A 288,358-nucleotide genomic window follows, 5' to 3' on the forward strand; every position below is an offset into this window, starting at 1 on the left:
GAAACTGGCTAGTCCACTGTCATGGAGGGTTCTTACCCCACCCAGGCCCTTACAATATACAGGTTGGAGTGGGTTAACGAGAGGCTCCAGGTAGAAGTTCAAGTGAATTTTGCAATAGTCAGCCTTATGCTGCTTTGGGTCCACTGTATCCTTCAGACCAGTAGTCAACCCAATAGCAGGGGACAAAGAAATAAAGGTGGGGTGGGCGACATTGACAGTATCTTCGTCTAGTCTGGCATCAGGGTAGCTCTTATGGCTGAGTAAGGAAAGGGCTTAGGTTTTCCTTAACTCTTTCTCTTAGGCAGGACACCTCTCCTTGTCCCAAGGACTCCAGGCCTTCTAGCAGCAAGTTTGATTCCAGGTCTGGATGGGGTCTTTGGACTTTCTGCCCCAGGAAGGATGAACCTTGGTGGGTGGTTCTGCTCTTTTGGTGTCTAAGAAGTCTACTGATCTCAACAGATGGCTGCGAGGAGGTGGAGGAGAGAGGAATATGACTGCTGGTCACACCTGGGGTTTCCACATAAGGTGTGTTTTAGTCAACATTTCATCATTGTGACAAAAATATCCAACAAGGACAACTTAGAAGAGGGAAAGTTCATTTTGGGCTTCCAGTTTTAGAGGTTCAGTTCATCATTGACTGACTCCATTGCTCTGTGACCAAGTGAGGCAGAACATCAAGGTGGAAGGGTGTGGCAAAGGAAAGCTGCTCAGCTCATGGAAGCTGGGAAGCAGAAAGAAAGAGCAAGTATCCAGGGACAGCTATAATACAGGCCATATCCCCAGGGACCTACTTTCTTCAGTCATACCCTATCTGCCGATAGTTACCACCTAATATACCATTCGAGTTATTAATCCATCAAATAGATGAATCCATTGATTAAGTTGCAACTCTTATAATCTAACAATTTCACCTCTGAGCATTCCTGCATCATCTTGCACATGAGGTTTTGGGGGATGCCTCATATCCAAACCATAACGAGTGCTTCTGTGGGGTCCCCTGAGCCAGGCTGTCAATGTGGACATGCAGCCCAGGCCATGCATGGCAGCTCAAAACTTCTGCTCAGATTCCACCTCTGGAATTTCTCCCTCTGAGATTCTCCTCCTCATTTTGCCCTTCTTTTGGAAAGCCTGTAGCAACTTTCAGCAAACAGGGCTTCAACTATGTCCTTCCCAAGATGTGAATGAGAATGGAGCTGGGGGTAGGACTTAGGACACCTGAGACACTCCTATCCCAGCTATGGTGAGTGGTGACTGCTGCCAGCCTATCTGGGAGGGTGGTTCAAGAGGATATGGCTCCAACCAGGCGTCTGATCTCTGAAAGGAATTGCTCCTCACTCTTGCCCCAAGAAGTGGGATCAGGAGTTTGGGGGCAACACATAGGAACCAGTGGCCAGTCTGGAACCTATCTAAACAGTCAGCAGTCAGCATCACTGGGCTCCAGGGTGGTGCCTTTGTATCATCTGTACTCTTGAGATGGTGCTAGAAGGTTGTTATGGTTCACCTATGAAGTGTCCCCAAAAGCTCACGTGTGAGACAATGCAAAAATGTTCTGAGGTAAATTGACTAGATTATGAGAACTCTAGACTAATCTATGTTTTTTGAAGGGGACATGGGTACCATGAGTTGAATCCTGGGGCACTTAATATTGAACCACATCCCCAGCCCTTTCTATTTTGTATTTTGAGACAGGCTCTCACTAGGTTGCTGAAGTTGATTTTGAGCTTGCAATTCTTCTGCTTTGACCTTCCAAATCTCTGGAATTAAGGCATGTAATACCACATCTGGCCTGGGTTAATCCACTGACTGGTGTTGACAATGGGCAGGTAGGGTGTGATTGGAGTAAGTAAGTCACTGGGGGTGTGCCCTTGGGGTTTATATTTTGTCCCTGGTGAGTGGAGCTCTCTCTGGTTCCTGGGTACCATATCTGGAACTGCTTTCCTCCACCATGCCCTTTGGCCATGATGTTCTGTATCACTTTAGGCCCAGAGCTATGGAGTTGACCAACTATGGACTGAACCTTTGAAACTGTGAGCCAAAGTAAACTTTCTCCTCTAAATTGTTCTGGTCAGGTCTTTTGGTCATAGTGATAAGAAAACTGCCTAAAACAAAAATCAAGCAGTATCTTGAGGAAACAGAAGACTAAGTGGCTACAATAGGTCATAGAAGATGGCATACAGAGTTTAGGTGGGTATTAAAGGGGAGTTTTATATGGCTTAGACCCACAGCAAGATGAACCTCTGTGGGGAGAAGCTCCACTGTGGGGTCCTGGAGGAGGGTTGCAACACATCCATTCCTACTGGGAGCCCCCTTGGGCTGAAGGCTTCTCACTAGGGATTGTAACTCATGTACCCAGGACTGACCTGCTGGGGTCATGCCCTCCCCAGTGAATAAGATCTGCTAGAACCCAGAGGTAGCTTCCCAGGTGGAACCCCACTACAGAGTCTGAACAATTCACAGGAGAGTTCAGCTCAGCTGGAAGGTTTCCATCCTCTTTTTGATGCCACTTTCTGACCCCCAGATCCTAGGGTCCCCTGGGTCCCTGCATGCCAAGCTCACTGTTGTTGTCTGGGAGATGCCTCTAGGATTTGGCTTTTGATCTCATTTCAGGGATGTCACATGTTCATGTGCAACTCAAAAGGACTCTATCTTTGTACAACACCAGAAAAATTGGGTTCAAGCAAAATGGTGACTATTGATGATGATCTTGAAAGGGTTGGTGACAAGGGAATTAGCACCCCTGTAAGTCTTGCAGGTAAAGCAGATGTACAGTGTGGTGTATGGACATTGACCACTCACCTAGGAGGTTGCACGAGAGAGAGGATAAAGGATGTTCATGCAAGGGGATGTGAAGAGATTGGGAAACAGAGTCAGAATTCTTTGCCTGCAGGATTAGTCTTCCAGAGCCCAGCAACTTTGCCCAAAGCTGAGCTAATGGTATTGAGAGATTGGAGAGAGGCCTGCATAGGCCATGTCCCTGCCTAAAGGAAGATGTTTGGACTCTTAACTAATGTAAATGTTCCTTAATCATCCTTACATAGAGCTCCTGATGAGGGTTGCCATGGCCACAGGGCTCAGTCTTTTCTTATTAACCCTCCAAATCCACATCTAATTCTGAGGCAGTATGTGCTGTGAGTACTAGGCATCTACAGGATTTGCCCCAAGTTCTCTGGGCACTTTTCCTTCTGCAATATCCAGAGAGTCCCTGGGGATTTCCATGGTTAGGTGATAATAGTGAATGGTATGGTGGGTTTTGTACCTGGCCTCAGTGTTTCCTACATGCCTTGAACCAATACCATCAGGGATAAGCAAGTTAGAGGCTATTTCACCATTGGGCAGAGGAGAAAACAGGTGCACACAGACCTATGACTCACATAAGTTCATTTATGACTTGTCTAAACTTCATGCTTGATGAGGATGCTGAAGATAATGGGCAGTTCTACAGCATCAGACACTATGCTGGGATATGAATCATTTTACCTAGTATCCCAATAACCAGTGAAGGAGATATCATCCCACTTTTCAGGTGAGGAGAGAGGCTCAGAGATGGTGAAAAACTTGCCTCAGGTCACAAAGCAATGGAGAGGCTGAGTGGGGACACCAGTGATATCAGGTCCCATGTTTGGAAGCCCCAGACTTGCCCATATTTCCTGTTTCTGGCTCCATATTAACAAGTTGCCACTTTCTGACCTGTAGTGATGCTGAGGGGCATAGAAATGGGACAGGAAGGTGAGAAAAGCTGGGAGATCACACCATGCTGCATGCACTGGTGGAAGCATGTGTTTACAGCTGGAGTGAGTTTCAGCAAAATTCCCCAGTCCAACATGTCCCACCACAGGGGGCAGGTTCATGCAGAAGTGAATCTTCCTTGCTTACATCCTGAAAGTTCTTAGTGACTGCTCAGGAGCCAGCCCAGATGTGCAATGCACCTATACCAGCTGCAGATTTGGTGAGGGCTCACTGGGTCCCCACAAATGCCTGATACACTCAGGAGGTAGGCACTGACCAGCAAGGACCAGGTCTCCATAGTTAATGCCACTTGCCCTACTGTTCCTGTCCTACTAATTAAAGCAAGATGTAATCATCTGGGTTTCTCTGCAGCTTTTTTCAGATTTTTTCCCCCACCAGACTAAGTTGGACTGTGAGCCCTAATATTATTAGATGATTATGGCTTACAAATGGTCAGACATTTATCTTGGGAGGGTGGGTCTTTGAAGTGCAGAAAAATTGCTTCACAATAATGCATGCATCTGGGCTGAAGGCAGAACCGTGAGCCCAGGGGTAGTAGCTGGCTGAATACTGAGGGTTTCTTTCCTTGTTTGAGGTATGTGCTTTTAGGTGGACTTGACCACTTCCCAGGAACAAAGTCCTTTCTTCACTCCTGAATCTGCTTGTCTTGTTCAGACAGGTCTCCCTGATGATGCTTGCTGTGTAAGAGCTTCTACAGATGCCAAGGGTCTGTCTCCATTGGAATGATGTTGGTTATATAGCCAGAGGATCCCCAAAGGCCCAAGGTCTCAAATATAGAAGGTTACTGATTATTCATTGAAGACTACAAAGTATGAGTTCCCAGTTGACAGGTGGTTTTCCTCCGTCTTGAGGCTGGCTTCCAGTAATCCTTCCTTCATGGCTCCTCCATTCCTGGAGGCTTCATTTCCCACACCTGAATCCAGTCTGCAGAAGGGGAAAGAGCATGCAGGATGGTGCTGGAATAAGAAATGACTTGCCCTCTTTGCTCACATCCTATAGGCTAACACTTGCCTGGCTGCTTTGGGCACATGACAGTACTTTCTATGGTTGATGGACATGTCTTTGCCTTGGGGGCTGCTCAGAACCCTTCTGAAATGCTTTCTCAGGAAGGTCCACTGTGCATGTCTTAGTGAAACTATCTCTTTGTGCCTAGACAGTCATTTGCATTTGTTTCATCATATATGTATATACATATACATATATATTACTATATAATTCATATATAAACATGCTGCACACACTCTCTATTCCTCCTCTTCTCCTGTCTGGTGTAATTTATCTACCATAGTGCCTGGGTCATGACACTGCTTAGTTATGTTTCTTGAATGAATCACTATAGGAGTAGATCAATCAATGAATGAATGCATTTACCAAGAATCCTCAGTTCTATTTTATTATTCAGTTGAGGCTTAGCAATCAAAGATGTATTTAACCCACTATTTCTTATCTGTGTGTAAATTTTCTTGGCTTGGCTCCAGTATAATCTAGGGGGAAAATATTACCCCCCTAGACCACTGAGTTAGTTTGTTAGTCATTTTTATTGGCATTACTGTGACCAAAATATCCCACAAAACAACTTAGAGGAGGGAAAATTTATTGTCACTCACTTATCAGAGGCTTATTCCATGTCAACATAGTCCATTACTCTGGGCCCAAGGGAAGGAGGACATCATGGTGGAAGGACATGGTAGAGCTGCTCTACTCTTGGAAGCCAGGAAGTGGAAGTGGGGGGCACAGGGAAGATGACCCTTCTCTAGCATGCCCTCAGTGACCCATCTCTTCTGCCCAGGCCCCACCTGCCTACAGTTACCACCCTGTTAGTCCATTCAGCATTCAAACCAGGATGTACTAATTAGTCTACATCTCTCATAATCTAATCATTTACCTCTGAATATTCCTGCATCAACACAGGAACTTTTTGGGGACACCTTAAACTATAACAGCTGGCATCTGTACTAAGTTATACTAGAGCTAGCAAAGCATCACTTCTGATTGCATCTGCAATCAAATCTATACCACTAAGTGATCCTGATGCTGGTTGTGGAACTGGACCAAGTTGGTAGTGCAAGGAAATTTTATGAAAACCAAAAAGAGTAGAAAGAGGAGAAAGGTGAGCAGTGAGGAGAGAGAGAGAAAGTCCTTCAACTAGGGCTTGAATTAATGAAACCCTACAAGTCTTGGTGTTGCCCAGGAAGGGGAAAGAATGGCCCACAGAGCTGCCAGGGACTCAGGAAGCAACAGCCTGTCTGGACAGTCAGCTCAGTCACAGCCAGTGGTGGCAGGCAGAGGGGGAAGGAGGGACGCTGTGGATTTATAGCCATCTCCCCAAAGGAAGCCTGGCTGGGAATCAAAAAGAAAATTATCTTCTGTAATGCTTCATTTCTTTAAATTTATGGCAGCAATAGCTCTTTGGGCCTTCGCTGCTCCAGCCGATGGACTCAGCAGGTGGAGGCCAAGCATGATTTCCGAAGTGTTCCTGGGATGGGGGCAGGACAATTGCTTCTCTCAGGATAACCAGAGCCCAAACATCTGGCTTCTGTCCAGAGCCAGGGACCTTGATATTCTCATTTTGACTGTTTCCAAACCTGGATGCTCCTCAGAATCACCCTGGGGTTTTAAAATTACAAGTTCTGTGACCCCATCCCTAGGGATGCTAATTCATAAGTCCAATGTGAAATCCGAGATCTGATTTTGTAGCAGGTTCTGCAGGTATAACCATCCTAGGTCTAAGGCTCGAACGACTTCTGCCCCAGGGGGGAAAGAAGCAACATCACCCACGGGGAGGTACAGTGAAGTCATACAGGAAATGACAGGAATGATCTGTACACAGTGGCACAGTCGTTCTTCTTGACCGTACTCATGTCCATTCATTGAACGCTGAGATACCCTTGAGTGTTAAACTGAAGTTTCACTAGGGGATTCCCTCCCACCCTAGGGAAATATCTGCTCCTCTTGTGAGTCATTTTTCGATATTGTCCTTCTGCTTACTCATCCGGTGGGGCCCTACCAACCTGCTTGTGCAGCTGGGTCTCGTCCTCTTGAGCTCTCAAGACCTGCTCATTTGTCTCATCATTGATTTCCTGTGGATGTTTGGCCCTCTTCACATCAGCCTGTCCAAATTCCCAGCTGACCTCATGGCAACCCCAATTCCCCTTGGAAGTCAAAAGTGTCTTTGTTCTTGGAGAAGTCCCGTGTACTGGCAGGGGTGGGGAATTATCTCAGAGATAGGCAAGCTGTGTGACTTTGTAGTCAGATGTGCTACCATTACACCACAAGGTCACAAGCTGTGCAATTTCGAAATAATGAAAGAATGGTAAGTGACTTTAGTAGCTTCCTTGTCACTGAGATCAGGAAGTGCCAGACACTTGAATCCTGAAGCTGCCCCGACTCCTCCCATAGTGGAGGCCCCCATGGCTCTAGGACTGCAATCATTAACAAATATTTACTGAAGTAGGTGAAAGACCCTTTTCTGGGGTTAGGGTGGAGGGTGATAGGTGGGATCTAGGAGTCTGGTATCTGAAGGATTGCAGTACCTGCTGGCCTCCATGTGCTAGCTCTTGGAAGATCCCACAGCTGTGTTTACTCAGAGATTTGCTCAGACAATAGGAAGCTTCAGTTTTTGTGCCCAGCAAAGTGAAGAGCAACAGACACACACCTTGTGGGACAAACTGCAATTCTGCAAATCTGCACAGAAGCTCTTCTCACCCCTCTTGGGACCTGGAGCTATGTTGTTGGACAGAAGGTGCAGCTGTCACCTCCTCATCTGCCTTTTGAAAGTCCCATGTTAAAAAAAGCTTACTAGGCTTTAAATCTCAGAGGAAATTTTAATCTGACCCTGATGTAATAATAGTTAATATTTTTGAGCACTTTTGATAGAAATTATGCCAATGCTGGACATTTGGGAATGTGTTTAGTCTATCTTGCCCCATTATCCTATGGGGCAGGTGCAGTTATCACCTCCATTTTATAGTTCAGTGTTGGTGGAGTTGCTCACCCTTGATCACAAGATGAGATTGGACCCAGAATGTCTGCCTCATGGGCTGCAGCTTTGATTCTGTGCATCGACTCCTTTTGATTGGCTTCTGCATCCGGTCTCTTGACCAGTATCTCAAGAACACTCCCTCTTCTTGGTTTTTAACCCAGGCATTTGCTGCCTCCTCTGCAATGGTCTGCTAAGCTAGGGTATCCCCCAGACTCTTGGGGTTCCTACCCACCTAAGGGCTACCACAGCAACCTTTCGGGACCATGACTCTTTTTATCCTGCTTCCCTGAGTTCCCACAGATCCTAAAACCCTCTTCTTACCATGTTTTATGCCACACTTTCTGCTCAGGATCTAGGTTTTCTTGCCTTTCTCCTTCTGGCAGGCTTGTACCCTGATCATACCAGCTCCCCACAGGTACCCTACAACACCTGCTTTTGTGTGGTCATGTGTGTTGTTTCTTGACTGTGCTTGGAACATCTTCCTCCAACTTCCCAGGTTTAAATAGTCTCTTCTGTACCATGAGTCTGGGATGTTCCCACAGTACCTCTCTCTTAATGGCCAAGCTGGTAGACTCCCTTATCCAGTCAAGGTTTTTTTCCACATGGGGTATGGACACAGCAGGTTGAGGCCTTTGCACTTTGATTTCTGACATTTTAAATTTTCACCCAGGGACTGATTCTTCCATTTATTCCAAAGACTTGGCTATGAGTTCCTTGCGTGTTTTGTCAGAAGCAAAATCTATAGGTTCCTGGGGCTGATTCTCTGGGCGACCTCCACACAAACAGGTGCACAATGCAGGTGAGTATTGCAGGTGCCTGGGGTCCCCAGCTCTTCCTCAGACTCATGCCCTTCCTTGATGGTATTTGCACTTTTCTCTTTGGTCCTTAGCTATCTCTGGCCCTTGTAGATCCCAGGGCCTTTTCTGACTCTTACTCTCAGCCTCCACTGGGTCTCTGTGGCCTTTTTCTTGCTCTATCCCTGTTGCCTTTGTTGGAAATCTGTCTCAGAGAGCATGGGAAATCTGTCTTCTGGAGCCATCTCAGTTGGGAGCATCATAATTAGACTCCCCCTCAGACCTGGGGAACTGGTTAAAACTCTACCAATTGCTGGACTATCCCAAACCTACTAAATTTAAGATTTCTGAGCTTATAAACTATTTATTTTTTAAATACACATTTCATTTTGGAATAATTTTAGATTTACAGAAAAGCTGCACAGACAGAACAGAATGTTCCTTATGTCCCTTCCTGTTTGCTTCCTTTAATGTTATCATCTAACATGATCAAGAAGCATTTGTCAAAACTGAGAAAGCAATATTGGCATATTACCATTAGTTAAATCCATGTTTTATTCAGATTTTTTCAGTTTTCCCATTAATATTCTTTTTCTGTCCCAGGATCCAGTCCAGGATGCCAGAACCTGGATTTTAAACAAGCATGCTGGGTCATTCTTAGGCTTACTGGAATTTGAGAAGTCTGATGGGTTTTCAGATCACAATTTACAGGCAAGTTATAGGCCCAGAGAGAGCCAAGGACATGCCTGAGTTTCCCCAGGTAGAAATGGTGCTTGAGGACTTGAGATTTTCTCCTTCTTATCACCCTGGATGCCCTTCATACGACATGGAGCCCCCTGTCCCTGGCTTCATGTTATATGCCTCTTAATTTCTTCTGATGCTGGATTCACAATGGGGAGCACAGCCATCAGTTTAATTTGACTTGGTAACTCGTCTAGGCCTTGGGCATGCTCCAAGGCTATGGAGCATGCCTGAAGCCTTAGGAGAAGAGATGGTCTGCTTGGGCTCCTGTTCTGTGTCTCTAATGACCAACACAGCATGGAAAGTTGCTACCATTTGGGAGAAACCCTCCTTTCTTGCTTTTCTGAGCTTGAACTTGGTGTCTGAATCTGTACCTAGGCCCCTGAAATGACTCATGTAAGTTACATGAGAGCGATGATGGGCCCATTTTTTCTCATGTACTCTTCATACCTCTGCTGCTTCCTTGGAAAGCAATCCTACTTGTCAGTTCAGACATGGTGGCTGACTTGGTTCTAACTGAGTTGAGTCAGCAGAGATGCTACCCAGAACAGCTACCACCACTTGCCAAGGCCTGGCCCCTTTGATTCCACCTTCTATCCATTCACCTAACCTGCATCCCTCCAACCTATGGTTTAAAATGACCCAGAGTGCTGTGGGAAGACAGAGGAGGCCTTTCTCCTGACCTTGGACTTGTCTATGCTGATGAGCAGGGTCATGGCCTTGCATAAGATGCTCTCCCTTCCCTGGTTGCCAGGCTTCTCTTTCACTTTACCCATAGCAGCTTCTGACTGAATAAAACGTCCAGTTCCTCAAGCATGTGAGTGACAATTCAAGTGGCTGCTGTATTGGACAGCACAAGCATGTAACATTCTGTCCTGATATAAGCGTCTCTTGGAGCTCTCATTCTAATCTCTGGTCATATGATGGCATGTGGTCATAGGAGTACAGGGAGGGAGAGGTGGGACTGGGGAATGGATCCATGGGATATAACAACTGAGCTCGGTGCTCCTTTGCTATGTCAACCACTGTGGGTCAGATGTTGAAGAGATAGCTCTATGAGCTGCTTTGCCTCCGAGGGTCTCCTGGGAAGATGTGGAATAGGGCTGTTCTCTCTGTATATGGGCAATGTAGGTACTCAACAACATTTCCTAGCAGGATGGTCGTGGGAAGGGAATGGCACAGGAGACCCTGACCCAGGCCAAGCATAAGACATTCATGATGTGACACTGGTCCAGGAGTGAGGCTTGGTTACCAGGAAACCTCAGGGAGGTGGACAGCAGAGATGATCTCCAGACAGGAAAACCCTGTACCTGCTGGAAGAGGTTAGTCTTTGAAAATGGGTTTTTCACTAACAGGAAAATTGACAATTTCCCTTTAAAATTATATTTGAGGAAACTAATCTATTTGAATAATGTGGGGAAATAAAAGACCCTTTGTCCTTTTTTGTACACCCCCTTTTTTGATGGAATAAGGCAATCTTGGAAAGCATAGAGGAATAAGACGCAGGTATCAAAAGTTCCTTTTCTTCCTTTGCTAAGATAGGAAGGTCCCTAAAGATTGGATGAGGAGAAAATGTCCATGATTCATTTACTATTTTAAAATGCAAAATCTCTTCATATTTATACACAGAAAATATCTGGGAATGTCTGAGCACAGCTTTTAAGGAGCAAGATTATCTTTGAGAGTGGAATTGTAAGGAATTTTCACATTCTTTAAATTATGGATTTTTTTGATAATGAGCATGCACTGTCCAAATAAATAAAATGGACAAGAGTCAATGCTAGTTAGGAGGAATGGGACACTTATTCTCCATTCAGAGGTCCAGGATTTGGTGAGAATTTCTCTATGAAAATGGTTAGGTTGCTGCAGATAGCCAGTGGCTGCTGGAATTCAGGACTTCTTGTTCCTAGGAAATCATGAACTTAGACTTTATACAGGATTTATCTGCTCCAGGGCCCCAGGCACAGCACAGCCTCATGGTGTCTCATCCCACCTTATTTAGAAGGTCACATCCTATCTTAGGGCAAGTTCCTCAAAAACAGGCCTAATACAAGGTCTTGGGGACTGTGGTCCCAGGAAGTACAAGTTAGGAAATGGAGACGTGGGACAGGAAAATGGTGTGAGCCTGGTAGAAAGGTGTTAACAATTGACTTCTACACATTTATGTCACTAAAACGGGAACTGATGTTCCCATAAAACCCGCACCAAGTTGTTCATAGTCACAATTATTCATTATTGTCCCAAACTGGAAACAACCTACATGTCCTTCAAATGGTGAATGGATAAACAAACTGCTCATCCATGCTATGAAACACTACTCAGATACAAGAAGGAATAAATTATATTGATGCCTGTCCCAACCTGGATGAATCTTAAAGGCATTATACTGAGGGAGAGAAGCCAGGCTCAAAAACCTACATGCTCTATGACTCCATTCAGGTTCAGGTGACACTCTGGAAAAGGCGAAGTTATATGAAAGGTGAATGGATAAAGCAGTTGCTGTGGGTCACAGGTGTGGCAGGGTTTGATTCTAAGGGGAATGTGAGGTTTAGAAGAAGATGAGACTTTGACTTCTGACTGTGAGAGTGGTTACATGTCAGTGTATATTTATCAAAACTCTTGGAACTGCCAAAAAAGGACTATTTTTCTGCTTATGATAAATTTGTGGAGACAGGTATAATGCCTGTTGTGAACATAAGAACACTGGGCAGGGAGCTTGTAAGAGTTAGAAGCTAGGTCACCTGAGCCAGGCATGTTCCCAGCATTCCCTGGGGCAAGGGATATAGCCTGGGATGCCCTGTCTACAGTGGCTGGAGTAGGAGCACAGACAAAGGTGCTCCCACTATGCATTGTGGGGAAGTGGTCAATCTTGAAGAGATGAGTTAGCAGATTGTAAAGGTCAGGTCTCACCTTCAGAGGGGCACAAGTAGAAACAAAGATGGCCCTGGGGCATGCACAGAAGAGCTTCCTATTTGAAAGGGGAGGGGAGAGAGGGAATGCTTGAATCTCAGGTTGCCCAGCTCTGCAGATCACAGATGAGGACTTGGTGCCAGTGACTTATTTGGCAGGACACCCCAGGAAGTACCAGTAGGAGACAGGGACTTGCAATGGGAAAAGGGGAGGAGCCACTAAAGGCAGGTGGTTAAAAAGTAGGCAATGGTTGTGCTGAAGCTTAACCACCTCTCCCACAGGTATCTGGAAGACCAGAGATCACACCTCAGAGTTGTCCCAGACAACCTAAAGGAAGCTGGGATATTTGTCCACCAATTCCTGTCACCTTTGACTGAGTTTGCTCCTGAGACAGCCCCTCCCTGGTACTGAGGCTGACCTGCCCTTTTTCCCTTTGGCAGAGGCAAAGGGAACCCCTCAGGCAGAAGTGAGATTAAGACTCACTTCCTAGGAAACCTGAGCCTGGGAAATACAGGCAGAGCACCCACTACCTTGGAGGTCAAAGAAATTGACCTGCCCTGGAGAAGTCTCATTATCCCCAAAAATCAAAGGTCGAATGTTTTCCCTGTTAAGTGGATAATGATATATAATGGGGGTTGGGGTGTGGGGGTGAGAGAAGAATGGAGGAACTTTAGAATATGTAGGGGGAAATGAGAGGGAGGGGGGTATGAAAATGGTGGAATGAGACAGACATCATTACCCTATGTACATGTATGATTACATGAATAGTATGAATCTACATTGTGCACAACCATAGAATTGAAATGATGTACCCCATTTGTGTACAATGAATCAAAATGCAGTTATGTAAAAAATAAAAACAAAAAATAATAAAATGAGAAAAAAAGAAACAAAAGTTTTTCAACATGTTGTACAGTTTTCTAATTTTATCTCATCAACATCTACATGAGTGAGCAGAAGTCATTTCTCTTCACCATCATCCTCATGGTTAAAATTATGCTTAAAGCTGAGATGTCTCAGACACAGAAGCATCAGGCTGTTTGAGGAAGCCCACGATGTCAGATGGACTGAGGCAACATCCAACTGCCAGCATCTTCTGTCTGAAACCCTTTCCATTTTTCCCCATTGCACAATAAAATCACATTGGACGACCCGTCCCCTCCCCTGACACCCTGCTCCACAGAACTAACTGATGTTGAATTTGCTCATCTTGGATTTTGTAGCAATGAGAATAGTTTTCAATTTCTCCAATATGAAAGAAAGAAGTTTGTTTTAACATGTGAAATCAAAGTACCTCTAAGGAATTTTCATTCAATATTTAAGCACACTACTTTCTAAGTGAAGCAGGGGTCTCCAGTTCCTTTTTTTGGAGACTCTGAGATCTCAAAAGGCGTTGATGGGTGGAAATAACTGAGTTTTCTTGGTCAAACCTTTGAACCCATTTCTTTTAAAACTTGTGGTTGAACTCTCAGAAGCAGAAATCAGCCTTTGAGGTTCTCCATTGTTCTTTTGTGAGAAGAGGAACCGTCTTGGCTTCTGAGCGGAGTCTCCATTTGACCCCTGTGAGCATCAGTCTCCCTTATTTGTCAGTTAAAGAAAAAGCATGCCACCTGCTTTCCTCACAAGGGCATTTCTTGAAAGGATCAAATTTAATCAGATTCTAATATGCATGCATAACACTTACTCTGTTTCCCAAACAACAAATACTGAGGGAAATAAACAAATGCATAAAATGAGATGTCTGTTCTCCAAAGTAAATCTTAAAATACAGAGGGAGTTACAGTCATATTGGCCAGCATAAAGCAGGGTTGAACTGGGAATCTTTACAACAATGATATTAACTATCCCTGCTGCTCATTGTGCTGAGTCTTTCCCCTGTCTCCTCACTCAATCCTTACAGCCACACCCTCTGCCACTGCCTTGAAGATGAGAAAAGTGAAGCACAGAGATACTCAATACCATGTTAGTGGCAGGATTTCCAGCCTATATCCATTGGCCGTAAAGCCTGCTATTGCAACTTCATTGCACTGGAATTAAAAGGCATAGAGAAAGAGAGTTTTTGGCATGGGGCTATGTCTCCTTAATCCTTTCATTCTTCACACTCAGCAGAATTCTCTGCACTATAGCTGGGTGCAGTGGTGCACACTTGTAATCCCAGCGGCTTGGGAGGCTGAGACAGGAGCATCTAGAGTTCAAAGTCAGTCTCAACAACACAGTGAGGTGCTAGGCAACTCAGTGAGACTCTGTCTCTAAATAAAATACAAAAAGGGACTGGGGATGTGGCTCAGTGGTACAGTACCCCTGAGTTCAATCTCTAGTACCCTGCACCCTCAAAAAAAAAAAAAAAAAAAAAAAAAAAAAAAATTCCCAAAAGGAATTTTTGGCTTTTAATAAAGACCATGAACTATATTATACATAAAAGCAATATATATTGTATGTGTGTGTGTGTGTGTGTGTGTGTGTGTGTGTGTATGCACAGTTTAAGAACAATAGAAAGCATCCACATACCTGACTCAGATTAAACAAGAGTATATCACCAGTGTCTCACGCATCCCTTTGCTACCTGCCACCCCTGCTCTTGCCTCTCTGTGGGGAAGAATCACTTGTAACCTGTGTGGCACCCTCCAGCTTTGTATTATTACTGTCTCACCTGCATATGCTTTATAGTTTATAGTTTCTTGCTTTGAGCTATATCTAAATGGGTCCTGGTATGGATTGTCTGTGACTTGTGTTTCTCACTTGCTGTTGTTTTCAAGCATCATTTAGTTGATGTTCACTTGTTTTCAGCACTTGAGTCCCTGCAGGTAGGATTAATGGTAGTGGGTTTGCAATAAATGCTGTGGTTGAGATGAATGAATTGAAGACCTGCACTGGCCTGGGTGCAGGGGAAGAGGAAAGACGCTCTGAGACTGGAGGCAGCGGAGGCTAGGCTTTCTGAGACTGGAGGCAGCGGAGGCTAGGCTTTCTGAGATGTCTACAATGACCTGGGTCTTTGGGGATCAATTGCTTTTGATGTACCTGTGCAGGGTACCTGTGCAGTTAGGGAACAGAGTAGAACAGGGCATGTCCACACTGTGGGGTCATTGAGAACAAGATGGGAAGGGAAGAAAAGCCCCAGTTAGGATTCTAGTTCCATGTGCTGATCTTGGTCCCACCTCCATCTTCAAGGAGCCTACTAGACTCACACTCCCAGGGAAGCTTGTGCAGACCCTGGACGCCCTGTAAAGTCACATGTATACATGCCTCCTCTGAGTGGGAGGCTGAGGGAGGTCACGTAGCTTCTCCTAGGGCTTTCTTGCTTCACGCTTTGATATGCACGTTGTTAAGGCCTATGGGTGAGTTTTGAGGCTCTAAATTACCAGTATATCTGAGAAGAACTCCTAAATCTGGTAATTCACTTCACAGTTTGCCTCTTGCTGTCTACTAATCTCCTCAGTCTCTTCCTGTCCCCTGAACACACATCCACCAGACATAGATTGACAAAAGCTTGAGATGGGCCTGATCATGCCAGGAAATCTTGTCAACCCCAGTAAGGGAGGTCCTTTGGAATGTAGCTGCCTAGGCTATGTGTCCCCAGCTACTGGGAATGTCTACTTCCTTGATGGGATAGGTACTGCTTCTGGCTCTGTGAAAAGTTAGAAAACACAAGAGTCAAAACAAAAATGCTGAAGTTAGGGTATATACCAAAGAGAACAGGCCACAAGGGTGACTTAGGGTTAGCTGATATGGGCTTGTTTCCCAAGACTGAGAATATGGGTCTCTACTCTTAGGGCCTGTGGAAGGTTTTTAAGCAGAATTGTAATAGTCTTTTGTGTAATATTTTTATTATGTTCATTCCTGTGTGAGAGAGACTTTAGAAAGAGAGATGAAGACTTCTGGTTTGCCGCTCGGCCCCAGGAAGATATTCACTTTTTTAGAAAATTATTTTTCTTCAAAACATTTATTGAAAAAAAGGTTGAAAACTCCAAACCAAAGTTAAGGAGCAAATTGGTGCTTCAGCAAGCTGTTTGCAAGGAGGAACTGCTGGAAAGCAGGAAGAAGAGGTTGGATCTGCTTCCTCTTCATCCTCAATGTTCAAACGTGACACTCAGATTTGTGTAATATCAGTCCCTGGAGAGTTTGAGAGCCAAGAAGATTCTGTTGTACAATGAGGGGCCTGTAAGTGCTAAGTTTCATAATCAGTTCTGTTTTCACATGCACATGAATGAGATAGAAGTCTGAGGTCACCAGCAGAGTCCACATGCCACAGTAGGAAATTAATCTATCTCATTGTGTTATGGCTATATCACATCCACTCTCTTCCATAATTATATTAAATATTCTGCCCTAATGTGTACAAATCAGAGTGTGTGTGTGTGTGTGTGTGTGTGTGTGTGTGTGTGTGCAGGAGATTTGCAAAGTATTCATCTTAAAAGGTCCTTCATTCTCTGAGTTTCACAGCTTTACAAGGTCACTTTCAGACTAGGCCAGCATTTGCCAAGGAACCACACTGAAGGGACTGCCTTATGGAACCTAAAATGGACTTCCTAGCAGTCTTAGAATTTAGAATAAATTCACTGTATTTGAAATCAAGAGTCTTAGAAGCATCCAAGTCTAAGCTCTGAGAAACCAGGGCTGCAAGCATGACCTTAAGGTGACTCCAAAATGTGGGGACACCCAACATCACCCCCAATATCCTGAATGCAGGATGTGACTCTGACAGACAACTGTTGTTGCAGGGGCAATGCAGAGGGTCACTGAGACATCAGTGCCCATGATTGATAACCTAATGACATTTCACTCAGTCCTTCATTACCGGGACCTACTATCTTTATTCCCCAACTCCCTGCTCTTATTCATTTTAATATGGGCCGCTCGTTTCAGTCTGGACAGATAGCACATTGCTCACCTAGAGAGGACAGCCTGTGCATAAAATCCCAAATTTGATGTCATTAAATTCAACAAGCACTGAAGGCCTTTCCTGCACATCATTCTAGACATTACAGCAGAATTCTATCATAAAGGCATTTCACTGACCTGCACTCCACAAATGCAGAGAAACAGAGAGCTCTGGAGGTAGGAATAACAGAAGTGACACTGTTTAAATAGGCTCCACAATCAAAGAGCATTTATCTAGAGGCAACAAAGGTAATCAAGCCTGAAAAAAAAAAATCAATGCATTTTTAAACAAACTTATAAAATGAGAATGTATGAGTGATTTAAAAGTTTTCCTGCTATTTACTTGCAGGGGGGTTGGTTGAGGGGGTTGGGCAACCCCTGCCTCATGATAATCCTTAAATCTGCTCAAGGAAGAATCAAAGAAGTCACTGGTGTCCCTACAGACAGACAGGTGAAGGGACAATTGGAAGACCTGATGCACTATCTCCAGAAGATGAAAATAATAATACCTAATAGGAAAAGCCTGAAATCTGGAATGTCCATCAATTTTTCCAGCATTGAAGTACCATGAGACTCCTTCATGGAATGGGCTTCTCTGTGCAATAAATAACCTGTGCTGTTGTTGGGTTCTTGATATGGGATCATATTGCTGTACAGACTTACACACCCCAAATCTTGCATACCAGTGTTGGACATCAGTTAAAAGAATGTCATTCTTTTACATTTCCTTTTTTATTTACAGCATTTTCACAGTATACAAAATTGCAAACATCATCTTGACCATAGAAGGGGTTCATATTACAATGTTTAGAAATGATTTCCTGGTTGAGATGCAACACCAGAGCATCACTTGAGAGCTTGTAATGTTCAAATATGATCCATTTTTCGTAGACATCACCTAGTACCACCATCAGAGCTGGTGTTTATATTTGCTCTGGTGTAATGACCTAAACTCACTGATCATCCAAAATTCTTACAAGTCTCATATCCACAAGCATCCCATCTTCTCTGATATGGATAGAGAGAGGGACATGGGCTCTGAGTTATATTAATGGCTTTGCTAATATCTGGAATGAGCAGATTTGAGAGGATGTGAACATCACGGAGCAGCAAACTCCACCTGACTTCAGATCCAGGTGACATCCCCACACTGATGAACATGCATCCTGTACCTTAGTTAGTGTCAGGGCATCTAACGTTCTGTATGATCATTGCCCCACAAAATTTGGGCTTTTGCTCACTGATCATCATAACCTCTGAGCTCAGGGTGGTTTTAAGCACTGAGTTTGTCTGTAATAAAAATGTGTTGCAGGGAGGGAGTGGAGCAAGTCCTGTGCCCTAGTCTTTGGGGACAAGTGGCAGTAGGGCCTAATCTTAACTGCTCTGGAATTCAGATCCTGCATAATCCCTGTGGATTTGGGTAGTGGTAAAAGAAGGCTTCTGGAGTAGGTGAACCCTTGTTGGCCTTGAAAGATGGGCTTGGTATGGCAACGGGCAGTGAATAGGTGGGAATGATCTCCCTGGGGTCGTTCTGTGGGAGCTGTGGCTTTGCTGTGAGTGAAAGCCTGGCTTGGATCATTTTTTAATGAGTCAAATTTGCTTTTCTAACTTGGAATGAAACCATCACTTTACCCAGTTATCTCACTCCTCAGTATATACCCGAAGGATTTAAAATTAACATACAATAGTGTCACATCCACATCAATGTTTACAGCAGCTCAATTCACAATAGCTAAGTTATGGAACCAACCTAGGTGCCCTTCAACGATGAATGGATAAAGAAAATGTGGTATATATACAAAATGGAGTATTACTCAACCATAAAGAAGAAGGAAATGATGGTATTTGCCAATAAATGAATGGAACTGGAGACTCTGATGCTAAGTGAAATAAGTCAGTCCCCCCAAAAACAAAGACCAAATGTTCTCTCTGATATGCAGATGTTGACTCACGATAGGCAGGTTGGGGTAGTGGGGGAAGGTGGGGGGGAGGGAGGAAGGATGGGAATGGGAAAGACAGTAGAAAATTATGCATAACTTTCCTATGTTCATATATATATGTATCCACATGACCAGTGTAACGCCACGTCATGTACAAAAATGGGAAGTTATACTTCATGTATATATGATATGTTACAATACATTCTATTGTCATGTATAACTAGAAAGAACAAATAAAAAATTGTTTTTCTAACTTCCAAACTGAAAAATGTGTTTATTTTCCTCTGTGGTACATAACTTAAAAGTGACAGAAGTTTTCTCAGCTGCATGATCATAATTCAGTTCTGCTTCTGGGATAACTGAGCTGAGTCCAGAAGGAAGTCTATTTCACATGTGATCAGCAAGTGAACACCGAGGAAGTTTAATTGCACAGGGAATCACAGAATGAAAAATATTATGAACTGCCTTGGTGCTATTCAAAATCTTGGTTCTGCAAACATTTATGCTAAGCATCAACTGCACTCTTCCATGTTGGTTCTGCTAATAGGGATGTTTTGCAAACATACACAAGTCCATTTTCTTTTGTAGGGAGAGACAAAAATTTGCACTGAGCTGTGGATTCTGACCCTGTCAAACTTTTTTTCATTCAAATGAGTCAGTGTAGATTGAAAACAGAGACTGTAGTGGCAATGTGGCAACACCTCCACCTTTCCTTGTAATCCTCTACAGATACCTTCTAGATCAGGAGACTTTTATGCTGAGAAGTAGTAAAGAGAATGGATGTGTAATGTTGGAAAAGTCAGAGGGCCCCAGAGGCAATTGCTCAAAGAAAGGCAAATCCCCAACAGTTCAGAGGCCAAGTCCTAATCCCTGAGAAAGAAGGTTGAATGGGACCAAAATAAGGGAAAGTTAGGGAGGGGTCTTCACGATTGCAGAATGGGTTGTCGATTTTGATGGTGGGAAAGTCACATGGGGTTGATCTGTAGCTGCTCATGAATTCTGGGCACATATTTTCATCTCTTTGAGCTTTATCTTGCTGAAATTTGCATCCACATTTCCCTTGCCCTCACTAATGGGGACTGTTGCAGGCTGGGTTCTTCAGGAAGCAGTACAGAGAGGGAGAACAAACAGGTTTACTGAGGAGTGATGCCCATGAACTACAAGAGGAAGAAGTCACTTGATTAGAGGAGTTATCAGAACATGGGGCAGCCACTGGTATTCTCTGAAGAAAAAAACTGCTGGTGGAGAAGTCCTCCTTTGGGAGAAATGGCCAGGCTCCATGCCCCTGCCCTGTTCACTCATGGACTATGGCTGTCCCAGGAAGAGCCCCACTGGTGCTCAAATGCCCAAGGCAGTCAGTCTATTAGCTGCACTGATCATGGTTGGTCAACCATCTTAAGTGGATATTCAGTGTGTTGGACACAGGGCCACCATAATAGTAGCTGAACAAACTTTACCCTCAGGTGGGTTCAGGTGAGACCTCACCAGTCTGAAAGTTTCACCTTCCACCTATTTCTGGGGATTCCTCAGGGACCTTCCCATGAGTTTATGAACACTGCACTCATTCACTACCACCCATTCTAATTCTCCTTTCTGCTCCCACCTGAGGGTCTCTAGTGTCCGGTCAGGTAGTTTCCATTTGGTTTAAAGTCTGTGTACTGGAGGATGCCACAAACTCCCACCTCACCCAAGGAATGCCAGTCCACAGGGGGCTTCCATAGTTGAGAGAAGATGGGTTTTTAAGGCTTTCACCAGGAGGTCATCTGTCTCCGGGTCTCAGGGATGCCTGAACTGAAGGCTGGATGGGTGAGAAATGCATGATTTCCAACCTTAAGATTGTGGTTGTCCCATATGTCAAGCCTGCTTCCTTCTCTCAGATGCTGGTGTGTCCTCTGCCTGTAGGACTCTGAAAAGTGGCACCCCCCAACTTAGCTGATATAGCCACATCTGGATTTTTTTTTTTACAGATGCAAGCTTGGTTCCTTGACACCACATAGAGAAATGGGTATGGGTACTCAACATCCACTGTCCATGTGTGGGCAACTCCAGCCCCTTTGTGGAAAAAAAATTACAGCTTTGGTTTGGGACCATAGACAGATGGACTCATGTGGACAGGGCAGATGGCATCCCTACTGGTGATGGAAGTGAGGGATTGGGTGAATACAGGTAGAGTGGCTGGGATGAGAGGGAGGAAGTCAGAGAATAGGAGATACACAAGTTTGGGTGGTGTCATGGGTTGAGTTGTGTCATCCCAAAACTCATATATGGAAGTCCTAATTCCTAGATCTCAGAATGTGACTGTATTTGAAGATAAGATCCTTAAAGAGGTAATTAAGTTACAATGAGGTCATTAGATGGAAAAAGATAGCAGTCAAAGACACTGAGAGGCTCCAGGAGAAACTAACCCTTTGTCCTCTGTGGGACTTCACACCTACCCTGGCATAGACTAGGCTCCTGAGTGATGCCCAAATCTACTTCTTTAACTGATACACAGGAGTGGTACTAGTGGGGAGACAATAAGACCTCTTGGTAGACAAACATGAACCTGAACTCTAACTCTGGCCCATTGTGGATCAAAGTACTAGTCCTCTAAGTCTCAGTTTCTTCTTCTGGAAAATGGGAATGTTAACTATCACGCCCACTTCAAAGGTTTGTAGTGGGATTTCAGAGGGAGGGGCATGTGATGGTGTACTACAGTACTGGACACTTGGGATGCCCACTTTCCCTTCCCTAGGGCCAAGCACCATCACCCTTTTATATAGATGTAGGGCATGAGTTCAGTTCTTCCAGGTTCAAAAGGAAAACTTGTCAATTTTATTTAAGTAAGTGGAGGAGGATCAGAAAGTTCAGTGATAGGAAGTGGTGAGAATAAACAAGACCCTTTTAGTCCCAGAACTTCACATCTGAAACTTGAAGATCATTGGAGATCTAGAAAGGCCACTCTCTGCTTTGAATACCTGCAGCAAACAAACCTAATTAATCCATAAGGCATTATGGATTAATACCATAAAGGTCTTTGTAAAGATCAATACCTTTGGATTCAGAGAGAACAGAAGAATAACTCAGTTTTATTAGCTGTGTGACCTGGACCTCTTTAAACCTTGTTTTTCTGTCTGGGATGTGGAGATCATGGTGCCATATAGACTGTGGCACTGAGGGAGTAAACATTCATAAAGAGTTTGATGATTGTCAGGTACCCGCCTTCCATATTCATCTATGATGGTCATTGTCACAGCTACATTACAGTTGATTTCAGAATGATGTATTGCTTAGGAAGGCACCAAGCTGCTTCTTGAGCCACCACTTTACTACTTTAAAGGTGACCTTGTTGATCCATTAGAAATGAGGTCTTGCCTTACAACCCCTATCACAGGCAGATGCTCAGTAGTGACTCTGAGTAAGTGGATGAGAATAGTGGCCACTCAGTGATCACCCTGAGGAAGTGGGACCACAAGTTGGGAAGTCTTGAGGAGTGTCTCTATCTCTTCCATGAAGCTGACTAAACAGGAGCAGGCAGGTAACCTACCACCACACAAATGTGGTTGATATGGACACTTTGGGACAAAGTGCTGTATCTGTGAACAAAGACAGTACAAGGACTGAAAGAGTCCACTAACAGTCTGGAAGACATAAATGAAGCTACCAAGAGTATGGGAGAAGAAATCAAATTTTTTTCAAGGTTGCCTCTCTAGACTGAGTAGTAGACCCCCCACCTAAACTAAACACATGCTCTTGGACTTGGGTGGTCTATGGCCTTGTAGCCCTGTAGCACACCTCTGAAGGTGCTAGTGCCTGTCTTCTTGGCTTCTACAACTGCATTGTCTCCTATGAGGACGTGTGTTATCCCAGAATGGATCTTTCCATCACCTCTAGCTTCAAAGAGACCAGAGTAGCCTTTGTTCATAAGTAAACACTGAGCAAATGCTAGGTGAACTGCCTGAATGGCATTGCACCTCTGGTTATATTTCACAGTGATATTGAAGGACTTAGAATAGATAACTTCTGGAGATAACTTAATCAAAGTCTACATCTCCCTGTGGACCTTGCTGAACTGTCTAATGTCAGTGTTCAAACAGCCTCTTTCATTGGGAATTTTCTGTGACCAGCTCTGGCTCTGTGGGTCTGGTTTCTTGGCCATAAGTTATCGTAGTGGAGCTCATAAAGCCTCCTGGCAACATCTGGATCAACACCCTGGAAATTATGGCAAGGCTATGGGTAACACATGTTCCCTATGTGGTATGACTGGTGGTCTTGCCCACACCTTTGGCAGAGTAGCTGGGGAAGGAAGTTCAGCCACAAATGGGGGAGACCTAACTTCCTGTTTACCAAGAACTGGCCAGTCCTCCCCATGTGCAACCTTGGCTCTGTCATCTATGAATGGGAGATTTCTGAGTGTCACTGATTAGATGGACATGAAGATCCATGCCACAGCCACTGTGAGAGGTGTGATTACCCAGTAAAGCAGCATTTGGCTCTGCAGCCTTCTTCTAGCACATGGAAGAGAGGGGAGAATACCTCTTTCCGTTTTACCCTCCCACTTTCCTTTCTCTTTTCCACAATGAAGCCCTTTCATGGGTCTGTGAGCAGATTCCAGGCTTAACTAGTTAGTTGATAACTACCTTGGTGGTGACTAATTCAGAACCACTGCTCAAAATGTGAATGTTATGCTGTGAATAACCAAGATGGATAATGAAGCAAAAAGTTACTTAGCTCTATTGACATTTGAGGCTGGTCAGCTTTCAGTTGTGGGGCCATCTTGCACATGTAGAGGTGTTAAGAAGCATCCCTAGCCTCTCTGCATAGTAGATGGATAGTTGTGACAATCTACACAGTCTCTAGACATTAACAAGTAACCTCCAGGGAAGGTTACAAAGATATTCCAGGTTTGTTTTTTCTATTAGCTGTCAGATCTTGATATCCCTGTGTATATGTGGATCCAGGCCTCTGGCTTTGTGTCTTCTTGGTCTTATGCCTTTGGCCTTGATTATCACTTCCTTGTGAGTCAGACTCAGATGAGATCAATGCTGGATGAAACATTGGGGATAGAGGTCAAAAGGAAGTTTCCTTTTCTGTCTGAGCACTGCAAACCTCCTTCAGGAGAAGCGATAGGCCAGAACAATTATAGGAGGCCTGACATCTCTAGCTTCTCTCCTGCCATACACATTTCTGGTACTACAAGTTCCCCAAGGGGATGCTGTTTGGAGTGAGCACAGTCAGATGCCCTCCTTGTCCATATTTCTGTGAGACTTGACTGGGGTACACCTGCAATTGTCTCTGGCTGTGGTTGGGAGGGTGCTGGGCTCAGCATTCCTGTGCTGAACCCAGGGCTAGATTCTGTCTCTTCATCACTAGGTGACATTAGGGGAAAGGCCTCCCTGAGCCTCAGATTCCTCATCCAAAACTGAGGACAATGACAGATATGGATCAGGACTGCAAACATGAGATTAAATCAGTTTGCAATGTGCTCTTCAAATCTAATGTGCCTGTTATTTAGAAAAAACAAGTTATTGTTTGGGAATCTAAGAAATGGCAGGTAGAGAGTTGATTTGGGGGCTAAGAAAAAATTAGGAGTTTCGCTGGCGAAGCTTCCATATTTAATTCCCATTTTTTCATTATGGACTAAAAGGAAGAGTGAAGAAAAGATCTAAATGAAAGGCCATTGCTGGACAGTGACCAGCTCTTGCTTCAAACTATACCTATACAAGGGCCTCTTGAGAGAATAAATGGGTGCTAAGTGGGAGAGATTTTACAGTTCTTCATCCTTCCACTGCTTCAGCCCTTAGAAAGCCCTTAGAAAGAGCATAGACAATCATAGCAAATTCTTCTACTTACTAGGAGCATTTTATATGCCAATTCAAGTATAAAAATAGATACAGTTTAAAATGTGCAAAAACCAGATCCATGGAATGAAGACATTTGCTCGGGTGACTTAGAGGACCATGAACCATCTTGCCCCACTTATAAATCTTGATTGGGCTAACAAAATAATTTGAATCCAAAGATGGATTCCCTGGTATAGTAGAAGCAGACTCAAATTATTTTGAGCCATGAATTGGATTCAGGTGTTACGTCATAAGTGAAGACCTCTAAGAACAGAGAACATTACCTTACAGTGTAGTGGTGCTATTGGTCCTGTGATTTTGCGAGTCATTTCTCTTCCTCTCTCACAGATACATAGATATCTTACTGATTCCCTTCTCCAACCATCTATATTCAAATTGGTCGCAAATGACCTGATTTTAGTGAAAAGCAAAGCAGAGTGCCCTAGAGGCAATAGTGGGTGCAGGGACGTGTTCTCTGGCATTTATATGGTTCCTGATGGACCACCTTGTGCTCAGACTTTGTTTCATACGTGCACATTGGGTGTGGAAGTCTGACTTATGAGCCTTTTTGCCTGACCTGGGCAAGTACAGCTCTCAGCTTACTCTGTGCTAGAGCAAAGGGCTTCTGGGGGAGAAAAGAGAACAGAAGCAGTGCTCTGCTAAAGGGACAGTTATTTCCTAACCTGGAACTGGGTACTCCACAGAAGTCCCTGCATTGTAGAGACAAGATGAGAGGCAAGAGCCACAGTGATCACAGTTCTGTCCTGAACAGCTGGGAGGCAGACAGCTGAGGGAATGTTTCAGAAACAAGCCTGGTGATCAATCTCCCTGTGCTTCTCTATTGTACTACTTGTACACAACTGGAGAAGGCAGACAATGGAGTTGCCCACAGTGAAAGTCAGAGAGGGTCTTGGTCAGCATCAGGACAAAGGTATCATCCTATTCACTCTCCATCATTGGCTTTAGTGCCAAGACAGTGTCCTGAAACTTGTCCCAGAGCACAGAGCCATGTCCATTTCCAGCTCATGGGTTCAAATGTCAGCAATTCTCATCCTCTCCCATGGATATTCCAGCAAATATGGTCTCAGACATGCATGGTATCCCTGGAACCTGAAGTCTCTTCTGGATGGGAGGACCAGTGACAGCTATCAACACTTCCTTAAGAGGGCACTGTCCTGTCCATGTGCCAGTCCTCATGCGGTGTGAGAAACAGCCTCAGAAAGGGGCCCTCCAGGGAGTGAATGCTGCCAACACCGGGGACTCAACCCTGCCTGTCACCAGTTCTTCCAAAGGTTTCTCGAAAAAAATTGTCTTACCCCATGGGGTTTTTACAAACATAGTAAAACAAATTATAATAGCAGTAGCAGCAGCTGCGACAAAACCCAAAGGAATTAGATTTTGACCTTCTTCTTACAACAGAAGCTCATTTGTCAATTTTCAGCTCAAGCATATACAGGTTCCACCTACAACCTTGAATAGCTCCTCTTACCATTGTCAGAATTTAGAAAGCCTAGACCAACACCATATCCTGGAAATGTCTCCAGCCTGGAGCTTCCCCAGGGAGGTACCCACCTTTTGCCCTATCACCCCCATGGTCCTTCCTGTTCCTGCCTTGCTGCTTTTCCATTTGGTGGATTTGGGCAAATATTTAAAGTCTCCAAGCTCTTTCCCTGTCCCATAAATCATTCTGCTATAGTTTTGCATGGAATTCCACTTCCAAGCATCCCTGTTCCCTGGTGTAAAGGCAGCTATACTTGCCCAGCAAGCTACGCCCAATCCCTCACCCCTCAGTGATGTACAGCCACCACCCCAGTGATCCTGGGCCTTGCCTTGCTTTAAATGCAGAGTTAGCATCTCCTGTCCCCACTGCCCTGCCCTGCATGGAGTTTTGACTCCTTCCTGGGGCGCTCAGTGGGCTGACAAATTCATTACTCAATTTACAAGCTTGTTTGGCAGGGAGCCAGCAGTTTGCAGGCCCCATGTGTCTGTGGGTTTACCAGCAACTTTGCAGAGAGAAACAGAATCTTCATGTGAGAAACTCGCAAAGCAAGGAGCCCCAACTCCCAATCCCATAGCTGACGTCATTCTAAAGACTAGGGAGGAGTTTTCTAAAGGTCATGGGGTGGGGACACCACAGCCACAGCCTGATACCACTTCTGACTCATCTGACACTCCCAGTGTGGTGAGAGCACAGCAGAGACACAGCCAGGTCTCTTGACCTGATAAGGGTCAAGGATTAGCTTTGCTCAGACTCTGAGTTGACACTTATAATGGCACATTGGGTCAACAAATATCAGTACCAGCAGCAACTAATGCAGGTAGAAACATGAACATGTCCTCATAAGGGGCTGGCATTTAGCAGCTCATTAAAGTCTTAAAGAGACTCCATAAAACCTCAAAGGTGAAGCCCTAAAATTTAGGCCAGGGATTCTAAAATGGCAGCTGTGGCTACCATCTCATTACCATGTGCAATGGCCACATGGCATTTGTATCAGGAGTAGGAACAATTGCTGGCAAGTGAAAGTGTTGCCCTACTGATGCCCTGTAAACCCACAGGTCACATATGAGGTGGCCTCTAGCATCTTCAGAGGGGCAGGGGTCCTAGCTGCTTTTGAGAGATGCCTTGCCCTAGACTAGGAACGGCTGGTCCTGTTGTCATGGGGCCTTGTTCCTAGTTAGTTGTGTGGCCTGTATGTAGTAACTTGGGCAGCTGCCAATGGCAGAGTGATCTATGGATGTGGCATCTCCCATTATGTTCTCAGTACTCACTGTAGTTCCCTGAGGATAGTTGGGATATCTGGTCAGCTGGTGAAGCAAGTTGGGGTACCTGCTGAAATTGAGGACACCTCCCAAGGAGGGATATTTGGAATGTGGAGATACCTGGTAAGTTAAGTTGGTGATGCCTAGTGAAATGGGAATACCAAGTGAAGTCCAGAGACCTGATGCAATAGGGATTCCTGGTCTGGTCAGAACTCTCAAAGAAAGTGGGGACACCTGGTAAGGCAGGACACCCCGATAAGGTGGGGACACCTGGAGAGCTGGGGGTACCTGGTGAAGTGGGGATTCCTGGTAAAGTCAGAGATGTCAAGAGAAGAAAGGACAGAGGGAAACATGAAGGAAGTGTAGATAGGTACCCTACGGAAGTCCCTAAGGAGGGGAAGGGAGAGCATCTAGAGGAGGGGACACTTCCTAGGCACCTTTATCAAGATGCCATTTTCCATCAATGTCACTTTTTGCTTTCTCGTCCTTCTCTAAATTGCTCCTGCCACCTGCTGGCAAATACAGGCTACAAAATATAACTCAAAATACCTTTTAGTTTCCCAAGTGTCTTGATCCACCAATGAAGTGACCCACCAACGAAGTGATTGCAGGGGCAATTTCTCCTGCCTTGTGGATGAACTGCTGAGGTACGAGCAGCAGTTAGGATCCCAGGGTTTCTCCTTGACCTTGCTATTCCCCAGGTGCAGGTGATGGAAAGATTACTTACATCTCTGAGTCTTCATCCATATTGTGGTTGTAAGAAAGATTTTGTAAGAATTAAATGAGCTGGTATGAAACAGAAGGATTCGCCCTCTGTGCAGTCCAGGACACAAGTGCCATCAGTCCCCCATGACCTGTGAGAGCCAGGCTGGCTTGTGGTTGTGGCTTCTGGCTACTTCTGTGGAGATGGGCATGTTCCCTGCTCTGAACTTTAATTCTCTCACCTCTCACAGGATTCATGGGGAGATTATCAGAGATAATGTGTCCAAGCACCCAAGGCAGTGGCTGCCATGGCAGGGTATATTCAGTCATGGGTATCACAAGCATGAGACTGAGTTCTAGGGAGGTTCCAGCTGCCCCTGATGCACTCAGATGATATCTCTGCTTTGTAGCAGATATTAACTAAACCACTGAGGATGGCCCTACCCTGTATCTGCCCACTAGTGAGCTCCTGGGCCACACAGCTCCATTCAGCTGGTCCTGACCTTGTACTTCTGATCAACATGGTGCTGCATGTAATCTTGGTGGTTAGCCCTGGATAAAGACTCAGCAGACCCGGAGGGACTACAGTAAGGACAGAACCCTTGTAAACTGAGGATTTTCCATCTGGAAAGGCAGATGCCATGAGATGGGCAGTTGGTCTAGCAGGAGATAAGTTGCCTGGCATAGAGGGTCTGGCCTAGGGCAACTGTGATGGTGATGCTGGAGATGGGTGAGGATATATAGACTGATTCTACTTTTTCACCAAATCCAAAGAGATGCAGTTTGGGGTATCTCTGAACAAATACAGAGAGACTCATTTGATGCAGTGGTTTGGGATGAATATACCCTGAGAGACTGGACTGAAAAATGGAAAGAAAAAACAAGCTATAAGATGGTTTGCCAAAGACACTGATAATAACCACCCCATCTACTGCACACCGGTCTGTGCCAAGCACTGTGTTCTGTGTCTCACGAATTCCCCAGAAATCCTATGAAGTGGTCCTTATTGATTATCCTGTACCAGAGATGAGGTTCAGAGAGGTGCAGATATTTTCCTAAGATCACATATCTAGCAAATAGCACAACTGGATTCAAATCCAGGTTGGTTTGACTCCAAACTCATGGTCTCTAGGGACAGGTCACTTTGGCTTTCATTGGGATGTTTGAACTTCTTTTATATATTCTTCATAGGAATAAGGTCTTAGAGTGTGTTTCTGGACTCTCTGTTAGCTAGGTGAGTCTCACATATGATCCAGGAAGACAGTACTACTGATTTTCAAAATATTAACTGTTCAAGGTCAAGGGGGAGCATGTCAGGAAGCTCACACTTACAGTCCTTATTCCAGGACATTGGTTCTTACCTTTGCCACATATTGGGATCACCATGCTGCCTCCCTGATCAATAAAATCAGAATTTCCAGGACTGGGATGCCAGGATTCCAGGTATCAGGAGTTTTTTAAATGCCACAGGTAAAACCACAGGGGAGTATGAGGGGACCAGGATGATGACAATTACTAACAATGTTTAAGGTGGGAACTTAAGTCGTCAGGGATTTTGTAATTCTTGTCCTAGGAGACTGTTTGGGTCCCCAGTGGCTCTGCCCTCATTTAACACCCAGTAAATAGTGCAAATGAAACTCAACTGAAAGAAAAGTCATAAGCAAACAAGCTAAAAGATAACTTTTTGTTAAATAATGAACACTCGTAAAACAGCAATGAAATGGTATTAAAATGTCTGTGATTACTTGTTTCTCAGCATTCATCTGATAACTTAAGCAGCATGAAGCAGGAGTTGCACATAAAAAAAAATGACAAGAAAATAGCTATTCATTTCGTCGACAGAGTAAGGCCCATCTCGTTTCTAGGATCACTAGCATCACTGCTTATGACCAGGGTGAACGTCTGCAAGGGTGGCAATTTGAGAAGCACCCACTTATGTCTTCGTAGCTCTTTTGCCTCAAGTTCCTGGAGCAAACACTGGGCTCATCCTTTAGGAGGCTTGGGAGGGGCTGTGGCCTGTCTCCCTATCTATAGATCAACAGGCCCCAAGATTGCGTATTGCTGTCAGGTAGCTGCTGAGCGGACACGTCCTGGAGCTCTTGAGCTGGGGCAGTGTGGAGGAATGGAGTGGGTCTGGGGACAGAGGCTTGGTATTCTCGAAGTTGGACCCATCTGCAGACAGGGACAGCTGGGATCCTCCTGGCAGTTCTTTTGGCTCTTTCTTTTCAGCCCCATTTTCTTCTGGCAGGGAAGTCACACAGACTGGGGGACACAGAGGACTCAAGCAGGCCACAGACAGCAGAGTGACATGTTCCCTGCCCTCTGCCTATTGCACCGTATTCCATAAAAAATAAACACATTTTTAAAACTGTTTGTATATTGCTAATGCGGCAACATTCCAGGCACTGGCAGGCTGCAGAGAGAGCTGCGTTGTCATTATTTCACCAAAATCCATCCAGAGACAGCCTCGTGGGTTGGGATCTTTGGAGCTTCCATTTGGAAGAATTAGCAGTGCCCATCTGTCTGGTGCTCTACACAGTGCTGTGAAAATGAAATTAAGGATAAAAACAAAGGAATCCATGGGTAGAAAATTCCAGGGCATTCATGGAGTCGTTTGGCAATCACTTAAACTGTACAGCGTCACACAGGTGTGTTTACCCCTGGCCAGCTCTACCCTCTCCGAGCCCACAGAGACCTGGCCTGGGGCCTTCCCCTCCACGCCTGCAGGAAGCTCATAGGTGGTTGTTCTTGGAGAGGTAGGCAATGAGGGCGACGGCCACGCCCACGTAGATGCCGGTTCCGATGGTGATGGACAGCACGGCCAGAAACAGGGCCCTCCGGGAGCTGGTGCTAGCCTGGTGGAAGTCCCCCTTGGCCACGGCTTTGTTTGTCTGCAGAATTGGAGGCAAAAAAGGAAGTCAAAGTGAGAAAGTCAGAATGAACAGAGAGTGGAGGGCTGATCTGAGGCCCCCAAAATATAAGAAAGGCTGAAGGGGAAACGGCTCACCCACACTGGTGACCAGGCTCTCCTCTAACTGGCAAGGGAGGAATGTGGCTGGTGTTTGTCACTCTCCTCATACTGCAAGGGAGGCAAAACCTCAGTTCTACTCTGTCCTGCAGGAATAATTGAGGCTTGGAGTAGACTAATGAATACCACCAAGGTGGGGCCTGGGATCTTGGGTACCAATATGCCAGGGGTGGGTAAGGCACCATAATCCACTCCCATTTCTCCTACCCAAGAATCATGTTTTGTATTTGAATGAACTTAATTTTCTAAAGCACGTTCACACTTACCTTATTAAATCTAGTAACCCAGTAGAAGTGTGGGGAAGGAAATTGTAGGGAAATTGTCATTTCCCAGAGAGGAAACTAGGGCATATGATTATTTTTAAATCAATTTCAGGACACTTGAGACTAACCACTTTTCCTGTAGTTAGCTATCATATGACCATGACATTGTTCATTTCCTGACTGTTCCCTGACCCTGCCATAGCTGGAGTTGGTGACACTTGTCCATTGGTCAATAATTTCATATAAGACCTATACTTATACCTATACTTTTGGACATTCAACCATATAACAAGGTGTTGGCTTAAAAAGATTCACATTTCTTGGGGTCATGAGGTGGACAGGAGCAAGGAGGTTGGATGTTGTATCTGATTTGTTATTTTGTATCCCCTTCCTTCCTTGTCTTTCCTCACAGTTTAGACTAGCTATATTACATCTGTAATTCCCCACCTCCCTTTGGGATGACAAATGTGGCTCAGGAAGATCTCAGTGGATGTCTCTGGGGGAGTTCAGATAAGGATTTTGTTCTCCTGATAAGATATGGGACATATGTGGATAGCACAATCCTCTTCCTTCCTACTCTGGGATGTGAATGTGATGCCTGGAACTGCTGTGACTATCTTGGGTCTAGGAGGGAAGATGAGAGAAGATTAAAGAAGACCGTGCCAACAATACTGTGGAACCTCTGAACAACATCAGAAACAAGGTTTGTTGTGTGAGGAACATAGGTCTCTGCTGGCTGTATGGGTTGCTCTTCACTGTGGCGCACACACTCCTTGATGCTACAATAGGAAGCCACTGTATAATTCATCTGTAAATGTCAGGGAAAGACCACCAAGTCATTCAGCTCATTTGTCAGACAGGGTGGCATACTACCAAGGAGCGTGATTCCTGGGAGTTTCAGTCAATGCTGAGGTGGACTAGTCCCAAGCCAGCAGAGTGTCCTCTGTGATAAAGGTGAAAAGCTTAACTCCCTGTCAAATATAACTTGCTCTCATGGGCCATTTCTGGAAAATAAAAATTTCTCACCAGATAACCCAATTTCCAAGGGTTATCTGTGACATCTCTACATTTTATAGGCAGATACAGGAGGACAAATTGTTCACTCAAACTAAAAATCACCAATACCATGCCATGGACCACAGAGGGTCCAAATCAGAGAATGGAGTTTTCTCTTCCACAGTCTTCTGACCTTGATGTACTGAGATTTGGAAATGAAGTGTTGAGAAGGGACGCCCATTATCCACCAGTCTTCCTTCTCTTGTCTCTAACTTCTGGATCTTAAAGGCTAGGTTTTGCTCTTTCCTTCTCCAATATTTTGTCTTGGAACTGAGCTTGGGAGCTCACTGCAGACAAGTTTTTGATGAAGCAGAGCTGAGAGAATGCACAATGAGAAGTCTCCTAGGACAACCGTAATTAATTAATTAAGTCATAATGATCTGGGTTGCATTTTATGAAGCGGTGCTCCCAAACACTCCAATGTCCTATAACATAATTTACTGTAATTGCCCTTCCTAGTGTTAACTCCAACAGACGCTGTTCATCACAAGTGTGACTTTACTGCTGTCACTGCAATTATCACCATCCTTAGCACAATCCACCATGAGCCATGGTGGAGGGAAAGAGGCAATGAGGAGCCAAGAGGAGGGCAGAGGCACTTTAGCTGATCAGATACCTTCCCAAGGAGCTCCTGTGTGCCTGACTTCCCTGACTCATTGGAACTCACACATTTTAGTAACGACCCCTGAAATAGTTGTTTTCTTTGCTCCAGGAAGCGGGGCCCACATCTTCTTTGTCCTCTGTGGTCTTTGTGGAGCCTGAGTTAGTGCCTAGGAGGAGTGGCAGTAGGTCAATAGCTATTTTATTATGTTTCATTAGTACGTTGTAATTATATATAATATTGGGGTTTGCTATGACATATTAATATACATACATAACCCAATTTGCTCCATTTCTTTCCCCAGTACTTCCCTTTTATTTCTCCTCCTTCCTCCTGCGGATCCCTTTTTTCTACTGTTTTTCCTCTATTTTTTTTAAATTGGTGCATTAAAATTATACATAAAAGTGGGATTCATTGTGATACATTCATACATGCACTTAACATAATTTGCTGGATTTCATTCTATAGTTCCTCCCCTTTTTTCCCTCTCTTTCCTTCCCTTTGATTCTGTTCCTCTACTCTACTGTTCTCCTTTCTATTTTCATGAGATCCCTTATTTGATTCCTTTTTAGTTTTCACATATGAGAGAAAATATTCAACCCTTGATTCTCTGAGTCTGGCTTAGTGCCTCTGCCACTCCGAAAGTCAACACATTGGACAAAAGGGAGGTGGACAGGGTATGTCAGGAGCCAAACCCCGCTGACCCCATCTGCACATGCCCTGCCTGACTGTAGAGATGACTCCATTCACAGGATCACTTAAACCTTGTTAGGGACTATGGGAAAGCCCCCGTGTACTTCTTTCCTCTGAGAATGCTCTCTCTTGGGGCTGGGTTTTCTTTCCTTTTCCTTTGACCAACGGGTCATGAATGAAGTTTGTTTCTTTCCTTGGTGGCCTCTTGTCAGGAAACAGGAAGTGCAGGTGGCCACCCTGGTCCTGAGTAACTTTGGTGTGGACATCTACATGCAAGTGGTGGCCACTGGTGGCCAGGGATGGGGGCATGGAGGTCACTAGGGAGTGTTTCCTGCACTTCTGAAATCTACTTAGAGTGTTTGGTTGATTAATAGAAGTCAGAAGAGGGGAGAGAAAAACTGAGAAGCCCAGGGTTCCCACTGGGCATAGCTGGGCTCAGGGTGTCAGATGCAGCCTGAAAAGGAGGTATCCTTTAAATCATGAGGTATTGGGTTCCTGAGGAAGCATTTACACATATACTTCTTAAGTTGAAGAACCAGCCTCACCTGGTGGTAAGGATGTGCAGGGAACTTTTTAAAATTGAAAAACACAAGTAATGCACAATAAAACTCATGAAAACATCCAATATCCTCTCCCTTGAGTGAGATGATATTCAAGCTGAGAAAATAAAAGTCTTACAAACAGAATACTCAATGAGGACAAATGCACTAAAATCACCATCATGTCACACTTCCTCAAGTCAGGATGGTGACCATCAAATAAACAGGCCAAACAAACACATTAGCAAAGGCCCCAAAGCTTTTTGATACACAAATAAGATCATTTTGCTCAAGGTTGCATGATCAGAAATGGTGAGTTTGTAGAGGAATGAAATCAAATTTCTCTTCCTTGGGTGATAGTTTTTAATGGGTGACTGTGTTTATCAATCAGCAGCTCTGTGTCGGTGGTGATAGAACACACCTGAGGTAGCATTTAGGGCAATAGTTTTGTCCAAAGGGAGTGGGCTCCTCTTGTGGTGACAACAGGATAGTCTCTGACTGGATTCCAGGCTCTCTTCCTTCCCACATTCCTTAGTCAGGAGATCTACAAGGCTATCCTCACGCTCCCTCCTTTTCTTCCCTCTCTCCTGCTATTCTTCTTTCTTTGGCTCACTTGTTTTGCAACAGGATGTTCAGCTTGAAGTTCCATAGCAGAATCAACACCAAAAGAGACATGGCTGAAAATGGCCTCACATTTGGTATAATGACAGGCGACAATGAAATAGTTGTGGGATGATGAAATTGGGGTGACTGTGAACGACAAGGGAACCCCCCTCGGGATCAGCAGGTAATTTGGGGAGGCCTTTACTGCCCACCTGAGGGGGTCCACATCACAGGCCTGCAGCTCAGACTTGGAATCTGTCATGGGGGGATTCCTGACTGTCAGGGGTTCTGGTTCTCAAAAGACACCAGGGCAGGTCCTCTATGCCAAGTGATTCCCCTGATGTGAGACCAACTTCTCCTTCCTGAGATGACAACATATATCAAAGTGCTTGAGCCCTGGTCTCAGGTGGGCCAGCAACCCTGGGGAAACATTTCCCTTAGCTTTAGACTGAACTTCTGATAAGTTTTTTGCCAAAGTGTTAAATTTCCTGTGGCTAGAAAATACTCAGTGTCATCTGAGGTGTTGGGAAAAAAATCATGTTTTCTTTGTTAGTCACTATTTTTAGGGTTAAAAACCATTAAGATCAGATGCTACCACATTCTACATCATCCATAGACCCACTGGCTCTATTTGTGTAGAGGAACCAGGACAGACACAAAGACACTGGCAGCAAATGCCATAGCTGCTGGATACCGGCCTCCTGAAATCTGTGATGGCCTTCAACAATATTCACTACCTCCAGAATCATGCCTCTGTAAATTGACAGCACTTTGGGTATTTTATGGCTCATTTTTCCTCTAGTACCAATATCTGTCTGACTGGATTACATATCTTTGCATTATTGCAAAAGTTATTTACGTTATTTATTACTGTCTAACAATCACCATACACTGATGAGGTACTGAGAGCTATACTTGAGAAAGAGACAGACTCACTGCGATATTCCAAACAAAAACCACAGGGTGGGAAGTCTCTCAGAAGCAAACAGCCTCACAATTCATCCTCCACAAGTGTGTTTCTTTCCGACATGTATTTAGTTCCAGCTATATTTTTATGACACTCCCACATTGCCCTTTCATTAATTCTTCCATTATAAGCAATTAAAAATAAAAAGCCAGGCATGGTGGCACATGCTTGCAATTCTAGTGACTTGGAAAGCTGAGGTAGGAGGATCACAAGTTTGAGGCCGGAAACAGCAAGACCCTGTCACAAAATAAAAATAAAACGGGACTAGGGATGTAAATGTCAAAGTGCCCCGGGTTCACTCCCCAAACAAAAATGAACAAACAAAAAACTTTGGTTGACAGACATAAATGCCAGGAAAGAGACAGATATTAAACCAATGTACTGTTGGGTACAAGCAAGCTCAAACAACAGGTACTGGCATAGAGACATCAACCTCCAGTTGATCTGAATCACTCTGCCAGGGGGAGGGGACTTCCTAGGGAGATGTCTGAGCATCCCTATCATTGAGGTCAGCCCTTCAAGGATCTCAATTACAGAGAAGACAAATGTAGCAATGTAAACATTGATGGAACCATGGTCACTTTCCCAGGCTGTTGTTGGACAGGTGAGCTACAATTATTGTCCTCTTCTCCATGGAGATGGAGAAATCACCAAACTCTGGGTGGGAGTGCAACTCAGGTGATGCAAGTCCATCCTGATGAGTCTTTCTCCCTGCGGCCAGACTGGAGCCAGTTTCCATGAGACTGAGTCCCTCTCACACAAGCTGGCATCTGGCCATGTCTAGAGAGGAGTCCACCTTGGCTTCTCCACAAACCAGGGCCAGTTTGCCTGTGAGGTTGGCTCTTCTCAGGTTCTAGCCCAAGGAACTCAGGAGGAGCCCAAGCAGAGATCAGAGCCTCTGGGAAGGGGTGGGGGCCCTGTGTTCTTTCCTAGTTTGTTCTTTTCACTTGGATGCTTTCAGCTCAGTGCTGCCTTCTGTGCCCTCTCCCGCCGTCCTTCTCCTGCCTGGGGCAGTAGTCACACTCCATAGTCAGCCATTCATGTCCCAGAAGTGCCTGTCTCTATTCTCTGTACCCAGAGCCCTACCAATGTGCCTCCTCTGTTCAGTAAGTCATAGTTGTCCATGATGCAGGTTATTAAGGAATAATAGTGGTCAAATGATACAAGAAATCCTTTGAATACATTAGATTAGAGAGAGAATCAGAAGCATGGACAATGATCATCCTCCCTTTTCTCAGATTTGAGTAGCAATAAATGGCTAGACATCATTTACATATTGACTTTCATCTTATTAAAAATTCACAAACACACACACATACACACACACACACACACACTCTTCTACTTACTGTAGGGTTAAATGCCAATAAACCCATCAAAAGTTGAAAATATGAGAATTTCATATTTCAATTTCAGTATGAGAATTCATTTAATATACATAACCTACCAAATGTGCCTTAGTAACACAGCACACAGTAGAGGGCTTGCTGTTCCCTCTGTGATCACATAGCTAACTGGTAGCACCATATCTGTAGCACCAGGTAAGATCCACATTCAGATTTGATATGTTTTCTACTAAATGCATATTGCTGTCCCACTACTGTAAATTAAAAAAAATATTATGTTGGATCATTGTAAGTCAGAGAATGTGTGTGTTTATAATTATACAGCATGCATAACACTTGTAAGACACATAATTCATCTACGTGCACAAGTGTCACATTGTGCACACACTTATGTAACCAGCAATTGCATTGGGAACAGAGCCTTTACCACAAATGAAAGCCTTCTCTGCCTCTCGATGTCATTCATTCCTAGAAAGGATGACATTCCTGACCTACAACTGCTCACATCAACTTCACTTGCTTTAGAATGTTCCATCAACAGACACCCATACACAATTATTCCTACATGACTGTTTCTGGCTCCCCCAAACTCTCTGTGAGATTCATCCCTGTTGTGTGAGCTGATAGATAGTCCATTTATTCTCTAGTGTCATATTCCATGAATGCTGTGGCATATTGTCCATTCATCTGTGCAAAGTGATGGGTGGTTCTACGTTTTTGGTTTTTATGTATAGGACTGTGTTTTAATTAGTTTTTTTTTTTTTTGATGCTGTGAACAAAAGCAACATCTGACAAGAAAAATTTTAGAGGAGGAAACGTTTATTTGGCACTCACAGTTTCAGAGGTCTCAGTCCATAGGCTGACTCCACAGTGAAGCAGAACACCATGGCAAAAGAAGGTGGAAGAGGAAGGCAGCTGAGGACATGGCAATCAGGAAGCAGAGAGATCCAAAGGATAAACCCCAAGGGCACACTCCCAAAGAACCACGTCTCCAGTCACACCCTACCTGCCTGCAGTTACACCCAGGTAGTCCATTCAAGTGGATCAATACACTGATTAGGTTAATAGTATTATAACTTGATCATTTCTTCTTTAAACTTTCCTGCATTGACTCACACACGAGTTTTTAGGGGGACACCTCATAACTAAACCATAACGGGCTGTTATGGACATTTTAGTTCATCTTTTTATGAGTATATAGATTTACTTCTGTTGGCTACGCGACTAGGAGTAGAATTGCTAATAGGCTATACAAATGTTCTGTTTTAAAAATAGCTCCTATAACCAAAGCAACACGAACACACAAGTTTCTATAAAATACACAGTCGCAAAAGGTTTCTAAAATGACACATCAATAAAACTGTCTTGGCTGTTTCCCTTCCCCTGAGGTTCTTTCCCAAAGACAGAGTTTTGAACTTTGTTGGTGGAACCACTATATTTACTTCTTTTCTAAGACATTATAATTTCTTTTTGTTTTAAATTTCAGGCCCTATCACTTTGTTAATTGTTTATCACCGACCAACTTTTGAGGTAAATGAAGAGTAAGCTTTTCACAAACCTCCTTGGACTCACCCCAGCCCATGGTCTGCTTTCCCTTCTCCCACTGTCTACACACAAATAAAAGTCATTAGAGCATTTAGTTAAGCTATTATTTCAGCTATGTACATTTTATTCATGCTAAGCCAAGTTATTATGTGTTCTTTTTTTCCCTTCTGGCCTCAATTGTTATGGTTTCTCATCTAACATGTGGATTTATTCTTTTTTTTTTACCATACACACCAATACCATCTCAATGCAGTTTTTCACAATATGATCAAACATATAAGATAATCTATCAATTCCTTCTCATTTTCTGGAGATTACAATCCTGGGGTCTTCTGTCCTTTTTGCTCCAATTGACAATTTCTCTTTGATGCCATCTCTTTAAACTCATCTTGGAATTTCCTTTTGTTTCTCTTCTGTGTTGTAGTTCTTTTTTTCTAAATCCCAGACTTTGTTACAGGAAAACATTGCAGCAATACATGCTCCTGAAACTACCTGGGAATCAATGCATGGATGTTATGTGTTTGAGACTTTGCATGCCTATAAATGATCATATTCTACCCCCACACTTGATTGACAATTTGGCTAGGTACAGAATTCCACATTGAACATGATATTTATTGATTTCCGAAGGCCATGCTCCATACTCTCCTCACTTCCCAAACACTTTCTTTTTAATTTTTTTATTAGTGCATTACAATTATATACAATAATGGGATTCATTGTAACATTTTTGTTACATGCATATAAAATCATTTGATTAATCTCATTCTCTAGTACTTTCCTTTTTCTTCCCTTCAACCTTCCTCTGATCCATTTTTTCTACTCTACTGGTCTCCTATTATTATTTTTATTAGTGTATTATAATTATAAGTAATATACATATTAAAAATACTATCATAAATAATTATAAATCTGTTATAAAGTGGGATTTATTGTGGTATATTCATACAGGGACACGGTAAAATATAGTCAATTTTGTTCACCAGTACCTCCCTTAGTCCTCCTTTCCTCCCTCTCTCCACTGAATTTTTTTCCCTTCTATTTTCATTAGATGCCTTTTTTTATTACTTTATTTCTCTCTCTCTTTGGTTTCCACATATGACAGAAAACATCTGCCCCTTGGCTTTCTGAGCCTGGCTTCAGATACTCTCAACAGGTCTAACATCATCCTCCCTCTTTGTTCACTACTGTGCCCTGTTCCTTCTTTCTAAAAGCTTTTAGGGAAGCCCCAGTGTTCTAGAGTGTTGATGTGAAAGTCCTTATCATACCAACTCTGAACTAATCCTCCACTCTCTCCTCTCCTGCACTATGGTCCACCTCTTGCCCTTTGTTATACTTTTTGGGAGATTTCCTCAACTGTCCCCCATAAGCCTTCTAGGGGATTTTATTTTGCATATTATATTATTTAATTTCCAAGGACTTTGTGTCCTCACTGCTGTTTTATTTCACAGTGTTGATTCTTTTCAGACAATTTATTTCATGTCTTATCTCTTTGAAATTATTAATTATATAGATTTTTGAAACACAGTTTCTACTCCCTGCATTGTCTTTTTTTTTTTTGAGGCTTTTTTTTTATTGTAAACAAATGGGTTACATGTTGTTTCTCTGTTTGTACATGGTGCATTGTGTCTTTATGTAAGTCCCTACCCTGACTCCCTCTCATTTGCTCAGGTTCCCCTTTCCACAAATATCAGGCAATCACTGGATATTATTTAACATTTAAGAGCACCAAAAGGCCAATTAGAAGCTCTGCCTTTGTGTATGGGATGCCTGACTGGAGAGATTTGCTATGATATTGATTAGGTAGCAAGCCAACTCTTTTTTTTTTTTTTTTTTTATGTTGGCTTCTACACACAGCATCTATTGATCTTTCTTTTGGGGATTGAATTGTGTTATTCTACAATTTCTGTGTTGAAGCCCTAACCCCTAGTACCTCATAATGTGACTGGATTTGGAATTTTCAAAGGGTAGTTATTTTTAAATGTGATTGTTAGGGTGGGCCCTAACCCAGTATGACTGATGTTCTTTATAAGAAGAGATCAAGACAGACACACACAGAGGAAGGACCCTGTGGAATCATAGCAAGAAGGCATTGTCTGCAAGCCAAGGAGGGAGCCTCAGAAGAAATAAAAAATGCTGATGTCTTCAGATTTCCAGCTTCCAGAAATGTGAGCAAATAAATTTCTGTTGTTTGAGCCACTAGCCTGTGATATTATGATGGCATCATTAACAGACTATTATAAGAACACTAAGTTGTTGAAGGACAATCCTTCAACCTCTTGCTTGGTGGGGTAAGGTGCTCTGGGCACTGGATATTGGAGGGGCCAGAGACTTCCTACATATTATGAGGTTTTGAATTTGTGTCATCTCTCACCATTATTGCTAAGATTAGAGGCATCCTGACTAAATTTCAATCGAGTATATGTTTAGTGTTCCAACTGGGATAAAGAAATGTCTGCTGATAAACTGTGGATTTTGGAGATATAACTTGGGTTCTTTATTGATTCTCAAACTAAGCAAAAGCATCTCACTATTTTCAGGTCTTGCCTGGTATCTGGAGCTTCCCAACCCAACATCTCCATGAAAAGATGGAGAGGACTGACTGATTCCCACTGATACTTTCATCAAAGGCTTTCAGATTCAACTGCTCCACATTGCTTTCTCACTACTCCTCCATCTGCTATAATGTGTCGCCATCTTTTTTTCCTGGTACTCCACGTCCACTTCTTTTCCCTTACTGGTTTTATACTTTTTATTTTTTTAACTGAAATTGTAATAAGGTTTTTAGGAAGGAGCTGAGATAATAGGAATAGTCTAGCTGAACATGTTATTGGAAATCTATCCCTTTTTTCTTAATATCATTCCAACTCAGGTCAGTTCCCCCATAGTGACCTTGAAATAGCAATACATAGGAAGGTAGTTTATTTGAAGGTGATCCCAGAAAGGTCCATTGAGAAAGGAGAGAGGTGAAGAAGGGAAGCAGAGAAGTCAGTGCAGGATGGGCTAAAGAGCAGGGGGTGGTTTTGTCAGTCCCCCTGCAGACATCTGGAAAGTATTCTGATGTGCTCTCCCCTTAGATGGTAAGCAATCTGAGGTATTTAGCTCTGATTCCCTCCACTACCACTGAAGTGTAACTGCTCCCCACATTTCTGGCCCTCTTCTGTTCATGGCTGGGCACTTTGCTTTGAGCGAAAGAAGCCTTCCCTCAGAGTCACAGGCCATGTGATAAGAGGTATGTATGTGGCATGAGCATCATCTGCTCTGTGTCCAAAAATTGCTTTGTAATATTTCCATTATATCCCATATCCCAATTAGTTGATAATCATATCAAGGCACTTGGGATTATCAAAGAAAGTGCTAAACTTATTGGAGTTAGAACCAACCATGAGCTAGCTGGGGATAGATCTGTTCCCAGGGTAAGATACAATCAGAAACCTTTTCTGATGTCCTTTCTGATTTGTAGGTTACTGTACTGATGTGCCATAGGCGGAGAAATGGGGAAATAATGCAGTGAAGAAACTCATACAAGCTTTGCAAACAGTCCTCAATAAGGTAGCCTAGGGTAAGGAATGAACCCTGGTAACTGAAACAAAATGTAAGAGAGTTCCAGGCAGACGTTAACTTTAAATGGTGGCTAAGGATCAGGTGTTTCTTTATCTCATCATTCATCTTACTTGAAGGGAGAAGCCCCAAGTCATTATTTTCTTTCCCTTTCTTGGATTCTGCCTGGTTTTCCCATCAATTACCTGTTTCCTGGATACAGTCTGAGGACTGGGTTAAATGCCCATACTTCATTCTTCACTGATGAACTCTCTGTGGGGAGAGGTGACTGCTCTAAATACCTATTGCTGTGTAACAAACTACTCCAGGCTTAGTGGTTTGAACCAAAACCCTTTTATTATGTCTCACAATCTGTGGGTCAGGCACTCAGGTCAGACTAGCCAGGTGATTCTTCTATCTCCAATGGCATTAACTGGGATCACTTGATTAGTAGTTGGTGGCTAAGCTACTCTGAAGGGTCCAAAATGGTTTCACTTACACTGGGTATCATGGTCTCTCCAGCACGCTGGTAACCGTTAGATGTACTTGTACGGCAACTTAGGACTCCAAATAAGTCTAAGACACTCAGATGCAAGCTCCACAGACTTGGTCTTCTTTCTGCAGTGCCCTGCTGGTGACAGGTGGCCTGCTGGGGTCAACCCAGGTTCAAGGTTAGAGGACACAGGTGGGAGTCATGCCAAGGAACCTACTGCAGTGGCAGACTCCGCTTACCGGATGGCCCAGCCATGAAGGCCTTGCCTATGAAAAAGTGTCTCTAGCTCATTACTTACAAGATTTGCAATTTGTGCAGCCAAGTAAGTTTCCCTTATTTTAAATACATGTCAAAACAACTTCCAATATGTACCTTTTCTCATTTCATCATAAACTTGTTTCACATGGGTTCTTTTTCCATTCTTTGTCATTATTGGAGCATGATTACCTGCTCACAACTTTAGGACATTTAGATGGGCTCTGGGTGGAACAAGATTCTACTGATTAAACTGCAATCTCTTACCCCATCATATTTTTGACTAAGAAAGACATCTGTGACATTTTGTGATTCTGTGGCTTTTTTTAGTGCAGCCTATAACCATGGTTATAACCATGGTCTCAAGTTCATATGCATTGAGACTTTCCAGTCAGTTCCTCTGCAGGGAAGCAAAACAGGCAAATTCAATAGTGTAGATCTTTGGAATAAACATGTGAACAAATACAAAGACACTAAACTGATAAGGAGACACTAATAAAAACAAATATAATTAGGAATAAAAAGGACAAAAAATAAAGTCATTGCATGGTGTCAGAGCAAGTTCATAAAGCTTGCTGCCTTGGGGCTAGACATGAGTTTGAAGAGGTACAGATGTATTGCAGTTTCAAGGAACACATATTTGTTTCCATTATGAAACTGTCAACCTAAGTATATATCACATGCTGATTGCAGTTGACAACAGCGTCCTAAGGAGAGCACTATCCCCAGGATAGGGCAACATTCTGAATTCTGATTCAATGCTTATAGTACAGAGCTGGACTTTTTCTTCACTTGGAGAATTTATACAATGTACAAGCCTGAATGTTCTATAATTCAGGTAAAAAAGTCATAATGGAAATGATGTTGGTTCAAACCAAGTTCTTTGTCTAGTTTCCTGGTACTGTCCATGTACAAAACAAAGCTAGTGATGTTGTTGCACAGTACTGGAAGAATCCCCAAGGCAGGAGGTCCTACTGGAGATACACAGATAGATACAAACCTTTGTGGACTTTTGATAGACAGTCAAATATGGCCAGAAGGAATTGTGACAGATTAGATAAACCATTTATTTATATTACAGTTAGCAAATGCACATCTTTCTGGAAGGGAGACAGCATTGCATGGGATTACTTTTTAGGAGGTTATTTTTACAAGCATCTTAGGGGTTGGTCAGGATGACATGTTATAGGCATGAAAACAGAGGCTGGAAAAGACATGATCACAGAGTTAGCAAATTCTGCTTTACTAAACCACTTCCAATGTCTTTGCTTTTCCACATGCTGCTCCCACTTCAGGTTAATGGGTAACTGTAACCACAAGTCTGGCTGCTATGGGGAGAGTGATATCTGGGGGCTGTTTCATGCTCACAAGATCACCAATTATTATTTCTGTTGCATAGAACATACCTAGGATGAGTGTATGCTCCAGGGAGGAATGACTACCTACTTCTGAATTATACTCCTGTTTGCATTTTCTATATGAATCTTTCCTTGTTTTAAAGAATCTTTTACCTTTGTTAACATCATTGTTATTTGTCTTTGAAAGGCAATATATCCTATATTGCAGCAAGGTGGCAAACTGGGAGGACCTTGGCAGTTCGTCCCATTGAGAAGGCAGGGAAACCATGCAGTTCATGGGTAACTTGCAGAAACCATGCAGATCATAGGCTGGGTTTCTAATGCTTTAAGGAGGGAGAGAACATGGTATTTGGTAGGAAGTGGTGTGTGGGGAGAGAACCCATGCATAAGTCCCATAGCCTCTCTATGTAAGGAGATAGAAACTCCTAACCCTACCTCAGGCATAAGAAATCAGAGTAGGCTCTGTGTTTTACCTGGACCTTGAGTGAGTAATCAAAACTTCAAGGCCAGGCTAATCACAGATATGGGCTCTGTGTTTATTATATGTATGGTATAAGGGCATTGATGAGAAATTAAAATATAAATGAATTCAGCATTCAATCAAAAGAAAAACAGAAGTGGTCTCTAAGGGAAATAGCAATTTTACAGGCTAGAGTTTATAAGTTTCCAGCAAGGGGGGAAATAATCCTAATTCTAGATAAAAACCACAATAGAAAATTATAAACTGCATGAGAAGGGGAAAATGCAAGAGGATGGTCAGCTAGTATATCACCCAAAATAGAACAATTATTCCCAGAGTTAAATCATTTCAAAACAATTTTATTTTAATATCTTTTAAGCTTGTTGTAGACTTCTCTAAGGGAGGAATGGCAGAGTTCTCAAATTGTTATAGGGTTCTATATAGATTTCTATGATAATCTCAGAGATTAAAATAATTGAAATAATTTCAGTGATTAAGAAGGATTTAGAAATACAAGGTGAATTCATAGTGAACAAGAGACCACACTAAAAACAAAACAAAACAAATCCAGACTTGGAAATTTCACAGAGTTTTCAGAATTGAAAATTAAAAACTGAAATTCTGGATTGCAGAGAAGATTGACTAGGAACAACTGAAGAGAGTGTTTATATGCTGAAAGATGGATGCAAAATAATCAACTGTGTAAGCACAAAAAGATGCAGATATGGAAAAGAGCACATAGGAAGAGAAGATTCAACATACATCCAGTAGGAATTCCAGAGAGAGAGAGAATGGAGATAGTGGGGTGGAGGGCAATGTTCAAAGTAGTAATGACTGGGGTTTGTCCAAACTAAAGATGGATGTGAGTCTTCAAACTGAAGTAGTTCACTGAGTCCTAACAGAATCAATAAACATGAATACACAAAAAGATACAGCATGGTGAAACTGTAGAACATGGGTTTGAAGAAGCAACAGAAGGCTCAATTCTAAGACCTTCATATTCGTATTTTACTCTTGGCCACTCATCAATACCCATTAATGGGTATGATTTACCTACCATACATATATGAACTTCTCTTTTATAACTCAAATCCATTTACATATATACAATTGGTATCTTTACTTGGTTATCTCAACAGTAACTTCAAATTTGTGCCCAAGACCCAACTTGCCATTATCCTTCTGGACCACTGCTCCTCTCAATCGCTGACTTCAAAGCCATTCTTCCTCATTACCCTTTTTTTTCCCCCAGTGATCTCTCAAGATGGTAGGTTTTGCCTAACCTACTATCTTCCCTAAATCCAGACTTACCTTTGTTTCACTGTCTTCAACTAAATCACAGACTCTGGCTAGTTTGGAAGAATAGAATACTTTGTAAAAATGCAAAGCACATGATCTCTTTCCTCTCATACTCTCTCCCCTTTCCTAAAACAGCCCTTTAGAAACTTTGCATCTTTAAGGTGGTCCTCTAATGTCTGCATGGTCTGGTCTCACTTGTCTCTCCATCCTTGCTCTCTTTCCCCTAGTCTTTCTCTGTGCTTCTCTCTGTACTTTATCCTCAGCCTCTTGTGCCTCCTGCCCATCTCCTCACTAGGACATCTTCCAATCTCAGCTCATGTACTGAGTCCCAGAGAAGGCTTCTCTGGCCCCCCACTTTTGGGTCATAATTCCATATGCCATGCTTTAATAGAACTGTGGCATTTTAATTCATGCCATTTAGAAATTAAAGTTCAGTTCCTTATAAGACCGTGAGCTCCAAGGTGGCAGAGACCTCACACTTTCTGCTCACTTTTTAAACTTCAACACTTAACACAGAATCTTGTTCATGGGTGACACTCAACAATAATCCTCTAATGAATGAAACAATTCCATAGGTTTTTATTTTGCAGTTATATCCAAAATATTTGAGTGAATTAGTGTTTTTTTCCAAAATGAATATAAACAGCATGCTGATAAAGTGAACATAGCAAAGGTGGATGCTGCAGACCATGGCCTCCACCAGCTGTTAGCATCACAGTGTTGATTGTGGAAATAGCCTGGCTCCAGTGACTTGGCCTTTGCATTGTTGTACTTGTTTTGAATGCTCATTTCTAACATTCAGCTCTTCTTTGACTGCTTGCTTAGCAAAGGTGTTGGCTTTGACTTCCTAAAATAGTTTTGCATCTGCAGCTGGCAAATAGCAGTGCTGGGCTGATGCCGGGCTCAGCCTCTTTCCCAGGAGCTTCGCTGCTTTTTGATTGGAGAAAGAATGTGCCAGCTGAGGGTGTGTCCCTCTTGGGTTCACTCTCTCAAGGGCCTGAAGTTAGTCTTTATTTTCCTGCAGCATCAGGAACTAAACATAAATGTGTGATGATACAGTGGGAAAGAGGGAGGCAGGTAGGTGTCAGAATGTGTTTTACAGTCAAGTGAAATGAAAGTAAGGTGGTCCCAGTTGACACCACCACGAAGGTGTCACATACTCAATGTGTCCTCAGATCCTTGGTGATGCTGGGGCACACCCAGAGGGGAACATCTGCAAATCATAAGCCTCTCAATGGAAGCGTTCATCTCAAGAAAGGGGCTTTGGTTCAGCTGATTTGCTTCTTTATCCTCCAGAGGCATATCCATGAGGTGGACTGAAAGTTTGTGTCCTTCCCACATTCATATGTTGAAGCATAATCGTAGTGAAGTGGTCATAGGAGGGCCTTTAGGGGAGTAATTTGGTTTGTATCCTGTTATGAGAATGGAGCCCCTATTAAAGGATCGGTGCCCTTATAAGAAGGGGAGGAGATACAGTGTTCTCTCTCTTCCATGTGAGGCCACAGGGAAAAGGTGGCTCTCAGCATCCTGAAAGAGACCCCTGACCAAAACTGGAGCATGCAGGCACAATGATCTCAGACTTCCAGCTTCTAAAACTGTGACCAACAGATGTTTGTTGTGTAAACCACCCAGTCTATGGTATCTTGTTAGAGTGGCCTGAACTAACACACAGGCTTCTCAGTCTATCCCTCATCTCCCACAGGCCTCCTTAATTACTAGCATAAAACATGTATTTCCCAGCTTTTTATCAGAAGTGAAAAATGACACTTCTTGGAAACCAGGTTCCAGTTGACTGGCTGTCATAATAGGGATTATTATATGAAATACATCAAGGTGTCTTCTGCTTCCTCCTGATTGCATGAGAGTTGTCCTTTGAAAAATATTCTGATATTTCAACCCCAAATTGAAAAGTGCTTCTTCTTCCCCAAGGATACTTCTGGACCACATCTGTGCCACACTTTTGGACATACAACATTACCCTTACCAAATGAAGTGTTTGGTTCAAATAAGATATTTCTATAATATTGTTTTCCTGTCCCTATTAGGGGAAAAGTTGCTTCTGAAGCAAGATTTGATTCCATATGTATGCAAAATTGATAGATTCTCCTTGATTCTGCCACTTACACTGAGTTTCAGCTCAGACAAATGGATGTCAAGCCATTCAGAAAGCACCACCATTTGTTCTACTTGGAATAGTTCTCCTATTGGAAGTAGAATGCATAATCACAAATATGCCTACACTGATTTCTTTATTAGACCTCCTAATGAAGTGCTGATTATCAGAAGCAAGCTAATGAGGAAGCTGCTTGTTTGGAATCAATTCAAAAGCAAGAACACAAAATTTCCATTTATTTGAACTAAAAAGAATAAGATCCAAAATATACATTAGGGTTCCCTACCCCTCAGAGCAGTATTATGTGAACAAGCAGTGCTGCTTGGTGACTTGCTCAAGTGTGGCATGTTGTCGTTTGTCTTCAGGTCCTCCTGGCATCAGAGAGGCATGCATTAGTTCCTCAGAATTGCATTTAGGATTTCCAAGTGAGAAGCTGGATTGGAAAGGCCAGATTATTCCCTGATGTCACATGTGACTGGACAGGAGCTCAGATCTGGATGTGAGAGCTTCTTAGAGCAAGACATGCTCCTGCCCTCTTCTCTCCTGGTTGATGGAAGTAGCTCTGTACAACATGAGGTTACATGTTAAGATTGCCAGGTAAATCATGAGTTTAGATTCTATCCAGGTGAGCAAGGGTGTCTGGATTCCTGTAAACCATTGTTGGAGCTGGCCAGCACCAGGAGCTCTCAATACATTCCACCAGGTTAAGAAGGAGAAAAACCAAGATATTTTGGTTGCTAAGACTGTTGAGATGCTATCCTATAAGGATTTACTGAGTATGTTCAGCCTTGTGAATTAAAGATAAATTAAGTGTTGATCATGTGCACTGGTGGTGTCAGGTTCTTCTTAGCCCAAACCATCTCTTTCTCTCAGTCCAGGTGTGCACCTGCAGCTTATGGGTCGAAGAGCAGCAGAATCATCTACTCATTCAGAGTTGAGGCACCCAGAAAGCTCAAGGCTGAGAGCTCATCTCATGCACTGGGATAGTCTTTGTCCCCATTCCATTTTCCTCCCTCCCTCTTTTCTCCAGAGCCCTGGGCTGGTTTTCCTTGCTGAGCTGTTTCAGTGGAAACTTCAACCATAGAACAGATGGTGCTGATTCAGCCGTCAGCTTCCTGACCAGAAGCATAGGGCTCTCAGCTAATAGTTGGAAAGCTTGTTATTTGGTCTGCTCATGCTGTGTTTTGGGTAAATGGGTTTCTGTTCCTCTTCAGATGATCGATATTCAACAGCTGAAGATGCTTTTGATTGAAATAATTATGATAAAAGTAATTAATAAGGGCATTTTGCCTGAAAATGTGGCAAGATCCTTAAAGACTGTCTGGCAGGCTCATCCTAACAGGAGGCTCAATTCACCAATCAGGAGAGAGCAATAATGACATAACATCATCCATCTGGCTATCATTTGATCCCAGGAGGCTTGATTTGTAACTTTAATTCCTGTAACACTTCTTTTTCCAAAGTGCCTCCCAAGTATTTTCAAGAGAACCGTGACCTCGTATAAGCATTTCTCCAGAGTCAGACTGACAGGTTTTGCTTAATTGTGGAGTGTAGCTTTCAAAAAATTTCTTTTCCTCTTTGTGCTTCAGTTTCCTCAACTGTCAACTGAATAGGAGTTACTATGTCACAGAGATCATTGAGAATATTAAAGTATTAATTTGTGTAAGTCCTTAGAACAGTATCTAGCACATAGCAGTGAGTATTCTGGTCATCTATCACTATAGGTAATAAAAGTGTTAGATGCTCATAGATTCTAGAGGTCAGGCATCCAGGCAGGGCTCAGATGGGAAATTATTTTTTCTTTTTTTGCTTCTCAATAGTATTCACTTAGAATATTGATGGTTCTGGAGGTCCAACTTGGCCTCTCATATCTAATATCTGGATTAAGGTGACTTGGAGATCAAGGCTCTCAATCGGAGCACCTATAAGTGTCCCCTCCATGTGGTTTGGGCTTCCTCACAGTATGGAGGTTTCTGGGAGAGGGATTTCTTGCACAGCACCTAAGAATTCCTAGAGTGAGTATCCCACTGAATAAGGCTGTGTTCATCAAGGTCAAACCACTTTTATCTTATTCATCATCTATACAGGGCATAAAGGTTTGAGGATTAACTATGGTCTTGCTCAAGGATGAGCATCTGGAGGTCCATAGAATAGGTTAATTTGCTCATAATCATGAACTTAAATCACAGTGCATGGAGAATCCTGAATCCTGAAGCATCCATCTATTTTCCTCCTAAGTTTTCTGTGGAAATTTGGATAGTGCTAGTCTATAAGAATCTTTTTCTTTCCTCTGGCACAGAAAATCTCACTTTTGCATTTCAAAATATATGAAGTTGTAGGGCTAACCATTAGTAGCACTCAATATTCTTCTCTGTGTGTGACCTAGGGCCTTGCATGTGATGACATGTCTGTTTTTCTATTGAAAAGTCTGGGGAGGAGTTGTGGGACAAGAAATCTGCATCACATAACTAGGTTGGAAGTCACATTTTCTAAGACATTTTACATAAAGTTGTATTGTTTCTGTTACTGAAAGTCAGGGTATCTGTGAAACTATTCTGTATATACTGTCATAGTCTATGCATGACACTATGTATTTGTCAAAACACATGAAACTTAAGAGTGAACATTAATGTATACAAGTTAAAAATTAATTAGGAAGTCAGGTGATGCCACAATGGAATTCAAATTATGAGAAAAGAATGAAACTACAGGTTATGGTTTGGATTTTAAATACTCTCCAAATGCTCATATGTTGAAGGTTTGGTCCCTAATGCAGCGATGTTCAGATGTGGGAACTTTGGAAGGTGATTGATTGTGAGGGCTCTGAACTTGAATGGAGTTAATGGATTAATCCAGTTATGGATTCATAACTTAATGAGTTTTAGGGGAGGGACTTTGTTCTAAATATGAGCTCTCCTCTTGCTTCCTGGCTGCCATGAGCTGAGCATCTGTCCTCTGCCATGATATTTTGGTTCACTGAAGTTTTTTAAAAGCAGCTGGGCCAACCAACTATGAACTGAAACCTCTGAAATTATGAGCCAAATCAGTCTTTCCTCCTTTAAGATGATTTCTGTCAGGTACTTTTTAACAGTGATATGAAGCTGACTGACACACTGTATGACAAGTTTCTGAAACAACCTCACTGAAGAGAGTGATGGGGAAAGGTATTGACTCAAATAAATTTGGAAATGAGTGGAGACTGTGAGCCAAAGGCTAAAAGGAACTGCACATTAGCTCTGCACTTTAGTTAATAAGTTACTTCCCATAAAGAGACAGGTGAACAATTCTGAAGTGACTATTCATTAATACTGGAACTGAACAACCAAGTTAGTAGATAGTGGATGGTTGGAACCAGGAATAGGAGGTTGCAGGGAAACAGGGAGATAGAGCTACAATGATATATGACAACAGATGAGAGTCGGAGGCCTCAGTTAGAACTCATGTTTGGATCAATAATAGGTATAGATGGAGACATATATATATATGCATATTTAAAATAATTATACATGTAGAAATATTTCTACATGGTTAAATGTACAAATATTCTACATGTAGAACTAATAACATGAGTGAGTTTGTGCTCATTTATTTCCTAGCTCTGTCATTGGGAGAGCTAAGAATCAATGACACCCCATAGAAACAAGTGTACCCAGTGTCCAGCTCTTGGTTTCTAACACTGTTATACAATAAAAGAAACTTGGGCTCCATGAGGAAAAAGTTGATTCTAGGCCCTGAGCAAGAAATATATAAGGTGAACTTGGAGCAGCATCTTGCAGTACAAAAATGTGCCCTCAGTTGAAGATGTGTCCCTTTCTGCCCATCTTACAGTCACATACTCCCTGGCTACTTCTCACCTCTCACCTGGCAGGGTAACATCTCTCCTCTCTCAGCACATCGTTCTGTGTTGTGATCATAGGGGACCTCTGTAGTTTGACACTAGGATCACATTTCCTCACCTCTGTTTACTGGTCCCATGTTTATTATCCTCCACTGACATCAGCTACACCCAGTGCCCTGGAAGAAAGGACCACAGGGCTGCCTCCCAGGCCAGGCTGTGGCATCTTACACAGTCCCAAGACTCTGACCTTTGACCTTTTACACTCCTCAGCTGCCCCTACATATATTCTATAAATAACACCAGGTGCCCATTCTATGAACTTGGAAATGAAAACCATCACATGCTCATGCTGAGAGTCATGGAGAGCTTTACATCCGAGAACCAGCCTCCGGTTTCCTGTTCAATATGACATCTTAACAACTGCAGTTCTTTTTTTTTTTTTTTTTTCTTCCTGTTTGTTGGTATGTTTGTCTTCAGTAGCAATCACATCCACTGATATTCATTCAGAGGCACATTTAAAAACATACAAATTCTATTTTTTTACCCTCCACCATATCACTGTGCTCAAAGTGTTTGCACTCTTGTCAGTTACCATTCCTTCTTTGAAAAATCCAAATTTATACCCATAGTAGAAAGACCATGGTCAATGTACAGCACCTGCACACAACAGATAGGTAACCGTTCTGCAGCTGCTTCAACTGTCCTTGCATGGTGGCCCCAGGAGGCCTTCTCTTTAAGGGGGCATCTATTTGGTCCCTTTCTCATCCTACTCCTCCCCATGTGAGGAGGACAGAGTGTGTTTCTCTTATATGGTGTTGTCATGATAATGTAGGACCTTTGCAAACCCTTGGTAATTTCCCCCAGTTCTGTACCACACATAAGAGGTAAAGTGAGACTGGGTTTTGCCTTCCAGAGCACAGGGAATCCCCTCCCCTTGATATTAACTGCTCTTGGTAGGCAGCTATAATCTGGGAAGCTGGTTCAGTCTTCTGGAGTTCAGTGTGAGCTCTTTGGCCAGAACCGAGTGCATTTCCCCTGTTTTTCTCCCCCTGCACATCTTCTCCCTTTCTCTTACTGCTTCTTGCCTGGTCTCTGCAGTGTGTTGGATCTTCTAACAGCCAGCAGGAAGTGTCCTTAAGTCCAGCATCAGAGGATGAGCAAGTATCACTGGGTTTAGTAGGCACCAAGACAGGGCAGAGGTGGCGGGTTGCAGTTGATTATTAGGTGAGGACACTCTGGCTTCCTCTGGACTCCCCATCCTGGAACACTTCTCTATTTCCAGAAATTAACTATGAGATGTCAAGAATACTAGGAAATATTATCAGTGAAAGCAATGAGATGCAGAAATTGTGTCTACTCTCATGAAAAGGAAATGGTGACAGTGCTTTCTAGAGACAGATATATGCGATGCATTGTGTGTGATGTACAGACATGTACATGGCTGATTATGGAGGTGAATAACAAAGGTTACTTTGGGAAGGCACTCTTGGGGCAGCAAGACTCAAGAACAACAGGGAGAGTAAAGCCTGCACTAAAAATAAGTGGCATGTGTGAATAATTGCATTGATGCAATCGTGCAAAATTATTTGTGCATTGTATAAATGTAGTAAAAATAAAAATTTATTAGAAGGGTATTCCTATGGTTGGCCCCCTTCTCCAAGATGTATTTTCAATTTGAAAAATTTAAGTAATTAACAGGAAAAACCAAAAGCTAAGAAAAGACCCACCCATCACAGAGACAATACACTCATTGTCTATTTGGGATACTGACAAATGTCCCTTGTGTCTGCAGTCAGGTTTTGTCATGCTGGCAGTTTTTAGTTCTTTAGCATCCCAGGTGGGATCTTAGACAAGACAAAAGAATGAAAAGGTCATTCAGAAAATCAGAAAGTTACAATATCTGCAAATGATAAAATAAAACTGCTTTAGTGGGAAGCTCTGTGAAACATATGCAGGAAGTAAATGAAGAAAAAAACGTGAATGATGGATTTTATGTCAGGACAATGGTCTCTGCACTGCATGCTTTTCTCCTTTTCTCCTCTGTTGGTGGGAAGAAAGCTCATCTGATCTCATATGTTCATGACTCACAGCATGAAGCCAGCTACCAAGCCCCACAGTCCAGTGTTAATAAGGGGGGTGGGTCTTTACTGGCTTTTCTTTCTGTATCCTGGAAGGTTTGGTGCTGGCAGGGTAAGTGGTGGTTAGAAGCATATGGTTTCCTCTCATTTGGTGTGGGCAGAAGCAAGGACGGACTGAAAGTTGTCAAGTCAGGAAGGGCAGTCACATTGCTTTGCAGGCTGCCCCATGGGAGTGGCTCATTCAGACACAGAGTCTGGGAGACACCACACAGACTTCTGCTTTCTGTTAAGTCACTGCAAGATGCTGCACATTCAGCTCATATCAGCTGTAAAATACCACATGCCAGTGCTAAATTTCCTTCCAATAATTAGAGATTTCAGGACTCCTCTGAATGACAAATAGCACTTTAACAGACAAATCCACCAGGAGAAAAGGTTGGTGATAAAGCTCATGGACAATATACTAATAGCTGTAATATAAAAAGAGTGCCTAAGTATCAAAAAAATGTAAAACCTACATAAAATAGGTAAAGGTATGAACTAGCAATTTACAAAGGAAAAAATAAAATAGTAAAAATACCAAATATATATAGAGATAGCTAACATTATAATAACCAATGCAATGCAAACTGAAAAGCCATAAGATCTCTATGTTTATCTATTAGATAGTTGAAAATTGAACACTGAGTCCAGGTGAAGAAGTTAGGCATTCATATTTTGTTAATGAGAGTAAAAAATTGGTACAGATGTCAAGAGGACAATTTACAGCAATCTGAATTTACATATGGAAAATCTTTGATTCAGTTGAATTTCACTTGTGGATATAGCTACATAAGGAGAATTGAAACATTTTATATTTCCATTTTTAGATTTTAACATTGATTAGATTATCATACATTCATATATCTGAAATGCTACAAATCATTAAAAATATCTATGTAATATCTATGTACTGATAACTAAAGTATTTATATTAAGCAAAAAAGAAAGTTGCAATAGGTTTTGATGCTCTTTTATTTGTAAATCAAAACCACATGCATGCACAGGTTTATAAATGCTTGGAAAGAGGTGGTCAATTGGGAGGGGTGGTTTTGAGGAAGGAATATGGAGAGCAACGTTCACTTTAGTCCTTTCATTTTCCTCCTCCTATGGATTATTGGAGTGCACTACTTATGTAATTTGAAAAGGCAATGATTTAATAAATTGAGATGTACACCTGTATAAGCATATAAGTAAAGGAATATGTGGCTGAGTGTGGGGGATGCTGGTGAATTGGAAGAAAGAGGTCTTAAAAGTACCCGGTTGATATGAGAGTACTAAACAAGACACAGAAAGGGGGTCCCTGGAGCAGGACTCTTGTGCACTCTGCCCCCACATACCTTCACTCTATCCTCTTCTGGGCACCAGGTTTCATTATGCAGACCCTGATGGATCAGGAAAAGACTTTGGCATCTATCAGTCCAACGGGTCTCAAACATGAGCTGCACTAGCATATTTGAAAGGATTGATTAACACAGATTCCTGGGCCCCAGGTTAAGTGTCTTGATTCAGCAGGCAAGGGTGGTGCCCAGAAAACTGCAATCTTAAGAACTTCTCAGGTGATTCTGATTCTACTGGTCTAGAGATCACTCTGGAAAAAACACCTTGGAGACAGTAAAAGAAGGGCATCTTACCGAATTTTGTCACCTCCTTTAGGATGATAAACTTGAGTAAAAATGTTTCAACTGAAAGGTGTTTCACAAAGATATGTAGAAAATCCACCTCTGCGAACATTAACTGTGAAGATCACTTGATATTTATTTCTGAGCTTTCCTCTCAGCCTGCTCCTGTGCTGAGTGCTGGGGAATCTACCAGGCGTTTAGAACACAAGTGGTGGGCACAACATTGTCACACACTGCAGCTTGGGCTTTAGGGTTGGGGCAATGTTAAGAGGGCAAGCACTAATGAGATGGCAGAGCATGGGGGTGGGCAGCCACCCATAGGCCTGCAGACAGTAGAGAGCTGCAAGCTCATGTTTTCACTCAGGACTGTAACATCTGCCCTAATGGGTCAGGCAAGGACATTCCAGGTCTGGATGCAAACTTTGACCAGAGTGAGGCAGCTTCCAGGCACAACTCCTCACCAAATATTTATGAATATTTATAATGGACTAAGTTTGCTGCAGGCTACCAAACCACATAATGTTCACATTATACATAATCCATTCATCATTTCTGATTTTCCTGGGGGATCAGGACCAGAACAGAACACTAAAACTCATGAGGAACAATGGGAAAGATATTCTGCACTGTGAAAGTTGAAGGTGACTTTACAAACTAAAAAGAGAAGGGAGAATTTCACATAATCCATGCCATTGTCCTCCAGGGCCTTCATAAAATACCATGTTTCTTCCAAGTTCTGTTTTGGTTTCTCACAAATGTTTTCCAGAAGGGAGGGGAGCAGTGTAAATGGCCCTGTGTCTGGAAGCCTGTATGGTTTTTCCATAATGAGTACAAAGAGTCTTGTGTCATCACAATGGATGACTGTCCTCTTCCTCAAACACCTACTATGTACCTAAAGGAGATAAAGGAGATCTCTTTTCCTTACTCACCACCAGCAACCAAATCACCATCTTGTTATCAGAACTTTTCACAAAACACAAGAGAGGACCCTCATGTCCTTGGGACGTTCATAAAATCTCATGGAAATATTCAAACTCCTCTCCAGCAGCTATTTTTAAAAATACATGAACAGATGGTAAATGTTTGGGGAGATGCCTGTGCCAATTACCTTGATCTGATCATTATAAACCCTGTACGTGTATAGAAATGTCACACTGTACACCATAATATGTATAATTACTATGTTTCAATGAAGAATAAAAAGTATATTCAAAAAGAAAATTTACAACTAGAAGTACTTCTTAATCAATGGACATGGGCCATTAACAGGGTCAAGTGGGAAAAAAAAATTAATGGAAAGGACCCAGGCTGCATTCCTGAGATCTTCTGCATATTTGCACTTGTGTTATAATTAAATTATGTGCTAAATCCAAGCAGCAAGGGATTCCACATGACTGAAAATGCTTACAATGAACTGATTTCCATACTCCTTACTACTCTCCCTCTTCTCCCACCCATCCCCAATAGACTCCACTCAGTAGCACATTTGGAAAATGAACTATTCCAGTCTAATCTGAGGACCACTAAGTACAGCATTAGAGATTACACCAGAGGGACATGCTTAGCTGAATGGTAATAACCACAATTTTTGAAAATCCTGATTGATGTAAGTATAAACACGTTAAACTTTTATTGAAATGTTATATCCCGGGTCTCAGAAATCATCAACATGCAAGTTGGCTATTAAAAAATCTTCGGGTAATAATAGAGTGTAGAAACAGCCTGAGAAATTTTTTTCTGTTACAACTCTTTAAAGAAGCATGGCAAATAAGACTGGTTTCACAGGAGATGGTTCTGCAGATTATTTACCAAGAAAAGTGTTATAGGAAAGAAGACTCATTGAACCTTTTCCTGCTTTCTTTCCTTTTTTTTTTTTTCAATAAACAATGGGTTCGTAGTATCCAGGTGAGACTCCTTAATGCACAGGCAACTGGACAGATCTTTTATCTTGAAGGTATACTCCCAAGATCTTTCACAATATACTTCTAGAAACTGATAATGTTCTTTCTTATCTGAAATGTAAAAATCCCACTTTTCTATGGTAAAACTTTTGGTAAATTTATTAAGACTGAGGAATTTTGGATTGAGGTTGACAGTCCCTGTGGTATTTGGCTTGTGGTGGTGTTTCTAGATTAGCCAATGAGGCCATCATGTCTGCAGGTATGGGACACAGTGGCAGACGAGGCCCTTCCATGTCTCTCAGTGGCCCTCAGATATATCTGCACCTATTACAGCCCTCACACCCATTCATGGCTATTTCAGCTCCAGACCAACTGCTGTTTGATCTCTCTATCATTCCAACTGAGCTGTGGATGGATAGCAGGTCATGGTTTCCAATCATGGGCCCAGAACTGCTGGGAAATTCTATGAGCCTGTTTTCTAATTTCCCTGTTTCTATTGAAGCTACCTATGCCACACTTCTTCATTGATTTACATGGTTTTCCTTGTATAAAACAGAGATTCATCAGAGAAATATTTCCTTCTCAACATGGCTCTAGGTAAAATGAACACCCTGTGGATGATGAGAGGGATTCATGATCCTCAGTTGAAAACCTCCTCCCTCATTTTATATGAGTAGCCACGCTAGCTCATCTTCCAGACCTGAACCATTGCTGGATCTTGATTGAGCATTCCATAGAGAGTTCCCTTTCATTCTCCAGCATGTATCTTATCATCTGTTTGTCTGATATTGACTTCATTCCTGGTTGCTTCAGAATCATTTCCCTTCTAGATGAGAAATTCTAATACCCAGAGGACCCTATGGGAGAGCAATGGCAGAGAGGTGGAAACCACAGCATGGACAGCCCAGGGTGATAACAGAATTGCCAGTGGACCAAGGTAAGACTGGTCCTGAAGGATGATGCATAAGTGATTCCAGAACCTAAGATATCCAGAGCAGGGGTGGTGCTGCAGTCATGTAAGAAATAAATATTCCTCCATCTGGAGTGGAGAGGCTCAGGCCTGTTGACCCTGCTCACCTGCCTGGTACACTATTCTGACCTAAAGAATTTGAAGGATTCTTTAGATCAAGTTTAGATAAACTCTTCAACTGTTTCTGTTTTCCTGGGTTGTTTCCAGTGTGAAGCTATGACGAATAAAACTGTTATGCATAATCTTTTACAGTTTTTTTTTTTGTGAACACATGGATTTGTTTCTCTTGGGCAAATATCTAGGTGTGAAAGAGGAAGATATATAAAGTTTATAAGAAAACATCGGGCCAGGATTAATCCCATGTTTATAATTCTAGCAACTTGAAGGCTGAGGCAGGAGTATCAAATGTGAGACCAGCCTCAGCTACTTAGTGTAGATGCTATCTCAAAATAAAATAAAATAAAATAAAATAAAATGGAGATGTAGCTTAGTGGTCCACTGGGTTCAAGCCACAGTACCACAAAACAAAACAAATCAGAAAACATCAGACAATTTTTCACTGTGGCTATTGTGTTTTATGTTCCTACTAGTAGCAGGTGGTAGTCCCATCTGGCCCAAATATGGTGCTGCTGACTTTTTTTTTGAGATGGAATCTCTCCGTTGCCCTGGCTGGCCTCAGAGTCCTGGGCTCAAGTGATCATTCCTCCTCAGCTTCCCAAGGAGCTTGTACTCCAGTTGTGTGTCAACGTGCCCAGTTTGGCATTTTTAATATTAAACACCCCAGTGGGTGAGCAGTGGCATCTTCTGTGGTTTGCATCTGCACTCCCCTGAAAAAAGAAAAAGAGCATTGCCTTACGTGCTCCTTGATGCTTCCTGTGTCTTCCTTTGTGAATGAACTATTCAGACCTTCGCCTTTTTTATTGAGTTGCTAGCATTCTTTATGGTCATCACCCCCAGGATCCTCTCCCATTTTATAGAGGAAACACCTCCCACGTAATCACATGCTGGTCCAAGCCTGTTTGGATGTGGAACCTAGCTATTGACTCCAAGCAGTTGTGCATGTACTCAAAGTAGAATGTCCTGAGTGCCACCACTGTCTGGCATGGAGCTGCAGAGTCACTGCCACTATCCTGTGTTTCCAAGAAGTTCCATGTCTATCTTGGCTGCTAACACTATCTCAGCTCCAGGAGGCTGCCTGTACTCCTCACTCTCATCCATCCTCCCTAGCTGGGGTGCTTTAAAATATTTTTGCGAAGCCTGCATTATATTTGTTTCTCTTTGCTGGCAGTGTGCCGTGGTTAGCTTTGTAAATCACTTTTGGTTCTGATGCCTCAGTGCTTTATAAATATGTGGAAGGGCCCCAGATTATGTGAGTTCCTACATCACGCATGACACAAACAGCAATGAGTTTCCCTTCTTTGGCTTATTTATATGGCGTTGACACAGCAAAGCTGTTGAATGCTGAGAGAACATGAGTGAATGTCAATGCATTTCTTGGAGGTTCTCATTTTTATTCCTTTGTTCTTCCCTTCCACCCTCCTTTCCTCTTCTTCCTGTCTTTCTCTTTGACATATTTTCATTTTAATGCCCTCATGTCAAAGCGTAGATTTAAATTCTCCTGCCCAAGAACTTCCTTTTCTGTTCCAGGACATTGAACAGGGGTTTTGACAAAGAGATACAGGAGGTAGCATTGCAGGATTCAGGAGGGACACACACCTCACTCGGAGTACTTTTTGGCATTTGCAGGGAGCAAATGTGTACATGTGTTTATGTGTGTGTATAGTTGGCCCCTGCACCCACCCTTGGTGAGGCTCACGCCTTGCAGACTGGAGCCACTTTTTCTTGCATGTGCAGGTTCCATGTGTAGCACCTCAGCTAAACATCTACCACTGCCCCACCAACACTGCTCTCATTCCACCTCAGATGGAGCCATCTGCATGGAGTTTAACATGGACAGATGCAGAGTAGCTTGGGGGGTACAGCTTTGTTTGCTCCCCTGGGTCCTGCTCTGAGCCGCATAATTTTATTTGGAATCTAAATCCCTCAGCAGTTCTCTGAGCAGTTGCAGAGTCTCCTTTATCAACTATCTTTCTAAAGAGAATGACATCTCTTTGGTGTGTGCACTTGTTCTATTTCAGGCAGGAAATCTGGCCTCTCGGGCATCTAGGCTAGCCACCACAGTCTGCTACTGGCACTGTGGATGTGAGTGGAAGAGGAAGAGCTGACACAGTAGCAGTGTTTCTAAGATGCATATGGCCTTGGGCCAGTCACTGATGTCACCAGGCTTGGTTTTTCCATCCATATAATGGGCATGGAGTTCCCAACTAAGGGGCTCTTGCAAGCTGACTGTGCATGAGTAAGCTCCAGGCACATCATTCCTGAGGCACAGGCATGAGCTGCCTTTCTCACCAGGACCACCAAGCCCTCCAGATCATCACCTTCCTGCCATCCATGATATAGATCTTAGAAATCACGTGGGAGCTTTGGAGAGTGGACAAACCTGGACTTGACCTCCTCCTGCCCAAGCTCTGAGGCATGGAGTTGGAAAGCAGAGGTTGATTCTCATTGCCTGTCCCTGGAGGGTCAAGGGAAGGTGGGGTAATTGAGATTCAAGCTCATTCAGCAGAATGAAGAGGGTGGAGTAGTGAGTGTGTGCTCCATGAGGATGGCTTACTGGGTTATAGTCCTGTCCCCAACTGTTCACTGGCTCTGCTGCCACCTGCACCTGTTCCCACTGACTCTCATATCTGAAAATTTCTGCTGTCTAAACCTGTGATCTTTTGTCATCCACATCTGAACCCCTCTGCCATCCACACCTGTGCCTTGCTGCCACTAAAACCTAGGTCTTTCTGCCACTCACATATGTGTGTGTCCTTCTGCCACTTAAACTTGTGCCCTGCTGCCACCCATCCCTATATTTTCATGAAGAGGGGAGCAGAAAATATAAAAGCACTGAAGTCTCAAGCTCCAGCATATCATCCAGGAGGAATAATGCATGTCATTATGCATTTATAGGGTCTTTTCTGAAATGGAAATTCTACTGAGGTCTTTGCAGTCCATGCCTCTCCTTCCTCTGGTAAATAATGACCCTCTTCACTTGGAAACCTCTTTTTTCTCTGCTATAAAGCCATGAATCCTTGACTGAGACAACCCCCAATAATGTCTGTCACCCACACCAACATGTGAACACATGAGGGAGGAACAAGCAATGTAGTTGGAAGGAAGGGAGAGCACAGAATTGCATAATGTCAGGGTTGCAGAACTGACTTTCTTCCAAACATCCGAATTCACAGTGTCTCCCCTGGTGATCCTTTCAGAAGAGGGACAGCTTAATGCTGTTCAGCTCTGGCAATGCCAGAAAAGTTGACATGCTTTCTAGCAGTCCTAATTCTTCCATTTCTTCACAGGAAATTGTTACCTGAGGAGGTGGGGGCTGAGCATGCTAATGTACTCCAGACAGTGAGTTGTGTTGCCCACCCACAAGTGTCGCCTTTCCTCCCTTGGTTTCCTCATTCTTAGAGGGGTACCATTCTACTCACATCTAAATGCCATAAGTACCACTGATCAGAAGTGATTTAACATCCACACTGTGCACCAATGACATGAATAAAAGGTTTAAAGATTCCGCCACAGCTGTAAGGTTTCCTGTTCCTTTTTTAATGGCCACACTGCTGTCCAGAGCTGATGTTCTCTGCCAAGCAACTGTGAACCCTTGATTCTATGGTGACACTTATATAATGTCAAAACTTCTGCTTCTAGCACAGTGCTAGGAAATGCTGAAAAGTTTCCCCTTCTTTTAGAGTTCCTTCACTCCTGTTCTCAATGTGACAATGAGTCTGTGTCCTCAAACACGTCTTGAAAGTGTTCCCTTTAAGCTTGGTGGCAGAGTGTTGTGTTGTGTTGAGAATTGATTGATTGCTAAAAGTGGGGCTTAAATCAGTATTATCCCAGGAATGAGGGAAGGCTTCATGTGTTATAGCTATTGAAGGATACACTAAGAGAAAATATTAGGTGTAGGTGAAACACCCTTTTGCACAAAGGACATCACTCTGTGGGGACCACAGCATGATCAATTTGTGCATGGGAATCAGGTAGAGAGTTCTAAAACTGAGTACCCAGGTCCCACCCAGACATGTGCTGCTCAAAAAATTGCTTCCATCGTCCTTAAAGTTTCCCAGATGATTGCATGGGCAGACAAGATTGAGAACTGTTGTTTTGCAGGTCTGAGGCAATTGAGGTTGTCCTTTGTTTCTTGAGTTTTCAAGGAATTGGGCAATTTTATCTCAGTTATTTTACTTAAAGGGATAGAGTCATTCACCACATTATCTTATTCATTGTTTTCCTCCCCATTGGATCAGGGGTGGAACCCAGGGGTGAAACTCTACCACTGAGCTATGTCCTTAGCCCTTTTTATTTTGAGATAGGGTCTTGCTAAACTGCAGACTGATCTCAAACTTGCCATCTTCCTGCCTGAGCCTCCCTGGCAGCTGGAATTACAGGTGTGAGCTCCCATACATGCACCTCTTATTCTTTTAATATCCGAGTGATCAGTAGTGACCACCCCTCTTTCATTCCTAATACTGATAATTTGTGCTGTCTCTTTATCTTAGAGTTAGACTGGCCAGAGGTTAATTAATTGTATTGATTTTTTTTTTCAAATTTTATTGGTTTTTCTTTTTAAACGTTTTCAAAGGACTGACATTTTGGGTTTGATATTTTATTCTTTCCCTGTTTTCAATGTAATTTCTTTTTTAACTTTAGTTATTTCTTTCATTTTGTTTATATTGTTTGGTTCTTATTTCTCTAGTTTGATAAGGTGGAAGCTTTAGCTATGGATTTTAAATCATTTTTTCTTTTCTAAAGTATGCATTTGTTGCTATGAATTTCCCTCAAAGCACTGTTTTAAATATATCCCCCAAATTTTGCTAAGTTTTATTTTTATTTTCATTTTCAGAAAATATATTTTAAATCCCCAAGATTTATTCTCTAGCCCATGGGTTACTGAGAATTTGTGTGTGTGTGTGTGTGTGTGTGTGTGTGTGTGTGTGTGGTGGGGATTGAACCCAATGGCACTTTACCACTGAACTACATTCCCATCTCCTTTTATATTTTATTTTGAGACAGAGTTGCTAAGTTGCTTGAAACCTTGCTAAGTTTATGAGGCTGGCCTGTAACTTGTGATCCTCTTGCTTCAGCCTCCTGAGTCACTGGGACAGAGTGTATTTTAAGGTTTTATAAGAATGGAGGAAGGAGGGACTGTATAGAGGGAAAAGAGGGGTGGGAGGAGTGGTGGGGAGGAAAAAAATAACTGAATGAATCAAACACCATTACCCTATGTAAATGTATGATTATGCAAATGGTATGCTGTTACTCCATGTACAAACAGAAACAACATGTATCCCATTTGTTTACAATAAAAATAAATTAAAAAAAAAGGGATGGGGATGTGACTCAGTGGTTAAGCACCTCTGAGTTCAATCCCTGGTACCCCACCCACCGCCCCTCCAAAAAACAAAGATAGTAGCAGTGATATTTTATGAACAAATATTGTTTTTGTTTTCTTAGTTATGCTTTTCTTTCTTTCCTACAAAAAATGTGTTTCTTTTATAATGGGGGGAATCCATAAATGTAATTTTTAAAATATTCAAACCATAGGTCTGGGGGATGGTTCAATGGCAGAGCACTTGCCTAGCATGTATTAGGTCCTGGGTTCAATCCCCAATATCACAAAATAAAATAAAATAAATAAAAAATAAAATAAAATAATCCAAACCATGTTCCAGTTCCGGGGGGGTTTTATTTTTTTGCTGTGTTGGGGATGGAACCCAGGGACTTATGCATGAACCCCACCACTGAGCTGCATCCCTAGTCCCTTAGAGAAGTTCATTTTTAAGTTATAAATATTGAAGAAGTTCCCAGGTATCTTTCGATTATTGTTTTTTATTTAGATTTCTTTGGGGCCTAAGTACTCTATATTTTTCCATCCTTTTTAATCTTTTAAGGATTATTTTGTGACTCATATTATCTCCATTGGTGACTGTTTCTCTGCACTTCAGAAAATTGTTCATTCTGTTGTCATTGGATGGAATGTTCTTTTAATGTCAATCAGATCAAATTTCTGATAGTGCTGTTCAGGTTGTCTGAATCTCCTGATTTTTCTGTCTGCCTGACCTAAAAATTATAGACTGAGGGATGTAGAAATCTCCATTTATATTTGTATCTACTTCTCCTTTTAGTTATATTCAATCTATCAGGTTTTGCCTCCTATTTTGACTCTCTGTGGATAGGTGCCTATAGGTGCCTATATGTTTAGTACTATGACATCTTCTTGGAGAACAGACACTTTTATCATTATTCAATGAACCTTTTTGTCCCTAATAATCTTCCTTGGTTTGATGTCAGATTTGTCTAAAATTTACATAGGTATTCCAGCTTTACTTAGATTTATGTCAACATAGCACATCTTTTCCCATTCCTTTACTTTTAACCTGTGTATTTATCTTTAAATAGATTTTAGTAAGCAACATTTGGTTAGTTGGGTCTTGTTTTTATCCAGGTTGATAATTTCTGTCCTTTTAACTACTGTGTTTAGAATACTCACATTTAAGTGATTGCTAATATAGTCAGACTAATAGTGACCATATTTGTATATGTGTTGCATTTGTTATGTTTCTTTCCCTTCACTTTTAGCCTTCTTTGGTTATACTTGTGCATTTTATGATTCCACTTTATCTCCTCCATCGGCTTATTCTATTTCCTCTAAAAATATATAGTTTAGTGGTTTCCTCAGGTGTTATAGTATACATTTACTAACCTAAATCTACGTTCAAATAACATCATACTGCTTCCTGTATCTTGAAGATTCCTTACAATAGAATATTCTCTTCTCATCCCTCAGGACATGTTGTCACTTTTCACCTTTACAAATGCCATAATCGTCCAGTGTGCTCCCACTTTTATTGCCTTAAACAATGATACCTTAGATAAATCAAGAATAAAAGATAACATTTCACTTGTATCTTCTCTTCCTTTATTTTACCTATATCATTTTCTTTCTGCCTGAAAAATTTCTTTAATATTTCTTACAGACTGAGGTCTGCTAGCAATGAATTCCCTCAGGTGTTTTTCTGAAAAACTTTTTCCTTGAGTTTGGAAGGAAATTTTTCCTGGATATATAATTCTAGGTAGGCAGGGTGTTTTTGATTATTTGTGTATTTCTTCAACTCTTTAAAGCCTGCACTCAACCGCAAGTCTCTGACTCTAACCCTTTTGAAGACATTTGTTTTCAAGATTTTATCTTTGTTTTCAAATTCTTCTGCTATGTATGATGTATCTAGGTTTTTGTGGCTGCTTTTTTTTTTTTAATTCTTCTTGATGTTCTCTCATCTCAGAATGATGGTTTGGTGTCTATCACTAATTGAAAAATGTTCATGTTCAGCCATGATTTCTTCAAAGATTTCTTATTTAGGCATTCAAATTACATGTTATACCACATCATGCTGTACCATAGTTCTTGGACTTTCTGTTCTGGTTTGTTTGTTATGTCTTTGTATTTTATTTTTTGGTTACTTCCTTTAACCTGTCTTCAAGTTCATTGATTCCTTAGCTGTATTAAGTCTCTCTATGAGATCAACAAAAACATTAACATTGTTCATTTCTGGGAAGACTTAGGTTTGCTGGCAATGAACTTTCTCAATTGTTTTTTTTTTTTTTTATTTTTTATTCATTTATTTATTTTTTGCCATGCTGGAGATTGAACCCAGGGCCTTGTGCATGTAAGACAGACATTCTACCAACGGAGCTAGATCCCCAGTTCCTGGTTTTGTTTTTTTTATTTTTTTATTTATAGCATTTCTTTTTAACAATTTTCATCTCCCTGCTAACATTACCATGTTTTTGTACATTGTCTACCTTTTCCACTAGAGCTTTAATATTGATCAGTTGTTTTAAACTCCCTATTTTATAATTCTGACATCTGAGTCATAATTGAGTTTTGTTCTGCTGATTTCTTTGACTCTTCCATCTTTTCTTGACTTTTGGTATGTTTTGCATCATTTTGTTGAAAGACAGACATCTGAAATGGGACAGATGGTATTGAGATAGTGTGAGAATTTATGTTAATTTGGACTATATTTGGTGTTTATTTGAGGTAGTTAGGTTCCAGAGGCTTCTAATTTCCCTGATGTCCTCGCATTGCCTCCCCTCTTGACTTGGGATCTCTCAGAATTTAAGCTCTCCTAGTTCAAATCTATGATTTTTATAGTGGAGATTTATTTTCCTGATGGTAGAGCATGGGGGAAGAGAAGGAGGTTCTTGGATCTTCTTTGGGGTTCGCAGTGGCATTGGGGTAACTCCAGAAAGATGTATGATTGCAAAAATCTTTCTGTTTCCTGTCCAGAGTGGAGTTTTACCCAACAAAAGTATAATGAAAATCACTTTTCTTCAGATATGAATAGAGAGGAAGGAATGAGATACCAACAGATGCATTAACAAAGAATCTTAGGATCAAATTTCAAAAAGTTATCAAAAATATGAATAAGCAGGATACAAACTTAGAAATACAAGTATCTCAGCAAATCTGAGATTACAGTTTGTAAATGGTCACTTACTGAGAGGGTATGACAAATAGATGTTAACCAGGTGCTAAACCAGTCAGTTTAATCCTTCAAAGTGCAATGCACTTAGGATGCAATAAATTATGTCCTTGCATGGCAAAAGTAAATATGATAAGCTTTCCCAGCACTTTGCTTTTAGAATAATAAATTGGATGCACGTTGAAGATTAGCAAATGCTTCAGGGTAGCTTTCTCTTGTTGAAATTGTTTCTATCCTTTTCCAACATAGCATCGGTCTGTAGACATTTGAAGGAATAAGTTACCTTAGCTTATTTTGAAAATCACTTAACATATTTAGTGCTATAATTTAGCCTTACCAACAAAATGCCTACTTTGCTGATTGAAGATTCACAAGTTTCTCTGCCCTTCCATCCTCATCAGAGAATATGTTTATCATCATTGCTTGACAGATATGAGTTTATGAGTAAAAATGTCTCTTTTTTATTGTAATAATTCCATGAACTCATAAAGTAGAAGGCATTTTATGTCTCAGAAGCTTTGTTAATGTAAGATAGGATATCTTTCTGAATAAAATATTTAGGAAAGAAAGTTATTCCATCATTATTCATTTTCCTATCAACTCACTAATGCAAAATGTTGTAGGCATAATTTTCTTTCAGCCATGGAAATGTCACTGCAGAGGATTATATATGCCCAAAAGGCTGCTGCAGTATTTCTCACGTCTCATACTCTATAGGCATTTCCATGTCTCTGTTGTATCCCATGAATGCCTGGACCAGAAGAATATGGCAGGAGTGATGTTACATGGCTTTGGAGGCTGGACCATAACAAACTCTATGCTCCTCCTTGATAACTTGAGACTTTCACTCTTTGGACCTAGCTGCTGTGTTGTGAGAAAAATCATATTAGCCCTGTGGAGAAACCATGTGGAAAGGTTTTCCTGTGGATTTTCTGTTTAAAGTCCTAGCCAACAGTCAGCATGAGTTTTTAAATATGAAAGTAAAGACACCCCCAGTGTTTCTAGCTTTCAGCTGTCAAGTCACCTCCAGCCTTGGGTCTCCACAGCTGAGGTCCCAGACATCATGGAGCAGAGACAAACCATCACCATGGACTCCCCTGAACTTCCACCACATAGAAATCATATGAACCTACTGAAAAGATTGTTTGATGCACAATGGAAGTTTACTCAGTCAGAAAGAATGAAATTATGGCATTTGCTGGTAAACGGACAGAAGTGGAGAATATGATGCTAAGTGAAATAAGCCAGGTTCAGAAAGTCAAGGATCAAATGTTTTCTCTCATATGTGGAAGATAGACTGAAGTAAGGGAAAAGGTGGGGGAAGTCCCTTGAAAATGGAAGGGAGATAATTGGAGCAGAGGAAGAAGATTGAGGGGGAGGAAGGAGGAACAGGAGAATGATGAAATGACATTGACCAAATTATGCTAGGTACATATTTGAATATACCACAGTGAATTTAGGCTTTATGTATCTCTATAAAGCACAATTATTAAAAAGCTATAAATAAATAGAAGGAAAACTAGACAAATAGAGGAAGGAGAACAGGCGAAGGAAGGAAGGGGGAAAGGGGAAATACTAGGGACTGAAATGGAGCAAATTATATTCCATGAATTTATAATCATGCCCAAATGAGCCCCAATATTATGTTTAACTGTAATGCACTCATAAAAACATTTTTTAAAGTTTGTTTTATGGGCATGGGAAGGTTGGTTTTGCAGCAACAATTGGATCAGAGTCCTAAGTTAAATTTTGAGGTTTATCAGAGAACTGGGAGCAGGTGTTGCATGAGAATAATTTCCCTAAAAAACCAAAAAGAATTACATTGATTATGACTGAAATTTTGCAAGGGAGGATACAAGGTCCTTCTGATATAGAATTCACCGTCTCCTGTGGAGTTTTAATTCTCTCTGGAGGCCAGGGTTTTGAGCTTCTTATTAGTTGGTGAACTTTTGGGTTCATGTGTAAAAGCTCAGGGCCTCAGTGTCCTTATATGCAAAATGTAACACTGCACCTTGCCTCATACAGGCTATGAACCCAGAAGATTTAGTTTCACTTCTTCTCTTCCTTGATATAACTTAACTGGAAGATATTAACTCCGAATTTACAAAAGAATGTTAATTTGAGTCATATCACCTGGGGTCTGGCATACAGCATGGCCCCTTTATCTAGGAAATGATCTCCCTTTTATTGGTGGAGTTTTGTAGTCTAATAAGATAATGAAATTACTGCAGTTAGTAGGGGCTTCACTATTGTCTTGGTTTATTTTCTGTTGCAATATCAAAATACATGAGACCAAGTAATTAATAAAGAATAGAAGTTTATTTGTTTCATGATTTGGGAGACTGGGAAGTCCAAGGGCATGATGCCAGCATCTGCTAGGCATCTAGTGAAGGTCCTGTTGCTGAAGCATAACATGGTGGGGGGCATCACTTGGTGAGATAGCAAGTAGATAGCTTGGGTCTCTCTTCCTTTTCTTATACAGCTGCTAATGCATTATGAGGGCTCCACCCTCATGTCCTTATCTAAGCCTAGTTCCTTCCCAAGGCCTCACTTCTAAATACCATGAATTGGTGACTTTGTGGATTAAACTTTCAATGCACAAACTTCTGGAGGGCAGAGTCCAGCAATAGCAACTATCACTTACTGACAACATTGCACTTCTCTGAATTTTGAATAGTAAAAATAAATGCACTGTCAGGGTAGGGTTCTTAAATTGTGTGTGTTGGTGTGTGTGGACATGCAAATGCATGCTCTTGCCACATAAGTACCTTCCCCAATAAGAGTCACTGAAGTGCAAGAATTCGTGGTGACAGATGGCAGGGAAAGCAGTAGAGGGGTTCTCTTCTTAAAAGAGAAGGGATTTGACTATGTGAGTGAGAGTTGGGCACAAGACAGAGGACTGGGTTGCCCACTCTACCAAGCAGGTGCAGTAAAGAAACATGGCCCAGTCCATGTCGGATCTTTCTTTCCTACCCTGATTAAAAGATCCCTGGGACCTACAAGGTCAAATTCAACTGAAACTGAGTCAGACTTCCAGTCTCAATACAGACTAACATCTATGAACCCAAAACCACATCCTCCCTCTCATCCCCTCGGCAGTTCTTGATTTCAGGAGGCTTCTCACTAAAGCACTGGTCCCTCCACGTGGGTGTGGGAGTAGACTGCATCTCCCAGTTACTCCCCAAACTTCAATCTCCTCATCAAAGAATCTGAGAAGAATCAAAGTATCTTTTGCAGAGGCCACAACTGGAGAAAAATAAATATACTTCAATACCTCTGTATTAGTTGATAATTTCTGTTGTTGTTGTTTTGCTCCAATTAAAGAATTTCTTCCTGAAAGATGCCTTAGTCACTTGGTTATAGGAGTTTGAAATCTAAATCACACACACACATGGAAAAAATAACTGAAGAGGAGAAGGAGTAAGAGAAAAAATAAGAGACTCTTCCAGAAAGAAGAAAAGGTCACTGCGGCTATTTTCAGTGTGTAAAATATTCCATTAGCTTTATTATGCAGAGGACATTAGCATTACGCACGGCGGGAAGGAACATTTTAATACAGAACATCTTTTTCTAGCTTCAAAAGATGAGAGTAAAATATAAAGGTAATGAAACTGCTGTTGGGATGATGTCCTTTTCTCCTCAGGGGCTTTGTGCATTAGCAGAGTAACAGGCCAGAAGAAAGATAGTTTGTGAGTCAGAGATGACCCTAGAAGAAGTGGGAGAGAGACAGGATGAGCCCCATGGTGCTTGGCACCCTTGGGATCTTAAAGGCTTTAGGACAAGACCTAGTGCCCTGATTCCCAGAGATGCTGCAGGCCCACCCTAATCTGGGGCATCACACAGGCCCAACCTTCCTGGGGAAATCCCTTAATATCACCCTTCCTGGGTATCACTTAGGAAGAATGTTTCTTCATCTGGGACTGGTGTTTTTTTTTTTTTTTTTAGGAAAGAGGCAGTTGCTACAGAGCCGAATCCTTATGAACACCAAGCATTACACTCATTACACTCATTAAATATTCCATCACAAAGATGTGGGTGCTGCTGCACTGCCAAAGCACTCAAATGTGACTTCGAGGAATACAACACAGGTTTATTCATGACTTTTCATGGATTCAAAACAGCTGTTTTCCCCTTGGGTTCCCCCAGTTAACTAAGACAGGAGGACGAAAGCCCAGAAAGGCAGGGTGCTAGCCTGAGAGCCCCGCCTCACCTTCAGCAGGCGGAGGACATGCATGACCTTTGTCTCAGACCGTGGGCAAAGAGGTCATTCCAGGCTCCACAAAGGTGAACACAACAGAGGGTTCCATCTTTGCTCTATTTCAAGCAAAGATGGTGACAAGAAGTGGTGGGAAGAAGGGACATGAGCTCTGAATGCAAATGGAGGGTTACAAATCAGCGAATGGGGTTGGGAGATGAGAGAGAGCAAGAATGGAGAGACAAGAAGGAGCAAAAGGTCCTGGTGGGATAACTGGCAGGACTAGGAGCCCATTCTGGTGATGGTGCACTGGGATGAAGTCTTCATATGGGGTGTGGACCTTGTGGTACAGGGGAGCACAGGAAGGCTACAGCAGGTCTGAGTTGCTGTCCACCTCTTTTCTGCCCATCTCCACACTGACTGGACTTTACGTGTATGTTATCTAAAGCCAATGTCAGCAGCCCTGGGAGTGAAACATCTGCCTTGACTCAGGAGAGGTCGACAAAGCTCAAGGGGATCTAAGCAGACATGAGGCAAGGAGCATCAACACTGAAGGAGAACAGTTATCTCCAGAAGCCACCTTCTCCCCTCTCAGTGACATGACTTGTGGTTTTCCTGCATTTTTCCTGTTCTCTAATGTGTCCTGTTCTCTGTGGCGTCCCCAAACATGGCATGGTCCTACACATAGTAGGAGCTCAGTTAAAATTTTGGAAATGCATACTTTGCAGGGGTAAAGCAAACAGAGAAATGGTGGAGTGAGTTTCTCCCCTACAAACTTTATCTTTACTGCTTTCAGGTCTGGGGGCTGTGAGTTCAGCACCACCTGGGTTCCTGCCTTGCGAGGTGATCTTTTCAAATTCACATTACAGTGAGGTTTCCTCACATCTCCTCCTCAAAGCTGCTGCTGGTCTCTGCAAATCAGCTCCAACACTTCTCCTTCTGCTGAACCCAGATTTGTGGGCTCTAGGGGCACTGAGCATTCAGAGGGCAGGCTCCTAGCTGTACAGAGGGGAAGATAGGAAGGTGGAGCTGCACATTTGCATCATAACCTCAGCCTTGACCAGAATGGAAGCATTGGTTTCTTTTGAGTTAAAATGCCCAAAGGCTAAGGAGTTGAACCCCAAAAGATCCTAGGTGGAAATTAAAAGAGACGTGGGTGAGTGAGAAAGAGATATCGATGGGATGTACAAGCACATCACAATGCCAACAGGAGTCCTCTCTTTTGTAGAGCCCTGGATCCTGTCTCAGAATAGTGTTATTATTTTATTTATTCACTTGTTTGTAGGTACTTAAGTATTTTTTGGTTTGTTTTTTGGTGGTGCTGGGGATCAAATCTAAGGACTTGTTCATGCTAAGTATGTGCTCTATCATGAGTTATATTCTCAGTCCAGAGTAGTGTTTTTATAATTTATTTTTTAAGTTATTTTTAGTTATACATAATATTAAGGTTCATTTTGACATAATTGTAAAAACATGAAATATAATTTGCTCTAATTCAGTCCCCAGTACTTCCCTTTTCCCCTCTCTGATTCCCTATCCTTGCTTCCATCCCCCTATTCTACTGATTTTTCTTCTACTTACTTAGTTTTTTCTTTTAATTAGTGCCTTGTGGATATACATAAAGATGAGATTCACTGTGGTATATTCATATATATACACAGGAAAGTTAGGTCAGATTCATGCCACGGTTCTTCCCTCCTCCCATCCCTTCTCCTTCCCCCTCAATCCTTTACTCCATTGATCTTCCATTATGATGGAATTTCCCCCTTTTTCTTTTTTCCCCTGCATATCATACAAGAGAAAACATTCAACCTTTGACTTTCTGGGTCTCTGTTATTTGGCTTAGCATGACCGTCTCAGGTTCTATTCATTTACTGGCAAAAGCCAAAATTTCACAGAATAACATCTTTATTTTTATTTATTTATTTAAATTTTTATTTTTTACAGCCTGCATTTTAGGTGCCAAATGAAACATAATGGTTTAAAATAGGAACCAAGTGTATTGAAATAGAGCTTTAAAAATATTAAAACTCATAACTAAGATATATTAATAGGTGAATTACTTTATTATGGCACTAAATAGCATTTGGGCTGTGTTTTCATAGTACTGATGAATGTAAACATACCTTCAACATCTGCCACATTGTGTGAAGACATCTGAAGTCTGTAATGGTGACAAAATCACAACATAGTCTGTGATTTGTGGCCTACAATCACAATTGGAGGAAAGGCTAACTTTCAATTAGAGGTTGATGAAAATAATGATGCAATTCATTTCCTATTCAACCTTATGGATGTTCTTAATGACTGAAAGGGACACTTTATGGGTCCAAGGACCTTTCTCTAGAGAAGGAAGGAGTTGGGAGGAGGAACCTCATATTCTCTGAGCTGAGGAAGGATGTTTAGGACTCTGGGGAAGGAGGTGAAGGAGAGAGACAGTGTTGACTCTGCTGAGAACCCATTTCAGGGTCAGCAGCATGGGGTAAACTGAGGACCCGAGCTTCCTCTGCAAATGTTCTTATGAGATAGGCTGTCTGGACAGAACTTGGACTTGGATCTGGACAGAGAAGGAAGACAGTTCAGACCAAAGTCTATAGGGAGGACAGAGTGGGTGTAACAAGAGATCCTCATACTCCCACAAAGTCCCATTGTCCCCATAGAGGGGTCAGGCTTAGAGAGAAGTGGTCTTCCTATCAGCCAGAATGCTGGAAGAACAGTAGAAATAGCAGAGAGGAATGGGGAGAAGGCCGAATCTGTGGTTTGAAGACCTGTGATGGATCCATATCCCACCCATCCCTGACTTTGGGATTTCAGGTGGCACCTCTGACTCCAAGAAATCTCCTTCTGCAACACTGGAGGAGTGTTGCTCCTGGGCTCATTTCAGATGGGTTTTAGGGTAGCAGAGGCTTTGAAAGTGTACCACACAGGACCCGCAGGCTAAGGCCAATGGAGAAAAGCTGTGTGGACACGGGTTCAAACTTTAGCAAGGAAATTGTCTAACTTACTTCAGGTCTTTAATAATTTTAATAAACACATGTAAATCAGTTATTAATTTCAACTCTTGTCATTTATTAAAGTAGTCCACTTAAAGAACTTGAAATATAAACTAGATAATTGAAAAGTGATACAAGTGCTTGCAAGCAAACATAAAATATTTGGCAATTCAGATTTCTTAGAACTTTTCCCAACACCTGGTTCAAACTACTAGGTATTATTTAACTCAGTTCATTTCATTTCTTAAATTGCCAATTACATTAATTCATACATATTAAATATATTCTGAGCATTTAAATAGATAAAGCAAGAATTATCAGTGATGAGTATTTTAATCATATTTATATTCTGATAAGTTCTCAAAAGTCCACGAGTTGAGAGTTCACTCATTTCTCTCATGTGACTCCTTGTTTTCTTCTCTTTTTCCTGATTACATTGTACTAGTCACAGTTTCAAATATCTAACTGAACATACTGCCTTGATCATCCTAAAATCTTTAATTAGGAACATTAAATCAGTTCCCCTCAGATTGTCTTTTTTCAACCAAGAGATGCAGGTTTGGGGAATAGAGTTCTTGCACGCTAGTTCCCTCCCATTCTGGGTTGCTGGTGCTATACTTTACACCAACCAACACAAAAGGTATATTTATTATATTCTTTTATCCAAGCCACAAATTAAAAAATACCCAAAAGTTCAGCAATGCATATTAATGTTTCACATGATGCACACCCTCATTGATGATCAGGTGTTCTTTATAAACTTCCATTCCCACTTGTAAGCAGCTCTCCCTCCAGTACCTGGGAGGAAGTGCAGCAGCCTCTCCATCCAAACCCTGTATTCCCACCCACTCCAAACTCCAAATCTATTTATCTTCCTTTACATCCTTGTCCTTTGGAGTGGACATGATTTAAACTAGAAGAACTGACTGTCTGATGGGCTGCAAGGCACACAGAAGGGGGGAGGATTGTTAGTCTCTAGGGGGGCTCTGGGACCAAGTCCCAAGGCTCTGTGGGGTCAGAGTAGGTGTTTCCGATTCAAAAGGGTGGGTGTGAAGGGAATCCCGTTAGTGGAGGATCCCAGATAGATCAGGGAGGGTGGCTTTGGGAGCTGCATGGTGGGGCACATGGGAGGCAGGGGTACAGACTAGATGCCGGGCAAGTCACCACTGAGTCAGGTTTACCACCTGGGGGCCTTAAGCAGACCTCTTTCACAGGAAACTGACCACTGGACCAGCAAGGAGATCATCCTTGGCCTGAGGGATATGAGTCTCTAGAGGAAGACAGACAAGGACAAGCAGAGTTGTGCAGGTGCAAGATGGCACAGTCCTTCACATTTGCACAGTATGTCACCTTTCTCTCATTCAGCACACAGAGCAGCTTTGTGGCACATGGATGGCAACATCAACTTTCTCACATCTTGCCTTATCATATCTTGGAGGCTTAGGAAGTTCTGAGTAGTCTGCCCAGGGTCTCACAGCTAAAATCCCAGTCTCAAGCACTCAGACTCTTTACCTGAGTAACACATGGCATCTTCCAGTTGGCTTTGCAGGGAGGCAGTCTGGCAAAGAGTGGAGAATGCCTGCTCTGGAGTCAGGTCCCCTGCCCAGCTTTACATCTTGCCCTCACCTCCCTGAGACTGTTCCTTTTTTGTAAAGCAGTCCTCCCCATTATCTTGGAGTTGTGAAGGAACATGTGCAATGCAGTTTGTGAAGTGCTTACTACAGGACCTAATAATGCCTGTAAGTGCTCAGGAGATGGGTGTGTGTGTGGCTAAGGTGGATGCTTAGGGATGTGTCCGATTTCCAGGGTGGATACCCTCTGGATGATGTGTCTTTGTCTCTGAATGGGTCATCAGTTTGTCTAGATCAGGCAGCCTTCTCAGACCCTACATGCTGTTGCTAATGAAGAACTATTATAATTCTATGTTGGAGTTGAATAATTTCTGAGTTAAGATATATTTAGAAACATATCTAAGGTTGACTCTGTTTTAAGCTTCCCCCCACCAGCTTTGCAATTTTGTTAAGTTACTGAGAAATAAAACTAATCCTCCCATAGGTTAATGAAAGGTTGTGCCGCGATCAGTTTTAAGCCTTGCTGCCAAAGCACTTTGTCAGTTCTGTCTGAAGACGTACATGCCATGAATAATGTGCACGTTTCTTTCTTCTTCTGCTTTAAGACAAGATACCTGGATGTGTATGTTGGCAGGGGCCATGACAATAATCCCAGCTGGATACACAGATTCTGTCCTGGCATCAGAGTTAAACCCTGACTGGAAATTAAAGACACTACCTTTTCCCTTCAGCTAGGGTTAGACTGTCACCCTTTAAGGAAAAAGAGAGGAAGTATCTGGAGAAAGGAGCACTCTGATATAATATATAGACTCGTATTTTTTGGTCTCCATGATCCTAAAGTGGTTATGAGAAATAATAATAAGTTTTTAGGAAAAAAAAAAAAAAAACCTGGCCTTTCCCAAGGCAGGTTTTTATGCAAAATTGGAGGCGGGTTGAATTGTCTGCTTTTAACCAAGTAGGACTTCCAGGATTTGTTAGATAAATTAATGCCACATTCACTGGGGAAATACTTTTCTTGCTATTGCCATTAAGTGGTTATGTCACAGTTATGCAATGGAATGGGATAAAGCAAGAACATTCTCATTAAGATGTGCAATTAAAAGACTGCAGTGTAGGCTTTGTATGTCCCCATACTTTATTTGAGAACATCTGAATTACAGGGTTTTCCCATCCTTAGGGATCAAGTCTGACCCTAATAAGAAGATGGGTCTGGCTTAAATCCGTGTGATTCCTGAGCATAGAGATGCTCCCCACACATCTGTGAGATTGGTGCCATAGGAGAAAACAGAATAAAGGAGCAAAATATTTCCCTTGCAGGGCGTTATTTTTCATGAGGGTTGAGGGCCTGGGAAATATGCTATGGGCTTTGTCCCCAACTCCTGGCAGTATTGGGAGGCAGTAGAGCCTTTAAGAGGTAGAGCCTAGTGGGAGGTCTTCAGGTCATTGGAATTGTTGCCCTGGAAGGAAATAGTGGGATCCTAGTCTTCTCTTTTCCTCTCTCTTTCTTGTCCTAATCATGAAATAAATGGTTTCATCATGTGCTCCCACCATGATGTGCTGCCTCTCCACAGGTCCAAAAGCAATGGGGCCAATTGAACCTGACTGAAATCTCCAAAACTATAAGCCCTGATTAATCTTTCTTTTTTTTTGAGTTGATTATCTCAGGTATTTTATTGCAGTAATGGAAATCTGACTCAGTCTGAATCTTAGAGGAAGGGGCTGGGGAACACCAGCAGAGGTTCCTATAGGTAAAATGGAAACTTGCAGGTAGGATGGCCTGCAGCAGGGGTAGGAAGGGACTTATGGAAATGTGGCAAAGGGCTGAAGCATGGTGCTGGTAAGAGGTAAGAGTAGATTAGAGCACCAATGGCAGGGAATTCAGTTGAGGAATGTGGTCACTCCTGGACCCAGAAGCAGGTACATAGGCTGTAGGGAGGAGGGGCTGCCAGAAGCAGAGTGTTAAGTGGAATTCAAGGGAAAGGGCCCCTGGGCTCTGACAAAAGTGTCTGGCTGGAGTGTGCTCTGAAGACCAGCAAGAGCTGTTAATGTCTATGTCCTGTAGTCTGGTGGGAGCCTATCTGCCTCAGGAATATTAACTTGGGGACTTTAGGAGACATAGTAGAAAGGGAAGTGGGTGCTGGAAACAAGGATATGAATTGGAACAGTAATTTAATGGTTCCAAAAAGAGGTTAGGAATGAGGACCTAGAATGGAGGGGCTGGAGAGATGAATAGGGATGATAAGGGCCAAGGTTTGGAGCCTGGTTTGTGGGCAAACATTTAATCAACAGGAATAAAGGAAACACACCTAGAAACTACCCTGAGCATCACCAACTTCAACATTCTTCCAGGAATCATGCCTGGGAGTCCACCTGGGAAAGAACATGCCCCTCTGACTCAGAAGAGATGTCAGTTCAACCCATTTCCTGTAATTTCAGCCAGACAGAAGGACTCTCAAGGAAGATGGAGCCTTCTCTTGAAGACTCAGTGGCTTGAAGTGGCTTTATTTCATCCTGTGGGCACAACTCCCCCTCTTTGGGGAACACACAGCTTTTTGGCAAAGGACACCTATAGGCACCTAAGAAAATATACAACCCAGCCCAGTAGGGAGAAGGTCAGGTGTCTTCCTGAAGGGCTCTGCCTTCCTTAGGCTCATCAGCTGATTTCGGGTGATTCCCTTTCTCATGATTCTCTATTCATGCATAATAAATAGTGCCCTGCTGTGCGTGTTACTTTTGAGGTACCTTTCCAATTACCTAAAAACCAGCTGAAGGGCCAGAGCAATCAGGCAATGAATAAATCTGAGTTCCTTTTGAGGGTGGTGTGCATGATTCAAGGACCCTGCTGCGGACATGACTCGTGTCTGGCTGATTAGTGGTTGGCCCCCTTGTGAGCCATGCCACATGCATAAACATGTTTCTAAGTTGCCCATGGCCCAGTGGTCCTACAGAGTTACATCAAATCAGTGAGCTCTGGAATGGAGATTTGTCACTTAGCTGATCCATTTCAGTTTTTAAACTCAGTGTGACATTTCCAAAGGACTGTGAAGCATTATAATTACTTAGAGGGACCAGTCCCTAGTCATTCAACATTATCTCAGAAATTCAGTAAGAATGGGTAACTGGTTAAGAATAAATACTGCAGTAAGTAAGTGGGTAAGAATGATGATTTCCAACTCTTCATGTGTGTTTAGGATTCTAGGAATGAACTAGCACAAAGTATTGCTGCTGTGTTCTTGGGGTTTTCTGTGACTGTCAACCACCTTAGGATAGCCAGAAAACTCCTGCTGTTTTCTTGGTAACCAAGAAGAGCTAACCTGTGTGAAAGCTTTCAGAATAAAGATGTAAATCACTTATGTCAATCCAAATAAATAAACAAACAATAAACCCGGTGGTTGTGAAGGAGGGGTTCTTATACATGATTGCCCAAAGCACAAACTTGTATAAAGGCCACCACCATCTTATACAAAAAGAACTATGGAATGTCTGCCCAGCAGCTGTCTGTTCAACCTCAGACTGATGTCATTCTTATTATCAGTGTGGCCAAAGATAATTGTTTCAAAATATCTGGTGTAACTCTCCTCATCTTTGCCTTCAAAAGCTTCCCCTGCCTTTCAACCTCTGAATATGTCTGTAGTTTCCCATGCCATGTGTATTCTACTCTGATAATCTAATCATTTGCCCCTGAATTTTCCTGCATTAACAGAAGCTTTTGGGGGATACCTCATATCTAAACCATAACACAGGAGATGGTGAAAAAGTGGGGCTTTTATTATCAATGTCACTCAAACCATATTCACCCCACCTTTATTACTTCTCGGCTCTGTCTCTCCAGATAGTCACCTGACAATCTGAGACATCCCTATCACCTTATGCAGAATGAAAGTTTTCCTTTACCACCAGATGCAGTGGTTTCTGCCTTTTAAACACTGCCTCATTCATGAGGTGGGCTTAAGTACAGTAAGCTCCTGTATTTTCCTCTCAATTCTCCCATTTATTTATTTATTTTTGGCACTGGGAATTAAACCCAGAGGAGTTTTACCAATGAGCTACAGCTCCAGTATTTTTCATTTTGAGAAAGGATCTCACAAAGTTCCTTAGGGCTTGCCTAAGTAACTGAAGCTGGCCTTGAACTTGTGATCTTCCTGCTTCAGCCTCCCTAGTCACTGGGATTATAATCATGAGCCACCATACCTGGCTCCTCCCAATTATCTTGCCTTATGCACATGTCTCTTTTCCTGGGTTTGTAAGCTTCGGCAGGAGGCATTTTAAAATCTCAGCCCCTAGTGAAGTGCTTCTATCCAAAGTGAATCCTTTGGTGGGAGTTGGCTCTTTACTCTTTCAGGGTCTTATATAGAAGATAATAATGCCGAATATTTAGATACTTTCTGCATTATATGTGGTACATTTACATATTCGATACAATCTTGATAGGTCAACAGAACCTAAGATTGGGATTTTGCAACAAAAGTCCTTCTGGTCTAATTATCTGGTACATAACTATTAGAATTCAGTGAAATAAACCACCACTGATGAATTATTGCTTACAGCAAGATGTATTAGTCCCCTTGACCACTCCATGTCAGGAGGCACAAGCATCCATTGACCACACCATTACAGTCCTATCCTCTGATGCTGCTAGAGGCCACCTGAGCTTGGCATGGGCTACTACCTTCTTTGGTAACATTTTGGTACCACTCTGACCAACCAGAGCACTCCTGGCTGAAAGAGCATCCCAGGTTCTGATTAGGCTGCACTCAGCATTCAAAAACGTGGCCATGGATAAGAGGCCTAAAGTCAAAGGTCGCAATCTAAGAACTCCTGGTGCTGCACCTTCATGGTGCCACAGGACCCAGGTGAAAGGTCTCAATCTTCAAAGAGATGTGAAGGAAATACATAATACCTCTGCTTTTTGAGACAGGCTATGCCCTAATTAATAGAATAGTGTCAGTTATATCATTTAAATAAAAATGATCAGACATTGGAAATGCATTTAAAGATGAATGATATGTCCCAGGGAAAGAATGTGCAACTTAATACATTGTGATTTCAACCCTAGATTTCAATTGAGCACAGACTCTGCCTTTGGACAATCAACATGTATGTCTTCTCTTCTTCAATCAAATAATCACAAAATCAAGACATTAATTATTGAGACAAAGTATCATCTACAACTGAAAAAAAATTCCATTCAAAAGGCTACAGAAACCAAAACAGACATGATGTATTTGTTCATTTATTCACCCAGACAAGTTAAAATCAGTGACTTAGCTGCAACATAGGTTCCACAGGAAGAAAAATAGATCAGAAATCTGATTTGTCTTGGCAGCATCAGATCATTAATATTTATATGGAATTGTTTAAATCCAGAAGTTGCAAAACAGATCTCAGAAGCTACAATCAGCATGTTAAATACGCATATGGAGACAGAGAAAGAGATGGCAGGAGAAAGGGGTGGGGAAGATCACTTGATGAATATTGAGCTGCCATTGCACATTCTCCCAATACAGGTTAAGATACACCCATCTGATATGTAGGGGCTGTCCCTCTCACAATGTTTTTTAATCCATTTTTCTATAAAGCCAATACTATTCTGTGTCTGGCTAGGCTTCTGCAGCCCCCACACTTCCTTCACAGTGACCTTCATTTACATGTCACTCACCTGGAGAGGCTGAGGTGCTCTAAATCCTTCCGGCTGCTCTGTTCTTCAGTAACATTTTCCTTCCTCTGTGGATCCATCACTCCTGCCTTTTTGCACCTCTTGGGGCTGGAATGTCTTTCCCAGGTTTTTATCTCTGACTCTAGCAGATTTCATGACTTTAACCAGATGACCTCCAACCACCTGCCTGTCCCCTTGGATGAGCTGTGACTCTCAAGTGAAAAGTTAGATCTTGTGCTATTCTGAATCTGCTAGTGCCTAACAGATCCATTCATTGGATGATATACAATTCACTATAAATCTAGGGGACAGTTGAGAATAATGAACTTGAGGACATAAGAAGGTGATGGTGGGGTACACAGGACATCACTCAAAAAACTTGATGATTATGAACAACATTGCCTGGGTGTAAAGTACATGGGGTCCCATTTTCATGTGATGTTCATGTAGTAAGTGTACGACTTTGAAAAAAAAAAAAACTGTAGAAATTTTTAAAGTATGTCTCTGTGATCACATTTAGAGAAGTTAATGTAAAAATTCTGGTTTCTTTTTTTTTTTTTTTTCTTTTTTTTTTTATTGTAAACAAATGGGATACATGTTGTTTCTCTGTACATGGCGTAAAGGCATACCATTTGTGTAATCATAAATTTACATAGAGCAATGTTGTTTGATTCATTCTGTTATTTTTTTCCCTTCCCCCCACCCCTCCCACCCCTCTTTACCCTCTATACAGTAGTTCCTTCCTCCATACTTGCCCCCCTCCCTAACCCTAACTCTAACCCTTCCCTCCCCCCCATTATGTGTCAACCTCCACTTATCAGCGATATCATTCGTCCTTTGGCTTTTTGAGATTGGCTTATCTCACTTAGCATGATATTCTCCAATTTCATCCATTTGCCTGCAAATGTCATAATTTTATCATTCTTTATGGCTGAGTAATATTCCATAGTATATATATACCACAGTTTCTTTATCCACTCATCAATTGAAGGGCATCTAGGTTGGTTCCACAGTCTGGCTATTGTGAATTGAGCAGCTATGAACATTGATGTGGCTGTATTTCTGTAGTATGCAGATTTTAAGTCCTTTGGGTATAGGCCAAGGAGTGGGATAACTGGGTCAAATGGTGGTTCCATTCCAAGTTTTCTAAGGAATCTCCACACTGCTTTCCATAGCGGCTGCACTAATTTGCAGCCCCACCAGCAGTGTATGAGTGTACCTTTCTCCCCACATCCTCGCCAACACCTGTTGTTGCTCGTATTCTTGATAATCGCCATTCTAATTGGGGTGAGATGGAACCTTAGGGTGGTTCTGATTTGCATTTCTCTTATTACTAGAGATGTTGAACATTTTTCCATATGTTTGTTGATTGCTTGTAGATCTTCTTCTGTGAAGTGTCTATTCATTTCCTTAGCCCATTTGTTGACTGGACTGTTTGAATTCTTGGAGTAGAGTTTTTTGAGTTCTTTATAGATTCTGGAGATTAGTGCTCTATCTGAAGTATGATTGGCAAAGATATTCTCCCACTCTGTAGGCTCTTTCTTCGCGTTGCTGATAGTTTCCTTTGCTGAGAGAAAGCTTTTTAGTTTGAATCTATCCCAGTGGTTGATTCTAGCTTTTATTTCTTGTGCTATGGGAGTCCTGTTAAGGAAGTCTGGTCCTAGACCAACAAGATGAAGATTTGGACCTACTTTTTCTTCTATAATCTGCAGGGTCTCTGGTCTGATTCCGAGGTCCTTAATCCATTTTGAGTTTAGTTTCGTGCATGGTGAGAGATATGGGTTTAGTTTCATTCTGTTGCATATGGATTTCCAATTCTCCCAGCACCATTTGTTGAAGAGGCTATCTTTTCTCCATTGCATATTTTTGGCCCCTTTGTCTAGTATGAGAAAATTGTATTTATTTGGGTTTGTGTCCGTGTCCTCTATTCTGTACCATTGATCTACCTTTCTATTTTGGTACCAATACCATGCCGTTTTTGTTACTATTGCTTTGTAGTAGAGTTGAAGATCTGGTATTGCAATACCCCCTGTTTCACTCTTCCTGCTAAGGATTGCTTTAGCTATTCTGGGTTTCTTATTCTTCCAGATGAATTTCATAATTGCCTGCTCTATTTCTGTAAGGTACGTCATTGGGATTTTAATTGGAATGGCATTGAATTTGTATAGCACTTTAGGTAGTATGACCATTTTGACAATATTAATTCTTCCTATCCAAGAACATGGAAGATCTTTCCATCTTCTAAGGTGTTCTTTAATTTCTTTCTTTAGTGTTGTATAGTTCTCATTGTAGAGGTCTTTCACCTCTTTTGTGAGATTGATTCCCAAGTATTTTATTTTTTTCGAGGCTATTGTGAATGGGGTAGTTTTCCTAATTTCTCTTTCTGAAGATTCATCACTTATGTATAAAAATGCGTTGGATTTATGGGCATTGATCTTGTAACCTGCTACTTTACTGAATTCACTTATGAGTTCTAAGAGTTTTCTGGTGGAATTTCCAGGTTCCTCTAAATATATAATCATGTCATCAGCAAACAGGGATAGTTTGAGTTCTTCTTTTCCAATTCGTATCCCTTTAATTTCTTTGGTTTGTCTAATTGCTCTGGCCAGAGTCTCAAGAACGATGTTGAATAGAAGTGGTGAAAGAGGGCATCCCTGCCTTGTTCCAGTTTTTAGGGGGAATGCTTTCAGTTTTTCACCATTTAGAATGATATTAGCCATGGGCTTAGCATAAATGGCCTTTACAATATTAAGGAATGTTCCCACTATCCCTATTTTTTCTAGTGTTTTGAGCATGAAGGGGTGCTGTATTTTATCAAATGCTTTTTCTGCATCTATTGAAATAATCATGTGATTCTTGACTTTAAGTCTATTAATATGGTGAATTACGTTTATTGATTTCCTGATGTTGAACCAACCTTGTATCCCTGGGATGAAACCCACTTGATCATGGTGCACTATCTTTTTAATATGTTTTTGTATGCGATTTGCTAAAATTTTGTTGAGAATTTTTGCGTCGATGTTCATTAAGGATATTGGTCTGAAATTTTCTTTCCTTGATGAGTCTCTGTCTGGTTTAGGTATCAGTGTGATATTGGCTTCATAGAATGAGTTTGGGAGGGTTCCCTCCTCTTCTATTTTATGGAATACTTTGAGAAGTATTGGAATGAGCTCTTCCTTAAAGGTTTTGTAGAACTCGGCTGAGAACCCATCTGGTCCCGGACTTTTCTTTGTTGGTAGGCTTTTGATGACTTCTTCTATTTCAGTACTTGAAATTGGTCTATTTAAATTGTTTATGTCCTCCTCATTCAGTTTAGGCAATTCATATGTCTCTAGAAACCTGTTGATGTCTTCGAAATTTTCTATTTTGTTGGAGTATAGATTTTCAAAATAGCTTCTAATTATGTTTTGTATTTCCATCCTGTCTGTAGTGATATTTCCTTGTTCATTCCGAATTTTAGTGATTTGGGTTTTCTCTCGTCTTCTCTTTGTTAGTGTGGCTAAAGGTTTATCAATTTTGTTTATTTTTTCGAAGAACCAACTATTTATTTTGTCAATTTTTTGTATTGTTTCTTTTGTTTCAATTTCATTGATTTCAGCTCTGAGTTTAACAATTTCCTGTCTTCTACTACTTTTGGTGCTGTTCTGTTCTTCTTTTTCTAAGGCTTTGAGCTGTAGTGTTAGGTTGTTTATTTGTTGAGTTTTACTTCTTTTATTAAATGCGCTCCATGAAATAAATTTCCCTCTAAGTACTGCTTTCATAGTGTCCCAGAGGTTTTGATATGATGTTTCTTTGTTCTCATTTACCTCTAAGAATTTTTTAATTTCCTTCCTAATATCTTCTGTTATCCATTCATCATATAATAGCATATTGTTTAATCTCCAGATGTTGGAATAGTTTTCTGTGTTTTACTCTTTCATTTATTTCTAACTTCAATCCATTATGATCTGATAGAATACATGCTAGTGTCTCTATCTTCTTGTATTTGCTAACATTAGCTTTGTGGCATAATATATGGTCTATTTTAGAGAAGGATCCATGTGCTGCTGAGAAGAAAGTGTATTCACTCTTGGTTGGATGGAATATTCTATAAATGTCCGTTAAGTCTAAATTATTGATTGTGTTGTTGAGATCTATGGTTTCTTTGCTCAATTTTTGTCTGGAAGATCTGTCCAGTGGTGAGAGCGGCGTGTTAAAATCACCTAGTATTATTGTGTTGTGGTCTATTTGGTTTCTGAAATTGAGAAGGATTTGTTTGACATACATAGATGAGCCACTGTTTGGGGCATAGATGTTTATGATTGTTATATCTTGCTGATTTATGCTTCCCTTAAGCAGTATGAAATGACCTTCTTTATCCCTTCTGACTAACTTTGGCTTGAAGTCCACATTATCGGAAATGAGGATGGATACTCCAGCTTTTTTGCTGAGTCCATGTGCATGGTATGTTTTTCCCCATCCTTTCACCTTTAATCTATGGGTATCTTTTTCTATGAGATGAGTCTCTTGCAGGCAACATATTGTTGGATCTTTCTTTTTAATCCAGTCTGCCAGTCTATGTCTTTTGATTGATGAATTCAGGCCATTAACGTTCAGGGTTATTATAGAGAAATGATTTGGTTTCCCGGTCATTTGGTTCATTTTTAAAATTTTGTTTATTTATTTGTTTGACACAACTTGTTTCCTCCTTTATTTGACAATTCCTTTAGGATAATTCCTCCCTTTGCTGATTTGCTTCTTTGTTTTTCATCTCTTCCTCATGGAATATTTTGTTGAGAATGTTCTGTAATGCTGGCTTTCTTTTTGTAAATTCTTTTAGCTTTTGTTTATCATGGAAGGATTTTATTTCATCGTCAAATTTGAAGGTAAGTTTTGCTGGGTATAAGATTCTTGGTTGGCATCCATTTTCTTTCAGGGCTTGAAAAATGTTGTTCCAGGCCCTTCTAGCTTTTAGGGTCTGGATTGAAAAATCTGCTGATATGCGTATTGGTTTCCCCCTGAATGTAATTTGGTTCTTTTCTCTCACAGCCTTTAAAATTCTGTCTTTATTTTGTATGTTAGGTATTTTCATTATAATGTGCCTTGGTGTGGGTCTGTTGTAATTTTGTGTATTTGGAGTCCTGTAAGCCTCTTGAACTTGATTTTCCATTTCATTCTTCAGATTTGGGAAATTTTCTGATATTATTTCATTGAATAGGTTGTTCATTCCTTTGGCTTGTTTCTCTAGGCCTTCCTCAATCCCAATAATTCTTAAATTTGGCCTTTTCATGATATCCCATAGTTCTTGTAGATTCTGTTCATGATTTCTTACCATCTTCTCTGTTTGTTCAGCTTTGTTTTCAAGGTTAATATTTTGTCTTCAATGTCTGAGGTTCTGTCTTCCAGGTGTTCTATCCTATTGGATATGCTTTCTATGGAGTTCTTAATTTGGTTTATTGTTTCCTTCATGTCAAGGATTTCTGTTTGGTTTTTTTTCAATATCTCTAACTCTTTATTGAAATGATCTTTTGCTTCCTGTATTTGCTCTTTTAACTGTCGATTGGTGCGATCAATCAATGCTTGCATTTGCTCTTTCATCTCATCATTCAATGCTTGCATTTGCTCTTTCATCTCCTCGTTTGCTTCTCTGATCATTTTAATTATGTACATTCTGAACTCCTTTTCTGTCATTTCTTCTGCCATGCTGTCATTGGGTTTTATTGATGTAACATCTAGATTTGTTTGCAGCATTTTCTTTCCTTGTTTTCTCATGTTGTTCAGATATCAGTGGACCGCTGAGATATTGCAGATTTCCTCTGTTGATTTACAATGACCCTGAAGATTTCTATATATATCCCCTCTTAGCCTTCAGTAGGCTGAAGTCTTGGAGGAGGTTGATAATGCGGTGCTCCACAAGGAAGCTGCCTCTCTAGGAGTGGTGGCCTTCAGGTGGGGTATATTCCCTGCTAGTGGGCAGAGGTGCCTCCACTTGTTGACCAATGGTCATCCAAAGGGGACCTAGGCTGTGGGCTGAGGCAAGGCCTGTTTGGGCCTGAGCCTCTGGTTTTACCGTCCTTGTGGGAAACCTCACCCAGCAGGGAAGACTCACCCGGTGGGGAGGTCTCGCTGGTCAGTTTCCTCCTAGAGGTTCCCCTCAATTTACAGCTACTGCCTGGGCTGGGCTGCCTTCCTCTGCAAAGTTTCCAGTGGCCCGGCCCTACTTCCTGGGCCTGGGAGCCTCACCCTTCGCAGATGAATCTCCTTAGGCTGCCCCTCCTCAGAGAATTTGCCCATAGGCCTGGAACCTTCGCTCCGCCCTAAGCCTGTCTCTGTGCGGCTCTTCCACCCAGAAGCCTCCTAGATCCTGGGACCCTGTTCTGCACCTAATCGCCTGGCTGCGTGGCCCCTCCTCTGAGCAGCCACCTGTGGCCCCGAACAATCGCTCTGAGTCCCAGAGACCCGCCACAGGCCTCTTCCTCCAGACAGCCGCCCAGTATGCCGGTGCGGTCACTAGGAGTCCAAGAAACTCACTTCGTGCCTCCTCCTCCCACCAACCACCCGTAGCCCGGGGCAATCAATCACTCCGAGTCGAAGTGACCCTGCCCGTTCCTCCTCCTTCTCCAGATAACCCCCCGGGTGTTCAGGAGCAGTCCCTCTGAGTGGCTCTGAATCCACGTGACCCGCTGCACGGGTCCTCTGGGCAACCGCCCGGAGCTCTGGTGTGGTCCCTCAAGACCAAGCGTCCCACCACGCTTCTCCTCCAGGCAGCCCCCCTGTGTTCAGGAGCTGTCACTTTAAGACCAAACAACTCACCACTCGCCTTCTCCTCTGAGCAGCCGCCTGGAGCGCTAATGCAGTCACTGCGAGTCCAAAGGACCCGCCGCGCTCCTTCTCCTCCTTCTCCTACTCCTCCGGGCAGGCCCCGGGGTTCAGAAGTGGTCAGAGTCCAAACAGCTCGCCACGCAGCCCCTTCTCTGGCAACCACCTGTAGTTCCCGTATAGTCACCCGAATCCAAGCGGCTGCTCCTCTTCCTCCTTGTCCTCAGGGCAGGCCCCGGGGTTCAGAAGCGTCGTTCTGATTCCAAACAGCTCGCCGCGCGGCTTCTCCTCTGGCAACCGCCTGCAGCTCTGGCGCAGTCTCTCCGAATCCAAGTGGCCACGCTCCTCTCCTCCTCCTCAGGGCAGGCCCCGGTGTCCTGAGTCCACACAGTTCTCCCCGCCACTCCTCCCCCGGGCAGCCGCTGGAGCCCCAGTGGCTGCTCCGAGTCCCAGCGCTGTGCCGAGCGGCCTCCTCTATGGCGCTCCAGCGGGGGGAGGGGCGTCTCGCCGGCAGTTCTACTTCACAAAGTTTCCTGCATTCCGGGACCCCCGTCCCATCCGGGATGCCCCCCCAGGGGGTGAGAGTCACCCGGCTACTTTGAGTTGGTCCCAAGCGTCTCAATATCTCCTCTCTTGAATCCTGAGTTCTGGAGCAACACGTAATGCAGCCACCCTCTAGGCCGCCATCTTGAAAACCCCCCAAATTCTGGTTTCTTTAGGTGAAAGAAATAGGAAGATAGCTAGAGATAGTTTCTCGAAACAACCAGAGTATTTTGCTCCAGATGTTTGGGAAATCCCAGGTCAATGATCATGTCTGTCAAAGGATTACCACTGGGGAGTGGGGAGATGAACAGTTCTCAACCCCACTCCAGTGAATGATAGTATGTAAACACAGTGACCCCACAGCATTCGAAAGTCACATGTCTTATCTGTAAAGAAGGACCGAGCAGAACATGAGTGTGTGGATCTCTGCATCTGACACAAATACAACCAGCATTTAGTGAGTACTTGTAACGTGCCAGACTTCAGTGTTTTTTTTTTTTTTTTTTTACATTATTTAAGGAGGGGTTGTTTCTTCTTCTCCTTCTGAATGGGAGTCACATTATGTTTTGTCAGCCTCTGTGGCTGACACATGTACTTCATCACTCATGCAGTGTAAAGATAGATTAAGTTTCAATTATTACCAGAAGGAATGGGATTTCAAGCCACAGAAAATCTAAATCCCTCAACCAAGACTTCTGGTGATGCCAGGTTAGTAACCCTTCTGCAGAAGAAAGCTAAAAACAAAACAAAACAAAACACACCCCCCCCAACTAAAATCTCAGAAGAGATATTAAAGAATATTTTGATAAGCATCAAAAAATAAGAAGAAAAGGGATAACCAGACCAAGACCAGGGAAAGGACAAAAAGCTGGAAGAACGAGTCAAGCACAAGGGGAGGTGTGTTGATCCATAAAAAGTGATTAAGTGGGTGAGATTTTTGGTTACTTTGTGGGAAAGTGGGGATCTAAGTTAGGGTTTGGAGCTCACCAAAGAGGGACATCTTGGTAAGCTAACCCCTGCCAAAGGAGGGAACACCAAAGAGCTAAACAACAAGAGAAAAAGTGAACCAGAAGTAAACCAGTCCTCTCATGGATTACAGTCTGACTTTTCATCAACTCAAAACTTGAGCATGGACTAAGGTGATCCTGTATTTTTTGTGACTTAGGCCCTGGAAATGCAAAGCAAGAGATGATGGCAGGTGGCATCATTCAAATCTTTAAATTATTACTATGAATAGTTTTCAAAAGCAATGGCCAGCATTCAATCAAGAATATCTAAAGAAATATATCACAAAAATAAGGAGAAACCAGAAAAAGCAGACTTCTGGGGGATCCTGTAATTGTCAGGTGTAAACTATAAAACACTTTTCTTACTAAGTTTGAAAGAAAAAAAAAACACAGCTTGACAATCTTGGTAGGTAATAGTAACACAGAAAAAAATATAGCAGAGCTGAAAAAGAAAAAAACAAAACAAAACCAGAAATCCTAGCATCGATAGAAACTATAGTATTACTCAATAGTATGGTTTGGTAGACCAAAGAAGAAACTGTCAACCAGAATTCTATACTCAGGGAACATACCTGCAAGGATAAAAATGACAAAAGGACATTTCCCATGGCAAAAAAGCCGAAGTTTTGCCACTAGTGTATCATATTAAGGGAAATTCTAAAGGTTGCTTTTTAAGTAAAAGAGGGTTATTTAAGTTAAAGGTCAAAGATTCATGTAGAAATTAGAATCAAAACAAATAGAAGGTGTGAGTTTATACAAATAAATACTGACAACATAAAACAATAACAACATTGTTATTTTGGAGATATTTGTCTATTCATCTACTCATCCACATCCAAAAAAGAATAAAAGAGCAGGATAAAATCATGCTTTGAAAAAATCAACACAACTGATGATTTGGATGAAACTGACAAAGACCCTAGAAAAATACAATATGCTGAAACTGATGCAAAGAAGCAATAAAAAATCCAATTAGTCTTCCCAATATTAAAGAAATTAAATCATTAATTTAAAATATTCCTATGAATAAAGCCCCAGGCTCAGACAGTTCTATCAGTGAGTGCTAACAAAGATTTAAAAGAATCAATAATTTCCATTTTAAATAAACTTACAGAGAATAGAAGGAAAGGGAATTCTCAACAAGTAGGACAATACTAGTACTAAAATTTAATAAATAAATTACCACAAATTTATTGTGGTCCATAATATGGACCACTCTCTCCTGAATATAGATGCAGAAAACCCAAGCAAAATAGGAATACATAAATTCTGCAACATGTGAAAGCTAAGACCAATTAGGGCTTATTCTATGAGTTGTAAGACTGGCTTAACCTTTTCAAATCACCCAATGCATTTTACCATATTAGTTAATGAAAGGAAAACATATTTTTTTCACTTGCACAAAAAGTTTTTGATAAATACAACATCCAGTCATGATTTTAAAATAAGGTGTCTAAAGATTCTACTCAACAATGAAAATGTTGGAAATTTTGCTTTAGAGATCTGATACAAAATAAAGGATGTAATTTGTAATCAGCATGATTTTTTGCAAGTGAAGTAATGTGAATGAAATGAAGAGTCAGGGATCTTTGGTAAAATACTAAAGATATGAAATGTACAATAATATATTCCATACCTGGAGAGTTGAACAAAAATGAAGACAAATCACTGATTTATTTTTCTAATAAATGATCAGATGGATACCACATAGCAAATTTGGAAGTCACAAAATCAACCCTTTGTTGAAAGAATCATGGGAAAAGTGATAAACCTAAACCAATCAGTATTAAAACTGAAAAGAAAATGTGAACTTGAATGAGATTTTACTAGGAGCCAAATGTAAGCATCCATAGTGGGCATCTCTGCCAGTATATGTTTTCTTACAACTTCACCCCTATAGACTCCAGTTCTGTCATGCAGAGAACTTGCTGTGTGATCCTGAATGAATGAAACAATCTTGCTGGGCATTGGTTTCCACAGTTGACAAGAGAACCTGCCTCTCAGTGGTCCCATAAGGATGAAATGAAATCTGCTGTAACCTTATTCTGAAAGATGGTTTATTCAGCATAAGCCCTGATTGATACAGACTCAGATTCAAATCTGTGAAATTTATCATCTGTAAAATATTGAAAATACTAGTGTCAATTTTATCAGAGTGTTGTGGGAATTTGGTTCAGTTGTGCATATGAAGACTTTGTACATGGTCTCTTTCCTATTTAGTGCAATACTATGACCACCGTTTTTGTCTCATGGACGCCTTATGGGGAGGCCTTCCCCATGCCACACATTGCCTGTCTGCAGCAGTACAGTTCTCAACTGTGCTGGATCCTTTCCTTGGAGCCAGGGCTGAGAAAGTTTAATGCCTATGTTACTGTGTTCAAAACAGCATAGACTGGTAAGAATTATCTTCCCCAGTGTGGGTTCTGATTTGGCTAACACAGGTTGTGTTTTGAACAAAGGATGGATGTCAGTTGCTATATCATAGGAACTGGTTTTGGTATAAGCTATAATCTGGATCATAACAAGTTTCTATGCTGTGTTCTTGGACGAGGGGGACTCATCCACATTTATAGATGGGGGCCTTGAAACTTATTCAGGGTCAAGGGGCTATCCAGGGTGGTTGGTTGGGTATTGTCTGAACTCTTGGTCAGTGTCTCCGTGTCTCTCAAGCTCAGGGCCTCTTGCTGTACACTGGGTCTCTCCTCCATGACTGTCTTCATGCAGGTCATGTCACTCTACCACTGAGGTCTCTGCTCTTCCCTCCACTACAATTCAAGCCCCAAGCTCAGGGTCATAGCTTCTGGCCTCCACAGTAGCTCTAGAGGAGCCAGGTGATGCAACTTGGGAGTGCAGGGCAGATAATTCCCCATGGAACAGGCTTTGGCAGTGGAGCATAGGAGCCAGACTATTGATTCCCTCTCCTTCACTGTTGAATTTGTCCAAAGAAGGTTCTGAGTAGACAGCAGTCAGCTGTTTCTGAGAAGCAGCAGCTATGTGTTAAAAGGCACCACCCTGTTCTTATTTCCCTCTTTTCATGCCTCATTTCCATTTTTTGTTGGCCTGGGATTGCATCTCCAAATAAAGCATTAGCAAGATCTCGACTGTGCTTCAGCTGTTTTTGGGGGAGCCTAGTAGAGTCAGGGTGGGGACTTGCAGATCTTTCTGCCCAGGGCTAACCACACTAAGCCTATTCATCATGAGACTACAGCATTAGGGTCCTTTCAGCATCTGAAGGAGAGGCAGGGTCCCAAGCTCCAGCCCTCACCAATTAGAATTCACTCAGTGACTCTGAGGGTAAGTGCACCCCCCCCCACCACCTTTAGCATCTCCTCCAGAATGAGGCAAAAATGGATACACTGGAAGAAGAAAATGAAAGAAATGCTACACTCTTTAATAACTGTAGCTCTTTGAGAAAGAGACATAAGATGGAATGAGGCTGCCCCCAGGGAAGCAAATTATGCCTTGAAATATTAGAATAGGAACAAGGAAAAGCATATGCAGCCCTTTTCAGAACATAAACCTAGAATCTCTGCACTTACAATTTCTTCCCTCCCAAATTCCACTTTAAAGTGCAGACAAATGCATGGTAGATGTCCATCATCTTTCTTCTGTAGGTGCTGCAGAAGTCCTCCTCCAAATGCATGCTAGGAGAGGACCAGGGAGGAGGGCATGTGTTAATGGGTTGGGGATAAGGAAGGAAGGAGGGAGAAAGAGAGAAATCTCTCCCTTGGTCTCCTCATGGAGGACAGGATCGTTGGCTATCAGTATAGCCCCCACCTCACTGCATTAGCACTACTAAGGCTTCTGGAGCTCTCTGAATCCCAGCCATAAGGACTGGGCATCCCTTCTACTTTGCACATGCTGTAACACGGGCAAGGAGGGACCTGTGTGACCAGTGACCTGAGTTCTCACAACAATGAACACAGAAACATGGCTGATGTGCAGTCAATGGCCACTAAATCAATCTGAAAGGGTGCTGGAGAGTGTATGGAGGACTCAGATACACATGTTTAGGAGTGACTACTGAGCCATTCTGAAGAAGGGGAAAGAAAGGAGGAGGGGAAGGTGGAGTGAGAAGGACAAATCTCAGGCAGGTAAAACATTGTGTCAGGGGTGTAAGAAAAGGATTAGGAGGTTTCATTTTTGATCATCTTTCAAAGGAGTTCTTGGTAAAGTAAGTGTGTAAATAAACATAAAGTATCTGAGCTATTTCACCTGCAGGAGATCCAAAGTCTGAACAATGAACAAAAGTCTCAAATGATTTCCTGTGCCCTGTTTTCAAATTATCTGACCAACTACACATTTTTCCCAAGGGCAAATCAGTTTGTTCTTTTCATATGAAAAAACTGGAAAATAAGGAAAATCATCCAAATGCCCTTGGCTCTGTGAATAGTTCACGGGTTGCATGGCAGCTCAAGAATGTAAGGATGAAAGTCAAATCCAAATAAGGTGCATCATTTGGTGCTCTTGCAAGGAACCATACCCCAACTCTCTGAGCAACATCTTGAAGGCAGATGAAGGAGAGTTTGGGTTGTTTTCTGGAAATGGGCTAAAAAACACTGATAAGAATCCTACAAGTCAGCCATAAAGAATTAGCCTTTATATTCAGGATAGATAAAGAAGGCAAATAAATTCTTAACTCCCTTTGGAACAAGGACAGGATAGCTCATGTATTCTACTAACATATACCTGAATGACAGGTTTTCACACCCAAATCCCATAATTGTTTTCCTCCACCTTTGCAGAATTTGCCGAGCCTCTCATTTAGAGGGAGGAGGGCCAACATGCACTTGGTTTGCATTTCTACACTGAAGAAGAACAACAAATTCAGGAGAAATAATAAGTGCCTTTAGTATATATCATTATCCAGGATAGCTTGGTTCTCTCCTGTAATTTAATATGATCCAATTCTGATGGAGTCAAATGGAGAAGGACACACACATCCCTGGGAGCTACAATCAGGGGCTGTTATTTCACTGGAAATATGAGGAAGAACTTATATAATTCTTCCCCTTAGGGGGATTTGTAATGTCTAAAGCAAGACCCATGATTTTTTCTAATAGTTGGGCACTATTTGGTGAAATCAGTCACAAAGTATAGTGATCACTGAACCTAATCCAGATGTGGGCAATGAAGCTGGGGGTCAGGATCCTGGGATCTGGTGCTTGACTTCTCTTGCCTTTTCCTGATCTGCTCTGCTATTTCAAGAAGTGAACAAGACCCAGAAAGTCAAGGTTTGAGTGTTTTTTCTCATATGTGGAAGCTGGAAACTGGGGAAGGAATAAAAAAGGGAACCCATGAAAACAGAAATAAGACCAGGAGAGTAGAGGAAGTAGGGATGAGTAGGGGACATGGGGAAAAAAAAAACCCACCAAATCATTCTACATCCATATATGAATATACCACAATGACTCCCACTTATGTATAATTATATGCACTAACTGAAACAATAATAACAGTAATGATAATAATAATAGAAGGGCAGAACAAGTGGAGTGGAGAGGGAAAAAGAAGGTGCTGGGGAATGGGATTGATCAAATTATGTGCATGTACAATTGCTGCATAATGAATTTCAATATTATGTATAATTATGGTATACCAAAGGTAAGAAAATAAATACAATTATTCTCATTTTTAAAAAGAGGAAGGAGAAGGGAGTGAGACCACATGGAAGCTCTTCACTGCCCTCTCCCCAGCTGCCCTCACATTATCTCTACCCTTCCTACTTCTGACTCCAGGGAGATCACATAAAGTCACTCGTTTGCTATGCCAGACAGTTCTTGTTTCTCTTGCTCTGTGGTCTTTGAGGAAATGAGCAGCCCTGGTGAATCCCCCTCTGCCCACATGGCCACTGCAGTTGCAGGTGCTCCTAAGAATGAAGCTGGAGAAAGTGTGGAACCTGCAGACAGCACAGGCCTTGCTGCTTCCACCATGTGCCCCTAGCTCTATCCCAATCCTCCTGCACCCTCCCTGGCCCCAGTTCCCAGCCCAGCTCCTCTTTCCCCCTCAAAGTCTCCCTCACCCAGGCAACCTTCTTGCTTAGGAGTCAGAGACTCTGGAGAAGGGCTCTGCTGTTCCGCTGTTCCCAGGCACATCTACCCTACAGCTCCTTCCTCTCCTGTGACTTTGGATGAACTGAGGCACTCTAGAGAAGATGACAGTTGCACTGCTTACTCCTGCTCCCTGCTCCACAACATCTCTCCAGGAATCCTTTTCCACCCACCCCTGTCCCACAGGATCAATGTTTCCCTCTCTTGGATAATTTTCATCCCCTACAAATGTGCTACAATTTCTCTCACTTAAAAACCCAGTTCTTGACATGATCTCTCTATTCACAACAAAACTCTTCAAAAGAAATAACTCAGTGTACCAAACTCAAATTGCTTTCTTTCCATGTTTTTAGAGCCTTCTAATCAAAGTATAGCACGCTTACCAAAAAGTGCACAACCTTAGGTGTAAAGCTCCACGAGTTTCCACAAATGTGCAGGGAGCAAGATGTGCAGGATCAAGAATTGAGATGTCCTCACACCCACAGGTCATCTCTGTTGCCCCACCCCACAGGGTGCCTGCCATCTCAGCTGTCTCTGGAGCCTACTCCATGGCATTGTCCCTTCCTGCTCTCCAGAGGCAGGTCCTTAGTGATCCTACCATCCTTCTCACTGCTGCTTCTGGTCGTTTGCTTAGCTCTTCCTACATTCATGTACTCAACTCAGACTTTTCCCCTGAACTTCAGACATGCACATCCAACCTGCTCCATGCCTCCCTTGAGCCCCAAATGTACACACCCAGCACTACTACACACTGCCACTGGATGCCAACAGGCATATAGTCTTGATAAATTCTGAGCCGAGCTCCCACACACTTCCTGCTGCTGAAAATCCCACCATCCCGTGGATCCTTCCCCCTCTACCTTTCTCACACCATGGCCCAAAACCAGAGGCAATTTCTTCAAGAGACATTAAATTCCTGGGAGTGACCATGGTCCAGACCCCCACCATCTCTCTCCTGGATTATGGCAAATCTCCAGCATGGAATCTCTGCTGCGTCCTTGAACCTCCACCTGCTTCCCTGAGAGAGTGTAGCCAGATGGTGCTTCTCTTCTGCCCAAACACCTAAATGACTTCTTATCCCAAATTGAAAGTACAGCTCTGACTCTACCTTGTTCTCTCTCTCTCATTTTTTTATTCCAAACTAATGGTCACTCTGCTTCAGTGAACCAAGCCTGCTTCTATGTAGTTCCTCATATGCAGCAGGCTTGTTCCCGTCTTGGGGCCTTTGCACTGACTTTCTCTCTGCCAGGAAGACTTTCTCAGGAGGTCCTTATGGATCAGGTCTGTGGCTTTATTGTGAAGTATCATGGTCTCAACAGGTCCTTCCATTACCATCCACTTAATATTTTGTTCTCCACATCTATTTCTAACATTATCTTCCTCCTTGAAACTGTTGAAATGTCTATAATTGTACTTTCATTTATTGCTGCCCATCTTCACAATGTGAGTTCTGCAAAGGGGGGAGTTTTGCCTGTTTTGTCCACTGCTGCATCCCAGGCACTTAGAGCAGGGTCTGACACATCATAAGTGTTCATTAAATTCAGGTTGTATGAAGGGATTTCAAAAAACATGGTTACAGTTCTGCTGGATTCTCATTCATCTAAATTTCAGTACCATAAAGAGATTCACCTTTTTCCCCTCATTTGCCCAATTCCCTTTGCTGATGCTATTCATAAAATTCATAATCTGGTTCTGAATACCCTTTTCTCATTTAATTATTGTTATAATGTTGCAGTTAGTAAAAGAAAGAAACATTTTATGAAATGAAATTAAATCAAGACATAATAAATGCAGAGTGCAGAAGACTCTGCAGGCAGGCTCAGCACATGTTCTGTCAGTGCTAGTTCCAGACCTGAGTTCTCCTGTGCAGAGGGTGTCCAGCTTCCATCTCTGGCTTCCACTGTTCCAAGGGATTGAGGGCAAACACCCAGTCATGTTTCTACAGGGCTACCCTTCCTCTGCTGTCACACTTGCCAAATAGGGCTTGGGGACATTGAATTTAGGAACAAGTACTGTGGTTCTATCATTATTTGCAAACAGGTAAAAGTGAAAGTTATATTGCAGAAAATTTGGTTTCAAAGGTTAGAAATATTCATATTTGCTTTGTTTACCCACAGTTGATACCTCTGTTTTCTGCAACTTTTTTTAATTTTCGAAACTTCTTTTTTTTTCATTTAAATAGAGATAATTTTTTTCACATTTCAGACTCATTGTAGAGATTAAACAAGATAAAGTGTAGGTATTAACTAGCTTACAGCAGTCACCCAGAAAACTGTGGGATTTGTTTTCTCTCTAAGCATTTCAGAAACATCAATTCCTAAATGGATTCACACCACTCAAACTGTGTACATCCACACCTTCCTCTCTGTAAACTGGCTAACAGAACTTGCTTACATCAGGAGCTGGATCAAGCAATGAACACTGTTGGGGAGAAATAAAATTGTAGGCAACATCCTCCTTTCATTGTCCCCCTGCCTGGCATCCCTACCGAGTCCTTTGTCATTTCTCAGGGCTGAACCAACTGCATCCTGACTGTCCCAGAAGTCCCAGGTTATTGCTAACCATACCTTATACAAGTCACTGTACCTCACTGAGCTCTTATTTCAGCAAATTTACCTGGCTGATATGACTGCAATGCCTGCAACTCCAGATGCAAGTGCCTGTATCACACATCTCTCATAAGGTTGTGGGGGTATGAGAGCATTACCCAAACTTAAGCAACACTGTAATCAGCTGGAGGGTCTGTTAAAATGCAGATTCCTGGGCCCTGCTTCGCAGATTGCTAGAGTTGCTCTGAGGGGATAATAAGTTTGCAGGAAATGAGGGGTACACAGGACTAGGAGCTGCAGGACTAGGAGTATACCTCAAAAGCAAGAGTGCACCCTCCTTAAGACCATATCTGGCATATAGTGCTCAGTAAGATTAACCCCCTATGTTACTTCAATTACTATTATTACTTCCACTTTATTAACACCTTTTTAGAATTCCAGAAATCTGTCTCCTTCCAGTCATCTATTTGCCTATGGATCCACAGGGTGTGGACAGTCCAGTTTCCAGCAGGATGCTGTCACATTTTTGGAACAAGCTCCTTCCCCTACACCTCTTGGGAACTTTCACTTCTTCAACTCTCAGCCAATTCTAGGCTGTGGGAATTATTTCAACACCATGTTATGGATCAGGAAATAGAGGCATGATGGAATTGCCTGTTGACCAGGACCTGGATAGAAGAGGGCAGAATAAAACATATTCCAGATGAATAAGCCCAGGGACGCCATTAATTCTTTTCACCACTGACCGATTTAATCAAACCACCATGATTTGTTATTTTGTTATGTTTTCCCGGAATGGCCTTGCATGGTTCTTTGATTTCACTGAATAGTTATTTTGACAATAAGCAGACATAGCTGTAATTGTCAGTGAGTATGCTGAGATAGGATCTGTGATAAAAGTGGGGGAAAAAAACTACCAAAAAATCACACTTGGATGTCAAAGATTTCCTGCAATCAGCACCATGGCCTCAGGGAGTTCTGGCTTTTGAGCATGTGCTTCCCTTTGCCGTTGCTCCCCCTCCAGATCCTACAACTCAGTGCTGCAGGGGGCTTCTTCTCCCTCCTGTTCCTGGGTTTAGAGCTCTCAGCTGGCCTTACCTTGGCAAGCACTGATGTAATTTAATGCAATGATTCTCAGAGTGTATCTGTTCTATTTCGTGCCACACACCCTGCCCTTGGCAGCTGCCTGCTCCCCTCAATGTCCTGCTGGAGATTTTGTGTCTGCAGTTTGGGCTGCAGAGGGATAAATGGAATACACAGCAGTCTCATGACCAGGCTGAGGCTCTGTGTGCAGGGGCCAGTGGCTGCCTGGAATGATAGCAATGTCCAGCACAACACAGCTGCATACTGTAAAGAGGAGGCGCCTCAGCATTGGAGCTCCCAATTGGAAGGCACATGGACATAGCACCTGGGAAGGGAACTCGAAGGTAGAGATTTCTTTAGGGAAATGCTGGTACCTCTGCGTTCATGGCAGTTTCACTGAAGAGAATCCATTCTCCAAGCAACCTGGAAAATGAAGGCTGGAGAGTTCTGGGCCCTGAGATTACCATTCCATCCTCTAACAATTGCAAGCAACCCCTAACCTCTGCAAAAATACTTGAGGTTCCCCTCCAAAAAATGTCATCAAAACTGTGTACGGCAACTGCACTTCATATTTGCTGCTAAACAAATAATTAAAATTCCCTTGACTACTGGAAGTCTAAGAAGCTCTTATCTTGTTAAGAATAAAATGACTTTCTGAGAAATAGAATCAAAACACCAATCTCTGCAACTGTAGTCTTGATTTGTAGTATAATTACAACCTTTTGGACAAAGATGCTGTCCACAGCTTGCTCTGCTTCAGAGCAGTGGATTTCAACCCTGAACATGGGGAGCAGTACAGACCTCATGTGATATGGGGTCCTTAGTGTGTTGCTTTTGTCAAAGGTCTAACCTCTCCTGTGGATGCACAGGCAACCTCTCCCTGTGGTCCTTGACACTTGTTCAGGGCTCACAACCACTTAGCACCCTTCTGGCTGATCTATAGGGACTTATTCTCCCATCTCTGGGAATAGTTAACACTTCTCCTAGTAAAATCCAAGATAAAAATGTCAATATGATTTCAAAATTTGGCAATCAATACAGAGCTCCCTCATGGAAGATATTCCTTCTAGTAGGGGTGGAGAGGGCTTGTCCTAGCAGCTGGAAGGTGGGTGTTCCATCAGGAAAGTGGGTGTGCCCCATCCTTTCACACTCAGGGCTGATGCAGGGATGGGGTGCAGGAGAGAGGGTGTAGATAGAGTTCTGCTCATGGGTAAAGTCCACAATGCCCATGCAGTCAGTAGTCAGCTTTCTTCACTTCATTGTCCTTATCTCCCTGTTTGTGGTGAGATTGCTATTGCTTATTTGCCTAACCCAGGCTTTGCTGACAGCTTACACAGCAGGGACAGGCTCTGTCTCTGTGGGTGTCTATCCATCCACCCACTGTTTTTTTCCAGACTCCTGTATGCCCCAATCCAGTGTGGATGCAGTGCTGCAGCCTCATCTCAGAGTTCAAGGTCACCTGGGCCTACCTCCACCCACCTTGTCTGGGCTCTTCAAGGCTCAGGAGACTGACTTTCCACCATGCCTGTGCTTGTGCTGATGGAGAGGGGTTTCTGTGACATTCATGGGACAAGTTCACAGAAAAGAGGCCTAGAGAGATCCTCCAGGCCAAAGAAGGGCCAGCAGCACAGGATTCTCCATCTCCCCACTATTGTCCTCCAGAACACGGACCACAGAGCTGCACAGAGCAGGGACCCCAGGCTGGAAGCAACTCTCTATCCCTCATGTCCCTAAGAGGCACTTGCCCTCAGGAGGACCATAGACCATCTGTGGTAATCCCCTGATTCTTGGGAATGTCACCACTCTAGGCATGCAGGTGGGAAAAAGAAGACCACATAAGGTTTCTTTGCTCACCAAACAAATTCCATCAATACTGACATTAGCAAGAAGCAACTGCTTGACTCAGCCAGGGAAGCATTTTCAAGCCAAGAGAAAGAAATATTTGAGCAAAGGACCTGCCAGAATCAGTGATTTGCAGCTTCATTCCCAGAACTATAGGAGGTACAGGGGGATCCCCAAGTGCTTCCAGGAATTTTCCACCTGCCCCGAGAACACCCTGTGAGCACTGGGCCCACATCCTCCTTGTGCTGGCAGTGATGCTTCCTTCTGACCAGTTTTGGTTGGGGTAATGATAGTGGGTCCTGGTGACACTTCACACTTTTAATTGATAATCTAAAAGTTGTTCTTGGATGAATAAAGATGGCTTCAGAATGAACACTCTTCTTCTGCTGGAGATGTCTTTCAAAATCTGGGTTTCATGTGCGGACAACCAGAAGAATGTTGCATAATGAAAAAGGTCTGGGAACTGGTACCTTCACAAGTCTCCCTTGGAGGGAGGAAGGGCACAAGTGCATGCTGACAGGTACCATTTCCACTGGCACAGCATTTGCTGGGTTGGGTACACATGACCTACAGTGGAACCAGAATCTGCTTTATACAAATGAGGCTTTAACAAGGAAAACAAAACTCTCATTTTATCCTTTCTCACTCTATTCCATGTTCTTTATAGTGTACTTATCTGGGCATTGTGCTTCCTAGTCCTGGGATTGACTCTGCCTTTGTGAACTCAGGGTCTAAGTGAAAGTCAAGTTCCCAAAGGCCATCTGCTTTCTGCTGAGGAGACATGTGCTTCTGCCATACAGGCTTCCTCAGGAAGGCAGTCCCATCTCTGCAAGGACAGAGGCATATCATGCTGAGAGGTGAGGCAGCCTAAAGGATCGTGCTTAGCCCCCCTGAGCTTCCTTGACTTTTCTGGGCTTGCCCTCCAGTTATTCAAATGCTGACCCCCTTGTTATAGTGAACAGGCTTCCTTGGCTCTTCTCTGGGCCTGGGTGTGCCTACATTAAGGCCACCATGCACTGGGTTCAAATGATTGACAGATACCTTACCTCATGGGACAAGTAGAAGGCGGCAATGCCCAAAGGCCAGAAGCAGCAGAGCATAGAGAAGACGCTGAGCCCCAGATGGTCCCGCGGAGGCATCATAAGAAAGTTGTCCTCACTCTCTGTGTCACTTGAGTAGTCACTCTGCAGAGAAAACAGGCCCAATGGGAAAAAAGATTAGTAAAGGAATCATCATCAGGATGCCCCAATATGTGGGTGCTGCTCCTGCAGCTGCTATTGCTGATCTTGTAAGTGTCACCATGATTGCCTGAAAGTATATAGCCTCAAAACAAGGGTGCCTTGACCAAGAAACTCTGACCAAGAGCAGGAATTCCAACATAGGACTCTTGGGTAGTTTAACAGTAGATAAAATCCTTCAGAAACCAATTACAGCACAGATAGTCCCCGATTTTGAATGACATGATTTTTTTAATCATTGATAAATTTAGGAGGATATTGAACATATTTTCAAAATAGGATGTTTTCTCTCTATGATGTGTTTTATTAGGACTGTATTATAAGTCCAGGAGCACCTGTTTTCAAAGATCTTTGGAATCTTAGTGCCAGGACACTGAGAATGAAGATGGAAACTATCAGAGGATGGCACTGGGGACATTCAGAAGGCATTCCCCATGTGGATTTTGTTTTTTAAGACTTCTTGCTAGTTTATAGGGCGTTGCAGGACAAGTATATCTGAAGGGAGAACATGATCCAGTGAATCTCCCCTTCCAGTTTCCTTTGACTCTGAACTGAGTCAGGACACAGGGGTCCTGATGTTCACCCATAGATTCAAGCTCCATCCTGATAAAATGATGGCTGCTTTGTAAAAAGCTGTCTAGATGCTGCTCTTGCTGCTTTGGGGCCCATCTACATGGTAGGGCTTAGTCCAGGCCTGACCAACAATGTCCTCAGGTTCTGAAGTAGTGGGCATAGGGGAAGTTTTTTAAAAAGCAGCTTAGATGATTCCCAACTTCAGCCAACAGTGGGAATCACTGCCCAAACCTCCCTAAGGTTCATCAGTGCTTCCAGGGTACTCAGTAGCAGCCACCCTGCAAATGTTCTTTCATCCTAGGTATCTCTGTGGAGGCCATAGCTGTTTTCTACTTTCCTTTACCCCTGGCTGGCCTCCTTTTGTGATTTATTTATTTTTGTTTTGTTTCGTTTTGCCTCACCAAAACATGTTCCTTCACTCTGACTCATCAACAGATTTTTCTAGGGATCCCTACATCCTCAATTGTTTTGAGAAAACCCTGGAGCTCCTCTCAATTCCTTCCCCCATTATACACCTGACCTATCCTCTCAATTCCTTCCCCCATTATACACCTATCAAAATGCCACAACTGCATTTGGCAGAAACAGTTTTTTTGTTTGTTTGTTTGTTTGTTTGATACTGGGAATTGAACCCAGGGGTGCTTTGCCACTGTGCTACATCCCCAGCTCTCTTTATTATTTTTTTAAATTTTGAAACAGGATCTGACTAAGTTGCTTAGGGCCTAACTAAGTTGCTGAGACTGACCTTGAACTTGGGATCCTCCTGCCTCAGGCACCTGAGCCACTAGAATTACAGGTATTCACCACTCCGTGTGGGACCAGGCATACTTTTTAAAGGAGGTGGCTTCAGTTTTGAGACTGAAGATGTTTTGTTGGTCTACTTTTGCTTCTATCTCATCAGCATGTGATATGGATTCTATCTACAAGAAAATTACTACATACTAGAAGAAACTAAAAGCTTATGTCTAAGATGATTACTGAATTTTAAGGCTGTTATTTTCAGATACTAATACTGGCTTCCCAGGATTCTGTGTTAATGTGGGTTTTTTGTTTTTTTTTTGTTTTTTGCTTTTGGTTTTTATAGAACTGAGGGTCAATTAAACCCAGCCAGGGGTGCTCTACCACTGGGCTACACCTCCAGCCATTTTAATTTTTATTTTATTTTGAGACAGGGTCTTGCTAAGTTGCTGAGACTGTCCTTGAACATGCAATCCTCCTGCCTCAGCCTCCAGAGTTGCTGGAATTACAGGCATATGCTTCACACTCAGCAGTGTCTGTGGTTTTTAATGTGATTCAGTTTCAAGTAAAGCAGTGATCAGTGGGCTTCAAAATATCATGTAATCCTGATGCAGGGAAGATATTTATTGGAGTGTAGTACAGATTGAATTCTCTGCAACCAGGCTGTCATGGAGAACCTCTAAGTGGATACAAGTGAACACCTAGCACCCAACTCAATGGTCAGGTCAAGGAAGATGGTTTCAGCTCTGGCCCTGCAAGATCTTCATGGCTCTTAACCCAGATATCAGCCTGGCCTATGTGACTCATTGGGGTTATTTCCTTCCATGCTGTTGAGAGCTCTTGCATGGAGGCATCAAAGGCAGCAGGCCCATACTTCCACACTCTTCTGGTGCAAACAAAGCATGTCTCTATCCTCTGAGAACATCCAGGTGCCCCTAATAGATATTTCCTTGCTGTGATTTAGCATTGGTTCTGTTCATTAGCTGCTCTAGAGCCACCCTAGGTAAGGCAGCCTTGAACCTGGCCAAGTCATCATTCTTACCAACCCTTCCAAACCCAGTGGTCTCGTCTGGGTGAATGGTGAGGATGTATGTTCTAGAGAACATACTAGGCATTTCAGGGTAGGATAGGAGCAGATTCATGTCAAGCAAGAGGACTGAATGCAGCATATTTATGAGCAATGCTAAACCCCAGTGAACACATATCCTTTGGCCACCCCAGTGTATTTTGCACCAATTCCAAGGGTTTTGCCACTTTGGTTATTGTTCATGTTGGCTAAGACAACAGGTGAATTCTTTTTTTATTAGTGAATTATGGTTGTCTTATTTTGACATATTCATCAAAGCATATAATATAGTTTGCATTGCATCATACCAATTCGATCACCAGTATTTCCTCTTTCCTTCCCCCCCTCCCTTCTGCTGATCTATCAGTCTTCCTTCTATTTATTTATTTATTTTTAATTGGCACACTATAGTTATGTTTAAATTTGAATGGATTGTGATATATTCATATATGCACATAGCATAATTTGGTTCCATTTATTCAGCAAAGGTGCATTGTGTCCTACCATGTGCTGGGTACTTTTCTAGGTGCTTAAGATACAGCTGTGAACAAAACAGGCACAGATCTCTGCCCTCCTGGTGCTTAGAAGAAGGGAGTCAAGCAAATCAATACTACTGAGATAGAGAGGGAAACCCCCAAGCAAGTAAGAGAATAGAGATGTTGGGGAGATTAAGATAGTCTTTTTAGTATCCAGGGAAGGTTCTGATGAGAAGTGACATTTGAGCAAAAACCACTGCTGAAGTGATGAGGTTAGACATGTGTGTATGTGGCCCATTGGCCCATGTGTTGAGGAGCAGCAGTCCCAGAGCCTTGAATTTGTGATGGGGAAAACCTCACTGAACCACTACGGCCACTGGCCACCAGGACACAAACCAGCCAAAAAGTGAAGTTTTCAGGGGCAGTAAGAAAGAACATGCAGAAGAAATTGAGGTAAAGTGGGTTTGTGTGTAGCCAAACCATCTGTTTCCAAATATGGCACTTAGGACCCGGAATGAGGTAATAGGGATCAGAAACTCCAGCAGCCACGAGCTGAGTGGTGCTGTCATTTGGCAAGTATTTCAACCTTTCTAAGCATCAGGTCTGTCCTTTGCAAAATGAACATGACAATAAAACTAGTGATCATTTCCAGAATTGCTATAAGAAAACAGTGAACTCAAGTATATAAAACTCCTTGTAAACTTTTAAAAATCCCCCAAACTAAAAATCTAAACAAATAAGCAAAGATGGATTTATTGCTCATGTGCAAGGATTTTCATCTGCACTCTCACTACCCATGAAGTAAGGCTCATGAAGGTCAAAGTCTGAGTTAAGGGCTAAAAGTGGCAGTTCCTGCAACTTGATTCTCTAGCCTCTGAATCTGATCTTTGGATACAGGTGAGTTTATCACAGGCTCATCCTTTTGAATGTCACCTTGTCCAGAGGTGACTCTTCTAAGACACAACTCAGCAATTCCAGCACCAGTGGTCCCCTGACATCCTGAAGTTGCTTGTTTTCAGGGGGAGTTCTGGAGAGCATGGAGGTGACAGGGCTGTCTGTGAAGAGGCACGGTCGTGGATACATTCCTATTCAGCACTGCTTGTTCTTCATTCTGATGGATGATTCCAACTTTTCAGTGGGCAGGGAATTGTGCATCTCCACCTGGACTGTCCGCAATCCTCACAACTCTCCATGAATTATGCATCCCTGTGGGCTGTTTCGTTTTCTATCTCTGATAGCCATAATGATGGTAATTTTCATTTCCCTTTACTGTTCTGAAGACCATATGGGAGATGATATGCATAGTAAAAAAGAATAGAAATTTCACAGACCAAGCTCCTGTGGATGGGATGTGACATAGTTCCAGGCATGTTGACAGGACAGTGCACCAGATGGTAGTGACTCACACCCGGGCAGAAAGTGAACAGTGTCCTGCAGGATGGAGGCATGGTCGGGAGCTGGTCTTGTGGCCTCTGGCAGATCACATCACTTGTTTTTGGAATCATGCCTCAGATCCCCTGACCTTCAGGTCTGTCTGTGTGTGGTGGGGTGGACAGGCTCTGTGTGGTCACCAATGTCTATCCCAGTTCCACCTGGGAAGTCCTTGTTTATTATCTGAATGAGTCCATCAATATGAGCCTCTCTTTTTTTCTCTCTTTGGACTAGTCAAAAACAAAAGCTTAACAGGGAGACCCTATTATCTCATCTCACCACCGCTGCTTTCTGCACAAGAACTGTAAGTTCTGTTTGGCAGTTTTATGTACATTTAACTTGCAAAAATAAGGAAGGACACCATTATCACATGTGAACCACTTCAGTGTCTGTCACTAGAACATCTGTGGAGGGGATTCAGGGGGCAAAGAACAAGTGGGGAGGCAGACCAGCGTCCACTCAGATTTCGTCTCTTAGTCTAACACCACTGTGTCTTCCTGAGCACCTCCACCCTGCAGCTGGGGTGTCTGCCAAACACTGGAAAAGGGAGTTAGGAAGTTAACTTCAAGATGAGATGCATCACTTCTTTTTAAGGAAATGATGTCTGGAGTAAACCATGACTCTCTCTTTATATAAAATAAACAGGTGGAGAAAAATGACCCTGATCTTTTGATGAGTCAGAGTAAAGGGAACATGTTTTGGTGAGCAAAACAAAACAAAAAAATAAATAAATAAATCACAATAGGAGGCTATCCAGTGGTAAAAAAAAGTAGAAAACAGCTATGGCCTCCACAGAGATACCTACGATGAAAGAACATTTGCAGGGTGGCTGCTACTGAGTACCCTGGAAGCACTGATGAACCTTAGGGTGGTTTGGGCAGTGATTCCCACTGTTGGCTGAAGTTGGGAATCATCTAAGCTGCTTTTAAAAACTTCTAAGCCCAGCCAGTCCCCCAGGTCCCCTACTTCAGAACCCTGAAGACATTGTTGGTCAGGCCTGGACTGAGACCTGCCATGTAATTGGGTCTTTCTCTGTGTTTAAGGGGGATGGGAGATAGGAGGTGGAGGAGAAAGAGAACTGGCAGATGTCCTGGACCTAGGGCACTATTGAGGGCCAACAGCTGGCTCAGGGGTAGGAGTGGGGGAGACTCTAGGACTCAGGAAATTGCTATTCTCTATTACATGAGTAGGGAACATTCTAGAAACAATCTTGAGATCCTGTCTGTTATTCATTCCATCTGCACTACAGTCCAGTGAGGAATCTGCAAGCTCAGAACCCAGGAATCTGTCATGACGAAAAGCAAAGCAGATCAATAGACAGACCTGGCTTTGGCCCCAGTTATGGGAGGGACATATTCTATGATCAACTCTCTCCATCACACATCCAAAAAGCCCAAGGTGGAAACAACCTGATTTTCCCCAGAAGTATGGAACAACCATCGCCCCCAAACTAAAGTTCTGAATCATCCTAGGGAGATGACATTATTATAGTGTTAGTAAAATGTCAAATGTATTTCACTCTCTATTCTAATTCCTAAAATCTGGGGATTAAAGTATTTTTTGTTAATCAGACTAATAACCAGGCAATTTAACTCACAGAAGCATCAGCTTTTGTCATAAATATATATATATTTTTAATGAAACATGCTCAATATTGCTCCAGTATCATATTCTATGTACTTTCCCTGCTCCTAAAAGTGAGGAAATACACTAAGCCATTAATTGATTTCCATTTGCTCAATGGAGGGATGTTCCATCACAATGCGGGTGTCAAGTGTCAGTCAATGAGAGGGGCATCCGTGTAGTAAATGCAATGGTTTTCTACTGCGGTCTTAGAGCCCAGTTCTCTGTAAAGGAATATATGGTAATGGTGGGAGTGGGATTGGGGTTGGGTGTGGACAGTTCCAAGTGCCCCACTCTGCCTGGTTTCAATCAGCTGTTTTCCTGTTTTGCATATTGGGTTCTTAGGCAAACTTACAAAACAAATGACATTCAACTTAAAATAAATAGCAAACAAAGTTTGAGAATGAGTGAGTTAATACATTGTGCAGAAGCACACAATCTCCCCCCTGTAATATCTAGTGTAATATTCCCTAAATGATTTTATATTCCTTGAGGAAGGACTTACTGTATTTTTAGAAGACACTAATCTGATTAAGAGCCTGAAATATGGAAATTTTTTGAGGATGGAGGAAAAGATAATATTAATACAGAAGGGAAATCAAATAAAAACAAGCATCTTGCAAATCCTAGAAGGACTGAGACGAAGTTCCCACTGTCTGCAGTGAGGTGGGGCTGCAGTAGACAAGGCACAGGGACCTGGAACCCCCTACCTGTGCTTATGCCCAAATTTGCCCTTCTCTTTGGAGGTTTCCAATTTGATTCTAGGGACAGAATTCATGACTGTAGATATCTGATCATTGTTTGCTAACAGACTCTTTATGAAATAAATGCGCCGAGTGTGTTTGTTTCTTGTGTAAGAGCAAAACAAAGCTCAACAGATAAAGCTTCGTGAATCACCACTAAAAACAAAACAATGTTCCTTGTTCTATGTCTTCAAATTTTGTTGTGTTCCCTTTGAGGAGTTTTTCTCCTTGGTCATGAGTGCTTCAGAAACTAGGTCCTACCATATTCCCACAAAGACTCTAGTCTCATGAAACATCCACATGATTAGTGTGAGATTTTAATTCCCTTTCAAAATCATTCAGTTCTTTGGGGGCAGGCATTAAGTTCTAGTTATGGTTAAGATATGAGGGTCTCCCAAAATCTCATGTCATAACTTAATCCACTGACATGAATTAACTGAGTGATGACTGTAGGCAGGTAGGGTGTGGCTGACTGGAGAATGTAAGTCACTAGGGGTTTGTGTTTTGCCTTGGTGAGAGGAGCTCTCTGCTTCCTGATTGTCATGTTCCAATCTGCCTTCCTCTGCCATGCCCTTCTGCCAGGATGTTCTGCCTCACTTCAAATCCCAGAACTATGGAGTTGGCCAGTCATGGACTGAACTTCTGAAACAATGTGCCAAAATAAAAATTTCTTCCTTTACATTGTTCTTATAGATCTTCTGGTCACACACAAAAGTTGACTAAAAGAGTACCAGAGGCAAACTGATCTATATGAGATAGGACAGGAAAACAAAAATTTAAAAAGGAGACATACCAGGATAAGAAAATAGGATTTAATTCAGTAGTTTTGCATGCTTTTCCAGGCATGTCACTCCCTAAACCAGTCTCTCTTGCAGGTCTGTCACTCCCAAATTCCTAGGAAATCTGTAAATCCACCTGTGCCCTGTTAATTAACTTTTCAATAAATAGATTAAGCAAAGAGAGATATGGTATCTTGAAGAACCTGTAACTTAGTGTCCGTCCAGTACTAACCGTTGATCAAATAATTAAAAGAAAACCAGAAACCAACTTGAGGTCATCAAACTGGTATCATTCCTACCTACTTTTCTACACCCAACCCTCACCAAGTTTCCTTTAAAAGAAGAGCTGGGAACCCAAAATTTCATCTCCCATTCTAGAGATAGCTAGCCTTCTCCCTTGGATATATTTCTACTTTTCCAAATAAACCTCTGTCTATGCCTCACTGGCACTTGCTGAAATTCTTTTCTATCATGTATGCTAAGAACCTCATTGGTTCTGAGTCAAGTTATCCCTTTTCTCTGGGAAGACCTCAGACCCTTCTGTGGATACATCTCTTCTCCCATGGACTCTCTGTCCATTCGTGCCAGACAACAAACTCTCCAAAAGTCACTGAATGAGGCCAGGGATGCACCTCAAAGTTTCCACAGTGATAGTTTCAGTGCTCTGGGGAGATAGGTTTTCATGCATGCAGAGCAGATGTCAAGAGCAAAATTTCTGCTAATGTTTATTTGTCCTGGGCAAATGCAAACCAATCTGTCACCGAAGAAGTTTTAATTAGCATCTAAACATGGTTGTGGTCTCCAGGGTCCATAATGTTCTGGAAACAGCAGCCAAAGAAAGCAAAATTCACTAAGATTCACTCCTGTATGATGTTCCTGATGAGTCTTTCTGAAGATATAGTGTGATAAGACATAGTTTTATTTGGAGATTGTTACTTAATATTCCTACATTGCTATAAATACTTAGATATAGATATGGAATCTAATGGTTAGAGTAGGATAAGAAGCTCCTTCTGTTAGGTAGTAGTTGGTATTGAGCAGTGGAAGACATAGCAAAGTTATGGGTTTACTTTAAGTTACTCTTAAAGTTTTGTTTTATTTTAATTACTGACAAGGCAAATGAGTAAATAACTTGCAGCAGATATCCTGTAGAAAAACTTTGGTACCAGACCTTGAGAGTAAGCAAATAGAAACAAAAGGAGTCAAGTGGGAGGCTAGTTGGGGGAAATGAATCAAGAAAGTAGGATTAATGGGACTAACTCCTGACAGGGTCCACTGAAGTCAGTGTAAAGCTAGAAGTTATCACCGCCGACGTCTCTGTATATCTTGGAAGGGAGGTTTCTTTAGTAGCAGAGGTGCCCTAAGATAAATTCTGACTGGCTGATGACCCCAGTACCCACATTAACACAGGGTTGACTTGTAGATGAAGCAACCCTGAATGGGATGGTCACCATGACAGTTCCAGAAAGGACCAACTAAGGTCAAAACTGTGCCTTGTGAAGGAGTTAACTACTTGCTGGCAAGGAGTGCAGCAGATGGAACCCAGTTCTCCAGGCAAATTTGGAAAATTTGGAACAGCTTTGTTTCCTTTGTCATTTTCTGTTCGGAGATGACCCACTCTCTCTATTGAGAGTGCTGTCTGCTTGAGTCTTACTTTGTTTTTACCTTACTTTCACCTCCTCACTTTCACTTATAATAAAGTTCTAATGTATGGTTTTTGGTGTCTGATTTTAAATATTCTTTCACTGAAACACAAGAACTGATATTTGGACTTTCAGCTCGCTGCTACAATGTGACACTTATACAACTTCACCTCTCAGGTTACATTCTTCCTGAGCTTCCAGTGCTCAGGTATCCTGGAAGCCAAGTTTAGGAAATGTTTTCTTGGGATTCGTCTTAATTTGGGTTCCCCTAGAAGTGGCTCTTGGGTAAAGAATTCAGGAGCAATTGTTTTCTTTGGAGGTTGCTGTGTTTGAGTGGATTCCCAGAATGCATGTGTTAGAAACTTAATTCCCAAAGTTATATGTTAATGATAGTAAGAGGGTGAAAATTTAATGCTCCTACAGCATTTAGAATAGGGCTTTGGGGAGGTTAGATAAGGTTATTAGGATGGAGTCCCCATTGAATCCTGGTGACTTTATAAGAGGAAGAGTGACCAGAAGGGATTCCTTCTCTCTGGCTCTGGCTCTTGCCATGTGCTGACCTGAGCTGCTTGGGATTCTGCCATGAAGAATACCATTGTCAGATTAAGTCCCTCAATCTTGTATCTCCTTAATCATGAGCCAAAATATACCTCTTTTTATTAAAATTTACCCAGTCTGTGTATGTTAGTTAGTTTTGCTGTGACAAAAACACCTGATAAAAATAACCCAGAGGAGGTAAAGTTTATTTTGGTTCACCATTTTGGTTTAGTCCATGGTAGGCTGAGTCCATTGCTCTAGGTCCAAGATGAAAGCAGAACATCATGGCAGAAGGGAATGGTGGAGGAGTGCTGCTCTGTTCATGGCAACCAGGAAGCAGAGAGAAAAAGGGAAAGGGGCTTCAGAGAAATGTATCCTTCCAGGGCATGCTCTTAGTGACCCACCTCCTCCAGCCATGTCCCACCTGCCTGGAGTTATCACCCAGTCAGTCCATTCAGTCTAGTTTGGACTGATTAGGTCACAGCTCCACAATCCAATCATTTTACCTCCAAATATTGCTGCATTAACATAGACGTTTTGGAGGACACCTTAGATACAAACCATAATACTGGTATGGTGTTATTAGCAAAAGAAAATGGATAAAATAGAGTTTCTCTCAGGAAATATGGTGGAAAGGAGAGGGGACTCAGGCAGAGAATGCAGACAATAGAGGGGTATTGCCAAGTCAGTCACCACTGCTCCAAGTGCCTGCTCCTGCTGTGGTCCTCAGGGAAACAGTAGAAGATGTGTTCCTGGAGTGACCCCACTGTAATAAACTGCCTCCATCAGTTACTGGATGTGGTCCTCTCTAAGGGGCAGAGATTTTCCCATGCTTTACAGGGCAGACATCAGGGCCTCAGAGAGCCCTCAGGTAGGCAAGATTCAGGCATAGGTGGCTTTATCTTCAAAAGTAACACTCAAGAGGGCATATGGGGTGCTGAAAACATCTGCTGCAGAACCAGTGGAGGAACTGGGGGTATGGGATACCCCTGAAACTTCAGTCCGGGCTAACCCCTATATGGAACATGACCATCACACTAAGGGCACATTTGAGAGGAAGAACACACAAGGAACATAATCAAGCAGGATGAGAAATCCCATCACCACCACCAAGTGAGGGAGTGTGAAGAATAAATACACGTCATACCTTTAAAGGCAGAGTTGGCACCAAGCTTCTAAGACTTGGTGTAAAAGAAAATTATATGATTCAGATAAAAAATGACCAAGGCATAGCAAGATCAATGTGTATTGGTCGTTTTATATATTTTATATAGGTATAATTGTACACTGCATTAGTCAATTGTCACTATAGCAAAATACTTGAAAAATTAACTTATAAAGAGTAAGTGTTTATTTTGGCTCACAGATTCAGAGCCTTCAGTCCATAGTTGGTTGGCTCCATTGCTTTGGGCCTGTGGAGAGGCAGAATGCATGGCAGAGTAAACATCACAAGCCAGAAAGAGAGAGAGAGAGAGGTGTCGCCAGGGTCTTATTCTCCCCTTCAAGGGCACACCCCAGTGACCAGTGACTTATGGATCTCCTACTAGGCCCCACCTCTTAAGGTTCTATAACCTCCCAATTCAACATTCAAACTATAGCATATGGTGGACTTTAGGTTCTGTGAAGAAACTGAGACTCCTGTCTACTGGCCACTGGCTCAGTGTAGGATCAGTGTGCAGAGTGAGAAGCATGTGCAAAGGCCCTGGAGAGGCAATGAGCATGGCACACACAGGGCTGCAGAGAGTGAAATGGAGCATGGCATGAGGTGGGACTAAGAAGTACCTGTAGCCAGTCCATTCTGGGTGCTGGCCACTTTGCTGCTTCAGAAAATCAGAGTATATCCCATTGTTGTTATGGTCTGGATGTGAGGTATCCTCCAAAAGCTCACATGTGAAACAATGCAACAAGGTTCAGAGGAGAAATGATTAGGTTGTGAGAGTCTTAACGCAATCCATGAATTAATCCCCTTATCAGGACTTAACTGAGTGGTCACTGAAGTGGTAGTGGGTGACTGGAGGAGGTGGGAATTGGGGTGTGGTTTTGGCTACATATTTGTATTTGGCAAGTGAAGTCTTTCTCTGCTTTCTGATCAACATATGAGCTGCTTCCCTCTGACATGCTATCCCACCATGATGTTTTGCCTCACCTGGAGCCCAAAGGAATGGAGCCAGTCTTCTATGAACTAAGACCTCTGAAACTGTGAGCCCTCAAATAAACCTTTCCTCCTTTACATTTGTTCTGGTCAGGTCCTTCAGTAATAGCAGTGAAAAAGCTGACTAAACTCATATCATCTTAAGGGATTGGAAAATAAAGAGAGAAACAGCCTTTTATGACCAACTCAGAGGGACTGGTTTCACAACTGAATGCGGAGTTTTCAGGAACGGTCGATATAGTTATTAAATATGCATCCTTGCTTAAAATCTGTTATTCACATGGGTGATTCTCTCCATATAAGAGCTGCATCTATATTGCCTGAGGCAATGATTGTCCATTTTAGATCTTCATATCTCCAGTTTATGTTATGTTCATCTGGAGAACTTGGCATGTAATTTACCCTGTTCCTTACTGTTTTCAGATGTAAAGTCCAAAATAGCTTTAGCACCCTGGATTTGGGTTTGCTTAAAGGTAAAGTTGGAACTAGGATATCTACTTTTAGACCAGTCTTCTTGTCTTTATAGACTGCCTCAGTTCTAGAGTTCTACAGGGGCAGGGTTGCTGCTGGAACCCTAAACTTCATGTCAGGGCAGAAATGATGCCTGACCTCACTTATTCTTATGGAATTAAAACTACACTGACATACAAATTTTCACCTGTTACATTGCTGAAAATTTAAAATTGGTAGAATGCATAAAATGGGTTGATTCTCAATTAGCGAAACGCATCAGGAAGAAAAATTGTCAATATATAACATGACAACAGAATTTGGGGAAAGAAGTTAAATAATCCCAGTTCTAGAAATACATACTGAAACTCATTTACAAATATATATATAAATGCATATGCACAAGATTATTTATTTGCAGCATTAAGGTAAGAGCTGAATATTGGAAACAACTGCATTCAAAGATTAGTGGTTAAATAAATGGATACATTCCCACAATGGAATACAATTCAATGTAAAACATAATGAGAGATATCAGCATGAACCGATTAGATTGGAAGAGAATATGGATAAATTCAAATCATATCTACATAGATAGGATTATGTGTCACATAATGACATTTCAATCAATTATGGACCATATATACAATGCTGGTGCCCTAAGTTTTTATCACTTTATGACAACATAGTCCATCCACTCAATGATGTTCGTACAATAACAAAAATCACCAAATGGCACATTTCTCAGGCTGTATTCCTGTTGCTAAGTGGTGTGTGGCTATATGTGTTTATGCATACATGCATATTGTTACACAGACAATCTCATATGATATATAAGCATACATACATTTCTCAGCTCAGTGTGCTCAAAAACTATGACCCCAAGTAGTATTGAGCAAACCTAGCACACAGATCTTGCTTTCTAAATTCCATTCTCCAGTGAAACCATTTATCCTTAGATAAATGACTGATTTTAGGACTTGGGTTGGTAATTACAAGATGTACCAGGAACAGCTTATTGGATCAGAAAATGACCATAAAAAGTGACTAAAACTGATGTGCTTCATCCAAAGCATCCAGAAGCCAACTTGAAGGAGTTTCTGCTGTTAAATCTGGAACAAGGTGAGTATTAAAATAAATACACACTAAACACTAACAGTAACTACTTGAATAAATAGAAATTGATGGTCCGACTTGAAATAAAATAGTAAATGAGTAAGACAATAAATGCAGAAGGTAAAATTCTTCCTCATTGAAGAATGCCTACTAATAAACATAGAAGGAAGTATGGGTAAGACATTATCAAATGAATTTATTATTCATTTTAGTGAATGACTAATGAAAAGCAGGATTTTTACATTGTCTCACTATACCTCCCCACAAGACAATTATTAATTACAAAGGAACATTGTCACGTGACCAGTGAGAAACCTGGCAGACAGCAAAACAAGTGATCAAAATTTCCCTCAACAGCAATTGGGCAAATAGATGCCATAGGTCTTCTCACTGGATGCCCTAGAAGTGCACGGTGATGTTTCTGTCAAAAATGCAATAACCTGAATCCAATCATAAGAAATTATCAGATAAACCAAAGTTGATGGCTAGCCCATAATGAAACTGACCTGTGTTCTGCAAACAGCTGAGGTCATGAGGGACAAGGAAAGATAGAGGGACTTTTCCAGATTAAAGAAGACAAAGAGTCATGACAATAAAACGCACTGTGGGATTCTCAGTGGGATCCTGAACTGAATTTGTTTTCCTTTTGTTAAAGAACAATATTGAAAGAAATGTAAAAACTTAAATGTGGTCTATGGATTAGATGACAGTATTGTAACAATGGTAATTTACTGAGTTTTATAATTGAATTACTTTTTAGAAAATATATGTGGTTCATTTAAGAGCATTATATCCGTAACTTATCTGCATATAGCTCAGAAAAAAAAATATGTCAATAGAACGATAAAGCAGGTATGGTTAACTCTTAAGGTTGACGGAAATTGGGGACAAGAATATAGGAATTATCTATATTATTCTTGCAGTTTTCTATGAATCCAAAATGATCTCAAAAATAAAAAAGTAAAAAAAATCCCTTACAAGTGTTTCATTTTAGCAGGAAAAACTATACTTTAAATCGAATTCTTTTCCTTTGGAGATCAAGCATTGGATATTGTTTTTGATTGTGCTTTAATGGAAATACTGTGAACATTACTGGAAAAATGAAAAAAGTTATCGAATTTCCTTCTTATGACACATGAATAATTCATTTAGCATTGCAGTTTGGTATTTCATCAAGTTTGTCCTTTTCCTGTTTTCACAGGGAAGCTTCTTAGAAGTCTCTGGTATCATACACCTGCCCACAGCAAAAAAGCATGTCAAACACTTCAAAGTGATGTGCTTGAGCCAAACAAGTGATGTGCTTGAGCCAAACAAACAAAAGTGGGCTTCAGTCTCCCCTCCTGGAAAGGGGAACCCTGCAGAGTTGGAGGCAACTTCTCACACAACAAGTGCCCACTGCCAGGGGCCCAAAGAGCAAAAGGCTTGTGTTACAGAGGGCAGTTTTCTCATGTCACAATGATGCTATCACATGGTGCCCAACCCTGGAAGCGGAGCAGACTACCACTAGGAGGAGGACAGAACTCACAGCGAAAATGAGCAAAACTTCAGGCTGAGAACGGAACGAGGGGTGGACTGCAAGGAGGAGGAGCCTGGTGGAATGTCAACCCTCTTGGGACAATGGCAAACTTGGAGGAAGCTGACATCCAACTATCCAACTACCTCAACAAATAGTTTCTGAGCTCCTACAAAGGTGTCAGTATTATTCCAGTGGCTGTGGGATGAGGAGAGATGAACATCACAATGTCATTTCCTTTCAGAGAACAGTAACCATATGTACCCCTATCACTTGCCTGTATCCTGCCCAAACCAGTCCTTGACCTCAAGGGCCAATCTTTGACTTGCAAGAGGACCACACTGGTCTTTCTCCCAAGTCCCTCACCTGAGCAGCTGGGGGTCTTTCCACCCTCTCAAAATGCCAGGCATTGGCTAGTGTCATTAGTCCTGTGTCATTTGAGAACTTCAAATCTACATCTTCCATTTTTGAAACAAGGAGAAAAGTCAGCTGCCCACCACAAGGGACTGGAAGAATCCTATGTCCAGGAGGTTTCAGAAGCTACCTACTCAGTGTATCAACCCCACCCAGCTGACTGATGGGTCACTGCCCTACAAGCAGAATGTATTTGCAGCCTTTGTGGGCTTCCTTGTTTGTAAGTATCAGAATATTTTCCAAACTAATGGCTGCCTCTGTGAAAAATCCAATTATAGTACATCTCTGTATTTATCAAGAAATGGGCTGGGGTGTTCTAGATACTCACACGTCAGCCATTTTCAAATAACTAATTGACTTTTTCCCTTCAGTGTTCTGAAATGTTCTGTTTCATTAAAATAAAAGGATATATTTAAGTTGTATTTTTAGTTACAACTTGAAGATCCCAGAAATATTAAAATTCATTAACAATGACCTCTTATAATATATATGTCTATTTGTATACATGTACATATCCATAAATTATTGCGAAGTGTATGTAATACGTATGTACTTTGAAATAATAGGTATATAGATATATACACTTTGAAATAGTACATATATACACTTTAAAATAACATGTATATATATATATACTTTGAAATAATTTTAGATTCACATAAAATTTTCAAAAATAGAACAGAGTTCCTGTAGAAATTTCAAAGATAGAACAGAGAGTTCCCACGTACTTTTGCTTTATCTCTTATATAACCACAGTACAATGATCAAAAGTGGGAACATGACATTGGTAGAATATGTTTGACTAAACTACAGACCTCCATCACTCTTCATCATCTTATCCATGACTCTTGCAGTTCTGTGGATTTCATCTATATATACATTGATATAATTATTACAACAACCAGGATACAGAAATGTTCCCTTGCCTCCCCACATCTTCCTTATCTGCCTCTTCATGGTCACAACCTTCCCAAACCTTAGCTCCTGGCAACCACTGAACTGTGTTCTCTTCTGTTCTGTTGCTATAGTGTTGTCTTTTGAGAGCATCATACAAATGGAATCATATAGAATTATCTTTTCCATTCAGCATAACACCCCTGAGATACATCCAGGTATCTGAGTGTATCAACTGTTCATTTCCTTTTTCTTCCTGAGTAATACTGCATGATGATGAGGCATCAAAATGTGTCTACTCATTCATCCACTGAAGGACATTTGCATTGTTTTCAGTTTTGGTTATTAAAAATAAGTGCTATGAACATATTTGTACAAGTTTTTTGTATGAATCTGAGGTTTTATTTCCTTTGATAATCAGTCACAGGATTGCTGAGTTATAGGGTGCTTGTTAAACTTTATAAGAAATGGACAAACTTTCCCAGAGTGCACTACCATATTGCATTAGCATCAACAAACTGTGAGAGTTCTATTTGCTTTGCATCCTTGCTAACACTTGGTATTGTCAGTATTTTTTAAAAATTTGAATAAAGAAAACACATCAAACATTTAAAAAAATTACAGAGTGAATATTCACATATTTACCACTTAGATTCTACTATTTGCTTCTTTTCTGTAATGATTTATTGTATATTTCAGTATACAATGAATATTATATATTTCATTGTCTATACACTCCTCATTTGTTTTTGATTACATTGCAAAATGGGTTGCAAACTTCAGAATATTCCCCCTAAACATTTCAGCATGTTCACGATTAATTGGGGTCTGTATTTGTTTGCATGTTTTTTCTGGAGCAAAATTTACAAAATCTGATTTTTTTAAAGTAGAAAGCCAAGGTTTCTGGTTCCAATTTAGATAATGTGGATCAACATGACCTTAACATATGGGTCAATATGATAGTATGAAGTAATGGGGGAAGAAAAAGCATGGGATATTGAGGTTAAGTTTAATCTGTCTCTTCCTACCTGTGAGACACCTGTGAGTCACCATGTCCTCATGGGCTCAATTTGGGGGCTTCAAGACTCCTGATACCAGGGTCCCTGGACCTTCAAACATGATTTTTATACATGATTCTAACATGCAGACAAGATGGAAAACCAGGGGATGGAACTTCCATTTTGCCAACTATAAAATAAGGATGGTAACATCTTCAAACTGGAAAATGCATTAATCATGAACACAGGAGTCTCTTCCCATCACCCATAGCCTGATGTCAATGACTTTCTCTAGCTCCATGTAGAATTTTTCCTCATGCAGTAGAATCATATTCAAGGATAAGGAGGGGTATAGTTGTCATTGTTCAGAAATTCTAACACCTTTTGAATAACAATTTAGTTAATTTATATTAGTGACACAACAGGTTGTGTCAGTTTTAACTGGTTGGCTCTCCCAGGAGGTGTGCACTTTCTGTCTCCTGACAGAGGGTGAGACCATTTCATAAGTAGCTTTGTGGTGAGCCAGGAGATACAAATTATTCCATGCCTCTAAAGTATCTATGGTCTTCAGAACTGGTTGTTGACTCATACTACCTGAGAGAACTCTAGTTTGTCAAGTTGTGTGGTGGTGATGGTGACATCATGGGGAAGAAAGGGTGAATAGTGGATACAGACACATCTCCTGTTCCAGTGAACACATTTAAGCTAAAGTGCAATTTCTGAAAGAAGATAACAAGAAAATGCTGCTACTGTCTTTTTTCAGCCCTCACTTTTACTCTAAATGTTGTTACCTTTTCCTCTTGCTCTCTTCTAGCACATTTTGAGTGTTTAGGGAAATTCAAGCATTCCTTAATCATCATAGTATTAGTTCATTTTCCATTGCTATAACAAAATATCAGCAATTAGGTACATTAAAAGAAAAGAAGTTGATTTTGGAGTCTGAAAGTCCAAACAGTCTGGCCCTGACTCTGCTGAGGACCCTTGGGCTACATCGCATCATGCTGGATGGCAGCATGGTGAAAATAGTTGTGAAAGAGAGATCACATGGTGAGGTGGAAAGCCAGAGTGGGGAGGGGTAAGTCTTATTCTTTAATGACAACTCTCTTGAGAAATAACCAGGGTCCTAAGAGAATTATCTTAATCATTTCCTAGGGCAATGCCCCCAGAGATCTCATTATCTACCATTAGGCTCCACCTCTTAAAGGCTCTACCATCTCTCACATTATCACACTGGGGATCAAGCCTCCAACACATGAACCCTTGGGGACAAACCACATCCAAACCACAGCAACCATGTTTTGAAAGTCCTGTCTGTTGCTTCCAGTTCTGTGGGGATTATTAGAAAAATGTGCACGTCTCACTTGTTTGACAGCTGGTTCTTTCAAAAGTCTTCTTGAAGTCCTTATCATCTTTATCTCAGATTCTGGTCTTCCAAATCTGAAGTCCTTCTCAGCCAAGGGTGATTCTAGGTATTGTGGGAAAGGAATCATAATGGGCAGGGCAGTAGTTGGCCTCTAAAGAGACAGCCTCCCAACATCCCCCAGGCCAGGAGTCTGATATCTTTTTACCTCCAACCCAGCCCATACTGACAACAGTTTCAGCTGATACAAAATGACCCAATCTGCTAACCAAAGAATAAGCTGTTGTGAGTTCTTTTTACCACCTGTTTATATCTTCCAGGCCATTGCCTAAAACAAAAATAAAGCACATGCCTTCAGCAGTTGCCATACAAGTATCTTACCTACTTCTTCCATAAAACTGAACTCATTTCTGCATTTTCAGAAGCTCAGAGAGACACAGCATAGAGGATTCCACCCCTGAGGTTGCATCCAGCACTTCAATCCCAAGGCTGGGTATGATACAGAGCGTGGCAACACTCTCTGTCCTTCCCCCTGTGGAAGGAGCCTTGTGAGATTGCAGACAGGTGGTGACTGAGGCAATGATCATCAGGTGGACCAAAAAAAACCCCACTGAGCTCACACACATGAGGAGGGAGGGGCCCTGAGGCTAACAGGATGGCAGGAGGCTCCACTCCACCTCCCACCCAGAAGAGCACTTCTCAGCTCATTTCAAGGAAAGATCCAGTGCAACAGGGATGGCAGGCGTAGCCTTATGTTCTGCAGGAAAAGCGGGGGTGTGAGAAGGAGGTCATCCAGACCATGGCACCCTTGGACAGGAAACGTAGGTGTAAGCGTTGTCTTAACTGGCAAGGCCATCCTTAGAAGAGGACAGGTGCACAGCCAGTGCTTCCAAAAGGGGGTAAATGAGGCAGGGACATTTTCCCAGAGAAGGACAATATTCCCAGTCAAGGTCAGTCTTGCACCTCCTCTGGCTCCAAATGGATTGTCAGGAAGGTCTATATACTTGAGATCCCACTGCCTCAGCCTCCCAGTTTGCTGGGATTACAGGTGGGCACCACTGTTCCCAGCTGGACTGGCACTTTAAGAGCACAGTGATGCCTGGGCATATACAAGTGCCACAGATCTAGGAGAGATATTTAGATGAGATGTCACTGGGCTGACCCTTCACTCTGAGAATCTCTCCAGTATGATACTTCAGGCTTAGTCTTCATAACTATTTGTCACACCTCCACTTAAGCAAACAAACACCAATGATAACAAACTATGTGCCACTTCCTTTGTCCTCTGTGCTTTGTTTAGTCTTCACCCTTCTTCCAGGTTGTATCAGGATTGAGGTCATTAGCAGTCTTCAGCTTCCAACAAGTTCCTAAAGCTAAGACCATCTTCTCCATGGGACAGTGGCCTGCCTGAGCTTGTCCACATGTAAGTGTGCTGTGGCTTCCTTTCTGTGTCTTGATATAATTTTCTCTGACAGAAGGCAGTGGTATCCTGGTCACCTAGAATTGTGCTTCCTCAGTCCCATCCAGTATGGAACCAAACAGCTTGTGCACAGCCACACCAGTAATATTTCCAAAGTTCACACTGTGGTTCAGGAAGTAAAAATAAATGGTATTTTGTAAACTAAAGAGGTCAGGGTCAAATTAATCCAGAATTCACTGAGATAAAGTAAAAATGTGTTTTAATTTTCTTTCTAACTTTACCTATGGGACTTGTGGGGCTGTGTATTAGTTTCATGTAACTATAATGAAATATCTGAGACAAATTAACTTAAAAGACAAAAGGTTTATTTTAACTTGCAGTTCAAGATTGGGTGGACCCTTTGCTGTGGCCCTCTAACAAGGGTGGCATAATATGACCGGAGTGTGTGGTGCAGCAAAACATTTACATCGTTAGCCATGAAGTAGAAAGAGACTGGGAGACTGGGCTGCTGCAATCCCTTTTAAGGGTACTCTTCCAATGACCTAAGGGTCCCCTGTTACAACCCTCCTCTTAAAGATTCAACCACCTTCTTATAGCTCTACCCTGGGGCTAAGTTTTTCATACACAGAACTTTGGACGACACATCTATATTAAAACCATAGCAAGCTATAATTTTCTAGTGATACCATAAGTTTCCAAGATTACGGGGGATGGGGACAGGTACCAAGCATTCCCAAACAATTTCTCTTTGCACCAGGTGAGTGTTCTGTGGAACACTCTTTAGGGGACCTATGTAAGGATTAGTGATTAAATCCAAATTTATGTGAAGCAAGTCCAACACTAAATACAATAAGAATGTTTCAAAATAGTTGGTCCTGATGGTGATCATAGCATACATTCGAGCCAGTGGGTCTTAAGTTAGAATCACCTGCAGTGTGTTAAAGATTCTGAACCCGGAGGTCTTGGTTTAGTTGGTTTGGGGTATGCCCTCTGCATCAAAGAGTTTAAAAGGAATAAGCAGAGGAAGACATGGATGGTGGATTGAAGGTACAGCTCTGGACTGAGGGTTGGAGGGAATATTGACCTGGGTCACCAATGTCTTGCAGTTGATCCAGTTGGTCTTCTCCTTCTTTACTTGAGCCAATAAATGACAAGCTCTCTGGTTAACATGGCTGTGCAGTCCCCCCCCCCCCCAGTAAAACACTTGTATATGCCCATAATCTTCTCTTCATGTCATGCTTTCTTTTTATTCATTATTTGCAGTCTGTCTTTTTCATTATTCATGAGTGTCCCTAGCTACATAATCTCCAAGACAAGAAGATTTACAAATGCTACTACAAAAGTCCTAAGAGGTCAACTATATGTCAGGAGGTCTAGTTTCTTTTTTTGCTACTTGAATCTGACATAAGGTAACTTTTAAAGCAGTGTACAAAAGTCAAGGTCCTTCTGAGAAGACCTTCTGAGAAGTCCTTCTGGATCTAGGAGCCTATGTTTCTTTCCCCTCATTGCATGGCTCCCTTGTAGCAGTGGGCCATAGACCATCAGCCTCCTAACTTAGGCTCCAGTGCCCTTGTGGGATCAGGCTGAGACCCACTGTGGAGATTTGCCTGACTTCCTGTCATTCCTCATCTTGCTTCCCTGCTTACTTGCTGGTCTTTCCTAAGTACCTTTTTGGGAAATCACTTGCTCACAGGTCTTTACATCCGTGTCTGCTTCTGGACAATCCACCCTAATTCAGCTGTGTCTGATGAGACAGAAATGAACAAGTAAACATAAACACAAATAATGGTATTTAAACTGAGAACCTGGATGCTGAGAAGTCAGCAGAAAGCAAGGTAAAGAACATTCCAGCCATAAGGAAGGGCTGAGAAGGTCCTGGATTGGAAAAGTCTATGCAGTAGCTGAGAAGTTGAATGAAGCTACTGAGAAGCAAGGGTGTGTGAAGGCAGCAGGAGGCAAGAACTGCTTGTGGTGCTTCTCAGAGGTCACCTGAAGGGGGTCTGAATTTTTTTTTAGTTGTTTGGTAAGCTGTTACCTAATGGCATTTTAAAAAGGATAAAAACTAAAGCAGAAAACAAAGACTCAACCATTGACTTCTCTATCCCAATGGTTGGCTTCTCTCTTTCTCTTTTTCTATTAGAAATATTACAATGAAATTTCACAGAATCTATCATATTGAGACATAAACAAATTCTACCCAACCTAAGACAATGGAGCCTGGAGTGCTTTGCTAGAAGGACAGCTGTCTTCTGTGATTTGACCCTCAGTTACAGATGGCTCAACCATCTTATCCCCACACCCTCCACATTCTTAAAACACCCCTGTTATTTCTGTAAAATCCTTCTTGACTCTATATTTCACAGTCTAGTCTTTTATTAGTGTCACATACATGGTTATCAGATCCAAAGAAATGAATTCTGTTTCTCAATGTGCTTTTTTTTTTTTTTTTTTTTTTTAGTTCTGGTTAATATTCTCTTACTTCACACATTCTATTTGTTTTATGGTTGCAAGACTCCCACCATTTCCCCTGGTAGATCTCACCTTTCCAAAAATGAGATTTCTAATTATCTGTCCTCTAACATGTAGTACTCCCATAGGTTGGCTTACATTTTGCTCACGAAAACCCTTTGAGGTGCAGTGTGAAAACTGTACTGCAGACTCTGGGGATGTTTTTCAATTAACACCACTGTGCTACAGCATGCTCTTCTTGTTTCGAAGAGGTATTTTTCTTAAGTGGACAGAGGCTCGTTTTCCTATCAAAGTCAAGCCAGTACATGGGACACAATGTAATTTGCATTCTCTAGGAGGAAAACATCTTATCTTTTGGGATCTTCAGCCTACTACAACTTGCAGGTCAGTCAAGCTTCCAGCTCTCCCTCTTTCCTCCACTTAGGCATGAGAATATGTGTGGCATTAAAGAGTAGCCCAGACAAAAATCATTCGGTATACTTTTCGCAGTGAGGTCCTCTTCCTTATCTCCCTCCATTCCTTTCTGTTTCTCCCAAATGAATAAAAACCACATATACCATCATACCAGTTTCCACCAAATACTAATGTGCTTGTTCTTTATCTGTGAGGACATAGGCTCCTCCTTCCTCTTAACGGTTTTAACAGGTACAACTTCTCAAAGAAAATCCCTCTTTTTGTTATTTAGGAAATCTATTAAATCTTTTAAAAATCCAGGGCACTGTGCATTAGAGTTACATGATCTATCACTCATGACAGTTTTTTTTTTCTTTCTTATATGACAGTTTGTGAGGCACCCCAAACTATTTGTTTTCAGATTTTTTAAAATGTTTTTAGGAGATATTGTGAAATGGTTTGCTGCAGGGATTAAAAAAAAGGAAGAGAAAGGTTGGTTAAAATAAACATTAGGAGCTGTGAATCTAGATCAGTGGCAGAGCGCTTACCGATCACACACAAATTCCTTGGTTTGATTCCCCGGCACTGACAAACAAAAGTTTGGCTTATTGTTGGATTTTAATGATATATTCTGTCATTGTTCTTCAGCAGTGTGATTAGTAAATATCTGAATTGTAATATGAAGACTAGTCTCTTGCTACCCTTTGAAACCAACCCATTTTCATCACTGATACTTTGAATTCAAAGAATTTTCTTCTTCCATTTTTAAGTCTAAAGTTTATCAATACTTTTTTACTCTCATGATTATCTAATATGATAAGTAGGAGAGGATTTTTTTTTTATCATCACTGGTCAAATTGGTATTCCCAAGTCTCAAAAGTAGTTACTGAAGAAGCATATTTTATATACATATTAAAGAGTTATTAAAGTATTCCAGATACTGGCAGGTCTAGGGAGAGAGATGTTTTAATCAACCATTGGGAAAATCTGCATTATAGGGAACTCCAAAGGATTCTTTTGATCTGTACTGGATTTTGTTCGAATTACTATTACTTGAGATGAGAGAATTTCGGTCAAATTTGGGGAAACTTAATAAACTAAAATTTCATTTAGAATAAAAACTCTACTGGCATTTATTCAAAACTGAATATGAAAGATATTCATCACAGTTATGGTCCTCCTTTTCATTGTTATTCAAATTACATTTGCCACAATTACCATGTTAAAAAGCATGCAGCTCATAGCTACATGTAAATATAGAAAAGCCAGATTTCATTACATTAATTATGGCCTTATAAGAGATTCAAATTCTCTGGCAATGGTTCTCTTTACTGAGGCAGCCACAGACTGCCCCTCATAATTTTCACTAGTGACAGAGACCACAATCCAGAGATCCCATCAGTACAAGTATGAAAAATTACAAAAGCTCTTTTCTTTAGCATACACATTTGGTTTGATGTGCCCATGTCTTTGTTTAACAAAAAGAACTTCAGAGAAACATGAAGAAAATCCCCTTGCACTATTATACTGGAAGGATTTATCATCTGGAACACTCCCTTCTTTTCATGAAATGATTATGTTAGACACTACAGTGCATTTCCTTACATGCATAAGATGAAAATATATGATGATAATGTAAAGATAATGATTTTCATTATTTGAGAAACATGCCTTAAGTTACATATTTAAGAGAGTTATTCTTGATACAGGAAATTAAAACATTAGATGGCATACAGTTATTCCAATCATGTTTATATTTCACAAAATATTTTTTAATTTCTCTTTGGAAACTGTAAATATTTGGTATGTCCTCAGGTGTGGCAAGTACTCCTTTCATGAAAGCAAATTTAATTGCTAGATGAGCAGAATTTATACATGAAATGCCTCATGAAGAATAAGGTGGTTGCTGCAGTTTGTGGAACAGAAGATGAGATGTGACCACAAGGATGTTAAATGATTCCCTTGTGTGAGTGATCCAACATAGATCCAAAGTAACTGGAGTATCTAAATACATTTCTCTATTTATAGACATCCCAAGTGAGAAGAATAAGTAATTCAATTTTCTAATGTCATAAGCAACTATTTGTCATATAATTTAAAGATAATTAATTTGATTAAAATTCTTAATCTAACCCCAAGCCATCTGTATCTAAACCCATATCTTTGTACATATCTGATGCATGCTGGGAAATGCATGCCCAGAAGTTCAGATAATGTCCTGCAAGACTTCTCAGATGGCAAAGCAGGAAAAGGCAAAACCTGTTCCCATTAAACAACTAGACAAAACTGTCAAAGCAGTCAGATCAGGGCTTTCAAACTGACCATAGGTCAATAATATGTTAATGATGTTTACTTATGAAAAGCAATGGAAATTTGAGTAAGAACAGCTGGAGTCTGTGCTGTTCTTGCATTGGGCAGCTCCACACCCACCTCCAGCTTAGTTCATGGAGTATTTCTACTAGGTTTGGGCTGGCCATATAAACAAGGAGCTTCACTGGTGGGAGGGGCTGAATTGACTAGGAGCAGAAGATGGAAAACCCATGCCCAGCTATAGATGGGAGAAGTTTGAGATTCTTCTAAGTTAAGGAGAAGGTTGGTTGGGTCAAATGGCAAACTGGAGGGTAAGCCAGGGACTCCTAGAAATGAGCAAGTTGTAGAGAGGCAGGGACATGGTAAAATCTCTCTCATCCCTGGCTGACCTGCTGGCTCAGATGAGGCAGGAGGGAGCCAGGTGGACAGTAAAACCTGAGCAGATTGAGAATTGTCTGCATCTAGAGTGCATTCACCCAACCATGCACAGGTCTGCTGGCAGAAGGTGAAAGCTGTATCTACTTGAAGTACCTGGGCTTGATTTCTAACCAGTAATCAACTGGCTGATGTCTAATCTATGCAGACCCAAGGGTGAACCCCAGGAACTCAGATTGAACAATAAAAATAAGAGTACAGTAAACAAACAAAACAAACTGAGAAGAAACATCAATAGTTGAATACTGCAGAGGAGAAATATTCTACAGATACAGCCTAGGCAAGTCATTAAAAAACAAATAAAAAACCAAAACCAAACAAACAAACAAACAAAAAAACCCTACATCTACAGCAATTTGAAAGAAAGAAAGAACCAAGTAGCAACAATAAACTTAGGGAAGAAAATTTGATCCAAGTTTACGACAATGTAATATTTTAAACATCTAGTTGTATTTCAACCATGTGTACATGCACAGAAACAGACACACACACATGCACACTCTTAAGAATTAAAGTAAAACCTGCTGACAATGATTTAATACAATATCAACAGAAGGACAAAAACTATTAAAATAATTAGAAAATTATGAAATTGAAAGTGCATTCTGAAATAAAAACTCACAAGAAAGGTGCACTAGCAGATTTGCCACCACACATTTGAAAAATAAGTCAATTATACAACAGAACAGAAGAGAAAAAAATATTAAAGGAAAATGACAGAACCTCAAACATCAGTGGGACATCATCAAGCACACCAACATATATCCAATGGGAGTTTGAGAAAGAGAAGAGAGGAAAGGCAGGAAATGTTGAAGAATTAATGGTCCAAAGCTTTCCAAATTAATCTATACACTCAGGGAGCTCAATAAATCTCAATGAGGAAACGCACAAAAAAGCACACTAAATTTCTGAAAGACAAAAAAAAAAAAAAAATCTTGATGGCTATAAGAAGCTATCAGTTGGGGAATAAGACTTCTCCAAACGGGAATTAAAAGTTCAGTTTGTGTGTGATTTTTCCTATGAAACAATGAGTCTAGAAGGTCATAGTGACATATTCAAAGTGAAAAAAGAATCTGACAAACAAGAATTCTACAACCTCGAAAATAAGATTGACCTTTACAATGTTAAGGAATGTTCCCACTATCCCTATTTTTTCTAGTGTTTTGAGCATGAAGGGATGCTGTATTTTATTGAATGCTTTTTCTGCATCTATTGAAATAATCATGTGATTCTTAACTTTTAGTCTGTTGATATGGTGAATGACATTTATTGATTTCCGGATGTTGAACCAACCTTGCATCCCTGGGATAAAACCCACTTGATCGTGGTGCACTATCTTTTTAATATATTTTGTATGCGATTTGCTAAAATTTTGTTGAGAATTTTTGGCATCGATGTTCATTAAGGATATTGGTCTGAAATTTTCTTTCCTGATGTGTCTGTGTCTGGTTTAGGTATCAGGGTGATATGGCTTCATAGAATGAGTTTGGGAGGGTTCCCTCCTCTTCTATTCATGGAATACTTTGAGGAGTATTGGAGTGAGCTCTTCTTTAAAGGTTTTGTAGAACTTGGCTGAGAACCCATCTGGTCCCAGACTTTTCTTTGTTGGTAGGCTTTTGATGACCTCTTCTCTTCATTGCTTGAAATTGATTTATTTAAGTTGTGTATGTCCTCCTTGTTCAGTTTAGGTAATTCATATGTCTCTAGAAACTTGTTGATGTCTTCGAGGTTTTCTGTTTTGTTGGAGTATAGATTTTCAAAAAGACCAGAGACCCTTCATCTTATAGAAAAAAAAGTAGGTCCAAATCCTCAACATGATGGCTTAGGATCAGACTTCCTTAACAGGACTCCCATAGCACAAGAAATAAAAGCAAGAATCAACAACTGGGATAGATTCAAACTAAAAAGCTTTCTCTCAGCAAAGGAAACTATCAGTAATGTGAAGAGAGAGCCTACAGAGTGGGAGAATATCTTTGCCACTCATACTTCAGATAGAGCACTAATTTCCAGAATCTATAAAGAACTCAAAAAACTCTACACCAAGAATACAAATAATCCAATCAACAAACGGGCTAAGGAAATGAATAGACACTTCACAGAAGAAGATGTACAAGCAATCAACAGATATATGAAAAAAATGTTCAACATCTCTAGTAATAAGAGAAATGCAAATCAAAACTACCCTACGATTCCATCTCACCCCAATTAGAATGGTGATTATCAAGAACACAAGCAACATTGGCTGTTGGCTGAGGAGTGGGGAAAAAGGTACATTCATACATTGCTGGTGGGGCTGCAAATTAGTGCAGCCACTCTGGAAAGCAGTATGGAGATTCCTCAGAAAGCTTGGAATGGAACCACCATTTGACCCAGCTATCCCACTCCTTGGCCTATACCCAAAGGACTTAAAATCAGCATACTACAGAGATACAGCCACATCAATGTTCATAGCTGCTCAATTCACAATAGCCAGATTGTGGAACCAACCTAGATATCCTTCAATTGATGAATGGATAAAGCAACTGTGGTATTGTATATATCATGGATATCACTCCATAAAGAATGAAAAAATTATGGCATTTGCAGGCAAATGGGATGAAATTGGAGAATATCATGCTAAGTGAGATAAGCCAATCTCAAAAAAAACAAAGGACGAATGATCTTGCTGATAAGCAGATGATGACACATATGGGGGGTGGGAAGGGTTTGTGTTAGGGTTAGAGTTAGGGTTAGGGTGGGGGCAAGAATGGAGGAGTACGAAGGGCTGTATAGAGGGAAAAGAAGGGTGGGAGGGGTGGGGGGCAGGGAACAAAATAACAGAATGAATCAAACAACATTACCTTATGTAAATTTATGATTACACAAATAGTATGCCTTTACTCCATGTACAAACAGAGAAACACAGTATCCCATTTGTTTACAATAAAAAAAAACACCTAAAAAATAAATAAATAAGGGTGAACATAGAGACATTCTCAGGTATAAATAAAAACTAAAAGAATTTGTTCTTAGCAGATCTGTCATATAAGAGACAGTAAAAAAAGTCTTTAGACTGAAGAAAATGACACCAGACGGTAACCTGAATCCATAGGAAAAGACAGAGAATACTGGAATCAGAAAAGATGAGAAGAGTAACTTATAATGTATGTAAATATATATATATTTTCCCGTCCTGTCATATTCTTTAAAAGACATAATGATATACATCAATAATTAAAAACATCAGGGTGGAGTTTTGGTCAACATATGTAATGTATGCATGACCATATGAACAAAGTGGAAGAGAAATGGAGCTATATGAAAGCATAGTTTCTACATTTTATCAAATAAAGTTAGCATTAATTTGAAGTTAATTGTATAACAGTAGATGCTTATCTTAATCTTTATAGAATGTACTAAGAAAATAACTAAAAGTACAGTTATCTACTAACAGAGAAATTATAACATATTTAACCCACAAACACATTTAACCAACAAAAAAGTAGTAAGAAGAAACAGATACAATAAGAACAAAACAATCAACGATACATATAGATAACAAAAGTGAAAATGGCAGACCTAATTCCAATCATATAAAATCATATTATGCAAGTGAACTACCTATTCCTATCTAAAGACAGAGATTGTAAGACTGAATTAAAATGATAAGCTCTAATTATGTGCTTTTCACAAGAGACAACACTTTAAATTCAGAAACAAAAATTAATTCAAAGAAAGAATAGAAAAAGATATTGTCATACAAACACAGAAGAAAGCTGAATGACAAACTGACATGATGGAAAGGACAGACAGACAATCCACAAAAGTGAGTGATCATTTCCAACATCCTTTTTCAACTGAACAACAAGGCTGATAGACAGCCAGGATAGCAGACATGAAGGAGCATATAACCAACCGGACCTAACAAATATTTACAGAATATGTCACACAACAGTATGAACACTTATTTTCCTCCAATGTGGACAGGGCACAGTCTCCAGAGCAAGTGCATATTAGGTAATATATCAGTCCCAGTCAATATGACAGCTAAATTAAACAAACTGTCTTCAACCAGAATGATATTGAGTTAGGACTAAATGATAGCAAGAATGTGGAAAATCCCCAAATATTTAGAAATTTAACAGCACGTTAATTAGTAAAATAACAAGTTGCAATGCACCATATCACTAAAGGACAATTTCAAAAAAGAAGAAAGCAATACCATACATGGAACATAAGGAGAAAATAGAGAAAGTAGCTGACACATTGAACACCCATTTTTCATTAAAAACAAACTGTTCAACAAAGTAGTAACAAAAGGAATCTTCCTAAACCTGATTAAGAGCATCTACAAAAACTACAGCTAACATCATCCTTGAACATAAAAACCTGAATCATCAAAACTTTACCTTTTCCTTTCCTCCACTATGATCAGGAATAAGGCTAAGTATTCATTCTCTCCATTTCTATTCAACGTTGTATTTGAGTTTTAGCCAGTGCAATAATGTGAACAAACCAACCAACCAAAACCCTAAAATTCCCCTTCTACTCAATCAGTGCCTCAAATGTCTCTAGGGCTATGAAAAATAAATTTCCAAATGTTATCAATCATTTCCTGAATTCTTTCTGCTTCCTCTGGGTCCAACTGTTCTATTGGTTATTGTTCTTTCCCATGCATGATTTTGTATTTTCTTCCAATTTTTTTGAGGCCTCTTCCCTTTTTTCATATTCATTAATGAAGCATATGTATGGGGCTACATTGCATTTGTAAAATTCTGTGTCCCTCCAACAGATTCAAATCTTTAAATGAGAGGGTCCACTCCAAGGCTTGGAGGGCCCCAAATGAGGATTCATAGAAGTGAAGTAGTGTCCTAGACAACCCAGGTCTATATTTTTGTGCTTCACGTGTGGACTCCGCACAATGATGAAATGGAAATTCACTATAATATACATGTTTCCCCTAATGCAGTAAGAACATCATTAACACCTGGAGATAAGCCTTGAGTCATAGGTTTGTGTCAGCTCCAAGGGCTGCCAGCAAAGCTAACTATGTAATCTTGGAAATACCTCAAGTTTCCACTCACGTACATAGGATGGGACCATAGTGTCTCCTGTCCTCCAGTGTTGTGAGGACTAGATGGCAGAATGCATATTAAAGTGTCTGGCACAGAGTAGGTACTCCCTAAATCCATTGTTTCCATTTCCCTGTCTTTCTTCAATAAAGAAAGTCTCAAGCCACCATGGGCACTGGTGTTTAGATGATGACAGGACCTATACTTTAAGGATACCAAGTACTTGTACACTGTCACCATAAGTGTCGATAATGTGTTTTGCAAAATTTGGTCAGTTATATCTGATAGTGTGAAGACTGTAAGCTCTCTTCAGCAGGGCTCCAACACTTCATTTCATCCTTTAAACTCCAGGTGTACTTTGTAGAATTACTTAGTATTTGTCCTTGAAATTTCTGTCTTCAAGTTTATTTGGTGTGAGAAGAAAGAAGCAATTTCTTACTGTTGGTGTTGTTGAGGCTGTGGGTTTAGGTCCTGGATGGGGACTGGATGAAGCAATAATCACACCAGGGATGATCTGTGGGGTTGGGGACGACACCAGGCAGTATTATCACCATCCAGGGTGTCTGCGTGCACCCAGGCAGGATGCCTGTCAGGTAAGACAGAGTGCAGCAGGGCAGTCTGAAAACCCTCGGAGGCCTTACACTCCCCGATCTCATATCAAGCCACAAACCTGACCTACTTGGTAACTAACAGCACATTCATCTTAGGGTACAGTAGGGAAGATCCTAAAACATCGGCTGCATTGGTGAAGACCTTCAATAAACATCCTGGAAAGTAGCTACAGAGCCATTCATACTACTATCACACCGCAGAGCCAACTGAAGACTCTGTCTGTATGGTATTGCAGAATCGTGTCTCAGGCGAGCACAACCTCTTTGGATCTCGGAACCATTCTGTATTCAATGCCAGGAATGAGCCCCTCCTGGTAGAGTAACAAAGGAGCAGGTGAGAGCCAGACAGCCTAGCTCTCAGAGTAAAGCCATCAGGGCTTGGTCTTAACCAGTGCAATGGCTGAATTAAAACTGAACTGGCAGTTAGCAGTATCCATTTTCTAGTAGAATTTTCAAAGACCTTAAAAAATCACATTTTTTTTTTCTGAAGTAGAACTTCCTTCTGGAAAATAGCTCCAGATCAATATTTACCATGTTTTTGTTTCAGTCACAATATAAGCATGGATATTGTCACTCAATTACATGCTTTTTTAAAAATATGCCAAATAGTCTGCACTTCCTTGCTCTGTACTGTATATCTCAGTACAGTTTTCAGTACTGATACCCCAATTTGTTGCCACATTCCTCTGCAGGTATCCCTGCAGATTCAGTGTATTCACCATTCTGCTGATTCAACTAACCAAGAATGAATGGAAACTATTTGGGAAAAATTACATCTGCACGGCAAAGTACAAACATTGTTTTCTTATCATTATTTCCTAAACAAACATTCTTTACACGGAATTTATACTTTTATTAGGTTTTGTAAGTTGTCCCAAGATGATTTAAAGTGCATGGGAGGATGTGCATAGGTTGTATGCAAAATCTACACCATTTTACATTAGAGATTTGAACATCTACAAATTTTAGTATCTGCAGGAGGTCCTGAAACCCATCCCTATGAATACAGAAGGACAATTGTATGCTGACTCCAAGTAATCCCTCCATATTGACTCTGGGCTTGGCCATGTTACTTGCTTTGACCAATAAGACAACAATGTGTGATACAGGCAAAGACTTGAAAATCCCTTAGACACTGAATCTTACCCTCTCTTGCTGCTGTTTGGACTTCTACATTGGCTGCCATGTGATGAAGCCTGAACTAGCCTTCTGAATGATGAAAGAAATGTGGTCCAGGTCACTTTTCGTCACTCTAGCCAAAAGTCAGTTAACATTCACAAACACAGATACCCAGCCAGTCGGCAGCTAACTGCAGACAAACAAGTGAACCCAGGTAAGACCAGAAAAATGAACCAGCTAAGCCCAACTCAAATTGTTGACCACAAATTCAAGAGCTAAATAAATACTTGTTGTTTTAAGTCACTAAGTTCTGGGATGATTTGTTATGCAGTAGATGCTAACTAATACATATCCCTTTATAATTACGTGGAATGGAAAAAAGTTATACCCCAGAAGAGTTATTTCATATATGATGACAATTTGATTCAGTCATTAGAAGTGACATGCCTGGAATAATGGAATAAAAAGCACCATTGCTATATATACTTGTAATAATGTTTTCTGGGAAAATAACTTTGTTTTCATGAAACTCCTAAAGGACCATGTTAACCACTGTGGTGATCCCCTAAAATATTCAACAGCATCAGAGGAAAAAGAATAGTTATAGTTTCTTGATCTCTTCTCCTCAGTCTATGGGGAGTCATGTTTTGGTCTGGTGGAATTGCTTGGAAGAAGGATGTTTCTCTAAGAAACAGTCCCAAATTTAAACAACTTATGGTTCTATCACTGTCATTAGAAAGTACATTTCACAAAGAATAAAATCATGACATTTGCAGGTAAATGGATGGAACTGGAGAATATCATGCTAAGCGAAATAACTCAATCCCCAAAAAACCAAAGGCCAAATGTTTTCTCTGATAAGTGAATGATGGGGATGATGGGGTGGGGAGGGTGTAAGGGAAGAATGGAGGAATGTTGGTTGTGTAGAGGGATATGAGGGGTGGGGAGAGGGGGAAGGAAAGATAATGGAATGAGACAAACATCATTACCCTATGTACACGTATGATTACACAAATGGTGTGATTCTACTTCGTGTACAACCAGAGAAATGAAAAGTTGTACCGCATTTGTGTACAATGAGTCAAAAAAAAAAAAAAAAAAAAAAGAAAGAAAGTATCTTTTATGGCAAAGGAATTAAAGATAACATGCTTTATCTTACTATTATAATCAGAAGTCACTCTAAAAGTATTTATACAGAGCAGGCATTATTATTATGACCAAAGATTCCTGTTAAAAGAATTGTTTCTGGTGGATTATCACTCCTGCTGCTGCAGCAGAGGAAACACGATTATGTGGTAGAGCTCACTTTCCCAGACATCTACACCACCTGTCAAAGCCTTGGACCTACCAGGATTGACAAGTATGCCTCCCTTACCACCACCTCCCAATTTCTGTCAGAAGAAATTTCCTCTGGAGACCTTTGCAGAGTTCTAAAATTCACATCAACTGGCTGAGGTCATTGTGTGAAAAACCATTGCAATAAAATGGACACAGGATTGCCAAAACTGTGGTTTCAGATATACTATGAATCTAAAAATTGCAATTAAACTGGTTGTGTTTACTGACAAGCTCAGTCAGAAGCCTATGCAAGTGTTAAAGAGGGAGGAATAGACTTCTTTTGAGTTCAGTCCTTTATGAAGCAACAGGAAGGAAGTTGTCTAAGAAGACATTCTGATTTGTGGTTACTCAAGGAAAGTGTGTGGATGTACTGGTAGGGAGGGATGGAATAAAAGCCACATGAGTGAAAGGAATGATGGAGATATTCAGAAATTTCTTTTACTTTTTCAATCTGGCAACTATTCCAAGCCTTAAACTGCAGGGACATACTGCAGCTTGGAACCGATTATTCAAAACTCTAACATACCTGGGGAATGACTGGAGGAGGTGGGTTACTGGGGACATACCCTGGAAAGGTTCATCTTTCCTGTGGTCCCTTCGCCTTTCTATCTGTGCTTCCTGGCCACCATAAATAGAGCAGCGGTCTTCTACCATACTCTTCTTCCATGAAGTTCTGCCTCATCTTGGGTCCAGAGCAATAAAGTGGGCCCCATCACAGACAAAACCTCTGAATCCATGAGCCAAAATAAGCTTTTTCTCCTCCAAGTTGTTTTTGTCAGATATTTTGGTCACAGTAACAAAAGCTCTCTTACTCACCTTCTTAATAACATAAGCAAAGACCACTCTGAAAATATTAATACAAAGTAAGCAGGATTCTTGTGACTAAGATTCCCATTGCCATATTATTAAAATAATTATTTCTGGTGGGACCCCAACAGGAGCTCTCTGCATCCACTTTGGTCCTATCCACGTACGCCTCACCATCTCCCCTCCATCTCTCCTACATCTTTGTCCCAGTTTACAGTCAGAGCAGCTTCCTCAAACACATATCAGAACATGGCCCTCCTGCCTGAAACTCATTCATGGTTCTCCAAGACTAATGGCAGATGTCAGGGCACACGGTCTGCAGTTTCCAATTCCTTCAAGTTATGCCCTGCTCACTTTGTGTTGTCTCTGTGAATGAAATTTTGGCGTATTCTCTTAGTTACTCTGAATAGGTCTACTCAGGTCTAGCAGCATGGCCCATGTGATTGTGACAGCAATGAGGCTAGAACCAAGCATGGGTGACAGTTCCAGATGCATTTTCCAGTCCTCAGTTCACTCCTACCAAGGGCTCCTTCTGAGCTTTTCACCCTGTCCTTCTTGTCTTATATGCATTCAAGTTTTGACCTGCCTGAATTCAGCCTCCATTAAATGGTTAAGGTCCTCAAAAGAGGGACCCCACTTTCTTCTGAGGCAAGTCTCCCCCATGCTTACACAACCCAAAGGCCTCAACATTCCCAAGCAGTTACTGACCCCCTGGGTCATTTGTGTCTGTGCTTACCATGTCTCTTTGGGCTAGAATTCTCCCTTATCACCTCTCAAGCCTTCTCATACCTGTCCTCAAGATGCAGGGATAGAGGTGCCCATTCTGAAATGCCCTCATTCCACACACTGAGCTTGGAGCCCTATCTTCCCTTGGAATGCATTCAGAGCCAACAGGGTATTCCTTCATCGGAACTCCTGTGCTAAGTTCAAATTGCACTTGGAGGTGTCTACTTCTCAGATTTATGCTGGCCAAGCAGCATTTAGACTTTTGCTTTCAGTCAAACACTCAGACCCTATAAAACAGCAGACACTTGACACAGGCTCTTGGACAGAAGGCAGCACACCTTCCCAGCTTCCCCAAGGCTCTGGCTACCCGAATGTCCCTTATTCTTCAGTTTACAGGTATTACCAGTGTCAAGCTCTCTCCTCTGACTTCCTGCCTGCCTGTCAGGACTGTACTCTCTTCATGGGATTGTTCCTGCATTCAGTTTTACTTCTCTACTTCTGAATTCCCTCCTGACCACAGCCATCTTTTTCCAACTGCACCTAGACCTCCATAGGGCCTCCAGTCTTGACTCTGCTGGTCTCTTAGGCCCTTCCGTCATCCCTCTTTATGGCTTCACTGACCTATCTGCCCAGTCTGGGACCCCCTATAGATGAATATTAAGATTTTCATTTGGATGTCCCCAGAAAGATCCTGTGTTTAAAAAAAAAAAGGTCCTCAAAGCAGCAAGGTGGGCTTTTGGGCAATGAATGGATCATGAGAACTCTGACTTCATCTGTGGATTAATCCACTGATAGTTGAAAGGGAGATTGATTACTGGGGGCATGTCCAGGAAGGGTTTTCCTTCTTGACTGCTTCCAGCTGCCGTGAGCTGAGAAACTTTCCTCCACCACACTCTTCTGCCACCATATTTCTTCCTTGGAGCCAGCCAACCAAGGACTGAATCCTCTGAAATGTGAGCCAAAATAAACTTTCCTCTGAGTTGTTCTTGTCAGGTATTTTGGTCACAGGGTTGAAAAGCTGACTACCACAGTGGGGCTGATTCTATCCAATCCTACCCCTTCTTGTTTTCTCCCTCCCACTTCATCTTACAGGCAGAAGGCTCCTACCAGGAGCCTCACCTGCTGACAGATGGCCACATCTTGCTGAGGAAAGTCACAGAGCTTGGGGTGAGATCACATTTTCCCAGAAACTATCAATGCAACTTGGCATTTTCTTCAGGAGTCTCATCTTGAACATTAACTGGCCTCCCAGTCACTAGTTTCAACTATCTTCAAGTTCTTGAAGCTCCCCTAGCTGTATCTATCCTTGGCCCAATATGGACTAAAAATGGACCTCTTATTTCTTTTCTCTTCAATCTAGAGCTTATCTCTCAGATAAGCAGCAAGCAGACCTCTCCTGAAGGGCAAGTTCTCCTGCACACATAAGAGGTATGCATCCTCTACTTCCCCAGCAGGCAGCCCTAATTCTGAATCCTCTGCCATGGAATATCTCCTCTCTCCATCTACAAAATGTTCTTGCCCACCTTAGCCAAAACTAAACACCCTTTCCCTTTGACCACACACCGCCTCCTAAAGGTTTGCAATTTGTTTCTCACCAAATTGACCAAAAATGTGACCCCTCATCTGACACTCATGTCCTGGGAGAATACCCTTTCTGCAGTGGAGTCACTTCTCAAGCTTGGACAACAGCCTTCTAGCTGACAACCCTGCATAGCACTTGGCAAAACTCCCACATTGGTTCTCTAACCTGTGGAGTGGGGGTTATTATGGTGAAAAAGGCTAAATAGAAGCCTCTGGAGATGCCTATACTTTTGAGTGACTCAAAAGCAATACGGGAATCCCTAAAGGGATTGCAGAAATTAGTGTCACCATGAAGGACTTGAAGGATGCAGGGGTGGTGATTCCCACAACATCCCCATTTAACTCTCTATTTGGCCTGTGCAGAAGACAGAGGGGTCTTGGAGAATGACAGTTGATTATTGTAAACTTAATTAGGTGGTGATTCCAATTGCAGTTGCTGTACCTGATGTGGTTTCTTTGCTTGAGCAGATTAATACATCTCCTGGTACCTGGTATACAGTTATTGATTTGACAAATGCTTTTTTTTCCATCTCGGTGCATAAGGACCACCAAAAACCATTTACTTTCAGCTGGCAAGGCCAGCAATATACCTTCACTGTCCTTCCTCAGGGGTATGTCAACTCTCCAGCACTGTCTCACAGTTAGTTTGCAGAGATCTTGATCGTATTTCTCTTCCACAAGGTATTACACTAGTCCATTATATTGATGACATTATGTTGATTGGACCAACTGGCAGGAGATAGCAAACACTTGCTACCTTGCTGGTGGAACATTTGTGTAGCAGAAGATGGGAAATAAATTCCACTAAAATTCAAGGGCCTTCAACTTCAGTAAAGTTTCTAGGAGTCAAGTGGTGTGGAACTTATTGAGATATTCCTTCTAAGATAAAGGATAAATTGTTGCATTTGGTCCTTCCCACAAATAAGAAAGAAGCACAATGCCTGGCGGGCCTATTTGGATTTTGGAGGCAGTACATTCCTCTTATGAGTGTGTTACTTTGGCCCATCTACTGAGTGACTGGAAAAGCTTCTTGCTTTGAGTGGGGTCCAGAACAGGAGAAGGCTCTGCAACAGGTCCAGGCTGCTGTGTAGGCTCCTCTGCCACTTGGGCCATATGACCCAGCAGACTCAATGGTACCTGAAGTGTCAGCGACAGATAGGGATGCTGTCTAGAGCCTTTGCAGGCCCTCATAGGTGAATCACAGAGGAGGCCGTTGGGATGTTGAATCAAGGCCCTCCTATCATCTTCAGACAACTACTCTCCTTTTGAGAAACAGTTCTTGATCTGCTACTGGGCCTTAGTGGAAGTTGAACACTTGACCATGGGCCACCAGGTTTCTAAGACATCTGAGCTGCCCATCATGAACTGTGGGGTATCTGACCCACCAAGCCATGAAGTTGGATGTGCACAGCAGCACTCTATCATCAATTTGAAGTGGTACATCCATGATTGGGCATGGGCAGGACCTGAAGGCACAAGTAGGTTGCATATGAAGAAGTGGCCCAAATGCCCATGGTTCTTACTCCTGCTCCAATACCTTCTTTCCCTCAGGATGAACTTATGGTGTCTTGGGGTGTACCTTATGATCAATTAACAGAAGAAGAGAAGACTAGGGCCTGGTTTATCGAGAGTTCTGCATGATACAGAGGTACCACCCAGAAGTGGACAGGTGAGCAATGCTGCTCCTTTCTGGCACAACCCTGAAGAACAGGGGTGAAGGGAAATCTCCACAAAGGGCAGAACTTTAGGCAGTGCATCTGGTTGTACATCTTGTCAGGAAGGAAAAATGGTCAGATGTGTACACTGACTCATGGGCCGTAGCCAATGGTTTGGCTAGCTGGTCAGGGAACTGGAAAGAACATAATTGGAAATTAGTGACAGGGACATTTGGGGAAGAGGTATGTGGATAGAAGGCAAAGGATGTGAAGATATTTGTGTCTCATGTAAATGCCCACCAAAAGGTGACCTCAGCAGAGGAGAAATTTAATAATCAGATATGATGACACGATCTGTGGATAGCAGTCAACCTCTTTCCCCAGCAACCACTGTTATTGTCCAATGGGCTCATGAACAAAGTGTTCATGGTGATAGGATGTGTGGGCTCAGCAGCATGGACTTCCACTCACCAAGGATGATTTGGCTACAGCCAATGCTGAGTGCCCCATTTGCCAGCATCAGAGACCGACACTAAGCCCCTAATATGCCATCATCCTCTGGGGAGATCAGCCAGCAACCTGGTGGCAGGTTGCTTATATTGGACCACTTTCATCATGGAAGGGGCAGCAGTTTGTCCTTGCTGAAATAGACACTTTTTCTGAGTATGGCTTTGCCTTCCCTGCATGTAGTGCTTCAGCCAAAACCACCATCTGTGGACTTACAGAATGTCTTATCCATCATCACAGTATCCACACAGCATTCATGTTCCTAAAGCAGGTGATTTGATAGATGAGGAAATGGACTTTTGAAATGTAGTTATAATGCCAGCTAGGTGGCAATACCTTGCAGGGCTGGGGCAAGGTTCTTCAAAAGGCTGTCTGTTCTCTGAATCAGCATCCACTATATGGTACTGTCTCTCCTATTGCTAGAATTCATCAGTCCAGGAATCAAGGGGTGAAGACAGGAATGGTATCACTCACCATTACCCCTAGTGACCCAATAGGAAAGATTTTGCTTCCTGTCCCTGTAACCTTATGCTCGGCTGGCCTAGAAGTCTTAGTTCCAGAACAATGAATGCTGCCAGGAGATACAACAATGATTTCATTAAATTGGAAGTTAAGACATCCCTCTGGCCTCTTTGGGCTCCTCATGCCTCTGAGTCAGCAGGCGAAGAAGGGAGTAATGGTGCTTACAGGGTGATTGATCCAGTTAACCAAGGGGATATTGGACAGTTACTCCACAATGGAGGTAAGGAAGTGTACTCCTGGAGTGCAGGAGAGTCTCCTGCCATACCTCTCTTGGTATTACCCTGTCCTGCTATTAAGGTCAATGGGAAACTACAACAACCCAATACAGGCAAGATGGAATGAAGGTGTGGGTCACACCTCCAGCTAGAGCCAAGACCTGCCAAGGTGCTTACTGAAGGTAGAGGGAATACAGAACAGGTAGTAGAAGAAGGTAGTCAAAAACACCAACTTTAGTCATGTGACCAGTTACAGAAAGGAGGATTGTAATTGCCATTGATATTTCTTCCCTATTCTGCTAAGAATATGTTTGTGTATACTTACATATGCATTAAAAGGAAATGTTTGTTACCCTCCTGTTAGTCATCATATAATGTAATATTGATTGACTTAATATCAGTAATGTTTTTGTTTTTTCTTCTATTCTAGGGAAAGAACTAGTGCGTTTTTAGTTGTACAAAGGATAGTTATGTCAGGTGGAATTGTGACTTTGTTATTGTGTTTATTTGATGATTAAGTATGATGTAAAGAGTCATATTTGGATATCAGTGTGACAAGGGATGAATGTGTAATGGTCAATTTGAATGGTCAACTTGACTGGATTAAGAGATGCAAATGATTAAGAGGCTTCTGAGTGTGTCAATGAGGGTGTCTATGAATGATTGCATGTTGGATACTAAACTGAAGTGCAGACCCTCCCTAAGAATGGGGAGCTCCATCCAATAGGATGGTGGCTTGGGTGAAATAAAAGTTGTAAGAACAAGGAAGCAGCAATAGACACAAGCTCAGTTTTTCTTGAATGGGTTATTGATTGGTACTGCAATCAGACTCTCACTTCTTCACTCTTCCAAGGCAGACTCTGCCAGTGATTCTCCAGGGTTTTTGGAATTCTTTGGTATTTGATTAGGGTAGCATCATTGAACCCTCTTGTTCGGAGGCTTCAGCCTCTTGGACTTTGCAGCTACTTGTTCCTCCAGCTCTCCAGCCTGCAGACCACCATTGTGGACTATTCAGCTTTTGATCAGGTAAGCCAATCTAATAAATCCCATTCTTATAATCATACATCCTGTTGATTCTGTTCCTCTAGAGAACCCTGACTAATATGTCTTCCCACGTGGCACCTCCTTGAAAGGACAGATGTCCTGCATAACCTTCAGTCACTGTGCCCTATGTCCAATGTGTGCACTTGAGCACATGTGATTCAAAGGCTCTTATTTGTCCCTAGTCTACTAAATAAATAATCTGCCTTTGGCTGATGATGTAGTTCAGTGGTAGGGTGCTTGCCTAGCATGTGCAAGGCCCTGAGTTTGAATAAAAAAGGTTTGTCTAATATTTCAATTCCCTTTTCAATTTCCACTGTTTCTTCCAGCAGATTTTAGCTATACTGATCATCTCTTAAAGGAAACTTTGAAATTCCAAGTAAGGGCAAAAATATGTGTCAGCCAAAATGCTTCCCCAATTATCCCCATATATGCATCTCCAGCCCTGCGTGGTTCTAGGACTATATGTTACTCCCATCTTGCTCCCTTTGCCACTGACCTGTCTCTTAGGGGGCTTTCACAAGCAGGATCCCCAGCTGAGCCACCAGTGCTGGTGTCTATTGCCCATCTGTGTGGCTTACTTTGGGTCCTCTCTGACCACAATGACTGATTCTTCATCCCCCTCATCTTTCTCCACTCCTTTCATCCTTCACAAATACTCAGGAGTGAAAAAGCACCAAGAATGCCTTCAATTTCTCTGCATTTTTGTTTGAGAGCTTCATTCTTTAACTTTCACTTGACAGTCAATAGTACCCCCCAATCCTCACCACCCCATTCCAGAAGGTCCCCCATAAGCACATTCTCTGACCTCCAGCTCTTGTAATTCTTCCTCTTCCTCCACATCATAGGACAAGGTGTGGATTTTGATGTCATCAGCTGAGAGGTCAATGAACTTTCCATCTGGGTACTCCAGGCTGTCTTTGGTGGGTGACCGGTCCTCAATGAAGGTGGTTTCACAGCAGTCGGCAGCCACGCCATCCCCCCAGGAGCGCAGCACTCCCTCTGAGTAGAGGATGATGTTGGGACGGTAATGGGACTCCACTGACTGCTGCAGGGTGTTGGGATCCAGCAGCTGCTGCACAGGCTCATTTCTGCTGCTGTCCAGGTTGGCTGGTGCTGTGCTGGCCACCATCCTGCGACTCTGGTACTGGGGCGCTGGATAAACGGACACCAGGCCATCTCTACTCTCGGCCATGAAGTTTCTGGTGTTAATCAAGCCATTCCTCTTACCAGCATCACTGATCTTACTGTGCACCAGCACACTTTTCTGCTCGATGATGCCATCCATGGTCCTCTTCCTCCCCAGCTGGGCGTCAGGCTGGTGAGTTGGACTCACAGGTCACACTTGCTTCATGGGACCCATTTCTTCTGTAAGAGGAAAAAACAGAGATGAGCTTGAAATTTCATTTGAAACACAAAAAAGCTCATCATCCAGACCCATATTGTTTCAGATTGTACCAGTCAACCAGTATGCACAGTGGCTGTGAGACTGAGATAAATATGCAGTCCTACCTGTTCCTGTGAATTTTAAAAAGGTTCTCTCAGGGCGGCCAGCCAGAGAAAGCCAGAAATTGATTGCCTGCATTTCTATAAAGTTTCTGCTTCCAAATGAAGAAAACTGCAGGAACTGGATCCATTGCAGCTCTTCAGAACCTCTGATTGCTAACAGACATCCTGAAACCCATGGGTAAACTCAATCACATTAGCATCTTGCTTGTCCACAGGGAAATAAGACTGCAAATCTGTAATGTGGATTGACTATTCCCAGGAACACAGGTATTCAATCAAGCAGAAAATCACACACCCAAGGAAGAAAGGGTTTAAAATAATGTCTCACACAGATATAAGAGGACAAATGACAGGAAGACTCATAACATGAGTACTGTACCTGGACAAAATTCCCCCAAGTATAAGTGAGAACATACTTGCATGTATGTACTGGTACATTCTGGAGTACGTATTAAAATAAGCTCAACACTTATACATCCTGGATTTCCAGCATGACCCCAGTCTTGCTAAATCTCCCCTGCCCTGATTTTGTAAAATATCTACACATTTGGGAGACCATTAAGAAGTACTCCAAACTTTGTTCTCTCTAGATTGTGTTCCTATATATCTAGGCATGCAAATCTGAAAAAAGAACAGGAAGGGAAAAGGGCAGGAGGGCATGGGGAGAAAGGCAAGAAGAAGAGAAAAGGGAGAGAGAGGAGGAAGAGGAAATAAATTAGAGCTTAAGATTTTAGGAAAGATAATTTCCTCAGGCTTTTACTGTTTGCAAGTTAATAATTGTTATGCATGAAAGCATTTCATCTAGGGTACTTCTGGTGCTCTGACTTTCTATGAGATTTAAGACTTTTCTTAATTATAACTGCTTTATTTGGTGACACACATAGTAATCTAAAATTGAAGGTTGACCAACGGAAAAGAGGTACAGATGACACCTTTGTGGCTAATTGATAAATCTGAAAGAACATTTCAAATGAATAGTTCAAACTACAGTACATACACTAAGCAAATTATTATTAATAATATGATACTGTGTGCAATTTAAGAAAGGTCAAAAACACACCATCACCTCTGTTTATGTGGTTTTGAAATCTCTCTCTCTGGAGGCACATTCACAATCTGAGAACTAAAATCATTAATTAAACTATTTAACAAAGACCTTCTGGGTGCCTGTAACATTCCAAACAGCACATATTTAGGAATCACCTTTGTACTCAATGATCTTTCAAGCCAGCACAATGTGCTCGATGGACTACTTCTAGTTCAAGTACTTAACTTCTCCAATCTTCCTCCTACTGCAACAAAGTCACTAGCTTGCTATCCAAATTGGGTCCCTCCTATCATTTGTGATTGGTTGGATGTTCCCATAAGTCTAGAATAAACTCGAAGCTCAATTCAGTTTCTCTGACTGAGCTTCTACCCAGATCAGTTGTAAATATCTTGCAGAAGATAAGTGATTATGTTTGTTCAGATTCTATCTCCTTCCTGAAGTTGTATGCTCTTGTCCAACCAGAAGTAAACTTTCCACTTGCCATTGTGCCCTCTTTCATCTCTTCTTGTTTTCTTCTTACCATGACCATTGTACCCTTCTCCACCAATGTTATACTGTTCCTCCAGCCCTTCAGACCAAAGAATCACCATTATCTTTTCCTTTTCTTGCACCTTCTTGAACAGTCTCCAGTGTTATGTGATGAGAATGATCACTAATCAGTTATGATCTCCTTGAGCTGAGTCTCAAAGCTGAATCCAGCATTAGGACATTTTGAGACTGGCACATTTTAGTCTCTTCTGTGCTCTCTACAGTTTGACACCCAAAGTATTGCTGAGACCCAGCAGTTGCAGCACCACCCAGGAGCTTGTTAGAAATACAAAATGGTGGAAGGTGTGCCTCAGTGGTAAAGTGCCTAGTTTGCATGGATGAGGCCCTGTGTTCAGTCCCTAGCATCATAAAAGAACAACAACAACAACACAGAGCCTTGAGTAGAACTTAAAATCTGAATCAGATCTTCATTTTAGCATAATACGTGTGACTTGCTCTGCACACTTAAACCTTAAGGGCAAGTGTTGCTCTATTGAACAAGTTGCTCGATTTTACAGTTGATTATTTACTATTTTTAAAAAAGTATTCTAATGAATACAGGTTGAGCATACCTTATCTTAAAATCCAAAATCCAAAATGCTGCAAAATCAAATACTTTCATCACTGACATGACACTGCAAGTGGAAAATTCCACACCTGACCTCACATGATGGGTTGAAGTTGAAACTCAAGTCAACTAAAGATGCTGAATAAAGTTTCCTTCAGGCTAGGTATATATGCAGCATAAGTGATTTCTGTGTTTAGACAGGGATCTATCTCATTCCCATGATATCTCTTTTATATATATATATATGTATTAACTCTCCAAAATCGAAAATAATCTGAAATTTGAAACATTTCTTCTGGACCCAAGTATTTTGGATCAGGGAAAATTAATCTGTATATCAAATCACTTATATTCTTAAATAACAACCTTTTGCTTATTGAATTGAATTTTTTCATCTTTGAACTGCACAAATTATGCTTAAGTTTGAAGAAAAAAGCATCGAAATTAATGGAGTTTTATTTTCATTGTGACAATAATGAGATATTTCTTACTGTGACAATAAGAGATATTTCTTCAATATCTCTTTCAAGACTGGCTTGTCATCTGGATTGTCTTTAACTTTATAATTCCAATGAGCTCATTTCCATCCATTTTCACTTCTACCCACTCCTACATGTTAACGGCATTTCCCTGAACCCAAGTTCATCAACTCAGAGATAAAACAGAATGGTCCAATGCTGCTGCAATACAGGATAATTCTTGTGGCTTTGCACCAATGCACATGGTAGTTTTGTCCCAGAACAGACTATTATTCTCCCAATGCCTGGTCTTAACAGATATTTCTGTTGTTTTTATATTGTTCTCAGTCTACAATATTCAGTAGAAGTAGCTACAAAGTTTAAAACATGCTAGCACTTTCTTTCTACATAAGTAGTCTCTGCTGTGTGTAGGATGCTTGCCTTCTCTTGACTGCTTTGATTTACAGACTGCATCAACAGACTCCCAATGTCCTCCTCTGGGTGAGGTCTTGGAATCAGTGTTTTGAGTCAGGCAGAGGAAGCTCACTGAAGTGCATCAGCAGCCAATCATGCTGCAGTTGCTTCTTTACTGATGATGGCAGGCGGAAGGGAAGACAAGGTGAAGAGGGGCTTTTGAGATCCCACTGCTTTTCCTTCCCTAGTTCTTAGACTCTTTCTGTACCCTAAATCTAAGGATCTCCTGGTGAGTTAGCAACATATACACCTATTCATGTATTTAGATGAAGACTAAGTGGATAAGAAAACTGATAGGGATGGTGAAAGAAATAAAAAGATAGGAAGTGGGTATGCAATATCTTCTGTATCAATTATTTGTTCTATAAAACACGATTTTCTTCTCTTGAAGACTGTCATGGTTTAAAGATAGTCAGGAATTTCGGGATTTAATCCCAGTTTTGCTACTAAATGTCTGTATGATAATAGGCAAGATGCTTAGGAAGGTGGGATTATTGATGGAGCAATTGAGTAAGAAATGTTTTAAGGCTTCTTTCAGCTCCATGATTGATATACCTTGGATCCAGAATCCTGGGGTTTATGGAATTAGATATAGATTTTCCACAAAATTGCACCAATAGTGAATTGTTTCAAGCAATTAAGAACTAATATCAATCCTTCCCAAACTTTTCCAAAACAAGTAAAGAGAAAGGAACACTTTCCAACTCACTGTGAAACTACAATACCCTTATACCAAAGACACACAAAAATGTTTCATGAAAAGAAAACTACAGAACAATATTCCTTATGAATATTGATAAAAACGTTCTTAACAAAATTCTAGCAAATAGAATAAAGTAGCATAAAAAATATACCATGACCAAGTGGAATTTATTTCTGGAATACAAGAATGGCTCAACATAAGCTTATGAAAACCAGTCAGTGTAATATACAACACTAGCAGAGTGAAGGACAAAATACACATGATCATCTCAGCTGATTAAGAAAAAGCATTTGACAAAATTCAATGTCTTTGCATGATAAAAATTCTCAAGAATTAAGAATAGAAGAAAAGTACTACAGTTTTAAGCATGAAGGGGTGCTGTATTTTACCAAATGCTTTTTCAGCATCTATTGAAATAATCACATTATTCTTAACTTTATTTCCATTGATGTGATGAATTACATTTATTGATTTCCAGATGTTGAACCAACCTTGCATCCCTGGGATGAACCCCACTTGACCATGGTGCACTACCTTTTGAAATATGTTTTTGTATGCAATTTGCCAGAATTCTGTTAAGATTTTTGCATATATGTTCATCTGGGATATTGGTCTAAAGTTTTCTTTCTTTGATGCATCTTTGTCTGATTTTGGTATCAGAGTGAATGATAGCTTCATAGAATGAGTTTGGAAGGGTTTCCTCCTTTTCTATTTCCTGTAACACTTTGAGGAGTATTGGTGTTAGTTCTTCTTTAAAGGTCTTGTAGAATTCAGCTGAGAATCCATCTGGTCCTGGGCTTTTCTTGGTTGGTAGACTCTTGATGTCTTCTTCTATTTTGGTGCTGGAAATTGATCTGTTTAAATTGTGTACATCTTCCTGATTCAGTTTAGGAGGATCATATGTCTCTAAAAATTTGACAATGTCTTCTATAATTTCTATTTTGTTGGAGTATAGATTTTCAAAGAGGCTTCTATTATGTTATGTATTTCAATGGTGTCTGTCATGACCTTCCTTTTTCATCACTAATTCTAGTAATTTGAGTTTTCTCTCTCTTCTTCATTAGTGTGGCTAAGGGTTTATCATTTCTTTTTTACTTTTTCAAAGAACTAACTTTTGGTTTTGTAAATTTTTAAAATTGTGTCTCTTGTTTCAATTTCATCGATTTCAGCTCTGATTTTAATTATTTCCTGTCTTCTACTATTTTTGGTGTTGATCTATTCTTCTTTTTCTAGGGTTTTGAGATGTAAAGTTAGGTCATGTAGTTGTTGACTTTTTATTAAGAAAAAATAGGGATAGTAGGAACATACCTCAACATTGTAAAGGCTATCTATACTAAGCCCATAGCCAACATCATTCTAAATGGAGAAAAACTGAAAGCATTCCCTCTAAAAACTGGAACAAGACAGGGATGCCCTCTTTCACCACTTCTCTTCAACATCATCCTTGAAACACTAACTACAGCAATTAGGCAGACCAAAGAAATTAAAGGAATATGAATAGGAAAAGAAGAACTCAAACTGTCACTATTTGCCAATGACATGATTCTATATTTAGAGGATCCAACGAACTCCACTAAAAAACTTCTAGAACTAATAAATGAATTCAGTAAAGTAGCAGGATATAAAATCAATATGCATAAATCTAATGCATTTCTATTTATAAGTGATGAATCCTCTGAAAGAGAAATTAGAAAAACTACTCCATTCACAATAGCTTCAAAAAAATAAAATAAAATACTTGGAAATCAGTCTAACAAAACAGGTGAAAGAGCTCTACAATGAGAACTACAGAACACTAAAGAAAGAAATTGAAGAAAACCAACCTTAGAAGATGGAAAGATCTCCCATGTTCTTGGATAGACAGAATTAATGTTGTCAAAATGATCGTTCTACCAAAAATGCTATACAGATTCAATGCAATTCCAGCTAAAATCCCAATGACATTCCTCATAGAAATAGAGAAAACAATCATGAACTTTATCTGGAAGAATAAGAGACCTCAAATAGTCACAACAATCCTGAGCAGAAAAAGTGAAGTAGGAGGTATCACAATACCAGACCTTCAATTATACTACACAGCAGTAGTAACAAAAATGGCATAGTATTGGCACCAAAATAGACAGGCAGACCAATGGTACAGAATAGAAGACACAGAGACAAGCCCACATGAATGGAGTTGCCTCATATTAGACAAAGGAGACAAAAACATACAATGGAGAAAAGACAGCCTGTTCAACAAGTGGTGCTGGGAAAACTGGGAATTTATATGCAGTAAAATTAAATTAAATCGCTATTTCTCACCCTGCACAAAACTCAACTCAAAATGGATCAAAGACTTAGGAATTAGAGACCATGCACCAAATAGAAGACAAAGTAAGCCCGAATTTTCATCATGTTGGCTTAGAATCACACTTCCTTAACAAGACTCCCAAAGCACAAGAAATCAAAGCAAAAATCAATAAATGGGATGGATTCAAACTAAAAAGCTTTTCCTCAGCAAAAGATACAATCAAAAATGTGAAGAGAGAGCCTACAGAGTGGGAGAAAATCTTTCTCACACATACTTCAGATAGAACACTTATCTCCAAAATTTATAAAGAACTTACAAAACTTTACACCAAAAATACAAAGAATGCAATCAATAAATGGGCCAAGGAACTGGACAGACACTTTACAGAAGAAGATAAACAGGCAAGTAGTAAATATATGAAAAAGTGTTCAACATCTCTAGTAATTAGAGAAATATAAATTAAAACAACTCTAGGATTTCATCTTATTCTTATTAGAATGGCTATTATCAAGAACACAACAATAATAGAAGTTGGCATGGATGTGGGGAAAAAGGCACACTTGTAAATTGCTGGTAGAGTTGCAAATAAGTGCAGTCACTCTGGAAAGCAGTGTGGAGATTCCTCAGAAAACTTGGACTTAAAATTAGCATACTACCGTGATGCAGGCACATCAATGTTTATAGCAGCTCAATTCACAATAGCTAGATTGTGGAACCAACCTAGATGACCTTCAACAGATGAATGGATAAAGAAACTCTGGTATATATACACAATGGAATATTATTCAGCCATAAAGAAGAATAATATTATGACATTTGAGGATAAATGGACGGAATTGGAGAATATCATGCTAAGTGAAATAAACCGATCCCAAAAAACTAGAGGCCGAATGTTTTCCCTGATAAGTGGATGACGATATATAATGGAGGTGGGGGGTGAGAGAAGAATGGAGGAACCTTAGATTATGTACAGGGGAATGGGAAAGGGAGTATCAAAAATCATGGAATGAGACAAACATCATTAAAAAAAAAGAAGAAAAATACTTCAACATAATAAAAACTGCACATTAAAAAAATCCCATAGTGAATATTATACTTGATGGTGACAAGATGAAAGCTTTTCCTCTAAGATTAGGAACAAGGCAACAAGGCAAAAATGCCTGCTTTCATTGCTTCTATTTAACATTGTCCTGAGAGTTCTAGCTTGAGAAATCAAGCAAAAGAAATAAAAGACACTCAAATTGGAAAGAAAGAAATAAAAATATTTTTGTTCACAGACAATACGATCTCACATGTTAAAAACTCTGAAGATTCCACACCCCCAAAGCTTTTTAGAACTAATAAGTAAATTTAGCTAAGTAGCAGGATATAAAGCCATTATGCAAAAATCAGTTGCAGTCCTATAAAATAATAATAAGAAATTTGTACAGAAAATAACAAAATAATTTCATTCATAACAGCATCAACAAGAATAAAATACTTAGAAATTAATTTAACCAAGGAAGGTGGTGAAAGAAATGTATAATGAAAACTACAAGACATCGCTGAAAGAAATTGAAGAAGATACAAATAAATGGAAAGACATTCCATGATCAGGGACTGGGAAACAATATTGTTAAGATGCCCAGAGTAACCTAGAGATTCAATGTAATCTCTTTCAAAATCCCAAAGAAATTTTTTAGAAATATAAAACTTCATTCTAACATTTATACTGAATTGTAAGAAACCATGAATAACTAAAACAATCTTGAAAAAGAATAATGAAGCTAAAGGATCCATACTTCCTTATTTCAAAACTTTCTATAGAGCTAGAGTAATCAAAATAGTGTGGTAGTAGCATAATGCCAGATATACAGACCAACAGGATAGAAAGTCAAGAAATAAACCCTTGTATAATATAGTCAAATAAATTTTGACAAAATTGAGAAGGCCATTCCATGGGGAAAGGACAGTCTTTTCAACAAATAGTGCTAGGAAAATTGAGTATCTACATGTAAGAGAATCAAGTTAGACCCTTACTAATTCCATCTTAAAAAATGGATCAGACATCTAACTATAAGGCCTATACCCTCTAAGACTCTTAGGAGGAAATATAAGGCAAAATCTTCATGACTTCGGATTTGTCTGTGATTTCTTGGATGTAACACAGGCACAGCAATGAAAGAAAAAATAGACAAATTGTATGTTTTGGTTAGTTCTTTCACCACTTAACCAAAATACCTGACAAGAACAAATTAGAGGATGGAAAATTTATTTGGGGCTCACAGTTTCAGAGGTCTCTGTCCTTGGACAGTTGACTCCATTGCTTTGTGCCTAAGGTACAGCAGAATATCATGGGAAAAGGACTCAGCTTTCCTCAGTGGAGGAAAGTTGCTCAGCTCATAGTGGGGTCAGGAAGCAGAGAGAGAGAGGCAGGATAGATATATAGATAGATACCTTATCGCTCTTTCTGTCTCTCTCTCTCTCTCTAGATATATATCTAGACCACAGGAAAGATATACCCTGGGCATACACACCTCTGTGACTGATCTCCTTCAGCCATGCCTGACCTGCCTACAGTAACCATCCAGTTAGTTCATTCAAACTAGGATGAACTAACTAGATTGCAGCTCTCACAATCCAATCACTTTACTCTTGAACATTCTGCATTAAGACAGGAGCTTTTGGGGGATGCTAGACATTATGGGTTAGATATGAAGTGTTCCAAAAGTTCACATGTGAGACAATGCAAGAAATTTCAGAGGGGAATTGATTGGGTTATGAGAACCTTGACATAATCGCTGCCTTAATTCACATTAAGGGATTAACTGGATGGTAACAGTAGGCAGGGAGGGAGTGACTGGAGGAGGTGGATCACTGGGTGTGCCTTTGAGGTATATAATTTACCCCTGCTAAGTGGAGCAATCTCTTTCTCTGATTCCTGGCTACCATGTCCTGAGCCACCTTCCCCCACCGCACTTTGCTCCCACGATGTTCTGCCACACATGCCTTGGGCACATGCCTTGGGCATAACACAATGGAGTTGGCCATCCATGGACTAAGGTCTCTGAAACTGTGAGACCCAAATAAACTTTTCCTCCTCTAAAATTGTTTTAGTCAGATCTTGAGTAAAAGTGATGAGAAAATTGATCAAAACACTGGACTTCATGAAAATGATCAAAATTGTATGCATTAAAAAGAAAGAGTAAAAGAAGTAAACAGAATAAACATCAGCAGAGAAAAAGGCAACCCATAGAAGTATTTGCAAATTATATATAAATATTATAAATAAATATGTATATATATATTCATATATATTCTGCTACTGGGGATTGAACACAGGAACACTTTACCACTGGGCTATATCTTCGGCCCTTTTAATTTTTTATTTTGAAATAGGGTTTTGCTAAATTGCTGAGGCTGGCCTTAAAGTTGCAATCCTCCTTCTTTAGCCTCCTGAGTTGCTGGGATTACAATGCAACACTTCATCCAGTTGCAAATTATTATCTAATAAAGGATTAATATCCAGGATATATGGAGAAGTCCTAAAACTCAACAACAACAAAAAACAAACAATTCAATTCAAAAATGGGAAAAGAAATTGAATAGATACTTCTCTGAAGAAGATATAAAATGACTGAGCAGATGAAAAGTCAATCAACATCACTGGCCTTTAGGGAAAGGCAAATCAAACTGCAATGATATACTATCACATAAACATTAGGATGGCTATCAGAAAAGTAGAAGCATTGGTGAGAGTGAAGTAAATTTGAAAACCTTATGTATTGTTAGTGTGAATGTAACATAATATAGTATAGGTACTGTGGAAAACAGCATAAAGCTTCCTCAAAATTCTACTTTTTAAAAATAGAATTGCTATATGATCCAACAATTTCACTCCTAGATAGATATAACTAAAGACACTGAACAAAGGATTTTGAAGAAATATTTGTACAACCACATTCATACCAGCATTGTCCACAATAAGTAAAACACAGAAGTATGTCATGTGTCCATCTACAGATGAATGGATACAAAAAATGAAATATTATTCACAAAATAGATACACAATGAAATATTATTCAGCCTTGAAAAGGGAGGAAATTCTGACATACGCTACAACATGGAAGAAACTTGAGGACATGTTAAATGAAGTAAGCTAGTCACAAAAAGACAAATATGGTCTTATTCCATTTATATAAACTTCTTACAGAGTAGTACAAATAATAGACACAGAGAATAGAATAGTGGTTGCCAGGCCTGGGCTGAAGACAGAGGAAAATGGGGAGTCATTGCTTAATGATATAGATTCTTAGTTTTACAAGGTGCAAAGAATTACAGAGATAGTGATGATGGCCACACAACATTATGAATACATTTAACACCATCAAAGTGTACACTTAAATCTGGTTAAGAAAGTAAATTTTATGCTATGTGCATTTTAACAAAATTTTTAAAAATCCCAAACTAAGTCAAAATAAAAAATTAAAAAGAGATCCATATTGAAGTATTTACAAATGAAATAAATATAAGATCTGGGACTTCTTTAAAAATCATCTGGATAGGAAGGAGGAGCAGGGCCTAGAAAGGAATCAGGAAATTTGTCCTGGGTACCTGTGGTCCATTATACAATTCTCTCTTTGCATGTATGTTTGGAAATCTCTATGATTTTTTTAAAAGAGCATTTAAAGAAGTGTAAGAGAGATAGACACACCAGGCAAAGGTCAGGAGTAAGGGGTGTGCAGTTACTGAAGCAGCAGAAGAGGGGAGAGGAAATACAGTGGAAGAGGAGCAGGTGGGGTCTTACGGGGGGAGATGGGGTTGGAACCCAGTTCTTCACACACACTGGACCAACACTCTTCCACTGAACCACTTCCCCAGCCCTATTAGCAGGCTCTTGAATCCCAATGTAAAGAGATAACAGGCATACTGCTGAAAGGATTTTGAGTGTGTTCATGCTGGAGGCAGTTCAGGCAGATGGATCTGTAACTGTGGGGAATGGATACAAAGGAAAGTATATGCACACTGGAGATTTGGCACATGATAACAGTGTCATCCTCTCTTGTTCTACTGGCTTTAGGGCAGTGAGAAGGACCTGATGCCTGTAGGACCCTTCGGGGTGACATGACCCAAGAGAGCCCCAGTAATGGCTCCTCTGTGTTATACATTTCATCCATTTGTAAAGGGATCATCAAGGGGCAAGTTATGCAGACTCACCCAGTAAATCGAGTACTCCATATCGGTCTTTGCTGAATGATATAGAGTCTTGCCAGCAAGCCAGGCTTAGTACTGTCAGTTCTTCAGTGTCACTGATGGAGTCCTGGAATCAGGCAGTGAAGCCCTCAACCACTATCTTAGGGATAATCATGCCTCCAGCTGCATGTGGTTTTCTACTTTCCCAAAACCTGTGTTTGGCTTGATTCACTTGCATGAGTTAGTTTTGCCTGAAGAAATATATAAAGGAGAGACAAGGCTCCTAATATGCAGGTGGCTGCGTGGCCTGACGCTGTCTCCAGAATGTCCAAGGAGAGTTTCTGGCTAGATGTAAAAAGCTACAGCAGAGCTTGGCACAGGGACCAGGGTCCCCTGAATGGAATGGCCCTGCCATGCTCAGCTGGGACCTTTCCTGTTAAGGGAGCCCTGGAGGAACACAGCTAAGTGCTAACTACTGCACTGAGCACTATCTAGTGGTCCAGAGGCAGATCAAGTAGGAGCTGAAAAGAATAGTTGGTCCCTGGTTGCTACTCAGGTAAATGCATCAAGAATTTCCTTGAAACTCTTACTGATAAATTCGTTGAAAAATAGTTAGGAACCATGTACCATGAGAACACCACCAAAATTAATACCAATCAAGGGAGAACAATAGAAAAGTTAAGAGAAGGTCCCTCCTCCATCTTTTTTTTTTGTTGTTGTTGTTTTGTTTCGTTTTGTTTTGCTTGTTTGGCATTTGGTTCTTGATGCTTCTGTTGTTATTAAACCTGGACTCAGAATCACTCTCCATACTGCTCATCTCCTCAATCTCCCATGTTCAACATTCTACTCTGTGCACTTTCTCCTTCCCCTTTGGAGCCATGCAGTCACCACATTATGTTGATTATCCTCAGATGCCTCACAGACTCAACAAGACCTGCTCAGCTGGTCACACCAAGGTCTCCAGGTCACTCAGGGCACTGGCTCCTACAGTTCCCACCCTGCTAGAATCTGGGTCCATGTTGGTACTTCTAGATTTTCAAGAGACACTGACAATACAGATGTTGGATTTAGCTCACTTTCAGAGTGTGAGGCCCTGTGTACAATCCCCAGCACTGGAAAAAAAGAACTGTAATATAAAAGTAGAGATATTTATGAAAGATTTCTCAAATGTATTCATGTTGACTCATATTATTGTTTAGATATAAGGTGTCTCCCAAAAGCTCATATGTGAGAAAATATAAGAATGCTCAGAGGTGAGATGATTAGGTTATTAGAGTTGTAAGATAATCAGTGGACTGATCCACTGATAGATTAACTGGATGGTACTTATAGACAAGCAGGGTGTGGTTGGAGGAGCCATGTCACTGAAGGTGTGCCTTCAGGGTTTATATTTTGTCCCTGGTGAACAAAACTCTTTCTCCTCTTCCTGCTTAACATGTCCTGAGCTGCTTTCCTCCACCACGCCCTTGCATCATGATGTTCTGCCTTGGACTCAGAGTTGTGGAGTTGGCTGATCAAGAACTGAATCTCTGAAATTGTGAGCCAAAATAAACTTTTCCTTCTCAATATTTTTCTTGTAAAGTTTCTGGTCACAGTGATGAAAATAGCTAATTAAAATAGTCTGTAATGGTTAATTTGAATTGTCAACTTGATTGGATTAAGAGATACTGATGACTAAGAGGCTTCTGGGTGTGTCAGTGAGGGTGTGTCTAGAAATGATTGGAATATGGGATCGTGAACTGAAGTGGAGACCCTCCCTAAGCATGGGCAGCACTGCCCAAGAGGATGGAATAAAAGTTGGGAGAACAAGAAAGCAGGTGCAGATGCAAGCTCAGCTTTTCTTCAATGAGTTCTTGATTGCTGTGTTGATCATCTGAGGATATCAAAAACTTGTTTCTTCACTCTTCCAAAGCAGACTCTGCCAGTGATTCTCCAGGTAGTTTCCAGAAGCCTTGGTCTCAAACTAGGGTAGCACTGTTGATCTTTCTTGTCCTGGGGCTTCTTTGTTTTGGACTATGCAGCTGCTGGTTCTTCCAGCTCTCCAGCTACAGACAGATATTTTGGACTATCTGGCATCTGGTCACGTAAGCCAATCTAATAAATCCCCTCTTACAATCATACTTCCTGTTGATTTTGTTCCTCTAGAGAACCCTGACTAATACACAGTCCATTTTTTTAAAAGATTATAAAATGTGCTATTTGAGGTCCTGAGTACTCAAGTCCACTAAATTCTTCCCAAAGCTTGTGGGCATATGAGGCTCCACATTGCATCTGAACTTCTGGTTATGTCTCTCCTGGAGACTCAACTTCATGGGCACTGAAACTCAGGATGCCCAACTTCTCACTCTTCCTGGAGACTAGTGTCCATTTTGAACTAGTCTTTAAGCATTTCAATGGCCAAGGGGATCTGCCACAGTGTCTTTCCTCTGCACTCTCCACCTTTGCCTCCCAGTAATTTTACATGTGGCCATACTCAGACGTCACCTTGCCTTGGAGCACAGCTGATCATTGGGATCCCCAGTACCTGACCTTCATAATGTGTCAGTCCCTGGTTCATCCATGGACATGGCCTTTCTTGAGTGGACAGCAAGCTCCCAGGTATAGACACCCTTGCAACTGTCTTTGCAGTTCTGATGATAAGCCCTATATCATTCATCTGCTACACAAGCACTTGATGAATAACTAAGTGATGTTTTGCCAGCAGAGGTTCCACTGGCTCCCAAAATAGTATGCCAAGAACTTCACTGATGAAAACAGAAGATGATTCTCCATCCATGAAGAAAAATGACTTGTTTAGTCAGTAACTTAGAAAGCTTTGTTATATAAAGCTCACCTATCTCAGGCTAAGTTATTAAATACTAGTAGTTTTTTTTTTTTTATTTATTTATAAGTAAAACTTTCAGTTAGGGAGAAGCTATTTTATCCAGGAATTTAAATTATTCAAGGAAAAGCATATTACTATACTTTAGTGATGAAAACTAAATAAACATCAAGCAATCAATCTCTTAGAACTTCCCTCTGGCACCGACAGCTATCGTTCTGTTCTCATCTAGGAGGTGTCAGAACAGATGCCAGCAGAGAACATCAGAAAACAATTAGGAACCTGTTTAGAAACTGGTAATCATTCCCACCTGTCTTAGTCTGCTTTGTTTTGCTATAACAAAATGCCTGAGGATAGACTAAAGAGGTTTATGTGGCTCATGACTCTTGGGTTTGGAGGATCTAAACAGTATGGCACCAGCAGCTGGTAAGGGGGCCCCTGGCTATGTAACAACATAGTAGAAAAGTGGAAAGGAAATTGACCATGTGTACAAGGGCCAAGCACATGTGGTAGCCTTAATTTATAACAATCTGCTCTTGAGAGAATTAATCCAGCCCAGTAAGACCTGATCTACTCTCAAGAAATAGCATTAATCCATTTATGAAAGTGGAGCTCCCATGACTTAATTACCTTCTATAAAAAAGTTTTATAGAAGTTTAAACTCTCTTCAAAGTTTTACCACCTCAACATTGCAGACTGGGAACCAAGCTTCCAGAACATAAACCTTTGGGTAACAAATCATACTTAAATATGGCACCATTTTATTGAAGATAATAATATCTAAAGATAATAAATCCACAGATTGCAGATTTAGAGTCTGTATGTGAAGAGCTTTCTAAACCTAAACCAACACCTCCTTGCACTCAAATAACAGTCATCACTCCTTACAAATGAAAACCTTCCCTTTGGTTTGAGACAAAAGCTTCAAGTGGACAAAAGTTAGCTCATTGGAGCAGAGGTGACCTTAATTCCCATGTAGTGTCACCTGTAAAAGTTTGGTCCCTCAAACCTCGGTGAAGGAAGGAAGCTGGCAGTTATCAAACACCTAGCATGTGGTGATGATGGAGCCATCACTTCTGTGCATCCATTTAACAAGTACATAGTGGGCACCAACTGTGAACAGGCTATGCTGAGCAAGGCGGGGATCCAGACATCCATTGCCCAGGATGCTGCCCACAGCACAGAAGAAAGATAGTCTTTGAGTAGGCACTGAATTGTGCAATAAAGGCTGGTGGACAAAAGGGAAAACTTGCTTTGAGTGTACAAAGACAAGGTACAAATAACCTATTTGGGGATTCAGGATGGACCTCCTGTGGAGATATCATTTAAGGAAAGCCCTGAAGGTGGTGTGGACTTAGCTAGATCAAGAACAAGGGTAATTGTTCTGGACTTGGGAAACAGCATGCCAAATGCTTTAGATCCCTAAGGCAGAGAATTGACAGGACAGGACAAAGGCCAGTAGAGCTAGGTGGAGTAGAGGCTTAGGAGAGATGGAACCTGTCCTCACAAACTCAGGAGTTCATCAAAGCACTTGAGAGTTACCATCCACAGGCCTGAGTGTTCCCTTAAGTGTGTAATGAAGAATAGAAGGAGTGGAGTGTGAGGATGAGGCACTTCTGCTTCTGTGTAAGCCCCTGGATTAGGGAAAGGTGGAGCCATGATGATACACTGACACCTACCAGGTGAGCCAAACCCATGGGTATGGCTCCCACCATTCTGGGGTTGATAGCACCATCTTGGCTTATGTCACAGGTACAGCTTCAACCAATGGCAGTTAGGGAGCTGATAGATAAATGCCCCAGTACCTTTGTCCCTGGTAGAGGAGCTCTGTGGTTGGAGTTCTACACTCTATCATAGACCCCCAGGAGGTTTGTACCCTAGTTCTCTAGAGATCAACTTGTTTGATTATATATCATTCTCTTTATTCACTTTCCTGTTCCTAACTGATGAATCTCTGGGACCCCCTCCCTAATTCTTGTCTCAGAGTGCTATGGTTTGAATATCATTTGTTCCTTCTGAAGCTCATGTGAAATTTAATCCTCATTGTGACATATTAAGGGTAGAGACTTAATCTCACTATGGTGTTTAGAGGTTGGGCCTTTTGGAAGTGAGTGGAATTGGGATGGAGGCATCCTCATGTACATGTATGAGTGTGCACACATGCACACACACACACACACACACACACACAAAATGCCCTGAATCTTGCCATGTGATGTCCTACGCGTCCTCAGGACTCTTAAGCAAGAATTCTAACACCTTGACCTTGGACCAGAGCTGTGAGCCAAAATTAACCTCATTATAATTTACCTGTTAGCAGTATTGTGCTATTAGGAATAGAAAACAGACTAATACACAGGCTTGAGTGTTGGAACAAACTTAAGACATCAGAATGCTGTCCTACAAGCCGATGATATATTTTCACAACTGCGGTATGAACCAGAAAACCAAGAGAGTCAACTTATATGTCTATAAGCTCACAATTCCATACATAGCATTTATGTTACATAAATGTATTATATTTATATATATATGACAGATTACATCTATATTATATAGTTTTGTTATTTTATATATTATATATTAATAATATGCATATATACATATTATATGCATTACTAATATATATATTGTTAACAGTGGTTTGTTTCTGTGGTCAGGACATGGAGAAGGAGGTATGTATTTATCTTCACATATCCTAACAGAAGCCACCTCATAGAGATGGAAGTCCTTGCAACCTGCAAGATGAAAGGCAACGCATCTGCATGGATGAGCACATCCAACACCCCAAATTAAAAGCAGGCCTGTGAGACAATTAATTCTTTCTGCAAATTCACAAGCTGCTTGATTACAGGGAGAGGGTGTGTGGAGTCACACAGTCTTTGAGTCCTTAGTCTCCAAGAGAGTAATACCTCATGGCTAATTGATAAATTGGCATTCGGGTTCCATACAACAGTCTCAGAAGGTGAGATAATTTCAGCCAGTCTCTTAAAAGACAGGTTCTCTCACAACATTTTGGGAAACAATTAGGTTTCCTGGCCTGTAAGGCAAGAAGAAAACACAGCTCACCAAATAATGAATGTCCCTTGCACCCCCAGCAGCCTGCAGCATTCAGCTTGGTTGGTGTCTTTCGGATTCTACAAGGTCCTGAATATGACAGTGGTTGATTTAAATGCAAAAAGAAAAGACTCTCATATTAGTTTTCTTTCTTTCTTTTTCTTTTTGGAGACTGTCAAAGTCTAAGTTTAAAAAAATCTGTCTCTCCCACTCCACCTGTCCCCCAACTCCTTATCCAAACACACATCTCACTTCTAGAGTCTAAAAGATGCTTTGCTTATGTGTGGGGTGAAAAAAACTTTATGGAGTAATATCTAATGTCCATGCAGCTATTGCTGATAGGAAATTTATATGCCAAAGATTTTTTTCATAACAGTCACATTTAATACCAAAATCAACCTCTGGAACAGCTTCTCCAACTAAAAGTTGGATAGAAAAAACTGTATGCAAGTGAGGAAAATTAAATTAATTGCAGATTAGTTGAGCCAGGTTGTTTGGGGTGTGTGGCAGGCACGGATTGCTCCCAACACTTTTAATCCCTTCTCATACAACTCAATTAAGCAAAGCATTAGGGGGCACCAGGTGCTGGATCTTCCCTAAGCCCCAACACTGTTAGAAGCCTTTTGTGTAAATAGCAATACTTTCCTCCTGCTAAGCAAATAATATGTGTGTTTCTACCAGTGCCTAAGTGTTGGGAAAAAGAGCTGCTTGCAGATCCCATTAAAACAATTAAAATTTGCCTTTGTGCAGGTTACATGGTGCACTCCTGTAATTCCAGCAACCTGGGAAGCTGAGGCAGGAGGACTGCGAGTTTGAGGCCAACCTGGGAAACTTAGTGAGACCCTGTTTCAAAATAAAAATGAAGACAGAGCTGGGGTATAGCTCAGTGGTAAAACATCTCTGAGTTCAATCTCTAGTACTAAATAAAATGAAATAAAATTTTCTTTTAGTATAAACACAGAGAAAAATCTGTGATTTGGCTCTGGAGATAGCAAATGAAGCATTCACAGTTCTTATTTAGCATTTAAATTGCCCACAACAATCTCAAAATACTACATCATCCTATGTACCATTAGCACTTTTGATGGCCTCATACTTCCTGCTCACAAAGCCAACCAGCTCCTGTCAGAGAGTGAGGATTTGTCACAACACCTTTGGGTCAGAGACTACAAGGTTTCTAAATCTGAGGTATTAATAGTCCGAGAACTATAGCAGATGTGAAGTGATTCTGGAAATAAAAAACCCTGCATACTCAGTCCACTGCTGCCTTAAAAGTTGTGCCAACTCTCTTTAGCTTTGTGAGCCTCCATTGTTTGCCATCTCCATAAATATTTTGAAGATTTCTATGATTAAGACATAAAAATGGACACATTTTTGGGTTACAGTGTGGTATTTCAATATATGTATTGAAATACACCACCCTCATCCACCACCATCAGCACCATTATTTTCACTACCAGACTGCCAGAGTAGAACAATCACTACCATCCCCAGCATCTCTACCAGAATAACTACCATGATCATCATTTCAACCACTACAACCACTACATTTCAACCATTTCAACAAGGGGCACTGCCACTATTATCACAATGCGCACCACTAACAATACCATCAGGATTTGGCAAACTATAGCCCACAGGTCACATGTGCACAACACTTGTGTTTCTATAGCCCACAAGAGGAGACTGATTTTTACATTTTTGAGTGGTTAAAAAGAAATATTGCATGGCTTATAAAAACTATGAAATTCAAATGTCAGCGTCCATAAATAAAGTTTTGATATACTATATTCACTATAATTCATTTATATTTATCTATGGTGCTTCCTCACCACAGTGACAGAATTGAACAGTTGTGAGAGAAACCATATCGTCCATGAGCCTACATATAATTATTGGATTCTTTTCAAAAGAAGTTTGAGCAATGAGGCAAAAGGAAGAAATTAAAGGAATCAACAGAAAGAGAAATCAGGAAAATTATCCCATTAATAATAGTCTCAAAAAATAAAATATTTGGGAAACAATCTAATAAAATAGGTGAAAGACCTCTTCAATAAAACTAAAGAACATTAAAGAAAGAAATTAAAGAAGACTTTAGAAGATAGAAAGACCTCCCACGTTCTTAGAAAGGCAGAGTTAATATTGTCAAAATGGCCATACTACCAAAAGTGTTACAAAGATTTAATGTAATTCCTATTAAAATGAGTGACATTCTCTACAGAAATAGAAAAAGCAGTTATGAAATTCATCTGGAAAAATAAGAGGCCCAGAATAGGCAAAGCAATCCTCAGTGAGAAAAGTGAAACAGCATCATATTGGCACCAAAACAGACATAAAGACCAATGGTACAGAATAAAGACACAGAGACAAACCCACAAAAATACAGTTAGACAAAGGTGCCATAAACATATATTGGAGCAAAGACAGCCTCTTTGACAAATGGTGCTTGGAAAACTGGAAATACATATGTGGCAAAATTAAATTAAATCTCTCACCCTGCAAAAAACTCAACTCAAAGTGGATCAAGGACCTACGCATTAGACCAGAGACCCTGCACCTAATAGAAGAAAAAGTAGGCCCAAATCTCCATCATGTTAGCTTAGAAATCAAATTCCTCAACAAGAAGCACAAGAAGTAAGATCAAGAATAAATAAACAGAATGGGTTCAAACTAAAAAGCCTCTTCACAGGAAAGGAAACAATCAAGAACGTGAAGACCAGCCCGCCTGACCCCCACACTGAGGTTGGGCACCATTGCTGAGCCTGCCTGCTTGCCCTCACTACTGCTGAGGGACACTGCAATTACCTCTGTGATGACTCAGTGCCCCCTTCCTGGGGCTCCCCAGCATCCTTATAGGCTGGTGCAGGCATTCTGAATTATTCCTGAGGTCGTGGCCATCATCATTGGAAGGGTAGCTCCCTTCCTGAAACACCTACAGGAGACTAGAGGACCCAGGAGTCAAGAAAAGGAGGTATTGAGATACTTGGGACCATCTCAGAGCCACAGGGTGAGTCTCTCCCACTGGGCAGGCTCCCAGATGGGGCAGTAGTCCTGAAATGCAGGGAACTTTGTTGAGTAGAGTGGCCCAGTGAGACTCCCCCACTGGAGCCGTGAACCCAGTCAACCAGAAGCATTGCAGAGGAGGCCACACAGCGAGAGGATTTGACACAGAGTGAGGGTCCGAGGCCCAGGCGGTAGCTCCGGTCCCCAAGGAATGTAGCAGAGGAAGGCCACTCAGCCAGAGAGTCTCTCACAGGGCCAGGCTCCCCAACCGAGGCGGTAGGTCAGGATCCCTGGGAACATCGCAGAGGAGGGCTGCCCAGTCCAGGTTCTGGACCTAAGGGAACTTCTTGGAGGAGAGTTGCCCAGTGAAACTTCCCCACTGGGTGAGTCTTCCCTGCTGCACAAGGCTTTCCCCAGGGCACTAGAACCAGAGACATAGGCACAGATCAGACATGCCCCAGTCTGCAGTCTAGTCCCCCTTTGGCTGAACATCAGTCAACAAGTGGAGGAACCTCTGCGCACTGATAGGGAATATACTCCACCCGAAGGCCACCAACCCGAGAGGGGCAGTTTCTTTGTGGAGCACAGCATTATCAAGTTCCTCCAAGACTTCAGGCTACTGAAGGCTAAGAGGTGAGTTATTGGAACTCTACAGAGACAATATTAGTCAATAGAGGAAATCTGCAATATCTCAGAGTTTCACAACTAGAGGGGTAGATACCTGAGCAATATGAGAAAACAAGGGAAGAAAATGTATGAAACAAACCTAGATGTTGCAGCAATAAAATCCAATGACAGCATGGCAGAAGAAATGTCAGAAAGGGAGTTCAGAATGTACATAATTAAAACAATTAGGGAAGCAAACGATGAGATGAAAGAGCAAATGCGGGCTTTGAATGATAACACCACTCAACAGTTAAAAAAGCAAATGTGGGAAGAAGAGACCATTTCAATAGAGTTAGAGATACTGAAAAGTAAACAGACAGAAATACTTGAAATGAAGGAAACAATAAACCAAATTAAGAACTCCAGAGAATGCATAACCAATAGGATAGAATACCTGGAAGACAAAACCTCAGATATTGAAGACAAAATATTTAATCTTGAAAACAAAGTTGACCAAACAGAGAAGATGATAAGAAATCATGAACAGAATCTACAAGAATTATGGGATATCATGAAAAGGCCAAATCTAAGAATTATTGGGATAGAGAAAGGCACAGAGAAACAAACCAAAGGAATGAACAATCTATTCAATGAAATAATATCAGAAAATTTCCCAAATGTGAAAAACAAAATGGAAAATCAAATACAAGAGGCTTATAGGACTCCAAATATACAAAATTACAATAGATCCACACCAAGACACATTATAATGAACACACCTAACATACAAAATAAAGACAGAATTTTAAAGGCTGTGAGAGAAAAAAATCAAATTACATTCAGGTGGAAACCAATACGGATATCAGCAGATTTTTCAACCCAGAACCTAAAAGCTAGAAGGGCCTGGAACAACATTTTTTAAACTCTGAAAGAAAATGGATGCCAACCAAGAATCTTATACCCAGCAAAACTTACTTTCAGATTTGATGATGAAATAAAATCCTTTCAATAATAAACAAAAGCTAAAAGAATTTACAAAAAGAAAGCTGGCATTACAGAACATTCTCAGCAAAATATTCCATGATGAATAGATGAAAAACAATGATGTAAATCAGCAAAGGGAGGAACTACCCTAAAGGAATAGCCAAATAAAGGAGAAACCAAGTCGTGTCAAAAAAAAAAAAAAAACCAAAAAAAAAAAAAAAATGAGCCAAATGACTGGGAATACAAATCATATCTCAATAATAATCCTGAATGTTAATGGCCTAAACTCATCAATCAAAAGACATACACTGGCAGATTGTATTAAAAAGAAAGATCCAATAATTTGCTGCCTGCAAGAGACCCATCTCATAGAAAGAGATACCCAAAAACTAAAGGTGAAAGGATGGGGAAAAACATACCATGTACATGGACGCAGCAAAAAAGCCAGAGTATCCATCCTCATTTCAGATAATGTGGACTTCAGGTCAAAGTTGGTCAGAAGGGATAAAGAAGGACATTTCATACTGCTTAAGGGAAGCATAAATCAGCAAGACATAACAATCATAAATATCTATGCCCCGAACATTGGCTCATCCATGTACGTCAAACAAATCCTTCTCAATTCCAGAAATCAAATAGACCACAACACAATAATACTAGGCGATTTTAATGCACCTCTCTCACCACTGGACAGATCCTCCAAACAAAAATTGAACAAAGAAACCATAAATCTCAATAACACAATCAATAATTTAGACTTAACGGACATATATAGAATATACCATCCAACAAAGAGCAAATACACTTTCTTCTCAGCAGCACATGGATCCTTCTCTAAAATAGACCATATTTTATGCCACAAAGTTAATGTTAGCAAATACAAGAAGATAGAGATACTACCTTGTACTCTATCAGATCATAATGGATTGAAATTAGAAATACATGACAGAGTAAAAAACAAACTACTCCAACACATGGAGATTAAATAATATGCTATTTTTTAAAATAATATGCTATTGTATGATGAATGAATTACAGAAGACATCAGGAGGGAAATTTAAAAATTCTTAGAAGTAAACAAGAACAAAGATACACCATATCAAAATCTCTGTGACACTATGGTAGCAGTACTTAGAGGAAAATTTATTTCATGGAGTGCATTCAATAAAAGATGAAAAAATCAACAAATAAACGACCTAACACTACAGCTCGAAGCCCTAAAAATACAAGAACAGAGCAACACCAAAAGTAGTAGAAGATAGGAAACAGCTAAAATCAGAGCTGAAATCCATGAAATTGAAACAAAAGAAACAATTGAAAAAATTGACAAACTAAATAGTTGGTTCTTTGAAAAAAAATAAACAAAATTGATAAACCCTTAGCCACACTAACAAAGAGAAGGAGAGAGAAAACTCAAATTACTAAAATTTGGAGTGAACAGGGAAATATCACAACAGACATGAGTGAAATACAAAACATAATTAGAAACTATTTTGAAAATCTATACTCCATCAAAATAGAAAATTTCGAAGACATCAACAGGTTTCTTGAGACATATGAATTACCTAAACTGAACCAGGAGGACATACACAATTTAAATAGATCAATTTCAAGTAATGAAATAGAAGAAGTCATCAAAAGACTACCAACAAAGAAAAGTCCGGGACCAGATGGAGTTCTCAGCCGAGTTCTACAAAACCTTTAAAGACAAGCTCATTCCAAAACTTCTCAAAATATTTCATGAAATAGAAGAGGAGGGAGCCCTCCGAAACTCATTCTATGAAGCCACTATCATCCTGATACCTTATCCAGACAGAGACACATCGAGGAAAGGAAATTTCAGCCCAATATCTTTAATGAACATTGATGCAAAAATTCTCAATGAAATCTTAGCAAATCGCATGCAGAAATATATTAAAAAGATAGTGCAACACGATCAAGTGGGTTTTATCCCAGGGATGCAAGGTTCATACAACATCCGGAAATAAATAAATGTAACTCACCAAATCAACAGACTTAAAGTCAAGAATCACATGGTTTTTGAGATATGTAGAAAAAGCATTTGATAAAAGATAGCATCCCTTCATGCTCAAAACACTAGAAAAAATAGGTATAGTGGGAACATTCCTTAACATTATAAAGGCCATCTATGCTAAGCCCACGGCCAATATCATTCTAAATGGTGAAAAACTGAAAGCATTCCCCCTAAAACTGGAACAAGGCAGGGATGCCCTCTTTCACCACTTCTATTCAACATTGTTCTTGAGACTCTAGCCAGAGCAATTAGAAAAACCAAAGAAATTAAAGGGATATGAATTGGAAAAGAGGAACTCAAACTATCCCTGTTTGCTGATGACATGATTATATATTTAGAGGAACCTGGAAATTCCACCAGAAAACTCTCAGAACTCATAAGTGAATTCAGTAAAGTAGCAGATTACAAGATCAATGCTCATAAATCGAATGCATTTTTATACATAAGTGATGAATCTTCAGAAAGAGAAATTAGGAAAACTACCCCATTCATAATAGCTTCGAAAAAAATAAGATACTTGGGAATCAATCTCACGAAGGAGGTGAAAGACCTCTACAATGAGAACTACAGAACACTAAGGAAAGAAATTAAAGAAAATCTTAGAAGATGGAAAGATCTCCCATGTTCATGGATAGGAAGAATTAATATTGTCAAAATGGCCATACTACCAAAAGTTCTATACAGATTCAATGCAATTCCAATTAAAATCCCAATGACATACGATACAGAAATAGAGCAAGCAATCATGAAATTCATCTGGAAGAATAAGAAACCCAGAATAGCTAAAGCAATCCTTAGCAGGAAGAATGAAGCAGGGGTTATCACAATACCAGAACTTCAACTATACTACAAAGCAATAGTAACAAAAACAGCATAGTATTGGCACCAAAATAGACAGGTAGATCAATGGTACAGAATAGAGGACACGGACACAAACCCAAATAAATACAATTTTCTCATACTAGACAGATGTGCCAAAAATATGCAATGGAGAAAAGATAGCCTCTTCAACAAATGGTGTTGGGAAAACTGGACATCCATATGCAGCAGAATGAAACTAAACCCTTATCTCTCACCATGCACAAAAATCAACTCAAAATGGATCAAGGACCTTGGAATCCCACCAGAGACCCTGCATCTTATAGAAGAAAAAGTAGGTCCAAATCTTCAACATGTTGGCTTAGGATCAGACTTCCTTAACAGGACTCCCATAGCACAAGAAATAAAAGCAAAAATCAACAACTGGGATAGATTCAAACTAAAAAGCTTTCTCTCAGCAAAGGAAACTGGTGTGGATGTGGGGGAAAAGGCACACTTTTACATTGCTGGTGGAGTTACAAATTGGTGCAACCACTCTGGAAAGCAGTATGGAGAATCCTAAGAAAACTTGGAATGGACCCACCTTTTGACCCAGTTATTCCACTCCTTGGTTTATACCCAAAGGACTTAAAATCAGCAAACTACAGTAACACAGCCACATCAATGTTTATAGCAGCTCAGTTCACAATAGCTCGATTGTGGAACCAACCCAGATGGCCTTCAACAGATGAATAGATAAAGAAACCATGGTATATATACACAATGGAATACTATTCAGCCATAAAGAAGAATAATATTATGGCATTTGCAAATAAATGGATGGAATTGGAGAATATCATGCTAAGTGAAATAAGCCAAGCCCAAAAAACCAAAGACCAAATGTTTTCCCTGATAAGTGGATGATGATATGTAAAAGGTGTGGGGGTGGGGAATGAGAGAATAATGGGGGAACTTTAGAATATGTAGAAGTAAATGAGAGGGAGGTGGGTATGAAAAATGGTGGAATGAGACAGACATCATTGCTCTATGGACATGTATGATTACACGAACAGTATGAATCCACATTGTGTACAATCATAGAAATGAAATTATGTACCCCATTTGTGTACAATGAATCAAAAGCAGTCTGTATAAAATTAAAAGCTAAATAAAAATAATTAAAAAAACATATTGCTTGGCTCCAGAGTTTCTCATTCAGTGTGAGAGGGACCCCAAAATGTTCATTTCTATGAAGTTCACAGGTACTATTGGTGCTGCTGACCCAGGAGCCACTTTTGGAGAAGCACTATTCTACAGATTCTAGCATTAGTGTCACCAAAATAATGACCCTGAGCTACGATAATAAATAAAGTTAAATTCTGTAGTAAAATCTCCATTAATTTAACCACAGAATAAGATTAAGCAATGGATTGTTAATCAAAGATAAGCATGCACAAAAGATCTCATTCTGAAACCAAATGCTGTGGCATACACCTGTGATCTAGCTATTCAGGAGGCTGAGGCACGAGGATTCCAAGTGTGAGGTCAGCCTGGGCAACTAGATGAGAAGCTGTCTTGAAATAAAAAATAAAACAGGCTGAAGATGTAGCTCAGTGGTAGACAATCTACACAGCAACGACAACTAGAATGACAGCAGAAATAACAGGCAACAAAGGAAGCCAATGGGCAATTGGTTAATAACCTCATTAGTCCAAATGACAATGTCCTGGTATCCTGATTATACCAAGGGAAATTAACTCTCAGCTATTAACTGTATGTACTGAAATTATGTATGAATAAACTAAAAGTCATTAAGAAATGTAAACCACAGAGGACGCACTCTGGTAAGAAGAAATACAATACTGGGAGGGTGCAATGGTGCATAGCTGTAATCCCAGCAGCTAGAAAGCCTGAGGCAGGAGGAATGTGAGTTCAAAGCCAGCCTCAGCGACTTAATGAGGTCCTGTCTCAAAATAAAAAATAAAAGGGGCTGGGTTCAATTGAACTCTTGTATTCAATTCCTGGTACTGAAAAAAAGAAAGAAAGAAAAAGAAATGTAATGCTGGGTGATGGTCTGAGGTGTAAAGACTTTTGAGCAAATAAAAAAAAAGACATATCTGGCAAGTGAAACAAACACTGACTATATACAAAAAGCCTACATTGTAGGATTTATTTTTTAAATTTTGAACACTAGAAAACAATAATATGTAAATCAAGAGGTGGGTGATGGTAAGCTCCTTTTAATGTTCCAAAAGTGTGTTAAAACATTTGGTTTTAGACTTAGTTAAATATGCACACGTAAATTTCAAGTATAATTACCAAATGAATAGAAATAGCTGTATATATTCCAAACCAGAAGAGAAAAAAAATGAATAAAACTAGGGGGGAAAAAAAAGTAAACCTTCAATTGAATGAAAAGAGGCAAGAAAATAAATGAAACAGAAGCTCAAAGAAAACAGGGCAAATGGTAATAAAAATTTCAATAGCAGAAAGTTCAAATATCACAGTATTCACATAGGTATAAATGATTTAACTTGTTAGTCTGGATTTACAATAATGCTACTTAGAAGAGACACACCCAAAGCAAAAGAACTTGGAAACACTGAATGTAAATGAAAATAAATACACAAGGAAAACCCTAAGCAAAGGATAAGAAATCTGACCACGTTAATGAACAGCAAACAGAGTAGACATTAAGAAGTAGAAAGTGTTACTGCCTAATGCCACAGTTACTTTATAAAAAGGTCCAAATCAGCAGGTAGATATAACAATTCTCAATTTCTACGTACACAATCAATTCAGTTCACATTATCCAAAGCAAAATTTACAGAATTAAGTGGATAATGTGAAAGCTTTATCACCAGTACAGAAGACTTCAAAATACTCAATTATATTAAGAATAAACTGGTCCCAAATAAGAAAGATCTGGAATATGTGAATAACAGTTTTGATCAAAATAAGCATAAATAAATCTTGGCATCAATCATTAGAGACTACAGATCCTTCTAGGCACATGTTTCTTCTTTTTCTCTCTCCCTCTCCCTTTCCTTTCAATCTCCCTCCTCTGTCCCTCTGTCTCTTCTACCCAATTTTCTTCCTTTCCTCATTTTCAAAAATCAATCAAACAATAGGCCATGAAGGAAGTATCAACAGATTTCAAACACTGTCACTTGAACGTTAAAAATAAAGAAATATTTTCTTAATAACTAACACATCAAGGAAGAATCATAACAAAATGTAAAATTACTTAGAATGGAATTGGAAAATTACATAACAAAACATAGAGGTGCATGTGAAGCAATTCTTAGAGGTAATTAGATAGACTTACATGCATGTAATTGGGGGAAAATGTTGAAAAATAGTGAGTCAACACACAAATTAATAATTTAGTCAGAAATAATAAGGGCTAAGAATCTATGATAGGTAACAGAGCAAATAGATAGATAGATAAAAGAGCAAAATCTAGGGAAATCTAAACAAAGATACAAACACAGAGGAGCAACAAAGCTAAAAGTCTGTCCTATGCAAAAGGAATGTGGAGCCATGTCTCTGGCTCAAGATGAAGGACCCCCACCCCCATTTGACCAGGTTATACCATTTCTCAGTATATATCCAAAGGGGTTAAAATCAGCATACTATACTGACACAGTCACATCAATGTTTATAGCATCTGAATTCACAATAGCTAAGCTATAGAACCAATCTAGGTGCCCTTAAACAGATGAATGGATGTAGAAAATGTGGTATATATACACAATGGAATATTGCTCAGTCATGAAAAGAATAACTTTATGACTTTTGCTGGTAAATGGATGGATCTGGAGATTATCATGAGTGAAATAAGCCAATCCCCCCAAAAAAACAAAGGTCAAAATGTTCTCACTGATATGTGGATGTTAACACACAAGGGTGGGTGAGAATAGAAGTTCACTGAATTATACAAAATTGAATGAAGGGAAGGGAGGGGGAATAGGAATAGGAATGATTAGGACATAACATTCCTATGTTCATATATAAATACACCAGAGTGAAACTTCACATTGTGTACAACCACAAGAACAGGATCCTTATCCTGTTAAAAGGATTAAAAGAAGGAAAAAAGATCAAAACAATGCAACAATAAATGCAATCAGGAATCAGAAAATGTTTCACACACAGACTATCTTAATAAATAACTTATAAAAATTCCTCCCCAGAAAACCAAAGACCATCAAAACCAAGGAAGTGGATAATCTGGGATGGGAGAAACAGTGAATAGCCATGAATGAGAAATCCCCACCTGGCAGCCAGCCGGCAGCCGTTCATCCCATTCATAACATCAGTGAGCTTCACAAAGACTGTCTTTATGAACAAGAATGATGGAGCACACACAAAGCTGGAAGATACTAGTGGTACTGAGAAGAGGCCTAGGTTTCTTTCTTTGATGTGGAAAAAAAAATATCATTCAGAAACTACAGAAAAAATTGCTCCACCAGAAAAAGTATACAAGAATTCCAAGGGTTAAAGGTTAAATATAAGGCGAGACAAAATTTCCCATTATTTCTAGTACTTGTAGAATTTGAAAGGATGAGTCCATCTAATCTAGACATAATATTTTCCTCCACTGGTACAGGGGTTTTGATACTGGAAAGTAGTACAAAGGGAATAATATTTTGTTACTGCAACTTGGGTGTATAATTATAATGCTTATAGATTCAGGTTAATAAATGTTTAAGAATTAGATATTTGGAATGTACATATTCACCAAATATAACTAAAATTCAGATTTTAAAGCTTCTCAGCCCTGACAAAGTTATCATCATCATTGTCATTTTGGCCAAGAAGCATTAAGCATTTCTTAGACACCAAGTACTATACCAAAATCTTTATAAGGATTATCTTGTGAAAGTTTCACAATAGCCCCTTTCAGTGGGTATTGCTGTTATCCCCATTTTATAGAAGTAGAAACTGAGGCATTAGGAACTTAAGTAATTTATTGACTGAAAGTTTCTCACCAGTAAGCAACAGAGCTGGGTTTCACACTCAGGAAGTCTGACTTGAGAGTACCGCTCTAGCCACTAAGCTGGATTCCTCCCAAAGCAAAAGCAAGGACACAGTGGACCTCAGCAGATGGGAGAGAGAAATGAAGAGGGCACGTGTACAAACTATGGCCTCTCTTGCATGGTGGAATATAGGACATGGAGATTTACTGATGTTCATTCAAATATATGATAGTGATCGAAGAAAGAATTCAAGATAATACATGAGAAGTCAGGAGGAAGGGAAAGGAGATGGGTATTAGTGTAAGTGAAATAAACTCCATCCTTAAGTGAGCTGACTTCTGCCCTTTCCAAGTAGGGAATCCACTGGATTTAATCTAAAATCAAAGGATCAGGAAATACCTGGATGAACACAGCAGTCACAGTGTAGATGTCTCTGGGAAGCAGGACGGGGGTAAGGAGTGATCTGTAGGAATCCAGGAGAGAGATCTGGAATTTTCATGACTATTTTTTTGTGCATCATTTAATTTTTAAAAGATGCCTTTATTATTCTAGCCACCCCTCCTAAAAAAATACCACACAAAAAAATACATTTTAAAAACCACTTCATCATAGAGAAATTGGAATCCTTGTACATTGCTGGCAAGAATGCGACATGGAACGGTCACCATGGAAAACAGTATGCAAGTTTCTCAAAACTTAAACAAACTTATCATGGTTCAGCAATTCCACTGCTAAGTATATACCCAAAAGAACTGACAGAGGGCCAGGTGCAGTGGAGCACCCCTGTAATCCCAGCAGTTCAGTAGGGTGAGGCAGGAGGATCTTGAGTTCAGTGTCAGCCTCAGCAACTTAGTGAGAACCTAAGCAACTCAGCAAGATCCTGTCTCCAAAAATATATACATATATGTATATGTATATGTATATGTATATATATGTGTATATATACATGTGCCTCTGTATTTGGGGACACCAAGTTGCATAGCAGCATTATTCACAATAGTCAAAAGGTGGAAATATTTGACCACTGGGTTTTTGGAAGCTAAACCACAATAAAGGGGGGTGGTGCGGAGAAGAGAATTTCAGTAGATTAGACAAAGGGGAACAAAAGGAAGGGAGGGGGTTAGAAACAGGAAACACAGGAGAATGAATCTAACATAATTTTCCTATGTACATATATGAAAATACCTAAGTGAACCACACAATCATGCCCCCACAAAAGAATGGGATCCTGGAGAGCCTTGCTGCACAGAAGCAGCGTGGCCAGCTCCAGCCCGCCCCGCTGCCAGTCTGGCCCGCCCGCAGGTTGCTACAGAGACCAGCACAGGGCACCAGGGACTTCCCCAAGCAGCCCAGCCCCCTCCGGCGGGAAGCGCCTCTCTAGGCTAGCTTCTCGGGGCAGACCGCCCAGTGAGAGCCTCTCGACACAGAGCCAGCCACAAGTCCCCAAGCCAGCGGAGACCTCCGACCTGCAAGCAGCTTCTGGGACCAGGGCTGGGCAGCAAGAGACCTCTCCAGGTCTCTCTCCCTGGAACCAGTAGTGGGCTAGGGGCAGCTTTCTTCGGAAGCACTACATTATCAAGTTAATCCAAGACTTCAGGCTACTGAAGGCTGATAGGTGATACACTGGAAATCTACAGGGACACTATAAGCCAATAGAGGAAATCTACAATATCACAGAGTTCCACTGACATCTGACCAATATGAGAAAACAAGGGAAGAAAATGTCCGAAACAAACCTAGATACTATATCAATAAAATCCAATGACAGCACAGCAGAAGAAATGTCAGGAAGGGAGTTCAGAATGTACATAATTAAAACAATCAGGGAAGCAAACTAGAGAACAAATGCAGGCATTAAATGAACACACCAATCAACAGTTAAAAGAGCAAATAAGAGAAGCGAAAGAGCAATTCAATAAAGAGTTAGAGATATTGAAAAAAAAAAAACCAAACAGAAATCCTTGAAATGAAGGAAACAATAAACCAAGTTAAAAACTCCATAGAAAGCATAACCAATAGGATAGATCACCTGGAAGACAGAACCTCTGATATTGAAGACAAAATATTTAATCTTGAAAACAAGGTTGACCAAACAGAAAAGATGGTAAGAAATCATGAACAGAATCTACAAGAATTATGGGATATCATGAAGAAGCCAAATTTAAGAATTATTGGGATTGAGGAAGGCTTAGAGAAACAAACCAAAGGAATGAACAATCTATTCAATGAAATAATATCAGAAAATTTTCCAAATCTGAAGAATGAAATGGAAATCCAAGTACAAGAGGCTTATAGGACTCCAAATATACAAAATTACAACACACCTACATAAAGGCACATTATTATGAAAATACCTAACATACAAAATAAAGACAGAATTTTAAAGGCCGCAAGAGAAAAGAATCAGATTACATTCAGGGGGAAACCAATAAGAATATCAACAGATTTTTCAATCCAGACCCTAAAAGCTAGAAGGGCCTGGAACAACATTTACCAAGCCCTGAAAGAAAATGGATGCCAACCAAGAATTTTATACCCAGTAAAACTTACTTTCAGATTTGACGATAAGATAAGATCCTTCCATGATAAACAAAAGCTAAAGGAATTTACAGAAAGAAAGCCGGCATTACAGAACATTCTCAGCAAAATATTCCATGAGGAAGAGATGAAAAACAACTATGTAAATCAGCAACAGGAGGAACTAGCCTAAAGGAATAGCCAAATAAAGGAGAAACCAAATCATGTCCAAAAACAAAAATGAGTCCAATGACTAGGAATACAAATCATATCACAATAATAACCATGAATGTCAATGGCCTGAACTCATCAATCAAAAGACATAGACTGGCAGATTGGATTAAAAAGAAACAACCAACAATATGCTGCCTGCAAGAGACTCATCTCATAGAAAGAGATAACCATAGACTAAAGGTGAAAGGATGGGAAAAAACATACCACGCACCCGGACACAGCAAAAAAGCTGGAGTATCCATCCGCATTTCAGATAATGTGGACTTCAAGCCAAAACTAGTCAGAAGGGATAAAGAAGGACATTACATACTGCTTAAGGGAAGCATAAATCAGCAAGACATAACAATCATAAATATCTATGCCCCGAACATTGGCTCATCCATGTACGTCAAACAAATCCTTCTCAATTCCAGAAATCAAATAGACCACAACACAATAATACTAGGTGATTTTAACACACCTCTCTCACTGCTGGATAGATCATCCAAACAAAAATTGAACAAAGAAACCATAGATCTCAATAACACAATCAACAGTTTAGACTTAACCGACTTATATAGAATATACCATCCAACAAAGAACGAATACACTTTCTTCTCAGCAGCACATGGATCCTTCTCTAAAATAGACCATGTTTTATGCCACAAAGCTACTGTTAGCAAATACAAGAAGATAGAGATACTACCTTGTACTCTATCAGATCATAATGGACTGAAATTAGAAATAAATGACAGAATAAAAAACAGAAACTTCTCCAATACTTGGAGACTAAATAATACACTATTATATGATGAATGGATAACAGAAGACATCAGGAGGGAAATTAAAAAATTCTTAGAAGTAAATGAGAACAAAGACACATCATATCAAAATCTCTGGGACACTATGAAAGCAGTACTTAGAGGAAGATTTATTTCATGGGGCGCATTCAACAAAAGAAGTAGAAATCAACAAATAAACGAATTAACACTACAGCTCAAAGCCCTAGAAAAAGAAGAGCAGACCAACACCAAAAGTAGTAGAAGATAGGAAATAGTTAAAATCAGACCCGAAATCAAGGAAATTGAAACAAAAGAAACAATCGGAAAAATTAACAAAATAAATAGTTGGTTCTTTGAAAAAATAAACAAAATTGATAAACCCTTAGCCACACTAACAAAGAGGAAGAGGGAGAAAACTCAAATTACTAAAATTCGGAAGGAACAAGGAAATATCACAACAGACACGATTGAAATACAAAACATAATTAGAAGCTATTTTGAAAATCTATACTCCAACAAAACAGAAAACCTCGAAGACATCAACAAGTTTCTAGAGACATACGAATTACCTAAACTGAACGAGGAAGACATACACAACTTAAATAAATCAATTTCAAGCAATGAAATAGAAGAGGTCATCAAAAGCCTACCAACAAAGAGAAGTCCGGGACCAGATGGGTTCTCAGCCGAGTTCTACAAAACCTTTAAAGACAAGCTCATTCCAATACTTCTCAAAGTATTCCATAAAATAGAAGAGGAGGGAACCCTCCCAAACTCATTCTATGAAGCCAATATCACCCTGATACCTAAACCAGACAGAGATACATTGAGGAAAGAAAATTTCAGACCAATATCCTTAATGAACATAGACGCAAAAATTCTCAACAAAATTTTAGCAAATCGCATACAGAAACATATTAAAAAGATAGTGCACCACGATCAAGTGGGTTTTATCCCAGGGATGCAAGGTTGGTTCAACATCCGGAAATCAATAAATGTCATTCAACATATCAACAGACTAAAATTTAAGAATCACATGATTATTTCAATAGATGCAGAAAAACATTTGATAAAATACAACATCCCTTCATGCTCAAAACACTAGAAAAAATTGGGGTAGTGGGATCATTCCTTAACATTGTGAAGGCCATCTACGCTAAGCCCATGGCCAATATCATTCTAAATGGTGAAAAACTGAAAGCATTCCCCCTAAAAACTGGAACAAGGCAGGGATGACCTCTTTCACCACTTCTGTTCAACATTGTTCTTGAGACTCTAGCCAGAGCAATTAGACAAACCAAAGAAATTAAAGGGATACGAATTGGAAAAGAAGAACTCAAACTATCCCTGTTCGCTGATGACATGATTATATATTTAGAGGAACCTGGAAATTCCACCAGAAAACTCTTAGAACTCATAAGTGAATTCAGTAAAGTAGCAGGTTACGAGATCAATGCTCATAAATCCAATGCATTCTTATACATAAGTGATGAATCTTCAGAAAGAGAAATTAGAAAAACTACCCCATTCACAATAGCATCAAAAAAAAAAATAAAATACTTGGGAATCAATCTAACAAAAGAGGAGAAAGACCTCTACAATGAGAACTACAGAACACTAAAGAAAGAAATTAAAGAAAACCTTAGAAGATGGAAAGATCTCCCATGTTCATGGATAGGAAGAATTAATATTGTCAAAATGGCCATACTACCAAAAGTGCTATATAGATTCAATGCAATTCCAATTAAAATTTCAATGATGTACCTTACAGAAATAAAGCAAGCAATTATGAAATTCATCTGGAAGAATAAGAAACCCAGAATAGCTAAAACAATCCTCAGTAGAAAGAGCAAAGCAGGGGGTCGCAATACCAGATCTTCAACTCTATTACAAAGCAATAGTAACAAAAATGGCATGGTATTGGTACCAAAATAGAAAGGTAGATCAATGGTACAGAATAGAGGACATGGACACAAACCCAAATAAATACAATTTTCTCATACTAGAAAAAGGTGCCAAAACATGCAATGGAGAAAAGATAGCCTCTTCAACAAATGGTGCTGGGAAAACTGGAAAATCATATGCAACAGAATGAAATTAAACCCCTATCTCTCACCCTGCACAAAACTCAACTCAAAATGGATCAAGGACCTTGGAATCAGACCAGAGACCCTGCATCTTATAGAAGAAAAAATAGGTCGAAACCTTCAACTTGTTGGCTTAGGATCAGACTTCCTTAACAGGACTCCCATAGCACAAGAAATAAAAGCAAGAATCAACAAGTGGGATAGATTCAAACTTAAAAGCTTTCTCTCAGCAAAGGAAACTATCAGTAATGTGAAGAGAGAGCCTACAGAGTGCGAGAAAATCTTTGCCACTCATACTTCAGATAGAGCACTAATATCCCGAATCTATAAAGAACTCAAAAAACTCTACACCAAGAATACAAATAATCCAATCAACAAATGGGCTAAGGAAATGAACAGACACTTCACAGAAGAAGATGTACAAGCAATCAACAGATATATGAAAAAAATGTTCAACATCTCTAGTAATAAGAGAAATGCAAATCAAAACTACCCTAAGATTTCATCTCACCCCAATTATAATGGCGATTATCAAGAACACAAGCAACAATAGTTGTTGTCAAGGATGTGGGGAAAAAGGTACACTCATACATTGCTGGTGAGGTTGCAAATTAGTGCAGCCACTCTGGAAAGCAGTATGGAGATTCCTCAGAAAGCTTGGAATGGAACCGCCATTTGACCCAGCTATCCCACTCCTTGGCCTATACCCAAAGGACTTAAAATCAGCATACTACAGAGATACAGCCACATCAATGTTCATAGCTGCTCAATTCACTATAGCCAGATTGTGGAACCAACCTAGATGCCCTTCAGTTGATGAATGGATAAAGAAACTGTGGCATATATATACAATGGAATATTACTCTGCCATGAAGAATGATAAAATTATGGCATTTGCAGGCAAATGGATGAAATTGGAGGATATCATGCTAAGTGAGATAAGCCAATCTCAGAAAACTAAAGAACAAATGATCTCGCTGATAAGCAGATGAGGACATATAAGGGGGGGCAGTAGGAGGGGTTAGCGTTAGGGTTAGGGTTAGGTTTAGGGTTAGGTATAAGGAGGGTGGTAAGAGTGGAGGAAGGAAGGACTGTATAGAGGAAAAGAGGGGTGGGTGGGGTGGGAGGGGTGGGGGGGAGGGAAAAAATAACAGAATGAATCAAACACCATTGCCCTATGTAAATTTATGATTTTTAATTAAAATAAAAGAAAAAAAAAGAAAAAAAAAAGAATGGGATCCTAATTAGAATAAGATTTAATTAGATAATGAGATACAAGATATACAAACTATGCTTGTATAATTTTATCAGAATGGATTCTACTGTCATATATAAAAAGAAGAACCAATAAAATAAAAATTTTTAAAAAGGTGGGAACAACCAGAGTGTCCATTGACAGATTAAAGATAAACTGAATGTGACATAGACAGCGATGGAATATTATTCAGTTTTTAAAAATGAAGGAATTCTCATATGCTACAACATGGATGAACCTTGGAAACATTTATGCTTAGTGAGATAAGCCAGTCCAGAAAAGGACAAGTGCTGTGTGATTTCACTTATACGAGGTACCTAAAGTAGCCAGATTCATAGGACAGAAAGTAGAATGGTGGTTGCCAGGGGCTGGGGCTGGGTCATGGGCAATTGTTCAATGGAAAAAAAGTTTTAGTATGGGAAGACAAAATGTTCTATAGATAGGATAGAGAGTAGTTAGGTGTTTATACGCAATGTGTACTGAAAGTCACTGAACTTCACACTTCGAAATGATTAAAATGGAAAATATTATGTTACACAGTTACCACAATTAAAAAATTGTGTTCCTTGATTTTCATGAAGTCTTAAAAAAAAGAAGACGTAATGGCATGGAATATTTGCCTACAGTATGGAACTTTTGAACTCATTAGGATTTATGTAAAATAGTCCTTTTGCTACTTTCAGAAAAACACATGAACTATAAAACATACTAATTCTGATCACAAGCTCCCAATTTAGTATTATTGCTGTCCTTATTTTATATTACATAAGAGGGACTCAGTGGACCTAGCATTCTCAAGCCCTGGATTCTATCACCAGCCCAGCAAAAAAAAAAAAAAAAAAAAACAAAAAACCACACACACATAAATATTACAAATTTCAAAATATTATAAATATTCATGCATTTATGATATATAAAATATTAAATAAAATACAAAACATAAGTCTCTATATATTAAACATATAGTGAAACCTTACAATGTTTTGCTATTATTGTTTTATGTTATCAATATTAATTTAAATTTACCCACATATATAAAAAATATGTTCAGGGGAAAATCTTATCATATTTCTTCAAGTGTCAGAAGCCATTGCTTTTGAGATGGATCCTTATTTAGGATTTCAGAAATGTTTTAACAAGAAAAGAATATACATCTTAGAACAGAGAAATGCAATATCAAACAAAATAAATTAAAAGAGAACCATGGACTATGACCTTTTATCCAGAAAATTCTTTAGCCTTTGTTAGTTACTAAATGGGCTTTATCTGCAGCAATTACATTCTGTGTTTGGTGGGGCGGGGGGAGTGTCGGTGTATAACGGAGAAAGACAGAGGGACAGGGAGAAGAAGAGGGAAAGAGAAGTCCCTCTTCTCTCTAGTGGACCCAGAGCTTCATGAGGAATATAAATTACCCAGAGATCAAAGAGGCCACATGGCTGCAGCTGTCTCTGTCAACAGTGAAGATGCATAGTACAGACCTGAGACATGGATTGGCTGTTGCTAGGATCCATTCCATGGAAAGGATAAAAGAAAACTGTAAGAATCATGTGCTTCTTACTCTCCAAGTTCACAAAAATAAACTTAGAGGTGAGAGCATGGCCAGTTCATCATTTATATCACAAATGATTTATTAAAAGATATTTAAGGAGCTGGGGGTGTAGTTAAGTACTAGAGTGCATGCTTAGCATGTGCAAGACCCTGGGTTCAATCCTCAGTGCCAAAAAAAGACAAAAAGATACTTAGGGTGCAACATGAGGTCTCATGAGTTACTGGGAAAACAAATGGTACAGAGGAACAGTGATTTGCTTTTTCCTGTTCCAAGGGTTTTAACTAAACCTCAAATTTGCTAAAATGAATCCAAAGCACAATAAATAAAAGCTATTGTTCTTTTATGTTTTTCCTATAACTCAAGTGTTTCTTCAATGTGAGTCATAATTTCTTTGTTAAATAGATTCAGAAACAAATGCACAATCTCTTTCTAATTACCTAACATCATAAACTTTCAATCTGCTGTCTGGACCTTCAAATGAAAAGCAGAGGACCAGTTCAGGCTGAGAAATGAAAAATATCAGTAGCTGAAATTAGTTCATCAGAGTTTTGACTGATGAGAAAATGAGTCACATTTCAATCCAGCACTCCTAGACTAATATCTCAAGTTTATTCCTGTAGCCATTTATTCTCTGCCGGGCTGTGATGGGCACCAAAGACTAATGAAGGTCAAGGGACACGATTTGGAATACAACACACACTCCAGGAAACCTGTTAGTCCAGCTTCAGTCTGTTTAGGCATGTGTTTGTGACCCTGGCAAAGGGAAAAGGCTTTAGGAAGACTGGAGGGTGGGGCAGGTGGTCCTCCTTGCTGGTCCTCAGGCTGCTTCATTAATTTCATCACATGCTCCATAGACAGGAGCTAGTTTCTTCTTAGGTTAATTCCTTCATGTTCTGAGGACTGTGCTTTAAAGAATGAAAGCAGAGTCCAGAGATATGTTGAAGCAGTGAATATGGAGATGAGTCATCTCTTTGGCATCTTTCTGGCAGCCTTAGGGTCTCTGTGAATCAGAACTTGGCAAGATGCCAGAGGCTGGGACATGGGCAGGACCAGCTAGGCAGTTACTGTGATCACCTCCTGCCTGGAGCTTCACAAGAACTGAGGGATTTGAGAAGAGGATTTCTCTTGGATAAAAACATCTTCCTGCAAGGTTAGTTAAGCACCGACAAGTGGGAAAATGGAAACTCAGACCTGCTGATGATCTGATGTTCCAAAAGGACATTGGATAACCATGGTATTTCTGCACAAGAAATGTATTGCAGCTGCAAAATGGCTTCAATTCCTCCTTCTTACTAATGGAAATCAGCCCCACTTAGTTCCTCCACCTCCTGAGCAGATATCACTGAGATACCCAATTGCTGAGCTATACTTCTCCATAGTATATGATTCATTGCTGCTTCTTGCCCTGATATCTCCTGAGAATCAGGTAGCACAGGCCTGGTCCCTTGAGGATGTTTTCTTGCCCACTGAGGATGCCCCTAAGATTCCATGCAATACATTTACTGGCTTCAGCAGCTAAATTCAACCAATTACATGTGCCTATAGGGGTGTTCCTGGTAGATTCCAACTGAAGTGAGCCTCAAAAAAATTTTTAAAAAATTAGGCATGGTATAATGCTGGATCATAGATACCAATACAGGGGTGAGAAATTAGACACTAAACAGACAGCACATTCCCCCATCCCACTTTCTAGATTATTTCAGTCCTACCAAAATCTGATGTTGCCAGATCTTTAAATTTCTCAGGGGAAATAGGCTTTAAACTCAGTGCCAGACTAAATGTTTTGAAACCCCTCCTTCAACAAAGTGTCTACATGTGCTGTGTAATACAGCAAAGATTTCTTTAAATGCAGAGCTGAGGGAACAAGAAAGCAATAAAAATCTTTGGAGGCTAGAACTAAAGAAGAAAGTGAAATATAGAGTCTTAATGTCAAGTTGATTCTGCTGCATCTTTGAGAGGCTGTTTTAGTCAGCTTTTTCATTTTTGTGACCAAAAGACTTGACAAGAACAATGTAGAGGAGGAAAAGTTTATTTTGGCTCATGATTTCAGAGATTCAGTTCACGATCTGCCAATTTCATAGCTCTGGGCCTGAGGTGAGGTAGAACATCATGGTGGAAGGGCAAGGCAGAGGAAATACTCAGGACTTGACTACCAGGAAGTAGAGAGCTCTGCTCACCAAGAAGAAAATATAAACTCCATAGGTACCCTCCCACATTGACCTAGGTCTTCCAGCTACACCCTACCTGCCTACAGTTACCATCCAGTTAATCCATATCAGTGGATTAATCTACCATTAAGTTTACAGGTCATATAATCTAATTATTTCATCTCTGAACATTTTTGCACTGTCTCCACTGTCTCACACTTGAGCTTTTGGGGGACTCCTAACATCCAAACCATAACTGAGGCCAATCATGGTGAATGAGGCTTGAGAATTAGTGGCCATGTAGACAGAGGAGACAGGACTTAATTGCATTCAAGAAAAATGCAGGAAATGAAACCCCACACCTGAAAGGACAATCCATTCAGTGAAAATGCATCACTATGCCTGTAATGGCAGTGAGGGGAAAAACAGCAGCGTGGGGCACCTGACTTGGCACTGGGGAAAGTGCTATGCTGGAAACTCCAGATCATGCAGATTTAGGGTTTGAAATGTTAGTATCTGTATAGTCAGAAAATTCCTACACTGATGAGCTCATAAAAAGTCGGCTCAAGTGAGATTCTTAGGAGTACTTGTAAGACACATATTGACTGTAGATCATCCTCTATAATAAATTTCAGTTACAGTTCCATTGAAGAGGGTCACAATTCAAACAATTTTAACTTACCAAGAAATAGTCTACACTAAGCACAAGTAAACAGAAAAGGAGCCTTTTAAGAACTTCAGATAGTGGATAAAATGAATCTCTTTTAGAACTTCAAAGCATATAAGAAGGAACAAAATCCAAATGGGTAAGAATACATTATCAGAAGAAACAAAGCAAACTGGAGTGTCCTCAAATAAAAATCAACATTGAATTTAAAATGGGCTTATGAATTAGTAAGCAAATTGGTAATATTTGATGAGGGAGTGAATTGGAACAGGGAACTGATGGTATTTCATAGATTTAGCATAAGATAGAAAATAGGAGAGCTGTATTAAAAAATAGGAAGACAAAAATGAGACTATCCTTCAATCAACTTATAGAAATTCTGGAAGAATAGATGGGGAATTCCAGAATGAGAAAATATGAAGAAAGGGGAAAAGACAATGTCTGAAAATATTTAATAATTTATCAGAATTAATGAAGGATGTGAATTTGAAGATTCAGATACATATATCACAAGCTAAATGACAGTTATTCCTCACCTATACATCTTATAGTAACTATAAAAAAGACAAAAAGATGATCTCAACCTTAGAAAAAAATTAGATTCCTATAAGAAAAAAGGAAGACCACCAGCAGCAGATTTTTCAACAGCAATTTCTTGAATATGTCTAGGAGATAAATAAAACATGCTTATACCCCTTCAGGGGGTCATAAAGAGAAAGGCAGGGGCACCCCCACCCCCATGAAAACAGAATCCCTTAGGATGGAAGGAATTAAGACTTCTCAGGAGAAATAAGACAACCAAGTTAGCTCTCTCTAGTCTAATGGGGTTAACAGACATAACAGAAAATTAGGACTTAAAAAAGTGGGCCAGTCTTTAAGTCTATGAAATTAAGATAGCATGCCAGGAGTCAGAAGGCTAAGAAGTCAGCTCAGTCTTTTAAGAATATGTGGTCAGCAAAAATATCCAAAAGCTAGAGAAGACCCACCGAGAGAGGGCAAAAATTTGCCCTGTTTTGAAAATAACATTGGAAAATTTCCCAAATGACAAGAAGCAATTTCAGGTGATGAGTGATGAACACATATGTAGAATAGTCATTGAAATAACAACCAGTCGCCTTTACTTACTAGCATAGTAAAACCTACAATCTTAACTGAAGACTTAACATAGTAATAATACAAGCAACACAGGAAGAAGCATGATGAAGAATGTAGGAACAATTAAAGTTCCCCCTCTACATGTGATGATATCAAGAGATCAAGTTCCTGCCTACGTTGTAGATGCCATAAAAGCTGCACAATTATGTCCTTTACCTGAGCAAGCCTGATAGTCTGGTCAGTCTGTCTCCATTCAGGTAGGAGAAGAAGCCTCAGCCACCCATCCCATAAAGTCTTGCCTGTACAAAAAAACTCTTGAGTGTAGTTTTGTTTCCATTTTCTCTGGTTCCAAAAACCCAGATTCTGGGAACAATAACCTTAAGAAACCACAAGAAAATAAAAAATAATTTCAAAATTACCGAGAAAACACTTTCAATCTAGAATTCTATACCTAGTTAAACTATCATTTACAAATAAGAACAAAATTCATTTGTCCAAAGACAAAGAATGAACCACTACATATCTTCATTAGAATAACTACTAAAGGATGTCTGGCAGACAAAAGGAGATTGATCACAGGAAGTAAAAGTGAGACAAAAGATGGAAAGCGTGCAAAGAACATGAGTAATTGTTAATAGGCATTGATGATAGAAAATAACAGCAACAATAATAATGATGAAGGTGGTATAGTAGTGAAAAGGAATAGAAATATTGACCTATAATGTAAGGAAGAAAAGGAATTCTAAGATCCTTGTATTATTAAGGAGAAAATGAAGACAGTAAAAACTCTAGAACTGGCACATTAAGGAATGCACATTAGAATTTTAAAGTGACATCTAGTGACAGAAATAAAAAGTATAGCTTAATTCAAGTGTCTAAGCAGGGGTTTCTGCCAAGAGGAACCCAGGACATCACACAGTAAATCATTGCTCACTCTAGAGAGATTTACACCCCAGTTTGGTGAAATTCTTTATGTTTTATATTTATGGCTGTTTTCATCAGATTGTTCTAAGCTGTGACCAAAAGACCTGAGAGAAACAATGGAGAGGAGGAAAATTTTATTTTGGCTCATGGTTTCTGAGGTTTCAATTCATAGACAGCTGACTCCATAACTCTGGGCCCAAGGTGAGACAGAACATCATGATGGAAGGGTGTGGAGGAGGAAAAAGCTCAGGACATGGCCACTAGGAAACACAAAGGGAGAGAGAGCTCTGCTTACCAGGGACAAAATATAAACTCCAAAAGCACACCCCCAGTGACTTACCCAGCCACACCCTACCCTTCCTATAGTTACCAGCCAGTTAATCCATATCAGTTAATTAATTCATGGATTAGTTTACAACTCACATAATCTAATCATTTCACCTCTGAACATTCTTGCATTGTCTCACACATAAACTTTTGGGGGACGTTCCATTTCCAAACCATACAATGGCTTTTCTAGTCCATGTTACTCCATTAATTTCTATGGCACTCTACAGTAGGATTCCTGGGCAATTGTGTTTCTATGTCTCACTGGCCTGACAGTAATACTATTTAATCTTTAGGCTCCTTGCTTCTACCTATTTATCTCCCTTTCTCTTCACTTCTCATGATTATTCCAGTATGTGCTGTGGGGGAGAAGGGAGTGGGAGCTGGTGCAAGCTCATCTTTTTTTATCATTTGGAAGAACTATATTTATTCCATTTCCAATTCCTAATCTAGTTTTAACTTTTGCATGCTCATTTGGATTTTATTTTTGCTTTAAAATACAATCTTTAACTTCTAGGCTTTCCTCTTAATTTTGTCATCTCTAGGTTTTTGTTCGTTCAATTCAACATTTATTTTAAATCTCCTTTATTTCACCTACCTTTTTCTTCATAAGAGCTTTTAAATGATCTGACAGTTAAATATTATCCCCTTCAATATTAATTTTCCACTTACTCCATTGCTAACATTTTTTGCATGTGTTAATCTCTTAACATTTCCACCTCTCTTAGCTATGTTTTATCCCTTCTTTCCTTGGACACTTTCTTTTTATTTGCTTTTTTTAGATATACAAGACAGTAGAATGTATTTTGACATATTATACATACATGGAGAATAACTTATTCTAATTAGAATACCATTCTTGTGGTTGTACATGACGTGGAATTGGTTTTTGCTCTTAAGACTGTATTGTGTTCTCTGTGAAGGTCCAGACACCCCCATGTTATACAATAGATCTTTCCACTTCTTAACTCTATGTATTTGCCATTTTGTTTACTTTGACCTAAATCTCCCTATTTTCTGCCCTGTACCCCTGAAGGTGGGTGACGACTTTTAATTTTTGCCCATTTTTTTGGTTTTAGATTCCATATAAGGGAGATCATGCAATATTTGTCTTTCTGGGTCTAGCTTATTTTATTTAACATAATGTCCTACAGTTCATTCATGTTGTGGCAAATGGCAGGATCTCTTCCCATTTTATTTTATTTTGGTTCCAGGGATTGAACCTAGGGGTGCTTTACCACTGAGTCACAACCCTAGTCATTCTTATTTTTCATTTTAAGACAAGGTCTCACTAAGTTACTTACAGCCTCACTAAGTTGCTGAGGCTGGTCTCAAACTTGTGATCCTCCTGCCTCAGCCTCCCAAACTTGCAGGGATTACAGGTGTGTGCCACCATGCCCATGTTCCTTTTTAAAGCTGAAAAATATTCCATTGGGTATGTGTATGTGATTCTTTATCCATTTGTCTGTTTAAGTCCCCTGATGAACACTAACACTGGTTCCCTACAATCACAGAAAACATCTGCTGCCTTCCCTCTCATGGTGAGCAGTTACAGGGAGGAGCTTCCTCCATGGACCCCCCTTCCTGCCCTCTTCCCACCAGCTGCTTGCCATGCTTCCAGCTGCATGCTTGCAGTGGTTGGCTGTGGTAAGTTTGGGTTCCTGGACATGTAGAGAGATTGGTAGAGAACAGGGCTTTAGTCAAATAAAAGCTATGCAGTTTCTTCCAGAAGATTCCAGCTCTCATCGGCCAGTGGGAAAATGATGTTGAGTCTCACTTCTTGTTCCCTTAGGAACCACATGGGAACAAAGAAGATGAATCAGGAGAAGTGCAAGCATTCCCAGACGGCACATCTGCAGCAGGTGCTGAGTTTCCCGTACATCCACTGCCATCACAGCAGTGTTTGATGACAATATACTACTGCAAGCAACCCAACATGCTCTATAAGACCACAGACTGGAAACTCCATGTCCAGGAGTGACCATGGCCACAATGTTTGAGGTGGCAGAATCCACCAGCCCTCTTGTCTTTGGGTATGGTTTTTCTGGAAATCTACTTTGTCTCCCATGATCTTCCACAGGACCCAGTCACCCTGGTTGTCCCTGGTGGTGACTCTTGACAATGAGTCCTGTATTGGTCACCCTCCTTTCCCTGTTTGACCCATGGCTCAGCTTCTCTTCTCATATGGCTGACCCAATTCTGTTCCTCACATGTGACCAGGTTGCACAAAGCCCACTCTCCTATAGAGTCCTAGTGTGGGCTGCTGTGAACCATTTAACTTGGTTTCTCAGGTTTAGGAAGAGCCCTACCCTGAAGTTTCAGCATCAGCATACTTTAAATAAAACAGAGTGAAGCAACAGGCACTTTTATCCCCAAAGAGGAGGCCAATATGAAGCTTCCATGGAAGGACCTTTTCTGGCAGGCCCTCATATGACTGCAAGAGAGTTGAGTTGAAGAAAGTTTATAGTTTGAAATCTTGTTTCTTCCATTTCCGAGGTTATATAAAAGTGCCAGTAAATCAGGACATGCAGCCACCTAACTCTCGTGGCCCTGGAGGGGGGTTAATGTTAGATTCTCCATCTCTTTGGGGGAGGAGAGTTTATTTTTTTTTACATCACTTGGATGCCTTTTCTTCTTGGTATGTATATCTTATTTTACTTGCCTTTTGTCTTAACAACTCACTAAGGCTACAGATGCCTTGATTGGTAGGGCAATGGTGGGCTCTCTGATATAGCTACATAACCTACATGGAAATTCCTCCTGGTGGTTATTTATAAAGGAAGGTGGTGGTAACAATGAAAGCACTTGTGATAAATAGGGCCAAGGCTTAGAGGGTGCAAATTGTACTCTTGGGGTCAGTATGGATCTTAGCCTCTTTTTCATTTTTGCCACCCTGGAACATATTTTCTGATAAGTTCGAAGAAATGGCTTGCCTTTAGCAACATTGTTCTGAAGACTGCCTCTAGTTATCACTGGAGCACAGAATTTGGCAGAGCAAGGAAAGTAAGGAAAATAAGAAACACCAAAACTCTTTTACTGGCATGTTACTCAATATCTGGACAATTTTAACATTTTGTTTCAAGGACTACAAGGGTAAGTATAGCATCTCACCTCCTTTTATTTGGCTTTCTGATCTCCTACAAAAAGCCCCAGTGCTACTCTGCCTTGATGTCCAAGCTTGGTCTCATAAGGAGAAAACACACTCAACAGAATGTGTACTTAGTCAGGTTAGTGAGGTCCACCTAGAAACAACCAATATAAGTGGAGGTCACCTAGGATCACATTACATTTAAAGTACATTGAAATGTTGCAGCAACATTAAAAAGCAAACCTGAGATGTATGAAATCCATGTGGATTCCTATAATCTACCCAAATTGAGCTGACTGATGGAGTTGGAGGAGGTAGATCTGAGATGTGCATACAAAGAAATCAGTTTGATCCCCTGTATCTACCTATTAAAGGGAACCTAAACTTCCATGAGCCAAGAAGCCTCTCTCCACGCTTCACCATGCTCAGCTTGTTCTCAGAAACATGTGATACACCAGCAGCTTCCTTCTATGTGAGATCCTTCCTTCCATGATTCTGCTGACTGCACCCGTGCCTGGATCCTCTACCCCTTCTAGTATCTTACCATCCACTCTATTCCAGGTCCTCTGCCCTGCCTTTAAGTGTGAGCTTTAAATTCTTTTTAACTCACCATCTTCCTGTAGACCATAGAGCCAACTACCACTGTGTGCCCATGACCATGAGACTATCAAAGTCAAGGCACACCAGACCCCTGCTGGTTTCCCACCCTTCTTGTGCTGGTGAACTGGCCCACCATCCATCCACTGTCCAAGCCCAGCCCTCTAAACTTATTTATCATCACCCCCTTCACACCATTAAAATGCAATCACTGATGATTCCAACTTATTCTTCTCCCTGGTCACCCTAGGCTGAGTTATCAACATCCCTTACTTGGGACCTCCAAGGGCCTTCCAGCTCCTTTCCCACATTTATGTGTGGCTACTGCAACAAGTACAGGGGTCTTTCAGAAATAAAATTGACTTTGTGTCACCCCTGAATATATTTCTGCAGTGACAATACTCCTGGGTCACAGACCAAAGGCCTTGGGGTAGCTTATGAGCCTTGTATTAGCCAAATCCTGTCTAATTCTTCACCTCTACTCTTTAAAGAAATCCCCAAATTCTCTGAGCTCCAGTCTCACCAGCTACTTTTGACTTTTTCAAAGTAAGAACTATTTCTTCATGACCCACAGGTTTACAAAAAAATTGGATCTTGCTCTATTCTGAAGGGAACTGGAAACTTCTGTGCTTCACAACAGGTACAATAAGGCTCCAGGGCTTAGCCCTCCAAAGAGCCACATAGCCACATAGCCCAGAGCTAAAGTTAGGATGGGTGGTCATCTCACAGGTGACCAGAGGGTGATGGTCTGACTTGCATGGATCTCCTTTACTTTATCTCAATCCCACCCCCATTCCCCATTTTATTTTGATGGACTTATTTAGACACTTTAGTTAATTATGTGGTCCCTTTATTTGCTGTATTTGCTCCCTGGGCTGTATCTCTCTTGTATATCTGCTGTATTTCTGTGACCATCTATATTTGTTCCCTGGGCTAGATATGCTACAATCTATAGTTCCCCAACCTACAGAGAAAACAACTGCAGAGAATAAAACTGTTCTCCTTAGATCCCATGGATCTACTTTGTAATATAAGAGCCTCATGAAATTCCATCAACCCTGTCACTCAATAAATAGGCTGTTCTCACTGCTGGGAGGGACCCCAGGGAACCAGCCAGAAGAAGCCTCTGCCTTTGTGAAGCTTATACTCTACTTATGATGGGAGGAAGATGGTGAATTTAATAAGGGAGTGATAGAGATAAGAACCATAGAGAAGGTAGTACAGGATGAGGAAGACTGGAGAGCCATAGGGACCAGGGGAGATATTTTCAGTGGGTGTTTCTGGGGATGATGTTCATTGCTTCTATGAGGACTTTGCACCTTTTATCAGGAGCAGACGTACATGAGGCTCTTATGAGTTCCTGGTCTATTTTTACTGCTTGGACACTGTGAGTCATGCTACTGATTGAGTCTCTCAGCATTGCTGCTGCTGAGCTCACAGCCAGCTCCAGAACTCAAAATATATATTTGGGGTACTGACCACCCCTGGTTTAATCCCATTTATTTCCTAATCTTGTCCCTCCAATTTGTTAGCATCGCTACGTATTTGGTTAGCTAGTTAATCAATCTGGTATATTGCCATGTGTCTTTGTCATACTCTGACATACTAGGCATAAGCAGCCCATTCCCCAGTTCTGTTTCTATGTACCAGCAAGCCTTTTTCTGGCAAAAGAAGCCAACCCTCCTACATTGTCTTCAAGAAGGGACAGCCCAGAGGAAAGGATGAGACTAGTTTGCTCACTAGTCTGTCAAAGATAATAATGCATCCAAGACCATGACCCTGAATCTGACTGTTCGTGTATCCAGAATAAGGGATCCTTGAATCTTGGAAAACAATCAGGATAGGCTTCATGCTGTGATGTTTTGAATGATCACTGAATACAATTTCATCAAAGTTCATTCCCACTAAAGATCTTTCCGTGCCAAAATTTGAAGTAAGTAAATGTAAATGCAAAGACTAAACTCTTTTAAATGTGTTTTCTGATGTCAGAGGCATGTGTCTGATGACATAGTTACAGTATGGTACTCTTGTCATAACTAAGTGACCTTTGCATTTTATCAACTTTAATGGAGAGTGCAGCCCCACTGGCCTACACACCTTCCTTACCAACAGCTAAATGGCCAATAGCTGTGATAGTATGCATTCAATCAGGAAAAGTGAATTAGCATGCTTTTAGGCAGGTTTGGGTGGCACACTCACAGAATAATGTTTATTCTTAAAAGTCACTAAAATAATTATCAGGGTCAAAAGAATTGTTTCAAAGTCACATTCTTTCCAAGCAGGGTCTACAGGGGAATATTTGTTGGTGAGAATTCTTGAGATCCTGTCTTCCTGAGATTCATTACTGCTCTGCCTGGGTGTGAGTCATCCTGAAGGGGCTGAGATGCTCTGAATCAGAGTAGCAACAGCCATGCACAAGCAAAGCCGTTTCCCAAGTGACATTGCCTTTCAGTGTGACACATCAACCCCTGCTCTGTACTCATCCTGGGACAGAATTCACTTAGGAGAGAAGTGGATGACGCAGAACAGGTCTACTATTTCAGGAAGGCTAATGGTTCCTCTGTCCAGAGTGTGCTTAAGACTTTCCAGAAGCTGGCCCAGAGAAGAATATTTGAGCACAGAGAGAATCATTTCTGGGGATCCTGGGGAATTGGTTCTAGCACCCCCTGTGGATACCACAATCTGTGGATGGATGCTCAAGTCCCTCATATAAAATAGCATATTATTTGCATACCTATGCCCATCACTCCATATACTTAAAATCATCTCTATATTACAACAATATATAATCATGTAAATCTTGGTATACAGTTATTGTTCTATACTGTTTAGGGAATAATGCCAAGGAAATAATTCTATATATGTTTAGTACAGAGACGTTCTTTCTCTGAATATTTTTAATCCATGTTGGTTGAATCTGCCAATTGGAACATGCAGATACAGAGGGCCTATTGCGATTTACTTAGGAGAAATTTCCAGAAAGCACTGGACAGATAGGCAGTGGTAAGTAAGGCAGAGAATAGAGGGAAGCCAAAAAAGTGTGTGCTGTTAAGTAAGTCTAATGCAGGCAGCTGTCACTCAGTCCTGCAGGGGATGTCTGTGTGGTTAAATCCAGAATAAAGGATCATTCCACTGAGGGGTGAGAAAGCCATCATTTTTTCCACCAGCTTCTGCCCATCATTGGTCAAGGTCTAATTGTTGTGGCATTCACTTTATGGCCCTTGTAGCTTGCCCTTGTGTAGGCTGAGCAGTCTCTCACTGCTGGAAATGAGCCCCCAGGTAGAAAGTCACAGGTGACAGTTGTAAGAAACACGGGACTTAACAGAGGTGAACCCAGAGAATTTATAGCAGGGCATCAACCTTATTTTCTCTGGTGCATAAAACTCCCCTGCATGAGACACCACAAATGGATTCTCCTTTAAGGTACAGCCTATTGCATGATGAAAATATAATATCAGAGGCACATGGTTCAAGCCATACACAATGTTGCACATCACAATTATGTAAAGTGAATATTGTTACCACCACCACCACTTGCAGAAGTGAGACCTGAGGTTCAGAGATATAAAACAAGTTGCTCTTGGTTCAACAGATAGAGTGGCAAAGTCAAAGGTAAGCCACACCAGTCTGTCCTCACACCCTTTGTCCCCAATCTTGGCTCCCTGCAGTTTCCCATTAGAAATGTACTTAGCTGAAATGGACTGTGCACAACATAGCTTAAGGCCTGGAATAAACTTGAGAGATGACCACTGAAATCCAGTAAATAGGTGTGGAAAGTCTTCATTAGCTCTGCTGTTCAACAGCTCCACATCCAAAATGTCTTTAGCCTTGACCCCACCATGACCAAGTCCAGAACTCCACAGATGATGTGAAGTATGCAGAGTCCACAGATATGACATTTTAGGTTCCATTGGAATAGTCATTTTCAAGAGTTTAATCTATAATATGTACATGTTCAGAGAAATGCCTATACTACATATATAAAGTATAAAATAAACTATAAAAAATAGATGAAATACACAACATACTATTTACATAGGTAGAGAGATGAATAGATGTCTTTTTCTAAAAGCTTCCTATTATTTCAGCATGCTGGCTAATTTAAAGCAACCTCATTTCTCTTTGTTTTTGTTTTGTTTTGTTATGGTTGTATGGTGTGGTTTGTGAGTGTGTGTGTGTGTGTGTTTGTGTGTCTGTGTGCGTGTGTGTTTATATGGTAGAGTTAGTAAGCCACCCCACTCCAATTTTCAATTTCTTCACTAATTAAAAAACTCTCCCTGAGGGCTCCCCTGGAGTCATACACACTTTGACTGTCAGCGTCTGATCATGAGTGCAATTTGTTTGCCTTACAGGAAATGGATTTTCCACAGCACAGGTTTCGGGATATAAATTTCCACATTCTTTAACTGTATTCTTCAGTTAGGCAGGGCACTGACGTTCTAAAAGACACACTGATAGGATCAGCATTTATTAGCTGAGATTTAACTAAGCACTTCATGGAGTCAGATGTGGAAATTGTGTCTAATGAAGGATGTCACAGTGTCTTGGCACAGCAGTAGATTTGGATTTTACGTCCTATAAAGAGTGTGGTACCCATCACTTAAATTAAGACAATGGAAAAGAATAAATGACGTATCTTGGGTCTTAAATGTTCCTTCAAAGGCCCATGAGTAGAAGGCATGATTGCCAGCCTGTGGCACTACCTACTGGGAGGTGACAGAACCTTTAGGAGGATGGGTCTCGTGGAAGAAAGTTAGGTCACTAGCAATGTGCCCCTGAAAGGGATATTCATGCCCTAGTACCTTTCTTTCTTTGCCTCCTGATTTCCACAGGTATGTAGTTTCCTCTGCCACAGGTTCCCCACCAGGACATGCTGCCTTATCATAGGCTCAAAAGCAATGATGTCAAGTGATCGCAAACTGAAACCTTTGAGACTATGAGTCATAATAAACCCTGGCTCCTTATAAGTTGTTTATCTCAGGTGTTTTGTTACTGTTTTGTAACACAGTATCTTCATTCGCCAGTTAGAAATATCAGATTTTAAACTGAGTTGATAAGAAATGCCCCAACAGCCCAGTGTTCCGTGGAAACTCATGGAAAAGGATAAAAAAAGAAAAGCACTTGATAGAAAGAAAGGCATTTTGTACTTTCTTTTGTAGCACCAAGGGCTTTCGATTTTTTCTGCCACTATCAATAGCATCTTCCAATTGCATTTATTCACTTTTAAAGACGTAAGAGTCACGTTTGGCATCATTTTATGTGCCATTTGTGAGATACAATTGAGCGAATCAAACATCCCCTAGAGGAGCAGGATGAGAGCACGTTCCAGTGTTTTGCCGGCACAGATTGAAAGACATTGGCTTCTGAGCTCCTGAGTCTTTGGCAGCGAACCCACACCCAGCGAATGGTTGCCTATCCTTCTGCTTTTTCTTTTTCTTTTTCTTCTTCTTCTTCTTCATTTGTTTGTTTGTTTGTTTGTTTTGGTTTCCCTTTCCTGATGCTCACACCTTTTTTGGTCATTTCATTTTATATCCCACTAAATCTAGAGATACGAGCAAGTGCCCAGAGAGAGAGTGATCACAGTTCTTCTAAAGGCAGAAATATATATTAGAAATATGCTTTGCTCAGAATCATTAAAATTAATGGCATGATTTACAGGGCATCCATTATCTCCACTCTCTCAGCTGGCAATCAGGAATCAGCTTTATATGTACTTATATCAACTATTCATATAATTTTTCTTTGTGTTTCCCAGAAGTTTTCAGTGATAGAAAGGGGTCATTTCTTGCTTTGCCATGAATGCTTCTTTTCCTTGCCTTCTCTCCCACCAGCCATCTCTGTCTGGTTAAAGCTAAAAAAAACTGCTATTTGCACAGCCAGGATTTTCTGCAAAGCTAGTGAATCTGGATGGGGACCAGGTCACCCTGTACATGTCACTCCAAATCAACATTAAGTTCCATTAAAGTTTATGCCCCTACAGGCCAGCACTTGTTGGCAGTTCTCCACTGATCATAGGTAAACATCCCCACTGCCATTTATAGATGGCATGCAGTATAGCCTTGCTGGGCAGCAGAGGTGGCTGGTGGTGAAAGGGAACGAATTACCATTCAATGCCTGCCTGAAATAACTGTGTGTTAGTACATAAGTGATAATAAGAAAACAGAAAGCCTGGTTTCTTTCTTGTGCCTCTTCTGACACTGATGGCTGAATTATTTAAGGAAAGATTGTCATCACTACTCATGCCTATCAAATGTCCACTGATTGGGATAGCTATGTGGAAAACAAGGTGAAAGGTCCTCAAAAATGTAAAAATAGAATTACTATATGATCCAGAAATCTCACTTCTGGATATATGTCAAAAAGAAATAAAATCAGGATCTGGAAAAACATCTGTGTTCCCACTTTCATGGCAGCACAATTCACAGTAGGCATTATATGGAATCAAAATGAGTCCATCAATGGATAAGTGGATGAAGAAAATATGATATAGATATACAGTGGAATACTCTCAACCTTAAAAAGAAGGGGATCCTGACATTGATGACATGGAACCTGGAAAACATTATGATAAGTGAAATAAAACAGACACCAAAAGTCAAATACTATATACATGATGTGAAGAATCTATGAAGAAACTCAGAAGCTGGGACTAGAATGGTGAATGCCAGGAGCACAGAGATTTGCTTATAAAGATGAGGAAGGCCTACAGATCTAGGTACTAGTGTCTATGGTTAATAACACTGTAGTGTATCCTCAAAAATTTGCCAGGAGAGCAGATCACATGTTAAGCATTTTTATCACAAATAATAATTAATAAACTGGGCAGAAGGAAGTTTTTGGATAGTGTGATGGATAGGTTTATGTCATAGATTGTGTTGATGGATTCAGGTGTGTATGTATCTTCAAACTCAGCAAAATTGTATGCAACAATTTTGTGGATGTGAATCATGCCTCAATAAAATGTGTTGCTGTGTGTGTGTGTGTGTGTGTGTGTGTGTGTGTGTGTTTAGGAGTCCATTAACTGGATGCTTCCTTAAGATGCAGGCTATGATACCACCATGTGGGGGAACCACTCTGGAGAGAGAGCTGTGAGGGCTTTGGTTGTTTATTTAAATAACCTGTTAGTCTATCAAGTTGACTCCAAAGTCTGCTCTGAACAAGAGTCTGTAAAATCAGATCTGGACCATCCACCCTAGGAAAGGCACTTATTGTTAGTATTCAGACATCACTTTGCCTCATCACATATTATATCAAAGTAAGTATAAGATCTTTGCTATGGTTTGGACTGTAAACGTCACTCAAATGCTCATGTGTTCAAGGTTGTTGCCAGCCTATGATGCTGCTGGGAGGTGGTGGGAAGTTAGGTCACTGGGAAATGCCCTTGAAGGGGAAATTGGAACCCTGGCCCCTTTCTGTCTCTCCATCTGCCTCCTGGCTGCCATGAAGTGAGCAGTCTCCCCTGCCACACTCTCCTAACATGGTATATTGTGCTGCTACCAGCCCAAAGTCTAGGGGCCAAGCAACCATAGACTGAAACATTCGAAACCATGAGTCAAAATAAACCTTTCCTCTTTTTAAGTTGATTTATCTCTGTTATTTGTCATAGTGGAAGAAAACTGACTAACACAATCTGCTCTGGAGTCACATGCTAAGTTTTGCTTTTTAGCTTCTACTGAGATTCTTCGCCAGATCTTGGTGTTTCTTTTGAACAGCAATGGTTCCCACTGTTGTCCCAAAGCCTCTGTATCTGTTTTACTTTGGGCAGAGACTTGAAGTCCCTGAAGAAATTATGCTTTTATAAAACCATCCAGACTCACTATTACATTGGCATGGTAGCCGGGGGGTGGAGGTGGGGGGGACAAGGCCTGTCCCTTTCCTGGTCAGGTGGTTAGTCCCTTGCAGGCCTGAAATCTAAGAAATATTATTCATGACTTAAAAGAACACTGAAGTAAAAGAAAGGGAGTAAACTAGCATGATTTACAGGGCCTACATATCGATCAACTTAGGTATTTTCATATATAAGAACAGAACAATAAAATTCAGATAAAATCCTGTGCTTCTAAGGAAATGAGCTAGCAGTGATTTATTTAATAAAGTGGACTATGTTAGTACTCCTTTTAAGATACCATAAAACTCTTTAGTAAGCTCAGTAAAGCTGAATCTAACTTGAAAAAATCAAAAGTATCAAGATTTGGGAGGAAGGTGGGGAGACGGGTAGGAATTGAAAATTAGAACTTAATTATAAATTATACCACTGAAGACAAAATAAGGGTAAAAAATACTTTAAATATCTAAAGTACAAAGCAAAAAGACTCCCATTCCTGAACCCTGTGGGGGTATTTTGTTTTAGTATCAAGATAAAATATCATGTGTAGAAAAAAATAATAGTTTTACTGCAGATCTAGTAAATGAAGAAATAAAACTAATATTTGTTAATACTGTGCTGTGTACTTTCTCATGTACAATGTCATGGGGATCACCTTAACAGTCCCAGGACACACAAATTCTGATGCCCATTTTATAGAAGAGGAAACAGATGCACAGAAAAGCCAGTATATTGCTCAAAGTTACAGGCCTGGTTATTAACAGTTAGACCCCAGTTTTCCAATGCTAAGGCCTATGTTCATTCCACCACATAAAAACCCATGCTTTTAGGATCAAAAAGAATAAACTATTTAGGAATAAATTTGACAGTTATTCATAAGAAATGAAACATTCATACACTGAAAACTATAAGACAGCATTGGAAGAAATGACAAGAGACCCAAATAAATGGAGAGATATCTGTGCTCATGAACTGGAAAACTTCCTATCATTAGGATGGCAATGTTTTGCAAATTGATCCATAGATTCAGTGCAATCCCTGCCAGCATTCCAGCTGGCTTACTGGCAGAAAATGACAAGCATATCCTAAAATTCATATGGAAAAACAAGAGACAGGGTCCCTCTCTTGCTGCTCCTGAGACTTCCAATTATTCTAGCAGTTTTTAAATGTATAAATAATTAAGATCTCCATTTATCAGACAATTACTATTTGCCTAGCATATGTCTAGGGGCTTAGAATACTTGACACATGCTTTTGGTTGAAGCCACCCAAATTTTAGGATTATGTTACACCCATTTTGTGTATTTGGAAAGTAAAATCCAAGCCCTAGGAACTGATCCAACTCTGTCCAAATAAATCCCCACTGGCATGTGATTATTCCAACCATGACTAGCAATTTGATGTTGGTTATCCATTTGATATTTCTCAGAGGAAGGTAACATACTGAAGCTGCCTCCTCTCCAGGTGACAAACCCAGGCCTTGCTACCATTACCCAACAGAGAATCTGCTGGCTCAGGGAATCCAAATAAGTGGGCTCAATACTGTAAACAGTGCTGGTTATTTCTGGGATCTAAACCAGGGCAGGGGGTGGCAATAAAACATTACCACACTGCTCCCCATTACACACACAGAGAGAGAGAGAGAGAGAGAGAGAGAGAGAGAGAGAGAGAGAGAGAGAGAGAGAGAGAGAGAGAGAGAAGGCAGCAAATGGGGAAACAATCCTCTCAAAGTGGTCCATACTGGCCTTCAGCAAGCTGGAGACAGATGGGAAGCTGATCTGAAGTGAATGAGTTCAGTATCAAGGGGTTGTCCTGTCATCTGAAGCCTCTAACAAGGACCCACACTAACTTATAATGTCTCTGAGCATGCATTAAAGTCCCAGACACAGAATGTAAGTGACAAATCCTTTCCTCATAGGTAAGCAAGTATATCCTTTGCACCATACTACCATATCCTTGTCCTGGCCTAAGTCCACAAATGTTAAGTGTAATAAACTGACCAGAGCAAGTGTTATTTAACAAATGAGAGTTGGCAAAAATTGAGAGTTGGTGTTTTCAGGACCTTTAATTAAATGGTGTAAATAATTACTATCAGGCTCCTATACTGATACAGAAACTGAGAGAGCTTAACAGGACCTCCATGAGGACCCCCAAGTTCTGCCACGGAATAATGAGCATTTGTGGATCTCCTGCAGAGAGGAAAGGTGGGGCTGCCAATTCCTTGCTTAGGGATGTTGCAAAATCATGAAAGTCGGAACTACATGGTACTGTCACCTCTGAGGTCCCCTCTACATAGTCTGTGGGCAACCAATCCTACCTTTTGCATGGAAAAAGTGCAGGAGTGTCCACCCTGTGGTGAATGCTGCCCACCTTCTTCTACCACTTGCAACATTTCCCAGCTGGAACTGCTTCCTCCTTCCTGTCCCTATCCCTTCTTCATGGTTCAAACTCAAGGACACAATCAACAGGAATCTCCAAGGAAGGGATGATGTCAGCACCTGGCTTCTGTTCTTCACCCACCAAAGCTTTTGTGACATCAATGTCCACCCAGCTTGCTGGCTTCTCAAAGTCTCCATCTCCCACCTTTAATGATCTCTTCCTCCATTGTTCCTCAGCTGCCCATTACAGAGTCATACCCCTAACCTGGTCAACTTCCCCAGCAGGACAGTCTGAAACCTCTGTTGTCAGTATCTCTCTCTGATATTTCTAATTCACTTATCTGTGCATCAGAATCTCGACTCTGGAAATTGCTATCCTACATCTTTCGCTGTCTAATCATCTCCTGTACTCCAAGTCTTGCAGAATCTTCCTTTTTCTTGTTCAACCTACACTGATTATAATCATGTTTTTGGATACATTTCCTTGTCTCTCCTGCTTGCCCTTGTACTTCACTGGTACATAGTCTACTCAACCCCCTCTTACCCTGTACCCACAACCAAGTGAACAGACAGTGGTGATGAAAAGATCCCCAGACTAGTTCCCACTCAATCAAGGACTTCATGGGGCCAGAGTCAGCAGCATTTTTTTTCTGTCTCTGATTCCAGAGCCAAGTCTCCTCTCAGTCCTACATTAATGAGTGACTACAGTATCCTTCCTGCACCTGTCCTTTCTTCTTTCTCTGTGTGGGTGAGCTCTGACAGTCCTAGAGCCCAGGAACCTTCCAATACTGATGGTGTTCCCACCAGCATCCAGTTTTGCCTCTTCTCTGAACATGACTGGTTAACATCCCCACTGAGACAAGGCTCCAAGGTGTCAAGACAGAGCTCTGCCTTCCCCCCCTCCCATCTCCACCATTTGCCCATCTCCACATGAGCATCAGGTTCAAGTGTAAGCCCTAGAAGCAGAGCAGAGAACAAACCAGGCAGAAACCCATCCTCCTGAAGCTCCCAATGCAGTCACCCAACCCCAAGCCTCAGAGTCTTGTCCTCCATGTGCGTCTTTGCATCTTTAGCAGCCCAACCCACCTACATCCATCTCCAACACCTACTTCACCCCACCCATCTCACCTGGTCCAGAGCAGCCACTGCCTGCTACCTGGTCCTGGCATGCCCTCCTACCTCCCATACTCAGCTTTCACTCACAAAACTGTAGCAAGGCTAAACAGTCCATCTTCCCGCTGTGTGCAGCCTGCCAAGGCCCTCCCCATATACTTAGAGTGAACTCCAGTCCTGTCAGTCTGGCTGAAACTCCAGGCACAATCTGACCGCCGTCCTCTGCCTCTTATTATTCTTCCCACTGGGCAGTTCTACATGTGTGTGTCCAGCTGGTAGCATCCTTGTCTCTGCCCTCATTATGCTCACTCCTGAAATACCAGCTGACTTTCCTCTTGGGTCCCACACCAGGGTCTATGCAGACAGCCCAGACCCTCTTCATCCTTCTAGGATCCTTCCTGTCTTCAGGATTCACCATTCTTAGCCACTTCTCCTCCAGCCAGGTTGCTGTGTGAACCTTTCAACATCCTCACTCATACCTAAAATTCTTCTTGCTTAAACATCTGCCATGATGCTGAGATCTTTTTGAGCTATGACTCTTGTTATGGTTTAGATATGAGGTGTCCCCCCAAAGCTCATGTGTAAGACAATGCAGGAAAGTTTGGAGATGAAGTGATTAGGTTATGAGAACTTTAGCTTAATCAGTGTGTTAATCCACTTGAATGGATTAACTGGGTGGTAACTGTATAGGGTGTGGCTGGAAGAGGTGGGTCACTAGGGGCATGTCTTTGGGTATATATTTTGTCCTTGTTAAGCAGAGCACTCTCTCTCTCTCTCTCTCTCTCTCTCTCTCTCTCTCTCTCTCTCTCTCTCTCTCTCTCTCTCCTTCCTGAGCAGCTTTCCTCCTTCACACCCTTCTACCATGATGTTCCACTGCATTTTAGACCCAGAGCAATGTAGTTGGTCATCTATGGACTGAAACCTCTGAAACTATAAGCCCCCAAATAAACTATTCCTCCTCTAATTGTTCTTGTCAGGTCTTTTTGTCACAGAAATGAAACAGATGACTACAAAAGCTCTAGAGTCCCACATGTCCAGAACAGAGCTTGGTGCAAAAAAACACTCAGTCGTTAGTCAAACGCAAACTCTAAGTCTTCCGGGAAGGCTCCATTCCCTACTTTTCTAAATGCATGTTTCACATACTTCACACTCTGGGCATCTGTGGGAACTGACTGTGACCATAAGATTTATCTTCCAGGTCAGTCATTTTCAGGCATGCAGTGCACACTGGTCAGAGCCAGACTGGGATGAGAGACACACCAGAATGCTGATTGCCTGCTGACACTTGCTCTTACCCAGTCTCCTTATGTGTTTTGTGAGTGTTAACCAGGCCTTGGTTTTTACTTGTATGACTTTCTCCAACCCAGCTTACTGCCAGGATGCAGCTGTGAATTGTGCCTTGTGAACAGAAGTGCCTCTACACAATCACAGACCTACCACAGCAGCCCTGTTTGGGAGACCTATATGGAAGAATGCTTTGAAAATCTCTAGAAACTTATTTTTAATATGGGATATTGTTGTTTCCAAAGGATATTTAATTTCAGGAGGAAATACAGGTAAAATAAATCCACTTAAATCAGGCAACAAAAATGTTATATTAGTATGTGTGCGTTTGTATGTGTGTGTGCATGTGTGCATGTGTATACATGTACATGTGAGGGTTGAGCTCTATGACTGAAAAAAAAATCTACAACTAGGAAAATGAGCTCATTAAATCTTTAACAAGATTTAGATTCCAATTACAAGTTCGTGTTAATTGTCAGGTCGAAGAATGATCCAATTTTTTTAAGGTTTGCTGGTACAATTCTCCTAACAAAATTGACTTTGACAGTCTCCGGAAAGAAAGATTTTTTTCAGAAATATCCAAAGGCTTCCTTCCATTTTCGGAGAACATCTCAACACTTTGATAGTTTCATATTTCAAAGCACCTAACCTGCCAGAAGCCTTGCAGATTGCTCTTCTTCAATTATTAATGGGGTTAGCACAGCAGGATTATCATAATCAATGTCTTAATCCCACAAAAAACCATGCCCTAACATCGTTTGCATCAATATCTTGAATTCCTGCCACTCTGCAAAATGAACAATTTTCCTTTGCTTGCATGATTTGGCTTACAGGTGCGAAGACCCAGACCATGTACAAGGGCAAGGAGAGGCACAGTTGCAGAAAGGAAAGACAGCTCGTGGAGGGTTGGGTTTATAGGTGCTGAAGTGAACAGTGACTCCCATCCCAGTGCAGCTGTGGCTGGGAGGGAGGGAGGGTCTGTACTTCATGATCCTTCCAGATGCTGTCCTCACACACTTTCAACAGTCAGTGGTGTGGCGTGGGGAATGCACAAGCCCCAGCTCAACCCATCCTCTCAAGCAAACAAAGGGCATTTTCGTCCCTCACCCTGTGCTACCCTTTGGATACTCTTTGTCCCCCAAAGGTTCATGTATTGGGAGCTTAGTTCTTAGTGTGGTGATGCTGAGAGGTGGATCTAGTGGGAGGTCCTTAAATTGGGGGCATGGCTTCATTAGGGATTGTGAGACCCTCCCCACCTAAGGTCTCCGGCTTCTTGCTTTGTGATGTGCTATCTCTCTTTCTCCCCGCCTCTCTCTTTATTCTTCTCTCTCTCCAATACATCTTCTATTTGCCACCAATTCCTTGCCAGAGGCTGTACTTGGTCCCCAAGTGGTGTTATTGGGAGGTGGTGAGACCTTTGAAACACAGGGCCTAATGGTAGGTCCCAAAGGGGATTATGGGACCCTGGTCCCTTCCTTTTGCTTCCTGGTCATGAGGATGGCAATTTTCTCAGGCACCTGCTCATGCCATGAAGCTCTGCCTTGCCAAAGACTCAAAGCAATGAGGCAGACTGATCATGTGCTAGAACCTCTAAAACTGTTCACTAAAATAAACCTTTTCCATTTACAAGCTGATTGTCTCAGATATTTTGTTATAGTGGTAGAACACTTGCTAACGGTATATATATGTATATTGTTCCCCACACATACATACCTATGATAAAGTTTAATTTATAAATTAGGCACATTAGAGATTTATGACTACAACAAATAATAAAACAGAACAATCATAATGTTATACTGTAGCAATAAGAGTCACGTGAATGTGGTCTCTTTCTTTCTTTGAAAATTTCTCATCTTACTACATTAACTCAGTTACTAAGTGACTAATGGGTGGGTAGTGTATACAGTGTGGATCCACTGAACAATAGGATCGGAAAAAATTAATCAAGCACCTGTGAATGATGCACAATTTAAAACTTATGAATTGTTTCTTTTTGGAATTTTGTATTTCATATTTTTGGACTGAAGTTGGCCATGTGTAACTGAAGCCATGGAAAGCAAAATTGCAGAGAAGGGGGAAGTACTATATCTATCTAAACCCTCAGCATCTCTTGCTCTTTCTTTTCACACTTGTTTTGCCTTTGTTTCTATTTCAGGTGTATTTGCATTAAAGGAAACTGTCAGCTTCCTAAAGAAGTTACCCATCTTCTATTGTTCTGTGCCCCTCAAAAGTACATGACAGAAACCTTGCCACATACAGGTGCCCTGTGGCTTGTGACCCAGTGCATCATCTTCAATCATAACCATACTTTCAATGTTCTTCAAATACTCCATATTGCTGTCAAGTTGGTGTCATTTGCTAAAGTTAGGATTAAGGTTTCTATTTCATCAATTGACACAAAGGTTGATGTTAATGTCAGGTCTACACCTGAGAGTCACATGGAGATGGGCGTGGCTGCTTTCTTGGGCTTCAAGAATCTGGTTGGACATTTTCCTGGGTCTGCTATTGGAATGATGACAAAGCAGCTCCTTTCCCAGCCACCTGCTGCTAGCCCATCATGAACTCTGCCATAAGCCAGCCTCTGCGACAAGTGTCTCTGTTAGAATCAGATGCTAGCAACGTCAAGGCAACAATATCTGAGGCTCTCTGCTCTTTAATCTGCTGTACCTGCCAACCTGTGGTACGTGAATTTACATTGTCCTGACATGACTGGGTCTGCACAAAGCCTTGAAGAATGTACTACTCTCAGGCCATATTCATGAGGTCTCTCTCAGCCTGCCTGCATCTGCTCTCTGGGGGCATCCTTTGCTTTCCTTTATTTAGTATTCTGCTGGTCTCCACTTGTGCCTTTGAAGAATTCCAGAATGAACTGCAGCTGACTGCACAATAGTGTTGATTGGTTAGCATACTAGGGAAGACAGGAGGGCTCATCCAGCAGAGTACACTGGGCTTAGGGACACACAGTTTTTGTGAGTTTTACTATCTCTTTCCCATGAACCGCTCCACCATGTTGGACTGTCTTCTCCTGACACTGGACCTCACTGGCTTCCCTATATGGGCCTTGGTGCCTCTCTATATAAGCTCAGCCTTCCTGCCTGGTCCAGGCCACCTCCTCCCGGTGTTGCCTCTTCCCTGGCTCTTCTACCTCTCAGACTGTGGAGCTTGATTTGATGACATGACATCTTCTGCCTCCCCTCTGTGCCCACCTGGAATCTAGAACTCCTGGGTTCATTTGACACATGGGATTCAGGAACCTGCTTCCCCAGAGTTGACCTCAGTTGAGACTACACAGAAGGGAGTTCTAGCCATAGGCCTCATACTGGCCCCTGCTTTGCACCCATCTGGCCAAATACTGCCTCTCATCTCATGTAATCACCAAGGCAAGGAAGGGATCTCTTCATAAGGAATCTGAGGCACAGAGCAGCTGAATAATTTCACAAAAGATAGGAAATAAGCCAGGATTCAAATCCAAGCAGACATTGCAGAGCCCCCAGACAAAGCCTCATTTGCACCCTGCTCCCCTTCAGTATCAGCTGTCTGCTCCCATTCCATGACTTGGTTTCCCCCCATTCTCAGCCTCTCTCCATCTCTAAAATATCACAAGCAAATCCCATTCTCATAGGCTTACAGGCAAAACTTAACTGAAACATTAAGTGAAACATCTCTCTATAAATAAAAATCAAGAACTTGCAAAGACAAACTTTCGATAAGATACTCTAGGAGCTGTGACCTGTGTGCTCTTCATTCAGGTCTGAAAACAGACTAACCCCCATACCAAAAAAAAAAAAGATCCCTTCAGCCTTTGGCCATGTGAACTCTAGTCCTTACCTGGCAGAACAGGACAGGACAGGGAGAGTTCATTCACACAAAAGCCCATGACCCCAGAGTCACCCTGAGGGCTCACCACTGACAGCTCTGCTCCCCCTGGTCCCTGACCCTGGCTGCTCCCCAAGGCCCCCTCCTCTATTATTTGTGGGCTCATTTGCTGTGGACACCCTCCCCAGATGACCAGGGGCTCAGAGGCGTGGAGGCGTGCTAATCTGGAAGGTGCACATGTCTGCCTGTGCACCTATGTGCTCTCCTCTGGCTCTAGCCCTCAGGCTCTCCAGGCTTCCTCCGTGCAGCAGTGACATTCACAGTGGTGAGGGGTTACTGTTCAAGGGATGTGAGTGTGCTTATGTACATCAGTGTGTCCGTGTGTGTACAGGTCTGTCCATACACGAGTGAGCATGTATATCCACGTGACCACGTCTGCACATCCATGTGTCTGTGTGGAATGTCTGGGTCCACATGTGTTGTGTGTGTGCACATGTGTATATACTTGTGTATCCATGCGTGCATGTTGTGAATGAGTGCACAAGTTTGTGTGCATATGTTTGAGTGTGCATGTCCATGAAGACATCTGTGTGTTTGTGTAAGCTAGTGTGCATGTGTGTGGACCTCTGTGCATCCATATGAATGAATGGGTGTGTGTGCATATAACAAGTCTGTGTATCCATTTGAGAGTGTGTTTGTGTGTGTGAGAGAGAGAGAGAGAAAGAGAGAGAGAGAGAGAGAGAGAGAGAGAGAGAGAGAAGTCATGGGGTGAGAAGGTGACCTCCATATTTCTAGAACATTGTCTTCTAAAAGAGACTATACAGCCAGTTCTAGGTCAGGACACCTGCAGGAATTTCCACCTTCCCAGGAGCTCAGACTCACCAAGAGCAATGAACAGGGCCGAGTCACAGCAGGGTAATGATGACTAACAGGGAAAGAGGCTTTTTACATAGAACATGGGAAAAATTCTGACCAAGGATCATGGCCCCACTCCTGAACCACAAGTAATGTCTGACTCATCCAATCACCAAGGGATGCTCTGGCACTAAGCCTGGAACTTAGGGCATCAGTGACCCAGGAGTGGTGTGTCTGGTGGAGAATCCTGGCTAGAAATCCTCATCCTGTACAACACCATTAACTGGGTGTCATTTAGTTCTACCCGGGGAGTAGAGCACTCGGCAAACTTCAGCAAACAGGACTCACTTTACTAAGCAGGAAACAGTGTGATGCACAGGGTGGGCTCTTCAAGAGCTCATGTCCACAGTCTCCTGCAGGATAAAATAGGCTTATCTCACTTCAGCTTGTCCCAGGACCATGGAGAAGAGCTCAAGGCAAATGAACCACCACCTGACTCTAGTGCTTGTTCAACTCCAGTGCTTGTTCTCAGCTCACTGCCAAGCAGTGAGAGCTATGACTCATTAGGTAGACATCAGACACTGATGAGAAGGGGAGTCCACCTCACACAGTGCCACATTAAGGCTTTGTATAGATGCATGGGTGCAAGATGTCAGTTTGTCTCTCCAGGTCTCTGTGGACTTAGCATCTTGCATGGGGCCCTATCTTTTATGGGGATTCAAGGATCCTGAATAAATTATTTCACATTTTTCCTCTCTGCAAATGCAATAAATAACCTGCTATATTCATGCAAAGGTTATATTACTGAATTGGGTATAAATAGTTTTATGCAAAGGTATTTCCAGTTCTTTTTTCTTTTTCCCCTAGCCACTATTACTTTCTTGGTAACAAACTAAAACAGTAAGTGGGTTCAAATGGCTATTTGATTTCTGGGTCAGCAGGGGAAGGCCAGGCTGGACTGCTGGAATCCATATCCAAGAATCATGGCCCCACTCCTGGTCTCTCCTGGGTTCACTCCTGAGGCTGCAATCACCCACATGCTTGGTGGTCAGCAATAGCTTTTGATTGCATCATGCTCAGAATGGGCCTAGGGCCACTTTGACCTCATTGTGTTAAGTCCACCAAGGGGTCCATTCTCAGTCAAATGGATTCCATATCTTGACAGATGTGGCAATGCCACAGTGCAAAGCAGGTAGTCAGGGCAGGTGCAAGGAATCACTGAAGCCCTGTTTACACAACAATCTACCACACATCACATGCAGCAAAATATTCTATAAGAAAGAGAAGGGAAGTTAGCATGCATATGTACACACATATACACACATCTGTGCATGGAGGGTGGATGGACATGTAGGGATGCATCCATTGATTTATTTGGTCCCACTGCATGCCAGGGAATTTACTAGGCCCTGTGTAAAACATTCCTTACCATTCTTTGAGATAGCAGCACTCATCCCTAGTTTAGGGATAGCAAAGGCAGACAGCTTAGAGAACTCAGGTCAGCTGTGAGGCTGGTAAGGGTCAGAGCTGACTGGCATTTGAACCCTGGTCCTTTTCATTCAGGGTTCTAATCAGGTCTTCTTGCAATGACCCACTCCACCAATGAACCCAGAAATGCAATAGTAGAGAGTCCAGCATTTATTTCCTACCTCCAAGTGTTTAAGTGAAAGAAATGCTAAGAATTTGATTTTATTATACTGTTACATAAGACAAACCTTAAGCATATTATATTTCTTGACCCAAAATCTGGATTATGTAAGTTTACTTATGGTGAGTAAAACCATATGTTAAAGTCAGCAAGTTCTGCCTTATCAGCATCCTCAATTGAAATAGTTTCTACTCTCCCTTGTCCCAGACAGTAGTAATGTGTCCCCAGCCACCTCTGCCTATCCTCTTTCTACCCTCTTCTACCTCAGTTCTTTTCTACCTGGTTAATCAAAGTGTGACCCATGGACCAGCAGTACTGTCGCCAATGGGTACCTGTTAGAAAGGCAGACTCTTAGGCTTCAACCCAGACTTGCTGAGCCAGAATCTGCAAATCCCCAGGTGTCTTGTGAATGCATTAGAGTCTGAGGATGCTGCCTTACAATGCTTCAGTAAGCAAAACTGACTCTGGTGTTTCTTTTATGTTAGTTACCCAACTCAAATGATAGTCTTTGCATTATTTGTGATGTCTTTTTTTTTTTTTTTTCTGTTTTAATAGCAAAATATCCAAGGCTGAGAACTTAATACAGAAAAGGCTTATTTAGTTCACAGTTTTGGAGGTCTAAAAGCATGGGGCTGGCATGTTTTGAGCCCCAGTGAGTGCCTTCTGGCTATATCACAACATGGTATATATCATCATGGCTGGAGCACACGCAAGAGGGAAAGATTATAAGATGAGCCAGGAAAGACGAGGTTGGGGAAAGACCAAGCTTGTTTTTCTATAACAACCCATTCTCTTGGGAACTAACTCAACCCTGTGAGGCCCAACTGATTGCAAAACCAGAACTAATCCATTTCTAAGAAAGGAAACTTCATGACTTAATTACATTCCACCAGGCTCCATTTCTTAAATTTCCACCACCTCAACACCATCATACTAGGGACCAAGTTTCATAGCACATGAACCTTTGGGAGAACACTTAAAACATATGCAAACCATAGCTGTAGATAAGCCAATTTTTAAATAGTCCCAGGTAGCATCTAATCTGTAGTAAAGTTTGAGAACCACTCTGTGCTACTCAAGTGTGGTCCATGGAAGAGCAGCAACAGCACCAGTCCAGATCCTCATACTGCTCTGCCCAAGCACAAAGCATTCCTCTTTGCTTGTGCCCATCCACCCGAGATCCTGAAATACAATTCCACAGAACACCAGCAAACCACTAACGCTTCTGAGTTTACAAGTACACCCATCTTCCTTTCCCACCTCTACCTCATGCTATGGCCTTGGCATGCCTCTTTTTGAGAAAGAGGGTAACATCTACTGGCTGAAGACCCACCACTTCCATGTCACTCTTTCACCTTGCCTCCTTTCACTTGGAGGCTGGAAGAATTAAATCCTCATCTTCATTCCATACTTTCTTATAACTGAGTGGTCATGAGACAATTCTGGAAAAAGATATCTCCTAGAGGACTCTGTTCTCCTTTCTCATTTCTTGCCTTAATCTCAGATGTGATGTCTGGGGCAACAGCAGCCATATGGGAGCTAGGCGGAAAGGCCACAAGATGGTAGAGCTGCATCTCTGATGTCACTGAGTTGCTGAGTCAGCGCCTTCTGCCTCCAGAGTCACGACAGGTAAGAAAGAGAAACCCAAGCGTTTTGCTCCAAAACAATACTAGCTGTGCTCACGAATTTCTGTAATTCCTTGCTGCATAAGGAAACGTGAACACTGAGTGAGCAGACAATGTATGCTGGCACCAGACGTGGGATGTAGGAATATAAAACATGACTATGAAATGTTTTTTATTTATTGCAAATGTTCATTTCCATTCTATTACATGATTTTAAATTTTGCTTACCTTTTGTTCTACTGAAGGTGCAACATGTATTTAGTTAACCTTTATGTGTAAGAGAGAAAACAATTTCTTTTTAATGTTTAGGGCTTTTTTCCCTTTATCAAAGCACTGTTAAGGGATGAAGTTGAGAATTAGAAAAGTACAGAACAAAGAAATAAAATCCATGCATAACCCACACCTGGGCTAGTCATGTTGATGACAGTGTATCATCCAACCATATCCCACACATGCACACCTGTGTGTGTGTGTGTGTGTGTGTGTGTGTGTGTGTGTGTGTGTGTGTCTAGCTACCTGTGGCTTGGAATCATGCTCTGTCACACTGTAACCAGAGCATGGGTCACATATTTTACACAAACACCCTTTACTCAACTTCTAGGGTATTCAGGAATCCCATGTCCCCAAAAGCATGAATGTATAACCAAAAAAACTTTATCCAGACCTCTGACAATCTCTGTAGTATAGATATTTGTTTAAATCAGTGGGTTTTGTTTCTCCTGCAAAGGCAATATATTTATTTTTATAAATTCTGGACACACCAGTGTGTAGATGGTAAAACACATTTTGTTCCTATATTCATTCTCACTTCTCTTAGCTAAGTACTGCTAATGATTTGGAGAAATGCTCTTGAGAATTTTTTGCAAGAATATATAAGCTACACCTCCCAGAGATGTAGCTTATATTCACATATTAAACATATTTTTTCTAGATAGAACATAACTTTTTATCTTCATTGGCTTATCATGGACATTGATCTATAGTAATACCTACCTGTCCTGGTGCTGGCCAAAGGGCCATGGATTGAGTCTATATAAAAAGTTCATTATATTTGCATCATATTTGAAACAATATCTCATGACAGAGATTTAGGTATTTTTTTTTCTTTCATTACTCTAGGTCAAAATGTACATACTTTGTATCTTGGAATTGCATCTGAGTAATTCATTTATGAGCCAACAACCTATAAGGACCTCAATGACATGGCACCGTGACTCTCTAGACAACCTCCCCAGAGGTTTCAATGCCTACCTCAGACACTCTTACAAACCTGAGCAGCTCCAGCTCTCAATCTGTGCAGTTGTTTTAGAAGAAAGATGTACCTTCCCTAATTTAATGTGCATTTCACAATAGCAAACGACAATGCACATATATTTTTCCATATATTTACTGTTTCATTGTTTTATTCTCCACTTTTTCTCCATAGCATGAACTCAACTTTCAATTGAGTTTTTTCTTACTGTTCGTTCTCTAAAGATTCTTAAGCATTTGCTCATTTGTTGCACGTTTATTTCCATCTTATTACTTGCTTCTGGATTTTGATTATAGATTGTTATACAGAATATGTAACATATATGTAATTTTTCAATAATTTTCTCACTTGCAAATACTAAGACATTCAACTGTGGGCTGAATTTATTCATTCTTTTTATACTTGTTTATTCATGCTTTTTTATGTTCATTAATTGTCATGATGTGGAGAGAGACAATTTGGCTTTCTACCCAAATGGCCTATTTTCTTGGTGCTCATTGTTGATTAATTCAGCTGTTGACCCTGGTTCCCACTGCCTTCACCACCACTGAGGTCTTGGGGTGGGAACAGACCTCAAAGCCTCTCTATCTGACTTACATTTTTGCAGGACAGATTCAACCAGGTCACAAATTCTTTGACATCCTTCCTTTATAAAACTTGGGTCTAATTTGTATCTCCTTGATTCTGAGTTAGCTTAGAGGCTTGCATATATAGTGAACTTGACAGGGAGTGAACTCTGAGACTGTTGGAACTAGCCTGCACCCTCCTCCTTGTGCATACTCACTTTTAGAGCACCCTCAACAAAGGACATGGGTCTAACCTGATGCCTCCATGCTTAGAGAAAGTTCAGGGAGAGGCCAAGTATAGGCACTTTGGGTCCATCCTGCCTAGTTGTGGGAGGGAAGAAGTCTAGGTGGCTCCTGCAGTAGTTAAGTTTTTGCTACTATGAACAAGATACTATGGACAAGAACAACTTAAAAGAGGAAAAGTTTATTTTGGCTTATGTTTCAGAGGTTCAGTCCATGGTCCGTCAACTCCATTGCTCAGGGCTCAAGGTGAGGCAGAATATCATGGCGGAAGAGTGTGGTGGTGGAGGAAAGCAGCTCAGGACATGACAGCCAGAAAGTAGAGAGAGAACGGGAAGGGGCCATGGGGAAAATCACCCTTTTGTGACACATCCCCAGTGACCCACCTTCCCCACCTGCTTACAGTTACTACCCAGTCAGTTCATTCAATCTAGGATGGTTACAGCTCTCATAATCTAATCACTTCACTTCTAAGTATACCTGCATTAACATAGGATCCTTTGGGGGACACCTGATATCCAAACCATGACAACTCCCATTCCAGTTGAGGTCCCAGAAGCCACAGCAGTCCCCATTGTGCCTCATTCAAACTTCTGACCTACAGACCCATAAGTACTGAGTTTTGGGGGCAGTTTATAATGCAAAAAAAGACAACTTGAATAGCCTGTAAAACTATTTGCCAGTAACTACAATCTCACAGTTCCAACTAAGGTAGTTGCTGTTTTTATTTAGGCAAAGAACACAAAGTATGAAATTTACCATCTTAACCATATCTAACAGTACAGTGTAGTGATGTTAAGGGTATTCCCATTAATGTGCAACAGATCTCTGGAACCTCTTCATTTTGCAATCCTGAAACTCTATACCTATTAAACATAAATCCCTATTTCTTCTCCCACCAGTTCCTAGCAACCACAATTCTACTCTCTCCCTAAGGTTTTGACCACTCCATGTACCTCAATTAAATGGAATCATGTGGTATTTGTCTTTTTGTGACTGGGGTACTTCATTTAGCATAATGTTATGGTTTGGATCTGGGAATGTCCCCCAAGGCTCATGTGTTGAGGCTTGGTTGCCAACACAAATGTAAAACTTTTGTGAAGTGATTATATCATGAGGGCTCTGATCTCCTCAATGAAGTAATACTCAATTAGTGGCTTCATAGCTAAACAGACTGTTGGGAGGCAGTGGGAACTATTGTAGGTGGAACCTGGTTGAAGGGAATGGGTGCTCAGAGGCATGCCCTAGGAGACTATATCTTGTCCCTGACCCTCCCTGCTACTTTCTTTGTCTCTGATTCCAGTTTTCCATGAAGTGAGCATCTTTCCTTTGCCCATGACCTTCTGCCATGATATTTCTGCCTTGCTATAGGTCTAAAAGTAATAGAGCCAGCTGACCTCGGACTGAAACCTTTGAAATCAAAATAAACCTTTCCTCCTTTAAGTTTTCTCATGTATTTTTCATAGCAGCAGTAAGCTAACACACGTCTTCAAAGTTTACCTATGGTGCAGTATATATCAGAATTTTCTTTTAAGACTAAACACATATCACATTTTACTTATCCATCTGTCAATAGCTTCCATATTTTAGTTATTGTGACTAACGCTACTGTGAACATAGGTATGCATATCTCTTCAAGACTCTGCTTTTGATTATTTTGGATGCATACCCTGAAGTGAGGCTGCTGGATTATATGGTAATTATTTAATTTTTTGAAGTACCTCTATACTATTTTCCATGGCAGCTGCACCATTTTACAATCTCAACCATATGCAGAGTTCCAATTTCTCCACATCCTTAATAACACTTATTATTTCCTGGTTTTTTTCTTTGTCTTTTCTTTTTTTATAGTAGTCACCCTATTGGATGTGAGGTCAATTAATGTAATTTTATCACTTGATGTTATTATATGGTAGGATAATTCTTCATTTAAAGAAATGCTGAACATTGCAGCCTGCCTGATTATTCTTTCATGAACTTTTGAATAATACTGTCAAGTTCAAAAGGCAATATAAAATTGGCATTATGATTAAATAGCCTCGATTTGATAAATTAATATGGAGACACTATCCATAAATATGGTACTTCTTCACATTTATTTAAGCATTCTCTTAATTCATGAGTAAATTTCTGCAGTTTACTTTGAATGACACACTTTTTACCAAAGATACTCGTAGATATTTCATACTTTGGTTGTTCCACTGACGCCGCACCAGAGTTTGGGTAGGCTCAAGTATCAAGGATGCCTAGACATGAGGATGCTTAACTTGAAGGAAAAAATACCCAGAAGAGGTGAGGGCCAAGTTGAGCTTTGAAGAAGGTTAGTAAGAGGAAGCCAAGAGAAGGTGTGGGGATGGATGTGAGAGCATGTGGAGTGTGTATGAATGCTTGTATGTACACACATTTGTGCTTGTGTGTGTGTGTGTGTGTATACACATGTGCATGAAAGACCAGAAGAATCCCAGTATGCTGCATTGGTAGAGAAGTGGGGATAAGGCTAGAGGGTGGGCAGGGACCATTAAAATAGACTGGCATTCTCCCTAACTATCTTGCCCAGTGTTGATGGATGTCTTGTAGGCCCAAGGAGACAGATGTGCATTTCAGCCCACTTTTCCAACAGTTCTGGCTTTCCCAGCAGCCTGTGGTTAGATGTACACAGTAGCAGCAGGGAGACCTGCAGGAAGCTTCCGAGACAGTCTGGCAAGAGCTGAGAGTTTAGATGGGCTAATGGCAGAGAAGATGCAAGACAGAGGCTAGAAATAGTTAAAAATGTGTGAATGAGGAAGAGCTGAGAGCCCACGAGGTATAAGGTTTCTGGTATGGATTTCTGTGATATTGTGCATCTTTCTCAGAGGAAGGGGCATGGAAGTGGAGCTTAAGGGACTGGAGGGAACTTTCAGAAATTGAGTGCAGTGAGGCTGATGCCCCAGGGAAGATCTGATAGAGATCACTAGAGGGCTTAGCCTGAAGCAGGATTTAGGGACAGGGAAATCAAGTCGATTGCATATACAAATGATTTCTGCCTTATGATGTTTCCACTTAGAATTTTCCCACTTCATGGTTGTGCAAAGCAATAGGCATTAAGTAGAAATTGCACTGTGAATCTTGAATTTATATTTTCTCTGAGCTATCCATAATGTGGACCAATCCTCTCTTACAAAGCCGGGCAGGTCAGGGAATCACACCACTCGGGCAGTCCCACATTGCAAGAGGAGAACACAGGGACTTTACAATGTGTTGTGCTGCTAAGTTGGAATGTTCTGTAGGTTAGGCGACTCAATGCATTTTTGATTTATGGTATTTTAACTTGCAATGTATTTAACAGGGTGTAATTTCATAATCATATGATTTCATAAGCTGAAATACACCTGTAAATCACAACCAGAAGCAAGACTACCAGATAGCTCAGGGTATGAGAAGTGTCAAGAAGTGTGAGCCAAGGATCATGTGCCAGGATCATGGGGTATGACGGGGCTCATTCCATTCTAGCAAAGCAGGCCTGGTCAGCACAACCCAGGAGGGTCAGAGTTGTGCTCCCACGACACTCTCCAGGGCTAAACCACACCCTAGTGGGGACAGAAGCCTTGGGTCTTTAGAGAAAACTGGGTTCATCCTTCCTTTATGCCCTGCCAAGGCACCAGTTTAAGAAGTAGAGATTTAAGCAGAGGGAAGAGTCCAACTCACCAAAATATATTTCTGAAATACATAAAGCTATGAAAACAAATTCCAGCAAGACCAGTCTTTCTGGGCAGTGTCTAAAGAACACTTCCATCTTTTCCCAGAAGAGCAAGACAAGAACACAGGTCAACCTGGTGTCCTGTTTAGTTTATGTTGGTGTTCTTTTTAAATGTCTGGGGCCTGTGGCATTAGAGGAAATGATCATTTCTCCTCTAACTGCCTGGACATTCTACAGGAGATTTCTGCTTCCCTGGAATTGTCTAGCTGCATGATGATTCCAAGCTTGGCCTACACAAAGGTATCTCCTAAACTACAGGTCAGTTTACCGACCAGCTAACTTGTGAATACTCTCCTCCAAGGAAGCCACTCAAAATGTACAGATTGAGAAATGACCTCATTTCATTTTGTCCTACTTGGGATTTACTGTAAAATGAAGTTGAATGCATCTGTCTGTCCAGTTATTGCATAGCATCTGTGATTGTCCAAACCATTATGCTAGGTTCTGGCAATGCCAAGAAAACTGAGCAATTGTATATGGTGGGGTGAGGATGCATGAATTTAGAGACAAACAAAAGTGCAAGAAAACCCTAAAGACAGGCTCCAGCACCATGGTCCCCACTGTCTGGCAACAGAAGGTTGGATAGCAGATTGGGTAATCCTGCTGGGTCTCTTAGTTGTGCCAAGTGTAAAATTGTGGCATCTCGAGAGTTTGCAGAGGAAATCAAATGAAATAATGGACACATTCCAAATCTCCCCCTTTCATTCTTGCTCTTCCTTCTCCCTCCTTGGTGTAACTGTCTTGCCTGGGAGAGACACTACTAGCAGTAAGGCACAAACAGGTGAAGATACTCTAGGTTTCCCTGAGTCACCTTCATGACAAGATGCAAATAAGTGATGGAAACTTTAACTTGGCTCCTCAGATCTGGGCTGCCTTTACTTCTCCAAATTCATTAGCTTACCTTCACATCATCCAGAAGCCAGAAGAGGGGGATTGCTCCTTTCAACATGGACAGACAGGCTTTATTGTGAGATGCTAGACTCAAGTGTGTTTACTTGAGTCTGCCACTGTAGAGTGGTCTCTGTTCAGCCTTGTCCAGCCATGAGAACCAAACCCCAAGGTTAGAATGCTAGAAAATCACATTGATGTCTTAGGTCCAGATAGGTCAGAAGCACTTGGAGTCTGGAATATCCCCAATCATGTAAAAGTGATAGTGATGGAGGTCCATACTCAGCCAGCAGTCAGCTCTTCAGAAGTTACCCCAGCCTCTGGCACAGACTCAGTTTTCAGTGGACTGCTAATGCCCCCCAGAGCCTATGTTTCTCCCTAACCCACCTATTGTGGTTTGAATCATTAATGTCTCCTGAAAAGCTCATGGGTTAGGCAATATAGGGATATCAAAGATGAAATGATTAAACTACAAGAGCTATAACCTTATCAGTGGATTAATTCATTTGATAGATTAATAATATGAATGGACTACTAGATGTTAATGTAGGTAGGTGGGGCATGGCTGGAGGAAGAAGTTCCCTGGGGGTATGCCCTTGGGGGGATTATACCTCTTCCCTGGCTCCTCTCTGTGTGCTTCCTGACTGTCAGAAGCTTAGCAGCTTTCCTACATGCCTTTCCACCATGATGTTCCACCTCACCTCAGACCCAGAGTAACAGAACTAGTCAACCATGGAGTGAACCTCTGAAATGATGAGCCCCAAACAAACTTTTCTTCTTCTCGGTTGTTGTTTTCAGGTATTTTGGTCACAAAAAACAAAAGCCTGACTAACACACCACCCCTATGGTGCCTGGCTTTCTACACAATGCCCAGGACACAGTAAAACTGAGAAGCAATGAGGGCACTTGCACCCCACTGAGGCTCAACAGTCCCTGTTTTTATATCATGGCATCTCTGACCCTCCCTCTTCCCCACACTTCATCTGCATCGAAAGGACACAGATGTCAATGCCAATCCGGAGTGCCTTCACATGCACTCACATGCACACGTCCAGAAGATGGACAGAGACCTTCCTTCTGAGTCAGAGGATGATGTCTGGAGAAATGACACAGCTTTTTCCCAAGAGCTGATAGGGAAGTCCAGGAACATCAGTCCTCAATTTGGGGTGTCCTAACAAAGTGGAAAACACCTACTTATTTCTCAAAGGAAGTAGAAAAGCATAAGGTTATGGGGCCCAGTAATGCAGAACTCCCCAGGCATGACCATGCCATGGAAGGCCCTTGGTGGTCACTGGGAGGATATATATGACACATTGTTGGGGGGGCAGAAGTAACCAATCCACAGCTCTCACTTTGTTCAGAATGACATCATCAAGGCTCTTATTGGAATTTTCTCCTCAATAGACTCTGATAAGAGCCCTGCAGCCTGCAACACATCTGCCCCATATGAGAAGCTCAAAACTGTAGGGTCATTCATCTAACTGCATTTCAGTCCACCGGGCATCCCCTTTGGCCCACTTGTCCAGGTTTCTTGCATAATACACATTGGCAAGATTGCTAATCTGAAAGCCCTAGTAAATGTATTTTACACACTACAAATACTTAACAGTGGAGTTGGTGCCTATCTTTCATTGGAAAAGTTGGGCATGCTCCAGGCCCACTAAAGTGCAACCCTCAGTATTGCTCCCAGGTTCCCCAAACCTGTCCTGAGATGTAATTCCACTGTGATCTTTAGAAATAAACAATTCTGTTTTAAACTTGCACCAGCTGATAGTCTGCAACAGTGACATGTGAGTGTCAATATTACAGCAACAAGTTAAAGACTGCAAATTGTACACATAGCGGAAGAGCAAGGTTATGTAACATTTTATTCCTTTGCTTCCTTCTAAGGAAAAGAGAGGGTGGAATCCAAATGTGTTTGATATAAGAACACCATATCTTAATTTTAGAGATATCTTTAGTTTAAAGTTGAGGCAGTGGAATAAAACTTCAGTTGGTTCTCATTGTCTGGAATTTGTGTGCTTTTTGATTTTGCTTTGGACTCTGAAATTTTCTGTCAGAGAAAAGAAGTGAGGAAAGAACACATGGAGGTGCATCAGAAAATGGTTGTCCAATGAGGTCAAATGATTAACATTGAACATTAATATTGTTCAAAATATGGATTCAAACGGTGAGCCCCTATCAAAAAACCCATTTCACAACCTAAATTCTCCCTCTCTCTCTCTGTGGGTTACATTTCCCAACTGTTACTACAATATTATCAAAAATCAGTGAAGAACTAAAAACAACAAAATGAACATTGATTTGAACTTCAAGATCAAAACATTCACCTTTCTGCAATAATGCCTAGTGAACTCCTAGATAAATTATCTTTATGCAAATAAATATCCATTTTCTTCTGGAATGTGCATTCAGAAGAAGATTTTATTCTTATTATTTTCTACATGTGTGCAGTGTTTTCTGGTTATGCGTTTGGGGTTCTAATAGTTATTTGAGGTCCTACTGCTCAATAATTGTTCTTTAGCGTCATATTTTATTTTATTTTGGGGGTAATTTATCAGGTTATTTGTCATACAATAGTTTAAGATGATTTAGACTTTGAGCTAAACAATGTAACTTAAATCATCTCATACTGCATGTGGTGGTTGGAGGTTTGTTGAAAATCTGCCTTACAAGGTTTTCTCTTAGACAAATCATCATGTAACTTTTATAATGATGTAATATGATGCTAAATTCAGTTATATTAAAGACATATTTCAAACGCTATTGCTCACATCCTTCTCCTACACTATCCCTGTAAATTCTGAGCAGACAGGACTGTTGATACAACTCTTGTACATTCCCATGTATGAGCTGGTGCATCCCATATGAATGTGTACACACTGCCCTTATCCTGAGGTCTGCCAACAAGTAGTTGTAGGATGCAGGTCCAAGGAGGGGCCTGGGCTCATTTAATTTTCTTGGAAAGTCATGTGACTGCAAACTTCAACCAAAAAAAGAGACATTCAATTAAGACATTTAAGTATCCCCAATCAGAATCTGCTTGGTTTAATAAATTGAGACAGCCATAAACAACTGTTTACAAAATCCTAGAAAGAATGTGGTTGAAAAGAAATGGAATTTCAGAAAAGTTAAGAGACTGAAAGGTGAGTCTTCAAATAGGCTTTCCAAAAAGTACAGGGTGGGGTGCAGAAGACAATCCATAAGTGGCTTCTCCATCGATCCCTCATCCATCCAAGCAAACTGCCTGGATGCAGCTAAAGCAATGACAAGGCACTAAACTGTAGCCCATTCCTGCAGACCACACTTAAAAAAAAAAAAAAAAGTTTAGGGGTGTGCTAGGAGGGGCATTAAACTGATCTCCTACAAAAGGGTTCTTCACTTAGTAAAAGGTTAACTAAGGATGCCTTTAAATAGTGCATCATAAAGGAATTCAAAGACTCTGAGAATGTCATTGGCAATTTTTAGGAACAGCTTTTATCTAAAAGACAGTGCAGAGATGCGCTGGGTGGGAGGGGCTCTGTGGGGGAGGATGTCCCCTCCTGCTAACTCTGGTGGACTTCCATGTGCATGTTGTGCCTCTCCAGCCAGCCAAAAGAAATCACACTGGACACTAAATTCCAGCAGGCAAAGCCTTCTCTGAGGACATATCAAGTGTGACTAGTATGAGGACCAAAAGTTTCCTAATTAAAAGATGAAACATTCAGTACTCTACCTGAACATCAGAATAGCTCCTTCTAGTGTCTCAGAAAACTTAGGGAAATAGCTCTGTATTATTTTTATAATAGTAATAACTCCTGAAGAAATAGGAGTTAATATTAGTGAGAATCATGAGTTAAGTCCAGTGTAGCCCATCCATGTCAACGATAAATGTGGAAGAAATTCATTGCAAATAATTTATGAATTAAATTTTAAAATTTTTACCAAAGTATTTTGCCTATGAGGCTTCACCTAGACTCTCATTCATGCCCTAATATATACATCCACTGGTATAAATCAAATCCAAAAGCTTAAAATGCCTTTTTTTCCACAGTATATGGATTTGTCTTTCCTCTTTCAACAGCCTCTTCTGCGTTCCTCCAGGAAAGTTGGCAAGTTTTCTTCTTTACCTCAAATTATAAATGGGAGTACCTTCATTTGTATGTTAACCTCAGCTGCATTATATGAAATTATTAATAAGTCATTTCTGAGGCTAGGGGTGTCCTCGATGGAAGAGCCAGTGCTTAGCATGCAGGAGGCCCTGGGCTCAATGCAACAACAAACAGTCAACAACAAATTTCTGATAGGTGAAAATAAAATGAACTGTCACCAGTTGGAAAGAGAGAAGTGAATTAGAATATTTTTTTGAAATCTAAATAATGTAATTGATAATTTTTAATTAACTTTATTGACTATTGTCAAATTGTATACATTTATGGGGTACCAAGTGATGCTATTATCTATGTACAAAATGTAGAATGGTTGACTGAGTCTAATTAACATATCCCTTACCTTAAACACCGATCATTTGGAAGATGATCAAACATGGCCTCCACATGAGGAGTCAGGTAACTGGGTGACACACACGCACACACACAGAGGTGCAGTGTACTAGTCTCTCCTTGGGTGTCATTAAAAATTTTCCATAATAAAAAAGTTTAAAAATAGGTATCCCCCATTTCCCTTTTATTGAACAAGGCCCTCTTAATTATGACGATTCCATCTTCATGCAGAAGGTGGGGGGTGGGGTACAGTAGGAAAGGGCACCAGATTAGCTACATAATCAGGTTTGCTCCTTGAAAAGGAGCCAGGGGCTGTTAGGGACAGGCAGGGAGAGAGCGAGGAAAGGAGGCGGAGGGCACTTGCTCATACATCCACAGGCCTGGCACCTGTGGTTTGAATCTCCTAAAAGACAATCAACACAACCGCCAGACGTGCAGCACGCAATTCATCTGAAAATTCGCTCCAGCTTCCTACTGCCCTTGCCAGAACAGACATGAGACTGCTACCTGCCACCTTGGCTGCTGGTTGCCACTGGCTACTGCAACTGGAGTCCTCTTTGAGGACCAATTCCCGGCACCGACGCCGGCTGCCCTGGTGAAGGCATCTTAGCAAGGAAAAGTTGGCTCGCTCTAGGGTTGTTATGAGGCAAGTCACCCCACAGGCTGCAGGTCTGCGCAGCACGCCGCCTCTCCCTTTGGGCTGTAGACCAAATCCGCTCTCTTGTAAGAGGGGGTCAGACGGATACACAGACTCACGCTTGCGCGCGCCCCACCGCCTAACTCTAAACTAAAAACCAAGTCACCAAATAATGTCCAGACCCCTACACCCCCCAAATCAGCTCTGCCAGTATCTGCTGCGTCGAGGCTAGGGAAGGCGCAGGCATCCGGTCCCGGCCAGCAGCAGAGGCGCCAGCGCATCTGACGCGGCAGAAGGTTGCGCGCACCTTAAGTCCGGGTGCCAAGTGTCCAAGCTTCTGCATGCAAGGAGACCACCGCAGAAAAAGAGGGTTACCAGAATACTCTTCCTCCTGTTGTTTAGAGAAGCTAAACAATCCTTCCAACATCTCCACAAAGCACGACTGCGGGTGCCCACACTACTGGGGTCTTACAGAGACCAAAGCCCCTTCCCTAAGAAAAGTGCTCAGCTCCGCGGATGATCCATTCCTCCTCTCCACTACTCCAAGCGCGCACATGAAAAGGCAGAAATCACGCCTAGGGAAAGCGAGACTACAGTTTGAACCCCAAAAGCACATCTGCTTGCTCCCATTTTGGCGCCGTAGTTGGCGGCTCCCAGGGCTGCAGGCTGTCTAGCTGCCAGGGGACAAACAGCTCGCTAAAGCTGGTCTTGCCCTGGCCAGCAGCGAGGGGCTTCAGAAGTCCTCGCTGGTAACGGGTTGGAATTCCCCATCCCAAACGCGCTTGCACCCTTGCCTTCCTTTTTCCCTCATCTGGGCGACTCGAAGTCCGCTTCCCTTCCCGGTCCTCAGTCCGCAGCTACCCTGCTCACCAGCCTTGGTCTCTTCTGGGTCGCTCCAGGGGGGTCGTTCTAACCTGCTGAGCCGATGCTGACCGCACGCCCCCACGGCCCTGGGTAGCCTGGTTCCCCTGCGCTCCCAGGACTCAGTCTCACCAGCTCCCACGGACTTCGCGCAGCATCCCCTCCGCGTCGCCGGGGTACCCCGGATGGCAAGGAGCCAAGGTGCAGCACGGGCGGATAGCACCCAGTTCCTTCCTCCAAATCTTCCCCGCCAGCTCCTGTTTTCCCTCTTCCCGGCGGGCCCGCGCCTCCCAAGTCCCGCCACTGCGACCACCAGGACTTACCACGGGCGCCACGCAGCCACCGGGTCTGCACGCTACGAGGCGGAGCCAGGAAGCCCTCCAGCTCCAGGGCAGCCTCTCGCGCCCATCGCCAGCACGCGGCCCCCGCCCCACCCCCGTCCGCCCCTCAGTTCGCGTGCTCAGCCCGGGCAGTCGGGACTTACCTCCGGGACAAGGTGACCCGGCTGGTGCGCCCAAAGCGGCCGCCCGCGCGTCTCCCGAGCCAGCGAGCGTGCGGGGCGCAGGGCGGTGCGGCGCCCGCCTCTGCTCCTCAGCTCCCAGGCTCTCTCCTCCTCTGCCCTCCCCTTCTCTCGGCTCCCCTCTGCGCTGCTTAGCTCCTCTCCCCGCGCCGCTCCCCGCCCTATGCTAGCCGCCAACGCCCCCGGCTGCCCCGCGCGTACAGGAGCGCCGGGAGCGCCGGGAGCGCCGGGAGTGGGGCACCAGCGGCAGCCCAGGCGGCGGGAGTCCGGAGCGGCGGCGGCGCCAGGGCGGAGCCGAGTCCTCACGGCCCCGGGGAAAGGAAACGGTGCGAGGACACTCTGGTGGCGTGTTGGACGAGGGGCGCCCGGGGGCGCGCGGCTCTGCTTGCCTAGTCTGCAAACGCGCGTGCGGGAGGCGGCAGCCGCGGGCCCCTGGGGAGGACCGCAGCTAGGAGGAGGAAAAGGGAGCGGCCCCGCTCTAAGAAGGCTGCCAACTTTGTCCCCAGGCCAGCGGGGCCCTCACGGGTGATAGCGTCTGGTGGATGGCCCGGGGCCAGTGTCTGGAAATTGAGGGTAACAGAGGCTGGGGGAGGGGGACAGACACTGGGGACTGGGAGAAAAGGAATTTGCAGCCTGGCTCTGGGAAGCGATGTCTCCCCTCGGTCCTAAAGGCCTCTCCAGGCTCCGGTTCGGTTTTGAGGTTCATGAGAACCCACTCTATAGGTCAGGAGAATTTGTTCAAGTCCTGACCAGCTAAGCCATTGATCGAGGAGAAAGTAGGCTGATACTCTGGACCCCTCAGCTCCGAACCAACCAGTTGTTGGCGCGTGGAGGGCCCACAGAAATTGAATTGAAAGGAAACTAGGGCGGCGGCGGTGGGGGCGGGGGTATGTGGTGGCGAGAAGAGTAGGTAGTGGGGAACCTAGGAAAGGCCGCCTACCGAGACAGTCTGCATTTCAAATGTCGGCGGAGGGCGAGAAAGAGGTGTTTTCATTTTAGATTTTCTTGAGAACGAACTATGAAAGAAAGATCCACTAGGTAGAGGGTCAAAAGTTACTTAGAATAAAATCTGTGCGCACCTCTTTCAACACCAAGTGGAGACCCTCCACGCGCTCCAGTTCTTCCAACCCAGGCTCGCTCCCCGATGGTCAAAGCTGATTAAGTCCCAGGGTTCCATGGTTCTGTGTTTCACCTAGGTGTAGAGCCCTCCCTTCTGCCTCAAAAGCAAGCCCTTGCCCACTGAGAAGGCGCTGCGTCTTGGTTAGTTCCTCTCTGGTAGGGTTGCCACAAGGCAGAAGTTGAAGGGGATATGAGGTCATACTACGTTCCCTTTCTTTGTAGGAAACTCCCCTTTGCGTTCCCTTCTGTAGAACCTCAGCTCCCTCAAAACAATGCTAAAATGTAGAGTGCCACCAGAAGGAGGCATTTGGGAGGAGGAATTAGGTCCGGGGAACCTGTTATACTTCTACATTTCTTTGCTTGGGAACATTTGAAGTTTGGCTTTGCACCTGAATAACACTCCCATCTCCTTGCTCTGTAGCATCTAGACATACCTGGAGTTTCTACCTCTGAACCCACAGAGCTGTAAGGCAGTGGTCTGGAACACTCAGAGAAAGTATATTGTGCATTTCTCCCATCTAATAGAAAGTCTTTAAGCAGCTTACCATTTCTAGGTCCTTTTCTAATCAGAACATTTTCTCATTGGAACCACAAGGCAGAGCAGATTTTGTTAGACCCATTTAAATTGGAGAATCAGTATTCCTGCTTATCAGATGAAGAAACGGATATTTTAAAAGGTCCACTGTACTTCCCCATAGCCACCCACTATGCAGGAGTAACCAGAAAGTCAGGCTCCCTACCTCTAAGCCAGTGGTTTTTTTTTTTGTTGTTGTTGTTTTTTGTTTGTTTGTTTTTTTCCTATTGTCCACCTTGGGGTTGGCTTTGGAGGCAAATTTTATTTTGCCAAGAGAACATCTGCTTGGGTTGCTGCCAGGACTTGTTTTTGCCTCTAGGGTATTGTTTGAATTTTAAATTGGACTTTTCCTAATACAGCAGGCAAACACCCTGTAGGGTGTATCATAAAAAATGACCACAGGTCCCTGCTGGTTCTCCTCTCTCCTAAAATGAGGGAAACAGAAGTTAAAGAAAGAAAAAACCTTTGCGGGTGCTTCCAGTATTTAGTTCTAGTGTCCTAGTTCTTTGAAAGTTTTCTGTTGGATGCTTTGGAACTCTACACCCAGCCCTGCACACACACACACACACACACACACACACACACACACACACACATATGTCTGTGTGTGTGTGTATATGTATATATATATGCGTGTATATACATATGTATATATATATATGCGCATATATATATGCATATATATTTTTTTAAGTGAGTGGGTTGCATTTCCTAAAAATTTTCTCCAGTTTACTTCTCTTAATCTGCCTCACCCAATTTAGCATTTAAACATTCATATTTTATTTTTCTATTGTGGAACATACAACTTCTCTCCCCCAGTTGAAGTTGCTGTATTTTATACTTGTTCAATTCTTTACTTAAGCACATCCCAAATATTGAGCAAATAGTCTTAGATAGTTATTGAAGAAAAAACCACATTGGATTATGTTGTCAAAAAATAGATGTCCACTGAAGAAAGGGGGTAGCAGTACACAAGGGTCAGTTTCTCAACATTCTAGTTGTTTGAATGAAAATGAAAAATTTAGAATGTGGTCTACACTTAAATTTCTTATTTTCTTAATTATTATTTCTCCCATTCCACTCTTAACCTGGAAATCCCCAGTTATCCATTGATTTCCTTAACAGCACCCTGCCCCCAACACACATACAGTTCAGTGTTTTTGTAACCTAAATGGACCTTACATTTCATTGCAAAAGATATTCAATTCTTGGGATGCAAGGAATCATGTATAAATAGAGGAAGTCACCTGTTCTTGGCAGATGTAGCTGCTCAGGGAAGAGATCCCAAGTTTCTGGTAGGCCTCAGTTGATCTGTAATGGGAGCAGCACATATGGGCCAGTTTCTCTTAAATTCAGAACCTTAGTTGTTGCTCAGAATGTGATCATAACTATTTTGCTATGATATAGCATTGAAATAAAGGCTTTCAAGAAAGTCAATGCAGAGCTATCACGTATCAGACAGCAATAGGATACTGTAGAAATTGCCAAATCTCCAGGAAATTGACTAACCTTCTCAACAATGCTTATCTCTCAGAAGAGATTACAGAACTCTCAGAGCTGAAAGAGGTCAGAGGGGCCAATTCCTGTGTTGTGAGGAACTGTCATTCAGGCACCAGCAAGCTGTCAAGCTTTTGGCCAACTTTCAGAGTACTCTGCTTCAGAGTACTCAGCCCAGAGATAGGCAGTGTGATAAGAGAAACAACAAATTTGAGCATTTTTCAAATAGGAAATATCCTTCAACATATCTTGAACTAAAAAGATTGTGGAGTTATTAGAAGCACCTGGATGCCATGGTGTTAGGGGCTCTACAGTGCCCATTCAGAAACCATCTGTATATCACAGGTAGAAAAGGCTCAACCTTCAGTGTTGATTGCAGTGCCAAAGATTTAAAGAAAAATCAGTTCACAATTTGAAAGCTGTGCAATCAACGTAGTTCTTTTTCTTTTCTCTTCCAAGATCTATTATGAAATTGTTTGACTTAAGTCAGTGAGGTTCAAGAATTGAAATCTGAGCTATCTTGTTAAAGTTGAATCTTATTGACTTAAGAGGGTATGAAGATGTCCATTGCAATGTTCAATATAGACATAATGGGGGAGACTATAAGGAAAAGGTTAATTTTTATTTAAAAAATTCAAAATCTAAAATAAGTGTGAAAAAATATTGACATGAATTCAGAACAGAATAGAAAGATGCAATCAAATGTCAGAATGGTAGAGTGGGATGGGAACTTGACGATCACTTAGTTCATCCCTTGAATGTTATACATGAGGAAACACTTCCAGAGGGGCTGGGAAGAGGAGAAGCTAATTGCAGGTCCAGTCTACTGACTTCTACCTTAACAATCTTGCCTCTCTATCCATTATATCTCTTTGGAAAGACTCAAGAAAGAGAAAAAGACAGTATATTTCAGGTATCTTCTTTAAGTGCTGGTATGTCAGCTATCTATTGCTACATAACAAACTATATAAAAACTCAACAGTTTAAAATGATAACCATTTATTTCTTCATGGTTCTGAGGGTTTCCAGTTAGGACTGAGCCAACTAAGGCCAGCTGCCTCTGCTCTGCATACTATGTCTAGGTCCATTTGTACATTTGTAGTCAGCTGGCTGGCAGAGGCCTTACTCATATGCCTGGGGGTTGTTGATTGGCTGTGGGTCATGGGTCTCTCCTTAGTAGCCTCACCCAGAGTTCTTTACAACATACTGGCAGCAAGAGAAGGCAAGCTTCCATGCTTTCCAGGCTGGCATCCCATTTTCTCATTGACCAAAACAGCAAGTGGCCCCTCCCAGATTTAGGAGTTGGGGAAATGGTCTCAACTTTTTGATGGAAAAACCATAAAATTGCATTGTAAATGGGGAAATGGAAGAATTTTGTGTCCATATTTTGCAACTGACCACATCTGGCAATGAGATAAATTCTTTGATATGTAATCTTATTCAATCTTAATCAGAGCTCTGTGAGACCAGCAGCGATGATCCCAAGGAATTAGGAAGCTAAGTTTAGGGACTGAGTAGCTCATCTTTCTCCACATAGCTATAAGAGTGATGACTGGGGCTCAGTCCAGGCCTTCAACTTCCCCAATATCCAACATTAACAGAGGGTGTCTGTCAGGAGTCAGCTAAATGCTCACTGGGAAAGTGAGAAGCTCAGACCTTGGAGCCAGGCAAACCTGGGCTCAAAATAATCATCTGTCACTTTCTATTATTCTATCCTGACTGATAGAGCTGAGCTTCTTCATATCTAAAATGAGCATGATTATAATATCTGCTGCCTGGTGTTGCACAAGGCAAGGGTGTGTTCAGAGTGAGCAGCCTGTTTTTTTTGAGCAGAGTTGAGTGCTTATTATTCTTATAGACAGGTGGTAAGACAGGGGGTAAGCTGGGTGCGTTTCTAAGGAAGAAGAGAGAAATGGCACATCCTAGACCCCTGGCACAAAGTGAATGGGGACTTTGAAGGTCTTCAGAATAAGGAGCCTCAAAGTGTAAGAGAGGTGACTTGATATTTCTCTTCCATCTAAGGATCTTCTTGTTTCAAGGGGACAGAGGCTGCATGTAACAGTCATTATCATGTCAGCCCAAGATGCCCAGCTCCCCTTGACCAATTCCATGTGCTACCCCCAACTTCTCTGAACTTTGATGCTAATGGTTTACACCTGCAGGTGGTTTTGGTATAACTCTCATTGCGGGGACTGATTTAGTTTCTCTTAATAACAGCATGAAAACATGACTCTCAGTTCCACTCAACTCTAGACCTTCAAATCTAGAGGTTAGAGAGATACCTGGGCATGTCTAGCATAGTAGGAAAACATGTCATTGTATGGTGGAAGGAACATGGGCTTTGGACTTAAAGGTCTACAACTGAGTAAGCCTCTACCAGGATGAACTTCAGCTTGCCAATCTTTTTTACTTGGTTGAAATTCAGCAAACTTCTTGATGTCTAGAACGTCAATTTCTCCATTTATAGAATGGTCTAGGGTGGACATAATGGCATTGACCATTGAGGGTTAGTCCAGAAACCTGATAGCAGTGAGCATTCAGAATGGGAGCTGTGGTTGTCATGGGCACAGGGATCAGGGGTACTGGCAAGGAAACCCTTCAAAGTCTCTCTCTTTTCCTCAAGACCTGATTGGAGCCAAAAACGCAGCTTTTGCTAACCAGTTTTCTTCTTTGTGTCCTGTGTTCATCCTTGACTGAATTTTTTTTTTTTTTTCCGTTGAGCTCACAATTTCCTAGACCTTAACTAGGTAAGGGTTGTCACATCTCAGGAAAGAAGAGGTGTTAAAATATCCAGAAAGAAAGTGACACATGGCTCTCCTGAAAGCAAAACCATGCTGCAGGGGAAGAATACCAGGGAGAGGGAACGAAAGGCCATGAATTGTTCAACTGGGAGGGAGAGGAAGCCAATACAAAGAGGAATCCCTGAGCCAGCCTCCCCCATATGTTCTCTATGCTCTGGGAATATCCACTGAATGAGAGTGTTGCTCAGAATCGCCTAGTCAAGGGATAAAGAACTGCATCACCCTTGGCTTCTTTTGTCAGAACCAAGGAGATGTTAACAAACCCACTTTTCTAGATGTGTCAAACAGTCCCTCTGGTATAAAAGAGATGTCTAACTAGAAATTTGAGCAATTCTGCCATGTATTACTTTGTACAATTCCTGCATCACCCAGTCCTATATTAAAGGTTTGCATTCTGGGATGGGGATATAGCTCAGTGGTAGAGCACTTGCCTGCATGCAAGAGGCCTTGGGTTTGATCTCCAGCACCACAAAGAAAATAAATATATACATTCTGTTTCAAGGTTGTAGGTGTTATTATAGTTTAGATATGAGGTGTTCCCCAAAATCTCATGTGTGAGAAATATGGGAATTTTCAGAGGTGAGATGATTCAATTATGAGATCTTTAATCTAACCAATGGATTAATACACTGATAGAGATTAACTGAGTGGTAACTGTAGACAGGTAGGGGGTGATGGGAGGTAGGTCACCTGGAGTATATCTTTGGGGTTTATTGTTTTGTCCCTGGTGAACAGAGCTCTCTTTGCTTCCTGGTTGTCATGTCTCAAGCAACTTTCCTATACTATGCCCTTCTGTCATGATGTACTACCTCATCTGGGACCCAGAGCTATGGAGTTGGTCAACCACAGACTGAACTTCTGAAACTGTGAAATAAAATAATTTTTTTCTACTCTACATTGTTGTCAGGTATTTTAGTTACCATGATTAAAAAAAAAAAAAAAAAACTGACTAAAACAGATGTCAAATTGATCTTTTTTGAAAGTGTCCCTTTATTGAGACTGGGATATGGCCACTCAACATCATGTTAAGTATATCGCATAAACACAAAGGGAAGAAGTATTTTTCATGTGGCCCCATTGGGGTAGATCCTGGACCTTTAACAACAAATAGCAAATAGCCCCTCATGAATCAAGTAGCCAAAAATTGGGTAAGAAACAGCAAAGTTCAAGGCCCCATCTTACTCTGTACAAATACCATGCATTCTTTCTTCTGTCATTCTACTTGGTTTTTACCCTACAGCTATTCTGCTGGCTCCCAACCTTGAGAATCCATTTCTTCTTCCTAGATTGTTATTTGAGCCGAATGCAGATTTATCCTCACATTCTCTTGAACATTTCTGGCTACCACCTATTACAGTTGACCTGTCCACACCCAGCCTCCAGCACCCTGTGCCTGTGTCACCAGTGTGGCCAGTCCTCTTACACCTCAAATAGCTGCTCAACCCTGACCTGCCTTGGCAGACGACTTCTCTTTGAATTTCATCTGGTTAATGATCTCGAAGATGAGTTAATTATTCCATAATAGATGCAATATCATAATCATCAGTTATCTTTAAGAAAATTTTATTTTAATTGAAAGTTGGAAACTGATTGTTCCCAGAATTTGCAGTATGTGCTCAAAAGCACCAGCCTCAAAAAATAGGTTCAGATATCCGTTTCAATCCATACACCAAAGTAAAGAGAGCAATGGGCCTCTTCACTGAAATGAAATAAGACCATGTTTCCCTTGCCTTACAAAAGAACATGTGCACTGTGATAGTCTAACATAATGAAAAACTGAGAGGCTGGGACTCTTGAAAACATCGCCAGTGCAGAACTAACCCTTTAAACGTGTCATTAATTATTAGCGTGATTTCTGACATTTTCTAAGAGGGCTAAGAATGTGGTTTTGGCTCAAGAAAATGTATTTCTTGCTGCATTTGCTTTTTTTTTTTTTTTTTCCTACAAGTAAAAAAAAAAGTTCTATTGCAAAAATAACCACTTCTGTAATTTTGCAGGATGTGGAACTGGAGGGAAAAATCACAAAGGTAAGCAGTTTCATTTTTTGTGATTCCCAGTTTATCACTCATATTTTAAGAAAAGAATGCCTCTTAAACAAAGGAACTTAAGCAAGTGCCTGAACTCAACTGCAGCTCTCCCGTGCTGTCTCCCTGACTTGTGTTCCGACATTGTTGTGCAAATCAGCACCAGTTCACAAAGAACCCTGGCTGAGCAATCCACAGCTGGCCTGGCAGTTGTTACCTCCAGGGGTCCCTTTTATGTGGTTTGGACACTCAGGTATCATGAAGGTCACCTCTAGTAGCAGGAACCAAACATGGCCAGGTGGAATCTAACCAGTTTTGGGAATACAGGACAGACATGCTCTGGTGGCAGCAGATAGGAAAGAGTCCCTTCAGTCTAAGGACCACCTAAAATTTCCAAACTCTCTCTGATATGTGGATTCTAACCCACAAAAGGAGGGTGGGAAGAGGAAGAATAGAAATCCATTGGGTTTGACAAAGGGGAATGAAGGGGAGGGAGTGGAAAGGGGAATAAGAAGGATGGTAGAATGAATTGGACATAAATTTCCTAGCCTTGTATTTGAATACATGACCAGGGTAACTCATGTACAACCACAAGAACAGGATCTTAGTAGTGTAAGTTATACTCCATGTATGTACAATATGCCAAAATGCACTCACTGTTATGTATATTTAAAAAGTACAAATAAAAAACAAAAAAAAATTTAAAAATCCAAACTCATCAAAAGAGGGTTTACTAGCAAAGGTCTACCCTGTTAGATGTGCTCAGATCTTGTTTCCACCCACATTCATGGAAGGAATATTAAAACGAAATGGTTTAACAAAGAATGGAAAAACTATGGTGGATGCACAGTGGATCCACACAACACTGGAAGGCCATGTGATCAGATATATCCTTTCCTTTCCTGGGCTTCTGCCAGCATTTGTGAGAGTCTCCTACTGGGTAGGGAGTGAGTGGGGACTGGTGAGCCATCAGGCTCTGCCTGCAGAAGTAAGTGAATAGCAATTACTCTACAGACTGATGATTCTTCTGCAGGGAAACTGTAAGGGTCCCAGTGAGAAGAAGGGGAGGGAGTAATCAAGACAACTCACACCCTGGATGAGTAGCAGGTGCTTCTGACCTATCTGTGGGCCCTTGTGCACACTGGGAAGTGAGAGAAGGTGGTGCTCTTCGGGGATTTGTCCTCTTGTGGGTTCTGAAGCACAGTCTGCAGAAACACAGAGCACTGGAATAGATTGTATAAGGTAAAGTGGAAAGGTAGGCAGTGGTCTGATCACTAAAGTTCTCTTGTTAGATTTAAGGAGGTTGGACCTCATGCTGAACCATTCTTCTAGTCAAAGGACTAGAAGAGTAACAGAATCAGGTCTACGTAGGTAAGTTTTGAGCAAATCTTCCACACGCAGACAGCACAGAAAGATTTGAATCACTTTGAAGATTGTTGTGACAGCTTCAAAGCAATCAAATACCATTAGCCATACCAGTGCAATATGTTTGTCTTACAAAAACACCTGAAAATAATGACTCAATGGTAAGGGCAATCTCTGGAATCTCATTTATTGTTCTGGACTCTAAGAGGGATGCTTTTCCACCTCTTCCTTGTCTGCCTCACCCTAGCTTCATAGTTGTCCCATGTACCTGCAGGACTAACACTGCCACAGGAGTGGGGCCACCTCATTATTTTCTCTATGTGTCCTACCACCTCATGTCTGGAACTCAGTTGTACAGTCAGTCATGGAATGAATAAATATAATGGGGATCTCATGATATTGCAATGGAGTCGAAAAATCTGCATTACCTATAGTATGTTTGTGTTTCACACTGTTACTCCAGAAAAGTGAAAAAAAATTAAAGTTTATAGTTACATTAAGTTAATGTTCATTTATGATTGAAGGAAGGGAAACATTTAAAAATAAATTTATTGTAGCCTAAGTACAGTGTTAAAAAGTCATCAGTAGCATATGGTAATGCCCTCATTTTTCATATTCTCTCACCACTCACTCACTCACACCCAGAAGAGTCTCAGTCCTGCAGATGTCATTCCTGGCCAACACCTGTGATGGTTATGCTGAATAGTCAACTTGTTTAGATTCACAGACTCCTAGGAAATTAGTAAGGCAAACTTCTGGTGGTCCTGTGAGGGTGGTTCCAGAGATGATTGGCATGTGGGATAGCAAGCTGAATGGGAAGACCTACCTTGAGCATGGGAGGCACCAACCAATAGGCTGGGGGCGTGAATGGAGCAAAAGGGAAAAAAGGAAAAGTAAAGGAAGACGTCAGCAGAACATGCAAGCTCAATTCTTCTTAAGCAGGTTCATCTGTCGCTACTGCTGTCACCCCTGAACTTCAGTCTCCAGTTTGACAGTCTTTTAATGAGAACTCAGGAAGTTTCCAGGCCTTCATCTTTGAAACTGAAGCTGCATCATTGGTCCCTCTTGTTCTGAGGTTTCCAGCTTCTTGGACTAAACTTCTGTTGGTCTCCCTGGTTCTCCAGCCTGCAGACAACCATTGTGGGATTATGCAGCATCTTATTGTGTAAACCAATCTAATAAATCCCCTTTCATAATTTTATGTATGTATATACAAAAATATTTTTATATATGCATATGTGTATATATATATGTATGTATATATATATTCTATATTCTCTTGGTTACATTCCTCAACAGAGCCCTAAAGCAGTGCCCTGCACAGATGTGCCATTTAAAACTCTTTCCTGTTGTATTTTTCTATACCTTCTCTATGTTTAGATACACAGATACTTAGTATTATGTTACACTTGCTGATGTTAGTCAGCACAATAACTTGCTATACAATTTTGTAATACACAAGCAATAGGCTCTACTATATAGCCTGGGAGTGTACAAAGCCATACCACCTAGATGCAATATTCAAAGTTGAAATCACCTAACAAGTCGTTTCTCAGACATCTCCAGACTTTTCTCCTCAGGGTTGCTAAGTGACAAAGACCTGTATATTCATCTCTCCCATACTCTCACTGATGGGAAACTTTGGAGGGTCAGGATTATACCTGTGCATGTGTTTGTGTATAAGTGTGCAGGTCTGAATGTGCACCTGTGCCCTTGCACATGTAAAGGTGGGCATGGGGAATTGCTCTGGGAACTCTGTGACTGCGTCCTTAATTCCTGGCAGCATCTACCCTGAGCTAAAAAGCTTCAGAGAGCTGAACATTCAAGCAGTAGTTTGAATATTTGGAGACCTTTTACTGCAAATTTACATACATAATAGGAAATAAAATATCTTTCTTTCATCTATATATATGTTTACATATTTTTATATTTTACTATATATATATATTAATAATATACATTTCCTTCCTATACAAATATATTTGGTAATTAAAAACATGGATCATCTGTAACAATAATGTACTTTGTCAGCACTAAAAGAAAGAAAGAAAGAAAAAAATCCTGTTTACCTGGGTGTAGTCATGTACACCTATCATCCCAGAGTCTCAGGAGGCTGAAGCAATAACACAAGTTCAAGACCAGCCTTGGAAATTTAGCAAGATCTTGATTCAAAATAAATTAAACAGGGCTGGGGACGTAGCTCAGTGGTGGAGTACTCCTGGGTTCAATCCCCAGTACTGCAAACAAAACAAAAATCCCTGTTTATTCACCTCAGAAATCAATAGGTAGAAACATAATTCTTTTTTTTTAACACAACTGGAATTTATGCCTCTCAGTTCTAAAGGCTGGGAAGTCCAGTATTAAGGTGCCAGCACATCTGAGTCCTGGGGAGGCTCTCTTCCTGGCCTGCAGACAGCTGTCTTCTCACCATATGCTCATGTAATGTACTGACACTGCTTCCTTCTCTTCATTTTCTTTTGAAGATGCTAATCCCATCATAGGAGCCCCACCCTGAAGACCTCATCTGACCTTCCAAAAGTCCCACCTCCAATGACCTTCACTTTGGGAACTGTGGCTTCAATAGATGAATTTCAGCAGGGTTGGGAGTGAGGGTCACAAGCATAGTCCATAAATAGTGTAAAATAATAATTGCCACACTAAAAACAGAGACAACACAACTTCCAATAGGCACATGTCTTTTTTCCCTGCAAACCACCTACCTGTTTCCTAATTGTCAAGACAAAGGCAAATTCTTGAGAAGCAACCAGGGTGCCCCCAACTTCCTGTGGGGGAGGGTCACTTGACCCATGCTTCTGCTCTGCCTGCCCTCTGCTTATGTTCGCAGGGAGTGGGTGGGTGGTGGGATTGCAGGAGGGGCCTGCCAGTTGGTACCTGTGACAGTTTCATGACACAGAATCTGGGCCCAGCAGCCAGAGTCCATCCTGCAGGCAAAGCAGCTGTGCCACTCCCCTGCCACCCACTCTTAGCCCCACTTTCCCGAACCAGCAGCCATTTGTGTTCAGTTAGTGTATTCCAAGGGGCCTCTCTCTGGAATTTCCTCTGATTGCATCTCCTGGCTTCCTTCCCCTCCAGCCTCTCCAGATGAACTCCACCTGCTGCTTCCCGGCTGAACAAAGAAGACAGTAAAATGAAAAGGTCAGAATTAGTGGGGCAGCAGCAAATGTTTCAAGGTGACAAAATAGGCTGACCCTCACCTTGAATGAATTAGAAGCTTGAAGGAGCAGTGCCACCAATGCCTTGCCGCTCATAAGGAAAAGGACCTTTGTGTTTTACCTTTATTGTAGTTCATCACCATCTTCAAATCCATGACTTCTCACTGTCCTATAAATAGCATATTAGCCAAAACCAAAATAGTAAAATAAGAATGATCTAATGTTTACGCTCATATTAACAGAAGGCTCTGATGGTGCTCCCCTGGCAGCCTTTCGTCCCTCTTCTTGATGGGACAGGTCAGAGCTGGGGCAGCACATAGTGTCCAGAAATGTGGGGGCTGGCCACATGTGTGGGATCCTTTCACTGCACCCTCCGCTGCAGCTACCCTGCGCCAGTTCCTCCCATTCCCTCCCCTTCCCTCCTCTCCACTCCACTTCATTTCACTTCACTTCACTTCCTTTCCTTCCCAAAGCTCCATATCCTGCACTCATAGGAAGAGTAAATTAATCAATATATGTAGGAAATGTAGGACAGCTCAGTGCTCAACATAGCCTTGATTCTCAGCGTGCGCACATTTGCTATTTATGGTGGGTAAGAAGTCCTGGTGACAGTGGAACAGGGAGGGGAGTGTCCCAGCTCTGAGACCTGCCTGTGCTCAGGGAGCTGCCCTCTATCTGGGCCTGGCACTTAAGGGGGCTCCTTCCCTTGTATTCGCTCTCCTTAGAGATAGAGAAATTATTCCAGAGGTCTTGTGAGCTCATTTGCATACAAGGTCACAAAACTCCTCAGGGGCTGGTGTGGTGTTCAGGAGATGCAGAGCTCACACTCCCAAAAAGTGTGAGCTGCACTGAATCACATCTTGCTCTGAAGCCCCCGTCCCTGTTGGCCTTCCACTCTCTAGCAACTAACCTACTGCTTACTTTCCATTTTCCTTGGCTCTTGAACTTGGTGCTATTTTCCTGACTCAGACTTTAGTTTCTCCCAATAGCAATTCTGGGGTTTAACCAACTCTCCTACCCTGCAAAACTGTCCCCCCCCCCTGGATTGGGAACAAAACCTCTGTTATTACATGGCCCACATGTGGAAAGTAGAAGAAATGATATTTGCAAAAGGCCCCTGATTCCAAGTTTTTCTCTTGTCCACAGTAGTCTGGACTACATCTTTCATCTGTACTCACTGACCTTGGAGTGCTCCATCTGTGGGCTATGTGTAAGAGGGAACAGATGCCAATTCCCTGGACAGTTGACTCCACACTGGCGCGCAGGGAGCTGAATGGATGGGTGATCATGTGCACAGTCTGTTCTACAGCTTTTATTCTCTGTGAGTGAAGCAGTTCCTGGGATGTGTAAACCAGGCACCCAATGTCAGTTTCTGGGAGTAGGAAGCCCCATTCCTTCTGAGAGTCCTATACTTCTTCTGCGTGCTCATTTATTACCTTTTTAAAAGAAAGAGCCATTCATTTTTATAGAAAGGAAGGAAGGAAAAAAGGAGGGAAGAAGAGAGGAAGGAAGGGAGGATGTGAAGGAAGGAAGGAAGGAAGGAAGGAAGGAAGGAAGGAAGGAAGGAAGGAAGGAAGGAAGGAAGGAAGGAAGGAAGGAAGGGAGAGAGCAAAAGAAAAATCAGAGCAGGGAAAAGGATGAAATGCCTTGACAGCTTAGCTCCTGAAGCATGACCCTAAGATGCTAGGAAGAAAATGTGCAATAAAACCTGCTTATACTCCAGGTATGGAAAGTGGCAACTTCAACCATTTGTCAGTTTTTATAACTGCCAAATGGAGATACTAATTTCCAGATTTTAGCTAACACCCAAGGGCAACGGGAGAATGAATGAGCTTGCATTTCTGCAAAGCACTAGCGTGATGGAAGGTGCTATGTCAATAGCTGTAAGAAATATAAATAGTAAGAGCTGCATATTCAGGATGCTTGGGATGTCCCTTTCTGGTGATATATTGACTCAAAATAAATTCTGCTCAAGTGGATGAATGTTTTGAATCTCTCCAAGCAGCAGTGAATGCCACCTTTTCACCAAGCATGGGAGTAGATTGCACTTTCAAGGAGCCATTCTGGTTGATATTTCCTGGTTGTATCCCCAGCTTTTTGGCAATAGCTCTGTGCATATCCAGGACTATGGACCACTTCTATCACCTGATAAGGAAGGGGCAGCACACAATGGTGGATACAAAAGAGGGTAAATATAGTTCTAAAGTGACTCACTTAGGGTCATAATCTGTAGCAGTCATTTGCCCCCTACCTCTTTTAAGGAATAAACCAACTTTCTCTGCTGTAATATAGGGTCAAGGGGAATTGGGAAGATTTGCTTATCTGGTATTTATGGACTTCTATTTCAAACTTTCATACTCAAAAGACACTTGGAAAATGATTTTTGCTTCCACACTTTATCTGTTCACAGCAAATCATTTCAACGTGGACCCTGAATGACCCTAAAATGCATTTCCCTGGACAAGGCAAGCAGAGGGCTCCCTTTCTTTGTCAGGCAGGTCTTTCTTATGTCTAACGTAAAGCTGTTTTCTTGTTCATTAAGTCATTTATTCTAGTTCTACAGATATTGAATCGACCATCATTCTCTTTATATTGTCTTTATTTACTTGCTCAGTCATTGACTCTCTAGTTAGTCTCATCTTGACGTTAAACATTTTCATTCTGTCAGTTGTCTTTTCAAAATGCATTTTCCAGTCTTTATCAATCTCATTGTACAAGTGTGGGTAGCCTCCCAGTCCTGCATACCTTCTGATGAGACTAGGGGGCTCTAGTAATAAAGAGTGCTTGGCTCTGGCTCTATCTGGGGCAATCAGTGTAGTGAATCCTGGCAGTCTCCACCTAGCTGTCCTCTGAGTCCCTCATCTGCCAACCTTCCTGTGGTTTCTTTGTGCTTTTCTCCTAGCTCCAGCATAGGCACTTGTGTCAGATGACTTCAGCACTGCTTGGTCTGCTACTTCAGAGAGCAGGAAGTGCCTGCGGGCTTATGTACTCTCCGCCGTCCAGCAAATAGTGGGTGATCTGCTGGGGCAGGAGAGCTCCCTGATTCCAAGGGAGGACAATCTCAAAGGCCTCACTTACTCTCCAGAGCCCTGCGCAGGGTCAGGTTGAAGTTCCCCAGCACTGGGACTTTTCCTGAGATTGGTCCCTGCTTGACTTCCTGCCCTCCCTTAGAATTTCTGTCATCTATCATTTGCCGGGGGATCCTTGCCTTGGAGTCTGATTCTGGAAAAATACTGCCTGAAACACCTGGATTTTGTGATTTGCTCAGGGTCTCTAATGCTCAATTCATATGACCCTGAGCACATTGTTCACTGTCTCCTGTGCTCACATTTCTTAATTGCATGATTTCTAACATACAGGTAAGATACTCTTGGGAGACAGTACAATTTCCTGATCAGAAGTTAGATCACCTGGAGTCAAAAGGTTGCTTTGATGTTTAACTCTGTGTGCATGTGTGTGTATGAGAAAAAAGAGAAAGAACGAGGAAAGAGACTGACTCTGGGAAAACTCTTTAATTTTTTCTTTTTCTTTTCTTTTAGGTGGTATTAGGGATGGAAACCAGAAGCACTCTACCACTGAGCTACATCTCCAGCCCTTTTTATTTTTCATTTTGAGGCAGGGCCTTGCTAAGTTGTTGAGTCTGGCCTTGAACCAGCAATTCTCCTGCCTTAGTCTCTCAAGTGCTAAGTTTACAGACATACACCACCATATCTGGCAAACTAATATTAATCTACAAAACTGGAACAATGATAATATTGCTTCATAATGGATGAATTGGGGGGTTTAAGTAGAATCCTACATGTAGTATGCTGGTATGAAGCCTGTCGTCAGCATTCAAAATACATGAAATGTTTTGTGCATCATTCTTTGTCCTTTATACTTTTTCCATCAAAGTCTTGGCCCTGAAGGCAGCTGGGGATGTTCCTAGGAAGATTCTATTCCCATTTGGATAGAGAGGCCCCTGTCCTGCTGTCAGAGGCTGTGAACAGGTGGGGAGACTCTCATGCAGCAGAAGGATGCTGTCCTGAACAACCTGCACAGGGACATGGGAGCTGGAAGAGTTGCAGCCCATTCCTGAGGTGAGAGGAGGCAGAGATACCCTGATTTACAGGTTGTGGAATGCAGAGTGATGAGAACAAGCATCTAGCACCTACCTTTGCAGAGGGTCAGCAGAGGATGGCTTTGGCTCCCTGGGGGACAATGAGGAACTCACCTCTGAACTCAATGGTTAAAGCAAAAGTGAAATAATTTCTTCTTTCCTTTGGCTTATTCAGCAAGCAGTGCTTTATAATTAGAGAATTTTTCCAGGGAGGCAATGTCAAAAATTTATGGCACCAGAGCCTGCTTATTGGATGCCCGCACGTAAGAGAAAAAAAGGACAAAACACTTAGGGAAATTAGAAGCCATTTCTAAATTAAATCCCCAGGGAGTCTTTTGAATTTCAATCTGCTGAGGACAACTGCTATTTTTTTTTTTTTTTTCTGTATTTTCCTGTCTGCTTCCTTCGCCCCCAGTCAGGCCACACTTTTCCAGAGATGGCTGAGTAGAGGCTATTTCTGAGCAGGAATGCCTGAGCAGTCACGAAACCAAGAAACCAACGGTGCCTAGAAAAGGTGGATTCCCACTTCACAGAAAGCATCCCGCCTTCAGATCCGTAGGCAGGCAAGAGGCTTGGTTCACTCCACATTTAGCAAGTGTAAGATGCCTTCTTAGATGCTACAGGGAATTAAAAACATAGCTTCTGTCTGGGGAGGGCTTACAACCCAGGAGTGGGACAGAGAAGCAGTTACAAAGCAAAGAAAGAAAGCACTTGGGAGAAATTGCAGAGCAGCAGGAGTTTGGGGGTCAAAGAAGGGGAATGTCCTCTGATGTTAAGGACTGGGGGCCATGCATGACCCTCCCTCCTGGGGTCAGGGGGTGGTCTCCACCTGGTCAGCTAGTTGCCAGGCAACGGAAATGATCTTCTCGTGTCACATTCCTTCCATATAAGAAGTTGGTCATTGAGTATTTGGTTTAAAAACTTTAAAACTCTACAAATTTAGCTGGGGCCATAGCTCAGTAATGACAGCACTTGCCTAGCACGTACAAGACTCTGGGTCCAATCCCTGAGGAAACAAAACTCTACACATACTTGCAGGCACTATGTTTTATTAAATTTTCATTTAACTGTGATAAATTTAAATAATTTCCATGTAAAACATGAAAGAAAATTCTATTTTATTACATCATGAATAGAGAATGTAAGGTTCTAAATCAAGATGTCTTGATTGGCACCTGCCTAGCATGTGCAAGGCCCTGGGTTTAATCCCTGTCATTGAGAAAAGAAGGAAGGAAGGAAGGACTTCGGTTTCCAAATTCAAGTAGGTGATTAACTGGTTATCTGTGGTTTGATTTGGAGAAAGCACTTACCATTTCCATCAGGATTTGAACTAGGACATTACATGTGGATCTTTGTGGATGTAGTGAGGAGGCTGCTCCTCAGGCTCAAATGCTTTCTGGGCGAAGCATTATTTTAAACCAGTTTCTGTGTTCTTTCCTACCTCCCTTACTATGTGCATGTCTAACAAATTTAGTATTTTTAATGATTATATGTAATCGGTTTTCTGATTTTAATTTCTAATTGAATACAGCATCACTATGTTGCATTATTTAGAATAAATCATTGACTCACTAATTCATATTCTTATTGCATCTCACTCTTTGCAAAAATATTAGGTTGATTCATTAAACTGTACTTAATAGATTGAGTTACATAATTAATCATGCAATGGTTTCATATTAAAATTAAAATTAGTTACTAATTTGGAGGAACCACAAAGCTTTCAGACTTGACTTAGTCTTCTGGTTTTTCTTTCCTCTTGGCTGTGGATTTTTAGTTGTCATTTCTGAGTGTGCTTCCTTTTGCATTGATTCAAACTTGCTTCTAAACCTGTTTTCTGATTAATACTGAGAGTTGAAACCAACATGCTTATCTATGTTAAACAGTATTGGGACTGTCATGGATTGGAAACTAGGTGTCTCCCATAGGCTACTAAATCAATGCAAGAAGATTCTGAGGTGATAATTGTGAGAGCCATGACCTAACCAGTTCATCCTAGTTTGAATGGGCTGATGGGTGATAACTGTAGGTTGGGAGGGCATGATTGGAGGAGGTCAGTCACTGTGCCCTGGAAGGGTTTATCTTCCTTGTAGTCCCTTCCCCCTTCCTTCTCTCTACTTCCTGTCTGCCATCAGGAGAGCGGTTTCTAATTTGGAGGAACCACAAAGCTTTCAGACTTGACTTAGAGTGGTTTCCCTCTGCTGTGCCCTTCCATCAGGATGTGTTGCCTCACCTTGGGGCCAGAACAATGGACTCAGTCGACCATGGACTAAACCTCTGAAATCATGAGCCAGAGTAAACTTTCCCTCCTCTAAATTGTGCTTGTTGGGTATGTTGGTCACAGTGACAAAAAGCTGACTCACACAGGGACTAAAGAAGCAAATACAACAACAGCAGCAGGTTGGCTAGGTATTCCAAGAATACCCCTGGAAGGTAAGACTCAACTAAAGATTCTGCTCCTCAAGGTTCACTTTAAGACCCGTCACCCTTCGCTGTGCCAATCAGTAACCAAAATCTTTTTCATAGACTTTGCTCAATGCCAACCAATTTCTAACTTTTCGAGACCTGTTGACAATTACTGAGCTCAGGCCCTAAAACCATTTGCCCTTCTGTGCATCACTAATTCCATCTGGGTGTGGTCTGCCTTTTGTTTGTTGCTGGGGTGCTTTTGAGGGGTTGGGAGTCAGCAGTATCTGGACCATGTTTCTCAGGGTTAAAACCTGTATTCAAGGTGATTTCCAACCTAGGTACACATTTGAATTTTATTAGTAATTTTAACAAACCCCTCTCAGAATAATTAAATGAGAAATTCTGGGCAGAAGGTCTTAGCATTCATATTTTTTGAAGCTTATGTGTGGTGCTCATGTGCCTCCAAAGTTGAGAACCACTGGCAGAGAAGGTTGGCATTTGTTGCTCAATTATTGAAATCATTCATTTAAAAAAAATTTATTTGTTCTACTTAGTTGCACATGACAGTAGAATGTACTTTGATATATCATATGCAGATGGAGTATAATTTCTTATTCTTCTGGTTGTACATGATGTAGAATCCTACTGGTCATATATAGGTACACAGGATAATAGTGTCTGATTCATTCTATTATCCTTCCTATTCCCATACCCCCTCCCTTCAGTCCCCTATACTTAATCTAAAGTAATTTTATTCTTCTGTGGCCACTCCCTTTATTGTAAATTAGCTTCCACATATCAGAAAAAAACATTCCACCTTTGGTTTTGGGGGATTGGCTTATTTCACTTAGCATGATATTCTCCAGCTCCACCCATTTGCTGGCAAATGCCATAATTTCATTCTTATTTAAGGCTGAGTAGTATTCCAATTTGTATATACACCACTTTATTCAATCCATTCATCTGTTGAAGGGCACCTAGTTTGGTTCCATAGTCTAGCTATTGTGAATTGAGTTGTTCTAAACAGATGTGGCTGCATCACTGTAGTATGCTGATTTTAATTCCTTTGGGTATAAACCTAGGAGTGGGATATCTGAGTCAAATGGTGGTTCCATTCCAAGTTTTCTGAGGAATTTCCATACTGCTCTCCATAATGGTTGCACCAATTTGCATTCCCACCAGCAATGTATGAGTGTACCTTTTTCCATATCCTCACCAATATTTATTGTTGTTTGTATTCTTGTCAATAATTTTTTTTTGTACCAAGGATTGAACTCAGGGACACTCAAACATTGAGCCACATCCCCAGCTCTATTTTGTATTTTATTTAGAGTCAGGATCTCACTTAGTTGCTTGGCTTCTCGCTATTGCTGAAGTTGGCTTTGAACTCATGATCCTCCTGTCTCAGCCTCCCAGGTCTCTGGGATTACCCAATTATTCATTTTTAATAAATATTTATCAACTGCCTTTTTACATGCCAGGAACTTCTGAGTGCTGGAAATAAAATATAAACAAGACTTGGCTCCTGGACTCAAGGACTTCTATTAGGGAATACAGAAAGTAATCACAAGATTGAGTATTAGGAAGATGATAAAGATAAGGCATTGCATGGTGGGGGGGTGATTTGAAAGAGACATCCCATGTAACACTGATAGTCAGGTGAGACATAGGAGAAAATGACCTGAGGGCTGAGACTGAGTGACAAGGAGGAGCAGACATGTGAGTGTCTGCGAGGGAAGGACCAGGTAGAGAGAAGGGCAGGGCCTGGATCCTGAATCAGACAAGAGCTTGGATTATTTGAAGCACAGAAAGTAGGTTTGTGCAGCTGGACTACAGTGGGCAGAAGAACACTGGCCCAAATGTAGCTAGGTAGTAACATGGTAAGTATTTGGGATGTTATTGTAATCATCTGAGAAGTCCTGGTGCGGTGTGGGGTCAGGGAAGGCTCTCAATAGGGCAGGCTTCTCACCTGACTTAGCTAACAAGACCACTGGCTGGGGGCTGGCTGCTGCTCAGAGAGTAGAGTGTAGGAAGCAGGGGAGGTGGCTGGGAAACAGTCATTAGTCTGCTCCAAAGTCCAAGAGTGAAAGTATGGTAACCCTGTAAGAGTGGGAAGATCACGTCCAATCACATAGGAGGCAGAGTCAAGAGCACATTCCAACAGTGTTGGGGAGGATAGGACCAGGGAAGGGGTCTCTCAAGAGTGACTCCTTGGTTTAGGGCTAAAACCACCCAGTGCTGCCCATGTCAACACTGAGGAGCTGGGGAAGGGAGTTCAGATCAAAGTTGAACCTGAGACCTGTGTTCAAGGTTGTACATCTAGGCAGGTGCTCAGGGAGACAGCTGCATTTATGAGATGCAGGCAGAGCTCAGAACCAGAGACTTGAACCTAGGAGATGAGGGAGTCATTGGCATTTACATGCATTTACAAACCTGTAGCTGATGGAATCACCTCAGATAAGAATGCAAACAGAGAGCCAAGGTGGGCCTGGGGCTGGCTGCTGAAACATGTCAGCATGCCTCTGGGTTGGCAGCAAATCAGATCTACAAAGGATATGGAAGGCAATTAGCCTTGGAGGAGGAGGAGTTTGCTGTCCTAACAACTAAGGGGACAGACACTGGAAATTATCTATACCCTAGGATGAGAGGAAACCCCTGATCTAGGCAAGGGGAGGACCCCAGTTTGCCCATCTCTGCCAGGTGCCATCCCCCATGGCAGTCATGGCTCCATATTGACTGAGCAGCTCAAAGGGCCTTGCAGGGGTCGCTGTTGGCCTGGACAGGAGGGACTTTGGGCATCCTGTGCTGGGGTGGGCCCACAGACTGAATGGAGTGGGTGAGCAGAGAGTGGCCTCTATCCAGAAGGAAACCAGGGCATCTCCCGAGAGCAGCCAAAGGCATGCCCTACATAAAGGCAATTATCCCACCTCGTTCTGCCCTTGGAAACTGGGTTAGGTGTTGGACTCTTTTCAAGATAAATCAGGAATGAGACTTGGCAGAAGATTTGAACTGGCAGGCAAACCAGGGGTAGCAAAGAAAATTCAGGAGTGAGTACAATGAATGCACATGGAAACAGTGTGCAAGAGAGCGTGTGTGAGTGTGTCTATGCAAGTGTGTAAAAGTGCACAGTGCTTTATGAGAGTGTCTAAGTGTAAGTATGCATGTGTGTGTCTATGTGTCTGCCTGTGTATGTGTGTAAGTACATGTGTGTGTATGTGAGTGTGCATGTAAGTGTGTGTATGTAAATGTGCCTGTGTGTAAGACTGGATATATCTGTATGTGTGTGTCTGAAATGTGTGTATCTGTGTGTGCATTGTGAATGTGTTTGTGTGTGATAGTGTGTGTATGTCTTCCAATGTGTCTGAATGCAAGTCTATGAATGTGTGTGTGTGTGCATACTGAAGCAGTAGTCCAAAGACGAGGCAGCAAGAAGTTACTTCCTGGTATCATGCCACAGGCTCAGTTCTTGCTCTATCCAGGATGCCATTTTTACCAACAGCTGGCACGAGGAAAACATATATTTAGTTAGACACCAACTTTGAGCATGGAGTTACAGCAGTGAATTGCTGATTTTATCTACAAAGTTACAGGACACCAAATGACAGCAAAAGGGCAGAAGTTGATCCCAAATAGAGAAGAACAAATTTAACAGGAGAAGCTGGGCTGCCCAGTTTTGACGAGATCCTGATACACTGGAAACAGTGCAGAGAGGATGCTCAACCCTGGAAACATGAACAAATGTGCATTGTGGGAGGGAACATTGCCTTGGGATGCCTAGGCTAAGGGAGGAGAAAGAGAGCTGGACAGGGATACTTATGCACCCACTTGACCCCGGCCCATATCTGTCCCATGTGCCCTGCAGAATCAGAGCTGTTGTGTGTGGAAAAGAGCTCAGCAGTGTGAAGGCAACTCCAGGGGACTTCTCTGAAAGCACCAGCAAGGTTGCAGAAGCAGCTCCCACAGTGGTCAGAGTGGGACCCCTGGCTGAGTTCTTGACCCATAGCACTCAGGCCCTGTCTGCTCAAAGATTTGTATGTATCATGTACTTCATCTTCATATCTTCATGCTCTTTCTTTCTGGACATTTATGTCATCTGCAGAGCTTAATACTTATAAACTTTTTTTTTTTTTTACTGGAAGTTTCAAGGACATATTACAAAAAATTCCCATCCTTACTTTTGATGCAGCAGGATGTATGTGACTTTGGAACAATATCAGGAGCTCAAGAATGACATTTTCCAGCAGCTGTAAAGCCGGATTACCTCATTAAACTCTTAAAAATGTAAGCCTCATAACATGGCAACTAATATTATTGTCTATATAAGTCCTTAAAAGAGCATCATAAACCACAATAAAAAATAAATATGTTGCCTTAGTCCATTTTCTGTTGCTGTAACAAAATTTGTGAAGAATAGAAGTTTGCTTAATTCTCAGTTCTGGAGACTGGAAGTCCAAAATTGGGGTGCTAGCATCTGGTGAGGGCCTTGTTGCTGCATCATAGTATAGTGGGGGGGGCCTCATGTGACGATACAGAACAAGCTTGCTAGTTTGGGTCTCTCCTCTTCTTATAAAGTCACTAATGACCTTATGGGGCTCCACCCTCAAGACCTCATCTAATCCTAATTCCCTCCCAACTGCCTGCCTCCAAACATCATTAACATATATGACTTTGGGGACTGAGTTTTTCCAACACATGAACTTTGCAAGGGCACATTCAAACCATAACAGTTTTGATTCTTCCAATTAACTTAAAATCATACTGAGATCTGGGACATCTCCTAGGAAACATCATGGAAACGTTTGAAAACATGCTGTTTCTTATCAGACACACTCCATGATTGGGAGAGCAGATATGCTAGAAGGCAAAGAATGCGAAAACCCATACCTTACCTCAATGGTTAGGATCCTTAAGATGTCAGTATGTTTGCTGCTGAAGCCGTGACAGGGGCATGACTGTTCCAACTCTGTGAACACATACAGAAATGTACCAAATTTCAAAGTTTTAAAAACATATGAGATATGACAACAACAACAACAACAAACCCACAGGCAACAAAAGAAAAAGTAAACAAATTGGACTTCATCAAAATTCAACACTTTTACACATCAAAAAAATATATCCACAGTATAAAAAGGTAATCAATCCATGGAATGAGAGAAAATATTTACAAATCATATATCTGATAAGTGATTAATAGTCAGAATATATAAAGAGCTCCTACAACTCAACAATAAGAAGACCACCCAATTTTTAAAATGGACAAAGAAAAACTTTCATCCGAAGAAGATAAACTTGTAGAAATAAATATATCAGCTTAATATCTCTCATAATGAGGGAAATACATATCAAAACCTCAATGAGATGATATTTCACACTGATCTGGTCTGCTATTACAAAAAAACAAAACAGAAAATAACACGTGTGGGAGATGTGGAGAAATTGAAATTGGAACCCTTGTGTTTTGTTGGTTCAAATATAAAATGGTTCCGTTAACTATAGAAAACAGTATGGCAATTCCTCCAAAAAATTAAAAAATAGAATTACCATAACATCTAACAATTCTACTTCCAGTTATATATTAACAATATTTGAAATCTGGGACTTGAACAGATACTTGTACATCTATTCACAATAGACAACAGGTTAAAACAAACTAAGTTCCCACTGACAGATGAATGAATCAACAAAATGTGAGACATACACACAATAAAATATTGCATAGCCATGAGAAGGGAATTTTGACACATGCTACAACATGAATGAACCTTCAAGATATTATGCCAAGTGAAATAAGTCAGATGTAAAAGGACAAATATTGTGTGACTACTTACCTAAGGCACATACGACAGTCAAATTCACAGAGACAGAAAGTAGATTGTAAGGTGGTTCCCAGGGGAGGGACGTGATGTCAGGGATGGAAGTTAGTGTCTGGAGTCAGGATATCCATTTGAGAAACTTAAACAACTTGAGATGGACAGTGGTGGTGACCACACAATTTTTGAATGTATTTAATGTTACTGAATTGTATGCTTTAAAGTGATTAAAATGGTAAATTTCATGTTCTATGTATTTTGGTACAAAAAAGTAGCATAGGAGCTTCAAAATTTCCAACACATTAAAATGTGATGTGGCTGTTTATTTTTTTCTTTCCTTCAGAGTTTGATTTTCCTTTCCCTTTTGAAACTGTAGTTACAGCTAGGAGATGAACAGAGTCCCCACCCTACTTCCCCTGGATGCACAGGATCCCAGCAACTCCTGGTCTCAGAAACTACTCACACTGAAGTTGGAGTGGCTTAGTGTGTGGCCCTTTCCAGAGGTAACTTCTTTAAATCAGGACCTGGAAAAGTGGAAATGCCTAATCTGAGGAAGGATCCCTTGCCATTTGTCAATGGGTTGCTGGCATGAGCTGTTTGGTGATCTCATAGAGCTCCAGAAAAGGGAGGCATGTTTTGGGATCCAGCTGAAAGTCTTTTACCACAGGGAGTGAGTGCCCTCTTGCTTTTTGGAGGCCCCTTTGGCACCCACCTTTGTTTTTGTTACCCCTCCTGCCCTTTCTTCTTTTTAGTTATAATGAGAGTAGAGTCAATTTTGACATATTTATACAAATATGGAGTACATCTTATTGTAATTAGGGTCCCAGTCTTGTGGATACACATGATGTGGAGATTCACTGTGGTGTATTCATATGTGTATATAGGAAAGTCATGTCAAATTAATTCCACTGTCCTTACCATTTCTGTCCCCACTCCCTTCCCTTCATGCCCCTTTATTATAAGCTGAGGCAAATTCTTCAACTGACCATCATTCTATTCCACTCTTGAGAATGGGTCAATCCCAGCCACCAGTCACCTTACAGGTACTCTCTCTTTTCCATTCCTGCTGTTTCCATTTTTCTAAGACTCCTCATATTTGATATCACAGTCTAGCAGCCTAAATCTTCAGACCCCTGAGTCATCTACAGCTCCAGGTAAAGTAGCCCCAAAAGGGGCTGTAGCTTAAGCAAAAGGTGGATTTGGAGTAGCTTAAGCAAAAGGTGGATTTGGAGACAAGGATGACCCCTGTCCTTTCTTCAGACCCAATTGTGTGGAAAACAACTCGCTTTTCTGATGGGATAGAAATCTCAAAAGTGGAAAGAGTATGTTCATGTGCCTGGGAAAGTGAGTGGTTCTTCTGTGGGGGGGTCTCTTCAGCTTTACTACAGAACCCACCTGAGTCCAACTGGAGGGCTCCCACCTCACTGCAGGTGGAAGTGACCTGAACTTAGGGAGCAACTTCCAGTTCAAAACATCCTGAAGAGTTTGCCATAGAGAAGAGAAAGGAACCTATGCTATATAGAGACACTGATGGATGGATGGTCAGAATGGAGGGAGTGTGTTAATACAGCTCAAGCAGACCTTCCAGAGGAGGAAAGAAGATGTGAATTAGCTAAAGTTGGACTCAAATGGTACCATGACTCAAATATGGTTTGTCACCTGAAATTGATGGTGGAGTTTAAACCCCACCTTTCAGGTTTTAGGAGGAAGGAAACTGAAATCAATGATGGGGTTTACACAATAATAACCCTGAATGTTAATGGCCTAAACTCATTAATTAAAAGACATAGACTGGCAGACTAGATTAAAAAGAAAGATCCAACAATATGCTACCTTCAAGAGAATCATCTCATAGAAAAGATATCCACAGACTAAAGGTGAAAGGATGGGGAAAAACATATCATGCACATTGACTCAGTAAAAAAGCAGGGGTCTCCATCCTCATATCAGATAACGTGGACTTCAAACCTAAGTTAGTCAGAAGGGATAAAGAAGGACATATTGTACTGCTCCAGGGAATCATAAACCAGAAAACATAATGATTTTAAATATTTATGCCCCAAACAATGGAGCATCTATGTACATCAAACAAACCTTTCTCCATTTTAAGAATCAAATAGACCAAAACACAATATAGTGGGTGATTTGAACACATCACTCTTACCACTGGACAGATCCTCCAAACAAAATCTGAACAATGACACTATAGAACTAAATAATACAATCAATAATTTAGACTTAACAGACATGTATAGAGTATTTCATCCATCATCAAACAAATATACTTTTTTCTCAGAAGTTCATGGATCCTTCTCCAAAATATGCTATGCCACAAAGAAGCCATTAGTAAATACAAAAAAAAAAAAAAAATACTACCTTGTATTCTATCAGACCATAAGGGGAAGGCAATTAGAAATCAATGATAAAATAAAAAACAGAACCTCTCCTACACCTGAAGACAAATAATTTGCTATCGAATGATGCAATGGTAACAGAAGACATCAGGGAGGAAATTAAAAAAATCTGTAGACGTAAACAAGAACAAAGACACAACATATCAAAATCTCTGGGACACTCTGAAAGTAGTACTAAGAGGAACATTCATTACACTGAGTTCATACAATAAAAGAATAAAAAGTCAACAAATAAATGACCTAACATTATATATCAAAGCCCTAGAAAAAGAACAGATCAACACCAAAAATAGTAGAAGACAGTAAAATAATTAAAATCAGAGTTGAAATCAATGAAATTGAAACAAGAGAAACAATTCAAAAAATTGACAAAACAATAAGTTGGTTCTTTGAAAAAGTCAATAAAATTGACACACCCTTAGCCTTACTAACAAAGAGAAGGAGAGAGAAAACTCAAATTACTAGAATTTGCGATGAAAAAGGAAAGATCACGACAGACACCATTGAAATACATAAAATAATTAGAAGCTACTTTGAAAATCTACACTCCAACAAAATAGAAAATATCAAAGGCATTGACAAATTTTTAGAGTCATAAGATCCTCCTAAACTGAATCAGGAAGACCTGCACAATCTAAACAGATCAATTTCAAGCAGCAAAATAGAAGACATCAAAAGCCTACCACAAAGAAAAGCCCAGGACCAGATGGAGTCTCAGTCAAATTGTACACCTTTAAAGAAGAACTAATACCATACTCTTCAAAGTATTCCATGAAATAAAAGTGGAGGGAACACTTCCAAACTCATTCTATGAAGCTAGCGACACTCTGATACCAAACCAGACAAAGATGCATCAAGGAAAGAAAACTTTCCTTAGACCAATATCCCTAATGAATATAGATGCAAAAATCCTTAACAAAATTCTGGCAAATTGTATACAAAGACATACTTGAAAGATAGTGCACCATGATCAAGTGGGGTTCATCCAAGGGATGCAAAGCTGGTTCAACATCTGGAAATCAATAAATGTAATTCATCACATCAAGAGACATAAAGTTAAGAATCATATGATTATTTCAATAGATGCTGAGAAAGCATTTGATGAAATACAGCACCCCTTCATACTTAAAACACTAGAAAAAATAGGGATAGTAGGAACATACCTCAACATTGTAAAGGCTATCTATACTAAGCCTATAGCCAACATCATTCTAAATGAAGAAAAACTGAAAGCATTCCCTCTAAAAACTGGAAAAAAACACGGATGCCCTCTTTCACCACTTCTATTCAACATCGTCCTTGAAACACTGGCCAGAGCAATTAGACCAAAGAAATTAAAGGAATGCGAATAGGAAAAGAAGAACTCAAGCTATCACTATTTGCCAATGACATGATTCTATATTTAGAGGATCCAAGAAACTCCACTAGAAAACTTCTAGAACTGATAAATGAATTCAGCAAAGTAGCAAGATATAAAATCAATACACTTAAATCTAAAGAATTTCTATTTATAAGTGATAAATCCTCTGAAAGAGAAATTAGGAAAACCACTCCATTCACAAACACAATAGCCTCAAAAAATAAAAACAACAACAACAACAAAAAAAACTTGGGAATCAATCTAATAAAAGAGGTAAAATACCTCTACAATGAAAACTACAGAACACTAAAGAAAGAAATTGAAGAAAACCTTAGAAGATGGAAAGATCTCCCATGTTCTTGGACAGGCAGAATTAATATTGTCAAAATGACCATTCTACCGAAGGTGCTATACAGATTCAATGCAATTCCAGCTAAAATCCCAAAGACATTCCTCATAGAAATAGAGAAAACAATCATGAACTTCATCTGGAAGAATAAGAGACCTTGAATAGCCAAAACAATCCTTAGTAGAAAAAATGAAGCAGGAGGTATCACAATACCAAACCTTCAACTATACTATAGAACAATAGTAACAAAAATGGCATGGTATTGGCACCAAAATAGACAGGTAGACCATTGGTACAGAACAGAGGACACAGAGACAAACCCACATAAATACAGTTACTCGTACTAGACAAAGGAGCCAAAAACATACAATGGAGAAAAGATAGCCTGTTTAACAAATGGTGCTGGGAAAACTGGAAATCCATATGCAGTAAAATTAAATTAAATCTCTATCACCCTGCACAAAACTCAACTCAAAATTGATTAAGGACTTAGGAATTAGACCAGAGACCCTACACCAAATAGAAGACAAAGTAGGCCCGAATCTTCATCATGTTGGTTTAGAATCACACTTCCTTATCAAGACTCTCAAAGCACAAGAAATTAAAACAGGAATCAATAAATGCTATTCAAACTAAAAAGTTTTTTCTCAATAAAGGATACAGTCAATAATGTGAAAAGAGAGCTTGCAGAGTGGGAGAAAATCTGTTCCACATGTACTTTAGATTGAGCACTAATCTCCGAAAGTTACAAAAAACTTACAAAACTTTACACCGAAACAAAGAACCCAATCAATCAATGGGTCAAAGAACTTGACAGACACTTTACTGAAGAAGATATACAGGTGATTAATAAATATATTAAAAAAGTGTTCAACATCTCTAGTAATTAGATAAATGCAAATTAAAACAACTCTAAGATTTCATCTTACTCCAATTAGAATGACTATTATCAAGAACACAAAGAATAATAGATGTTTCCATGGATGTGGGGAAAAAGGCATGCTTTTACATTGCTGGTGGAGTTGCAAATTGGTGCAGCCACTCTGGAAAGCAGTGTGAAGAATCCTCAGAAAACTTGGAATGGACCCACCTTTTGACCCAAAAAAACCAATGGTCAAATGTTTTCCCTGATAAGTGGATGATGATATATAATGGGGGTGGGGCGTGAGAGAAGAATGGAGGAAATTCAGATTATGTAGAGGGAAATGAAAGGGAGAATACAAAAAGTGGTGGAATGTGACAGACATCATTACCCTATGTACATGCATGATTACATGGATGGTATGAGTCTACATTGTGCACAACCATAGAAAAGAAAAGATGTACCCCATTTGTGTACAATCAATCAAATGCAGTCTGTAAAAATAAAAAAAAATAATTAAAAAAATGGAGTTTAGAGGTGGGGTATTTTGGAGTATTTAGATTTACATAAAATCAGCAGGGTGGAAGTCCCACTGCCATATTGGTAGCTGTATAAGAAGAGAGAAAGGCCAGAAGGGACATACATGTATCCTCCCTGTCTCTTGCCATGTCTCATGCCCTGCATCACTTCAGGTCTCTGCCATCAAGGAGACACTTCATCTCTAGAAGTGGACTGTCAATCTTGTACCCAAACTATGAGCTGTACAAACCTCTTTTCTTTATAACTCCCATAATCTATGGTATTGTGTTACTGTAGTGGCAATAGAAAACATACTAATACAAATGGAAAGTATTGATGGGTTTGGGGTGAGAGATAAGAAGGAAGTTGCAACTATAGGCAACTATTTGTACTGAGAATCAGGAAGTGTCCATGAGGACTGTTGGGACAAGATGTGACATGACACAATGGAGAGAAAGAAACCAGAGGTAGGATAGCCCTACTTGTCTTGTTCTGGGGGAATCTGGCAAGGGAGTTTTGTATGAAGTCAACTCTCTAAGATGTGAAGAGCTGACCTTCTAGAAGGTCATTTCTGCTGTGGGGTAAAAGGATTCATTACATATTTATACACACACACACACACACACACACACACACACGTGAACCCATCTAGATATAGTATTATCAAACATAAAAAGATGATCAATGCATGCAGCAGACATTTACCTTTTTAGAGTTTTGATGTGTAGGAATCCACATGAAAAATATGGCACCCAACAGCAGTTGTCATTCCTAAAGTTGTCATTTTAAGACAACTTAGTCGAATTCTCTAGAGGAATTTCTTTCATTCAATGCCATTGAAAATGTGAACTTGACACTCTGATGTGACTCCAAGGGCAGTTCCTGTTTGCTTTCAAGCATTTTGGCTTCCTTCTTGCAATCTGAAGTTTGCTTATGCATTGGTTTCTTTACAGAGTGTTGTATAGAGTGGGTAATAGCATTGATGGTGTGTGGCAAGGTAGGTGTCTCTGAGCTCCATGCTGCTTCAAGGGCCCAAGGAGAGAACAGAGCAAAGGTGGGAAATGGTTAGTTGTTGGAGGTTGAGTTGAGACACTCTCAGCATCTGAGATATTCTCTCCTCCTCTCAAGCTGTCGTTGCAGCTGGTGATCCAGGGATCTTACTTCTTGGAGGCCAGAAGAACTGTGAGTGCCACAAAGTGGCTGCTGCAGTGTAGAGTATCATTGTACCAGGAATGAGAGTGAAATGCCAAGAGCCATGTCAGCCCTAACACAGAGCGAGGAGAGTGGGCATTACCATTTAAGTCTCAGAGGATGAATTGTCCTTAAAAGCAAGAATGTCCTTTTGGATTCCCTCTGACACCCACTTTACCACTCTTGATGTCATTGTCCTTGGCTTGTTTCTCCAGATAGGCTATTCAGGCACTTTGGATGTGGAGCATGGAAGGTAGGATTGGTGACCATCCCATTCAGCTCAGGGATAACATTGCTTACTGCCTTGTCATGTCAATAGATACAGGGATGGTGTTGGGTAACTTTGGGTCCACCTTGCCACTATTAAACCATGTTTTCTGGGGAGCAGAATGGTGCAGACTGTAGTCATGAGCTTATCCATGAAGCTAAAGTTGCCCAATGGCAAGGAGAACCATGGTTCATAGTGTAGAGGCACTGCTGAGACTGGGAAGAGCTGTGCTCTCATTGATTGATTCCCATCATGAACATGGGCATAACAGAAGGAGCAGAGAAAATGACCTGTGGCAAAGGACAACACTGTACATTCACCTCTCATTGCATGCCAGCAGGGTATTTCTCATGGAACATGGACACAAGTCCTGCTTCCCACCCTCAGCTTGAAGGAGCTCTTACACCCACCAAGGATGGGAGTGTACTAGAGTGTGTGGACCATGTAATCAAGGTCAATGCAGGGACCATGGGTCACTGACTATCTATGTTGTCATTGTTGGAAGCAGCCCTGGTTACTGGGTTCCCAATCTGAGCCCCACACACATGGCCATTTTTTCATGCTCGGGAGAAGGTACACATTTTCCTCTTATCTTGTCCATACCATACCCCACTGACCTTCTAGAAAACCAAAAGAATTATTGGGTCTCTTCTGGGTGTTTCAGCTAAGTAAAAGAATTTCTTCTTCACATTCATCCAGGCAAGGAACACCAAGTCTGACTACCTTCTTGGGAGAGGTAGAGGGAAGGCAGGAGGTCACTAGCTATCAGAACAAAACATGAGTTAGAATTTTAATAACATTTGGCTCCAAGAGTGTTTATCAAAAATGATGAGTGGGCAGGATTATTAGTAATAACCTTTTATCACCCCAGCTGCAGAAAGCTCAATGTTCGTCCTGTTAGATTTCTAAGGATGGTTTAGCTACAGAGGCATTCCAGATGTAGATGTTCATGTTCTCTTTAGCTGCTAAATTGCTGGTTGCCCAGCAGGGATGTAGACTGACAAAGAGAAATGAGAAGGGAGGGCACCAACATTACCTGACATTTACAGTCTTCCAGGTTCCCTTTCGATGTGATTAGATGTTAAATAACTTGGTGCTTTACACATACTTCCCATTAGTGCTTACAGACTCTCAGAGTTATTTGTGTACCTGTGTGCTTATGGTGAGTCATGGGCTGCTGAGGGCAGCCCCATCTCTCCACAACTGGCTCAGTAAATGTCTACTAGCTAAATAAGTGCAGTGTCCATGGATGACTCTGTGATCCCGTTCCATGAATTCACAAATTCTCCTAATACAGATGGAACATAATGTCATTTCTGCATGCTTGTTAACATAATGATATATAAAAATCAGCCATTGCTATTTCTTCTCTGGATAAAGTATTATTTTGTCCCTGTATCTTCTTGGATCTCTTGTTTTCTTGGGCAGCATCCTGAATCCTTGGTAATTAATAAAACCAGGTAGCCCTGGTTTGGGGTTCTTGGATTTCCCCCAGCAGGACCTCTTTGATAATGTTGCCTTTTATTACCTATCTGGCAAATTCTCCAGGTGCAAGGGCTGTTTCTAGTCATTTTCAGATGAAGCCTAGTGAGGGGTTACTTCCAGAATCCCTGAAAGAGAAGCCTGTTGAAGGCAAATATCCAACCCTCCACCCAAGAACTGTGAAACCAGAATCCCCAGGGCTGAAGAATCTGCATTTGAAAAGGGGACCCAAAGGTTTCCCTGAAGCCAGCTAGGGCTGGGATACATTTGAAAATTCTGGTCTCCTGCAAATTATACTGGCAGTTTGTTTTGTGGGGGAGAAAAGTGACTTGATCCCCTTCACTCCCTTTACAAATATTGTGGAATTGGTTTTGCATTCTGTAGCAGGAGAGTTCTAAGATGGTCCCAAGAGTCCCACTCCCTGGTGCTTGCCTCCTTTCACTCACAGAAATAGGAATGGAAGTGGTCCTGTGTGGGAATTCTGCAGAAATAAAGTTTCTCATTAGGCAGCTTGAAGATAGGGGAGATTATCCAACAGGCCCAACCTGTCCATGGAGTCCTTCAATCAGTCTATAGGCACAGCCAGGGACATCAGGGTCTCTAGTTTGAAGTGAATGCAACAGGAGGGAGACCATCCCCTGCGGTTGGACAGGCCTTGGAACAAGATGCTGCTGGGCATGGCATTTAGAAGTAAAGACCCACCCAGTTAGGGACCAGTTAGGAAGTGGGACCTCAGTCCTAGGAGTTTAAGTAAATGAAGTCACCAGGTGACCTGAATGAGCCTGGAAGCAGATTCCTCTCCCTCACCCTCTGACACCCTAAGCAGAGATTCCAGCCACACAGTGGATGTCCAGGCTCCTGAGCAGCAGAAAGTGAACTAGCAAATAGGTCCTATTTTCACACTCAGCCTGTGGGAGTTTATTGCACACCACATGCAGTGAATGGAGGGGTATTCTCAAGTTTCCTTCCCCCAGGCAATAAGCAGTCATCCTAAATGAAAGTGCTTGAAAATCTAGGTGGAAAGGGAGACCAGGGACAAGTGATTCCATATTTGTGGAAATTGCTATAACAGAGAGAGGACAATGTCCACGAAGGGTGAATTAGGTACCTGGAAAACAGAATTAAGAGGGGATAGGTGAAACAGTCAAGGTCTCTGGTAAACTTATGGGGAGATTAATACAGCACTGAGTAGCTCACTTCCATGCTGGTGGAGCTGTGTGAACATGCTCATCTTATGCCGATAGCCTTCAGGATGTGATGAAGGAAACAGATGGAATGTTCTAGGAAGTTCTGTCACATCCTGGACTGACTTGAGGAAAATGCTCCACATAGAGCTAGTATGGTGTTCTCCTTCAAGTAAAAACAGCTGTCATGTAGCAGTTAAGATGGTTCACAAATGTACCTGGGTGCACTAACACAACCATTGTTGATATTATGTTTATCTCACAACTATAACCACGGCTCATTTTCCAAAGCATCCTTGATGAATGCATTCACACAAATTCCCTGAGAGAAAATTCCTACTGAGGGCTGCATTTGTGGTCTAGGTCCTGGAGGCTCAGAGAGCTTAAGTCACTTAATCAAGGCCACACAGCTGTTATGATTTAGAAATGGGCTCAAGTATTCAGATCCCTGGCATCACTTCCTAATGCTCTCTTCTCTCTGGTGGGCCAGTGTTTCTTGAATAAAATGTTTTCTCCAGCAGAGCTGGACCAGTATGGCTGGGAGCTTCTCTTCTGCTTTATGCCTCTCACTAACCCATTAACCCAAACAGGACAGACAATTTCTTCATTAACATTCCATGAACACAGAGCATATGAACAGAGAGGAAGCCCAGATTGTGAGAGTGCACCCAGTTGGTGAGTTTGTTAGTTCCTAACAGATGGAAGAGGCCCTGCCTTCCCACACAGAGCTAGACAACCACCCAGACATGCCCTGGGTGCATGCTGATTGCACAGAGCGTCCACCGCTTGTTCTCTGAAAGTAAGGCTCTCTCTGCAGTCAGTATTTGATTGCAGCCCTCACCAGAGCTGGTTTGCAGTAGTGAACAACTGCCACGTGGACTCACAAAGTCAGCTCTATGAGCTGCTCAAGACTGTCATGAAAAAGAGGAAAAGAGAAAAGATAGGGAGACACTGTTCTGATTCACAAATGCCACTCTGACTTGAAAAGGTGGCAGGAGACAGACCACCAACGAGAGTGCTCTTTCTTTTAAAGCAAGAAGAGGAAGAAGAGACATTTTGGAATTTAGTTATTTTCTATACCATCTTCCTTCATGGATGGTAATGAGCTTCAGAATACTCCTGCTGATATCTTAAAGACAGAGAGCTTTTGCTACCCACACAGGAGTTTTCAATTATTGGGTCCTTGCTTTCACACTGCAAGCTATTTCACATGTTTCTTAACATTCATAGAAAGCAACTTTCAGGGGCCGCAGGTTACTTACACCTGAATATGTGCAGGGCAACACTTAGGGCCCAGTTTTCACGGGTGAAGGGGAAAAATGGATGGGATAGGGGTTCTTCCTTTACGTAAGGAGACCCCACGGTTCTGCTTAGGAATGCAGTGCAGTCCTAAGAGAAGAAATTCCATGAGCAGGTTCACTAGGAAAAGATCCAGAGTCTTTTCCTAGTCTAAGGTTCACAGTCACATCCATCTCTGGGGACCCTGCACAGCTTCACACAGCATAAGGAACATCAAAGCCTTCACTGAGTTTCTGCCCCGGGTAGTGCAGAGACAGAGAGTTGCTTAAACAGTTCCTCAGTGATGAGCAGCACACTGGCCAGATGGTTTCTCCATGTTAGCTGCATGGGGTCTTTCCTAATGGGGAAAGACACTATGTTTTCTTTCTTGTGTTCTTTCTTCTCTTCAGCTGGCTCATTGAACAGACCACAAGTTTAATACACAGCAGGCAGAAGGAGAGTTGAATCCTGGTACTTTCTGTTGACCTCAGGCAATGGCTGATCTTTCCCTACCTCGGTTCTGACATTCATAAAGCAGGGATACTATATTAAAGGTGTTTATGAGAATAATCTTCACAACACTAAGAGTGGAACTGTATGAGAGTTATTAAGTCTATTAAGTATATTAAGACTATAATATAGTAGATGATAAAATAATCGTGTTCAGACTTATGACCACGCTATATTCTTCCTCATGATTTGATGAGTTGAGCAATGAACATTACCATTTATTGGTTTTAATTGCAAATGACTTTGGTTCAAAGGACCAGCTGAGAGGAACCCAGACCCTACAGATGACTTTGGGGATTAAGATCAACAAGGGACTCACACCCACTACAAATGGCCTAGCTTTTCTTTGGAGTTTGGAATGGGTAAAGACTCAGGAGAAGGGGATGTGGAAATTTCAGCTCCCCAACACCCATTTACACCCAGGCATAACGGATGAACTACCCTAGTTATTATATAATACCATCATTTCTTATCTATCCAGCACATTCCATAAGTACCTGTCAGTTTTCTTCTGGTTAAGCCTCTCTAGTGTCCTTCAACAGCAGAGCTGATGGGTAGCCTCAACTCTACAATGGGACTTGGAGGAAACACTTCTGAGCTGCTGTGGCAGATTGCATTTTCAAAGCCTGCTTTACCCGCATCTACCCTCCCCTCTGCTCTGCATACCTTTGAATCTCCTCCCTTTGAATCTGGGCAGGACTGAGATGATGGGGAAGGGATGCTATGCAACCTCCAAGGCAAAAATCATCAGTGATGATGAAGATTTTGCCTACACATTTGATTACCACTAGCTTTTAGAGTAGTGACCGTGTAGTGAGAAAGTCAATCTGCCACACAGAGAGCACAGAGAGGCCACATGTAGGTGCTCCAGATGTAACCTCTGCCAGAGCCCAGTCCACAGGCAACTTCAACCAGATAGGTGAGGCAGCCAATGCATGGGTAAAGCAGATACCCAATGACAGGAGGTTTCATCTTCCAGATTTCAAGCCATACACGTAGAAGGGGAGTGGAAACAAACTGATCCACCACGCCTGAGCAAATTGAAGATTGGTGAACAACATGTGTGTTGTCAAACTAAGTCTTTAAGAGGTGTATTCTTCAGCAACAAATGGCCAGGACACCTGGGCTTGATAATATAGTAAAGTATGAATTACACAGGCATCAACTTTGTCAAATCTTTGAAGGACTATGCTAGGCATGGAGATGCTCTGTTCCTAGTTTTTGAGTCAATTAATGCATAAACTCACTTATAACTGCTTCCTATCATAGCCACAGGAAAATGCATGGTTAATACATCTTACCTCCAGCCTCTCCTTCCTGTGGCTATTCCTGAGGTTCGTGTTGGGACAGAAGCAGTATTTGTTTCCAAGTATGGTGGCTCATAGGGCAAAGAATAATCATGAACATTATTAAACTCATTGTTTTTCTGCTATAGTTTGGATCTGAACTGTCTCCCAAAGGCTCATGTGTTAAAGGCTTGGTCCCATCTGTAGTGTTATGGGGAAGTAGTAGAATTTTTAAGGTGTGTGTGTATAGAATCTTTCTCTTTTTCTCTTTTGCTTCTGATCATGATGAACAGGCCACCTCCACCATTTGCTTCTGACATGATATACCATGCTACCACAGGCCCAAAGTGATGAGACCAATTGTCATGGATTGACAGCTCCAAAACTGTGAACCAAAATAAACCCTTCCTCTTTAAAAATTAATTATCTTAAGTTGGAAATGGAAAGCTGACTAATACAGTACCTAACTAAGAAACTGTAGCATTATGGAGCTTCTTTTTTAAGGCACATTTCAAAGTAGGGAAATATGGACTTTGGAAACAACCAGAGAAGAAGTAAAAATCTGAGCTGAAACAGCAACAAGATGATGGTTAGCAACTTCCCCTCTGTTCACTTGTCCCCTTCTTTATAAAATACAAAGCAGTATGGATGTAGGGTTAAACATAACCTGGCATAAGGAAAATTCTCAGCAAGTGATAATTACTTTTCTAAACAATAGGTCATTTCAATAAAAACTGAATGTGGTTCAAGTTTCTTGATGACAATGAGATAGATGTGGCTTTTTTTTTTTTCCCCCTGCAGTGGTGTTTTTGTGCCCAAGGAAAGAAGAGGTCTTTTGTTCTCAAGCATAACTTATTTATTTTGGACCATGGGGTAAATCAAGACTCTCTAGTTTTTATCATGATTTCATACCAAATGTGGTGGAGCCCCAAATTCTTCCATTCCCTAAATATTTGCCAAGCTGTATTCTCTTTTTGAATGTGAGCAATACTCTCGGTAGGTCCTGTCCTACTTGGTTTCTGTTTAAACTGGGTTTTTGTTGGGGGGAGTGGGGGGAAGGAGGTCGTTGGAATATCCAACATAAGGGAGCTTTACCATTGAGCTATATCCCCAGTTCTTTCAATTTTTTATTTTAAAACAGGGTCTTACTAATTTGCTGAGGGTCTACCTAAGTTGCTGATGCTGCTCTTAAACTTTCAATTCTCCTGCCTTAGCCTCCTGAGTCATTGGGATTACAAGTATGTGCCACTGTGCCTAGCTAACCTGGGTTTTTAAAAAGACAAACTTTTTACTATATTCTCCTGGCATCACTTTATCAAAATACTAACTATTCATTACACAAATAGTGAATACTTCTGAAGATAAAAATAAAGAGGAAAATGGCTCATTGAATGATCTTAGATTGTTAGTTTTCAAGGTGTTGTTTGCACATCCCACCTCAGAATATTGCAAGCCTCACTTGACAGAATAGAAGAACTGTACATTCATGTCGAGGACTGACCCTCTTCTCAGACTGTTCCAAATCAGTGGCCTCAATTAAAAATAGAAAAGAGACTTGGGAGTTGGTACCTAATGGTCAGCAAAACCAATTTCCTTTTATGAAATGGCCTCACCTCTGCAGTGAGAGATACTTGCAGACTCTGAAATTCCCTTTCACTCTCTGAAGATGACACATAGTTAGTTTAGTACAGTTGACCCTCTGCATCTGTGGTTTTCCACATCCACAAATCCAACCAACTAAAGAATGAAAATATTTCAACAAAAACATCATGTACAGACCTTTTTCTTGTCATTCTTTCCTAAATAATTACAGTATAGCAACTATTCACACAGCACTTACAATGCATTAGGAACTGTAAGTAATTAGAGATAAGTCGAAGTATATGGGATATTCTATGCAAATACTATGCCACTTTATAAAAAGAACTTGAGTATCCATAGATTTTGGTAACTGTGGGGATCCTGGAACCAATCCCCCTGGGATAGGGAGAGAGGATGGTAGTTTCTTTATAAATCTTGCAGTAGGCCTTTGACTAAAAGCAATAAAAGTTTCATTCACAAAAGAAACCAAAGTTCACAGGGAAGGAGAACCATATGATCTAGTGCACTCAGTAAAAGAGGTTGGATTAGAAGAAAGAAGGGAACCTGGAGTGAGGATGGCACAGGACATCACTGCTTATAAGCTGAAGAACCTGAGGTAGAACATTCTTCATTTGAGACCCCAAAGCTTGGCTTCTCATTTCAGGTAAATGGACAGAAAAGACACACAACGCACAAAGAGGTTGACTAAGCTCTATCCACCAGGACTTGAATGGCTGTCTCCTTGCATGTGTTTACCCTTCACCTACTAGAAAGCCAGTGTTGAAAATGCTCCTTGAGCAGGGATTTCAAGGGGTAGTTTACACATCCTATTTCAGAATATTGAGATCATCAGTTGACAAAATGAAGAGCTCTGTGTTCATGCTGAGGACTGATCCTCTTCTGAGACTGTTCCAAGTCAGAGGAACAATCCTGAATAGGGACAGCAGGTAGAGATAGCAAAGACCCAACCCCAAAGGAGGCGATTTATAATCCCAGACCATAATCCAAGGCCCTCTTTCCACTTGAATGGTGATGTCTGGACTTGGAGCAGTCACTGTGGCAGTGAGCAGTGGTTGTTCTGTCAACAGTCATTACCAAATGCTTTCTCAGTTTGCTTGTCTGTGGAGAGGGTGAAAATAATCAAAGAAACATAAACAACTGGGATACTCATTTCCCACCATCCTTAGCAGCTGGAGGGTTCTTGTGATTCAGTTCTGGTCAATAAGAGGCAAAATGAAAGTCTACTGAAGACTTTTTGGAAGGAAACTTCTTTCCTAAGAAATGGAGAGAGGTGAGGTAGGTAGGTGCTCTGCTCTTGCTTCCTCCCATTCTACTTCCTGTCTCTGAACAGGCTTCCTGGAGCTGATCTTGAAGCAAGAAGGTATTCATATGAAAACTCTAAACTCTGAGGATGGCCTAGCAGAAGGATGCAAAGAATCTGGATCATTGGTGACACCATATCCCTCTTATAAATGTCTCATGAAGGGGGATGAACCAGGTTGGTATTCTTTGAACCACATTCAGTGTGAATTCTGCCCCTTGGATATGATATGCCTTAACTAAAACTTCATTTTTAGGAATATATGGGAAAAATCTAGATCTTTCTTCTGATAAAATATGCACAAAATATAAAACATGGAAATTTAGCTTATTATCATCTATGGGTAAGCTCTTTTTTTATAGAAAAAATTAGTTGAAGTTGAAAGTATAATTACAATAGAAGAATAAAGTAGCCCTATTCACAAATGTGCATGTATAATTAGCAACAATATTTTCTTCCTTACCTGTCTAATCATTTTGTGACAGAGAGCATGCAGAGAGATGGCAAACCATTACATAGTCCAGGGACTTTATCTTAAAGTTCTATGGAGTAAATATTTTAGGCTTCATCTCAAAATATTCAGCTCCGCTGCCACTGAGCATGAAATCAGACACACACAATACAAAAACAGATGAGTTTGGCTGTGTTCCAATGACATATAATTTACAAATGGTTGGCTAGTTGGATGTCTCCAGAGATAGATTCTAGAAAAGAGAATCTAGAAAAGAGAAGTCAACAGATATTTGTCAAGGATTGACCATCTTCAAAAGTTTTACATAGCAATTCCATACAATAGCCAAGGTTCAGAGAATAAATAAATCATTCATCATTATGACTTAGCAAAGTACAGAACTACACTTCAAACTCAAAGCATGTGGCACGGTTTTTATTTTTTGGTACTGGGGATTGAACCTAGCGGTGCTTTACCACTGAGCAACATTCTCAGTCTTCTTATTTTTTATTTTGAGCAATTATCTATTTAAGTTGCTCAGAGCCTTGTTAAGGGCTGAAACTGGCCTTGAACTTGTGATTCCTCTGCCTTAGCCTCCCAAGTTGCTGGGATTATAGGCATGTACCACGTCATCCACACTGTGGCATGTTTTTAGAGAATTCAGGCTCCCCTCTTCCTGAAAGTGAAACAATTTAACCAATTAAGAAATTTAGGGCAGACACCAAAAAAAAACTTTGTGCTTTATGATATATTTTAAGATGGATTTTGAGGTTTGCCTGTTTTCTACATACAGGCTAAAACGAGTGCTTTCCTTGAGGAGAAGTTCTTTTGTTCTACTGAGGAAGAAATGCTTGTAGGCAGGTGGTGGGGAATGACAGAACTAAAATCTGGTTTAAGCAACTGCAAATTTGCATTTGATTATGGTTTCAAATGTGGTAGACGTTGTTTCCAGGGGTCCTTGTGCAGTGCTCAAAGGAAGCATACATGTGTACACACATGCAACCCACGCACACGCACACACACACAGAGTAATAAGTTTTTGGTTAGAACCATACTGGTGAACATTTGGTTTATTTCCATTTTCTGACTTCTTACTATACACCCAGCTGCAGCAAAATCCTTGTGCATGTATTTTTCTTTCCTGGAAAGAGTAGCTAGGGCCCAATCTCCTTCCAAGTTACCATATTCATTATATGCCACAGAGACTGTTTCAGGATGCCAACATCTCTTTATTTGGGTGTAGAGTGGTAGAGGCCAAGCTTTCATGTTTACCCCAAGTCCTTTTATTAGCCTCTGATTTTGTATTCTTGAGCAGAGAGTCATAAGCAATGTCTCAAATTAATAAAATTTGTTATTTTATTTTCTCCTGTTAGTAAAGTCAAGTCCTCTCATCCTTTCCTAAGGACAAAAACAAGAGCAAAAGGAAAGTGTTGCCAGGAATATTGGGGGGCATTCACAGTGATAGAGTCCAGGGCAGGAAGGCCATGGTGGGAATGAAAAATTCTCCCCCTGGGGTGCTCTGCCCCTTCTAAAAATGTGGATGGATTGACCCAGTTTTCCAGAAAGGGTGAAATCAGGCAAGAGACACCTGATGTCTGTCTCTGGAGCTTTGCTTCTCCAGCCTAGTTCAGGGTGTGTATATGCATGTGCAGGCATGTGTATGCATATTTTATCTTGCCTAATAAAAGAAAGAAGTGCAGGTTGACCCGGTCATTGGGTAGTCTACCTTCAAAAAGGTTTTGCTTCATTTAAATTTCATTTTTATGTATTTCATATGTTTACACACCATGGGAGGAAAAAGAAAAATCTGTATGCCATTGTCAATCAATGACTATTATCAATAATTGAAAGTTTTGCCCATCTAATGGGCAGTGAGTCTTCACTGCCATGTCCCAGGTTCCATTTATTTCCTCTCTGGGGATTTCCTTGTCATATGCTATGAAAAATTTTATCAGTTAGTGTTATTTTTCTTACTTGTAGTTCTTGATTCATGTGGTAAAGTTATTGTCCCTTTTCCAATTACATATGTTAGAAATGATCTACTTTACACTGTTTTTGTTGCTTTTTTTTTTTTTTCCTTTAGGAAATTTTCGTTTTTCTGGAGTCAAACTTGTCTCTCATTTTTTTTTTCTTTTATTCCTTCTGGATTTTTTTGTGTTGCTTACCAGTCTTTTCCCACTTCAAACACACATATAAACACACACAGGCATGCACACATACAATACGCACATACACACACACACACACACACACACACACACTACATTCTCTCTCTACTAAAGCTCCTTCTGTCCCTGCCTCTATCATACAAATTATTATGTGTGTGTGTGTGTTGTTGTTGATGATCTAGAGAAACACAGAGGTTAACAGCAAAGCAAAATCAAATTTCATTGGAAATGGCATTGTAATGGAAATGGGTATACTAAGAGATATATTCTAAGAGGGAATTTTTTTGAGGCCAAAATGAAGATTACACAAGATTATTTTGAAACAGTTATCTTTGGCTGCAATAATTAATAACAAGAATAATGTCAATCCACGGTTGAACAAGCAGGTGCTGGGCAGATGTCATTATAGAAGTGTTTTTGGTACAAAGTTGCGGCGACCTTTGAACGAGCTTGTAGTTCTGGCAGTCTCTTGTGACAGTTGCTCTCAGGTGATCCTGCCTGAGAACTCTGTCATAACATCTGGGTTTTATTTATTTATTTTTTGTTCGGGTTGACATAAGTGATTCCATCTTGATTTGACAACATTCACAATCAAATTATCTAACCAAGTGTTTTTGTTGTATATCTGGCTCATTAGTTATTTCAGAATTTATTTTTGCCTATAATATAAATTAGGGATCTTTTTCTTCAAAATTGTATTATTTTCCTGTTGCTATAGTAAAAATTTACCAAAAACTTTGTCACTTAAGTCAATGCAAAGTTACCACATGACAGTTCTTGTAGATTAGGAAAAAGTCCAACATAAGTTTCACTGGACTGAAATCAGGTGATGGTAGGGCTGTATTCTTGCTTGGAGGTTCTTAGGGCAGGATTTAATTCTGTGTATTTTTTATTTTTATTTTATTTATTTATTTATTTATTTTATTGTAAACAAATGGGATACATGTTGTTTCTGTTTGTACATGGAGTAACAGCATACCATTTGCATATTCATACATTTACATAGAGTAATGATGTTTGATTCATTCTGTTATTTTTTCCTTCCCCCCAACCCCTCCCACCTCTCTTTTCCCTCTATAAAATCCCTCCTTCCTCCATTCTTACCCCCCTCCCACCCCCCACTACATGTCATCATCTGCTTATCAGTGAGATCATTCGTCTCTTGGATTTTTTAGATTGACTTATCTCACGTAGCATGATATTCTCCAATTTCATCCATTTGCCTGAAATGCCATAATTTTATTATTCTTTATGGCCGAGTCATATTCCATTGTATATATATACCACAGTTTCTTTATCCATTCATCAATTGAAGGGCATCTAGATTGGTTCCATAGTTTGGCTATTGTGAATTGAGCAGCTATGAAATTGATGTGGCTGTATCTCTGTAGTATGCTGATTTTAAGTCCTTTGGGTATAGGCCAAGGAGTAGAATAGCTGGGTCAAATGGTGGTTCCATTCCAAGTTTTCTAAGGAATCTCCACACTGCTTTCCAGAGTGGTTGCACTAATTTGCAGCCCCACCAGCAATGTATGAGTGTACCTTTTTCCCCACATCCTCTACAACACCTATTGTTGCTTGTATTCTTGATAATCACCATTCTAATTGGGGTGAGATGAAATCTTAGTGTAGTTTTGATTTGCATTTCTCTTATTACTAAAGATGACGAACATTTCTTCATATATTTGTTGATTGCTTGTAGATCTTCTTCTGTGAAGTGTCTGTTCATTTCCTTAGCCCATTTGTTGATTGGGTTATTTGTATTCTTGGTGTAGAGTTTTTTGAGTTCTTTATATATTCTGGAAATTAGTGCTCTATCTGAAGTATGAGTGGCAAAGATATTTTCCACTCTGTAGGCTCTCTCTTCGCATTTCTGATAGTTTCCTTTGCTGAGAGAAAGCTATTCAGTTTGAATCTATCCCAGTTATTGATTCTTGCTTTTATTTCTTGTGCTATGGGAGTCCTGTTAAGGAAGTCTGATCCGAAACCAACAAGGCGATGATTTGGACCTACTTTTTCTTCTATAAGATGCAGGGTCTCTGGTCTGCTTTCAAGGTCCTTGATCCATTGTGAGTTGAGTTTTGTGCAGGGTGAGAGATAGGGGTTTAGTTTCATTCTGTTGCACATGGATTTCCAGTTTTCCCAGCACCATTTGTTGAAGAGGCTATCTTTTCTCCATTGCATATTTTTGGCACCTTTGTCTAGTATGAGAAAATTGTATTTATTTGGGTTTGTGTCCGTGTCCTCTATTCTGTACCATTGATCTACCTGTCTATTTTGGTGCCAATACCATACCGTTTTTGTTACTATTGCTTTGTAGTAGAGCTGAAGTTCTGGTATTGCAATACCCCCTGTTTCATTCTTCCTGCTAAGGATTGCTTTACTATTCTGGGTTTCTTATTCTTCCAGATGAATTTCATGACTGCTTGCTCTATTTCTGTAAGGTACGTCATTGGGATTTTAATTGGAATTGCATTGAATCTGTATAGCACTTTTGATAGTATGGCCATTTTGACAATATTAATTCTGCCTATCCAAGAACATGGGAGATATTTCCATCTTCGAAAGTCTTCCTTAATTTCTTTCTTCAATGTTTTGTAGTTTTCATTGTAGAGATCTTTTACCTCTTTGGTTAGATGGATGCCCAAGTATTTTATTTTATTTTTTTGGCTATTGCAAATGGAGTTGTTTTCCTCATTTCCCTTTCAGCTGTTTCATCGCTTGCATATAAAAATGCTTTAGATTTATGCGTGTTGATTTTATAGCCTGCTATTTTGCTGAATTCATTGATGAGGTCTAGAACTTTTCTGGAGGAGGTTTTTGGATCCTCTAAAGATAGAATCATGTCATCTGCAAATAGTGACAGTTTAAGTTCCTCTTTTCCTATTCATATCCCTTTAATTTCTTTAGTCTGCCTAATTGCTCTGGCTAGAGTTTTGAGGACAATGTTGAATAGAAGTGGTGAAAGAGGACATCCCTGTCTTGTTCCTGTTTTTAAAGGGAATGGTTTCAATTTTTCTCCATTAAGAATGATGTTGGCCATGGGCTTAGCATAAATAGCCTTTACAATGTTCAGGTATGTTCCTACTATCCCTATTTTTTCTAGTGTTTTAAGCATGAAGCCATGTTGTATTTTGTCGAACGCTTTTTCTGCATCAATTGAAATAACCATATGATTCTTATCCTTAAGTCTATTGACATGATGGATTATGTTTATTGATTTACAAATGTTGAACTATCCTTGCATTCCAGGGATGAACCCCACTTGATCATGGTGCACAATTTTCTTAATATGTTTTTGGATATGGTTTGCCAATATTTTGTTAAGGATCTTTGCATCTATATTCATCAAGGATATTGATCTAAAATTTTCTTTCCTTGATGTGTCTTTTCCTGGTTTGGGTATGAGAGTGATATTAGCTTCATAGAATAAGTTTGGTAGGGTACCTTCCTTTTCTATTTCCTGGAATACTCTGAGAAGTATTGGAATGAGTTGTTCTTTGAAGGTTGTAGAACTCAGCTGAGAATCCTTCTGGTCCTGGGCTTTTCTTGGATGGTAGATTTTTAATGGCTTCTTCTATTTCATTGCTTGATATTGATCTGTTTAAATCCTGTATGTCCTCCTGGTTCAGTTTGGGAGGAGCACATGTCTCTAGAAATTTGTCAATGTCTTCGGTACTTTCTATTTTGTTGGAATACAGATTTTCAAAGTAGCTTCTCATTATGTTCTGTATCTCAGTGGTGTCTTTCTTGATATTTCCTTTTGCATCATGAATTTTAGTAATTTGAGTCTTCTTTCTCCTTCTCTTTGTTAGTGTGGCTAAGGGTTTGTCTATTTTGTTTACTTTCTCAAAGAACCAACTTTTTGTTTTGTCAATTTTTTGAATAGTTTCTTTTGTTTCAATTTCATTGATTTCAGTTCTGATTTTAATTATTTCCTGTCTTCTACTACTTTTGCTGTTATTCTGTTCTTCTTTTTCTAGGGCTTTGAGCTGTAATGTTAGGTCATTTAGTTGTTGACTTTTCATTCTTTTCTGGAATGCGCTTCATGCAATGAATTTTCCTCTTAGTACCACTTTCATAGTGTTCCAGAGATTGTGATATGTTGTTTCATCATTCTCATTGACCTCTAAGAATTTTTTAATCTCATCCCTGATGTTTTTTGTTATCCATGTTTCATTCAATAGAATATTGTTTAGTCTCCAAGTGTTGGAGTAATTTCCCTTTTTTATTTTGTCATTGATTTCTACTCTCAGTCCATTATGATCTGATAGAACACAAGGCAGTATCTATTTTTTTTGCATTTCCTAAGGGCTGCTTTGTGGCATAACACATGGTCTATTTTCGAGAAGGTTTAATGTGCTATTGAGAAGAAAGTGTATCTGCTCGTTGATGGATGGAATATTCTATATATGTCTATTAAGTCTAGGTTATTGATTGTGTTATTGAGTTCTATGGTTTCTTTCGTTGGATTTTGTTTGGAAGATCTATCTAGTGGTGACAGCGGCGCATTAAAGTCGCCCTGAATTATTGTGTTGTGGTCTATGTGATTCTTGAAATTGAGAAGGATTTGTTTGATGTACAGGGATGCACCATTGTTTGGGGCATAAATATTTACTATCATTATGTCTTCCTGATTTATGGTTCCCTTAAGCAGTCTGAAATGTCCTTCTTTATCCCTTCTGACTAACTTTGGCTTAAAGTCCACTTTATCTGATATAAGGATGGAAACCCCTGCTTTTTTACTGAGTCCATGTGCGTGGTAGTTTTTTTTCCCCATCCTTTCACCTTTAGTCTGTTGATGTCTTTTTCTATGAGATGAGTCTCTTGCAGGCAGCATATTGTTGGGTCTTTCTTTTTAATCCATTCTGCCAGTCTATGTCTTTTGATTGATGAGTTTAGGCCATTAATGTTCAGGGTTATTATTGAGAAATGATTTATATTCCCAGTCATTTGGCTTATTTTTGGTTTTTAAGTTGGCTTGGTTTCTCCTTTGAGTGGTTTTTTCCTAAGGTAGTTCCTCCCTTTCCTGACCTCCATTGTTGTTTTTCGTTTCCTCCTCATGGAATATTTTGTTGAGAACATCCTGCAGTGCAGGCTTTCTATTTGTAAATTCTTTTAACTTTTGTTTATCATGGAAGGATTTTATTTCATCTTCAAATCTGAAAGTTAGTTTTGCTGGGTATAGGATTCTTGGTTGGCAACCATGTTCTTTCAGAGCTTGAAATATGTTGGTCCAGGCTCTTCTAGCTTTTAGAGTCTGGGTTGAAAAGTTGGCTGCTATCCATATTGGTCTCCCCCTATATGTAATCTGATGCTTTTCTCTCATGTCCTTCAAAATCCTATCTTTATTTTGAATGTTAGGCATTTTCATTATAATGTGTCTTGGTGTGGATCTGTTGTGATTCTGTGCATTTGGTGTTCTGTAAGCCTCTCGTATTTGATTTTCCATTTCATTCTTCAGGTTTGGGAAATTTTCTGATATTATTTCATTGAATAGGTTGTTCATTCCTTTGGTTTATATCTCTGTGCCTTCCTCAATCCCAATAATTCTTAAATTTGGTCTTTTCATGATGTCCCATAGTTCTTGGAGATTCTGTTCATGCTTTCTTATCATCTTCTCTGTTTGGGCAACTTTATTTTCAAGATTAAATATTTTGTCTTCATTGTCTGAGGTTCTGTCTTCCAAGTGGTCTAGTCTGTTGGTGATGCTTTCCATTGAGTTTTTTATTTGGTTTATTGTCTCCTTCATTTCAAGGATTTCCATTTTTTTTTTTTTTTGAGAATCTCTATCTCTTTGTTGAAATGATCTTTTGCTTCCTACAGGTGCTCTTTCAGCTTATTGGTATTATCATTCATTGCCTGCATTTGCTCTCTTATCTCATTTTTGGTTCGTGAATCATCTTAATTATGTATAATCTGAAGTCCTTTTCTGACATTTCTTCTAACATACTGTCATTGGATTCTATTACTATAGAATCTAGATTTGTTTGGATCATTTTCTTCCCTTGTTTTTTCATGTTGTTCATGTATCTTCCCCTCTAGCAGTGCAGATCTGGGGTATTGCAGATTTCCCCCTATAGGCTTATAGTGGCCCTATAGGTTTCCAAAACCCTTTCTTTAAGGGGAGATCAATATTAGCAGTGCTCAAATCAGACACTATGCAATCCTAGACCAAATAGCCCCTATGGGGACAATAACAAAATTGTCATAATAAGCAAAGTGAGTTCAAATATTATCTTTGGTAAAACAAAGAGGTTTGCAATAAGGTCTGCAGTTTCTAATGGAGGACAAAGAGGATGCAGAGGGATGTAGAATGTGGCTATTAATGGGATAAGAAAAGAATATACAGAAGTTCTAGAAAATAGAAAGTGTGAGAGTGTAATCAAAAGAAATCACATGTTAGCATGCAAAAAGGGGAGAAAGAGACTCTGAGGGAACAGGTAAACAAAAGGAAAAGAGAGCAAGAAAAGTAAAGAAATAAAAACTTAAATGCTTTAAAAAGGAGAAAAAAGAAAATCTACTGTATAGCAGTTATATACTAATGAAACCTTCCAGTGTTTAGTAGCCTGATGCATGAGAGGTACCTGACAATGAGCTTCAAGCCTCCAGCAGGTGTCTCAGGATGGGATTTGCCCCACGCACAGATCGGAGCTAAGGCTTCCAGGATTATCCAAGATGGCTGCTCTGGCTTCAAAATGTGTTGGCAAATGGGGAGCTGCAGCTCAGGGGTCGATGTGGTCAGCTGGAGGTCCTGGAGACGGGATGCAGTTGGTCTGGCAGGGATCCTGGAGATCCCGTGTGTTTGGTTCGGTTGTGGGATCCTGGAGGCCAGGTGCAATCAGTCCGTCTGGGGTCCCGGTGATAGGGTGCAGTCAGTTGGTCTGGGGGTCCTGGCAGCAGGGAGCAGTCAGAGGCAGAGGGAGTCAGAGGCAGGGAGTGATCGGTGGGGATGAGGGATCCTGGAGACGGGGCTCAGTCAGTCCATCCAGGGGTCCTACGGGGCCTGGCTGTTGTCTCAAAATGGCGGCAGCCAAGTGTAATCAAACCTGCAGGTACTGTGACAGTGAACTTCCAGGCAGCAGCAGGCAGCTGGTGCTCCACTGGCGGTTGGCGATCAGTTTGCTGACTGTTGTCGGACAATCGGGAGGTGAACATCGAGCGTTGGGTGATGGATAGGAGTAAGGCAGGCGATGAACAGGTGAGAGGCAGGCAAATGGCGGATGATAGACGCCTGACAGTGAGCAATCTGCTCTCAGAAAAGGTGTTGATATGCTGGCAGACTGCAGGTGATCACAGCAGACAAATGGGTAAACACCAGGGAATCGATAAGCAGCAAAAACTGCCTCATGGAGAAACAGATATCCTCTGCTTGAATCTGGTGTTATGGAGTGACAAGGAACGCAGCCTCCCTCTCATCTGCCATCTTGGGTCTCCCTGTGTATTTTTTAGTTCTGAGAAGCTGCCCACATTGCCTGCCTTATGGACTTCCTCCTCAAAGCCTGTAACATCTATATCATTTCCTTCACTTTTCTTCAAATTCTTTATCACTGAATATAGCCAGGAAACCTCCTCTTTTAAGCACTCATGTGATTAATTGGGGTGCTCCTGGATAATCCAGATCACCTCACTGTTTCAAGGTTCATAATTTCCATCTCATCCACAGAGTTCTTTGTGGCATATAAATTATATATTCTAGTGATTAGAGTATGGACCTCTTTGGAGACTGATAGTTTGCCTACTAAAAATAGAGTATAATTTTCCCAATGGATTCCATCTTTTCCCCACTTTTCAAAATATCCTGTTGATGTCAGATATTGATCTGTTCCTGAACAATCTGTTCTTCTTGGTCATCTGTTTAACTCTATATTGAAGATGCATAGATTTAATTATTATAACTCTACATGCTGTTCTCATATTTGATGGACCAAGTATCTCATTAATATTCATATTTTAAAAATTTCCCTGCTATTGTTTTATATTTCTTTTTTCAGATTAACTTTATAGATAGCTTATGCCATGGTTCATTAAAAAGGAACACAGGATTATGAGACAGATTATATTTACTGATTAAGAGAAATTATAATTCTATGGTATTGGGAGTTCTCTTTCAGAAACAAATGACATCTTCTGATTCATGGTATTCTTCAAAGGTTTATGGAGATCTGGTGGGTGTATGGACTTATAAACTTACAGTCTGTGCATTTCTTAATCTGTTTCTGAATATTTTATCATGTTGTTACTCTTCTGTGATCTCTCTTTGCCTCCTCCACCACCACTGCCAGTGAGTACAAGTACAGTTGTGATTTTTATCGACTGTGCTATTATCAGCTACCCTGTTCAATTCACTTATTAGTTCCAGTACTTGGTCAATTGATTCTATTGGAGTTTTTAAGAAGGCAAATATTTGGAGTGAGAATTTCAGAAACACAAATTAAGGTTGTTAATCATTTCCTTTCCATTAAATAGTTTTGCCTTAAGGCTCTTTCACAGTCAAGAGAAAAGGCAAAGATAAATAATTGCTTTAAAGGAATGTGCTCACCCCACTCTCAATTCAGGAAGAAAAATGAATATGCCTAGGGGCATCTCCACTGTGGGTGGAACATGAGCTTGTGCTTCCTAGCACAGGCCATTTGGGCTACTCAGGGAACCAAGGGGTACCCCAAGGAAGAGACTCTCTGTGTGGTGACTTGACACAGGTATTAGGTCCTCAGGCTTCCTGGTTCTCTTGTTAGGAGCCTGGAATTTCCTTCCAAGCTTAGGACTGATTAGTGCACATATTCAGAGTTTATCTATGTTTCTATAGGTGGTGGCCCCCTATGTCTCAGAAAAGAAGGAATGTCAACTAAGTGGTCTTGAGAAGAAGGAATAGCTGGACACAAGGGGAGAGGAATGTGCTTTGGACTGTTGTGTGTACATGTATAATATTAGTAATATTTTATTTTTTATTTGTTACTTATATATGTACATAAACATACTTTATCAATATATAAGGCTTATTTGCAAATAAATACATAATATATTTATAAGAAATATATATTATTAAATAATATATATTATTAAATTAAATATAAATTAAATATATATAAATGTGTCATATATAAGTTTTACGCATAATTTTGTGTCCTTTTGATTCCTTTGTTTTAGCAACTATGTTTTATGTTTTATAAATTCCCTTATGTATAATATAGATTGTATTTACTTATATTCAAGTGTATGTATACTTATATACTATAAACTATACACAAGTATACATAAAACTACACTTTAGATTTATATAAAATAAAACATTTATATCTAGAAATATGTAATTTGTATTTATAACTAAATATATAAATATGTGTAACTTCAAATATATGAAGGTATTAAATTGATATACTATACTTATCTATCATAACAAAATTTGCTAATACATTTGTTTTACAGTTGGTTCATATATTTGTTATTTTTCTTTATTCTCCTTTCCCATTTAGCTTCCTTTGAGGCAATTGAAGTCTTCTTAGTGTTTAATTTTGTTTACTATCTTTAATTTAGAAATTACAATATGCTCTTTATCATGCTATATTCTACATATAATTAACATTATATCAATTAATATAAAACATTCAAATATTAAACAGAACAGTTTTTTACTTCACGAATTTCATGTATTTTTCCATATATAATTTTATAAATACATTGTAACCTCTAGTATCATGCTGTTATATTTTTGTAAATACATTGTAACCTCTAGCATCATGTTATTATATTATCTTTTACAGAAACTTTAAGAATAAAAATTATAATCTTTTTTTTACTGATTTATTTAAAATATTTATTTAAGAAATTTCTTTAACTTTCATTATTGTGTAGGTTTAATGGTGACAATTTTTCAGCTTTCATTTATCTGCATATGTTTTTATTTCATCTTTCCTTATAAGAAAGATAAGAGATTATCTCAGATATTTGTTATAGTGACAGACAGCTGACTAATAGTTTTCTTCATGTCATTTTATGGCTTGATTATTTTTTTTAGCACTGAATAATATTGTCTAGGTACCACAGCTTATTTATTTATGTACCTACTGAAAGACATCTTGATTGCTTCCAAGTTTTGACAATTAAGAATAAAACTGCTATAATCATCCCAGGTTTTTGTGTGTACATAAGTTTCAGCTTCTTTGTTTAAATACCAAAGAGCATGATTGCTGAATCATAATGTAAGAGTGTGTTTAGTTTTGCAAAAAAAAAAAAAAAAAAAAAAAACCCAACAACCATTGAACTATTTTCCAGAGTTGCTGTACAGATTTGCGTTCCCACCAAGAGTGAATGAGAATTCTCAAAATGTTGTGGGTGGGATTGATGGAGTTTGGGAAGTGAACCTGAAAGACTAGAAAACGTGGGATCCACCAGCGACAGAGGGAGTAAGGATTGGCTCCTCCACCACGTGATTGAAACCCAGGGGAGCTTCCTGAGGGGCATTCCCCCAGCATGGATGAGGAGCAAGGGCTTAACCCTTGCTGATTTAAAATCTTCAGGCCAATCATATTTCAACAAAGAACCTGAAGCCTACTTAAGCCTAAGTCACACCTCCAGGAGGCTGCCTACAGGATTTCTTCTCACACTCCAGCAACCCCACCTAACAGAGCTAAGAAGGAAAACTGAGATGCTTTTGAACTCCAATGGAAGCATTTTTCCTTTTCATTGAAATCTTATTTTTTTCTTTTTTAATCTTCTTTGTTCAACTGTGACCTGAATAATTCCTGGACAATTATACATATTCATATGTTTCTCTTTTTTTTCATTTCTTGCATTTTCTGAAGGCAATTATTATTCATAGGTCAGTATTTTGAGGACGTTTGATTAGTATATTTCAATTTTGTTCTTATATTCCTTTATTTTTTAAAAAATTTATTTCATACTTTTTTCTCATTTATCTGTTTCTCTTTCTCTTTTCCTCTGCTAACAGCCAATCTTTACTGATCTCTCTTTCACTCTTCCTTTAATATTCTCTTATCTTTCCTCATAATCATCACATCCTGCATCACTTTTGTTCTATCTCTGTTCATCACTCAAAATATTAAGCCCTCTTGAAAACCTACTGTTTTTACTGTGGGTAATAACTGACCATATCATTTCAGTTTATTGTGACAATTAACATTGTAGATGCCACAGTAGTAACTATTTGATTTAATGCTGTAAATTGCATTAGTTGTTGTTGTTTTTCATTTCTCCCCAAACTGTGAGGTACAAGAAACATTCAGGGACACTATAAGTCCACTGGAAAGAAACTGTACTGCCTCAAATCCATAATGTTAGATGGGTAAACAAACAAAAAACATAAAAATAAAGGGAGAAATTGGTGCAAATGAACAAAAATATATCAATAACAGAATTCATCTACACCACAGCAGAAGAAATTTTAGAGAAGGAATTTAGAATATTCATAGTTAAAATGATCTGTGAGGTAAAGGATGAGGTAAAGAGTGGCATCAGAGAGAAAATACAGGAAATGAAAGGTTAGTTAAATAAGAGATAGATATTCTGGATAAAAAGCAGAAATCCTCAAAATGAAGGAATCAATAAACCAAATTAAAAATTCATTGGGAAGCATCACCAGCAGACTAGACTGCATGGAACACAGAGTTTCAGGCAATGGATACAAAATAATCATAATCATCACATCCTACATGAGTTCTGTTTTATCCCTGTTCATCACTCAAAATATTAAACCCTTTTGAAAACTTACTGTTTTTACTGTGGGCAATAACTAATCATATCATTTCAGTTTATTGTGACAATTAACATTGTAGATACCAAGATCATTGTATATGATCTTGAAAATAAAGTTGACCATGGAGAAAAAAATGATAGGAGACCATGAACAGAACTTACAAGAAATAAAAAGATCACATCAAAAATATGAAAACATGACATTTTAATCTATCCCAACAAATCTTAAATTTACATGAAAAGACCAAATTTAAGATTCATCAGGATAAAGGTGCAGAGATATAAACCAAAGGAAAGCCCAATCTTTTCAATAAAATAATATGGAAAAATTTCCTGAACCTTTAGAATAAAATTGAAAATCAAATACAGGAGGCATACAGGATCCCAAATATGCAAAATTACAACAGACTCATATCAAGGCACATTATTATGAAAGTGCCTAACATGCGGAATAAGGATAGAATTTTAAAGCCTACCAGAGAAAAGTAACATGTTACATTTAGTGGGAAACCAGTTCAGATCTCAGCTGATTTCTCAAACCACATCCTCAAAGCTAGGAGGTCTCAAAATAACATACCAAGCTCTGAAAGAAAAAGGATGCCAAGCAAGAATACTATACCCAGCAGAATTAAGCTTCAGAATTGATGATTGAATAAAAACCTTCCATGATAAACAAAAGTTAAAAGAATTCACAAATAGAAAACCTGCATTATAAAGTACACTCTATAAAATATTTCATGAAGAATAAATGAAAAATAAAAGTGAAAACCAGCAAAGGGAAACTACACTAGAAGAATAGTCAATTAAAGAAGAAACTGATTCAAATTAAAGATCAGAAATAAATCAAAATGACAAGGAATACAATCAACAAATGGGCTAAGGAAATGAACAGACACTTCACAGAAGAAGATCTACAAAAAGTCAACAGATACATGAAAAAAAGTTCAACATCTCTAGTAAGAAGAGAAATGCAAATCAAAACTACCCTAAGATTTCATCTCACCCCAATTAGAATGGCGATTATCAAGAACACAAGCAACAATAGGTGTTGGAGAGGATGTGGGGAAAAAGGTATACTCATACATTGCTGATGGGGATGCAAATTAGTGCAGCCACTCTGGAAAGCATTGTGGAGATTCCTTAGAAAACTTGGAATGGACCCCCCATTTGACCCAGCTATCCCACTCCTTGTCCTATACCTAAAGGACTTAAAATCAGCATACTACAGTGATGCAGCCACATCAATGTTCATAGTTGCTCAATTTACAATAGCTATATTGTGGAACCAAACTAGATGCCCTTCAATTGATGAATGGATAAAGAAACTGTGGTATATATACATAACGGAATATTACTCAGCTATAAAGAATAATAAAATTATGGCATTTGCAGGCAAATGGATGAACTTGGAGAATATCATGCTAAGTGAGATAAGCCAATCCCAAAAGACCAAAGGCCGAATGATCTGTCTGATAAGCAGATGATGATACATAATGGGGGGGTGGGAGGGAGGCAAGAATGGAGGAAGGGTGGATTGTATAGAGGAAAGAGGGGAGGGAGGGGAGGGGGGAAGGGAAAAATAACAGATCGAGACAAACATCATTACCCTGTGTACACATATGATTACACAAATGGTATGACTCTACTTCCTGTACAACCAGAGAAATAAGTTTTACTCAATTTGTTTACAAAGATTCAAAATAAATAAATTTTTTAAAATGACAGGAATAAAAATCATTTATCAATAATAACATTAAATGTAAATGGCCTAAGCTCATCAATCAAAAGACATAGACTGGCAGATTGGATTAAAAAACCAGATTCAACAATATGCTGTCTCTGAGAGACTCACTTCACAGGCAAAGACATTCAGAAACTAAGGGAAAAAAGGATGGGAAAAAACATCATTCACATGGATCTCATAAACAAGCAGGGGTTTCTATCCATATATCAGATAAAGGGGACATTAAGCAAAGTTAATCACAAAGAACAAAAAAGGATATTTCATACTGCTTAAGGGAATTATTCTTCAATAAGACAAAAATTGTAAATATTTATGCCCTGAACAATGAAGCATTTATTTACATCAAACAAACCCTTCTCAATTTCAAGATTCAAACAGACCACTACACAATAATATTGGGTGACATTAACATGCCTCTCTCATTACTGAGTAGGTCCTCCAAACAAAAACTGAATAAAGAATATATAGAACTAAAAACTACAATAAATAATTTAGACTTCACAGACACATGTAGACTATTTCATCCATCAATGACTGAATATGCTTTCTTCTCAGCAGCACATGATCCTCCTCCAAAGTAAACCTTATCTCAGGCCACAAATCAAATCTGTTTTTTAAAAAATTTTTATGTGTTCTAACTTGTACATGATGTAGAATGCATTTATACATTTTGATAGATCATACATAAAAGGAGTATAATCTGTCATTTTTCTTATTATACATATTGTAGGATCATATCAGTCATGCAGTCATGTATGTAGATGAGGTAATAATGTCTGTTTCACTCTACTATCAACTCTTAGCAAATACAAAAATATGGAGATAATACTTGTTATTCTATCAGATCATAATGGAATGAAATTAGTAATCAATGATAAAATAAAAAATAGAAGTTACTCTAACACCTGGAGACTAAATAATATGCTATTGAATGACCAATGGATAGCTGAAGAGATCAGGGATGAAATTAAAACATAGGGGTAAATGAGAATAGTGATACAACGTATCAAAATCTCTGGTACACATGAAGTCAGTTCTAAGGGGAAAGTTCATTGAGCTCATTCATTAAAATAGAAAGTCAACAAATAAATAAACTAACATTCAATCTCAAAGCCTTCAAAAAAGAAGAACAAATCAACACCCTGAACAGTAGCAGACAGGAAATAATTAAAATCAAAGCTGAAATCAATGAAATTGAAATAGCAACAACAACTAAACAATTCAATCTACAAAACAAAAAATTGGTTCTTTGAAGAAAAAAAAAGAGTGCTTATTGGCCCATATGTTCACTAGCATTTAGTTTGTCATGTTCTGTATTTTGACCATTCTAATAGTTGTGTAGTGGTGTCTCATTATTGTTTTAATTTGCATTTCTCTGGTAATATATGATACGAAGTATTTCGTCATATGCTTAATTACTATTTGCATGTCTTCTTGTGAGTTGTATGCTATGGTCTTTGTGACATTTTTAAATTGGGTTGTCTTGTTGGGTTTTAAAAGTTCTTTGTACATTTTGGATTATCTCAGATATGTCTTTGCAAATATTTTCTCTTAGTCTATAGCCTACCTTTTAATTCTCCTCATATTGTTCTTTGTAGAACAGAAAATCTTAATTTTAATTAAGTCCAGCTTATCAATTTTTTTTATACATCATGTTTTTGGTATCATATTAAGAAATTCATTGTCAAAGACAAAGTGATGTGGATTCTTCCCTATGCTATCCTCTAGGAATTTTATTTTAAAGTTTTGCATTATATGTATAGAGGTGTTATCTATTTTGAGTTAACTTTTGTGAAGGGCATATGTTTTGAGTTTATTTTTATTTTTGGCACGTGTCTGTCTAGTTGTTCCAGCACATTTGCTGAAAAGACTATTTGTTCTTCATTGCATCATCTTTGCTTCATTGTTAAAAGTCATGTATATGGTTCTACTTCTCTTTTTTCCTAGTACTCTCATTATGCATACGTTAATCCAATGGTTCTTAAATATTCTGTTCTGCTTTTTCTAGTCATAGTTGTCTTTGCTTTATAGTTTTGGAGGTTTTTATTGAAGTATCCTTGAGCTCATAGATTCTTTTCTTAGTTATACCCAGTCTACTAGTAAGTCCATCAAAGGCAGTCTTCATTTCTGTTACAGTGTTTTTGATCTCTAGTACCTTTCTGGTTATGTTTCCCATCTGTTCTTGCAAGTTATATATTTTATCCATTAAAACTTTCAGCATATTAATCACACTTGTTTTTAATTATTTGTCTGATAATTCTAACATCCCTGCTATGTCTGATTCTGATGTCTGTTCTGTTCCTTCAAACTGCCTTTTTCCTTCTAGTATGGTAGTTTTGGTGTTGTTATTTGAAAGTTGGAAACAGTGTTCTGGGTAAGAGAAATGGTGACATAGACCTTTAGTAATGCAGTGGTAAGTTGTGAGGGGAATGGAAGTTTTCTATTGTTCTATAACCATACATAATTTTTTTTTATTTTTGCATTTTTTAAATTGTAAACAAATGGAATACATGTTGTTTCTCTGTTTGTACATGGTGTAAGGCATACCATTTGTGTAATCATAAATTTACATAGGGTAATGTTGTTTGATTCATTCTGTTATTTTTTCCCTTCTCCTCACCCCTCCCACCCCTCTTTTCCCTCTATACAGTCCTTCCTTCCTCCATTCTTGCCACCCTCCCTAACCCTAACTATAACCCTAACACTAACTCTTCCCTCCCCCCTTTATGTGTCCTCATCCACTTATTAGCGATATCATTCGACCTTTGGTTTTTTGAGATTGGCTTATCTAACTTAGCATGATTTCTCCAAGTTCATCCATTTGCCTGCAAATGCCATAATTTTATCATTCTTTATGGCTGAGTAATATTCCATTGTATATATATACCACAGTTTCTTTATCCATTCATCAATTGAAGGACATCTAGGTTGGTTCCACAATCTGGCTATTGTGAATTGAGCAGCTATGAACATTGATGTGGCTGTATCCCTGTAGTATGCTGATTTTAAGTCCTTTGGGTATAGGCCAAGAAGTGGGATAGCTGGGTCAAATGGTGGTTCCATTCCAAGCTTTCTAAGGAATCTCCACATTGCTTTCCAGAGTGGCTGCACTAATTTGCAGCCCCACCAGCAATGTATGAGTGTACCTTTCTCCCCACATCCTCACCAACACCTATTGTTGCTTGTATTCTTGATAATCGCCATTCTAATTGGGGTGAGATGGAATCTTAGGGTGGTTTTGATTTGCATTTCTCTTATTACTAGAGATGTTGAACATTTTTCCATATGTTTGTTGATTGCTTGTAGATCTTCTTCTGTGAAGTGTCTATCCATTTCCTTAGCCCATTTGTCGATTGGATTATTTGCATTACTGGTGTAGAGTTTTTTGAGTTCTTTATAGATTCTGGAGATTAGTGCTCTATCTGAAGTATGATTGGCAAAGATTTTCTCCCACTCTGTAGGCTCTTTCTTTGCATTGCTGATAGTTTCCTTTGCTGAGAGAAAGCTTTTTAGTTTGAATCTATCCCAGTTATTGATTCTTGCTTTTATTTCTTGTGCTATGGGAGTCCTGTTGAGGAAGTCTGGTCCTAAGCCGACATGTTGACGATCTGGACCTACTTTTTCTTCTATAATCTGCAGGGTCTCTGGTCTGATTCCGAAGTCCTTAATCCATTTTGAGTTTAGTTTTGTGCAGGGTGAGAGATAAGGGTTTAGTTTCATTCTGTTGCACATGGATTTACAGTTTTCCCAGCACCATTTGTTGAAGAGGCTATCTTTTCTCCATTGCATATTTTTGGCACCTTTGTCTAGTATAAGAAAATTGTATTTATTTGGGTTTGTGTCCGTGTCCTCTATTCTGTACCATTGATCTACCTTTCTATTTTGGTACCAATACCATGCTATTTTTGTTATTATTGCTTTGCAGTAGAGTTGAAGATCTGGTATTGCGATACTCCCTGTTTCACTCTTCCTGCTAAGGATTGCTTTAGCTATTCTGGGTTTCTTATTCTTCCAGATGAATTTCATAATTGCTGCTCTATTTCTGTAAGGTACGTCATTGAGATTTTAATTGGAATTGCATTGAATCTGTATAGCACTTTTGGTAGTATGGCCATTTTGACAATATTAATTCGGCCTATCCAAGAACATGGGAGATCCTTCCATCTTCTAAGATTTTCTTTGATTTCTTTCTTTAGTGTACTGTAGTTCTCATTGTAGAGGTCTTTCACCTCTTTTGTGAGATTGATTCCCAAGTATTTTATTTTTTTCGAGGCTATTGTGAATAGGGTAGTTTTCCTGATTATTCTTTCCAAAGACTCATCACTTATGCATAAAAATGCATTAGATTTATGTGCATTGATCTTATATCCGGCTACTTTACTGAATTCACTTATGAGTTCTAAAAGTTTTCTGGTGGAATTTCCTCGTTCCTCTAAGTATATAATCATATCATCAGCAAATAGGAATAGTTTGAGTTCTTTTCCTATTCGTATCCCTTTAATTTCTTTGGTCTGTCTAATTGCTCTGGCTAGAGTTTCAAGGACGATATTGAATAGAAGTGGTGAAAGAGGGCATCGCTGCCTTGTTCCAGTTTTTAGGGGGAATACTTTCAGTTTTTCACCATTTAGAATGATATTAGCCATGGGCTTAGCATAGATGGCCTTTACAATGTTAAGGAATGATCCCACTATCCCTATATTTTCTAGTGTTTTGAGCATGAAGGGATGCTGTATTTTATCAAATGCTTTTTCTGCATCTATTGAAATAATCATGTGATTCTTTACTTTAAGTCTATTGATATGGTGAATGACATTTATTGATTTCCTGATGTTGAACCAACCTTGCTTCCCTGGGATGAAACCCACTTGATCATGCTGCACTTTCTTTTTAATATGTTTTTGTATGCGATTTGCTAAAATTTTGTTGAGAATTTTTGCGTCGATGTTCATTAAGGATATTGGTCTGAAATTTTCTTTCCTTGATGAGTCTCTGTCTGGTTTAGGTATCAGGGTGATATTGGCTTCATAGAATGAGTTTGGGAGGGTTCCCTCCTCTTCTATTTTATGGAATACTTTGAGAAGTATTGGAATGAGCTCTTCTTTAAAGGTTTTGTAGAACTCAGCTGAGAACCCATCTGGTCCTGGACTTGTCTTTGTTGGTAGGCTTTTGATGACCTCTTCTATTTCATTACTTGAAATTGGTCTATTTAAATTGCGTATGTCCTCCTCGTTCAGTTTAGGCAATTCATATGTCTCTAGAAACCTGTTGATGTCTTCGAAATGTTCTATTTTGTTGGAGTATAGATTTTTAAAGTAGCTTCTAATTATGTTTTGTATTTCAATCCTGTCTGTTGTGATATTTCCTTGTTCATTCTGAATTTTAGTGATTTGGGTTTTCTCTCATCTTCTCTTTGTTAGTGTGGCTCAAGGTTTATCAATTTTGTTTACTTTTTCGAAGAACCAACTATTTATTTTGTCAATTTTTTGTATTGTTTCTTTTGTTTCAATTTCATTGATTTCAGCTCTGAGTTTAACTATTTCCTGTGTTCCACTACTTTTGTTGCTTGTCTGTTCTTCTTTTTCTAGGGCTTTGAGCTGTAGTGTTAGGTTGTTTATTTGTTGAGGTTTACTTCTTTTGTTAAATGCACTCCATGAAATAAATTTCCCTCTAAGTACTGCTTTCATAGTGTCCCAGAGATTTTGATATGATGTTTCTTTGTTCTCATTTACCTCTAAGAATTTTTTAATTTCCTTCCTAATATCTTCTATTATCCATTCATCATATAATAGCATATTGTTTAATCTCCAGGTGTTGGAATAGTTTCTGTTTTTTACTCTTTCATTTATTTCTAACTTCAATCCATTATGATCTGATAGAATACAAGGTAGTGCCTCTATCCTCTTGTATTTGCTAACATTAGCTTTGTGGCATAATATATGGTCTATTTTAGAGAAGGATCCATGTGCTGCTGAGAAGAAAGTGTATTCACTCTTGGTTGTATGGTATATTCTATAAATGTCCGTTAAGTCTAGGCCTGTTTGGGTCAGTGTCTCTGGTTTTACCATCCTTGTGGGAAAACCTCAC

General features: G+C 40.8%; 1 protein-coding gene across 6 annotated transcripts; it reads right to left on the reverse strand.

Moving 5' to 3' along the window:
* Positions 1–29,946: 29,946 nt before the first annotated feature.
* SYNDIG1 (synapse differentiation inducing 1) lies at positions 29,947–226,159 on the reverse strand. Of its 6 annotated transcripts, none has more exons than XM_079123899.1 (4): positions 225,685–226,143; positions 144,517–145,076; positions 102,811–102,948; positions 29,947–31,167 (listed from the first exon to the last, which is right to left on the reverse strand). In XM_079123899.1, the coding sequence occupies exons 2-4, from the start codon at positions 144,994–144,996 to the stop codon at positions 31,009–31,011; spliced, it is 777 nt and encodes a 258-aa protein (XP_078980025.1). In that variant the 5' UTR covers positions 144,997–145,076; positions 225,685–226,143; the 3' UTR covers positions 29,947–31,008. The 6 variants fall into 6 exon arrangements, with proteins under 6 accessions (XP_078980025.1, XP_078980026.1, XP_078980027.1 ...); XM_079123900.1 differs by lacking the exon at positions 225,685–226,143 and adding an exon at positions 225,524–225,606; XM_079123901.1 differs by lacking the exon at positions 225,685–226,143 and adding an exon at positions 225,210–225,498.
* Between the last annotated feature and the right edge of the window lie 62,199 nt (positions 226,160–288,358).

The sequence above is a fragment of the Sciurus vulgaris genome, assembly GCF_902686455.1.
Source record: "Sciurus vulgaris genome assembly, chromosome: 2".
In the NCBI taxonomy this organism is placed as follows: Eukaryota; Metazoa; Chordata; class Mammalia; order Rodentia; family Sciuridae; genus Sciurus; species Sciurus vulgaris.

Excerpts from the sequence above, each read along its gene's own strand:
- SYNDIG1 (XM_079123899.1), bottom strand. The coding sequence starts at position 144,996 with ATGGATGGCATCATCGAGCAGAAAAGTGTGCTGGTGCACAGTAAGATC. Across the intron at positions 102,949-144,516 it reads AAGAATTACAAGAGCTGGAG|AGTGACTACTCAAGTGACAC; the intron begins GTCAGAGAATGT and ends TTTTCTCTGCAG. Across the intron at positions 31,168-102,810 it reads CCTTCTACTTGTCCCATGAG|ACAAACAAAGCCGTGGCCAA; the intron begins GTAAGGTATCTG and ends CCAATTCTGCAG.